Here is a 260,000-nt window from a genome sequence, read left to right as displayed (position 1 = left end):
TTGGAACAATTATCATTGTTATGTCTGGCATACTGGAGGAAAAACATCCTACATTCCATAAGTGGGGGCCCCGCCCCCACCCATAAGTATGGCAACTAAGAAATGAAGCAAGGAAAATATGGCTTCATCTAGAGTGTTTCAAGAGTTGACAATCTTGGTTTTACCACCACAATTGAGCCCAACACTTCTATGGCTAAACAAGACAGTTAAATGAGTTTTCCCCTGTTTTACTACCTTTCTTGTCACCGTTGTTAAGTGAATGATTACAACTGTCAATTAGTCACATAGTCATTGTTAAATGAATCTGGCGTCTCCATTGACTTTGCTTGTTGGAAGGTTGCGAAAGGTGATCGCGGGGCCCTCGGGATGCTGCAACCGTCACAAATGTGAAAAACTGTTATAAGTCACCTTTTCAGTGCCATTGTAACTTTGAACTGTCACTAAACGAATGGTTATAAGTTGAGGACTACCCATAATGGGGAGAGAAGATTTTAGGAGAAGCAGACTAAAGACTGCAAGCAGTTTCTGTAATGCTATTAACGTGCCATTTCACAACCTTGGAGATTCCTAACTTTAAGGAAATGGTCCCTTCTGAATCTCTGGCTCCAGCCACTAATGTAGCTGCAGGCTATAGCAATAGCATTAGACTTATATACCGCTTTACAGTGCTTTACAGCCTTCTCTAAGTGGTTTACAGAGTCAGCATATTGCCTCAACAATCTGGGTCCTGTGCTGTCTCTTATCCGACTGTTCTCCAACAGGCCTGGGGCTAAAGACTTGCAACCCCACTCGAATGGTATGACTGTTGTGTTTTTTAACGGTGTATGGTTTTCATGTTTGTAACTTGTCTGTTTTTCCCCTCCCTTGAATTGTGAGCTGCCCTGAGTCCCCTCAGGGAAAAGGGCGGCATACAAATAAAGTAAAATCTAAATCTAAAATCTCTAGGAAGCATCTCTTTGCCCTATTTCCCAAGCTCTTTCCCACATACCATTACTGCTGACAGTTGCTACATGATCTTCATTCATATTGCTAAAACAAAAGCAGGGTCAGATGTAGTAATTGGATGGGAGACCACCAGGAAATCTAGAGACCATAAGCTACACTGGAAAGTTTTTCTTTTAAAAAAAATGATTCTGGAAGAAGGCAAAGGCAAACCATTTCTAAATGATTGTCAAGGAAACTATATGCATGACTCCAAGCAGTATTTCAAGCAATGCAAATATTCTCTTCAATTCGTTCAAGGTGCAGCTTGACTTAAGGGAATCTTTTATGACGTAATCCTCCTCCATGCCCTCCTCCATGCCCTTACGCCTGCTGGCTGGAACTCCTAATTGCAGGCCTGCTAGGAAACTGTGTGGCAAGAGGACGATGGATGTTTGGGGGGGGGAGGTGGATGTCCCTGTCCCCTTTTATGGCATCGGGCTACAGCACATTTTTAAATCTTTCAGCTTTGCTGCCGCTGTAGATAAGGTTAATTATCTGCTTGTCCTAGAAAAACCTGATGAATGGTCTGTGACCAAGAAGAAATGATCTACAAGAGGGTTTGGTTTTCAGCCCAGGTCAGAGAAACCTGGGAAAACCCTTGAGGTCTTTGTAGAGTAACTGAATGAGAATCTGAAAGAATTGAAACTCAATGTGGTTTTCGGAAGAAGGCTTTTTTGCAAATGTAAAGATAGCAAATGCTGTGCAGGTGATAAGAAACTGACAGGGACTCTGAGTTGCTTGAAGGTGAGATTGGCAGCATATAAATCAACCTATCAATCGTTTTGAGGGACAGTGTGGTATCAAGGAGACTTAAGGGCCCCATTCATCCAAATAAACCTATAGAGCAGGGGTATCAAACTCAAGGCCCAGGGGCCGGATGCGGCCCATGGGGTACTTAGATCCTGGAAACAACGAAGGATCGGCCCGCGATGCTTCTGCCAGTGAAAACGGGCTCCCGAGCTCCATTTTCAGCTGCCACGGCCTCCTGCAACCCTCTGCCAGTGAAAACAGAGCTCGGGAGGGCCAAGCTCCATTTTCATTGGCAGAAGGTTGCAGGAGGCCGTGGCAGCTGCAAATGGAGCTTGGGAGCCTGTTTTCGCTGGCAGAGTGCTTGGGCCACCACAGGCGCCGACCTGAGTGACGTCAAGCTGGCCACGCCCTCCCTGGCCACACCCACCCTGGCCCCCAGAGGTCAAACACAACCCTGATGTGGCCCTCAATGAAATCTAGTTTGACACCCCTGCTATAGAGGGAAACAAGCAGAAAACCAAAACAAGCAAACTTTGTTTGTCTCTCCTAACGTAGCTTAAGGGCTAAGGTGTGCTGTGGCAAAGACACACCCAGTAGACAGAATCTCATACTATGGCTGCTGAATGTCCCAAATTTGGGGGAATAGTTCACTTCGCTTCGCGATAGAAGTTGCTAAGTTGAGTAGCAGGAACAAGTGTTTTTTTCTGGACTCACTCGTGTGTCCCAGTGACTAGGCCAGATCATTGGAAAAGCCTTTGCAAATAATTGACACTGCAATCTGATAGTAAACTGGAACAGAAACTGATTGTACTGTAACGTCGGGCTCTGTCTTTAAAAAAAAAAGCTTCCAGAATGTGCTGCTTTCCAACAAATGACTCCATTCTTTGTGGGGACTTTGTGGCCAGAATTCACTATAACTGGGGTATTTTACAGCAAGCGCTCAGAACAAAGGCCAAGAACGTGGGTTTAAAAACAGTAGTGGGATTCAGCCAGTTCACACCACTTTGGGAGAACCGGTTCTTAACTTTCTGAGCAATTTGGTGAACTGGTTGTTAGAAGAAATCATTAGGGCAGAGAACCAGTTGTTAAATTATTTGAATCCCACCACTGGCTTAAAAAGGATTTTTTCCCCCCCCATTTGACAGTGTTCCTGAAAGCATCACAGAGGTATGGACTGAATTGTCAACTCGTATCAAAGCATTTGAGTGGATATTCTGTGTTTTGGACTGTAGAAATACATTCTAGAGGTGAGATTGTTTTAGCGAGCTTCATTGTGAGACGAAGCAGACTGTCAATAACATTGGTCAATACATATCGCAAGAGAGCCTTGCTACCGGCTTGAAAGGGACTTGGATTTCATCTTATCTTACCACCTGTCAAATGAAGACACCTGCAGCATGTGGTCTATCTTTGCCTTCTTTTCAGGGTTTTTTTTTTTCCATTCCCCCCCCCCCCCAATCCAAAGTCTCAGTCTACAACTCTGGTTTTCTCTAACAGATTCACATTCATATAATGACTGGGCTCAATTTTGTGAAATCCATTGCTTAGTTTCCGAGTCTATACAACGTCTCTCAGGTGCTACCGACCACCTGCTATTCCCGACACATCACTCATGTCTGAGCGTGATGAATGGTATGCCTCACTTTTGATCCATTTTCTTAAAATAGTCTTCTGTGATTATTCGGCACAATAGAAAGTGGGAGAAAGGATGCCATTTGCTTTGGAAAGTGGTGTAATGCTTGCTCTCTTGCAGGCGTAGTGTTGGTAAAGGGATACAAGAGAGAGGGGGAGAGCGGGGAAAACAGGCCTCTTTGTGTTCTAATGGTTGGTTGTCTCTAAACACTTAAGAAAGAAAATGGTCCCAGAAATATCCACAAAGAAGCTCTAAAGAGAACAAAGACGGTAACGAAATAGACATACAGTGGCAATAGAAAATAAATTGGTGACTATCTGTAAATCCTATTATTTTCCCAATGTCTAAATATTGCTACTGCCAAGGACTCCCCCACTGATTTACTAGCATGGAAATATAATATTATCGTGAACATATTTTCCAAATAATACAGACGGCACCAGAGTCAAAGTAATTTTCTGTGCTATATGGAATATTATAAAGCGGGTAGCTTGCCTCTTACTTTGGCTATCAGAATGTCTAACTTGTCATGAACTTTGCATCTGAGCGCATGTGATAAAGATGCTTCAAGGAGGCTGTTTACTCTGGATTTTAAATGAATCTCTTATTGGGGTCATGGGGTCACTTTGCTTTCCCTTAGCTTTTCTTTGCCTTGGAAGAGCTCCGTGAACCAACATGATTGTTAACTTACAATTTATATTAAAATATGGAGGATATCTTTTCTTCAGCCTGGCATCTTCCGAGGTTTGGGGGAACTACAGAATAGGGTAGGAAAAGGGCTGTTTTCTTGCAAGGTATTTTAAGAGTATAGTTGAAGATTCTCTCCTCTTTTGGAAGGCACAATCAAAATAAGCATGTATTACTTTCACTTGTCCAGTTAAGAATTGCAACATTTAAACCCTGTGTAGTATAATGGGCAAAGTATTGGATCTGGACCCAGCTCCAAATTTATTTTTAGCCCCCCAAAACACATTGTGGGTGACTTTGGCTGGTTATTTTCTTTCAACCCAACCTCCTGGATGCAACGGTTGTTGTGGGGCACAACAAGATCACTGTGGATATTTCAGACAAGATATATTTTTTTAAAAAAAACAAGGAAATGTGTTCCGATTTGTAAATGAGCATGTAGATCTATGCTAAATAATAAACTGTGATAAACGATGAATGAATATGAGATGTAAGTGATTTGTTAGGAGCTGAAGATGATTTGACAGCACACAATCAATCAATAATCAGTGTGAACCATAAAAAAGATTGGTGTACTGCACAATGTGGAATGTATAGCAGTTTATATAGTGTCTTAACTTGGAAACCTGGAGTCCAAGATCACCGCAATGGGGGCTGCAGCCAAGAAGTTAAAAGACGCTTGCTCTTGGGGAGGAAAGCTACGGAAAATCTAAACAGCATACTAAAAAGCAGAGACATCACCCTGCCAACAAAAGTGCGTATAGTCAAGGCTGTGGTTTTCCCAGTTGCAATGTATAGCTGTGAAAGTTGGACCATAAGGAAGGCTGAGCACCAAAAAAATTTGAGGCCTTTGAACTATGGTGCTGGAAAAGACTCCTGCGAGTCACTTGGACTGCAAGGCGATCAAACCAGTCAGTCCTAGAGGAGATCAACCTTGACTGCTATTTAGAAGGCCAGATCCTGATGATGAAACTCAAATACTTTGGCCACCAAATGAGGAAGGAAGGAAGGAAGGAAGGAAGGAAGGAAGGAAGGAAGGAAGGAAGGAAGGAAGGAAGGAAGGAAGGACTCCCTGGAGAAGAGCCCAATGCTGGGAACGATTGAGGGCAAAAGAAGAAGGTGACGGCAGAGAATGAGGTGGCTGGATAGAGTCACTGAAGCAATAGGTGTGAGCTTAAATGGACTCCAGAGGATTGCAGAACACAGGAAGGCCTGGAGGAATGTTGTCCATGGGGTCACGATGGGTCAGACATGACTTCGCAACTAACAACAGCATTAATTCGGGGGAAAATAAGGGAAAAATAAGGAAGTGTTCTTTGGGACATCCTTCCTCTGTATTTCAGAGATGGTCTTTATTTTCTTCTAGCTACTCATCCTACCTATCATACTATTGGAAATTCTAGCTATGAGTGGATCGCCTAATTCCCCCACTACACACACACACACACACACACACTCCTGTTCTCCTTTTTCTATTTCTTGTTGACTGAATTCGTGTATCATGCTAACATATTTTTGGTTAAGCTGAGATTTGTTGATTAGTCATAATAACCCGGTTTAAGACAGCATGCTGAGTTGTAATCTATAGTTCATAACCCACCATGCCTCAAATGAACCAAGTAACGGTTTATTTAGCATGGTTCATGAAATAGCACATCCTGTCTTCTCATTCATAAGTGACTGACATCTATTACCAACCAAATATTGCCCAAAGCTTTTACAGCTGCAGGATTGACTGAGATGATTAATGCAAAAAGATGACATTACTGTGAAAGGGATTTATACTTTGCCTTCTCCCCAGCAATTCTGAAATGAAAAATCAGGACTAAATAATGAAGATGATGAATACACGGATTAGATCTCAATTTGATATTTTCAGTAGTTAACAATTAGCCTATTTAATTTGCAGATTTATTTTCTAGCCAGAAGAGTTTTGGTTTGCATAATCCTTACAGTGCCTTTTTCTGGAGGATTGTAACTTCTCCAAAATATGCTAAAGGGTTTTCTCTCCCAGGAGTTAACAAAAGGAAAAGAAATTATAGTGATAGTTAATACCATATGATCTGATAATACCCAAGGTTCCTGTTGCTGTGATCGGGTTTTTTGTTTTTTTTTGCCGTTCTAATGCAAAACAGGCAAGTTTTACTGAGACACCTCTGTTGCCTGAAACACTTCTTCGTTATTCATATGGTGCTTTGTCATTATAGGTAAAATTCCCAAATATCGTTAATAATCTTTCAAGTCTTTGCCTTCAAGTCTGTGTCAAATGAACTTTTTATAAGGCTAATTCTCTTTGTGGGATTTGCCAAGTATTTAATAATCCCCATTAGTCAATTCCCCAAACATTATTTCAATATATTTTTGTTTAAACTGCTATCATTTATAGAAATTGAATGAATCTGATTTGGGGAATGCGGTTACCCTGTGGTGAGATGGGCAGCCAATAAAAATGAATGAATGAATGAATGAATGAATGAATGAATGAATGATTGATTGATTGTTGGTACTAGTAATTTATATACAAAAGAATGCTATGAATATATTTGTTGCAAGTTGCTGGCCATATTAAAGTTAGTCTGTAGCCTCTTATTACTGTGAGAATCTGGACACATGTATGGCATCCAAAGCAAGCTGCAATGACTGCCAAAATAAATATCAAAATAAAATATAGCATCAGCTCTGAGAAAAATTACCCTCCCCCACCTCCAGGAATTTCTTTAGGTATAAAAGAAAATCAAGAATTCAGTAAATATTCCCCACTAGACAGGCACTGTTAGAAAAATATCTATATTGCTTAAACCACAGTAATTCACATCTATTTAATACAGAAGTAGATTTAGAATTAGCAATTATAGAAATAATCTGACTAATAACCCTTAATGCTAGAAATGATTTAGCTACATTTCAAGTCCCAATTTGGGATTCCAAGTTTGGAAAGAGCACATTTTAGTCATCAGCTAAAGTAATAAAAGAGATATAAAGGTTCAGTGTGCAAACAAAGCTTTTGCTCTTACTTATTGTGGTGTGACATTAGAAAGTTGACGTGGTTAATTAACATACAGGTTTAATAATGCTTTAAACATTTCAGGTGAAAATCTTTAATATTGACTCCAGCCTTTTCTATGTACTTATCCTAGGATCCAAAATAAATATTTTCACCTGCCAAGAAATTTGATCCAAAGAGTTTTCCTTGGTTAAATCATCATGAAAGGAAAAGATAAAAGAGATTTAGAGGTTATAGGTTTCTCTGATCATAATGGGCCAAGGTACAATACGCATTCCTTTTAAGCTTTGTAAAGTTTCACATGAAAGCTATATAGACCCAAGTGCCAACAGCATCTTAAGCAACCTATTCAAGTGAATACCTTTGGTTGAGCCAGATCTCTATTAGCATGGCATCCCTCCAAAATAAAAGCTCTGCATTAATCCCTTGCCCAAATCTTGCTGAGGACATAGCTGTGCAACTCCTCCTGACTTAGCGGGGAATGTTGAAATCACACCATGTGAGACTGAATTGGGAACTGGTTATGTTACAGGTTGGGGATTTAATAATTTACTTTTTTAAGTTTAAGGATGTATTTCAGAGCCATTAGGAGCTGATGAGCTAGTTTGATATCGTGGTCCCAGATTAAGACATGAGGAGTCTGGGAATTCTAGTCCCATATGAGGCCCTGGGTGACAACTTAGCAAGTCAGTTTCCCTCAGCCCTGGGAGCAGTGGTGGGATTCAGCCAGTTCGCACCTATTCGGGAGAACCGGTTGGTAACTTTCTAAGCAGTTCAGAGAACCGGTTGTTGGAAGAAATCTCATTTTGTCTTTTTCCACTTTACAGGGCTAATCCTGTAAGGAAGGCAGGAAGGAAACATTCTGGTGTTGTTTCTAGACTAATCTTTATTGACCTGCTTACAGAAATGGCCTCTCCGGTTAACCCTGATTACATTGTACCAGCTAAGGCGAAGCGCCCATTGACCTGAGTGACCTTGAGTTGGCCAAGCCCACCCAGTCACATGACCACCGAGCCCCACCTACACAGATGGTCATTAGGGCAGAGAACCGGTTGTTAAATTATTTGAATCCCACCACTGCCTGGGAGGCAAACCACATCTGAAAACCATGCCAAGAAAACCTCAGGGACTGATCCAAGCAGTCGCCAGAAGTCAAAAACTGACTCAACACACACACACACCCCTCAAAAAGTGAAAATGTGAGTATTGTCTGAAATAGACAAAGAAGCAAAAATACCCCATGGAAGAAAGAATCTGGCACATATAACTTTCTTTCAAGATGACTTAGGACAGGAGTCTCCAGCCTTGGCAACTTTAAGACTTGTGGACTTCAATTCCCAGAGTTCCTCAGCCATCTGGCTGAGGAACTCTGGGAATTGAAGTCCACAAGTCTTAAAGTTGCCAAGACTGGAGACCCCTGACTTAGGGAGTCGCATCAAATTTCTAAAGCAATTCTCAGCCAACCAAATGACATCTCTTGCTGAAAGCCAACACTTCTAAATTGAATGGGACCGATTCCCAGGGTAAGGACGGGGAGGGTTTTAACAGAAAGCAACCGAAGTAGTAATTTAATCATGTTGACCTGTAATTGATAACAATCAATGATGCATTGAAATCTTGACTTCTTTCCAGTTCAAAGGGAAGAAGTCAAAGTATGAGAGTCTTGGCTACATTATCTTGTGTTTGAATGCAATTGGAATATTAAAATCATATCCCCAGTGATAAATTGCACACCAATTTTACACGCTGATAAGCAAAACACGCCAATTAAGCACATTTTTACATTTATTGTAAAATACACATATCCATTCATACAAATAAGATTTCATTAGTTCATCCTAGGCTTTCTATTGATTTATATAAAATTGCTCAGGTTCTTCAAAACAAATATTTCTCCTCCTCCTCCTGTCACTGACTAACTTAGACATCTCCACTATTTATCAGAAGAGATAGATTTGTGAGGTATATAACTCCTGTGCACTCTCTATTATTTTGGGGGGGATGTTTGGAACAAATTGTGTCGTGTACTGTCAAGTCATTTAGGATCACCCATAAGATAACAGAACAGAATAACAGAGTTGGAAGGGACCTTGGAGGTCTTCTAGTCCAACCCCCTGCTCAAGCAGGAGACCCTACACCATTTCAGACAAATGGCCATCGAATCTCTCATTAAAAACCTCTAGTGATGGAGCACCCACAATTTCTGGAGGTAAGCCGTTCTCAGTGGTGGGATTCAAATTTTTTTACTACCGGTTCTGTGAGTGTGGCTTGGTGGATGTGGCTTGGTGGGCGTGGCAGGGGAAGGATACTGTAGAATCTCCATTCCCATCCCACTCTAGGGGAAGGTTACTGCAAAATCTCCATTTCCTTCTGATCAGCTGGGCCTCGGGAGGCAGAGAATAGATGGGGGTGGGGCCAGTCAGAGGTGGTATTTCTGGTTCTCCGAACTACTCAGAATTTCCACTACCGGTTCTCCAGAACTGGTCAGAACCTTCTGAATACCACCTCTGGCCATTCCACTAGTTAATTATTCTCACTAGTTAATTGAGTCCACCCCAGATAGCAGAATATTAGGTTTATGGACGTATCTTGCATTGTAGTACCCAACTTCAGAAATTCCCTTCCGTGTGCTGGGTGAGGAATTTTGGAACTTGAAATCCAACATTTTTAAGGTTGTGCTGAGGTTAAGAAACACTAATCTAGAGTTAAGGCCATTAGTTTGCAGGGTTCTCTGGGGTGGGATTGGGATGTCAATGGGTCAAGGTCCTCATTGTGATGCAAAAAACCATTCCTTTTGTGGTGCATGACCCAAAGAGGCAGAGCTGGCAATATGACAGAGCGATGCTGTTTCCCTCATTTTGACAAAAGCTGCAGAAGTTGATGGACAGTCGATGTTTGTTCATAACAGTGGTGGGTTTCAAAAAATTTTCGAACCTACTCTGTGGGTGTGGCCTCCTTTGTGGGAGTGGCTTGCCGGCCATGTGACCTGGTGGGAGTGGCTTGCCGGCCATGTGTTTTCTCTCTCTCTCTCTCTCTCTCTCTCTCTCTCTCTCTCTCTCTCTCTCTCTCTCTCTCTCTCTCTCTCTCTCTCTCTCTTTCCTTCCTTTTGTCTCTCTGTCCCTTTTTCCTTTTTTTCTTTCATCTCTCACTTTTTCTTTCTTTTTTTCTTTTATTTCTTTCTTCCTTTCTTTCTCTTTCTCTCTCTGTGTGAGTCTGTGTGTGTGTGTGTGTGTGTGTGTTTGTGTGTGTCAGTGGTGGGTTTCAAAACTTTTTGAAACCTCTTCTGTAGGTGTGGCCTGCTTTCCGGGTCCACTGGTGGAATCTCTTCTAACCGGTTTGGTAGATTTGACGAACCGGTTCTACCAAACTGGTGCGAACTGGTAGGAACCCACCTCTGGTTCATAACTTACCTTGCCATTCAAGTTTCTAAACATACTAAGGTTAGAATCAGAAGTCTTACATTTAAGAATTGTACATCTGAGAATTGTGGCACTGATACAAAAAATTTAGATACAAAAATCCCCAGTGAGTTGAAACTGAAGGATGTTATGGCTATGTTTTTAAAAGTACAAGATACTTCCAGGAAATGCTCCTGCATTTTTGCAATTTTTCCTAGGCGCTGGTGATGTCTGTGTAATACTGTTTTGACTCTGGAGCTAGGAGTGTGTTAGAAAACTCTTGCATGGAGGAACCAAGCCACTGGGCCCTGCAAAAGAATTATGGAAGCCAATTGTGATGCAGAAGCATTGAAGCGCCAGACAGTGGTATCTCCTTCATACATCTCCCAGAAGCCCTGGCCCTGGCTCATTGCTCTGTATTGGGCTCAGTGGCGGATTAAGGCTCACTGGTGCCCAGAGCATTGACAAATCTTGGGGCCCCCTCCCCCTTTGTATATACTGTACAAAGAAAGCCAAGCTTCATTGGTTTTTTTTCCTTTCTCAACTTTTTGGTGCCCCTTTCGGCCTGATGCCCTAAGCATGTGCTTAGTCTGTTTAACGGTTAATACACCACTGCTTGGGCTCATCCCTTTCCTCCACCTGAGTCAACTGTGAGTTGAAGGAACATCCAGTCAGAGGGCTGAGGGCTACTACTACTACCCTTGCAAGGCCTCCTCACTATCCTCAATGGCTGTCAGTGGGGAACAGCAAACATCAGCCCTGGCCTGACTATGATTCCTCCTCAATGTATGATTAGGACTGCAGGTGTCCTTCAGCCTGTCCTGTCCAGTATGGGGCCTATGCCAGGTAAACCAGATTGGGAAACCAAAGTCTTGAATTTTAATACAAGGAATCCTCAACGTACGACCACAGTTGAGCCCAAAATTTATGTTGCTAAGTGAGAAATTTGTTAAGTGGGGTTTGCCCCATTTTATGACTTTTCTGGCCATATTCTTGCCAACAGAGCCGAGGTGGCGCAGTGGTTAGAGTGCAGTACTGCAGGCCACTTCAGTTGACTGCTATCTGCAGTTCGGCGGTTCATATCTCACCGGCTCAAGGTTGACTCAGCCTTCCATCCTTCCGAGGTGGGTGAAATGAGGACCCAGACTGTGGGGGCGATATGCTGACTCTGTAAACCTCTTAGAGAGGGCTGAAAGCCCTATGAAGCATTATATAAGTCTAACTGCTATTGCTATTGCTAACAGAGCTGTGGTGTCACAGTGGTTAGAATGCAGTACTGCAGGCTAACTCACTGCTCACTCCAGGAGTTCGATTCTGTCTGGCACAAGGTTGGCTCAGCCTTCCATCCTTCCGAGGTGGGTAAAACCCAGATTGTTGGGGGCAACATGCTGACTCTGTAAAGTGAGGGCTCTAAAGCACTATGAAGCGGTATATAAGACTAGGTGTGATAGCTATTTGTTAAGTGAATCACTGCAGTTGTTAAATTAGTAGCAAGTTGTTAAGTCAATCTGGTTTCCCTATTGACTTGGCTTGTCAGAAGGTCGCAAAAGGGAATCACATGACAATCCCCCCCCCCCGGACACTGCAACTGTCACAAATGTGAATCAGTTATCAAGCATTCAAATATAAATCACATGACCATGGGGATGCTGCAATGGTCATAAGTGTAAAAAATGGTCGTGAGTCACTTATTTCAATGGTCGCTAAGGGAACTGTTATAAGTTGAGCATGCCTGTACTATTTTTATGATAAGGTTACAGTGACAGAATCCTGCAAGTCCACTTGCACTTTTCCCTCCTTCGGTTTACCTGCAGGAGAACTAGAGTGGGTCAAGCTTGAGATGATTTCTTAAATTACATTTCTGCCCAGGGCTCAGATTTCTTTTATCTGGTCATTGCCTCGGCTGCAGCTCTCCCTCCTGTTCCTCAAAATTACCTTTACTTCCCATTACAGCTTAGGGCGTCTGACTGAGATTGGCAAGCACCAACATTTGTTCCTCTTCTTCAAGGGGAAGTCGGAACCTTCTATTCCCCCCACCTCCCTTCAATTTATTTGCTTTAGCTTCTTTGGGATAGTCTTCACCAACCACAAGATGCCACGGGGATTTCTTTTGTCAGAAGTATTGGAAAAAAGACCTAAAAATGATCCCATATTGAAGACGGACCTAAATGCTAGGCTAATACTATAACCATGTTGCTTGTATCTTTCAATTTATATTGTTTTTATTTGTTTCCTACTACAATTTGATAGCTTATTAGTAACCTTGACTATCACTAAGTGTTGTATCTTTTTATTCTTGATGAATGTATTTTATTCTCCTTATGTACACTGAGAGCATCTGCACCAAATACAAATTCTTTGTGTGTCCAATCACACTTGGCCAATAAATTATTCTATTCTAATCTATTCTATTCTATTCTATTCTATTCTATGCTATTTTTTGGTTTTAAAAACATATTAAAATTCCAATATTATAAACGATCGTCTTCCGGCCATCAAATGCACACATTCCCAAATTGCCTTATGATGGTGGTTAAACAAACAGGCTAATTAAGAATATACAATAAATAACTGTATGCCGCAAAGAATTCACAACACAGCTAATCTCATTTAGGAGAAGTATGTTGAAATAGCCGCTAGAAAGACTGCAGAACCAAAGTGAAGAGAAACATCTGGACAGCACATCAGAGTAAGCAGTGAAATAATTCCCAGGCCCTGGAAATCTTATCAAAAGTGGAATCAGATGGCCCAGAAGCGTTTCATTTGGGAGACATATTGAGAACAAATTGACCAAAAATGGTGGTGAGAGACACCAACTAAGGAGGGTTTCTTGTTTGTTAGTTTACTCTTCTGTCTCTCATTACAAATATTCAAATTCATTTGATGAGGCCCAATGGTTTTTTCACCATCGTAGGTCAGGGAGGGGCATTCATCGTGGCACGACAAAACCGCGCTCGTCAAAACCGCGGTGATAAAATCACGGCGCTAAAGCCGCGATGTCATCACCACGCGTCATCACCGCCACGACAGCGTGGCAACAGAAGGGCGCTTTAAAACGGCGCCGCGGCAGAAAGCCGATTTCAATGAAGGTAAGGGTTAGGATTAGGTTTAGGGGTTTGTTTTAGGGTTAGGTTTAGATTTAGGGTTAGGTTTAGCATTAGGTTTAGCGTTAGGTTTAGCGTTAGGTTTAGGGTTAGGTTTAGGGTTAGGTTTAGGGTTAGGGTTAGGGTTAGGATTAGGGTTAGGTTTAGGGTACTGAGTGCTTGGGAATGCACGGATTTGCCCTCCGCGATTATGTCATCGCGGTAGGGTCGCGTTTTTCCTTAGCGCTTAGAACGGTGCGAATTAGTCTTCACGCTTATGTCTCCGCGGATAAGGGCTTCACGGATTTGTGGTGGAACCGGCATTCATGGCCTAGAGTTGGTTGATCCCTCCCCCCCCAAACCAAAATGTTGAGTTTGGGTGGAATAATTTTGGGCAATGGGGAGGGAACCAAGAAGGCATAAAATGGTAGGATTAAGCTTCCACTAGGTTTCATTTTTTTTAAAAAAAAATCCCTTATAAACCTGCAATAGCACAAAGTCTGTTCCCATTCAAAAAAAAATCCAGAGTGAAAATGTCAGCCTCTCCCTGCTACATCACTACATTACTGGGTTATTAACCAGGGGTGAAATTCAGCAGGTTCTAACAGGTTCTGGACAGGAGTAAGTTCCGGCTTCTTTTACTGCCGGTTCGCTCAGGGATGCACTCCGGCGCGCGCATGCTTGATCCGTGCTATGTGCTTATGTGCAGAAGTTTTAAAAATGCTTCTGTGCATGCGCAGAAGCAAAAAACAAGATGGTAGCACCTATCCCATCGCCGATAGAACCGATAGGGTCATGTGTCCACCGGAGTTACTAGCTATTTGGCCAAACCATACCGTACCGGTAGGAACCCACCTCTGGTTCTGGAGAACCAGTAGCAGGCATTTTGTGAAGTTTGGAGAACTGGCAAATACCACCTCTGGCTGGCCTCAGAGTGTGGTGGGAATGTGGATTTTGCAGTATCCTTCCCCTGGAGTGAGGTGGGAATGGAAATTTTAAACTATCCTTCCCCTGACACACCCACCAAGCCACATCCACAGAACCGGTAGTAAAACAATTTGAATTTCACCATTGTCACTAACTTATACCTAATCATGGATTTAAAAAAGTAAACGGAAATAAATCCAGGCCTGAAAATATTACCAGCTCCTATGGAGAATCTAAAGGTATATAGAGCAGCTTTCCTGCCAGCAAGGATATTTCCAAAATCCTTGGGTAGCTGGGACAGGTTCCATTCACATGAAGGCAGCAATAACTTGAGAGGGTTTTTTTTATTGTAGAGCAACATAAATGTAGGATTCCAATTAGCTGAATAATCAGCCCAATTTATACTGTTAAAAGAAGGAAAGATTGAGTTAAGAGTGGATTTGGCTGGGGGCGAGCTTGTCATTGGAGGACTAAGAGCACCTTCCAATTGATTATAGGTCATCCTCAACTTACAACTTATCCTCAACACCTTTGGTGACCTTTTCTCCCCCTGTTTAAATATATTTATTTCGTTCAAGTATATTTATTTTGTTTTATCATAAAAGGTGAAAAACAACACAAAAACATATGTCCAGCACTAACATCAACAAAAAAGATCTGTACAAAAAAGGAGAAGAGGTGACCCAAATATCACATAAACTTAACATTAAACATATAGATGGATGCTGAAAAGAAGAAAAAACAATTATCCTATCTATGTATCTATCTATCTATCCATCCATCCATCCACAAATACACACTATATAGGGGTGTGTGTGTATACACACTCACACACTCTCACATAAAATAAGGACAGTCAACAGGTTAAGCTAAAAGTCACACTAATCATCAAATCCCTCTTCAGTAATCCTTCTGTTAACCATCTATTACTGCATTTAACACAGAGAAAGTGACTTATGACCATTTTTCACGCTTACAACCATTGCAGCATCCCCATGATCATGTGGTTAAAATTCAGATGCTTGGCAACTGGTACATACTTATGACTGCTGCTGTGTCCACGGGTCATGCGATCCCCTTTTGCGACCTTCTGACAAGCAAAGTCAATGGGGAAGCCAGATTCACTTAACAACCTTATTACTAACTGAACAACTGCAGTGATTCACTTAACAGCTGTGGCAAGAACAGTTGCAAAATGGGGCAAATTTCACTTAACAACTTAGCAACAAGAATTTTGGACTCAATTGTAGTCGTAAATTAATACTACCTGCACTTAAAGCAATTTCTGGGCTCAGAGTCCTTTAAGTTCTAAGTCCATTTTGTTTGTACCAACTTGCGTCTCCAAGTTCTGACAAAAAGGAAATAGGATCCCAGGGTCTTATACAGGGGTGGGTTTCAGGTGGTTCGCGGCGGTCCCCGCAAACCGGTTGGTCGGCGAACACGGAAGTAAGTAACTTCCGGGAACGCCGAAGGGTCCACCCGCCCGCCCACATTTCTTACCTGGTTTTGACGAGTTCTGCGCTTCCACGCATGCGCAGGATGCATACAGTGCCTGCGCGATCCTCCAGGAGCAGCTGGAGCATCGCACAGACGCTAGTACGCATGCATGCACTGCGCGCGTGTACGAGGACGCCGCCGGCCCTGTTCCAACCGAACCGGTTGGAACGGGGCGAGAAACCCACCCCTGGTCTTATCATTCCTTTGTAGAAGGTGATACCCTATTTCACAGAAAATAAGACCTCCCCAGATTATAAGCCCAATCGGGCTTTTGAGCGCATGTGCTAAAATAAGCCCTCCTCCAAAAATAAGCCCTCCCTAAAAATATTGCAACACAGCAGCAGCCATGAGGTGACCATGCTCGCCACCTCCTGCACCTCAAAAATAATAAGACCTCCCTGAAAATAAAGCCAAGCGCCTATTTCGGTGATCAAAAGAAAATAAGACCCTGTCTTATTTTCTGGGAAACACAGTACTGTCATGGTGCCCCACTTTGCTCTATCTATATGACAAGCAAATCATACAAATGCAAAGTTGGAAGCACGATTTCAAGAAATTTTAATGTTCCAAAACCCACGATTGAACAATATTTCATACAGAGCAACCAAAACATCAGAAAACTATAAGCAAGTATTTGAATTTTCAAGACATCTTCATTAACCTGGATTGTCAACCAGGAAGGCAGAGGGAAAGAGAGAGAAGTAGCAGGGGAGAAGGTATAATAATATTGTTGTCTTAAAATGAACATAGCAGGTGGCAAATGAACAGCCCAGCACCATTTAATTAAATGACATGTATTCCTATGTAAGCAATTATAAGATTTGATTTGGTTCAAGTTTGTGTTCCATATTGCAGATTTCAAATTTTGCTTGGGTAACTCGCTGATCTTTCAGGTTTCAGTATTATATAATCCAACAGTTATCTGAGTTTTTAACAGGTAACCTGTTGGGCAAATATGTTTTTACATTGGCACAATTGGTAATCAATTTCAAATGAGCAGGAGTCAAATTGGAAAGTTTTATTTCATAGTTGGAGGGAATGCACTCATAATGAATAAATCCCATTTGGGGAAGATTTTTTTTAAAAAAATCCTTTTCCTCAATGGTGAAATTTAAAAAATTTTCCCTACCGTTCTTTGGGCGTAGTTTGGTGGGTCTGACTTGGTGGTCATGTGACTGGGTGGGCGTGGCTGCACAACCGACTCACACACAATGTAAAAGCAGCTGAACTTCACACAAAATGGCCCCTGCAACAAGCAGGAACCTCACAGAGTCACAGAGAGCTCAAAAACCAACTATCACACTTTACACAAAAATAACACAAAAGCTGGAACCTCACAGAGTGCTCAGAAACCAACTATCACACTTTACACAAAAATAACACAGAAGCTGGAACTTCACAGAGTCACAGAGAGCTCAAAAACCAACTATCACACTTTACACAAAAATAACACAAAAGCTGCACAACTAACTGACACACTATGCAAAAGCAGCTGGACTTCACACAAAATGGCCCCTGCAACAAGCAGGAACCTCACAGACAATCAGGCACAGCTGGTTGTCGCACAGCTGATCTAGTAAAAAAAATGCTTTAAAAAAGTTTTGAAAAGTCCCAATGGCGCAGGACAGCTGATTGTCACACAGCTGATGGTTGGAACTTTTTTTTTTACTTTTTAAAGCATTTTTTTTTTACTACCGGTTCGAGTGAACAGGTAGCATTTCATCCCTGCTTTTCCTCCGGTTCAGGGTACTGCTGTTCAACACTTAAATTCTGTGGTAAGGTATTGTAATTTTTTCAAAAAATACTCCATGGACGTCAATCTAAAATCTTTCTAATGAAACCTACATGCTAGCTGAGTGTCTTTTGAGTACTACATAATAAGGGGCAGAACCAACACTAAAGATAAGAAAAGCCATACTTTAAGTTAGATTTTAATAAACAGCAAGCAGCCAGACAGCCAACAGAAATGTAGCGATCTATATGAGCATCTATAATAAGGAAAAGTCTATTAATATTGAATGCATCATTCAAAATAAAGTGAGGTCTTGAGGGGATGAAAACAAAAGTGCCTTTCTCTGAAATCTTGAAATATCTGCATCAGTATATTAAATAATTTTATGGCAGATCAAATCATGCTATGGGCTGCGGGAAGGAAATTACTAAGTCAAAGAGCTGCCTTGAATTCCAACATCTCCCTTTGCTCAGATTTCCAGTTTTAGAGGCTTGGCATTAAAGACTACATTATATTTAATTATTGTATAACTTTACTCAAACACATTTAGGCATCTTTGCATGATAAGACGCTATTATAATGTTGCTATGGCAATTCTAAACGCTGAAGACACACTCTCTGTCTGTAGTCTTTTATGCTTTAAAAATTGGGAGAAATTCTTCTTAAAAACTGGACAAAAATCTAAGCTGTACCATTATAGATGTGATATCTTGTTTGGAAAACATGAAATGAAAGGTCAGAAAGAAATAAAAAACACCATATAAAATTCTTACACCAAACGGGCTATTCTATGCAAGGTTCCCATGAAACTACTTCTGTATAAAGATAATCAGAGTTTGACTTTAACAAAATAACAGACCTGGAAGGGACCTTGGAGGTCTTCTAGTCCAACCCACTGCTCAAGCAGGAAACCCTAAACCATTTCAGGCAAATGGCTACCCAATCTCTTCTTAAAAACCGCCAGTGTTGGGGCACCCACCACTTCTGGGGGCAAACTTTCTTTTGTTAGTAAAATATTCAAATGTTCATAGATACCATACAGATATCTGTTTAGTTAAAAAAAAGGAGAATATGCATACATGAATATTCATTTGGGGCATTAATGTGGCTTCAAGAGCCCCACAAAAGACTGATGGTGCTTCAGCACGGATAACGTTCCTCCAGGCCTTCCTCTGGAGTCCATTTAAGCTCACGCCTATTGCTTCAGTGACTCCATCCAGCCACCTCATTCTCTGTCATCCCATTCTTCTTTTGCCCTCAGTCTTTCCCAGCATTAGGCTCTTCTCCATTGAGTCCTTCCTTCTCATTAGGTGGCCAAAGTATTTGAGTTTCATCTTCAGGATCTGGCCTTCTAAAGAACAGTCAGGGTTGATCTCCTCTAGGACTGATCAGTTTGATCACCTTGCAATCCAAGGGACTCGCAGGAGTCTTCTTTAACACCATAGTTCAAATGCCTCAATTCTTTGGTGCTCAGCCTTCCTTATGGTCCAACTTTCACCGCCATACATTGCAACTGGGAAAATCATAGCCATATGTATATGTATACACAAAATATGTATATGTGGGTTGTAGATAGGGTATGTATACAAGTAGTCCTCAACTTACAACTGAGCAACCATTCAAAATTGCAACCTAACTGAATAAGAAGACTTACGACCTAAATCTGAACTTCTGAAGGCTACCTCCCCCACCCTCGACATGACCACATTTTGGGCACTCAACAACATTTCCTCATTTACAGCCGTTTACAGTATCTCACGGTCATGTAACCAGATTTTTACAATGGTTTTGCCAAAATCTGGCACTTGTGGTTTCAGCAAAACCACACCATAGTAAATGATGGGTTCACTCAATGATTTGGCATTTGCTTAACAATCATGGCATTTGCAGTTAAACTATTGCATTTGCTTAACATGTGACTGACCGTTTTAATGCGCAGGCTCCGCTATGATTGGAACTCAAGGACTATCCATAATTTCTAATCTGCTTGCAGAAGATTTAAGATACCGTATATCCCTATGGAATATTGGGGGTTAAGAAAGCCCCCAATCTCCTGGCCTTCTGAAAAGGAGACAGAACATGGCTTTGTGACCTTGCATGGGGAACTTAGAGGACTAGCTGTGGGGGCTGGTTAGTGGCCTGAAATTCCTCCATTCACCTTTTAACTAATTGTAATATTGTTTAATTACTTCTGCCTCTTTTAATTTTTTTTAACTTTTATGTATACCGTTTTTCATTATACATAATGAAATAAATAATTTTATTATTATTTTATTGTATGCAACCCAGAGTCCTTCTTTGAGGGAACTGGGCAGTTCAGAAATGTGATAGATAAGATGATAGATAGATAGATAGATAGATAGATAGATAGATGGATGGATGGATGGATGGATGGATGGATGGATGGATGGATGGATGGATGGATGGATGGATGGATGGATGGATGGATGGATAGATAGATAGATAGATAGATAGATAGATAGATAGATAGATAGATAGATAGATAGATGATACATAGATACATAGATACATAGATAGATAGATAGGATGTGCAATCAAGCAAGCAATAAGAATAACAACCAAAATGAACAGATCCAGTTAAAAATTGGTAAGTCAAAAACAGCAGATTGCACAATGACTGGATTCATACACATTGTTCATCTATAATAATGCTTCTCTGGTTTTCACTTTGCATGTTGTTGCCTAAACACAGGGCCGGATTTTCCTATAGCCTAACTAGGCTTCAGCCTAGGGCCTCAAGATCAAGAGGGCCTACATTCAAATTGTTAGCAAAATTAAAATTACACTATTCTAAACACTAAAACACTGAACCGAAAATAAGGAGAAATTCTACGCATACGACTAATAAACAAACATAAAAATGTATTGGTTAAGATCGTTCCAGCGCCGCGGCAGTTGGGGAGCCTGCCCACGTTCCCGGCACCGGTGGTCGGGCAAGAGGCGTGGCCGCTCCCAGTAGCTGCCCCATCGACACGGAGCCCACCAGTGGCCAGGCAGGTGAGGGCGAGGGGGCCGAGCTGGGCAGCTGAGCGCAGCAGGGGAGGCGGCTGGCCTCGCTGCCTTTGCCGCAGAGCAGAGCCGCCCTCCGTCGGGAGGCCAGCTATATATATATTGATATATATTGATATATATCACAGTAATGATGTATTTTATTGTCTCTCATGTAATTTACAAACTTAAAAATGGGAGGTGAAAGGGCCTCATAAGTGGAATAGCCTAGGGCCTCTTTTCATCTAAATGCGGCACTGCCTAAACACATCCACTGTGATACATTGAATAAAAGAAGGTACTTCTTTTTTTTAAAAAAATGTCTTAATGCAACATCTGAAGCAGTTCTTAAGTGTTTAGAACTGCTTTGCAGTTCTTTGTAAATTGAACAGTGAAAAGGGACTAGTCTTTGGCTGAAGAAGGCATTTTAAATTCATATTATTGTTTTCCTCTTTACTAAGAAAGATATAGGATTTTAGTAAGAATTGATTATGTGCCAACAAATTGTTTTCATTTGCCGGTGACCACATAGATACAATTTTCTCCACGAAAGGCTAATATTATGAGCTAAAAAATCTATTAGTCATCACTGTTATCACTGTGAATATTATCAGCGTCCCTGATCTCATAAACGTTTTCAGCACATAGTCCTTTAGACTTCCACAAAGAGCAGGAAACAAATTAAATAAACAGAGAAAGGGATCACTGGGTTAAGGACAGCATGTATTGTCCAACTCCGTGCTTGGTAAAACACACCAGAATTGGTGAGAGATGCATAAGAAAGATATCTCTCATAGGGATCCCTGTTTGGTCTGTTGCCTGGCAATATCAAAGATCAAACCAATAGATACATTATCTGTTTATTTTTGTTCATTTTGTTTCCTCATAGGAATATAGGAACAGGTCACCTAGAAAGCGCAGGAAACCTGTTAGCTCCTCTAATTAATTGCCCTTTCTGCATTACTTTTATTTATTTATTTGTCAACATGTACAAGGTAACAGTATAGACATGGATATTCTTGCATGAGATTGGTACAAATATATGGATATAAATAAGTATAACATGGAGGAGGAGGAGCCAACGTCGCGACGATATGGACGTGCGGTCTTGATGCTCCAAGACCGCAGCCGATACTTTTGCCGCTGGGTGTCCAATCGGATCTAAACCGTCCCGAAGAGATGGTGAACAGGAAGAATACGTCTTGCTGACCTCAGGGACACCACAAAGCCCCTGATTGATGCAAGAAAAGTTCTTCAAGCCGGCGGCAAAAAATCCAGCCAAGGCTGACGAAGTCAGGGCGGCTCCAAAACGGAAGGATATGGAAAGAGAAAGTGTTTCCAGCTGGTGAGGAACTTTTACTCTTTTAAAAAGAGACTGCCTATAAAAAACTTACAATTAATTTAAATTGGAGAACAGAAGACTCAAGCAGCAGAATTAAATTTGGAATGGTTTTGGACAGTGGTTATCTTAAATGCTATCTTCATGGATGGAATTTATGCAAGCCTATTTAAAATGAATGGATTAAGTTTTCTTCTTCTATTTTTTTTAATTTTATTATTCTCTGTAACCTATGGACTAAAAATTTCCTCTTTCATTACTGGGGTGTTCTCCTAACCCATTTAAAAATTGGACTCTTTTTTCTAATTTGAAATACAAAAAAGATACAAAAAAAAGAGGAAATTTAGCAATAGCAGTTAGACTTATATACCGCTTCATAGGGCTTTCAGCCCTCTCTAAGTGGTTTACAGAGTCAGCATATCGCCCCCACAGTCTGGGTCCTCATTTCACCCACCTCGGAAGGATGGAAGGCTGAGTCAACCCTGAGCTGGTGAGATTTGAACCACCAAACTGCAGATCACAGTCAGCTGAAGTGGCCTGCAGTACTGCACCCTAACCACTGCGCCACCTCGGCTCCTATGCTCCAATTTGCAACAATAACACTGCTACTCGAAGGCTGGAAGGTTTGTGTATTGGAAATGGAACACTTTTTTTTCTTCACTGATTGTTTTGGCTTGGCACTACAAGGTCTCACTGCTTGGTTATAGAGAGTTATAAGAAGGGAAGCATACAGATGTCCCTTTGAAGTATATCTTTAACCAGAGAAAAGTGAAAACAAAACGTTTTTGTGAATCTATGCTTAATTTTATTAACCTTCCAAGCTAGAGCAGCTGTGTTTGTTAGCTGGAGATAATGGCACAATTTCAACAGCAGAAACAAACCTTAAGCTTGCAAAAGATATTTTCAGAAATACAGAAATTATCAAATACATATGAGAGGATAGAGAAGAGCTGGAAGATTTAGAGCATCTAACAGCAAAATATGATGAAGAAGTTGAGGATGTTTAGCAAATGGAAAACGTGGTGGTTAAAACCCAAAAAAATGAAGTGGAAAATGAATATAAAAAGATTAAATTTGCTGATATTTATGGTGATTGGTTTGTCTCTGAAAATGGAAAGAGTGGAATACTGAAAGAGGTATTAAATGGAGGGGAAATCTATCCCAGATGGCAAGATACAGAAGAAGAAAAAACCAAAGAATCTATGGATTTAAAGAGAGAAATTTTATTAGCAATAGCATTGATAACACTACTGACAATCAAAGATAAGCTGACTAAGGAAACAGAAGAAGGGCATTGAGATTACATGAGAGATCTTATAAGCAAGGAGTTGCTAAGAGGAGTCCATACAAAGTTGATCAAGGAGATGATTAGAGGACTGGCACCACAAATGGCAAAAGATATGAGTCTGTTTTGCTATTGGAAAGATACAGGTTGATAGATGGAAGAATATAATTTAAAACTAGTTAAACTTCATGAAATTTATTGACAATAGATATAGTTTAAATAAATAATTGATAATGTTACTAATGTATACAATGTGAAGTGTTATGATGAGTATAATTGGATATGAATATTGAATGGTACCCATGTAAGGAAGATTAGAAATCCCTTTGGATTATATATAAAGGTTAATTAAAAAAAGAACTAAGTTAGATACAGTTAAAGTTTTGATTATTAGGGGGAAATGTTATGATACAGGATATAGTTAAATAAAGGAGGGACAAGAATAACAACGTATATATAGATATGTGTATAACATAAGGAAACTGGATGTAAATTCTAAAGAGTGGTTTGGAAAGGAGGATTAGAAAATTTTGTTATTAAATATTATGGATGTTTAGCTAGAATAGGACATAAGGATTTAATGTTAGTGGAGGATTTTATAAATAGTAAATGAAAGGCCAGTATGTGGTTATGTATTAAACCTTGGTATATTTTATGATGAAGGATGTTTAAACAGTTATAGTCAAATGAAAATGGAGATATGATGATGGCAACATGTATAAATATTTGAGTTAAAATACTTGAGTTTATATGAATTATGTTTGTTGACTGTGGAAGAAATGCACGAAAGTCTTTTTGTAACCAACTAATACACTTTCTACAGCATGTAAAGAAGGATGTTGTGTTAGTTTTAAACTAAAAATAAAAATAAATATTAAAAAAATAAATAAATAAGTATAACATGGCCATGAACACATAAAATGAGTATATATCAATGGGGACAGTAGGACAGGGACGGTAGGCACACTGGTGCACTTATGCCCACCTCCTTAGGGACCTCTTAAGAAATGGTGAACAGTTTAAGGTTAAAGATATGGGGGTTTGAGGAACTAGCAACGGAATCAGGTAGAGTGTTCCAGGCATTGACCACTCTATTGCTTTCTGCAATCGAATTTGGAGCAATTAACTTTGAGTTTGTATTTATTGTTTGCCCATATGTTATTGCAGCTGAAGTTGAACTAGTTGTTTACAGGTAGAATGTTATAGCAGATAATTTTGTCTACTATGCTTAGGTTGGAACGTAGCATAGACATAGGAAGCTTGATATAGCAAGCAATGTCAAGTTTCTTGTTGGATATAATTCTCCTCTCAAGATTATCTTAATATGCTTTGCCATATGAAAAAAACATCTGTTTTCCAGTTCCTTCGGTTCTCCTATAAATCAAATACCAACTTATCAGAATCTATGTATACACATACAGTCTTTCTAATTTGCCTTAGATTGTAGCTCCTGGCATTGGTTTTGTCTTATGAGCCGCAGGGGAGGTAGAGGGAGTTACAGTGGCAAGTTATTTTTGAGCAGCAAATGAACTTCCTGACTTGTGGTTTCCTGATCAAAACTGCTCCCTGGCTTGCATTCACCAAGCTTTGCCTCGATAATGCTTTGTCTTGCTTTTTGAGTTTCCTATTTTCCCCCACAACTTGGTAGGAGCTGGATCTTTAGAAAAATATTGCTATTTTCTTTAAAAAATAAATTCCACCTAAGCTCTTTGCTGTATTTGAAAAAGATCCCATTCTTTTCTAGAGGTGGAACAAAAGGAGTAACTTGATTTCCTCCTAAAGGTTTGGATTAAAATTCCTATTGTCTCCTAAGTGCCTTGCAGCTGAGATCCAATACATCAGGACTATAGTTTATAGTTTAGTTTTATAGTTTTTTATTGATTTGTATGCCGCCCACTCCCGAAGGACTCCGGGCGGCTTACAATAAAACAAGGGAGGGGAATAATACACAAACAACATTAAAATATACAACAGTCACAATCTCCGGGGGGCTGAATATTACGAGAGCCCCCCGACCTGCTGGAGCAGCCAGGACTTAACAGCTTTGCGGAAGGCTGGGAGGGTAGTAAGGGTCCGGATCTCCACGGGGAGATCGTTCCAGAGGGCTGGCGCTGCAACAGAGAAGGCTCTCCCCCAGGGAATCGCCAGCTGACATTGGCTGGCAGATGGAATCCGGAGGAGACCTAACCTGTGTGATCGAATCGGTCTATGGGAGGTGATCGGCAATGGAACAGGGCTTGTAGAAGTGAAAGAAGTGGGGTTTTTTTTGCAACACATGGGAATACAAACAATGCACTTCCAACTGAACTGTTGAAGTAGCTGTGTCATTTTCCAGGCTGCAGCAGGTCTGCCATAGCAGTGGCTTTGCACACACATACACACACAGACACAAACTGCCGGGAGCAACTTTCAAATCAGCTGCACTGATTTGACAGAAAATGCTGCTGCATTGACAATTTCAAGAGGAAGGCTTTATTTGTCCACTAGTATTCTGTAAAGCGTCTCTGACTGCTTTTGACTCTTTTTCACCATCCTACCAAATAACACATCTTCAAATAACAATATATAGCTTCTAGATGTGTACAACTGAAAGATTCTTTCTCTGCAAGTGGGGATCAACATCTATTTTGGTGGAATCAGTGGTGGGTTGCAGGCCGGGAGCATCGGGTACCATTCCGGTACAGTGTTCGGAGGACCCGCCCACCCGAGCTCCTTACCTGTATATGAGCTCTTTGGAGCTTCCGTGCACACATATGGAGTGTAAGGCACCTGTGCAATGCTCCGCCGCACAGCTGGAGTATCACAGAGGTGTCGCGGAGGTGTCACGGAAGTAAGTGTAGCGGAACCCACCACTGGGTGGAATAGACAGACAGACAGAGAGACAGACAGATAGATATGCATATATAGATGTGTGTGTGTGTGTGTGTGTGTGTGTTCATAGATTTTCATGGGTGTAGGTATGCTGGTCTTGTTTTATTTGGGTCTTTTCCCATGTCAGATTGAGATTGTCTTGGCAAGGTTTCGGCAAGGTCTCACTCACCATCTTCAGGCTGGGTTTTGGGCTTAAAGGGTGGTTGGAGCTGCCGTCTTTCTATAAAACTTGGTGGGTAAGTGTGGAGTGCTGGCTTTGTTTCAGTAAGTGGAGTGATTGGTAGATTGGTGCTGATTGGTGCTGGCTGTGTGTCCATTGTTGTTTCATGTTGTAATGCCTGGGTGGTGGCTGGGTCTCGTTTGTTGACTAGGGCTGGTTTCCAGATGTCTGGTAGGCAGGAGGTATCCTCATGTTTATTCATGTTGTGGGGGTGTTTCTCTATTTCGATAGCTTCCATAATTATTCTCTTGTTGAAGTGTTCAGTTTTGGAGATTAACCTGGTTCCTTCAAAATTAATTTCATGTCCTGTAGCTTTTAGGTGCAGGAAAAGGGAGGAAAGTTTTTCTTTTTTTCTTACTGCGTTCGTGTGTTCTGCGATGCGTGCATTTATTCTCCTGTTCGTTTGTCCTATGTATGTTGCCGGGCAGATTTTGCATGGTATTTCGCAGAGTCCTTGGTTTTCTAGCTGGATTTTGTCTTTGGGATTTCTTAAAATGTTGGGAGACCTCGCCAAAATGTTGCAAAGACAATCTCAATCTTACATGGGAAAAGACCCGAATACAACAAGACCAGCATATCTACACCCATGCAAATCTACAAATTATATTATATATAATTTGATTAGGGCTTATTTTTCTGTTGGTCTTGTGTGAGTGTAGAAAACAGTTGGTTTTTGTTGTCCTCTCTCTCCCTCTCCCCATCTCTCTCTCCCTCCCAGCATCTGAATGCATTTACTGACTTTAGCTTTTATAACTCCATTTGTACCATAAGGAATTACCTAAAACTATAAAAAGAACATACAAGCATAAAAAAAACCCTGATGGAATCACAAACCATAAACTATGCTATGAGATCTCCTAGGGTTGTGCCCTTCAAAAGTGGATTAGAAAAACAATTTAGACCTCATGCAAATGGAGCATCTCTCTGCTATTCCTTAAAATAAAATCCTCCAGCTTCTGCACAAGCTTGAGAACGATGTCATTGCTTTATGAAATCCACTCATTAAAGTGACACGACTCTTAAAGCAGCAACTTGGAACTTGGCTCACATGGAAACTTGAAAAAGAGGGGGTACTCCAACTAATGTAAGAAAGATGCTATACTTCCTGTAACATTCAACTCCCTAGGGCAAGGGCAAGGAATCAAATACTGCTGAGCCAAAATCTGTCATGTTCCTACACAGCATCAGTATTAATGTTAATCCCTCAATGGGAGGGATGCAAGAGTTGAAATTCAGCAGGCTTTGGAGAGTCCCACTTCCTGACCTCTGGTCTAAAGAGTCTGAACTCAAGGAAAGAAATTTTGAACTATGCTCAAGTAAAGGAAAAATCTGAACTTTGCCAAGCTAGCTTGCTAATTGTTAAGTTGCAGAGTTGAAGGGAGCCATTTAAGGACACAGACAGAAGTTGAAAATAATCAGTTCTTCAGCCAGCAGAGAAATACATTGGTCTTAAAATGGACTGAGCCCTATTTTTTTCTTGGCAATGACATCACTGAATGATGTTCTCCTTATGAGTGGATTCTCCTGGCTTTGGATTTCCCTTCCAAACAGCACCAACTGCTAGCAAGGAAAAGGATACTCTGCAACAGGTGTTTGGGGTGGGTCTACGTGAGTAGAGGCAGATGGTTTGAAGGACAGGTTAAGCTATTTCCCAAGTGGATCATCAGATCACAGGAATGGAGGTGCTCTCTGCTGGAGGCTCATCAGGTAGGCTATTTTTGAATAGGACTCGTAACAGTCTGAAACAGTTTTAGGTTTGGTAGAGGTGGTTAGATGATGAAGCATTAACAAATGAGTTCCATCCTTGAGTAGTACTGCAAGGAAATGGTAGCACAGGTAGTCCTCAACTAACAACAGTTCATTTACCGTATATACTCGAGTATAGGCCGACCCGAATATAAGCCGAGGCACCTAATTTTACCACAAAAAACTGGAAAAGTTATTGACTCGAGTATAAGCCTAGGGTGGGAAATGCAGCAGCTACCGGTAAATTTCAAAAATAAAAATAGATACCAATAATGTTTTTGAATATTTATTTCAAAGAAAAACAGTAAACTAGCGGTGTATTCAATGAAATACTTCACTCACCTCATGATGCTGATGTCCCACTGTGATGATGATGTCCCGTGCAGCCGCGGGAGCGATGTCCCGCCTCCTATGACACACGGCACAGTGATTCCTATCATTGGATCACTGTACCAGAGGAGGTGGGACATCACTATGTGGCTGCTTGCCATAACAAGGAGGAGGTGGGACATCGTTGCAGAGCGGCAGGAGGGGGAGGAAGGGGAATCGTAAGACAGCCCTGCATTACATTAGACCGTGAGGAGAGGGGGATGGTGCGGTGCGCGCTGCGCGGCAAACTGACACAGAGGGAGGGGAAACTCACAGGGGCACTGGGCCATTCACGAGTGTCACCCAGCGGCATGGCCCCACCCCTTTTTCTCCTCCATTTTGGGCAAATTTTTCACTGACTCGAGTATAAGCCGAGGCGGCTTTTTTCAGCCCAAAAAGTGGGCTGAAAAACTAGGCTTATACTCGAGTATATACAGTAGTGACTGTTCAATGTTACAAGAGCCCTGAAAAATGTAGCTTAGACTGGATTACTGTAACACGCTCTACATTGGGCTGCCCCTGAAGAGTGTTCGAAGACTGCAGTTGGTCCAGAATGCAGCCGCGCGAGCGATACTGGGTGTACCTAGATACACCCATGTTACACCCATCCTCCGCGAGCTGCACTGGCTCCCTATTGGTCTCCGAACGCGCTTCAAGGTGCTAGTCGTTACTTTTAAATCCCTACATGGTTTAGGACCTGGCTACCTGAGAGACCGCCTCCTGCCACATGTCTCCCAACGACCAACAAGATCTCACAGGTTGGGCCTCCTTCGGGTACCGTCGACCGTACAATGCCAGCTGGCAGTCCCCCGGGGGAAGGCCTTCTCTGTAGCTGCGCTGGCCCTGTGGAATGATCTACCCATAGACATCCGGACCCTTACCACTCTCTCGGCCTTCCGTAAAGCCACTAAGACCTGGCTGTTCCGGCAGGCCTGGGGCTGTTGATCAATGTACAGCCCCACTTAGACTGAATGGATGATGTTTAATTTTAACAATTGTATTTTTTTACTTTTAATTTTTTTTAATGCTTTTTTATCTGTCTGTAAGCCGCCCAGAGTCCCAAGGGAGTGGGTGGCATACAAATTTTATAAAATTGAAATTGAAAATTGAAAGTTTATGATGTTTTTTTGTCACAGTTACTACCTTTGCAGTATGTCCATGATTATGTGATCCAAATTCAGCATGTGGTTCATATTTATGACATTTGCAGTGTCCCAGGGTAATGTGATCTCCTTTTCCAACCTTCTCACAAGCAAAGTCAATGGGAAAGCCAGGTTTCATTTAACTACCGGGTTATTGACTTATCCATTGCAGTGGTTCACTTAACAAATGCGGCAAGAAAAGTCGTAAAAGCGGGCAAAACCCACTTAACAAATATCTCATTTAACAACAGAAATTTGAGATCCAATTATGGTTGTAAGTGGAGGACTACCTGTAGTGTGCATATGGATGGGATATTTAGAAAGTGCTGTAGCAAAATGGAACTTCTTACCTCCAAATAATAAAAACATTAACTATGGCCATGCAAAATTCTTTGAAAGCAATACAGCTGTAATGTGCTCATTGGTGACATAGTCAGCAACTTAGAGCTGGCAGAAGCCAGGTCTCTTTTCCAACTTAAACTGAGATTTTGGCTTCTTAAACACAGGCCTAGTCTTCTCTCAAAGGACTACTAAATCCAGGTGTCTGCAGAACATGTGTGAAATCTCCCAACCACTTTGAAAAATACCAGCCATGCATTGTATGGGCAGCTGCCTCTGAAGAAGCCAAGGATTAGCCTGCAACCCAAGCTAAGCCATGATGGTCAGGGGGCAATGCTACATAGGCCAGAAGGAAGCCGCCATGTCTGCAACAGTCTAAAGCAGGGATTACTCCGATCCCAGATCAGCTATACTGCCGTGTAGATGAAGTATGCTGTGTAATAGTCATGTTGGGAGAAGAGGAAAAGCATGATTTTTACACCGGAGTGGTTAAGAGGTGAGTTTTTTGTGGATAAGGCAAATGAAACATCGAGAGGATATTGATGTTTCATTTGGCTTGGCTCTGCAACCAAACAAGACAAACATAGACTTCAATGAATGATTAGAATTGCAGAAAAAACAATTGCTACCAATCTGCCTTCCATTGAGGACCTGTATATTGCACAATATACATAATAATTGTATATTATATTGTATCAAAAAAAGAGCTGAGAAAATATCTAAACCCCCTCACATACTAGACATCAATTGTTTCACATTCTACCCTCAAAACGAGGCTATATGGCACTGCACACCAGAACAACTAGACACAAGGACATTTTTTCCCCGAATGCCATTACTCTGCTAAGCAACTAATTCCCACAACACTGTCAAATAATTTACTAAGAATGTATTACTAATATTCTTCTCTTCCTTCCTAGTATCTCTCACTCCTCATTTATGACTATAACCATGTTGATTGTATCTTTCAATTTATATTGTTTTTTTTGTTTCCTAGTACGATTTGACAGCTTATTAGTAACCTTGACTATCACTAAGTGTTGTATCTTTTTATTCTTGAATGTATTTTATTCTCCTTATTTATATTGAGAGCATATGCACCATAGACAAATTCCTCGTGTGTACAATCACACTTGGCCAGTAAAGAATTCTATTCTATTCTATATGGTGCATTAAAACAGTTGTCCCCTTATAGATGGGGGGAATGTAAACCCTTAGCCCATTCCCCTCCAAACTCTTCCTTGGTGCAGGAATTCAAAATAAAAGTCTTCCCAAGCAAGGTCTTTCTAGCCTGGTGTCCCCAAATTGCCTAGGAAACACAGAAGTTTCTGACAAAGAGCCCTCTGAATGGGGAGGACAATGTCAGAGCCAGCTAGAATTCTGTGTGGAAAAGAGCTGACAAACTCCATGCATTTATTTCACTGTCGCTCCCTGCTGCAGCATAACACTTCTCCCATGGCTGCTCTTGGCACCTCTGCTTCTGCGGTTTCACCCTGCCGTCTCTCCCCATCTTGCCTTTCCTCCTTTCCTTGTATCACTGGGACAAGGATAATGGAACATTACCGTGTGGGGCGCATTCCTATTTAAGAAGTTGGCTTTGCAAGAGCTGGGCTTGCCTATTATCTGATTCTAAAATATTAGCTATGTTAATCTGTCGCAGCAGAAAGAGCAAAGCTGCTTGTGAAAGCCGAAAGATCTCCAAAATTATTGTGGCGTTATTGTGGAAGGCGGATCAATCCTATTGCTTCGTTGGAGCACTCTAATAGCAGAGTACTGTGACAACTAGTAGAAAGTATGGGGGATGTTACATTCACTGCCCTACTTTAATTCCCCCCCCCCTCTCCTCCTTGGTTACTCAAATTGCTAGGCATGTGGTCAGATCCTGGCTAATTATGGTTAAGCGCAATCACCACTAGAATTGAGACTATTAGCTAATGCTTTGCTGAAGATGCTTCATATGTACTAGATGGATGTGATATGTATTACTGGAGCGTGACCCATCAAATGCGCTCCCGACAAAAGCGCTCCGACAAAACCGCGGCGAGAAAACCGCGAGATCAAAAGCGCTCCCACAAAAGAGCGCTGACAAAACCACGCCCACAAAAGCGTGATTAGGGTTAAGGTAAGGGTTAGGGTTGGGGTTAGGGTTAGGGTTAGGATTGTTACATTGTTTTCGTTGCTTTTTTAATGGCGCGCTTTCATCGGCGCGCATTTGTCAGCGCAATTTCAACCTCACGGTTTTCTCGCCACGGTTTTGTCGGCACACTTTTGTCGAGCGCGCATTTGTCGGTGAACCTTACTGGAGACAATCATTTCTTTTTGGGGGGGACTTAATTAGTCTCTGAAAGTCATCTGCCCTAAATGGATGTTGTTTTACCACATATAACTTATAAAAAGAAATCCAAAGAGGGTCAGATTTATATATTGTTATTTATTAGATTTTTAACCCCAAAATGAGGTACCAACATACCTAATACCCTTATCTCCTATTTCCCCTGTAGGAAGTTAGCAGCCATCCCTCTCCTAGAAAAATGAAATATTCTAGGAAATATTAAAAAGGCAGAATATTATGTTTCCCTGGATGAGAAAAGGAGAAACATGTTTTAAAGACAAAGCAGCTCCCTTCAGCTCCAGGGTGATGGGATTCAGACATGGATTTTAGGACATGATAGGATTAGCCCACTACCCATCTCATGGGTACCTGTGAGGATTACATCACCCAGCAAGGCTCAACCAAGCCTGGGACTCAGGACAGCCTACAGAGTTGTCCCTGCATGGCCCCATGGGAGTCTGACAACTAATCAGAATACAAGCTCAAATTCAAAAGCCCAGAGAGGGCATAAAACCAAGGCACTCTCAGCATCTTTTCCCTCCCCCCACCACCCGACAGGACCTCAAACCATATGGTCCTGTCCACCATTAAAAACCATCTTTCCAAGCAGTCTCCATATTTCCAGTGTCTCTCTTCCCACTTGGAAATGAACCTGGATGGACATTTATTCCAACACCCCACCCCACCCTGCGCAACCATTCTGTGAAGTGACTTGGACTGAGTGAGAGTGACTGGCCCAGCTAGTTTTCCAGTCTCCTACTTTCAAGGCCAGCCCCTTCACCACTACACCATACTGTCTTTGTGCTTCTCTTATATAACATGCATTGTTTGAGAGATCATCCAGAGCATATTTTGTGGGGAAGGGATAGCCAGGGAAAAACAAAGATCTAAAATCCTTATTGCATGATTGGAGAATCCAGCTTGGCCTGCTTGAAGATTATTTCTTATCCTCATAATTTGGCAGAGTGGGGGGGGGGGGTTTGTTGTATGTGTTAATGCAAACATCAATCCTCCTAGGTCAGTGTTTCTCTACCTTGGCTACTTGAAGATGTCTGGACTTCAACTCCCAGAATTCCCCAGCCAGCGACTGCTGGCTGGGGAATTCTGGGAGTTGAAGTCCAGACATCTTCAAGTGGCCAAGGTTGAGAAACACTGTCCTAGGTGTTCATTAGAACAATTCTGAAATGTGCCAAGTTTATTCCAAATCTGTGTGGAATTATGAGTTTGGGGGTTGTTTTTTTGCTGGCAGACAATGACTATTTTTGCTAAGTCAATGGCTTGAGGAATAATTTCTGCATCCTGGCACAATCAAGTATGAATCAGGTGGCATCATGGGTTTATAAAACTTAATAAGATTCTATCCTGTAGGTGTATCACAGATATTTAAGCAGTAAGTAAAGACAAGCCTGCATTTCCAATGCAGAATATGCAGTTTTGAAACATGGGATTGCAACTTAGTTTAGGCAATGGTAATAAAGTGACAGAAGCCTTTTATCAATTACACCTCATGCCTCAGAAATTGAAGCTTGAAAAAGGAAGATTCCCTCTATCTTTTTGCATAATGGCAATTAAAGTTCACTAATTAAAACTGAAAGTGATGCCTGTCTTTAAAGACCAAAATGAAAAAAAAAGATAATTATTGAAGTTATATTACACCTGTAGGTTTTTAAAGCTAACACATTTTCCCCAGCACTGACATTCTCTTTATATACAGTATGTGCAAATCACGGATTAATATGAATGACTATAAGAACTCCAAAGGGAGCCATTGTGATTTTCTTTGCATCAATAATCCTTAGAGTTGAAAAGATTTACACATTGTAATGTAAGGTCTCCATGGCTTATCCGAAATAATAAACAGTAGGAAATGGAGTTTTGCTCCCATGTATATATTTACCCATTTAGGTTTTTTTTTTCTACCCCTCCTAAATTATATTATCCTGAATGGCTTCATTTTAAAACTGAAAATGTATCTATCCAACAGTAAATCAATTGACCTTTGCATTTGAAGGATAGAGAAATTATACACAAAATACTGCAAAAGTTGCCTTTTTATCATTGGTTCCTGATGAGAGCACTTTAAGGATTTGCAAAGAGGTTTGAGCAAAAGCTTTGAGCTTCATGGGGGGTGCATGGCCGGTTCCACCACAAAACCGCGATAGACTAAAGCGCGCTCGACGAAAGCGCGTACGTGACGTCATCACAGCGCGACGAAAACAGCACGCTGTGAGCGGTAAACTTAAAATGAACGCGTAAATCTAAACCTAACCCCCCCAAACCTAACCCTAAACCTAACCCTAAGCCTAACCCTTAACCTAACCCTAAACCTAACCCTTAACCTAACGCTAAACCTAACGCTAACCCTTAACCTAACCCTAACCCTAACGCTTAACGTAACCCTAAACCTAACCCTAACCCTTAACCTAACCCTAACCCTAACCCTAACCCTTACCTTTATGTGAATCGGCTTGCTTTAATTTTATTTTAATTTTAATTTAATTTATTTTTAATTTTATTTGTCGCGCTGCTGATGACGTCAGGTACACGCTTTAATCGGGCGCGCTTTAGTGGACCCTTTAGTGACGGGTCACAGCATGGCCAACCAACTACAGGTAATCTTCAACTTAAAACAGTTCATTTAGTGACAGTGCCAAGTTATGACAGTACTGAAAAAAGTGATTTATATGACCATTTTTCACACTTATGATCTTTGTAGCATCTCCATGATCATGTGATCAAAATTCAGAAGTCCGGCAACTGGTTCATATATTTATGACCGTTGCTGTAGCCCAAGATCATGTGCAACTTTTTGCAATCTTTGGACAAGCAAAGTCAATGGGGAAGCCAGATTCACTTAATAACCGTGTTAGTAACTTTTCAACTGCAGTGATTCACTTAACGACTGTGGCAAGAAAGGTTGTAAAATGGGATCAAACTCACTTAACAAATGTCTCACTTAATATTAGAAATTTGGCGCTCAATTATCATAAATTGAAGATAATTGTCTGTATTTGTTTTAATCCAGAAAATCACAAATTCAATCCCCAGGGATCTTTAAATAACATCTGGAAAAGACTCTTGGCTAAAACTCTGCAGAACATTTTAGTTTAGGATTGGTTACTTGGAAGATTTGCCATAGATTTTTGTGTTCATGACCCCTTAAATGTTGTAGTGGATATTATAATTGTGCTGAGTTGGATTTTGTTTTATTTTTTAAAAAAATGAGTCTTAATATGAGTCCATAATCTTTCTGTAGCAAAGAAGTTGAATTTTATTTCTATTTACTGAAACTATGACCAATGAAGGGTATCTGATATTGCTGTTTTAGTTTCCCACAGTGCATTGGGTGTAATGTACAACTTTCAAATGCTGCCTCTTATTGATTCAGATCTCCTTCAGTCACTGCTGGAGGTCTTTGATTAAACCCCATTGGAGGGCTCTTTGCAAAAATACAGGAGACTATAATGACATATAATGTAAGATGATTTGTTCCCCAACGTTTATTTCACAGCTATCTTTAGGAGGAGACAAATGCATAACTTATTAATTCACTTCTTACTTTGACTTTGAGAGAAACCAACTGAAAATTGAGTTCTAGTTTGTTAAAGGGAGCTTGTCAATGACTGACTGACAAGGAAGCTTAGAATTCTAAGCAGCAGGAAACTGGATAGATTAGTTTCCTAAACCTTGTGCTTTCCAGATATATTGAGATGTCAACTCCCAAAACCCAACCAGTAACTGAACAACAAGGAATGCTGAGACTTGTAGTAATAATTGTATGAGATAGAGGATGGTAACTTTTCTTGGGGCCTCAGTGTGAGGAAATCTGATGTATCTTACTTTAGAATTAGAATAACAGAGTTGGAAGGGGCGTTGGAGGTCTTCTAGTCCAACCCCCTGCTTAGGCAGGAAACCCTATACCATTTCAGACAAATGGTTGTCCAATCTCTTCTTAAAAACGTGTAAATATTGGATCATTTACAGCTTCTGGAGGCAAGTTGTTCCACTGATCAATTATTTTAACTGTCAGGAATTTTCTCCTTAGTTCTAGGTTGCTTCTTTCTTTGATTAGTTTCCATCCATTGCTTCTTGTCCTGCCTGCCTTCAGGTGCTTTGGAGAATAGCCTGACTCCCTCTTCTTTGTGACAGCCTCCAAGATTTTAGCAGTTAGCAGTAGCAGTTAGACTTATATACCGCTTCATAGGGCTTTCAGCCCTCTCTAAGCAGTTTACAGAGTCAGCATATCGCCCCCACAATCTGGGTCCTCATTTTACCCACCTCGGAAGGATGGAAGGCTGAGTCAACCTTGAGCCAGTGAGATTAGAACCGCCGAACTGCAGATAGAGTCAGCTGAAGTGGCCTGCAGTACTGCACTCTACCCACTGCGCCACCTCGGCTCTTTTGGAACACTGCTATCACAAATCTATTCTAGAACTCAAGTTTTTTTTGTTCTTACTTACAGTTCAAACAATATAACTGTTGACTGAATAGCCCCAAAGAAAACATGATAGCAAAACAATTCTTAACTTCTTTCCTATAGTTCTATTTTCAATCAAATTCCGATTGGGAAGCCATCATTCCCAGCAATAGGGATGTCGAATGTGACCTAAAATGGGCTCCTAGGGAGAAAAGGACATTACTCATCTAAGTAAAGGGTTAAATCAATGAAATCCTGAATGCTCATAATAGTAGCTACCAGCATCAGTAGCCTGGCCTGTTTAATGCTTATTGTGCAGGTGCAGAAATAGGACATCAGCTTGAAATGTGTCTCCTCAGAAGTTACAGAGTGATTTCTCATAAATAAAGGCTGAGGTTATGAGCAGAAGGAAATTGTGTTACATATAAGCCAGTGATTTGCTGGATTGTGATAGCTAAAATGTCCTGTGAGCTGCAAAGAAACAGATTAAAAAAATATTTTATGCCTTTGAGTCATTGTTGACTCCTGGCAACTACATGAACTAGCTTCTGCAGTTTTATTGGCAACATCTAGGAAGTGGTTTGCCATTGCTTGCGTTCTAGGGCTGAGTGACTACCTACCTTTGTGCCTAGGGTGGGACTAGAACTCACGCTCTCCTGGTTTCCAACCAAAGTATCTTCACCATTACATCAAACTGGTCGTGTTCGTTTATATTCTATGTCAGAGGTGTCAAACTCAAGGCCAGGGGGATGGATCCGGCCCGCAGGTACTTAGATCTGGCTCGCGGGGGCGCCCTGGGAACAATGAAGGACTGGCCCACGTTGCTTCTGCCAGTGAAAACAGAGCTTGGGAGGGCCCCACATTACATCAAACTGGTCCTGTTCATGTATATTCTATGTCAGAGGTGTCAAACCCAAGGCCAGGGGGCTGGATCCGGCCCGCAGGTACTTAGATCTAGCCCGCTGGGCCACCCTGGGAACAATGAAGGACTGGCCCACGTTGCTTCTGCCAGTGAAAACGGAGCTCGGGAGGGCCACACATGGCCCTCCCGAGCTCCGTTTTCACTGGCAGAGGGTTGCAAGAGGCCATGGCAGCCGAAAACGGAGCTTGGGAGCCCGTTTTCACTGGCAGAGCACTTGGCTCACCACAGGCACCTCCAATACGAGTGACGATGAACTGGCCATGCTCACCCTGACCCCCAAGATCAAACACAGCCCTGATGCAGCCCTCAGTGAAATGAAGTTTGACACCCCTGTTCTAGGTGGTCTTTAATAAACTTCAGTAGTCAGTTTCAGCTGCTGATTTTCCATAATATGCAGACAAGTAATAACATTCTACTTTATAGAACTGACATCATACTGTTATTAATAACATACTGCCAAGAGAGTCAGAATATTCGAAAGGGCATAAGAAATTTATCAAAATATCATTACCACTGTTGTCATAATTTGAGATTGCCAAATCTTCAGAAATTTCAGTATGGTCATTAGACATTGTGATGTCTTGTACCGGAATACCACCATCGTCCAAGATTTTAATGGTATTCCACAAACTCTCATTAGATTTTGGAATAAAAATACAAGAGATCCGAGGGTCCAAGTCCTACCTGAGTTTTCACGATCAGGACCCTAACCCTTGGTGATCCCTGCTGTAAAATCATTGAGCCGGTAGGAATTCTCTTGCAGCATTGTAAGAGTAATGTAAATGCTATGGATTGCAATTATTAAAGAGAGAGTTGCATTTGTCACAGTGATGATGCATTGGTGAAAGGGTGCAATGAATCTATGACTCCCATTGATTTTAATAGATCACAGTCATGCTAAGGCTAATTGGCTGCTGTCAGTAATGCATTATTGTATTACTGTTCCCCGACTATTGCCACTGGGAAGATGTTTGTTATTGAAGTCGTTTATGTGCTGGCAGTCTCCACTTTAATAATGGAGAATGAAATATTGTTATCGCCATTTCACAGTGCATGAATGACAATTCAACATTATATTCCTGGGTCTAAGGATGCAGTGTCTATTGAAGCAAGCGCCCCCTGTTTCTGGAGCAATGCCAATTAGATGTTATTATTAGAAAGAAGCTCAAGTGGGTATAGATCTGCATCAGAAGCTGGCTGCTATAGTATGTTGAATGCACAGAACATAAAATACCACTTGGAAAACATCAAAGGAGGATAGTTTTGCAACTTTTGGAAATACTGCATGCGTTCTGTGGATAAACAGCATTCAGTAGACTTTCTAAAACTCAGGATTAAATCTCTCCCTGATGCACAGGACTTGGTTTTGGCTGGATCCTATTTTATGTTTTCTTGCCTTTACTCTTAAGGGTCCGGGGAAAGAAAATTCCTTTTCTCCCTCTCTCCCACTCTGATCCTTTAAAAGACTCCAGAACCATCTTCTTTTGTCTACCCTCAAATATACAGTTGTACCCTAAAACAAAGGAACTCTGCATTTACATTTTTTCCCCTTCAAAGCCTGATCAGCTGAGCTAATGGAGCAATTCACTATAGCTAGCTGTGAAAAGAAGTGAAGAATAGCTTCAATTGTTCTCCAAGAGCTAAAAGTCTGCCTTTGTGGGTTGGCTTCTGGAATTATTGCTGTGGATGGATGCATGACGAAATGGGATGAAAAACCTATCCAGTACACATGACTGCCTTTGAGTAAGCTAAGCAGAAGACTAATTATGGGGAAATAGTCCTGTACTTGAGGGAACAAGACCCAAAGGAAGCTTTTAAATGCAAAGTAGGTTGTCGGAAGTGGACCGAAGTTCAACATGTATCTTTTCTTTCTTTCCAATGGATTCATGGAAGCCTTTGGCCTCAACATCTTAAGGGATCGGTTTCTCCATCTCACTGGGTCTCTTTAGAACCAGCCAGCGATCTGATTGTTTATTGCAACCTTCCCCAGTTTGGCCTCCCCTGGAAGGGTCAGAACTGCGGCTCAAAGACTCCTTCAACTAACATGCTAGTTTGGCATTCTGGGAGTTGTAGTCCCAGTACATCTGGAGGACCCAGAGAATGGCTTGATGATTGTTTTGTGTTTTGCTTTATTTGTATAGTGCCTAGAGAACTCTTGATTGCAGAGCGATTTGAAAATGAGTGACTAATATATGTTACATTTCTTTGGCTTATCTCAGTGCCTGTGCAAATCTAATTTGCAATTGTGTAATAAACAGTCATGTGTTCCAGGTTTCCTTCATTCAGTCAAGTCGAAGTGCTGCATGAACATATCTGATTATTTCTTCTGAAGATTCCAGTGGATGATCATGAGTTCCACTTGGTGGCTAGTCATCTTCTATAGAAATGATCATCAGAAGACACCCTTCCATTCAACATTTAGCTGTATTAAAAGAAATATTCCTGGTGGGAAAAGCTTAAGAAGGGGGGAGGGGGAATGATTTGGATTTGGCTCACCAAACTTCAGCACCAGATGAATAGACTGGATACCTCTTATTAAAAGTCACTGAGGTATAGGATCTTCTTTCCCCATGAGGAGATATAACTGTTTAATTTGGCTCTGCAACCAAACAAGACAAACATAGACTTCAATGGATAATTAGAACTGCATAAAAAACAATTGCTACCAAACTGTCTTCCATTGAGGACCTGTATATTGCACGAGTGAAAAAGAGGGCTGTGAAAATATCTACAGACCCCTCGCATCCTGGACATAAATTGTTTCAACTTCTGCCCTCAAAATGACGTTATAGGGCACTGCACACCAGAACAATTAGACACAAGGACAGCTTTTCCCCACCATGCCATCACTCTGCTTAATAACTAATTCCCACAACACTGACAATAATTTACTAAGGATGTATTACTATTATTATTCTCATCTTTCCTATTAACTATCTCTTCCCATGACCCGACAAAAGCGCGAATGTCATAAGCGTGCCGACAACACCGCGGCGCTAAAACCGCGATGTCAAAAGCGCGCCGACAACAGCACGCCGACAACAGCGCACCGACAGAAGCGCGATTTAATTTAAGGTAAGGTTTAGGGTTAGGTTTAGGGTTAGGTTTAGGGTTAGGTTTAGGGTTAGGTTTAGGGTTAGGTTTAGGGTTACGTTACAGCGCGCTTCTGTCGGCACGCTTTTGTCGGCGCGCTTTAGGGCTAATTCGTTGCTCATTCGTCGCGCGGTTTTGTCACCGCGTTTTAGTCACCGCGGTTTAGTCAGGCGCACTTTTGTTGTGCGCGCATTTGTAGTGGAACCATCTCTTCCCATTTATGATTATAACCATGCAACTTCTATATTTCAGTATATATTGTTTTATTCATTTCCTAGTACAAGTTGATAGCCGATTAGTAACCTTGACTATCACTAAGTGTTGTATCTTTTTATTCTTAATGAATATATTTTATTCTCCTTATGTACACTGACTGAGAGCATAGTCACCAAAGACAAATTCCTTGTGTGTCTAATCACACTTGGCCAATAAAGAATTCTATTCTATTCTATTCTATTCTATTCTATTCTACCCTATTCTACCCTATTCTATTCTTTTTGTGTAACTTCTGGTATTATTAGAGCTGGACATGGATTCAATGACAAAAATGCTTTGGAGTTATTCAGACCAACAAACATAGCTCTCTTTGCAGTTTCCTGAACTGGTTTCCCCTTCCCCTCTCAGAAGACAGGCAACCCCAGGAAAGTGCGGCTGCTTTAAATACAGGTAGTCCTCAACTTACAATCACTCGGTTAGGGACCATTTGAAGTTACAATGGCACGAAACAGTGACTTATGCCCTGTTTTCACACTTGTAACTATTGCAACCTTCCTATAGACATATGATAAATTTTCCAGCACTTAGCTAAAAGGCATGTGTTGATGACAGCTGCATTGTGCTGTGGTCATGTGATCATCATTTGTAATCTTCCCAGCCAGCTTTTGACGAGCAGAGTCAATGGGGGAAGCCAGATTCACTTAATGACTGAAAAGATTCATTTAACAACCACAGTGATTTGCTTAACCACTGTGGCAAAAAAAGGTTGCAAAATGAGGCAAAATTCACTTAACAGCTGCCTTCCCATGTTTAGCCATGGAAATTTGGGGTTCAATTGTGGTCCTAAGTGAAGGACAATCTGTAATTGTACACAAGTGCTACATTTGTGCCTCTACTCTCCTAGGCACTGTTCCGTCCTGGTGATTCTTTCAAACTAACTCTCCTCAAATATAATTATTTTGGAAAGCAATGCCTTCTTTTTGCCAATGCTACTTTTCCTTCAGCTCTAGTGATAATCTCTGACAGTGTTTGCCAAGAGGAAAATGTTTGTTGTTACAGTATTAAAAGTCACTAGAGAGGTAACCTCCTTGTATCAGCAGTGCAAGTTATCTTCGATTTCCAGAGATACAACCATCAGCACTTAGTTCTGGATATATTTTTTCCCCCTGCTAAGACTTTTTCCTGTAGCAAAGAGAAGAACAAGATATTCACACTCCTTCATTGTGCATTCTATAGAGTTGTATGCTAACGCTTCAAAGTAAACCAGCTTGATTGTGAGATTCCAGGGTCTTTTCAAGAAGATTTTTTTTTTCATTGAGCAACGTGGGAACAGCAACGGAAGAACGTCTTCCAGTCTAGCTTCAGTTGAGGAAAAAAACTTTCTGCCATTGAATATTTTATATATGTAATTAAAGTCAACATTAGTTGATATAAGCAAGCTTGTCTTTCATCAGCTGGGCCCTATCACAACTCTATGCCAATTCAGTTGAAAGGACTGGAAAAACCATATCAAGCACAGAATTTTTGATCAACCTCTATTCTATTAGCTTTTTAAAAAGTATAATTTTTAAAAAAAATCTGGATTGGGGTATAAAGTAGAGCAGCCAATATATTTTTTAAAAAAAAATTTCCACAGATACTGTCTATATTTTGGAATACTTGAAGCACTGTGAAGGTCAAAGGGAATCTTTAGATAGAATTTCCTGTCTTCCAAAATTTCAAGACTCTCAGTGAGAAATTGAAGTATTTGCCAGAGAAAACAGATCCTATTAATCTTCCATTAGGGCAATTGTATACAGATGTATTATTTCCACTTGGGCTACTCTCCTTTCTCAATTCAAGCCAGCTGGGCTAAACAATAAGACAAGGATTGGCAACAGTCATGGCACCAACTCTTCCCTCTCAGCTCTCCTTCCAGATCTCATAAGTTCACTAAATACCTGTGAGATTTTGCAAGCTCCGGAAAGTTTGACTTTTAAAAAATATTTGCTTTTTCCTTGATAAGGATTGTCTCGTATGTGCCTTGACACCTATTTCCAGCCCATGTGACAAGGTGCGTGTCTGTGTGTGTGTGTGCGTGCATGCAAGCTTTCCTCAAAAGATGATTTAAAATGGAATAATAAATTGAAATCCAGGCACATTATGAAGGGTTTCGTATTACTGCTTTGCAGACAGATGCTTCAGCGCCACAAAGTGCTGAAATCCTGAGGGTAATTAATCATGTATGCGGAATGCATGTGTACTAGTTTCACTGCATATGGGAAGCAATGACTGGTAGTAGATTCCTATAGCATGTGCAGCATGTAAATGCATGTCCCTCCATCAGCTGTGTCAGACTACAAATGAATTTTATTTAATATCACACAAAAGAAAGTTAAAGTAAGTCTTCCACCTGGATGAATTTAATTTCTACCTCGGCACAGCCTGAAAAGAATTGGTACAACTACTGCTACCAATCTGAGCACAGAACTATCCTTGTTACAACCACCATAATAATATGGGATGTGCTGCTTTTTAAATAATTTTGCAAATGTGATTATGGAGAGGGGAATAATGGTTTACTGAGATATCCCAGGATGTAAAGTGACAGAATATATACCAATAGGAATATTTATTTTTATTTATTTAAAAGATTTGGAGGGCTTCCCCTATTAAGTACAACTTTGGGAGGCTCACAACAGATATGACTTGAATATGAATATGATCAAACATCAGGATAATTCCAGGTCTGGATTACACTGTGTTGATGCAGGAGTGGAGAGTGGAGAGTGGAGAGTGGATAGTGTGGAGTGGAGCGGAGCAGAGCAGAGCAGAGTAGAGTTCTTTTTTGGCCAAATATGATTGGCCACACAAGGAATTTGTCTTTGGTGCATATGCTCTCAATGTACATAAAAAGACAATATACATTAGTCAAGAATCATAAGGTACAACACTTAATGATAGACACAGGGTACAAATAAGCAATCAAGTCATACAAGGAAACAATAAGGATACAAGCAACAAAGTTATAGTCATACAATCATAAGTGGGAATAGATGGATGATAGGAACAAAGAGAAGCAAACTATATTGTGCTGAAGACACAATTTGGAGGGTTAAACCAACAAGAACTCCATTATACCTTCTCTTGTTTTGTTTGGACTCCTCAGAATTTGCCAGAATGTTACAACCCTTCATGACAAGCAAGGCACAAGTAGCAACTGGCTTGGGGCCTTTCTCTATCTCCACAAAACACATCCTGCAATTTCCAACCACAGACAATCTGTCATGATAGCAAGTGTGAGGAATTTGCATTCCAACCTTTTCCAGGCCTGAGGCACTGTTGTTCCTGGAGATACCAAAACAGGGATGGATGGACCTGATCAACAAAAAGTTCTATCAGGTTGCTAGAAGTGGTAAGTGCATATCCCCTAGCAGTCTGGGTAACACCAACAAAAGTCTTGTCGATAGCAGAGTATCGATTCTTAAATGGGCCATAAGGCTCCATTACATTTGGAGAACAATAAAAATGGGAACTTTTCCTCAGCCTGGGAGGTTCCTTCACCTCAAAACTCTGAAGATACAATTAAAATGTCCCTGCTGGAGAAGTGTGGGTGGGGATGATCACTTCAGAATCCTGTGACAAGTCCCTTAAGGTATTTTGCCAATAAAATTACTTGTACTCGTTTTGACTTAATTTGCACATTGACAGGAATAAACGGCGCAACTTAAGACAACTTCTTTCAATATTTTCTAGAGTTGTATTGGCTTTGTGGACTCCAAATACAGAGGCAAGGTGTTGGTAGCACATGTGCTGCCATTTGCCACTTGAACTATATGTCACCTGTCTCCTTAGAGTGGCTTGAAGTGGCACATATAGTTGCATACCTGAGGGAAGGGACTGTTGAGTCCTTAATATTCTCTCTGCATCAGAGGTGGGTTCCTACCGGTTTGGACCGGTTCAGCCGAACTGGTAGTAGTTTGGTGGCCTGGGCCGCTGGAACCAGCAGTGACCCAACCCTGGCATGCCCCTGAACCAGTTCATCTTGTTTTTTACTTCTGTACATGCGCAGAACATTTTTTATTCTACTGCGCATGCGTGCACATAGCTCGCCCATGAGCGAACCAGCAGTAGTGCCTACTGGTACCCACCCCTGCTCTGCATGGTTGTTTTGCTTACAGATGTCTCATTGCCCAATGATGCAAGATCATTGCAATAATAATAGCAATAGTTAGACTTATATACCACTTCATAGGGCTTTCAGCCCTCTCTAAGAGGTTTACAGAGTCAGCATGTTGCCCCCAACAACAATCCGGGTCCTCATTTTATCAACCTCGGAAGAATGGAAGGCTGAGTCAACCTTGAGCCAGTGAGATTTGAACAGCCGAACTGCTGAACTGCAGTCAGCTGAACCACTGTACCAACCACTTTTCTCGCATTGGTGCAAGAAAATGCCAAGTTCAGAGAGCATCAAGGACTCCTCAGTTCTGGGCTACATATACTTCCTTCTGTCAGAAGGGGTTTGTCACTGCTGCCTTACAGGAGCTGGTGGTGCTTTGAAGAAGCCTCTTTGTATCCAACCCTTTTCCTTCGTCTCCAACCTTCATCTTAGGGGGAAAGTTTTTGGAGAAGATGTTGGGGACTGCAGGTACCAAAGTCCTAAGTGAAGCAGAATTTCTAGATCTCTTTCAGTCAGCTTTTGGATCCAGGCATGGGACTGAAATTGCAGAATTTGCTCTTGTGAATGATTCCTATTAGAACCTGGATCAGGGAGCATAATATCTAATTTTTTTAAAACTCTCGGTGGCATTTGAGATGATGAATCATGGCATATTTCTGGGCTCTCTGTAAGAGTTGTGAACCGGGAGCAGGTTCTATTCCAGCCTAAGGAGTCAATTCTAGATGGTAATAGTGGGGAATGGCCAATCAAGCTCATTACTCCTTATGGGTGTCAAAAAGCTTAGTTGATTAGTATTAAATCACTATGATTTAAGCCAATGATACCCAATTATAGAGGGAATGTGGTGGCTCAGTGGCTTAGACGCTGAGCTTGTTGATCAGAAAGATTGGTAGTTCGAATCCCTAGCACTGCATAACAGAGTGAGCTCCCATTACTCATCCCAGCTTCTGCCAACCTAACAGTTAGAAAGCATGTAAAAATGCAAGTAGACAAATGGGAACCACCTTTGGTGGGAAGGTAACAGTGTTCTGTGTGCCTTCGGCATTGAGTCATGCCGGCCACATGACCACAGGGACGTCTTCAGACAGCGCTGGCTCTTTGGCTTTGAAACGGAGATGAGCACTGCCCCCTAGAGTCAGGAACGACTAGCACATATGTGTGAGGGGAACATTTACTTTTTACCTTTACCCAATTATATGCCTCAGGAGATGCAATAGGTATTCTTATTTGATGCCTTGCAACAGGAATTAGATGAGATGAAACAAGTTGAAACTGAATGCTATCAAAATGGACTTGTTTGTCCAGAATTATCCAAGTTGGTGGTAAACTGGTTTATGCTCCCTTTGAAGAGTCTGATTGATGAATTGGGCAAGTTTCTAGATTCATGACTTAGGTTGATCAGAATGTAGAGATTATAGCCAGGAGTGCTTTTGCTTGTTTTTGGTTGATATGCCCGTTATAAATTCTTGTCAGAGCAGAAAGACCTGGCAACAATCGCTCGTGTCCTCATTAACTCCAGATTGAATTGCTGCAGTGTCTTCCATAGAAGACTTCCTGCAAACTTCAATTGGGTGGGTGAGACAGCATGTTAAGAGCCAAGGTGGCACAGTGGTTAAATGCAGCACTACTTCAGCTGACTACAGTTCTGCAGTTCGGCTGTTCAAATCTCACCGGCTCAGGGTTGACTCAGCCTTCCATCCTTCCGAGGTGGGTAAAATGAGGACCCGGATTGTTGTTGGGGGCAATATGCTGACTCTGTAAACTGCTTAGAGAGGGCTGAAAGCCCTATGAAGCAGTATATAAGTCTAACTATTGCTACTGCTAACTGCTATTGCTATGTTACACCTATGCGACTTGGTCTGTATTGCCCATGAGATGGTTTCCTGTCAAACCCATACAATCAACTCAGGAAGCAGTCAGAGGCAAGGGATTGCAAGCAGTCTTTTCCTGTCACACTGCAACTATCCACCCCCCACCCCCAAGGCCCAAGTGGTTACCAAAATGCTGCAGGTTTCACGGATGTGAAAGCCAATCATATCATATGTCATTTCAATGATGCCAATCGGTTTTGTTTATTGTGTTATGGTATTTTTCTGATTTTTTTTTTATGTGAAGCTGCTTGGAGTCTGCGGAATCAGGTGGGATACACATTCTTTAAATAAACATGATTAATCTAATTCATAATGCTTTGAGAGGTACAACTGCCTCAAAGCTAATCCCCTTAATAACAGATGCATGTCACAAGTAAGCTATATTTGAATTCCTGCAGAGTGGTGAGTTGGTGAAATTGCAAAACAAATTTACCATTAATTTTCACCTTTTATCAAATAAAATCCCAAATACTTAATTCTGACAGTCAGTCATTTCCCAAGTCTGCCTTGGCACCATCAGTAACAGCATAATGGAAGACTTGATCTGCTGACTGATAGGTTTCTGCAATTGTCCTGTGTGTTTCTTACTAATTATACCCAAGATGCTCATCATTCAAAATACTGTTTATGCCAGGAGTTTTGTAAAGCATGGCTTAGTACAAGCCATGAATTAGGAGTTCCATCGTCTGTCTGGCTTTCTTTCTTTCTTTCTTTCTTTCTTTCTTTCTTTCTTTCTTTCCCTTCCTTCCTTGCTTTCTTCCTTTCCTCCTCCTCCTCCTGCTCTTCTCCTTCTCCTTCTCCTTCTCCTTCTCCTTCTCCTTCTCCTTCTCCTTCTCCTTCTCCTTCTCCTTCTCCTCCTCCTCCTCCTCCTCCTCCTCCTCCTCCTCCTCCACTTCCACCTCCTCCTCCTCTCCTCTCTTTCTTCCCTCCCTCACCACACCCTGTTCTGGAATTGCCATCTGGTTTGTACCTCAGCTTTCATCAGAATATATTCATGCATTAATCATAGAATATGCTCTAAATACCTACCACAACTAGGAATGCATCGCTTTTCAACTCTTAAATGCTCTTAAGCATCTTGATGTGACTATAAGAATAAAAGAGGGGAAAGCCATTAGCAAAAAAAGAACGTGGGGAGCTAGGACCATCCACACATAGAAACATTCCTAAGATTCAGCTTGACTTCACATTTTTAAGCCATGGTCTCATTCTCACTTTGTCACAGCCTTATTAAATCCTTCACAACATATCAAGTTTGGTTCCCAGCTGGCTAACAGCAGCCGCCAGGATGAAGTAGTGCTTAAGATGCTAGACTAGGATTGAGAAGTCCAAGTCCTCTCTCAGCCATGGGAACTAACTGTGTGATTTTGGGCTACTCCAATCCAATCTGCCTCATAGGGTTCCCTAGGAAAAATGAGGAAAAGGGAGTAAGTACTGTGTGTGCTGTCTTCAGTTCCTGAAATATAGTTGGGATTTAAATCTAGCCAATATTTAAACTAGGCAGCATGATGACAGACATAGCAAACAGTAATAAATGAAGAAATAATTATATTGTGCCATCTTTCCATCCATCTTAGCTCACAAGCCTTCTCTGGGGGGAAATTGGAGAGGGTGTGTCAGGGATCCAATATTGAACTCATAGAGGAATGACAGAAACAGCTATAAATTTAATGACGACGTAAGAACTTTTAAAAAAATGAAATAGTACGAAATGATCAGAACAGGAAAAACAGCAGCTATTACAGATAGTCCTCGACTTACAACTTCAGCTGGCGACTCTTCGAAATTACAGTGGCATTGAAAAGGGTGACTTATGACTGGTTTTCACACAACTGTTACAGCGGTCACATGATCAAAATTCGGTGGCTTGGAAACTGGCATGTACAGGTAGTCCTCAACTTACAACCACAATTGAGCCCAAAATTGAAGTTGCTAAGTGAGAAATATTTAAACTGGGTTTTTGCCCCCCATGTTATGACTTTTCTCGCCACATTTGTTAAGTGAATCACTGCAGTTCTTAAATTAGCAACTTGGTTGTTAAATGAATCCAGTTTCCCCACTGACTTTGCTTGTCAGAAGGTCGCCAAAGGGGATCACATGATCCTGGGACACTGCAACCGTCATAAATGTGAGTCAGTTGTGAAGCATCTGAATGTAAATCGTGGGACCAAGGATACGCTGCAATGATCATAGGGGTGAAAAATGGTTCTAAATCACCTTTTTCTACTGCCGTTGTAACTTTGAAAAGTCACTAAATGAACTGCTGTAAGTTGAGGACTCCCTGTATTTATGAGGGTTGCACTGTTCTAAGGTAAGCTGGTTGCTCTTTGTGACTTTCTGACAAGTGAAGTCAAGGGGGAACCCAGATGAACTTCACAACTGTAGTAAGAAAGGTTGTAAAATGGGGCAAAGCTCGCTTAACAACTGTCTTGCTTAGCAAAGCAGAGGTTGGACTCCTTTGTGGTTGTAAACTGGTTTTTGGGCCCTACATGGCTTAGGACCAGGATACCTGCAAGACCGCCTACTGCCACATACTTCCCAACGGCCCGTGAGATCCCACAGAGTGGGCCTCCTTCAGATGTGTCGGCTGGCGGCTCCCCGGAGGAGAGCCTTCTCTGTGGCTGCTCCGGCCCTTTGGGATGAACTACCCCCAGAGATCCGGACCTTGCCCACTCTCATGGCCTTCCGAAAAGCTGTTAAAGCCTGGCTATTCCGGCAGGCCTGGGGCTGTTGACCTCATTGCTGAGGTCCGGCCCCAATCAGATTGGGTATATGGGTGATGTTTTAAATTGTTTTCCTTTATTTTTTATTAATTACTCTTCTTTTCGCTTTGTAAGCCGCCCGGAATCCTCCGGGATTGGGCAGCCTATAAATCTACTAACTAACTAACTAACTAACTAACTAACTAACTAACTAACTAACTAACAAACAAACAAACAAACAAACAAACAAACAAACAAACAAACAAATAATTAAAAGCTGCCTGTTCTTAAAAGGCCTGGATTAAAAACTGCACTTGCCTTTGTTCCTGGCAGCAGACGTGAAATGAGGCTCAAGTTATTTGCGCAACATTCCAAGCATCGTCCGTCAACTCATGTTACTCCACCAGAATTGTTGTGAGGAGAGAAGAGTGGAGAGGTTCATCTTGCCTGCGCTGCACTCTATGAAGGCAGAGTAGATTTGATGACGTGGGGGGGTCTCAAACTGCAGGTTGCAGGAGAGTCTCGGGAGGGGGGATATGCAGTGGTGAGATTCAAATAATTTAACAACCAGTTCGCCTAGGTCGGCTGTCATGGGAGGCGTGGCTCCTGCTCCGCCGCGCATGCGGACAAGCCTCCATGATGGCCAATCTGACCCTGGGCGAATCAGTTGCTAAATTAAACAACCCCCCCTCCCCCGCATCCCACTGTCAAGGTGGATCCTGCCTGCTCTGCTGCACTGCAATAAACAGACCCTTGAGAATAGGGCGGCATACGAGTTTAATAAACTGAACTGAACTGAACAACAGAGCGGCCGGCACAAGGGAAGGAGGAGGAGCAGGGAGAAGAGGGTTGCTGCCAGTTCAGCCCAGTTCAGCCGAACCAGTAATGGAATTCAGGTCTGAGTTGCAAAACTGGCAGCGATCCAGGCCTGCCATGCCCCTGAACCGGTTCCCTCACCACCAGAGATGGGTTCCTACCAGTTCGCACCTATTCGGTAGAACCAGTTCGTCAAATCTACCGAACCAGTTAGAAGAGGTTCCACCAGTGGACCCGGAAAGCAGGCCACACCTACAGAAGAGGTCCTTGGATATGATTATTCTACACTATCATGCTCATATTTATAAAACTCAGTGCCTCTGTGAAAGGTAAGGATGACTCCTGCGTTTGTGGTGCAATCAGAACATTGCGTGTGTTGAAGTTGTTTTAATGCAAACCAAAGATGCCTTTTAAAAAACAAGTTTACATCATATTCTTATGCATGCCAGTGCTGTATGTGAGGTAATTTAAGGTGGTTCTGACAAATGTCGTCGACATCTTCATAACTGGTCGCATGGGCTGCAAGCCACTCCCATCTGGTCACATGGGTGGCAAGCCACTCCCACAAAGGAGGCCACACCCACAGAGTAGGTTCAAACAATTTTTGAAACCCACCACTTCTCACCACCATTTGGCTGCCGCTTGGCCACCGCCATTTTGGATTTTGGTCACTGAGGGTGCACGCAGAAAAATTTACATTAAAGAGTTCACATGCATGGAGCATACATCTGTTGTGCACATGCCTGTTGTACGCGGGTTGGGAACCGGCAGTAATACTGGCAACAAACAACTCCTGGAAAGCGGCCTTCTCCATCCCTCACACCGGGCACTCCGTTGCCCTTTTCTCCATTGCAGCGCAGCGCAAAGCCCAGAATCCACTTTGATAGCAGGGGGTGGGTGTTTAGTTTAACACCGGTTCGCTTGAACTGGTGCAAACTGGCTGAATCCCACTACTGGGGATATGTGAAACTTAGAGATGAGGGTATCGGCATTTTGAAACCTGATCAGGCTCATGAGTCCAAAGTCAAAGTTTACTAAAATTCACCCCAACATTGTTTTTCCCTTTGCCTGTGGAAAGCTTGAGAACTCCTGTGATATGGAAATTAACATTTTGATGGCTACAAGCAAGTGGTATATTTCTTTCTTTCTGGCCCATCCAATCATTACTTTCATCCGCGATCATGGAATCATACAAATTCCTTCATCTTTTCAGGGGGAAGGTTTGAGAATTTTGGACTTGTAATATTTCCTTTGGGGGGGGGGGCTGTGTCTCCTGATTTCTAATTGTAAGCTGGAGCGGTGAGTGCAGATACATTGTGGCCGTCATATAAGAGAAATAATAGCAGTGGTGGGATTATTTTTTCTTTTACTACTGGTTCTGTGGGCATGGCTTGGTGGCAGAGGAAGGATATTGTAAAATCTCCATTCCCTCCCAAATCCAGGGGAAGGTACTGTAAAATCCCCATTCCCTCTCGATCAGCTGGGACTTGGGAAGCAGAGAATGGATGGGGGCAGGGCCAGTCAGAGGTGGTATTTACCGGTTCTCTGAACTACTCAAAATTTCCACTACCGGTTCTCCAGAACTGGTCAGAACCTGCTGAATACCACCTCTGAATAAGAGGGAAAGATTAGCATGTACAACCTTGAGGCAACCAACTATCCAACTAACGAAAGAGCCATGATGGTGCAGTGGCTAGAATGCAGTACTGCAGGCTAATTCTGACGAATGCTAGCAATTCGATCCTGATTGACTGAAGGTTGACTCAGCCTTGCATCCTTCCAAAGTCAGTAAAATGAGGATCCAGATGGTTGGGGGCAATATGCTGACTCTGTAAACTGCTTAGAAAGAGCTGTAAAACACTGTGAAGCAGTATACAAGCCTAAGTGCTATTGCTAATTAAAGAAGAAAAAAGAAACAATAACGAACGAGGGCTGATATATGTATACAATGTTGATGTGCAACTATTATAGAACACAGACCGATAGCAAGCAAAAAGAGGCAAAAAGGAAGAAAGAGTAGTATGTCTCTCCTATTCTTTCTGAGTACACAGCCACTTCCCTTTTCTCTAGCTTTAAATTCACCTGGAAAGTGGGTATGCCTCTTCTTTTCTCTTTATGTTGTGTGAACAAAGACTCATGATGAGCTGCAGAAGCATTAAAGACATTCAGAGCAGTCAGGGGGATGGATATAATGTTCTTGTTGGATAATTTTTACAATACTCTGCACAATCATCATAACCATTTACCACCGAACTTTAGTTTTCTGAAAAGCTTTGCAAGGATGGATACAGATATCCTTACAACAACTCTGCTGCATTAATCATAATTATTGTAGGTAGCAGAAATGGGGAGGCAGGTTGACAAATGATCACTGTCCTGCAGGCTGGGATTTGGGGAACTGTAATTCAACCAGATGGTTGACGATCAGAAAGGCCGGCAGTTTGGCGGTTCGAATCCCTAGCGCCACGTAAAGGAGCGAGCTCCCCTTACTTGTCCCAGCTTCTGCCAACCTAGCAGTTTGAAAGCATGTAAAAATGCAAGTAGAAAAATAGGGACCAGATTTGGTGGGAAGGTAACAGCATTCTGTATGCCTTCAGTGTTTAATCATGCTGGCCACATGACCATGGAGACGTCTTCAGACAGCGCTGGCTCTTTGGCTTTGAAACGGAGATGAGCATCGCCTTCTAGAGTCAGGAACGATTCGCACACATGTGTGAGGGCAATCTTTACCTTTACCTTACCTTTTAATTCAACCAGATGGGTGCTGTAATCTGCCTATCACTTCTTGTTCTGCTGCATTCTGGAATGGCTATAGTTTCCAAATGGTTTTCAAGGATAGCCTCATATATAGCATATAGAGCCTCATATATAGACAATAGTCCATCCAAGAGGCAACCAAGTCATGAGTCACCTTAAGAAGAGCCAGTTGGTCACTCAAAGGATGTTTCAGATGTACATGGTGAACTTGTGCAAAGGCCTTCCCAGCTACAGTTGCCCTCTGCTCTTCAGGTAGCAGCTATAAGTGTGGAAGGTTCCTCAGATGACAAATCTGACCCAAATGAGGATGTGCATCCTATTTCAGGCAAAGTGGGAAGGTCCTCAGCATCAGAGGGTCCAAACACCCACAAATACTCAGTGTTGCTCAGCTTGTACTTCTTCAAGACTTCACAGCCTCCAGGCACTGAGACGTGACTTCAACAGCATTGCTTAGCTGACCCTGCATTGAAATGTAAAACTGAGAATGTAACATCATTTTAAAAGATAAATAATTTGTAGTACTCTATCAAAATCCTTATTGAATCAATCTTTTTTTCTTTTTTTACAGTAATCCTCTTGTCAGTGTTGTCTCATAGCAATAGCAACAGAACTTACTTCACAGTGCTTTACAGCCCTCTCTAAGCCTATTGCCCCCAACAATCTGGGTCCTCATATTACCGACCTCGGAAGGATGGAAGGTTGAGTCAATCTTGAACCTGGTGGGATTTGAGCTGTCAAACTGCTGGCAGTCTGTGATCAGCAGAAGTAGCCTGTAGTACTGCATTCTACCCATTGAGCCAAGGTGGCGCAGTGGTTAAAAGCAGCACTGCAGGCTACTGCTAGATCAGCAGGTCAGCGGTTCAAATCTTACCGGCTCAGGGTTGACTCAGCCTTCCATCCTTCCGAGGTGGGTAAAATGAGGACCCAGATTGTTGGGGGCAATATGCTGACTCTCTGTAAACCGCTTAGAGAGGCCTGAAAGGCATATGAAGCGGTATATAAGTCTACTGCTATTGCTATTGCTGCTATTGGTCCACCACGGCTCAGGGATGGACTATGGGACCGCTGAAAACCATATGATAGGCAGGCTATCCCATGTCTTTGTGGCATTCATGCTGCAGTAAGCTACTTGTTACCTTCTGAGTGCAATTCAAGGTGCTGGTTATCACTGGCTTAGGGCCTAGTTATTTGAGGGAATTTTTGTCTCCTGTGGGTTTTCCCCATCTGGTAAGATTTGATAGAGGTGAGGTGTTTTCGCTCCCCTAGATTAAACAAATTCATCAGAAAGGAGGCCTTCTCTATTGTGGCATCTGCCCTCTGGAACAATGTCCCCCTCGAGATTCATTTGACCCCCTACCATGCTGGCTTTTAAAATGACACCAAAACCACAGCTCTCCTCCCAAGCCTGGGTTAATATAGTTGTCTGTTTATATCTCTGCTTGGAGGGGATGACCTAAGCAACTAACATGCTTCCTTTATTTATTTCCATATTCCTCTTTCCATCTTCACAATAACTTCAAAAGAAGTTATTGGATTTGACTACTGTTCTCTCTTGGTGATATAAACTATCTGGTTTTACTGTTAATTTTGCCATTTTGGTATATGTCAAGCCACCTAGAAATTTGATGAGTGAGTGAACTGGGATAGTCAGGAACTCATAATGGTTCCACTCCTTGAATACCAACATGATTGTCCATCACCCCCAATGGACTCAAAATGGTTCCGTTCCTTGAAGATTAATGTGAGCAGAACTTTGGAACTGTTTGGCCCCTTTGCACAGGTAACTTCAAGGTCTTCTAATTTTTGTTTGTTAATGTTTAATTTGGGAGTTGGATTTTTCAACTGGTGCGTTTTAAGAGAAAGACAAGCTGTCTTTTGACATCCCTTCAAGTAGAGGTCCATCCTCTCTTATGTATCCACAGGGTGGTATCAAGGTTCCGAATGACGAACCCAACCAAGCCAGCGAAGACGATATGGTATGATCCCTTGAAGCAAAACTTTATTGAGTAGAATGTGTAAGGTTACTTCAAATCTAAGTTGGAAATGTGACGATCAAGAAGGGTCATTTCATCATGCTTGGTAGACCTCCCCAAAAAAGGTGCTTTTTTGGTTCAAAGGCATGACTGATTCCGAAAATTTTAAAGATTACTATACAATTGAAACAAAAAAAAAAATCCTCTTGGGATTGATGGATAAACAGTTAGAAAAACAATCATGGAATGTTGGTTTTTATATATGATAACTGCAGTGAGATTGTTGTAGGCACAAAGAATGTAAAAAATTGGCAATACATACAGTACAATGGAGGAATGTTGGTGAAGATAATAGAACTCGATGATAGAATTGAGATGGCCCAATTGACCTGTCTAGTCAAAGAAAAGACAACATCTATGGTTATTGCTGATTGCAAACCCCTTATGGACTTTTTGTATAAAGCAGAAAAAAAATCAACATGATCTATGGTTTTTGACAGAAAGAGTAAATGATAGAAAGAAGAGAGTCACGATCTAGCTTTAGATAAAGAAGCAAATCTAAAATTATATTTACAATTGCTGTAAAGAAAATTGGAGGCCTCTTTATCTTTTTTCTTTCTTTTCTATTTTCCCCCTACTCTTCTTTTCCCTTTGCGCTTTAGCTTTCTCTTTTATTTCTTCTTTTGCCTTTTCTTCTTCTTACTGTATTGATTTTTATACTTGTTTTTTAAACTTTCAATAGTGTTATATTTAAAAAAAGGGGGGGGAACCAACCACCTCCAAAAAGGCCTTAGCTAACCAGGAGGAACATGGGGTTCAGAATACAGGTGGCAGAATTCTCAGCAATGAGGACTCTGTCCACTTCCTTGTGAGTAGCCGGCTCAAACTATTTCCAGATAATTCAGCACAGATATATTTTATGGATGGACACGGTGGCTCAGTGGCTAAGACACTGAGCGCGTCGATAAGAAAGGTCAGCAGTTTGGTGGTTTGAATCCCTAGGGCTGCATAATGGAGTGAGCTCCCATTACTTGTGCCAGATTCTGCCAACCTAGCAGTTTGAAAACATGTAACAATGCAAGTAGAAAAATAGGGACCACCTTTGGTGGGAAGGTAACAGCGTTCTGTGCGCCTTTGGAGTTTAGTCATGCTGGCCACATGATCACGGAGACATCTTCAGACAGCGCTAGCTCTTTGGCTTTGAAACGGAGATGAGCACCGGCCCCTAGAGTCAGGAACGACTAGCACATATGTGCGAGGGAAACCGTTACCTTTACCTATACTTTATGGTAGCTTCCAAGGAGCCTGCCCAGTCTGTAATCCATCTCCAAATGAAGCTGAACAATATTCCAATGTTAAGAATATTCCTCACAGGAGCTCTTACCCTGAAGGGCCCGAGTTATCCTAAATAGGTGATATGGTGTGCTATCCATAGATTCAATAAAAGTGGAGAAGCAAGCTCGTTTTGCCACTCTTGTCATCCCGTGGCAAATCCTAATAAAGGCTCTCACCTATTCCTGAACTCTCTTCATTTTTCTCACCTTTTCCCATACTGGTATTGCCAGTATGTTCATCTCCAGCTTGCCCAGCATCTCCCCCGTCCCGCTCCCATGTTTGCAAAATACCAAAATGTGCATGTGCCTTCATTTAAACTCTTGTAAGAGTTTGAGAAGAGAAATTGCATTTTGTTGTGGGAGAATATAAAAGCAGGAGAATGGAATGGAACAGTTGAAAAGGGGCTCATAAGCATCCATTCCTAACCACGATGACACCAAAATGACAAAATGTCAGGACACAAGCTACACACACATTCAATATTTGTGTGTTAACGAAGATGTCAGAAGAGGTTTTCATATTGCAGTGTTGCAATATGGTACATTACACGTGCTCCCCCTGGTTAGTCATTGCTCGAGTTGATCCCTTTAGCATAGCTGGGTAGCTGAAACCCTAAAGTTACACTATTGGCCACACTACACACACTTGCAAGGGCACACATTTGTAGACATCAATGGTATCTGAGGCTATCTATTTTATGGAAGATAAGAGGAATGCTGTAAAGATATACAAAGAATAACAGACAAAACAGAGACAATTCCAAATATTGTCATGCACTTTTTCAAACAGATAGATTGCTAAAGATGCTTATTATCTGGCCACATTGTATATCAAAGCCATGATAATCAGAATGCTGAATGCATGACGAGAAAGGAAGGAAACGATTTTCTATCATGACTAATAGCACAATTCTCTTGGTGACATTTTGTGATTCCTACTACCACCCAGCACAAACTGCACATTTCCTTATTGCTCCATAATTGATTAGCCCTACTTTTATAAGGCTAGCAATTTCCCATTACTTCATTATCAAAATTAATATTTCATTCATCTTAATTGACTTTAGAACACCACCACCATCATTAGATATTGGAGGCTTGGGTTAAAATCTAAGCTTGGGACACAGCCGAGTTGAATTTTCTGCTCGTGAATTGGATCTAGACCAGAGGTGTCAAACTGGATTTCTTCAGGAGCCAGATCAGCATTGTAGTTCTCATCCGTGGGCTGGCCATTTTGGGTAGCAAATTGCTGCAGGAGGCCATCCAGGCTGAAAACGGGGTGTGCGCTCCCCATGGCCCATTTTGGCTGCTGAAGGCACTGCTGGGCAGTCCTTTGCTATTTCCAGGCCAACCCCATGGGCCAGATTTAAGTACCCCGTGGGCCGGATTTGACACCTGATCTAGAAAATTTTGCAAAGGAGCTGGTCAAGGTGGCTTCGGTGGATCAGACCACTAGCTGATCAGTACAGGTAGTCCTCACCTTACGACCACAGTTGAGCCCCAAATTTATGTTGCTAAGTGAAAAATCCATTAAGTACATTTTGCCCTATTTGGCAATGTTTCTCAACAGCTTTATTGAATGAATCACTGCAGTTCTTAAAACAGCCACACAGTTGTTAAGTGAAATCTGGCTTCCCGTTGACTTGGCTTGTCAGAAGGTCACCAAAGGGGACCACATGACTCTAGGACACGGCAACGGTCATAAATGTGAGTCAGTTGTCAAGCATCTGAATGTAAATCATGTGACCATGGGGATGCTACACAGCAATGGTCATAAGTATGAACCAGTTGCCAGTTGAATTTTGATGGCATGATCACGGGGAGGTCGTAAGTGTGAAAAATGGTCCTAAGTCATTTCCATTTCATTTCATTTTATTTGTCTTGTATGCCGCCCACTCCCGGAGGACTCCGGGCGGCTCACAACAGACAAGGGAAAGGGGATAAATAGACAAGACAACACTTTAAAAAAGACGCAACATTCACAATTTCCGTGGGGCTGGATGTTTCACAAGCCCCCCGGCCTGCTGGAGCAGCCAGGACTTGGTGGCTTTGCAGAAGGCCAGGAGGGTAGTAAGGGTCCGGATCTCCACGGGGAGGTCATTCCAGAGGGCTGGAGCTGCAACAGAGAAGGCTCTCCCCCGGGGAGTCACCAGCCAGCATTGGCTGGCAGATGGAATCCGGAGGAGACCTAACCTGTGAGATCTTATCGGTCTGAGGTCACTTTTTTCAGTGCTGTTATAACGTTGAACAGACGCTAAACGAACTGTTGTAAGTCAAGGATTACCTGTATTCTTTGCACTACAGTTTTCCAAGATTTCAGCTTTTCCTAGTCATGCTTAGACTGAATCTGGGGCTTTGGACTTGCTATGAAGACTCTGAATCCTTCTTGGGGTCAAATGCCAAAGCTGCATAGCCATCTAGAGGAAGCTATGTCAAATGGAAGGTGCCAATTCTTGTATTTGCTCCTGGAGTGGCTTACATGCTCAAAGCAAGCCAGCTGGAAGGTCAAGCCAGATTCCTCTGTGTTGACAAGGGAGCCCCTTGTAGAGGTAGGCCTTGGCAGGTGCCCAAAGAAACCAACTCCTGAAGTTGATCCTGGGGAAAAAAAAGAGGATGTTAATAATGATCTGCTTCACAGTGCAATTTTATAAGACAATCTGCTGCCCTGTGCTAACAACCTTTGAGTTCTTCTCAGTCCTTGATCTATTTATAGACAGAGACTAACGTGAGCTGAAAAGACCAACAACTGCTGAAATGATCAAGGCTTCATTTAAAACACACTAGATTTATTATATGATCTCATAATGGGGGCAGGAAAGCAGGTAAACCGGGGTGTCAGAGCTAACAGTATTGGTTTTTATGTTAGTATTTATACACCACTCCACTGGAGTCAGGCAGCGCCTAGACCAAAATAAATAATAAATAATAAAACTGCCCATGTGTCTGAATTAATCCCCTATCTGGGTTCACATAATACATTGAGCTACAAACTTCCAAAGAAGCTGGGTTCAAATGACACGCTGAGCCACATACACACAAGAAACAAGATTAAAACCAGTCAAGCTTAGCATATGTGAGTGTGCGGTGGCTAGGATTAGAAGAGATACAGTTAAGCGTGGACTGTGTCAGAGAATAAAAGTTGAGAGTGCCAGCAAGGGTAAATGGCTGAAATAACTTTGAAATAGTATATACAGGCTTTAAATTCACAAAGCATGGAGCACACATTACTCCACCACATTCTAATCTACAGATTCAAAGCTTGGCATGGTTTAGGCTCTGTGCCTACACATCAGTGGTGGGTTGCAGGCAGTACGCCCCGGTACGGGAGTACCGGAGGCTGCCCGGAGCACCAGATACCATTCTGGTACGGTGCTCTGAAGGGTCCACCCACCCGCCTGAGCTCCTTATCTGTCTTTTAAGCCTTTGGCGCTTCCGTGCACGTGCATGGCGTGTACGGTGCCTGCGCGACACTCCGCCGAGCAGCTGGAGTGTTGCAAAGGCTTGTGAAAGCGTCGCAGGCAGGTACAACGCATGGCCGTGGGCGCCATGCGCATCCAATGCCAGGCCCGTTCCAACCATACCAGTTGGAACGGGATCCGGAACCCACCACTGCTACACATGTACAGGTAGACCTCAATTTAGGAACCACAATTGAGCCCCAAACTTACGTTGCTAAGTGAGAAACTCGTTAATTGAGTTTTGCTCCATTTTTGTTTACTTTTCTTGCCAGTTTTGTTAAGTGACTCACTACAGCTGTTAAATTAGTAACCTAGTTGTTAAATCTTGTTTCCCCATTGACTTTACTTGTCAGAAGGTCGCCAAAGGGAATCACATGACCCCAGGATGCTCCAATCGTCGTAAATGTGAGTCAGTTGTCAAGCATCTGAATGTAACTCATGTGACCATGGGGACACTGCAACAGTCATAAGTCTGAAAAAATGGTCCTTTTTTTCAGTGTGGTCGTAATTTTGAAAGGTCACGAAGTGAACTGTTAGATGTTGAGGACTACCTGTAAAGGACTATCAACCCTATAAATACACAGCTTGAGTTCATATTGAGCATTCAATTCAGTAGTGAAATCTAATTTTTCTCCCACCAGTTTTGTGGGTGTGGCTTGGTGGTGCTGGGACATGTGACTGGGTGGGTGGGGCCAACTTTCCCCCCCACTTTTTAAAGTATTTTTCCCATTAAAATGCTTTAAAAAGAGGGGGGAAAGCTTCTGACAATCGCATGGATCACAGCTGAGCCGCATGATCCTTGGAAGCTTTTTTTAAAACTACCATTCTTCCAAGTGCAGGCCAGCCATTCACTCCATCTCCAAAGGGCAGGAGGATGCAGCTGCTCCCATATCTTCTTCTTGATCGCTGCCTTGGTGGGACATCCTTCAGGTTTTGTGTGCACCCCCCTCAGAAGGTGTTACCTCCAGGATGAGTGCGAGATGAGATCCAGCTTAATGTCAGGGCTGCTTCACTTAATAACCAAGAAAGAAACCACTCAACTCCATTTTGCAGAATTAAGAGTACTTTTACTGGTTATAGTAAATAGAAGCTAAGCAAAGCTGGATCTGAGCAAAAGCGCGCGAAAGCATTAGATATCAATACCTGACCCATTCCCCTCCCTTTGGTAACCCCAGCCCATAGTCCAATCCAATATCTCCACTGCTGTCGTGTGGGAGACATCTTCAAAAATCATCATCAGGTTGGTACGCCGGACAGTTGGCCTTGGCGTGAAACTCCTCTCCTTGCCACATGCGCAATAGATGGCGAGAACAACTCCCAATTAACAGTCCTCCTGTACAGAGTATTTCCCACACCCAAATACCATGCCCCCCCTCCCCATTTCAATGGCAGCCGAAAAGCAAGCAGCAAAACAGAGGCTGACATCCGGTTCGTAGGACCAAGCACAATCGTCCCTACCTGTTTGGCCGAACTGGGCCAAACTGGGAGGATTTCACCTCTTATTCAATTGTATTGGCTGAGGATGTGCAACCACTCCTTTCTGTGTGCTTCTACTTTATGCAGCTGAAATGAGGAACATAGTGTCCTTGAGACACTGTTTACGCATTATTCCTCAATGGTTACACTAGCTGGGATTTCTGTATTTCAGTGATATCTGGACGGATACAAGTCAGACAGATACACATACAGAGAGAGAATGGAGCATGGATGAATTTAAGGGGGTAGTTTTCTTGCATGGGGCTAAAACGGACTAGTCATTAAAATGAATGTTTCTCCCAATTCTGTAGTAGAATACTTTGGTTTGTGAGTAACCGGGAAGATACTCTTGGTCAAAGTAATGTGCAAAAATCTTTTACTATCAAGAGCCATTTTAATCCACTTTAGCTCATTTCCTTCATCCAGTGCCTGGTACCAGGAAAACCAGCATATTCTCAACATTCTCACATTACAATTTCAGTGCCTGTGATCCTGCCACATTTGTAAAATGTAAGCTAAAAGGGGTTGCAATCAGAAGGTGATGCAGCCTTTCAAATTAAAATGTGAAACTTTTAAACTGAATTATATTTAAAACATATGGTGTTTTTTAAAAAAAAAACTGATGCAGTGTAAGACTTTCGTTCCTGCAAGGGTGCTGTAGGACTTTTGTTGCTCTGAGGTTATTGGGAAGAAAGGGTTAACATACAACACTTAATCTCCCTGCCTTCCCCCCACCCCAATTAAGCATGCTGTGAAAACAGGGCCATAGAGCTGGAAGGAGCTATTTAAGCCATTGAATCCAGCCCTCTGCTCACTGCAGGATCCAAAAAAAAAAAAAAAAAAAACCCTCTGAAATATCCAGCAAATGTGTATCCAGCCTGTCTGTAAATATCCAGCATAGAGTCCCACCACCATGCAAGGAAAATATTTATTTCACCGTTCTTGCTTGGATTTGTTTGGATTTCAAGGACACTTATATGGGAAGGCCTCCCTATAATAGCCCAGTGGGAAGAGGATTGCTGAGACAGGAAGAGCTACTGGCTCAAGGTTTACCAGGAAGTTCTGTGGTTGAGGGAGGGGGCTTCTTTTCCATCCCCACCCCTCCAACAGCAGAATTGCTTCCTTGCATGGTAGTTCTATTGCTGAACTAGCCATATAGTGTGTCTGACATGGACGTTTTCACAATGGACACAGCCTTTAATCAACAGCAGAGATCTTCAAAGTTGGCAACTTTTAAGACTTGTGACAGTTTAAGACAGCTATTGCTGGCTAGAGAATTCTGGGAGTTGAAGTCCACAAGTCTTAAAGTTGCAAAGTTGGGGACCCCTGATCAACAAGGATACTGAAAGAGATGATGGCCTTTCATCCAATACCAGAAACTTCAAGACCAGTTCTTGGTGGAGAATCTTGGAGAAATTCTGCAAGGTAGATTGGAAGAAGAGCACGTGGGCTGGAACTTGGGAGAAAAGTAGCCATGGGCATTGCCCTCCAGCTCAATCGGTTCAAACATATTTTTTTTCCCAGAGTAGAGACCTGCATATATAACCTTCCCAACCAAAACCGATTTGCAGACTTACAACTACAATACAACCAGCAAATGTTGTCAGTTATTTCCCTTGCAGTTTCCTGCTTCTTCCAAACATGTCATTTAAAAAAAAAGGGGGTGGGGGGAGTGCATCAGCCAAGGCAAGAGTTCCTCTTTAGCCTGGATTGCATTTCATGTGTTCCACTTTCTCACTTTCCTACAGAAAAGGAGGGAGGAGCACCATGGATTCCACCTTGGGCTTCTGAATGAAAAGGTGTGGATGAAACAGAAGAAGAGGCAGAAGACTAGGAAAGTTGTGGCAAGTTCTATAGGGTGAATTACAGACACTCTCTGGCTTTGGCCTAGCAAACAGGCCTGTTCTTATATTTATCAGATCTACACTCTACAACCTTCACTGCTGATTCCTGGAGGTATTCAATTTTTCTCCCTTAAAATTGTTATGGGCTAAAGAAGCTGAAGTTCATCCAGTCACACACAACTGTAGTAGGAACAGTTTTTCTGAGACACTTTTCATATGAGTGTTGAAGCTGTTTGAAACCCTTGGTTTTCCATCTTTTGATTTCAATGTGGGAGACCTACTTTGGGGGCAAAGCTGGAAAGTACACCATTATTTTGAGCGTGGAGAAGTGGCCAGACATGAGCATGAAAGACATCTCATTTATATCATTGCTCTGACATTTTCAATTAGATGCTTGGTTTTGTTTCATGGCACATCCCAGCAGTGTAACTGCCTAACTTTGGCCCAGCAGTTTGGGACGCGGTGGCTCAGTGGCTAAGACACTGAGTGCGTCAATCAGAAAGGTTGGCAGTTCAGCAGTTCGAGTCCCTAGCACTGCGTAACAGAGTGAGCTCCCATTAGTTGTCCCAGCTTCTGCCAACCTAGCAATACGAAAGTACATAAAAATGCAAGTAGAAAAATAGGAACCACCTTTGGTGGGAAGGTAAAAGCGTTCCGTGTGCCTTCGGTGTTTAGACATGCTGGCCACACGACCACTCCGGACAGCGCTGGCTCTTTGGCTTTGAAACGGAGATGAGCACCGCCCTCTAGAGTCAGGAACGACTAGCACATATGTGCGAGGGGAACCTTTACCTTTACCTAGGTTAGTTTTGTAGCAGGTTGGGTGATTTATCAACCTACCTGAACTTTTTTTTTTTGCCTCAGATCAGATTATCAATCTCCCATTCCTATTTTGTAGCTAGATCAAGAAAGAGAGAGAGAGACCCCAGTAACAATCGCTAATTCCTCCCAAATCAATTTAATTGCAACTGCAAGACAGCTGTCAACGAACAACAGATCCACGATTTCCTTCTTTACTGCCACCGGCAATATCCCCCCCCCCCGTCTCCCCTACGTACCCCCACTCCCACCCTTCAGCTGCCACCGCTGGCTACGCTTGGTGACAAGAAAATAAAGTGGTTGCGACGGGATAGCCGAAGAGCCCTTGCTCGGGCAAGGATCAGGGTGCAAACTTGAGATCCGTCCAAGCACATTTTGTCCACTGGGGAAAGCACGCACGCCGCAAAGGTAAAGAGAGCGCGTGCGCGCGCCCCAGCCCACAGGGGGGCGCGCTCTGCCAGGCAAGTGTAGGGAGCGAGCGCCGTCCCCCCTCCCCCCTCCCCTTCCATTTGGAACTTTGCTGACTGCAAGGTTCTGAAACCGAACGTAGCGACACACGGGGGGCGGAGGCGGCGGAACGTTCGAGCCTTCCTTCGTTCCATCCGGCCTGTTCCTCGAGGGAGGGGAAGAGGGGGAGTAGTAGTCGATCCCGGTTCTACGTTCCCCTCTCTAGCCCACCGCGGGAATCGCTTGGAGGAGGAGGAGGAGGGGAGGGGGAAAAAAAAGAGGAGGCCTCGTCAGCGCCACCCTTCGGCCGCCGAGCCTACTGCGCCTCCCCCTTTCTCACTCGCTCACTCTTCCCCCCACCCCCACCCCCCCCTCTCCGACTCTCAATGTTCCACACTGCCCGGCCACAGAGCGTCCTCTGCTGCTTTATTTCCCCCCCGGCTGCTTCCATCCCCCTCTCCAAGGACATTTTCTCTCCCCTTCCCTCCCCCCTCCATCCCTCCCCTCCGATCTAACGTCGGGACAGGACGCCTGCGAAGGTAAAGGAGAAAAGGGTTAGGTGGCTGCATCAGGAGCCTGGGCGAGCAATGGTGGGGAGGGGGGGTGGGAAGAGAAGAGAGGAAGGGGGAGCGGGGGAGAGCGAGAGAGCGAAAGAGAGAGAGATTGGTAGAGGGAGCTTTGTTCTTGTTTTCAGCGCTCGCTGCCTGGCGGTGGTCAGGAGAGCCAGAGGAACCGGACTGAGTTCACGCCTCACTTGGTGCGCACACACCACCCTGGCCGTGGTGGAAAGCTTCCTACCATAACAGCCTCTCTCCATACCTCCTGGCTGGGAGCTCGGCTCTCCCTACAGAGCCAAGAGGAGGAGGAGGAGGAGGGGAGGGGGAGGAGGAGGAGAAGGAGGGGGCGGCGAGGGGGGGGAAAGAGAAACGACGACGACGACGACAACGGCGGCTGTGTATGTGTGTGTGTCTGTTTGTGTGTGTGTGTGAGCGAGAGAGAGAACGAGGGCAAAGCTTCAGTTTCTGCCCTGCTGCTGCTGCAATTTTTTTTCCCGACGAGGACCAGCCAACCTTCTTTCTTTCTCGTTTTTTTTTTTAAATTATACAATACCAATATCAACCGCCTCCCACTCCCCAATTTTCAATTTCCGGGAATTTTTTATTTTTATTTTTTTTTAAAAAAAAGAGGGGGCAGGAAAAAAAATATGTCGGTCTGTTTTGTAGAAACTGATCAAGACTCGGTGGCGTTGAAAGCTTTCCAGAAGGTGCAGTTTGAATTATGCTTCTTCTTTTTCTTCTTCCTCCTCTCTCTCCCTCCCTCCCTCTCTCTCTCTCCCTCCCCCACCCCCCATTTCCAGCCTACTCTATAGTGACCAAATGTAATTCTTGTGGATGGCTGTGCCAACAGAACCCGAGCTGGCTGATTTCTTGACAGAGAAAAAAAAAAACATTGGAGTCTGAAATAGCAAATCCTTTCCAGCTATTTAAATAGAAGGAGACAAGAGGGAGTGGGCCATTTATTGGTTTGGTTTGGGCCTCCCCATTTGTACAGCAGCTCAAGTATTGTTATTGGCAATATATTGGGAGGAGGAGGAGGAGGAGAATATGGTTGACTTCACTCCTCCTGCTCCAGTGTAAATATTTACAGGGCATTTGTGAGGGGTTTTTTTTTCCTTTAAAAGGGGCAATGTTTACAGTGTGTCATGAGTTATTAAATGCTTATGCTTGAACACTTTGTGAAATTTGCCTCATGCCTATAAAAATTAAATGATTGATCTTACTATCTGAAAAAATGTAGAACTGAGGTGAAAACAGAATAGATATTTTAAAAGAGATTCCTTCCTTCCTTCCTTCCTTCCTCATGGTAACTGTTGCTCTATAACACGAAACTGAAACTTTTAAAAAGAATTGTTCAACCATTGAGTTGTAAGGGGGGGTCTGGAGTAATTCCACTCGGATGGAGTGGATTGCACCACTTAGTTAACTGATATTCTTTTGTCCCATTTCTTTCTTTTTGCTCCTTTCCCCCAACGTTTCCCAAGATGTCCAGTGATAGACAAAGGTCAGATGATGAAAGCCCAAGTACCAGCAGTGGTAGTTCAGACGCAGATCAGAGGGACCCACCAGCACCTGAGCCCGAGGAACAGGAAGAAAGAAAACCTTCTGCAACACAGCAGAAGAAAAATACCAAACTCTCCAGCAAAACTACTGCTAAACTATCTACTAGTGCTAAAAGGTAATAACACCTGAAACATTCCTCCCTCCCTCCCTCCCTCTTTAGGGGAAAGGGAGCAGGAGAAGGCACTTAATGTAAAGGGGCAAACTCTACTCTTTGATGAAAAGGCCTGTAATAAGAGATGGCTTTAAGGTTAGAATCTAGTTTCCGCAGGGCCTCTGGCTCGGATTTCTTTGGGATCTCTTCACCCAACCCATTTGCCAGGTTCAAGATGGAGGTGTGGGTGGTTTGTGTAGGCAGGTTCTTAAATCTGAGAACTACATTATTATGGAAAGCACATGTGATGATGTGGGTTGAAACCCACTCTTTGAAGGGGGTCCTCTGGCCTTCTGCTGGGCTCTGGTTTGGTCCACTTGGCCCCAAGGTGCATGAGTGACACCTTGTTGAAGCACATGTTGATTCAGACAAGGAGGCCCATTTCTAGAGTCCCATCTTTTATAGCTGTTTGGTGAGGGGGAGGTGCCTTGAAATAAGGACATTTTCATTGGCTGTTTTATTTTCAATTGAGTTTCTTTGGATGCTCTGGGGGAAAAAAAAGGATGTTTTGCAAGTGATATGAATTCTGTGGGGGTCGTTTCTTTTAGAGCACCCTTGCAGGTCAACATGGATTTGAGGGTGGGTGGGTTTGTATGTAATTGAAATGCAAGAAGGGCTGTTAACTTGGCTATCTCCTACCTTTGTGGTCAAGCAAGCTATTGATTTTCCTTTGATCTGTGAAGTTTCAAAAACTTGAGAACCTTTTACAGGTTGTCCCTAAGTGAACAATATCACTATCTGCATGTGGAGCTTTTCACAGCTTTGCTTTCAAGAAGGACATGTGCTTTTGATTTTCTTTAATAGCCATTTGAGTTGGGCAAGCTTGAAATACCTTGAATCTTGCCTCTTTGGAGGTAAATGACCAATCCTTTTTCCTAAAGCTCTGTTTCACCTAGGAATCCACATTACAATATCTGGTAGTCTATTAAATGGCATCAGACAAGTTTTAAAGTACAAGTCATTTTTGTTAAAATTTGTAGTAAGTGGGCCAGCATGCTTGTGGGTGAAACATGTTGCTATTGTAAAGTAAAGTTTCATTAGGAATCTTGAAATGTTTCTTTGTACTTTAAGCTCTGCCTGCATTATGTAAGAACAATATTAGCTTTTACCAATTTCTCAATTAAAATAATGTAGTAAATTGAGAATAAATGAAAATAAAATAGTTACGATAAATCTTTTTAAAAACAGGACATTAATCTTTAAAAAAAACCTGATGCATTTAAAGTAACTTGCCAGCTGCTGTCACAAAATAATTTGTACAATATGTTTTTTGTAGAGAAAATGACAATGTTTTCATAATATGTTATTTGGTGTTGAAATGTCCCCACTTTTTAGTTCTATAGCTTGTATAAATTCTTGTAGAGAACAAGTCTAACTATTTAAACTATATCTAGTTTAATCTAGCAAAATAATGCATTTTATATCAACAAAGGATAAATTGTCTGAAGTTTTAAAATTTTCAATATTTGCTTCTCCTAAAATATTTTGTTTTGGGAATAAATTACAGACCTTCCATCCTTTTGATACCTTTTTTTGTTAAACTGTAATAAAACTGATTTTTTTTTAAGTTACTGACACATTATAAATTCTGTCTAGGGCTGGATCCATCACTGATAATATCAGTATGTGTTTTATTGAACAGGGTCACTTAGCAAATCTTCAGTACAAATATTGGGAAAGAGGAAAGAAATGTAGTGGGAAACGTGCATCTAAAGTTATCAGTTGATTTTGCTCTGATTACTTGACTGCATAGTTACGAAGTGAACTGAAATGCTAAAATTCACTGTCGGAAGAGGAGGAAAAAATCCAGTCAAAATTATCTACTATGTAATTGGGTTTTGGATGTAACTCCTTCAGTTATGGGTACAAAGTCATTCTGAAATCTTATTGTATTTCCTCTTTCCCTCCCCTTGCCTACCTTTCTGGTTTCATTTGCATATAAGATTTTTTTTTAATTAAAAAAAAATCCTTTATAAAGAATGCAGAAAACTACTAAGGCTCACTTTTTTAGAGATCTCTGAAGGGATTCCTACCAGGCTGAGGTGTAAATGCTCTCTCTGTTTACCATAACAGAGCAGGAAAAAAGCTGTAAAGTTTCTCTGTCCTGGGATTTGGGTTGTGCCTGTGAGAACAAAGAGGAAGCAGCCATGTTAGCATTACAGAAGGCAAAACCAATCTTGCATTTAACTGCATGGTGGTAGAGGGCAGTGTAATTCCCTGATTTATTCAACTGTCTCAAATGCTTTGTGCCTATTCTCATTTTGCCAACAGAATTCAGAAGGAGCTAGCCGAAATCACCCTGGATCCACCTCCGAACTGCAGGTATGAGACAATCAACTACCTGGCCTTTGGGGGTGCTGATGCAGTTTGGGGAGGGGGGCGGGGGGCGGCGGCGGCAGAATGAGGTGCAGATAAAAAAAAGTTAAGGTGATTGGAAGATTTCTCAGCAACAGAATTGTGCTGTTCTGTAGTATATGTAGATGAATATCAGATAAAGCAGGAATTGTAAACATGAAATGGCTTTGACAGAAGATTTGATTGTCAGTGGCACAGGGTAAATGCCGTATATGTTGGAAATAGTTGCCTTTGTTAACAAGTTTTCTGTTGTGCACATTTAAGCTAAATAGTGATGTGATCATGGATGGGATGTCTTAGTTTAGGACTTAGGAGATGTTGGATATTTGAAGCTTATGACAACATGAACTTAACCTGTATTTGAAAAAAAAATGGTTTCTCTCTCCAACTTCATGTTTTGGTGTCAGTTTCAAAGATAATTTAAATGTCATATATTTTCTGATTGGATGATATTCCAGGATAACAAAATGTAGAAATAATTTTGTACCTTTGGTGAGATTGTAAATTATTGGATGATTATTTTGCATAGAATTCTAAATCAGCATAGATGAATAATTCAGATTTTGAATGACATAGTGGTTCAGAAGTTCTTATATGCCAGTTGAGATATCCCCCCTCCCTTTTTTTAAAAAAAATTAGGAATATGTTTTGTTTTGAAAAATTAGCAATGGATTGATTTAACAAAATTGCAGTTGTGAAATTTCCAGTGTTGGAAAATAAAGTTATTCAAGGTTATGGCTGAAACTTGTATTGATTCTTTTTCTTAAATCAATTTGTTACGTAGTACAGATTTCACTGACCATTATGTTGAATGCATGGCTGGTGCAAAGGAATATTGCAGCATTTTTTTGTGAACGGCTGCTATTTAATGGGATTCTGGGGAAAGGACTATCAAAGCCATGGATGCTTGTTGTTGCTTTTCTTGTACAGGTTTGTGTGTGTGTGTATGCTTCCTAAAACATTTCAATCTAAAAATGTAATATTTATAAATAAAAAATAAAAAATTGATGATTAAGACCCTTGGTGCTGCAGGTCCAATGCCATTTGGAAGCTTGTGGTACAACAAGTTAAACTTGGAACACTTGCGGCTTTTGGTACAGTTGTCAATCTGTCAAATCACAGTCTAGCACGAGCTTCTTTAAGCAGTGAAAGAGAATATCTTAGACTCGCTGTAAAGCAAATGAGCTTTGAGGGTAGAACTCCTAGATTGTAGCTATCCCTGAATGGAGGGGAGATTTGGGCTTAGACACCTGGACAATCTCTATACCTGGAAAAGAAGGAATGATAATGTATGGTTCTTTTTCGTAAGGATTACTGCAACATCCCAAGAGCTTCGGATGAAAAATGGTCTTTGTGTTTTGTAAAAAGAATGTCCGCATTTCCTTTGGGCCACTTTTGTCACCTCATTTTTCTTGGGACCATTTCTGTCCTTTCATTCGCCACTCAGTGCTCCTTGGAATCGCTTCGGCTCTCTGAAATGCTATCGTGGGTGAGTGGGGTGTGTGTATGCGCGCACACGCGTGTGAAAATGAACAGGCAGGATAGTCCGATCATTTTACTGCAAACTCTAAATGAGAACCTTTATGGATTATGCCGCTGAAGTCTGACTATGAACGATATTTTGCCTCGAGGGACAATACTTTTTTTTTGGGGGGAGGGGCGTTCGGTAGTGATATCCAGGAGAATAGATTAGTAGTGCTTATTCTCCTCTGCAGCGCTGCAGATCCTTTGGGGTAGGCAGGTGAACTTTGCAGTGTAATAAAACTCCACCAAGAGCAACAGCTTTCTTTTTTCTTTCTCCAAGAGGAAAAAGAGTGGAAAAAGAAGAGCAAATGAATGCGGAAAGAAAAATCAATAACTGATCTCGTTTTGAAAATTATTTTCCCTTCTTGCCTCCCCGCCCCTTCCAGAGAATCATTTCTTTTTGTTCTTGCTGACCATCAGTAGTGGATTAAGGACTGACCTTGAGCACTGACAAATCTTGGTGACCCCCCCTCCCTTTGTACATACTGTAGAAATCTTCATTGGCTTTTTTTTCTTTCTCATACTTTGTGGTGACCCCTTTGGGCCTGGTGTCCTAAGTACGTGCTTAGTCAGCTTAATGGTTAATACACCGCTGCTGACCATTGTGTTTTTGTGATTCCTCAATCTCTGGGCCCTTTCTCTGCTCTGGGAGCCTCAAAGAAGGAGGGGTCAGTTTTCAGCTGGACTACACTTTGCAGATTATATACATGGTGCAGAGGGAAGCCGTAAGGTTGTGGGAAGAACCCTTCCTTTCCCAGAGGTAAAGTGACTTGTGGGCAGGAGCCATAGCTAAGCACCAGAGCATGTCCAGGCCAGAAATTTATGATTAGCCAAGAGTGGCAAATATACCTCTGCTCTGACAAGGTTGTGGAGACTGTGAGTGGTGTGAAAGAATTCTTTGTGTGAGTCTTCCAGAATAAGTAGGCCAGTTTAATGATGCCTTGCCTGAGAGCTTCCCCTCTCCCTCCTATTATTGCAGTGAGCAAAGGGAATTCCCGTCCCTGAATTCCTGGTGATGTGGGTGGAGATTAGGATGGGATTTCCTAATTAAAAATGGGGTGAGGGAGGGGAGTCCAGTTTTGGAATCGGAGATAAAAGTCCCTTGATTAAAAAAAAGGAGGTCTTAAGTTTGCTTGTGAAGGCTTGCAAAAGAAACTCAACCAAAAACCCCACACCAAAAGACCTGAATCCTTTTAATATTCAAATTTTGCTTCCATCATTCTTGGGAAGAACATTATCTCTTCCCAAATACCTTTATAATTCATAAGTGCTTCACTTCCAGGAGGCAATTAGATTCTTGGCAAGATGCATATTGCCTTCTGCCTGCAGAATGAGAGAGAACGAAGAGAAAAAGTGGGGTCTGCTATAAAGAAGGGTATTTTTTTTTTCCTGAGGGCTGCTGCTTTTGTTAAGGAATACCATCTCTTTTCTTTGTATTAGAACTTGGTTTAGCTCCAGTAGGGTTCTCGAAGCTTCTAACAACTGTATCGAAGTTGTGTTTTGTCTTCAGAAACCCTAATCCCAAGTATATGTGCTTTTGGGAAACAGCCTTTTTTTTAAAAATGGAATAGCCTTTTTTTTTTAACTTTTTTTAAAAAAATGAATTCGACAACTGGAAGGAATCATTATCCTGACTGTATTTTGGCAAATGTCAAAATCTGTAGTGAATGTGTGAATGGCTGATACAAATGAAGCAGTATTTTGTAGCTGGAAACATGATACATGTGGTGTTGATTGTCACGGTTAACGTTGCAACGGCAAATGTGCCCTTTAATTCAGTTCAGTTATTACATGAACACACCGTGCAAAGGGTGTGTGTGTTTGTGTGACAATAATAGCAAAGTGGATATGTGCTCCAGCTTCCTTTTGGGATCTTTATTATTACTGTTATTTCTTTCTTTTATCCGGTCCACAGTTCTGGGATTTCTTAGTGCCCTCCTATCCAGATTGGCATGGCCAAGCGTCATTAAAAAAAAAAGGTTTGTGGCCACCTGCTGAGACATAACCACATCAAAGTTCCTTACATCCAAATAGAGAGTCCTTAAAGCAATAAAGGCAGGCTGTGATCTTTGTTGTTGTTTTATGGTGGGGGTCTGAGAATAGGAATTCTGCAAAGTCTCCTTTGTTGAGTTAACATCCAAGGTGACATTTGAACCTGGGACACTTTTGTTTCTAGTAGCTGAGTTTCCTAACTGTTGCAGAGCAGGATGTAGTAGTAGGCTCAGGGGGGTCAAATTTTGCAAGTTCTGCCTTGGTGAATTGGACAAAAGAATATGTTTGTCTTATGGTTGGTTGAAAGAGTTGCTGTTTCTGTTTTCTGCCTCTAGTAGTACCAGTTACTATGTACTCCAAATGTAGAGCTTAACAGCAGTGACTGTGAGAGGGATCTTGGAGTCTTAGTGGACAACCAGCTAAATATGAGCCAGCAGTGTGCAGGGGCAGTCAAAAAAGCCAATTCAATCCTAAATTGCATTAACAGAGGGATACAATCAAGATCAAGTGAGGTGCTAATACCACTCTATAAAGCCCTAGTAAGGCCATACCTAGAGTACTACATCCAGTTTTGGTCACCACACACTAAAAAAAGATGGTTGAGGGTCTAGAAAAAGTGCAGAGAAGAGTAACCAGGATGATTAGGGAACTTACGAAGAATGGTTACAGGAACTGGGCATGGCTAGTCTAGTGAAGAGAAGGACCAGGGGAGACATGATAGCAGTGTTCCAATATTTGAGGGGCTGCCACAGAGAGGAGGGGGTCAACCTATTTTTAAAAGCACCTGAAGGCCAGACAAGGAATAATGGATAGAAGCTGATCAAGGGGAGATTCAACTTGGAAATAAGGAGAAATTTTCTGACACTGAGAACAATCAATGCAACAATTGTGGGACTTGAGATCATCACTTGAGACTTTCAAGAAGATGCCTATAAGTTCCCTTCCAACTCTGTTAATCTGTTAGAGCAATAGGTGGAAAGTTTCACCTATCTTGCTCTCTTTTGTAGCATGCGTGATCAAAGTTTTGCACCATGTATGGACGCCATTTCCAGGTATATATTGCTTATGCATGGAGAATACCTGGATTTTCAAGCATGTAAAAATTTTTCCTAGTGATGTCAGACAGTTTGCGAGGTGGGTTTGCAGCATGTGGGCCTCCAGATTTTGTTGAGCTACAACTTCCGGCCTTCCTCAGCATTAGTCATGCTGGCAGGCACTGCTAGGAATTGTAGGTTAGCAACATCTAAAAAGCCACAATTTCCCCCTCCCTCTTTCTTCCAAATGAGTTATAAATAGGGCTTCAATCACTCTTCAAGTGTATTCTTAGTTTAGAATTGTAATGAGAATAAAGATTTGCCTTGTTCTTTCTTGAAAGAAAAAAAGATCAGTCTTCTCGATTACTTAAACTAGCCTTCCCCAATTGGTGCCAGCAAATGTCTTGTATTACGGAAGAGTATGGGAAATGTAGTCCAGATTTCCTTAATTGAGAAAGGCAGGTTTAAAGCCTTAGTATTTTAGTGTGATAGAGATTCGACAAAGGTGAAATCTTCCCAAAGTTGAATTTTTCATTGTCCAAGTGAAACGGAATCACAAATGTTAAAAGGAAACTTGGCTGCATCTTGGGCCAGAATGATACTAATGTGCAAAGGAAATGATTGAATTATTTTAGGTTGCTGTGCATTATTTTGTTTGTATGTATAATTAGGGAGTCACTCCGCTAAATGTAATTGGGGATAATTTAGCGTGCAGCAAACGTTGGCTTTCCTCATTGACTATGACTATTGCAAACATCGTTGCTTGCTTCTTAATACAATTTACATTTAACACTCTTTAAGTGATGAATGTGAATATTTTGCAGTTTGCTGACAGTTTGGATTGCCTTTTTTTATTTGTTGTCCTTGTGGGAGCAAAGTTGCCCTAATCCAACAACATTTCTGTTAGATTTCAATTTTCATGTCATCTTTTCAGCTTCTGTTTTGTTCAGATTCACACTTCACATTCTCGTGTAAGAATTTCTTATATTTCACCCATTCACTGCGTTTACATTTCACACTTAAAAATGTAAGTAGAGGTCTACTTCCTATTTTTATTTTAATCACACCTCTCAAGGTTCCAATTTTTTTCTTTAATGTAAAAAAGTTGACTGTGATATTGTACATTTGGAAAAAAAAGTGACAGACATATCTTTGGTGCTATAGGGTGACTTAACTCCTATCCAACCTGAGCAGTATCATTGGAGCAGATGGGGAACTCCATCTTAATCTTACTCCATACTTTATTAAAGACGTGTATTCCCATGTTTCACACGTTGTTAGGTTGGCCTGTATAGAATTAGAATTCTAATACATGTACTGGCAATAAAACTGGACAAAAGGCCATTGGAAAGCAAGGCAGCTTCAAAAGCACTGTACAAATATTTATTCATTTTTGTTAAATTTACATGCCACCCATCTCACAAATGGGCAGAAAAGCCAGCAGAGATATCAATGATCAGTAAAGGAAGAAGCGGTCAAATTTAAACAGACAGAAGCAACTTAGAACTAAGGAGAAATTTCCTGACAGAACAATTAAGCAGTGGAACAGCTTGCCTCCAGAAGTTGTGAATGCCCCAACGCTGGAAGTCTTTAAGAAGATGTTGGATAGCAATTTCTCTGGAACAGTATAGGCAGGGGGTTGGACTAGAAGACCTCCAAGGTCCCTTCCAACTCTGCTATTGTATTGTATTGTATAAACATCCCCCGAGGAAAAAAAAACAATGCACCACCAATTTAAGGTGCTTGGCCTTGGAAATACACACCATCAGTTATATTCCAAAAAGTGATTGAGCCCAAGGGTAGATTTGTAATTTAATTTAAAATGAGTATAATTTAATATGATTACCTCCCCCTGTATATTTCATAATCTTTCCTTATTTTGTTGAACTATAAGTCAGCTTTAGAGGAATCGTGGAATTTTTGTGTACTCCTGCACTAGACAATCAGCCTGTTCTGTGGAAGAACATTTTGGAGGCCCACCAACCAGGATGTGCTTTTCCACAGCTGAATCTCAGATGTAGAGATAATCGAAGAAGAGACTGCATTGAAATAAACAGAAAGCTTCCAGATACTTTGGCTGCAAATCGTGAACGGTTTTAGGTATTTGTGGCACGCCTGGGAGCCAGGACAGTTGGCAAAGCTTTGTATAAGTATCATGATGTCATTATCCTGCTGCAAGATTTTTGGATCAATTTCAGTTCCTTAAAGTGCCTTCGAACGCAGTACCATATAAAACACATTATGGCAGTCTGCTGTAGAGATGAGGTAGTGTTGAGCATAAGCTCTGGTTGAAAGCATTTTGTACCACCCTCTGCTCCATTGATAAATAAGGATCAGTTGATATCTCTGTGAATTTCATTCTTCAGAGGGATTATTACAACCCTATCAAGCCCAGAATATTCACCGTCCCTCTGCTTATAGGTCTTTGCTTTATATGAACTTTAGATCTATTGGGATGTATGGATGGGGAGAGTATACGAATGTCGGCAGGACCTTGCTACTGGTTTTGTCATAATGATGTAATTAGTGTCATACTTCCCTGTTCTCCTGTGTAGGAGAATCCAAAGCATGGATTTAACTTCTGACTATCTGCCCGATGACTGAGTTAGAATTTTCTTAGCCATGCCTCCTAGGCTCCTTCTATCTCCAGTTTCTTAACTCAGTCTGGAGCCCAAAAAAATCATATTAAATCTCTCTCTGTCTTTGACCAGGAGTTATAAAAGAAGTGATCATTTACCTTTGGGCTTTTGAGCGCATGCGTTAAAATAAGCCCTCCCCCAAAATATTGCAACACAGCAGCAGCCATGAGGTGACCATGCTTGCCGCCTCCTGCACCTTAAAAATAATAAGACCTCCCTGAAAATAAGACCAAGTGCTTATTTCGGGGGTCAAAAGAAAATAAGACCCTGTCTTATTTTCAGAGAAACACAGTATAAGCTCTGCCCTTTTCATACATTTCAATGGTTAAGTTGACCTGTATATAGAACACAAATATTGTCAGTAAAACTGAACAAAAATATTTATTCATTTTGTTACATTTATATGCCACCCATCTCACATGAAATGTTACGATTTAGGTATTTTGCATCATATGCAAAATATGATATGCAGCAGGGCTTTTATTGTATTCATTGAAACTGCAGTACTGTTTTCTCCTCCCACCCCTTGCAAAAAGATGCTACTGACAGAATAAGATTCCAATAAAGGAGAATATTTTTATCTCGGGGTTGAAATGAGGGATCCTTGGTGCTCTCTTGAGTTTGGCTGTTTACTTGCTGACGTTTCATTACTAGCCCTGATGACGTTACCTAGTTTGGGTAATGAAACGTCCAGCAAGAAAACAACCAAGCTCAGAAAGGTCTCCTCAGATTAAGATTCTAATAGATTATTAGATTGATAGTGTGCACCTTTCAGGTATATGTGCAAACATAATTTTTCAATCTTTTCTTTACCTTCCTTTTGATCACTCAAGACCACATTCCTTGTAAAAATACTAGCCCACTACTTCCAAAAAAGAAAAAAAAAAGGAATGGCTTTAAAACAAGCAAAGAGTTCTGTAAAATTAAGCTGTAGCTAAATTGCAGTCCTGAAATTACAGAAGAATCATCTGTACTGTGGTATTACTGTTAAGTTTATTATTTCTGCTGATTATTTGCTAGACATATTGATGTCATTATGTGGTCATTTTGATGTGCGTTGCTTCATATTTAAATATGAAGTGTGGGATGGAAGCAAATAATATTTTTCTACTAAAAATATTACTGCCGAGAGCTGTAATGGGATTTCTCATCCTTTCTGTAGTAAGGATACAAAAGGTGATTAATTGTATAGCAAATCTAAATATTAATTTGGCTCAATTAGTACAATGGCTCTTCATTTTATGCATTTATAATGTGCTTATTTATATCCAGCCCTTCCACAAGAGTTTTAGGATAGCCATGTGGATGTGTTCAAGGTGCAGGCTATGAAACTGATGCTGAAAGGGAGTGGATGGGAACGGAAAGAATTTTATAGCCCTGTTATTTAAATTCAGACATATATGCTTAATAAAAAAGAAAGATTTTTAACACTAAAGAAGATGGATATATGGATGGATGAATGGATGGATACATAGATTGATGGATACATAGATTGATGGATTTGTTCTACATGAGAAAATGTTGTTTGTAATATGACATCTGGCAGACTGAATTTTAATTTCTCATAACATAAAATGTTAGAAGCAGCAATACCGCTAGCAGTGGGATTTGTTTCACCCTCTCTGCTTTCATATTTTTCTGTACTGTTTGCTATTGTACCAGTTTGCAGCCAATTATCCATATTTTGAAAAAAAGTCCACAGTACATAAACATTCATTAGGCCTGGACTTCTGAGAAAAAATAACCATCTTGTTCAAACCACTGTCAGTACCTTCATAAGGATACTGGGTCGAATACTTCCTTTGTTCAGATGCCTTTCAGCTACTAGGAACATTTGGACCAATAGGTTTTATAGCATCAAGTGAGTTTCATTCAATCTTTAGTGAATGAAATAGGGAATGGGGTTTTAAATGCAAATTTACAGATTTTAAAAATTAGAGATGGGAGAAGAATTAAACAGCCAAAATGATTAAAACTGATTTAGAAAGTTATAAATGGATTGAAAGGATTGAAATAAGATTGTGGAATTAATTATAAAAAATCCTTCCCACGAGAAAATGATTTTTGTTTTGAATTCTTATAAAAATGATAATAAGACTTTAAAAATTATCACTAGAGAGAACTAGAAGGAACTAAAGATTAGAATTAAAGGAGAAGAACATTTAAACTTCACTTACAAACCCAGAATGAAGCAAAATATTTTAATACTGAACAGATACTGAAAGATATTTTTGAACAATGAACCCAGAAGTTGAAATTTTCCTATATTGGATTCACAAAAGATGTTTGTTAAAGCTTTGAAGAATTTTTTGAGAAGGAACCAAAAAAAAAATCGATTAATTGCTAGGACATTATTTGAAGGGACTGAAATCAAGATTATTAGAAGCAAAAGAAAGGAATATAAAGTTATTTGATCAAGATTAAAATAGAAATGTTATATCTGATAAACATAGCAGATTTGAAATGACAAGACTTTAAGAATTTCTTTATAGAGAAAGGAACTGGGAAGAAAATACCATTTATTATATTTTAAGAGAAGCTAATATCACTAAAACTGCTTAGACTTATGATGAAGAATATTTTTCTTTACTATATTCTTATTTTTCTTCTATTTTTATTTTCTGCACCATTTTTATTTTGTATTTTTATTGTTGTAACTTTTAATAAAATAATAGAAATGATTTTTCAAATAAAAAACAATTCAAATAACATGAATACAGTACACTGAAGGGGATAAACAGAGAGATAGACCACGGGTGTCAAACGTGCTGCGTCGCATTGCTGTCATGTGACATATGACAACGATTTTCCCTTCATGGAGCTGGGGTGGGCGTGGCCTGCACATGACGAATCTTGCCCACCAGCTGCCAGTTTGACACCCCTGATGATAGACAGATAGAATCCATTTTGTTGATGTGGTTTTCCCCCTCTCCCCATTGTGAAGCCACTTAAGCACCCTATTGCTTCTGCCTACCTTTGCAAATACGATTCTCATATATGGTTATTCTGGAGGAAGTTTGCTCCAAAGGAATTTAAAGCATAAGAGAATTGCAATTGAGGAGTATAATCCTATGTTTATTTATTAATAACCATAGAGCTTAGTATATATTAAGTAGATGTGCACAAGAGGCCACCTTTAAGAAACTCACTTTGGGAACATGTTTATGCATGTCCTCAAATACTTTCTGAAAAACAAAAAGAGAATAGATTTGGAATAGATGTAGAGCTGGGAAGATGTGTAAGAGTTTGGAGGCAGATTTGACTCCTGTGAACCTGGTAAAGAGAAGGTAGCCAGTTATTTTCTGAATGGACTTGCAAACTGGTGTTTTCAGCCAGGAAAGAATAAAATGAAGATGGGAGTGGATGGCTAAATACATTCAGAATTTTTACCCTAGAACTACAGAATTTTAGGGTTCTGTGAAACCTAGTTTTTTTTAAAAAAATAAAGTGTGGGTCTTTGGATATATTGGACACAGTAAATAAAGCAATGGCTTGTTGTTTTCTTCAATCTATGGTATATTTCTTCCATAATACATTCTTCCTTAACACAATTCATGGATTCTTCCAATATTAGTTAGGCTTTATGGATTTTAATATATTGTAACCTGTCTTTATTTTCCTGTTTTGATTTCCTTTTTTAAAAAGAAAGAGGACTGAATTTAGCACTATTGGACCGAGAGTGATGTTTTTCTACATGGGGTGGTGTAAATTAATATAGAAGCAGTATGGGAAAAATCAATTATATGAAAAGAAAGACAAAATCTTTAAATCACCAACAAGTTCATTTCAACTTTTCTATTGATTTAGCATCTATATTATGTTTATTATCTTACGTTTTTACTTACTTATTTTCATTTATCAACGTTTTATCAAGGACTGTGGGAGTGAAATGATTAATGTGCACAATCTTTACTGATTTTTTCCCACAGAACAATCCTGTGATATCAGGCTGGGAAACACTGCCCACTTAGTAAGCTTCACGGTTGATGGAGAATTTAAACCTGGGTTTCCTCAGTTGTAGATCAATATGACAATGTAACTAATGTTTTTTGGTTTTTTTTGGTGAAACATAGTTTGTATCCAAGCTGTTAAGATTCCTTAGTTTTCAACCTCTCCATGCACAAAATGACTATTATTGGTACACTATACCTTGAAAATTGATTGTCACTGTTGTTCCAGGCTGGAACATGCATGCAGTTTCAAGGAGTTCACTTTGAGTTGCAAACAATTATAGACAACAGCAGAGAAATGACCACTGCATGCATCACCAAAGCAAAACTTGATTCAAAGCCAAGTCAATATTCAAGAGTGTAGTCCACAAACAGTCCAGCTGCTCAAGTGCTACAGAACAGTAGCCAGCTAATATGGCTGGTTCAGGCAGCATATAGGAGTCAGAGATATGAGAAGGAGTGAAGGTTTGAGTGACTACTCCTATGGAGCTCTGATTTAGGTCAGTCACCTGGGTGTGGTCAAATTAAGGCCATCACCTCTTTCGTTTCTTGAAGAACCAAGCGTGGTACATGTGCTTAGTTCTCCAGAGATCATGCAGCAATTATGCAGAACAGGAACAGAACAAGTTAGATGACCTCTGTCACATTACTTGTTCTACACCTCTTCTGGATAATTACTGACAGAGTCTTAAGTGCTAGATTGCTTTCCTGGTTCCTGTGGCTGGCATTCATCCAGAGCAGGCATCTCCCCATCCCAGTCCTCTTTCTCCCTGGAGAAAGACAGTTGGGGACTATGGCAGTTGTGAAGATTTAATCAAACAGAGACATCAAATTGGGAATTTGCAGGTGGGCTAATATCCTTTTTATCTCCAGCTTTGCATTGGAGACCCTGAGGGCTTTCCAAGTCAATTGCCTCATGCTAATGTGTGACTCTAAACTGCATCCAGGGCATTATAATTTCAGGGAAAATAAACGCAGTTAATGCATAGCAGTATCTTGTTAATGAGAGTTCCAGTCTAATCTCTGTGGAGGGTGTAATTCTTCAGTGTTTAGAAAAAAACCCAGTCTCTGAATTCACAGTAGCTCTATTCAGGTGCTATAGAAACTGGAGAGTTTGCCAAGTGTGTGCTCATGTCTTTCTCCTGAAGACTTTTGTACATTCAACTCGAGAATCTTGGCTGGGATGGAAGCCAGTGCACGTCTGAAGATTTGCTAGTAATATGGCTGGATTTTAGGGAAGCATCTGGATATCACAGTGGCTTAGTGAATCAAATTTGGGGCAGAAATAACAGAACTGAGAGGTGTTTTGTGACTCGAGTACTCTTCAGATGTCCAAAAGAAATTGATTCACTTTTCTGATGTAATGTGGAAAACAATTCTGTACTAATTCCACAACAGGAGGCCCTTGTTTTTCTGCCAGATACACCTATTACAGGCTGTTGGGATTTGGTTCTATTCCATACCAGGTATTCTTCTGATAATTTTATTTCATTGCAATAATAGCTGTGGCATTTCTTGTTAAGGCTTTGAACCAAGGAGGCAGTTACACTCTCTTCCCACTGTATATATTGCAGGCTCAGAAAGGTTAGATCAGTAGATGGCAGAGATTTGGGAAGCTAACTAATCGAATGGAAGACTTTTGCCCCCTGGATATGGTAGCTGCCAGCTTTAAACTATAGACTTCTTTCTTCTGCCTTTTCAAATCAATGGCCATGTGGTTTCCTGCCCTGGAAAATGTCTGTCTCTTGTTTACAAGCTGCCTTTCTCCAGCATCAGAACTTCCCATTTCACCAAATTCATCATTTACCCTTTCTTAGTTATGAACACCCAGTTAAGGACTACCTTCCTTGTTTGTTTGTTTGTTTGACATTTTTGCCACCCATCTTGCCTGGTGGTGACTCTTGAGTAGCTTAAAAACAATAAATCCTCATAATAATAGTTACATAATTTACAGTTTAAAATATGGGGAGGAAGGGAGCCAGATTTATTTATTTATTTGGTTTCTATAACTGCTCATCTTAGCAAACGACTGGGGGGGGGGAGTTCATAATTCAAAAACATATATTTACAATTAAGAAAGATCTTAAAAAACATTTTAAAAACAATAAAAACATTAAAACAAAACATTAAAATGCCTAATTCAAATATATATAAAACAAGACATCTGGCCTATTAACAATACAGTAAGAATGTCCAGAGTTTCTCAATCATTCAAGTGGTAGTTGTCTCCAAGATGTTTTTTCAAAAGGCAACTGGACTGGTGTTCTTTTATTTGGGAAGACGTTTCACTGCTCATCCAAGAAACTCCATCAGTTCTGGAAGGATAGTGGGGGTGATGGAAGAAATTAGTTCTGACAGTGTGTGTGTGTGAGAGAGAGAAAGAGAGAGAGAGGGAGAGGGGGAGAGAGAGAAGGATCATATTTCTTTGAGGTCATCTTCTCCTTGGTATTCTCCCCAAGAGCTTCTGAGGCCATTTGGGGGTTTATTTGTGCCCTCAGGGTCACCTGTATAAGAGTGCAGATAGGCTCAGGATGCACACAGGAGGGGGAATTGGGGTCTTGTCTTAATCCATCAGTCACCTCCAATGTGATTTGTCCCTTTTGTGAGCCCAGGACAACAGGCAGATCCAGGTATTCAGCCATTAGAGAAGGCCAGAAGGATGGGTGTGGATCTCACCTCAGGGATGGCCAGGATGCTCTAAAAGGCAGGAGCCATGACAGAAAGGTTTCTTCTCCTGGCTCCTGCCAGCTGAAATTCCTTGACCATAGGAGCCTGCAACCTGCCTTATTCTGTAGGCCCACGCTGTCTGCCTCAGAAGCGGAGAACTCTCCTGGAATTTCAAAGCATCCAGGGCATTATAATTTCAGAACAAAGCTTTAATATTCTTAGCTACACAGTTGTTGCATCCAGCATGGCATATGGTTTTTTTTCCAGGAGTTGGTCACGAGATGACCTTGAAGGTCTGCTAGGCTTCTTTGAAATGATATGTGAGGTCAACAAAATGAAGTATTTTAGTTTAGAGAGTTTGATGGTGGGATTTGGAAAGAATGTATCGATTATTTTTATAAATAGATTTTATTTCTGTTTTTGAGCTTTACAGTGCTATAATGGTTTCTTCCCAGAGTTCTTGTGATGCAGCCTAATAAAATTCTAGAGAGCATTATATGGACATATACTTTTAGCACCAAGATTCTGAAGAAAAAGGCTAGATATGAGAGACGGTAATATTCTGTATCTTGGTTTTATTGGGTTTGCCATCTCGATGGTCCATGTGGTGGTTGATATTCTCTTGTGCATCCAATAGTCAACTTTTGCAAAGCTGCCTTGGCACCATTCCTCCAGAGCAGTGGTCGGCAACCTAAAACACTCAAAGAGCCACAAAAGTCCTAACCAGAAGCCCTCAGTTCAATTCCGGAGCTGATCAGAAGTCTGGTTCCCCCACCATAGAGTCTTCTCTTTTTTCCTCTGGTTTATGGTTTATGGTTTATTAAACTTGTATGCCGCCCTATTCCCAAAGGGACTCAGGGCGGCTAACAAACTCATAGGAAAGGGGGGGGGGGTAATACAACGAAAGCAAACAAGACAAACAATTACAAAAAACATATTAAAACTCCGCAACAGGCACAACAATTCGAGTGGGGCTGGGAACTCATCAGCCCCAGGCTGTCCTAACTGAAATCCCTATCAATTGTGGAGCCGACCAGCACCACAGCAGAGGGATAAAAGAGACCCATGTGGCTCCAGAGCTGGGGGTTGCCATTCTGCTCCCGAGAAACCACATTTCAATAAGATGTGTGTTTAAAAATATGGAATTGGGTCAAAGTAAATTTTTTTGTGTGTGTTTTAGCGTGTTTGTTAAGTTTCCTAGAATCAACCCCCTTTTTTTCTAATCCTATCAGCAGAAAGATTTAAAACTTTTGTGACACCATCAGATATTTGCTTTGCTTTGAATTTTTACCTAAAATGTCTCCAGAGCGTTTTCTGAAACAATAGAAAAAATTTCCTTAAATTTTATTCTTCACTTTGGGGGAAGGGATGCTGCCATTCTTCTCCTAAAGTTCCAGAATGAGACTAGAACCGGGCCATCATGGAGTTTGCGAATGGTTCATATACTACGAAGCTTAAAGAAAACTAAAATGTCTGTCACTTGCCAGAAGCAAGACAAAAAGTATCTTTAAAAAAAAATCCCATGCAAGAGAAAGATGCTCCCATCCAAGGAACATTCACTGAATACATTTAATGAAATCGTATTCCCTGTTACTCTATCCACAAAGAGGGGAGAGAACTTGAGGGGGCCATCTGTGGCGTTTTAATAAAAGCACTGGTGGATTTGATGTTGGTGGATGTATTGATAAAAGTTTTCTTCCAGTTTGGATTTATTCAGCTGAGGCATCAATCAGCATTTGGAAAAGGTGGGCTTTGGTTGTTATTAGGCTAACCTGAAGTTTGGCGATTGTCACTTCCACGTGCTAAACTAAAACAACCTGCTGGCTATAAATTGTGGCAATATATTCCAGTTCACTGTTTGTCATGGATTTGATGTATTTTTTGCTTAATGTTTCTTCTTTTTGCCCACAAAACACTCATGCAAGCAGGCTTCTTGCTGTTATTCAGAACTTTTGACAGCTGGTTGCTTAATTTGCTTGTTACTGAGATGATAAACTCAGCTTGATTTAAAAAAAAAATCTGTACCATTCTTTGTTTAGAAATAATATCCAAGTGGGAAAGCAACTTTCTTCTCCTAAAATGGAAGGAGCAGGCATATGTCTCCTGGAAATTCACCTTGGACTTGGGTTAACATAGTTCAGTGTATAGAACATACTGACTCAATCTATATGCCCCTCTTGTTTGAAGTTACAACAACATTGAAAAAAGGGACTTATGGACATTTTTTCATGCTTAAGACTGTTGTAGCATCCCCATGGTCATGTGATCAAAATTTAGATGTTTGGGAACAGATTCCTGTTTATAACTGTTGTAGTGTCCTGGGATCATGTGATCACCTTTTGTGTCCTCCGGCAAGCGAAATCAAATGGGAAGCCAGATTCACTTAACAACCATGTTACTAGTTTAATAACCACAGTGATTCACTTTACAACTGTGGCAAGAAAGGTTGTAAAATGGGACAAAACTCACTTAACAACTGTCTCACTTAGCAACAGAAATTTGGGGCTCAGCTGAGGTTGTAAGTCGAGGACTACCTGCATTTTTAAACAGCTAGGACAAGTAATTCCCCTCTGTGCCTCAGAACCCCTTTGAAAAGGCCTGTCAAAATGGCTGCAGGTAATGGAACGTAGCTATTATTGTCCTAAAATCACAATTCTGGTAGCTGAAGGGGATCCAATTCAACAAAAGACCTCAGTTTTTCCAGGCACATTTTTCAGCATTTAATAGTTAGGTTATTTAGCCACCTACGTAAAAATTGATTGACATGCTCCCTTTGTTCTTTCACTTTTTCTTTTTACAGAAAATCATCTGCCTTTTGCATAGTTGGGGAGGAGGCAATTTTCCCCGAGGGCCCAGGAGCCTAAAAAGGGCTCTTAATTTGAAAGAGGCTTAGTCAGCCTTCTGCTTAGGGAATTCACACAGGCAGATAGGTTCCTTGAATCTGTTTGAGCAATGTGGCATTTCCTCTCTTTTGAACTGGGCTTTTCACATTTCTGTTGACTAACAGGGAAAAGCAGTTCCAAGCAGTTGCTGCTGATTGGACAACTCAGGGAGATTTAGGAGTTGGCGTTTAGCATTTTCAACTTGGTTGCCTGGGGAGCTCCAGGCCCCTCTGTGTGTATCCAAGGGTATATCAGTAATTTGAGCCTTCCTAAGCAAAGAAATCTGAGAACTTCTTTGATTGTATATATTGCTCTCCATGATATCAGTCTCACAGTAATTACTGAAAACAACTGTAGCATTTAGTCATCTAAGCCATCTAATTTCTCTGACAGGAATGAACCGTGCCAGGGATTTAGTGCGCGCAATATACAGCAGCCCCAAATGGTAGCGATTGTCGGCGCAGTGGCTGTTTATTTGCTCTTCTGAAAACCAAAATTTTGTAGCGGTGTGGTTTACACTTTTGCGTCGTGAAAGGCTGAATTCTGGGATTTTTCCAAAGTAGTATGCAGCAAAAGAACTTGCGTGTATTTGTTATTGGCATAATTCCTCTTCCGTTAGCCAGGGGAATGGAGTTTTAGAGAAGGCTTAAATTGCTTGATGAAGTATACTTGACACACTTTTAAGTCTGTGTCACAGCCTTAAGGCCTTGAAGCTGATAGGATGAGCATTATTAAACCCCACTGATTTCATAGCATTAGTAAGTACATGCTTGGAGTTCTTTTTGTGAAATCTGTGAGATTCAAAAAGACTAAATTTTAACTGAATCCTCTCCTCTTCCCTCCATCACCCCTCCCCTTTACATCATGCTTTCAAAGAACTGAGGGAGATCTGCTTTTTTTTCTTTTTGACTAGAAATGATGTTCCCTTTATAAAAATTATTAATTATCTAACAATAGCACTTAAACTTACATAGCAACAGCATTTAGACTTATATACCATTTCACAGTGCTTTACAGCCCACTCTAAGCGGTTTATAGAGTTAGCATTTTGTCCCAACAATCTGCATCACCATTGTACTGACCTCAGAAAATAAATGGCTGAGTCAACCTTGAGCTAGTCAGGAGAACTCTTTTATTTTTCCCTAATTATGTTTGTGGCAACTCTTCCTAGGAATGCTGTATACAGGGTGGTTAAAAAAAAACTCTTTCCTCTCTGAAGCAATTGAAATCCTCCTTGTCAAAATGCTTAGATAAAAAACATCCTTATGGACTGACAGAATGCCGAATTACGTCTGTGAGCTCACACATTTTTAGGTTGATAGATCCAAGAGTATCCTCCCGTAGGGCACGGAGAAAGAACGCTTCAGGTAAGACCAACGTTCCATCTCAGCTCTGGAAAATTACTCTGAATAAATATAGTTCTGACTGTAGAGGGGATGATTGATGGATGGATCGATGGAGAGGGAGAGAATGAGAGAGAGACGGTGCTGGATAGATAGATAGGGCACTAGATAGATAGATAGATAGATAGATAGATAGATAGATAGATAGATAGATAGATAGATAGATAGATAGATAGATGATAGATAGATGATTGATAGATAGATGATAGATAGATAGAGCGAGCGCTGGATAGATAGAGTGCTAGATAGGGCGATGGATAGATAGGGCACTGGATAGATAGATAGATAGATAGATAGATAGATAGATAGATAGATAGATAGATAGAGCAATAGAGCAATAGATATATGATAGATAGATGATAGATAGATAGAATGATAGAGCGATAGAGCGATAGATGGATGATAGATAGATAGAATGATAGAATGATAGATAGATAGATAGATAGATAGATAGATAGATAGATAGATAGATAGATAGATAGAGCGCTGGATAGATAGATAGATAGAGCGCTGGATAGATAAACAGACAGACCGAGCGCTGGATAGATAGAGTGCTAGCTAGGGTGCTGGATAGATAGAGTGCTAGCTAGGGCGCTTGATAGATAGGGCACTGGATAGATAGGGTGCTGGATAGATAGGGTGCTGGATAGATAGGGTGCTAGATAGAGCGCTGGATAGATAGGGCCTAGGTAGGTAGACAGACAGACAGACAGACAGACAGACGATGATAGATAGAGTGAGTGAGTGAGTGAGTGAGTGAGTGAGTGAGCCATTAGCACTACCTTTTATTTTAGGCAGGCTGCCAGATAATGCTCGCATCTGCCATTGGAGTTTATTCTTGTCCTTGGCACTTCTTGACTACTGGTGCGGTTTCTCAGTGGTACCATTTGTGATTTCGAAGGGGCAAAAGCCTCTCACTTTATCTGTTACCAGCTTTTTTGAGAGTAAGGCTTGACTGAGGCAATTGCCTACCATTTTTTGTTGGGATGATGACAGAGAAAGTTGGGGGAAAAGAGACAGAACATTTATTGAAAGGAAGTCAAATCACCGGTTAATTTGACCTTTGCAGTTGTATAACCACCCAGGATCCTTTGAATCAGAGGAGATTTTGAAGGTTGACAACAATTAAGCATTTGTGCCCAGCCTGTGTCCTGGGATTAAAACCGCTGTTTTGGGTCTAAGAAAGAGTTGGGCAGGGGACAAAATGGAGTAAGAGAGCTCAGATTAGATGCTTTGGAGCAGCTGATAGAAGGGAGAGAAAGGAAAGAGTGGGGATGGGGGAGGGGCCTTTCTCCTAGGGAATATGTAGGCATCTGCGCCATTGTCTAATCCAGGAAGGGGATTTTTACATTTCTCCCTTCGCTGAGGCATTTGAAAACTAGTTTGATGAAGCTCTAAGCTTGTCAATCCTGATGGCGGGACCGCCTGATTCGACCGTGGCTTTCTATGTAGTTAATCTTTCCTGAAGGCAAATCAATGAATTGCAGCCTTTTAAAGATGTGTTTACCTAATGATAACCCTTATTTACCCAATACTATTGTAAGAAAGTGATTTATTGGTATATTGAGGGAGGGACCTGGTGATTTAATTTTGTAGGAGCAAATTGGAGGAAAGAAACAGAAGAAAGGTGATGACATTGAGTATAGCAGCAGCTATAATACTCCTATCGTTTTGTTTTGATTTTAACTAGTTATCGCTCCTTTTTTTGTCACCTCTTAGTCCTTCGGTGTAACAGCTAGTTCTTAATGGTAGTAGTGATGCCGCAAAATATTAAACATAATATAATTTTAAGGCAATTAACTGCCTAATAGTATCTTCAAGAGTGTTATTAATTTAGCAGACTTGACAAAGCTTGGAGATCAGCAAGTGGTTTCTCCCTAGCTGTGCTTTGCAAGGATTTGAACATATTTTTCTTGTAAACTGCAAAAAAGGAGAAAGATTTGTTCAAAAAAAGAATGTTTGACTTCTCATATTTATATAGGTTTGCATATATAAAATTGGAGGTGGGTTAGTCCAGTTGTATGTGTTTAGCACATTAAATTCTGTATTCAGGACCCTCAAAACCAAGCCTGGATGTAATCTGTAGCTTCTTTTATGAGATTACTGGATCCAAATGAAGTATGTCTACAACAGGTGTGGGTCAGTTTTCCATCTGGTTGGGAATTTTGGGAGTGCATTTGAAAGATACAAGCAATGTCATGTGAACCTTGGTGTCCTTAGAAAAATGAATGGAATTAGGTTATTTTTGCATCACGATACAGCTAATTCAGATTACATATTCGGTGTTATTTGCATGGTTATGTCCTCGTGGACTTTACTAGACACGTAAGCAGTAGTTTGGAGAAAACTAACGTAGGTTAAATGCCAGAATCTTGTAGTAAGTGGAACTAGTGAGGGAGAGGAAGTACAGTACTAATGAGGGAGAGGGAGTAAGTCAAGCACAGATGTATCTGTGCTTGACTTACAACCACAATTGGGGACCAGAATTACCATTACTGAGCAAGGTGTTTATTAAGTGAGTTGCACCTGATTTTATCACTTTTTGCTGTGGTTATTTAGTGAATCAGTGAGACTGCTAAGTGAACCATGTGGTTGTTAAGCAATCTTGGCTTTCCCCATGGACTTTTGTTGGAAGCCTCCGAGAAAAGATGCAGGATGCTGCAACTGTTGTTAATGCATGCCTATTGCCAAGAGCCCAAATTTTGATCATGTGACCGAGGGGATGCTGCGATAGTCATAAGTGCAACGGCTATTTTTTCAGCTCCATCATAACTTTGAATGGCCATGAAACAAATGGTCATAAGTCAAAGACTACCTTTATTAGTTCAGATAACGAACTACCAATTTATTTGGGAGCCCAGCCTGCTGGTTAAGACTGCAGAATGATATCTTTCAGTTGCAGATAGGGTATTTCAAGGTTCCTCCCAGTGAAAGCTTTTTGTTTTAAAAATAAATGCCTCCAAAGATTTTCTGATTGAAACGAATGGAAAAATCCAAGTTTTTAATACATCTGGTAACAGAACACTAGCGTGTCCTCCCAGAAATAAAAGTCAGCAAATAACCTGCTTAAGTTTTAATTTATTTTGTATGAGGGGGGGAAAAACCCATGTGTTTATTTTACTGAGGGTTTAAAATAGCATTGTTTGTTGCTTTAATAAAGAGGTCAGGTAGCATACCCAATATTTTCCTTCCGAATTGATCTTGATAATTCCGCAATGTAAATTGTAAGACAAATGCAGTGTATCGTTGTGCTGTTATCTGTGAATATACTGTTCGTCCTTCTCTGTGGTGGTTCTTATGCCTCTTTAGGCAAAGGTAAAAGTTCTCCTCGCACATACGTGCTAGTCGTTCCCGACTCTAAGGGGGGGGGGGGGTTTGCTCATCTCCATTTCAAAGCCAAAGAGCCAGCGCTCTCCAAAGACGTCTCCATGGTCATGTGGCTGGCATGACTAAATGCCAAAGGCGCACGGAACGCTGTTCCTTCCCACCAAAGGTGGTTCCTATTTTTTCTACTTACATTTTTACAGGCTTTTGAACTGCTAGGTTGGCAGAAGCTGGGACAAGTAACGGGAGCTCACTCCATTACGCGGTGCTAGGGATTAAAACCACCAAACTGCCGACCTTTTTGATCGACAAGCTCTTTAGAACTTCACTATCTTTTTGGCCCAGATGTTCTTTGTTTCAAATCAAAACTGGCTCCAGAAGGAAGAGAGTGCACATTAAGAGAGACTTAACTGCAATTTTCCTTCCTCCTCTTTTAATTCATTTTATATGAATGCCATTCTTTTTGTTGGACCTTGTTTTGGAAACCTGACAGGATTGGAAGGTGACCTAAACGATTCATCAGGGAAAGCTTCAAATCTATCCAAGGCAAGAACTGGTCCCTTCTTTTGATCAGCTGATAATATCAATATGTGGCTTTCCTCTTCGGTCGACGCTGACGTTTCGTATCAATGGGGTGCTCCTGGCCAGTCCCATGACTACGTCTGGTACTGCTCTAAAAACAACCTAAATACATAAATAAAACATCAAGAAGGCTTGACTAAGAGCTAACACAGCTTTATAATGTAAGCGCTCTGCTAATTTTGAAAGCCAAGCTGAGGTTGAAAGTGGCTTAACACCGTTCTGCAATTCATCCAGTGTTACTACCTCCTTGTTGTAGATTGGGGGGTTTGGCTGAGAAAGTAATAAATATTGGTAACCAGGTACTTGGAGAGCCGCTTGTGTGTAATGGTTAAGGCACCAGTTCTAGAAACTGGGAAACTATGAGTCCTAGCCAAAAGCCAGCTAGGTAATCATGGGCCAAGGATTCCCTCTCAGCCCAGGGGAATCTCTAAAAGTCTTGTCTAGAAAATTGTAGGGACAAGGCTATTATCATTGTCTCAAGGACACCATTCCTCCCACCCCAAAATCCATATGCATAGCTACACTTATCCCACTGATTTCTTCCTAGGTTTCTCCTGCCAGCTCTCATTTCTGCTTCAAACCTTGCCTGAACATGAATGCAGCACCTCTGTAGTATTCATTAAAGAAGCCCAATTTAAAGCTTCTGTGTAAGCCTGCAAAACACAAAACAAACAAAATGATACTGCTGCCTTTATGAATCCAGGAAAGCTAAAGCAATTATTTAAAGCAGCAGCATCTTTTATTCAGACTTGAGCAGAAGCCTGAAAAGTCACAAGCTGTTTTTATGATGAGCAGAGAGATGTGCTTGCTTTTTCCAAATCACTGTTGAAGTGTACATGGGTCTATTTTAATATGTAGTTGTGCAACTCTTCTTTTCTTCATTTTTAATTGAGCAAAGTGCGTAGTGGTCCTATCTGCCTGTTTCCAGATTGCATTCATTTCTGGCCCCAAGTGCATTGTGATTTTGATCTGACGTTTACACTTTCTTAATATTAAATGGAAGGGAAGATACTGTTTGTGTATGAAAGCTGTGGTGGCACAGTGGTTAGAGTGCAGTACTGCAGGCTACTTCGGCTTCCTGCAATTTGGCAGTTCAAATCTCACCCGGCTCAAGGTTGACTCAGCCTTCCATCCTTCCGATGTGGGTAAAATGAGGACCCAAATTAGGCATGAAATGAGGACCCAAATTAAGCATGAAAACCAGCTGGGTGACTTTGGGCCAGTCACATTCTCTCAGCCCAACTTACCTCACAGGATTATTGTAGTGCAGAAAAAAGGAGGAAGAAAGAATATTATGTTTGACCACCACCCTGAATTATTTATAAAACCGATAAAACTAGGATGAAAATCTAACAAATACATCAAATTTATATATACACACCACACATACACAGCTTATCATTAACAGATGACTTTCCAATAAATGGATTGTCTGGAGCAAATTAAGTGCTGGTCCTTTGTTTATTGTTAACTCTTCCTTAATAGATCCACACAGTAGTAGATTTTTTCTAAAAATCTATACATTAATTGGCTGTGTTGTTCTTATTTTGTTCATTTTTTATTGCTAATGTCATTAGCCCTCCCAAGAATTCTGGGGCTAAAAGACAGGGTATTTAATAAACCCCATCTTCAGTTCCCAAAACCCAGAGGCACATTTTTGGGGATTTGGATCTCTACCCAATTTGCTGTAAGGATGTGTATGTGAATATGTGTGTACACAAGAATCAGTTGCTGGAGAGTAATAAAACCACTGTATTGCTGAAATAAATTGTAATATATGGTTAGTGTAATGGTTGTTTAGATAGGATTGTACGAGAGTATAGGAGGGGAGATGCCGAAATGGAAAAATGCAATATTTTAAAACTCCGGTACATTAAACTGTTCAAATTTTCCCTTGAAAATTTGCCATGCATTAGAACCCCTTTTTAAAAAAATGTTACTCCTCTTGGGCTGCTATCCTAAATTTATTCGCAGATCAATTTCATTGAATTCAGGTGGACTTACTTCTGTTCAGATACATAAATGCCGTTTGCATTGTCAGCTGCAATGATAAACATAGATGCACTGTGTTATTTCGTACTGAGGCAAGAAATGGTTTGTTTTAGTATATTGTGGAAAACTAATCAATGTGATTGATTGATTGATTGATTGATTGATTGATTAGATTTATATCCTGCCTTTTTTTTTGTTCCAGTCAAGGCGATGTACATCATGTTCCCTCTTCCTTTTTGCCCTACAAATACAGCCTTGTAGGGTAATTTATTCTGTTGTGTCGACCTGATCACAGTTTCCAAGGGAGCTACTGTGAATACATACTGTAAATATAACTGTTTTCCCAGGACTAAGGTTCTCCTAAAAGTTTGGATTTCATCTCCAGGAATTCCAAATAAATGTCCACTGGTTGCTGGGGAACATGCAAACTGGAGCCCAGCATGTCTAGAAAGTTATTAGTTTGAGAAGCAGCCTCCAGTGTTTCAGGCTGAGGAACATGCGGCATAGGATTGCGCCCTGGATAGCTATTTTAAGTTGCCTGGCGTACTTCAACTCCGATATTTGTCAAGCGTGTTACATCCGATATTACAACTCCGATATTTGTCAAGCGTGACCTCTAGGCTGGAATACTGCAACGTGCTCTACATGGGGCTGCCCTTGAAGAGCATCCGGCGACTTCAGCTAGTCCAGAATGCGGCCGCGCGAGTGATTGTGGGTGCACCTCGGTTCACCCACATAACACCTATCCTCCGCGAGCTGCACTGGCTACCTGTTGATCTCCGTGTGCGCTTCAAGGTGCTTCTTACCACCTATAAAGCCCTCCATGGTAGTGGATCTGGGTACTTGGGAGACCGCCTCCTGCCGATTACCTCCTCGAGACCGATTAGATCTCATAGATTAGGCCTCCTCTGAGTGCCATCTGCCAGCCAGTGCCGGCTGGCCACTACGCGGAGGAGAGCCTTTTCAGTGGTAGCTCCGACCCTCTGGAACGAGCTCCCCGTGGGGATCCGTACCCTCACCACCCTTCAGACCTTCCGCGCAGCCCTCAAGAACTGGCTATCCTGCCAGGCCTGGGGGTAGAGATTGATCTGCCCCCACCCGAATGTTGGATGAATGTTGTTTACTTTTTAATTATATGTAATGTTATATGTTATTGTCTGTATCCCCCTTCCTATGAGTTGTTAGCCGCCCTGAGTCCCCTCAGGGAAAAGGGCGGCCTATAAATAAACCTATTCAATTCAATTCAATTCAATTCAATTCAATTTTAGATTCTCTACCTCCACCTCCCTTCCCACCAGATGCCAACTCTGAGTGCATATATGTATTTATTAGATAAGTGTTTTCCTGGCACGATTGCTTGCTTCCTTCCACAGTGTGGTGAGCAGATGAGCCCAGGGCCTGCTGCTGCTCTCTCCCTGGCTACATTTCCAAGGGCAAAACATCATCCCAAGAGGCCCGAGAAAAATGATTTAAGAATTTACAGTGAAGGCAGAAAGTACCGTCCTCAAGATTTTTATCTTATTTTAGGGAAGAAGTTTTCTATGTCTTCTGCTTTAAAAAAAAAAAAAAAAACTTTGTATGGTTTTGCTTCCTCTTTTTTCTCAGTGTACAACTAATACCAAAACAATTCACTAGGGGAAGGAAAGTTTTAGAATATGAAACTGGTATCAAATAAAGGGATAATTCCTTTATTTCACAAAGCTGTCCTTTAGATTTGTTTAATTATTTTCTTGGTTTTGCTCTTGAAATTTCCACTGTAAAGCAAAGTTACAAACATAAATGGCTTTTTTTTTTAAACCTCATGAACCTTTTTCAGATTTGCCCCGTTTTCAGGCTTGTCCTTTATTTTTCTCCCCAAGAAAATATGATCACTGTAACCATAGGGCATTGTCTGTTCCGATAGGAAATATTGCCTTGATGGCATCCCAGAAATGTTACCAAGGAGAGAGTTGTCCTGACAAGCTCCAGAGAGAGGGAACCATAACCCAAATTTGCCTCCAGGCTCCCTCTCCATTGGTATTCCAGAGGGTAACCCTTAATATGCTCTACTGGCCCTCACATAGTAGATGGCCAAATTCTCCTTAGAGAACATACACTGTATTTTTTGGACTATAAGACGCAGCAAGATTTCGAAGAGGTAAGTAAGAAAAAAAAGTGTTTGCCTTCCCTCAAACCCCAGCAGTATTCTGCAGGCTTCAGCAGGGCTGAGGTAAGACAAAAACGCCCCCATTTTTGCGGAAAACGGGCCTTTTTACTCAAAAAAGGGAGGTGTTTTTGCCTTGTCCCAGCCCTGCTCAAGCCTGCAGAGTGCTGCTGGGAGCTGCAAGAAGGCAAAAAGGCCTCCATTTTTGCGAAAAGTAGCCCGTTTTTCACAAAAATGGGATGTGGGGCGGGGCTTCGGGAGGCCAAAAATGGCTGTATTCGGTGAATAAGACGCAACAACATTTACACGCTCTTTTAGGGAGGGGGGAAGATTCATCTTATACTCTGAAAAATACGGTAGTCCTGCAGATAATGACCTCACCCATAAAAAAATCCCTTTATAAATTCTGTAAGGCAATTCTTGTTACCTTTTTGAATTGGAAAGATTTGCAAATTTCCTCTAGCTGTCTACAAAAAATAAGAACAGCCATAAATGCTTGTAGATTGTGCCAATATATTTATATGCTGCCAACTATGTACATGATTCTATACAGAGTTCAAAAAGTCAATGCTGCGAGGTCTTGCTGCGTAGAAACTAATTCAAGGAAATAACAGAGGGCTAGAGAGGCAGGAGTTTTTGCAGCAAAGAAAGCTGCAAAATTAGTTTTGTCCCTAATGGTGTCACTGTGCAATCCTCTTTTATAAGCCTCCACCCAGAGGGTGGAGTCTCTGTATTGTCATCACTGCACATGCTCAGTTGCCATGAAAGTCACATCTTGTTTCTTGCTTACCTGGAAAAACAACAGGCCAGCCTGCCTAGCTGGCATGTTTTCTGCTGGTAATTGCCAACGCTGGTAATAGATCCAATGCAGATTAGCTCTGCAGATTTTTCTGAGAATCAAATTATGTCAACTAATATTATTGGTGTGTGGATGCCCTCGGACTATAGCTGGTTGAGTTCTGGGGAACTTCATATCATGGTGTTTTCTTGGCAACGGTATTGAAATGGTTTCTTTTGGAATGTTATTTTATCTTCCCAATCCAGCCCTCTGGCTGTTTGGTTATTATTCTCCCATCCTAGTACTAAATTTGGTGCAACCCTACTTAGCTTTTTGAGATTAGCCAAGGTTGGCTAGATGCTGCCATCTAGCTGGGACAAATAGAAGATGGGTATCCAAATATTTTTGTTACACAGCCTCACAGTTTTATCCCAAATTCAAACGTAATATTCTTTTGGGGCTGAAAGGATTATATATATTTGGAGTAGCTAGCAAGCAAGCAAGCAAGCAAGAGAAAGATGTATTATTCCATCAGGAGCTCAAACCTGTTCCGCATTTCTCCAGCTTTTGATTCAATGCATGGTTTCTTGCTGACTCTCTCCCCCTCCAGCTCACTAGAAATGAATATTCATAAAGATTGTCATCCACAAAAGAGGGACTGGGATGTGTACACTAAAAGGGGCACTCTCCTGAGCACACAAAACCTGATTTATTTAGCGAAAGCTGCCTGAAGCCTTGCTTGACTGATTTCCAGCTTTCTTTTATCCAAAAGAGACAGTGACGGTGATGTGGTCTTTGTTGCTAAAATAAAATCCCCAGGCAAAAGCACAGGAGCAGCCAGCGAGGTACTCCCCTAGTGCCAGATCTGAGGCACTGGTGGATAATGCTGTATGCAGTCTAGCTTTTGCCACCTGACCATCATTACTTTTGAGGGAAGTGCCAGAACGACTTGCTTAAATATTAGCATAGCAATATCAGTTATCAGAGGTGAGACAAGCCCAGGCAAAAAGGGGGGGAAATTGCTCATTTTCATTTGGGAATTAACTTTATTTGGAATGTTATAAAGCCTTTGTAGCACAAGTTGATTGTAGGAAATGCTTTCTGTTATATGTTTCTTCCGTACATATAATCTGAATGATATATTTTTTTAAAAAAACTGACATTTTAATGACCTCAGGAAACAATCCCTCAAAACAGCAGCAGGTTGTCATGTTGTCAAGGCATTCACACACACCGGGAGATGCTATTGTTGAGTTTCATTTAGACAAAATGCCGAAAATCTCACTTCATTCTGATAGAAAGAATGACACTTTCAACCCTCGCCTCCTGAGCTGAAACAACTGAACAAGCTGCCTTATAAAGAGCCTGATTCAATTCAATAAACCAGAGGAGAATATGGAATCTAAATCAATTCATTCAAGGGGCTAAGTTTTATTTTAATTTTTTGAAAGGAAAATAATGATAAGCAAAGGACATTGCTTATTTGAATCTGCTGAAGTGACGCACGGAACATAGGAAATCAACGTTTTCAAAATGCCTGAGCCACACATACGTGGAATAGATTAAGCTATGAATTTTGAAAACATGTGCTTCCAGGCATAAGGTGCTGGATGGGAACATTTATCATTTCAGCTGTTTTTCTGAACTACTCCTCTGCCAGAGAGCAGGGCTCAGTTATAAACCTATTCAATTCTGGGCCTGTAAAAGCCTATTGCCTTAGGTGCAGCAGAACACGGGTCTAGTTACTTGTGTTGGAGCCAGTTTGAGCATTGAGCTTAAAATGGGCACCATTCTGCCTTCACTATGGGTAACCAAGATGCCTTATTCTACTATATTCTGTTCTTACTCCAAAATAGAAAGTTCTGTAACAATTGCCAGGAATTAAAGAAACAGGAGTACCGTAAGCTTATCTTATCACCACAAGCCAAGGAGGCGTAGTAGTTAGAATGTAGTATTGCAGGCTAACTGCCCACTGCCAGGAGTTCGATCCTGACCAGCTCAAGGTTGACTCAGTCTTCCATTCCTCTGAGATCAGTAAAATGAGGACCCAGATTGCTGGGGACAATATGTTGACTCTGTAAACTGCTTAGAGAGGACTGTAAAGCATTATGGAGTGATACATAAGTTTATGTGCTATTGCTATTATCTTTTACTGAATCTATCAACGTGAGTTTTTTTTTGTAGCTCCAGGAACTCGGGTACACATCTTAAACAATTTACCCAGCAATGCAGTGAAAATCTAGCTCTATTTTGTGGATTTCAATTACAATTTTGTAAACATAGAGGAAGGTGCTTTCTTTTTCTCACCATGAAACCAAAGTTCCCCCAATATTCCCTTAATCATATGAAATAAAAATAACGAATACAGAAGCTCTAAAGAGAAAGATGGAAACCCCTTTCAAGAATAATAATTATTCTCTTGGAAAGTCCTCAGCTCTAAGTTAACTGAGAACCTACCACCTAGTGGAATTGATTTAATGGTTACTAAAAAGCCCAAATACACCAACCAGAGACCAATACCTGAGGTATAGACTTTATTTAACTTAATTACTTAACCAATTGTTATACCGATCGCAAATTACGTTTCAAAACAGGAAAAACATGTCTAGTCTTAAAACTGAACAGAATGGTCAAGTCTTTCCCATCACTCCCCCCCCCCCAAAAAAAAAAAACCCCAACAAGACCAAAAACCCTATTTAGGTCACCTTAAGCTTCTTTTGTTTTAGGAGCATAATTTCAGGCAAGGGAAGAGAAAGATTTTGTTGCAGCTATTGTTAAACAAATGAGTAGTCACGATTTGGAAGTCACACGGAAAACCCTCCATAGATTTCAGTCTGCCTACTTCTCTTCTAAGCAATGAGAACAGGGAAGAGATGTTTGCATGTTGGAATGTGTCCATAGAATCTGCACTATTATATTATACAGAGGCTCCAGAGGGAAAGTGAAGAGTTTGAACACAAGCAGAACTTCACATTTAGGGAAAGTGTAGGCCTGTTGCAGTTACTAGTCAACTGTTTTTGTAACTAAACCAGTTGTTATGCATAATTCAGATAGCAGGGAGGGAGTACGTACATAGATTATGATGTGCGCCTTACTGCAACTTTTCTGAACTGTGTGGGTCATAGAGAGGTTTCCGGATGATGGATTTTACTGGTGTTCTGTTTTGTGTTAAGCTGCTCATAGACAAAAACGTTAAGGTGTCTTACTTTGCTGGGAGGCTAATGGAGAAAAGAGAAATAAAGAAGAGCAGTGCCATTACCTGTAATGTTTGAATCTGAAATATAAGCATATATATGTTAGGGACAGTTTTTTTTTATTAGACAACACGATGAATGTGTCCTATAAATTATTAAACTTCATTTAGGTCTTTATTAAAATAATCAGTCTGTTGCCTTTCTGGAACATGTGCCTGGTCTCAGATGAGCAGCAATTCCTGATAGAAAAAGATGTATTCCATGTAAAATACATAATACGGCATATGTTTAACCCAAAGATGACAGAAAAAGAGACCTTAAAATATTTTTATGTCATGTTGGCTTACTCAACAGGCGGTTGGAAAATGTTCAGCATTAAAAGATTGCAGTTGTCTTGTATCACAGGCAGAATCTATAGAGTTAGACAGATTTGTTTAACAATTTAGATTTAATCCAAAATAGATGCTGAGTTTTCAATAATGTCAGTAGCGTAGGTAACTGGTTTCTGTGAGGCAGTGCCTGATAAATATATTCCTAAGCAGGCAGAAATGTAGAGAACAGCAAATGTGGGGAGGAGAAGAATAGAGGAAGTCCTCATTTACCAACTACAATTGAGACCAGCAATTCTGTCACAAAGTGGCAGAGTCGTAAAGTGAAATGTCTCATGACCATGACAGCTTTCAAGATCAGTTCTTCCTCTGGTTAGAATCACTCTCAAATTCACAGTCATTAAGCACAGGGCCATGCGGCTGCAACTTGTGACTTCCTGCCAACTTCTCCATTTACTTTGCTTATTGGAAGCAGCTGTGAAAGTCGCAAATTATGATCGTGTGGCCACAGCGATGAAGCTGCAATTTCGAGGGCCAAAGTTTTTTTGTAACTTTGTACTGCACCATCGTAACTCCTTTCTAATCACAAAGGTAATTCCTGACTAATGACGACAACTGGGACCAGGGTTGCTGGCATTAGTGTAGCCATAAAGGCGGTTGTCACGGGATAATATGGATTTACAATGGCAGTCCCAGTGCACCTTGTTGCGTTCATCAACAAAAAATTGTGATTCTTTGAGCGAGCACCTACCCTAATCCAAGGCATTCTAGGTTTAACCCTTCAAGGCTGAACCACAGTAGAGAGTGCCTCCAACTTCCCACTCCTCCCTATCTCCTCCCTATCTCCTATCCCCTTTTCTCTGCCTTTGGACTGCCCTGCACTCTGCACCAATTCTGGGAAGCCTCAGCTGCCATAGCAAGCCCCCAGCAAGCATTCGTTCACACAGTTGCCTTCTCTGCCAGTTTCCAACACTGACCCTTCACCACTTGTGCCCAACCACTGCAGCTGAAACAGAAACACCTCACTATCTTGGCTGTCTTCATTTTGAATCCACAGCTGCCATGTTAACCCAGGTATGGCACTTCTCTGGCTTCCTACTCATGGCCTCCCAACCTATCCCAGCAGTTTAGCGCCAAGCTGCAGCAGCCTTGAATCTCCAGCAAGCATTCGTTCCTCCAGCTGCCTTCTCTTCCAGTTCCTCACGCTGATCTTTTGTCTTTGGTACCCAGCTGCTGTGTTCATTTCCTACAAATGTGAGCATTTCCTACAAATGGCGAACGCTGAACTTTCAGAATGCTGCTGTCAAGGGCAGAAAATCAAGAAATCCCGGCTGTTCAAATGAATATATAGGTTTATTGCATGCTTAAAGTTCTCCCTGAGAATCTGAACTACTAACAATCAAAGTAAATTGGCGGCAGATAAGAGGAATTCAAGGTGGGCTGGACTTAGATCTGTTGTGGGGAGCAGGGAACTTTAGGCTGTTGACATTTTTTGACCCCTTCCTCGGGCTGAGCTTGGTCATCTCCTACAGCTGTGCTGTATTTGTAAAACTATCTGCCTCAGAAATCCAGTGCTTCCAAGCACCTGAATTTTTATTACATGACTGTGGGGATACTGCAACAGTCATTACTTCCTGCACAGGTTGTGAGTCCAGTCACTAAATGAATGGCCATAAGTCAAGGACTGCCTGTATAAAATGAGAAGGGTTTTGCACTCAACAGGGCTTGTTTCTGTTGTTTCTGTAATTATGGTCGTGGGAGTGAGAATATAGCCGTCTCCCACCTCATATCATTGTAAACTGTGACTGTCCGTATCCCCCATTCTTGCCTCCACTGAATGGGTCTGCTGGTGATTATAATTCAGCAATGACATGAAAAGCCAAGTTCCTTATCCCTTGATTTACCTAGTCCTTGCAGGGCAGACAAATTTTGTTTCTTGCATTATAAAAATAGCAGTAGAGGTAGAATGGTTGTAGGAATAATTAAGGTATTACATGACCCCCTAATGGGGAAAAAAGGATAACATGATATATGTTTGTATAGTATGTCTGTGATTTAATATGGATAGACTTGACACTTGCAAATAATAATTGTAATTATTTGTAAAGGAGGAGAAAATAGCCTGTTCCTTCAAAGCCTTTGCTCCCTTTCTTATAGTTATTTATCATTAAACTAAAAGGTAACATTTAAATAATTTTATATTTTTCCTTGCTCTCTTTTTTCTACTTTAGCAATATGTTAAATAATACTAGATATGTCTGTTAAGTCACTCTATGAGGGAGATGGGCAGTTTCTAAATGTGATAAATACATAATAACACACACACACACACACACACACACACACACACACACACACGGCTGTCCTTAAAAGGAAAAATGCTTGAAGTAAAAGTTGCTTCTGAGTAGACATTTATTCTCTGCGCATGGTCAACCTGCCAGGGGTAACTGAATCAGCAAATGTTAAGTAATGAGTTTCGATAGATAGATGTTTTATTATCGTCATAGACCAGCTATAAAAAGAAAACTCATGCTTACAATGTGTCACTTACATAAAATATAAAAGAGAGTTCCAAAATGACATCAATAAAACTTGAGAATAGGCCTTTTATTGCTCTGCCTGCGAGTCAGAATGCACGCTTAGGAATTCCCCGAAGTTGGATTCACTGGCAGGGCCTGCTCATCTCCAAACCTCAGTCCTTGCCATAACTGTAACAGGGCTAATGCGGTCCAGAATGCCTTCTAAATGTTTAATTCCTTAATCTACTGCACTAGACAAGAGTGTTGTGTTGTATAATACGGCTTCTCCTCTCGACAATTGATGAAATGATGCAGATCACGCCAGCATACCTTGAGTGTGGTGACATGAGTGATCTAATAAATTTGGCTGCGTGGGGCCTAACTTTATTTGGTACATTTAATTGTGTCTGTAGACATAAAGTATATCGGTTTACCCTGGAAATTAAAAACAAGGTAAAATTGAAATCCGAAACCACTGAATTCTTTCTCTTAGAAAGCTCGTCTTTTTATGAGCTTTTTGCATTGGTATGACATTACTGAATCTATTCCAAGATGCCTCTCTGATTATTTCTGGTTCTGAATATTATTATTTTTACAATGCAAAATAGTGCTTAATATTTTTGTTTACTAAAAATAACAGTGAAATTGATTATGTGCCATAAAGTTGTTGACATACATAGATTTTCTCCATGATGACCTGTCCCTAGTCTAAGATTTCAGATCTTCCAATGGTGCGATCATCACAGAGGGGGTATCTGGCAGGTTCTGACCAGTTCTGAAGAACCGGTAGCAGAAATTTTTAGTAGCTCAGAGAACCGGTAAATACCATCTCTGACTGGCTCCGCCCCCATCTATTCTCTGCCTCCGGAGTCCCAGCTGATTGGAAGGGAATGGAGATTTTACAGTATCCTTCCCCTGCCACGCCCACCAAGCTACAGAACCGGTAGTAAAAAAAAATATGAATCCCACCACTGGATCATCACTTTATTTGAGTCCTTCTATCTTGTTGCAGATCATCCTCCTCTTTTCTTCCATCTTCCCAGCTTTAGAGTCTTTTCTAGAGAGCTGAGTTTTTGCATCATGTTTCTGAAGTACATTAATTTGAGTCTGATCATTTGTGTCCCTAGTGAAGACTCTGGGTTGATTCATTTGATGATCCATTGGTTTCTTGGCTGCCCATGATATTCTCAGGAGTTTAACAATACAAAAGTTCAAAAGTAGCAATGATCGTCCTTTCCTACTCTTCAAAATTACCTTCTGCTTCCCGAGAGTGTTCAAGGAGTCACCATGGGTCGCACTATTTTTAGAGGTGATATTCATGACATCTGAATTCTATAATTCTATCATTTTATTTTGGTTTTGCCATTATCTGCAATATGAGAGAGGTAGGCTTTTGTTTTTAATTTGGGAAGTAAATAAAATTGATTCAGTGACTGCAAGCTTGAAACCTGGAAAATAATAAATATTCCACTGATGTTGTAAAAAAATATATATATCTTGGTAATATTTACTGAAGATCACAGCAAAAAGATATAAAGAATATAATTGCAATAGATATTCAATTAATACAAGTATCAGTTGAAACATGCTGTCAGAAAACTTAGTTTCCATAATTTAAAACAAAACATTTTCTCGGCTTAAAATGCAAATTATTAAAATCTAGAGAGAATACAAATTACTTAACCTGATATCAAAAGACTGCATAGTGCAAATCAGGTCAGGCTTCTAAGGAAGGTAATTCAATTTCTAGGGCATCATACCTATGGAAACATTTTCCTTTTTGGATTTCTGGGAAAGAAGTAGTGAATTGAAGATAGCTCCAGAAAAAAGCAAGGATGACAACCGCAGTGGAATTAAGAGCTGACAAATAGACCAACTCTTTGATGTGGACCAAGAGTGGACTTGAGATTTCCCATCAGTGCTCCAAACAGTTGCTCATTGCTAACAGTCTGCAAAATAGCAGTCTCCAGCAGGTTTAGAGCTTTGGGCGATGATGAGGGAGTAGCCATTTTGCGGAAAGTGCAGTCGGCACCTCTAAAAGGACATTGGGTTCCCATGCTTTTCTAATCACTTTCAGAAATTGCTTGTTAACTTCTTTCCAACTATTAGGAACCTTTGGATCAACACGTTTTACAGCACAGACTGAATTTCATTCAATCCTTAGCGAAAGACGTTTTAAATACAATTTAAGGACTTTTTAAAAAGGTTTTTTTTTGGAGTAATCAGAAAAAGAATGATTAAACTTCGATTTTAGAAAGTTACAAATGGACTAAGGATCCACATAAATTTGAAATAAGGTTGTGGAATTAATTATACAGAATCCTTCCCATGGAAAAATGCTTTTGTTTTAAATTCCTTTTAAAAATAATACTTAAAAAATTGGACACTGGGTGGAACAAAAAGGAACTAAAGATTGCAATTAAAGAAGAAAAAACATTTAAGCTTACAAATACAGAATGAAGCAAAGTATTTTAACATTAGACATACTGAAGGCTATTTTCTGAACAATGGACCCAGAAATTAATTTGCAGCCTTTGTCTCTAAGGCTAGAATATGTTTAAAAGATGCTATGGAAGAGGAACAAGTTTTACCTGACAAGATTGAGACTGATTTGAAAGTGGGTTTAAAAATGAACAACTACAAGAATGACATGGTAACAGAAGTTGTGCTGGACATACCAAAGAAATTGCCTGATCTCTCAGTAATTAAAAGGATATACAAATAACAAACCAAGAGAATTCCATGGATAGATTTCCTACAATGGGTTGATTTATAAAAGAAGCTTTTATAAAGCTTTGAAGAATTTTGTGAGAAAGGACAAAGAAAAAAAGACAAAAAAGTTCCAGGACATTATTTGAAGGAACCTAAAGATCAAGATTGTTAAAAGTAAAAGGAAGGAATATAAGGTTGGTTTGTTTCATCAGGGTTAAAGTAGATATGTTGTTGTCTTTAATCTGTAATGGTCTTTTGCTGATATGGACTGAAATGATGAAGCGTTAATGATTGTTTATAATAAGTGATGATAAATAAGGGACAAGAAATGAGGACAAGAGATCATTTGTTATATTTTAAGAGAAAATGATAAGTAATTAGAATTGCTTATACTAGTTGTGATGAAGGAGGAAGTAATTTCTTTGTATATTTCTTTTTTACTATTTTCCTTTTTGCACATTTTTCTTATTTTTCAATTTATTATTTTTATTGTTGCAGTTGTAGTTTTTAATAAAATGACTATAAAACATAGGTGAGAATCATTTTATGGTGGCATACAAAAAAGAAAAAGAAACTTTTGTTACTACTTTCTTAGTGTCTGATGTTGGTAGCAGTCTGAGAAAGTTTAATTTTTCAGGGAGATTAATACGAGACAAGACTTTTTATAGGAAGTTGGATCTCAAGCTCTCTGAACCTTTGAAGTTCAAAAATAGTGTCTTGAATAAATCCTAGAAGTGAACCAATAACCTGGCTGATGAATTTGTAATGCACATAAAATGGAAAATGTTATTTCAAGATTGAAATAAACTTAGAGCTGCTGCATTCCAAATGTTTTCAAAACAAAATTATTTGAAGAGTTTCAAGTGTTTTGCCCATTGAAAGCAATGGAAACACTGGAGCAGCTACTTTGCCTCTTATTTTACTCTTCAAGGGCATAAGAGTAGGCAGAGAACGTTATCAGATTTACAGCGGTATCTCAGTACTCAACTGCTTCAAAACTTCTCAAATTTGGTACTCGATGCATTTTGATGGCAAAATGTTGTCCTGATATTCATCATTTGTTTGGTACTTGATGCGCTGTAAAAGGAAGAGGAGGACGGCCATGGAGAACGGACAGAAAGTTGCCTATGCCGGGAAGGTCGCTGCAAAAGGAAGCAGGGGATGGCTATGGAGGCATACTGGAAGTCTGCTATGCTAGGAAGTTGTTGACATAAGAAAAGGGACAAATAGGAAGTCCTTCCCGGCAGAAACAAAAAGTCACATGATAAGTCATGCGGTTTGTTTGGTACTCGTTTTTAGTACTCGTGCCTCCTAGAACTAATTATCGAGACATGAAGTTTGGCTAAGGAGATGACTGTTAAAACTTTAAAATAAATCTCTAAAGGAAACGGGTTAGGGTGATCAGCTGTTCTAAGTGGCAATGGGCAGTGGCGGCAATCCCTGCCCCCTAGAACAGCTGATCGGCAGTATTCCAGGAAGCCGATCCAATCGCCAATCAGCTGCTCATCAGTGAAGGCTCCAGCATTCCACGACCAATGGCAGCAGCGATAACAAGAGGTGACAAACAACCCTCTTCCCCCCCCGCCACAATATTCGTTTTGTAAGACACACAAACATTTCCATCCACTTTGTGTGGGAGGGGTGCATCTTACAGTGCGACAAATATGGTACTTCAGTTTCTTTAAACAAACATTTTGTGTTGCTGAATCAAAAGATTTCAGGCAGAGTAACTAATTTTTTCTATTAGTTTGCTCATTTTCTAGCCAGCCTTCCCCCACCAACAAAGGCAGAGAGAGAGCCATGGTGGTACAGTGTTTAGAATGCAGTATTGCAGGCTAACTCTGCTTACACCAGGAGTTTGATCCACCTCAAGGTTGACTCAGCTTTCCATTCTTCTGAGGTGAATAAAATGAGGACCCAGATTGTTGGGAGCAATATCCTGACCTTGTAAACTGCCCATAGTGCTGTAAAGCACTATGGAGCAATATATATGTCTAACCCTAATGCTGTATAAGTCTTAAGTGTTAGTGCTCAGTACTATTGCTCTAGAGCAGGGTGTCAAACTCGCAGCGTCATGTTGCCATCACATGACATTTCGTGACCTTTTTCCCATTCACGGAGGTGGAGTGGGCATTGCCTGTGTGTGATGCATCTGGCCCACGGGCTGCTAGTTTGACACCTTTGCTATAGTTTAGTTTAGTTTAGTTTATTTGTCTTGTATGCCACCCACTCCCGAAGGACTCTGGGCGGCTCACAATAGACAAGGGAAGGGGGATAAATAGACAAAGACAACACTTTAAAAAAATGCAACATTCACAATTTCCGTGGGGCTGGACGTTTCACAAGCCCCCCGGCCTGCTGGAGCAGCCAGGCCTTGGTGGCTTTGCGGAAGGCCGGGAGGGTAGTAAGGGTCCGGATCTCCACGGGGAGATCGTTCCAGAGGGCTGGAGCTGCGACAGAGAAGGCTCTCCCCCGGGGAGTCGCCAGCCGACATTGGCTGGCAGATGGAATCTGGAGGAGACCTAGCCTGTGAGATCTAATCGGTCTATGGGAGATAATCGGCAGGAGACGGTCTCTCAGGTACCCAGGTCCGATGCCATGTAGGGCTTTATAGGTAACGACCAGCACCTTGAAGCGGGTCTGGAGACTAATGGGTAGCCAGTGCAGCTCATGGAGGATAGGTGTGACGTGGGTGTACCTAGGTGCACCCACAATCGCTCGCGCGGCTGCATTCTGGACTAACTGAAGTCTTCGAACACTCTTCAAGGGCAGCCCCATGTAGAGCGGGTTACAGTAATGTATAGTATAGAAGAATGTGGAGATCACGTTAAATGAAAGAATGATGAGGGGAAAAAAATATATGATAACTTAGTGCTATAATGAAACATATGAGAAATAGCTTGAGTGTGTTGGTATAATAGGCAGCAGAAAGAAACTCTGGGAGGTTCTTAAGATTCTGTTATTACATCTTACAAAAAGAAAATAGGATTCCCATAATCCATGTAGCACCTGTTTGCTGACCTGGCCTACCTCAAAGGGCCGACACAGGCAGATAATATAAATTATACTTCCTTCCATTTCTGTGAGGTTTTCTTAATAGTTTGGCTTTTAAAGGTAATCTCCATGGCCAATTTTTGTTTATCACAGATACCGATTTAGAATGTTTGTGCATTTTGTCCCCTTTTTCTAACCTACTAGCCAGCTTAAACCCAACAAAATGAATTGGATGCTTTTTTGCAGAAAAGCAGAAGTCTGAAGATGTTTTTCCTTGCGTATAGGAGTGGCTACTGGCCAAAATAAAGAAAAGTTGCTGCTGCTTCTACATGAGTAACTTTAACATTACGACAAGATTCAAGAATATGCATAAAATACTATATTGCAATATAGTAACAATAGAAATAAGTGGAAACTTTAACCTAGTAAAATAGTATTCCGTGCATCCATGTGTGTGTGTGTATGTGTGTGTATATATAGAGAGAGACAGACAGGCAGACATATAATGGAATTTATTATAAATACAGATACATTAAGATTAGGAGATGGAAGACTAGGATTAGATATATTTAAAGGTATCAACAGGATGTAAAAAATATACTGGAAAATATAATTTTTAAGGACTATAAATTCAGGGACTTAGAGATATAACCTTGGGACTGATTAAATCTTATTGATAACTGGTGTTATTGATATTTATAGAAAGTTGAGATATTGAAAATATAGTGGAACACCGAGTGATAAATTGGGAATATAAGTAGAATATTGATTGATACATAAAATAATATATTATAATTATAATGAGCACATTAAGGCTAGAACTTGGAAGACAAAAATTATGTATATGTAGTATTATTACTGTGAGCACTGTGTGAAAAATATGTCAATCCAGTCATTACAATGTCCACAAAAAATGTTGGTGGTTAAAGAAAAATTGTAAATAAAACATATGCAAAAAAAAAAAAAAGAACGTGCATGAAATACATGACTCATGGAGGAAGCAATCCAAATTAATATAGAATCTTTTCATTTTTAAAAGAATCCTAAAGATCGATATTGACAAGCCTCAAGAAGGTGCAGGATGTAAGCTTTATATACCGAGCAAACCAACACTGTAGTGTATTACTAGTCTTTAACTTTACTCCCCCTGAATTGCAGATTTTCACACTATTGTGGAAGCAAAATAGTACATCTTTGCATTGCTTGCCAAAAAAGAAAGTAGAGTAGACTCAACAAACCAGTCCACATGAACTGTGTTCCCATAGCAATTTAAAAAATCCAGTAGCTTATCAGGCAGGTGTTCAGTGGCAAGCAGGGTTTTTTTTTTTCTGTCTGGTCATATATTTCATTGCTTCACTCCTCCTCGCCTCCCACTCCCCCATTCTCCCATGCATACTAAACTGATAGCTGCAGAGATAGGAATTGGTCCTTGTTGCTGTACTAACTAGGCTGAGAGAGGTTGTTTTTGTTTTTTTGTTTTTTAAAAAAAGTTCAATTACAAACCACAAAACAACAGTCCCAGTTGCAGAACACCCAAAATACTCAAAACCGGCCAAGCATTATTTCATGCTTAAAATAGCAACCGAAAAAGCTTATTTTGTTCTGGCCTTGAAACTTAACTGTCAAAGCAGAGATATTGTATGTTCCATACTTGGAACATTGGGAGTAGACATGTTGAGGTCAGAAGTTTTTGCACATTTCTAATGATCACCTGTGGGGTTTTCAGAGTTTTCTGCATTTGTAACAAGTTAACATCTAAATAGGATGTTATATGACAAGAACATGCAGTCTTCACAGTATCTCTTATCCAGTAGAGATGGCTCTTGGATCACCATAGGACGTTCTATCCATAAGTGAACATAAAGTCACATAAGTGAACATAAAGTCACTCACAAAATGGATCAGTGATTTGTACCAAGGCTATAAGGCCACACTGTGGGTGGAGGATCCAGGAGCTATCTCTGTGCTACATCTAATCTTTGATGAAGCTGTAACCAATGAGGTTGTGACTAGTGGTGGGATCCTACCGGTTTTAACAATCGGTTGGGTGATCGCACACTTTGATAAAGGTCGGTATAGTGCAGGGGTGAACAGGTGGGCAGACTTGATTGCGGGAGTGAATGAGTTGATCGTTGGAGCTAGCGGTTCACCTGAACCGATCCCAATCAGTAGAATCCCACCCCTGGTTGTGACTGTGAAGAATCCAATTCAGATTATGTGTGAACATACAGGTAGCGGCTGTTGGCAACACCTTAAACCAAATGTGTATTTTCCCGTGATCATGGGAAAGACACGGCTGTTTTAATGGGTTGCTAGCAAATATTATACCATAGGTCGCATTTTCCTTTTCAAATCCAAAGAGCTGCAGAGCCATAGTTTTCATTATGGTCATGCCTGTTGTGTGCTCAAGAGTCCTTCCCCTTTTCTCAGGACTTGTTTGTTTGTTTGTTTGTTTATTATATTTATATGCTGTCCTTTTCCCCCGAAGGGGACTCAGGGCGGCTCACAACTCAAACCAGGGAAGGGGGATACAGACAAAAAATTAAAAAACGACACATAATAATGCATAATTTAAAACACACGACAGTCATACCATTCGAGACAGGGGCAACAGCTCTTTAGCCCCAGGCCTGTCGGAACAGCCAGGTTTTAAGGGCTTTGCGGAAGGCCTGGAGGGTGGTGAGGGTTCGAATCTCCACGGGGAGTTCGTTCCAGAGGGTCGGAGCAGCCACAGAGAAGGCTCTCCTCCGGGTAGTCGCCAGTCGACACTGGCCGGCGGATGGAATTCGGAGGAGGCCTAATCTGTGGGATCTAATCGGTCTAGTGGAGGTAATTGGCAGCAGGCAGTCTCTCAATCTGATGCTCCAGCTCAGACATCGGAGAGAAAATGTTTGCACTCTGCCTTGAATTTCTGGAGGAAAGGTGGAATATAAATGTAACACGTCATAAAAATAAAGTAACAGCCACTACAGTTGACAGTCACTCTCAGTTTTCCATTATGCACTTTCCACCTTTATATGGCTGTTTACAGCATGCTTTTATTTATAGTTGTATGTGAAAATGTATTTCCCACTGTGCTTTTCCTGAACATTTCTTAACGGCAGAAATGAATCTGTGCTCCACTGTGAATATATCCTTCACAGCTAGGTTCTGTGGGAAGAATTCAAAATATTGTCCTTTTTGAGCTACAAATCTTATGTCTGGTTCTTATTAAGGCCCTTGTTTTCATTTTCACAGATCCCTAATAACACTTGGCTCTTTCCCATTAACTTTGCAGACTCTGGCCACCGTTCCTTCATTTTCCACAAGCAGATTTGAAGGCCTCCCAGCTGTTATTTAAATTCCAGCAGTTCAGAGCTTGCCATTTCCAGGGGGGGAACTAAAGACTAATAACAAAAATATTTAATCTGATGATATGTTTAGATTCAGCTGTTTTGTCCTTTGTTGACAGAGACAGATATTTCTTTGTGTATCAGTGAGTTTAACAGCCTCATGTGGATGTGGAGTAAATAGCGTTACCATGGTTTTTGTTTGCCTCCGTTCTGGGTTTTAGATGGAAACTGTTTGAACTTGGTGAATTAAGTGTCACATTCATCTTAAGTAACATCGAAAACATCTGTTTCCCTGGGTTGCTGTCCATCTTTATTTTTTAATAAGCATTTTAGAAGCTGATCTTATTAAATAGTTGCACAGTAGTCTCATTTTAAAAGCTGCTGCTTAAATTTAGTTACTTTAAATCATCGTTTTGAAATACTAAAAGGATTCGAAGCAGCGGGAGCGTGCTGCCCTGAGAAGGAGGGGCTTGAAACTGGTTGCAAATGTATACATTGGTTGCCTTGGGCATTCATGGGAAGACTAAAGGAAAACAAGTGATATAATAAATGACACGTCATCGTGCAAATTACATGAATTATCTCACTGGAACAAACTGCATGGTGCAACAGACAAACTACTTACTATCATTTGCACAATGGCATCATAACATTGATGACCTCATTGGGACTTCTACTGGATAGTTGTGTTTGTCTAAGCCAGGTGTGTCAAATTCACAGTGTCACGGTGTCGTCACATGATGTATTGGGACTTTCCCCCCCACGCTAAACTGGGTGGGGCCAGCAACTGGCTCACGGGCCACGAGTTTGACACCCCTGGTCTAAGCAATTGCATTTAACTATGATCATTATTGTCAGGAAAGATGGTCTATATTTCTGGCAGAAAGTGCTTTGCACCACCTTATCGGTATAAGACATTTATACATAATTGCTCTCTTGAAAAATATCATCCTTCAGTTTTACGGTGTCTACCATAGGAGAGATTTATTTACCCATTCCCCTCTGAATTCATTTTAAAAAAGGAGAATCTGTGCCCAATTTAGCTGAAGCACATTCTATTTATTACAATATAATTCAGGGGGCAACAAAAGAAAATCTAAAAAGGGCAGGGATGTAACCTTCCTGATAGGGTTATGGAAATCAGAATATACATATGATTCACCAATAAAATTAGGCCAAGCGTAGGTGAATTGGTACGTTGGTGAGGTCAGATATGAGGTGGAATCTGAAGCAGTGAGGTGGAACTAAAAAAACAATAGCGGCTTGACAGAATAAAGACTATTCTCTTGAACATGATTTCATTTTAGAGAATTATTTTTATGAGTTATTCTTATGTTGACTTTGCTTGCCGGAGCCTATGCTCTCTTCCTAGTATTTTCACACAGCTTTATTGACAGTCCTTGACTTTCTGACATCGTTTTACAAGTCCTTGTGAAGGTAACGTAGAAGGAATATTTTGCTTATCTTAACCAATGTTATATTTTTCTCTAGCAGTTAGTTTTGGTACTCTGATAAAAAAAAAAGACAGTGAATTGTATGGACCATAAATTATTTGGAGAAAGAGTCCAGTATGTGTGTTTGTGCATGTATTATGCAAAAAGATTTTTATTTGAAACCTACAGCCTGGGGCAATGCACATTTTGATTTTGCACATTGTGCTAAACATAAATGTAGATTGTTTGCTTTTGGCTTAGTGTTTTATATTAATGCAATGTTTGTAAACCACATTGATCGCCAAGCAGGCAATATGAAGCAAGGTATTCTAGCTTGTTCAGAAGACTCTTCTTAAAACAAACCATGACTTAATTTGTTGTGTGAATCGACTTAATGTCTGAAATCAGATACATTTTTGTTTGGGGATTTTTCTTGGTTTGGTTCCCCCCCCCCCTTCTACTTGGAAGTAGAAGGTGCTGTGACTGGAGACATTGAACCTCTAATATTGATACCATAATATTTTGAGTTTTTGATATTTCAAAGTTGTAGTTTGTATCTTTTCCAGAAAAGAGTAAGCCACATAGGAATCTAGGGTTATGTTCATGACATGTTAGAGCTGCAGAATGCCAGCCACACTGGCTTATGACATGGTGGCTTCACTTCATAAAGCACGATTTCAGATAATATTTTTTTGAACCTTGCCTCCAGTTTTCAGAACCATGTGTACATAGTTCTTCCCCCCCCTCCCTGCAATGCTGTTTTATAATTACCATAATTATAATTATGGAAAATATAATTTCCATTGCTAAGGAAGACTGTTGTTAAGTGAGTTTTGCTCCATTTTACGATCTTTCTTGTCACAATTGTTTAAGTGAATCACTGCAGTTATTTAGTTAGTGACACTGTTGTTGAGTGAATCTGGCTTCCCCAGTGGCTTAGCTTGCAAAGGTAATCACATGACATGCAACTAGCACGTATTCATGACAGGACACTGCAACCGTCATGAATACATGCCAGTTGCCAAGCATCGAATTTTGATCACGTGTCCATGAGAATACTGCAACAGTCGTAAGTGTAAAAAAATGGTCATAAGTCACTTTTTTTCAGTGCCTTATAATTTCGGTCCCTAAAGGAATGTAAGTCGAGGATTCCCTATATTCTGTAGCCTATTTTTCATTAAATTAGAATTGTGAGCCAAATCTTCTTACATGTTTCATTTTTCTAGAAGGAAACTCATCTAACTGAACTACCCAATTTGACTAAATCCTAATCACAATGAGTCTTTACAGAACTATCTCGCCTTAACTTAAAACCTTGTGATTTTTTCCCCTAGCATGTTGGTTCATGACTGTATCCTTGAACTATTTGATAAAATTTTGAAGGTGGGGGGGAGATTGGGCTATCAGAGCAGCACACAAAGCAAAAGCTGGATGATGATTTACAGCTGTTTTACTTAGTGCTGATTTAGGTGATGTATATATACTTTCTGCAAGTAAGTTGCTGTGGTATTTGAAGGTTCATACTTTAAAAAGCGAATATAGTAGGCGAGTGTAGACGTTATTCTCATCATCGTCACCTAAGCCAGTTGTGAAATATCTAAGCGCTTAGATTCTGTGAAGGTTTTGGGACGAATTATACGCATATCATGAGATTACAATGATTGTTCCCTAGATGGAAAGGAGCTTTGAGAGGCTGAATGGGGAAATGGAGATTGTTCTCTGCTGCCCGGCTGTCAACTCAGAATTAACTCCTCCCCCCCCCCCCCCGGCAATTGCTTTTTCCTCTTTGTGACCTTGTATGGGATTTCAAGAGTGTGACATTCTTAGCCAGGGAGGGTTTAAACCTAGAGAAGTAAGTTAAGAGAACCAGGCGCAGTATGGTTTCTGGAGTTCTTTCCAATCCTTTAATAATAATAATAATAGCTTCTCTCTGTGGGTCATGTGACTGGAGGGAGGAGGGAGACTTAGAATGGATCATCCAGAAAAACTCTGAACAGGTAAGGATAAGGATGCATTGAAGGGATTTTTTTTCCCCCTGGAATTTTCTTCTTTGCAACCGCTGGCTAATTCCGGCCCATTTCCTTCTCTCCTCACGCCAAAGGGAGATAAGTTCCAGTTCTGTTCCACTTTCAGACTGTTACCATGCTGAGAGACAAAGGCCTGAGCCTCTTTGCATAATTTCTTTTCAACATTGCACTGGAAAGAATAAAAAAGGGCTGGCCACACTCCTCATTCATAATCTGCTTTTTAAAAAAAATTGAACAAGAAAGTAAAGGAAAAAAAAAACTTAGGAAGTGCTATTTTTCTCTGTTTGGGTGGCAATACAATTTAACTAAGGTACCTGATGGGAAAATGCACAGAATTAAAAGAAAAAATCTAAAAAATAAAAAAAAACCCATGAAACATTTTTTGTGTGTGGTGTACTTGCAGAGAGAATGAGTTTAGGTGATTAATCGGAACCGAACCTTGGAATGAAAAAGCGAAAGAAAAAGAAAGAAAGAAAGAAGGAAGGAAGGAAGGAAGGAGGAAGGAAGGAAGGAAGGAAGAAAGAAAGAAAGAAAAAGAAAGAAAGAGGAAGGAAGGAAGAAAGAAAGAAAGAAAGAGAAAGGAAGATAGAAAGAAGGAAGGAAGAAAGAAAGAAAGGAAAGAAAGAAAGAAAGAAGTGAAGGAGGGAGGGAGGAGTTCATTTAGAATGATAGATCTAACTCATGTATTTCTGATTTAAAGGATAAATAGAATTTGTAGTCTGAAAGTTAAAATCAAGCTGCAACACAGGAATTCAGAGTCAAGGCAAAATATTTTAATGCCTGAATTTTAAGAGTATTAATTCTCCTCCCCCTGAAAAAATGATAATGTCAAAAGCCCAGCCTATGAAACATGGAGACCTATATGGGTTGAACCAAACCTGCACTTAAGTCTCACTTTCAGTGGGACAAATCTAATTGAGCCCGACTAAGCTTTTGCATTAGTTTCAAATCTCTGTGGGTTCATGCAGCTAATTTAATGTGGATCCAACCAATCCTGCATGGGTTTTTATTTCATTTCTCAACATATGTTGCTGCATCTGTGTTTACCGTCACAATTACAGGAGCTAGAGAAGTTATTTTTTTTTTAAAAAAAATAAAAAAATAAGAGAGGATCCCTATGCAGTGTTTCAACTGTACCTTATATACCATGCCAGGGTTTGGGGGCTTGTGTTTTTGTTTTGATTTTGTAGTGGTGAATTATAGCCAACAATATTGCACCATTATCTTTAGCATCTTCGTTCCGTCCTGCGGTGCCTTACTTAAAAGTGCCATCCAGTTTGTGAACTCCAGAATGCTTTGCCTCAGAAAGCATGTGTCTTTTTAATATGTCCTGGCTCAATTATCACATTCAATTTTGCCTGCCAAAATAGCCATATATATTATCTAGCGAGTGACAGGCTGGGCCTTTATCTGTGCTTGGCTGCTTGCCAATTGCTTAATTGAAGCTCTGTGTTTGTGATGTGTCAGATCTTACAGAGGTCTATTACACCCAGCTAAAACAATATTTTGAAAATGTTTGAAATGAAATCCCATGCCTGAGTATTTATGCTTCTTTCTTGGATAATGGCTTACACTGTTCTGGAGCACTTGGTCATTTAAGGTACAGTACTATTATTGTTATTACCTGTGAGGATGGACAGATTTGGACCCTTTTATATTCATTAATGTCAACGCTAAACAGTGTCTTTGACACCTCTCTGCGTTTCCCGCAGGCTGAGCTATCTGGTATCATGCACTCTGCCTGTAATTTCCCTTTTTGAAGAAGGGTTTTTACACTTAGATATCTGCATTTGCTTTCTTTTGTGAGATGCTGAAGTTATTTCTGCTTTCTTGTACATCCAATTTCAATGAGACCCTCAGGTAAACCAGTGTTATACTTATGCTACATTTACTGTAGTTCTGTTGGGTTGAACACAAGCTTTGGGGAGATGTTTCTACTGCACTCAAGTAGAGTCTTGCAGTTAAATACATTCATATAGGTGGTCCTTGACTTAACAGACGAGACTTTCCATTACTAAGCAAGGTGGTTTGTTAAGTGAGTCACAACCAATTTTATATCCTGCGATTGTTATGCAAATTGCTGCAATTATTAAGTGAGGTGTATAGCCGTTAAGCAAATTCAGCTTGACTTCTCTTGTTGGGACCAGCTGGGAAGGTCAAAGATGGCGCTCATAAGATAGATCCCAGGACCCCGCAACCCTTGTAAATACACGCTGGTTGCCGAGAACCTGAATTTGGATCACATGACCGTGGGGGTGCTAAGACAGACATAAATGCAAGGACCAGTCATAAGTCACTTTTTCCAGGTCCATTGTATCTTTGAACAGTCATTAAATGAATGGTTGTAAATCAAGCACTACATATGTTTGGTGCAGTGCATTAAGTGAATTTTGTCCCCATTTTTATGATCTTTCTTGCTACAGGCATTGAATCACTGCAGTTGTTAAGTTAGTAACGCAGTTTGTTAAGTGAATTTGGGTTTCCCATTGACTTTGCTTGTTGGAAGGTTGCAAAAAGGGATCACGTGACTCCGGGACACTATAACCATCATAAAGATGCCATTCAGATGCCAAGCGTCTGAATTTTGATCACATGACAACGGAGGATGCTGCAACAGTCGTTAAGTGTGAAAAACAGTCATAATTTACTTTTTTCAGTGCCATTGTAACTTTGAATGGTCACTAAATGAACTTTTGTTCGTTATCTGTATAGTTCTTTGCAGATGCTAAAACTTCTCATTCCTCTGCATCAGCTCCAATCTCTTACTTTCTTTAAAGCTTTTGCTTTTCGTCTAGTGAAGTGGCAGGTGGATCCTTATTACTCTTACTCTATTACCAAAACATCCCGGTGGTTCCCGTTAGATCATAACATGATGTTTGTTTGCATTTGGCATGATTAAATCTGGTCCTCTGTTCTCTGGTGTCCTCCAAGTGAATTGTAACCTGTTTTCCCGAAAATAAGACCTCCTCGGATAATAAGCCCAATCGGGCTTTTGAGCGCATGCACTAAAATAAGTCCTCCCCCAAAAACAAAGCCTTGCTGAAAATATTGCAACACAGCAGCAGCCATGAGGTGACGGTGCTCGCTGTGTCCCGCACCTCAAAAATAAGATCTCCCCCCAAATAAGACCAAATCCTTATTTCAAGGGTCAAAAGAAAATAAGACCCTGTCTTATTTTCGGGAAACACATTGTATCGGCCACATCAGAGGTGGTATTCAGCCGGTTCTCTCCGGTTCGGCCGAACCAGTAACTGCGGCTGTGGGAGGCTCCGCCCATCCACTTGTAGTAAATGCATGAACACTGCACATGCGCAGAAGGTGCACGCACACATTTGTGAACCAGTAGGGAAGGTAAGTGAATCCCACCACTGGCCCACATAGCTGGGTTAGAGAAGGATGGACTAGCCATGTAAGGGATGGTAGAGGCATAAAACAACGAGAGGACATAGAAAAGGTGGATGGATTGTGCCCATATATGATCTGAGGGGGGGGGGGAATTAAGCAAATGAGGAAGAGTTAAAGACTGTGAACACCTTCAAGCTAAGAAAAGTCAGTCTTCACAATTTGTGGCAGCTGCGAGATGCTGTAGACAACACTGAGTTTGGCGGCCTGGCAGCCAAGATTATGATTCTTTAGGTTCTGAGGAAATATACATAGCAAATAGGCAACATTCTTATACCTCAGTGATGGGAGTCAAACATTTTTACTACCAGTTCTGTGGACGTGGCTTGGTGGGCTTGGCAGGGGAAGGATACCGCAACATCCCCATTCCCTCCCCACCCCACTAACTTGCTTTCCAGTTTAGTCCTCCTGTTTGGAGCAACAAAAGAAGATTGGCTGGGAGGCAGCAGGGGCGGGGCCAGCCTATTTACAGGTTCTTCAAACTACTCAAAATTTCCGCTACCGGTTCTCCAGGACCTGTCAGAACTGGCTGAATACCACCTCTGATGTACCTGTATTAGCATCCATTTGTTTGTAACGCACCTTGCTCTGAATCCTGAATTCCAAGGAAGACCCATAGTAGTGCATGTTTTTTAAGTTCTTTTGAATTGATATTGGTAATCTCATGAGGTTAGGGGGTTTTTCTGTATCAAGTAAAAGTTCTCACCTCTTTAGTCACTTTCAGCCGGGAAACAGTGGAAGAAGTTTGGAGGCCTCGTTCTTTTTGCCTGTTTCATGTTGTATTGTAGAAAACAGCTACTTTTTGCCGTTTGTATGATTGGGCTACGTTCCATCCGGGGGTCTCATGACTGATTTTACAATCCCACTCTGTTAACCTATCAATGTGAGGTCTCCACACCGAGATGCACCGTGAGTTCTTGCCTCCATTTGAAAGGTTGCAGCTTGGGGAAGGACAATTGAAATATTCCCTACACAAATGAAGTAAGCCGGGTCAAAGATTTGGGAAAGGGCGGTTTGAGAAAAATGAGAGTGAAGGTGATTGAGAATTACCCTTCAGGTACATTTGCAGTTCATTCAGAAGCAGTCAAGATTTAGCTGAGCGGAAACAGGCATGAGAAAGCTAGCTGAGTCAAAAATAGTCATAACATTTGACAATTATGTAGAACTTTCCACAAGTTGCTTATTTCTCTGCAGCATTTTATAAATAACAATTCAACAGTAGCTGGGCTTGCAGAGCCGCGTGTGATAAATCTTCAAAGGTTGGAAATATCTTGTGTCTAAAAGGGTGTACCACACACTGTTTTTTTTCCTCACATCATCTTTATCCTTAATGAGATAGGGACAGAAGCTTAAAACAAACAAAAAATGTTTGACTTGTTCTTTTTCTTTTCAAGTATTTGTTTCAATTATATTTTGAAGCTATGCTACGTAGGGAGATGTTTTAATATATATAAAATTATAAAAAAAGGGGAAGTGAATAAGGGTAGCACTCTTGGGGGAATTTTCCTTCTATATGTTTTTTTTTTTAGAAAGATAACTTGTCTCTCAATAAAAAAAGGATAGGAAAATAGGGGGAATTATCTTTCTAAACCATTTACATATGACTTTTTTATATGGGATTTATCTATGCCTGAAGTCTGAAAATGCACCAGAAAACTTGATAGAAAAAATTAGTATGGAGATAGGCAACTTCTTGATGGCCCAAATATATATGTAACATTTTTATGAGGTCAGAAAATGGGGGCACAGCCCACATTAGGACAGAATTGCTTCTGTGTGTGTGTTTGTGTGTGTGTGTGTGTGTATGTAGGTGTAGACGAATACACATGTTTGAAGTGAAAATAATACAGGAAGCTATATCATTTTACTGCTTATTTAACGATCTAGATTTTTCCAAATCTAGCAGCCCTATATTTTAGCTTTTTTAAAAAAACAATATTGCTTTTAAATCAGTAACAGAAAAAAAAGAAAAGAAGCAAAAAGAACAAAACACAAGAATACATACATTATAAAAAATAATGTAAGTGCTTAAAAGTGGAAAAGTCTCAAGTGCTTAAAAAAGTAGGAAAATACAACAGAAGAAAAAAATATTGTGCTGTCAGAACAATGAACAGTTACAATTGTATATCTAATTATCTGACACAAACATTCAAGTATGTGTGTGTGTGAGAGAGAGTATACACACATTATACAGTTATATTACTATCGAAGTAGTTTAACCTCTTGCAGTTTGTATAAGCGAGTCCCATATTTCCTTATATTTATCCATACAGTTGTAATTTATCCATACATCTATAAACAATCTGTTCATAGGTAACAGGTATAACCAGATCTTCAATTCTTTGAGGAAATGGAGCCATAATTTATTTTTCCACTTTGCAGTGTCAGATTTTTAGAAGGGCACATAGAATCCATTCCTGTTGTCAATTGTCAAATTTCATGTGTAATTCAAGAGAAAATTATTCTCTGAAAATTCTAGCTTCAGTTACACAGTCACATTTATAGGTCTACTACCACACGCTCCCAAAGCATGGTAAGTATAGGACTTTGTAAAAATGTGTTTTAAAGAAAAATTGCCCTTATTATATCCTCAACAAAATGCTATCCTAGGCAATCCTTTTGTATACAAACATGATGGAATCCAGTAAATGCTAAATATTATTTTTTGTTGCATAAGTCCAGTGACACTCTTAAGTGTAGAAGTTAAAACACTTCTGATTGTCTAGACTCTAGGCAGTATGGGAACCTCTTAATTCTTTATTAAAGGCTTTCATGTTAGCTTTTACACCACTATCTTTACTAATGTTCCTTTACTGCTTGACTTAACATGATATATATGATATATATGCTTGACTTAACATGATTTGTTTCTCTTTAGTATTTTGGAAACCCCTGTGCATTTCCAAAGTTAGAGAATTCCATCACATCATAGTTTTTGGCAGTCAAGGTCAGGGAGCGTTCCCAAGGACTTTTATCGTCTCTTGTCTTTTCAACTTAGTGGTTCAGCTACTTTCAACTACTACAGGCTGAGTTGTTAGAACAGATTCTAAGATACCATTGTGGGTCAGATAATATATGCTTGGATAACCCATAATGAATCAGGGAAAGATAGATGTGAGTTCTGTCAGAGTCACTTGATTCTTATGCTTGAAGTAAAATAGAAAAATATGCCAAAAGATCTAAGTGACGACATTTATATGCAGGAAATATCTAGTTTTCTATGGTGTCCTTTTGGCTCCTACCCAGCAGGCTGCTAGATTTGCAGCACCACAAACTTAAATTAAATTGCTGTCAGTAGGCGATAATATGCCTAGTGGATTTCTCAAAGATGATGAACTAGTTAAAACAGCCTTTTGAAAAGAAAAAAAACCCAAACACATGTGGCAGAACCCGGAAGAGCAGCTGGTGATGGCACAGATGCCCACAGAGCGGGCTCTTCGTGCCACCTCTGGCACGTGTGGCCATCACTGATATATACTATCCCTTGTGGCATCAAATCAAATGGATTTATTCTGTGGTGAGCAATTTTCTAATCAGTTTGTACATCAGTGGTTTTCTTTATATTTTAAATTACTTTTTTTTAAAGAATTTTAAGAATATTAAGAATTCTGTATTTTTAAATGTTTCATGATTTAGGACCAGACAATTATAGGACTGATTTCTCTCATAAGGTAGTAGGCTTATAAGTAGGCTCTCCTATGTCCTTAGAAGACTAGATTAAAACACAGCCACACTGCAGATGGCAGCCAATGCATCACTGCTCTTCAAGAGGCTGCATGAATAAAATTATATTGATGGCCTTATAGAAGAGTAACAAAGAGGGGGGCAGGTGTATTTCTGGGGACAGGGTGTTTCATGGCATCAGAGCTACCGTGGAGAAGAATTGCCTTGAGATCCAGGTCTCCTTCACCTCCCAGTATGCAGGAACTCTTAAGCAGCATCTTCTTGATGAACACACAGGATGAGAAAAAATATTTTGAAAGAAATGGCTTTGTTCCTAATGATGCTTTTAGAAAGCCAAGCTTGACTTCTTATATAGTACAGTGACATTATCCCATTAATTCTATGATCTCTGGTTCATTGGGATCACTGCAAGTTGAAAAAGCTCTTAGAATTATGACTCGAAGCTATGCAGAAAAAATAATCAACACCCAAAAGTTCACCGAGGTTGTAGATATAGAATAGTTGGTCTCCTGAAAAATGTTTCTTTTTTGCTAAAAAAAGATCATCATGGGTGCACATTTCAGTATGGCTCTAATTAAAACATTAATCCATCTGTGTTGCTTGCTTTAAAAACGCCTTTATTTTAATTCTGTGTGCACAAGAAATCTATATTCTGTGATGGTACTGAAGTGTTATAACTGTTCCAACACATATAAATCGGGGCTAGTGAATTTGCATAAAGGTTCTTTTCCTCTCCATATTAATTAATAGAAGTTTAGCTATTTGCAAAGGTTTTTGTTTTGGCAGAATCCAATCTCCCATTAGCTACCACGTTGGGAAACATTGCAGTATTGCATAAGCTGACTTGTGTTCAGGGAATCCCACATTTTCCCCTGCAGTCCTAAACCGACTCCAAAAGACTCTTCTTACTTACACCTTATTTCCTGGAGGGATATTATGCAAATACAAAAACCCATATTGGATCTTTGCTCTGCATTGCCTGGATAAGATAGTACCCTCCTTATAGGATCATGGGGGTGGACTTATTTCACGTGTTTCCGAAGTGGCACATGGAGCTATGTCAGCTGGCATGAGCAGGGTCACTCAATCCACTTCTGGGTTTCTGGCATGCATGTGTGTGTGACGATCAGCTGTTTTTTGTCTGTGCCGCAGTCCCAGAAACTGGAAGAGCTGGCCTTCTGGTTTCCGTTGTGTACATGCACTCCGGCCAGCTGATCATTGCACACGCATGCGCGCCAGTAACTGGTAGACAAGCTGGCTGGTGTGCATGCACATGCTGGAAACCAGACGTTCCTTTGCTGGTGCGTGCATGCCCACTAGGTAGCTTCTCTTCCGGAGCGCATCCCGGCGCATGTGCATGCGCCCTCCCTTTTTGGTACTCAGTGCCGAAAAGGTTCACCATCACTGCTATAGAACATCACTGCCCCCAAAGTCAGACTGGCCCCACCCTTGATGGTCTTCTAGAAAAGCCTGTAGACTTGGCTTTGCCATCTAGCCTGGGGGGTCAGAGAGTGGTATGGAGCCCATAAAATGGCTGCATGCTTCGGCTATGGTCTCTTCAATGGCTGTGGTCTCCTGGGGATTGCATTTAAAGGTTTTAATTGTTTTTAATGTTTGCATTGTTTATATGGCCGTTTTATTTTTATTTTTGGTTCGCTGGCACTATTTCTGTTTTAATTGTAAGCCACCTGGAGGCACGCATGTGAGATGGGCAGCTGCATAAATTGTATAAATAAATTAAATCAAATAAATCTGGGAGTGAAAGGCGCCTGTGTCAGTTTTCCAGCAAGGTTAGGAAGTACCTTAATAGCTTGAAAAAGAGCAAGTCAAGTTAAATAAATGTTTCTGCTCCCAGAGATTTTGTGAGAGCAGAGGCAAGAAAGGAAACGTGTACTTGCTGAGGACTGATGAGCGGAGATGGGAAATTTTCAAGTGATGGATAAATTCACTTAGAAGGAAGACAAGGATGCCTGTGTAGGGATTCTAGGCACTGAAAACCTGCTTAGCTCAACTCCCTTGAGCTTTTGATGGGGGAAAAATAAGATAGTTCTCCAGATCCTTCTTGGCATATTTTGAGAGATGTAGAGGGATTTATACATTTCTATTTGTTTTTGCTCAGTGAAATAAAACTCCCATGTTCTAGATTCCAAACTCGACATACAGTACTTTTGTTATTATATCAAGGCAATTTATCTGTTGATGTCCTATCTTTATAAAGTGGTTGGAGCTTAAGGGTTATTCTGTTAATCCTTTTATTTTGATTTCATATATAGGAAGCATTTTTGCCCATCAGGTTGCTCCCTAGTCCATCTCAGACCACCAACCAGACAGAGATGCAGTCAATTCTATGTATATTTGCCCAAGTGGTGGTAAAACCCACATATTGTATACTTTTTAGTGTGATGGTTGGAGACTGGAGAGCTCCACATTCAGAACCCCAGTTGAGCATTCAGGTTGGTTATTTTGGACATGTTCATATATCTTAGCCCAATCTACCTGACACTGAGTTTTTTGTTGCAAAGAGTAAATGATTTTCATGATTCCCTTTAAAGAATTCACTACGTAACTATCAAAAGTTTCATAGATGATCATTTTAGGATTTCAACATGCTAAGGGCTGAATTTGCAGTTATTAGATTCACACTGTTGATATATCTAAATAACGCTATGTAAATTCAGAGAATCTTACACATTCCTTCTTCATAAGAATTTTTGTGAGCAAATTACATTTATGAACAATAATATAAAACTGAATATTACAGATAAATAAATACCCAGGAGTGTAATTATTGTTATATTTCCCCATATCAGACTAAAGTTTGGAACTAGCTGAAGTAAGGAAAACGTGTTTAAATTCTTAGGGGGGGGGGGAAAGGATGGCTGGATGGAGAGAGAGCGTCATAGAATCTGAGAGGTGGTCCACTTGAGAATTGCCCTTCCTTACCACGTCCTTCTTTTCTTTGCTATGTACTAAAAGATTTGGCAAGTCGGATTAAAGAAAAGACATGATGAATGTCTGGAAATAGTCACTGCACATTTAGCAGATTTCAGGAGCAATTTCTGCAAAGCATTTCCCAATCGCTATTTCAGGAAACCGGGGAATCTGTATTCTACTACCCAATGCTGTGAATCTGTCATTGCTTAACATTTGGTTTGGGTTTTTTTTTTTCTTTTTTTGTACTTTCCTATTTTTTTTCATAGCGAGGAACAGATAACACCATTTTTTAAAAGCATATCTTTATATTCCAATCCACGTTGTGATTTTTAAAAATCCACACCGATAGAGAAACCGAATTCCTCCCTAATGATTTGTAAGGGGTCATTCTGAAGGAAGATTGCAGAGAACCAGGTCTTCCAGCCAAGTCTTCCATAACTGGAAGAAAGAGAGGGCAGCATAGTTAGTTAGTTAGTTAGTTAGTTAGTTAGTTAGTTAGTTAGTTAGTTAGTTAGTTAGTTAGTTAGTTAGTTAGTTAGCCTTATTTTCAGTGATTTGCTCTTTCTGCACCCAACCAGTTTTCTGCAGAGCTAGAATGGAAGGGGGGAGAGGGGGGAAGGATACCCAAAGGACAAATAAAAATTTGGGAGATGATATATCTCATTTTGTGAGAGAACCATGTGCTATCAGAAACCCTTATATAAAAGGAACAATGTAGGTGGCCTATGTATTTATTATTTAAAGGGTTCTTTACGCTATAAACCTGTCAGGATGTCTGACATATTAAAAAGAAGGGGGGGGGACTCAAAACAATAAGAAGGCAATTGAACTGGAAGGAGAAATCTACACCTGAATTGCAGAAATGGATTGTTGATATGCACTCTTTGTGAACATTTGAATTAAGTCTTTCTTCCTCCACAAAGTGGCAAGGAAGACTTTCTCAATCAATATAGTCGGTGTTGTTGAAACTGTTTTGTTTATCAAACAATTTCTAGATTTAAAAAAAAAATTGTTACGCAACCATTTTTGAGATTGTGTTGATTTTTTTAAAATACTTTTGCCTGTATTCGAACTTGAAAGGGGGGGGGGACTATTCATTTAGCATAACACAATACAGTAGTGAGATAGGTAACATCCCAGCCTAGAGAATGGGATGGTGACAAAGAGCCCATCAAGATAAACATAACTGGAATGCAAATAGAAGATAGCACAAGAAGTTGCTTTCGGGAGGCCACACTGGCCTGCATATCGTCTTGCTGATCTTCAAATGCAGGCGGGTGATCTTAACACTCAAACATACAATTAAATCAGCTTTAACGTTCAAAATGACTCTCTTATCCATAGGTTCGGAAAAGTATTGATAGCCCATTCAATGAAAGAAGACTCCGAGGATTGAGTTTCCTCACACTCCCATTTTATTAGAAATGTCATATTGGCACATCTGGGAAAACCCAAATCTGAAAGTTTCCAAGTTTTCCCCACCCAAATAAAAGCTCAAGTCCCTGCCAGAACCTGGTCCAATCAGGCACCGTCCAACCTAGAGATGCCTCCCAGTCACACCACTCCAGGTGCAGGGCAAGGTGTCCTTGACTCTCTGAGAAAGGAATGTTATGTAGACTAAAAATCTCCCATACTCCAAATAATCCCCCCCCCCATTTTCCCACAGTAGAAAATGTGGCAGGCCTGAAGGCCCAATGTAAAAGATGGCTTCCAGGTCTGACACAAGGAAGCCCTCACATGTGACGTTGAGCTAATGTTCAGAAAGCAAATATATGCATGTTCTAATTGTTTTGGTATCGCTCAGTTTTTCTGTTGTTTTTCTTGGGGAAATCCATTGATTCAAGTTGCGGTGGGAATGAATAAAATGAATGACACAGAAGGTTATCTGTTATCAAACAGATTAAACTCATATCAAACAGATTAAATGGAAGCCAGAAAGCGATATAGCCTTATTTCTTTTCTGGTTTCTAAAATATTATATTCTTTCCAGAATATCTATTACATAACCGCCGTATTCAAGTTCTGAGTTGCAATTTCCCCCTCCAATCTCTTTCCTTACTATGTACTGAGCAGGAGTTAAATTTCTTTCTTGTAAATAGTTGGGATCAAGAGGCTTAGATTTGCTATAACAATCCTTCCCAAGGTTTTCTTTTCTTTTTTTCTTTTCTTTTCTTTTTGTTACAGATTTATGCAGTCTCTCCAATAACAACGACGACCAAAATGAAGTTTAGGCTGAGGGGGCAAAAACGACTTAATGTTCACCCTCTCACGTGCAGTGCAGGCTCATTTAACCAGAAGGCATTCAGGGTTTGAAATTAGAGTGCATTGATTCTCCCCCCCCCTCTTTTGTTTGCAGGTCACCTTTTAATGGAACTGTAAAAGCTAAAATATAGACAGTAATCCTACTATTTGTCATCCTCATTGCTGAAGGGCTTAAAAGTTCAGAAGGGTAGTAACTCAGCTGTCAAAAGCCAAGGAAGGAAGAAGGACAATACCTTAAGTATGTTTACTTCTATATGTGAAGAAGGAGCCTTTAGCCATGGGGGAAGCTGGACATTTTAGAATGGGGTGCTTTGCACCCCATAAATAATACTTCCCACTGTATATGCCATGTGTGAGGGTAACCTTTGTAGGACTATAATCAACATGACTGCATTATTCATTGCTACTCCTTTATGCTTTGCACACTGATAAACACACACTGGAGCCTGCTTTTGATGTAAGGCAGATGCTCTGCGTAACCTGTGGTTTTTCAACTGGCAAATTACAGATTTCTGCAACTATTCTATCCCCATCATCCTTCCTTCTCTAGAGTAATTCTATCCTCTCCCTCCCTCCCTTCCTCCCTCCCTCCCTTCCCCCTCCCTTCCTCCGCCCCCCTCTCTCTTTGCATGAATAGTTTCGTGCTGTATCTCTACTTGCTCCATATGTAGTTGAATTTAACCAGGATTGGAAAGCTCTAGTAACTTTTGGCTTGGTTAACGTTACTGGCGTCAGTATATACTTAAGCGTATGGCTACTGGAGAGTACAAAAAACGAGAAGGGAAAATTAGTGCCCCGAAAGAAGGCAAAATACTTTATATTCTGGGAGTTGGCTCCTCATTTGCAAATCATGATTTACTGATGAACTTCACACCGAGAACAGTGGTTACTTTTTGTTATAACCACTAGCTTCCTTGAATGGCTAAAAACAAATAAAAGGGCATTGTATTTCCATGTGTGTCAAATTTTTAAATGACCGTTTTCCAGATTGTAGCTTGGGGTGCAGAAAAGCATATATGATTAGAAATATGGGACACTAACATCCTTTCCTTTTCTTTCTCCTTCAAGCAGACTTTCCCCTTTGAGATCAATTTCTATAAGTATATTGAAATCTTTTAAATTCTTACATTGTTTTAAATCTTTATGTTATCCTTCTGTTTGGCAATACCCAACATGATTTAAGCAGGGCTCATTAGGTTTCTCTTCTTCCTGGCTTATATTTGGTTTGACTTTGTTCTTTTTTTAAAAAAAAACATAATTATGCATGCTGCCTTTATCTTAAACCAGGGTTGCCAAACTCGGGCCCAGGGGCCGGCGGGGTGCTTAGATCTGGCCCGTGGGGGTGCCCTGAAAATAGCAAAGGAGTGCCCCCTCGTGCCTCTGCCAACAAAAATGGATCTTGGGAGGGCTATGGGCAGCCCTCCAGAGCTCCGTTTTTGTTGGCAAAGGGTTGTAGGAGGCCTTCACAGTCGAAAACGTAACTTGGGAGCCTATTTTCGCTGGCAGAGTGCTCAGGGCCCCCAACACGAGTGACATCGAAGTGGCCACGCCCATCTTGGCCATGCCCACCCCCGAGTTCAGACAGAGTCCTCATGTGGCCCTCAATGAAATCAAGTTGGACACCCCTGTCTTAAACTGATCCTTTGTTGGCCAGGTAAGGTTAGAGCTTTCACTTTTTCTTTTATATTGCCTCTACAGTGCTTTGGATTTGAGAGGAAAAGCTGCTTCTGAACACACATGCAGCACTTCTCTGCAATTTTTAGAGCAACTGCATCTTTTCCCAAGATCAGGTGGCTTGTAGCTGCAGCTACAGCACAGACTCTGGAAATGACATGGATGATTTAGTTATAGTCAGCAGCTCTGGGCTGCAAAAACCCAGCCCACCCTAGAAAGCAGCCCAAAACACAGAAAACAAATGCCATGTACTAGTTATCTGGAATTTTACAGCCCAGATTTGGTAATCTTCGTTTAAGGACTTGCAGCCTGGTTATTTCAAGCCCATGGATTCTTTTTGTTTTAGGGCTGCTGCACCACTGAGAAATGGGGTTATACCTAAATGTCTACTTGTGGCACCAGGCCACAAATGTCAATTGGGCATAGTATTTGTAATTTTAAAGAGAAACAGAATGGCTTCCTTGAATCAGTTTGAATCAGAAACACATTTTCCCTGTGCTGATTTTTCTTTTTCTTCTTATGTACTTTGACTCTGAAGAATCTGATAATCTAGTAATTTTATCTCCATTTATTTTCATGGCAGTTTAAGAATCAATCTAAGGAAGAACAAGGCTGTCTTGTTGAATTGTTTGGACTTACTTGCCAGTCTGTTGCATATATAAATTAGTTTTTATGTACAGTTGAAAAGAAAAGTATGAAATGTAAAGTTGTGATATAATAAAAGTTTTAGGCATATTTAATTCCTGAGACTAAGCCCGATGAACTCAGGGGTACATACTTGTGAGCAGTTGAGTAGGTATGTTCAAATACATATATATAGTCCACAAACAGATCAAACACAATTATCCTTAACATACATAGTCTATGTACACTAGATCTCCTAATATGCATAATTGATAATATATACTGTATAATGAGAAACCCATCTAATTTCCTGGTGTTTGTTTCTGTTACATAAATATCTTTGTTTCAGAATTTTTCTTTAAAATATTCCCAACAATCATTAGTTATCTGAAAGAACTCTGAGAATTCTTAGTTCATCAAACTAATGATCTGTTTTTGTTTATTGAAATTGTTTTTATTTTATTTATTCCATTTATATGCCACCCATCTCACTGGTACAGCAACTCCTCATAACACTGCCAATTAGGTTATCATTGCATTACTGCTTTGTGGCTGCGCAAAGATGTCACTACAGTTGACCATGTGAATGCTACGGTATTGTAATATTGCTCACATTTCCACATTTGGAAAACCAGTATAAATGCTCCCCCATATTGGCTGCTTAGATAGAACAAATTATCTAGTACAGGTGTCTTAAACTTGTTTTAATTGCGGGCCGCATCAGGGTTGTGTTTGATCTTGGTTGATCTTGGAGGGCTGGGTTGGGCATCGCCAGCATGATGTCACTTATGTTGGGGGGGCGCAGGGGGGGTTGTGGCGGCCCAAGTGCTCTGCCAGTGAAAACAGGCTCCCAAGCTCAGAGGTGGGGGGGGGGCATGTGCAGCCCTCCTGAGCTCCGTTTTCTGCTGGGATGGCTTCCTGGAACCCTCTGCCAGTGAAAGTGAAGCTTGCCCTCCCACGCTCTGTTTTCATTGGCAGAGGCACTGCAGGCCGTCTTTTGCTGTTTCCAGGGAGGCCCCATGGGCCAGATCTACAAACCCTGTGGGCTGGGTTCACACCCCCCCCCAACCGAGCCTTGAGTTTGGCACCCCTAATCTAGTACATAGATTTAAATAAACAACATTTTTTTAATCTTCTCAGCCTGATACCTCATTTAACCCTACAAGTGAATTTTACTTCTTGTTTAGAAAAAAAAAATATTTTTTAAAGTGCAAAAGAAAAGCTGGCTAAGAAAGGAAGAACTAGAGGTAATATCTTTATCATTGTCATCATTAAGAAGTGGTTATTCTTAACTACTTTCAGATGAAAGGACATCTCTCTCTCCCTCTCCCTCTCCTGCCAGCTCAGCCATTATTAGGCGAGTTCTGAAGAAGGAAGACAGCTAGTATTTTCCCTTAGGGCTGTAAAGGCAATCCCATGCGACCAGCCCATCTTAGATTACAAGCAGGATGAACCCAGCTCCTTCCTTTCACCTACTGTCTCCACTATGAATTTTAAAAGAGAAGCGTTCTCACATCCCACAAATTGTACTGGAAAAGAAAAGTAATTGATCGATGAGAATTGGAATCCTTGTGGGCAGGATTCCTTGCAATAGTCCATGAGGCCAATTGGTTAAGATACTCAATGTTGTGAAATCGTATTGGTTATTCATGTTGTGTTCCTACACAATTCAAAACCGTGGCTTAGAATACCCAGCCTCCATTCTAGGAGCAAGGATCTTCTCTTTCTGCCTATTTTTACCACCCCAACTCTGTCTTGTGTCTGCAGTTACGGGAAATTGATTTCTTCCATCATTCTATCCATTTATTCCTTTTGTGCAGCTTTTTCTTCAGTGCACAGATTGAAGAAAATTACAGGATAGGATAAGAAGACACACAAAGTCAGTACAGGTAGTCCTCGATTTATGGACACAATTGGGACTAGAATCTCTCTCACTAAGTGATGCAGTCATTAAATGAATTGCACCTGATTTAAACAAGTCACGTGGTCTTTAAGCAAATCTGATTTGTCCCATTGATTTTCCTAGTCAAAAAGTGTCTGAATTTTGATTACATGACTGCAGAGACACTGCAGTGGTTGTAAGTGCGAGAACTGGTGGTAAATCAATTTTTTCCGTGCCGTTATAGCTTCAGGGGGTTGTTAAACAAATGGTTGTAAGTCAAAGACACACAGACTTGAGCTTTCTAATAACACTGAATAAAATACAAGAAGTAAGGTAATTAGTTCAGCGTTTATTATTCTCATTTCCAAATAGCATAGATACTTGCTGTCCTGGGAAATATTATTTTTGCAAATAAATTGTCAGTCTGAGCTCACCGAAAGTTCAGGTCACTTAGGGTCATATAGTAATCCACAATCCAGACATTAAGCAGGTTTAACCCTATTAATTTCATGGGGCTGAACCATACTTTGTTCGATGCTTGATTGGAGTCCCTCTTAGATGGCCAAAGAGGATTGGACCCCTTCCAGTTTTTGAGATCTCCAACCATAAGAATTTTAATAAAATCATAATCTATTAAAATAAAATACTAAGCAATTGTAGTTTTCTAAGCACAAGAAATTGGCAAATACTGAAATTTGAGCCCTCCCTTTTGAATTTGAAATCCAGGCCAAATAGTTCCAATTGGATCTGCTTGATTATAATTTTCCAATTAAGTGGGTTTTTTCTTCTTCTAAGGAAAATAGTATTCCATAAGTAGAGAATATTTACAAATCTCCATATGATCCTGAAGTAGAAACCTAAGGCAACAAAATGATAAAAGGATGCTGGAAATTATAATTCAATATCATCTGGAATTCACTAGCATCATGATCCCTATTATTAATTAAACAGACATTTCCCCCAGAAATTCTTTGGGAGTATCCTAAAAATAAGACCTTCCTGGATAATAAGTCCTATCGGGCTTTTGAGTGCATGTGTTAAAATAAGCCCTCCCCAAAAATATTGCAACACAGCAGCAACCAGGAGGTGACCACGCTCACCGCCTCCTGCACCTCAAAAATAATAAGACCTCCCCAAAAAATAAGACCCTGTCTTATTTTGGGGAAAACATGGTATGCTCGGTACACAAAACAGCATGGTAACTTAAAGATTGATATTTATATATTGCTTAGATTTTAACATCAGTATTTAGTTTGCAGAATGATAAAATATATTCAACTGAAACCAATTAAATGAACTGCTGAAAACGCTAACTTAATTGTATGATATTTATAAATTCCCTGTTTATTCACGGCATGTTTTATTTTTCTGCATTTTTTTCCTCTTTTAGTTTTTTTAATCTTTTTCTTTGTTCAAAATGCACAATTCAATTTGCTGAGAGATTTATTTAACTGGTATGGAAGAGAGTGTGAGATCCAGGTATGGTGTGCCGTACAATTGTAATTTAGTAGGGGCAATCTGTAGTTGCATAATCTGTTTACTGAAAATTCAAACAATCAAACGCTCTTTCTTTTTCTTTCTTTCTTTCTTTCTTTTCTTTTGCTTTGCTTTTTTGGCTTGAAAGAAAAGTAAATTAACCCGATGGTATTTTAATCTCCATACCAGGTGGGATACTTCAATCGACATTGAGCCTTAAACCCTCATCTGTTTAAGCTAAATCTAAACTTGGCATCATCGTGCTTAACTAATGTTGAAATTCTCAATTACCCCCCGCTCCGATCTGAAATGAATCCCATAGATTAAGAGGAAACCTTCCAAGTAGGATCTTATCACTGGATCTTATCACCTTGGTGGTCAATCCAAGTTTACTTTTGCAGCGACTGTGTCCTATCACCCAAGAACAAGTTGAAACTGAGACCCAGCTCAGTTGGTCCCATTTCTTGAGACCAAGAAATGAGGTGATCCGCTAGTCGCTCTCTCTGCAGCCAAGAGGAATGTGAACTCATTGCTGTCACTCCAAATTTCAGACACAGGTGAAGTGTGTCCAGGGTTAAATGCAACTTTAAACTGAATTCTTGCCTTTCTTCTGTGATTTTGAAGCCAGTCTGGCATCAAACATCTGCCTCTCTAGATATAAAAGCAAAGGCTTGCCTTTATCATGGACTAAGTGGGGCAACAGTATTGACCTGTTTTGAAATGACTTTTCAAGCAAATCAGTCAATCAGAACAGAGTTGGAAGGGACCTTGGAGGTCTTCTAGTCCAACCCCCCTGCTCAAGCAGGAGACCCTGTACCAGTGATGGCGAACCTTTTCGGCACCGAGTGCTGAAAAGATCACGGGGAAACCTCACGCACAACACACGCGCACTCGTCAGGGCTGAGCTCCAGAAAAGCTGGACTTCCAGGTTCTAGTGCGCATGTGCACCCGACGATCAGCTGGCTGATGCGCACGCACAGGCTGGTTTTTGGCACTGCCATGCCCATGAAGGACAGCTGATAGGCATGTGCGCGTGCGTGCCAGAAACCCAGAAGAGAAACAGGCAAGGCTGTGCGTGCCTGGTGATATGGCTTCATGTGCCACTTTGAGCATGCGTGACATAGGTTCGCCATCATGGCCCTATACCATTTCAGACAACTGGCGGTCCAATTCTCTTCTTAAATGCCTCCAGTGATGGGGTACCCACAACCTCCGAAGGAAAGCTGTCCCACTGGTTAATTGTTCTCACTGTTAGGAGGTTTCTCCTTAATTCCAGGTTGCTCCTCTCCTTGATTAGTTTTCACCCATTGTTTCTTGTATGAATGTTTGAATCCTTCAGTGGTTTTATTTTGAACCACTTCTGTATTTGAAAGGGATGTTGTGTCTGGGTTTTTTTCCCTAAAAATGTAGGGCGAGAAATCTCTGGAGTGGAGGCAGTTGGGTGCAGGCTGAAATGTTTATAGAGAGGAGTGGGCTTGCAGTGATGGTTGTGGAATCCGCTTTCACTTGTGCAAAGATTTCAGAGATGATAAGAAGCAGCCTTAGACCTGCAGCCAAGTTCTCATGCTTTGCCGAAACCACAGAAGAACACAGCCTGTCTTTCATAGAGTCAAAGCTGCAGTCACCACAGTAAGAAACTGGTTTATAGGCGAGATATATTTTTTTTTGCATCCCCAATCATTTCTTACCTTCCTCCCTTATTTCAGTTTCTTTTTTTAAATTTTCAGAATTGAGAAGTTTTGTTTTGTTTTTTTAAATTAAACATGAGTATATCTGGCCCCGCTTATCATGATTAAAAATCACCAGCAGATGACCCAGAGAAGGAAAGTCTTTGAGAGGGGAAGAAAGGACGGCTGTTTATTGGCTCAGATTGCTTAACTATTGCAAGCATTGCTATACAAACACACGTTGCTCGTTAAAGCTGGTCCCTGGGCATTTTCACCATTTATTGCTCATCTGGCTTGACTTCTTCAGTTGAAAAGTTGAGCAAATTTTCCCTGAATTGATTTCTCCCATGCATCAAGGTTGTAATAAAAGAAGAAAGAAAAGGCTGCTTAATGAGACTTTTAGTTACTTTAGTTAAGAGAAAGAATTGCTTATTCCCTGGCATGTCACTTTAACCCCTTCATTTTATGGCGCTGCTGAGTAGGGCAAAAAGGGATCTGTAGGAAGCAAATAAGCACAGCGTAATCCATCTCTTTCATTTTTTTATTGTCCCACAATGCAAATTATTTGGCTTGCCTTTTCATAATGAAAATATTACTGTTAATATGTGGAGTTGATTATTTCATTTCGGCAAAAATATACTAGCTTTAACAATTTTGATTGGTTGGGGTGTGTGTGTGTGTGTTTGTGTGTATGTATATGTTTATCAGGGGTGGGTTCCTGCCAGTTCTAACCTCTTCTATAGAAGAGGTTCCACAAATCTACCATGCCGTTTAGAACCGGTTCCAGCTCCCCCCCCCCATCATCAAGATGAAGAAAGAGAGGAGGAATTCTGAGAGTTGAAGTCCACAAGTCTTAAAACTGTCAGGTTTGAACACCCCTGGGATTTTTTCCCTAAAGGGTTAGGGGTGCAAAGGTCTTGTAACTTGACAGCTTTAAGACTTGCATACTTCAATGTCAGAGTTCCTGAGCCAACATGACAGGAGGAGGAATTCTGGGAGTTGAAGTCCACAAGTCTTAAAGTTGTCAAGTTTGAACACCCCTTGGGGTTTTTTTTTCTAAAGGGTTAGAGGTGCAAGGATCTTGTAACTTGACAGCTTTAAGACTTGCATGCTTCAAATGTCAGAGTTTCTGAGACAATATTTTGGTTGTTAAGTGAGTTTCACCACATTTTACAAGTTGGCCATGCCCACACAGTCACAAGACTGCCAAGCCACTCCCACTCAGTCATATGGCTGGCAAGCCACTCCCACCCAGTCACATGGCCAGCAAACCACTCCCACAAAGCAGGCCACACTTATTGAAGAGGTTCTAAAAATTTTTGAAACCCACTACTAATGTATATGTATATATATGTATGTATACACACACATATGTATGTATGCATGCATGCATGCATATGTATATGTATATGTATATGTATATACATAGTACATCACAGGAGTGAATACATCCCCCCTCACATTTTGTAAATATTTAAGGATATCTTTTCATGTGACAACACTGAAGACATGACACTTGGCTACAGTGTAAAATAGTGAGTATACAGCTTATATGACAGTGTAAATGTGCTATCCCCTCAAAATAATGCATCACACAGCCATTAATGTCTAAAGTGCTGGCAAAATATACTTAAATATTTACAAAATATGTGGTGGTGTACTCACTTCTGTGATATGCTGTATATATATGTAGTGGTGATTTGTGGTCCACGCCCCATGGAAACCCACATTAAGCTGTGCCCCCCCTTTTTTTTGCTTCCCAGGTGTTTTAACATCATCTGGATGACAACCCTGATCCTACCCTGCTCTCGCTTCTTGATTTTGACCCAGCCAAGGTCACTTTCATTAGCACTGCAAGAGCAGCTGTCTTGGTTTGAGATTTAGGCTGGAAAAGGAGGCTTTATCCTCTCCCACAGAGGAGACACTAATGCATTCAGGATCTTTATTTTCATGCTGTTAAGAGCAGTGGATAAGTAGTGATCTTGTTAAGGAGTATCAGGAGGAGTGGAGAGTTAAGTTTGGCTTCTTCCCCAGGAATTCTGACATGGCCAGGAGAGTTGCTAATTAAGGCTTATTGCTAAGTTGGGTGAGGCAAGTTGTGTGTGTGAGAGAGACAGAAAAAAATGGAAGAGAGGTGGATAAGTGAAAGAGAGGGGGAAGAGTATCTTCCGAATATTGGGTTTGATTCCATGACAATATGCATGACTCCCAAATATTCACCCATATGTTGATATAGTCCTCAACTCCACCCAGAGTCATTAGGAGTCAGGTGGTATACATCGTGACCCGTCAAAAGCGTGAACGTCATAAGCGCGCCGACAACACCGCGGCGCTAAAACCGCGATTTCAAAAGCACGCCGACAACAGCGCGCCGACCAAAGCGTGATTTCATTTAAGGTAAGATTTACGGTTAGGGTTAGGTTGAGGGTTAGGTTGAAGGTTACGTTACAGCGCGCTTCTGTCGGCGCGCTTTTGTCGGCGCGCTTTAGGGCTAATTAGTCACTAATTCGTCGCGCGGTTTTGTCACCGCGCTTTAGACACCGCGGTTTAGTCAGGCGCGGTTTTGTTGTGCGCGCATTTGTGGTGGAACCGGTATACATATATCACAGATAATAGTAGCTCCTATTGAAAAGTTTACATCCTCTTGACATCAATACTTTTCCAGCAAACTTCCCATCAAACTGCAATTCTCTATAATGTGGTGTTACAACAGGCGCTAGGGATGGTAAACAAAACAACTCAAATTGCATATTATAACCTGTTAAATGGAATAACAAAAAGTATAAGAATGGCAAAGAAAAAGAATAACTATGTGAATGTATACCTATAATTGTATGTAAGAGAATAAATGACAGTAAGAATATAAAACACAATACAGGTAAACAATATTTTGGTATAAATAGCTAAGTATAAATAAATATAGAATTGTACATAAAAATGGATAACGAATAAGGAGACCATGAATGCAAGATAGAAATGTATAGAAGGGAAAACATTAACTGTAAAGAACCCGATACGGAACTGCTGTATGATATATGATGGAACTTTTTGTTCCTATGTTGTGTTAAGTCATGTGTTTGTTTTTGTTGATGTGTTTATGTGTGTGTTTTTTAAAAAAAAACTGCAATTCTCTGACTTGAACTCCTTAGGACTTCTTTGCCTAGATAAGAAGTACTTATAAGATAAGTACTCAGGCAAGAGTCAAGTTGCCTACTGGAAAACTTCAGACGGCCACTGTGTGGCAGTGAAATGATAAGATCTGAACCTTTACTGCCACCTACTAGCATATCCAGATTTTTTGTAACCCAATTAAAAAAAAGTCTGAACGAAAGGGCATCTGGTATTGAAAATCACTGATTTCACAAGGATCCTGAACTCAAATCTCATATCCAAGCTTCTACTTCTGAATATTGGGCATCCAATCTATTTACAATTGTTAAAGACAGCAGAACTATTCCACGTGGAATCCCTGTGCTATTGATTAAGGCCAATGCTTATGTATACACCTTCTGGGCCTTTTACACAAACACACATTGACCACTCTCACACATGGATTCTTGTAAAAAAAAAAAAATCCTTTTCTCTCAAGTGCTTGGGATATTGTGTGTATATTTCCTCCCTCTTTCTTCTACTTGCTCCCAACTCTTGATTGCTGTGGTTCCTAAAAAGAGGGGTATTTATTTGATCTGAAAGCTAACTGTGATCTTGGGCCAGTCACTCTCCCTCAGCCCAACTCCCCTCACAGAATTGTTGTGGAACATATGGGGAGAGGAAGGAGTATTACCGTATTTTTCAGAGTATAAGACGTACCTTTGCCCTCCTAAAAGCGTGGAAATGTTGGTGCTTCTTATAGACCGAATACTGCCATTTTTGGCCTCCCAAAGCTCGGCCCCCACATCCTTTTTTTGCAAAAAATGGGTCATTTTTCACAAAAACTGAGGCTTTTTTGCCTTCCCTCATCCCCCAGCAGCCCTCTGCAGATTTCAGCAGGGCTGGGGCAAGGCAAAAAGTCCCCAGTTTTTCCTTGCCCCAGCCCCGCTGAAGCCTGAAGAGGATTGCTGGGGGCTGAGGGAAGGCAAAAACTTTTTTTTTATTACTTACCTCTTTGAAATCTTGTTGCGTCTTATAGTCCGAAAAATATGGTAGGTATGTTTGTTACCTTGAGTTATTGAGAAAAATAAAGGTAGGATTATATTAGGATTATATATGTGAGATATAATTTCCTAGCTTTATTTTTATACAAGTATGTGTGTGTGTGAGAGAGAGATGCAAATGTGTCCGTCTGCCTTGGACTTCAATGTGTTGACAAAAGACAACATTCTTTTCATTTGTGAGAGGTGGCCTGTATTTGTCATGATGGCAATTCCAGGCCAGTTTGTTCTCCATTGTTTGTTTGTGAAGTGATTGTTATCTGGGCAGTAACAAACCCTTCAAACTATTTGGCTCCAGTCAGCTTTTATTGCATGGGAACAGATGTTTCCTGGTACAACTGGAATTCTTTCACAACCGATTAAATGGTTTTAGTGATCCTTACTCCATACAAACGATTATATGACATCCCATTGACACGAAGTATTGGATTTTTAAAGGATGTTTTCTGTATAAACAGTGTGTTCTCCCAGGGCAGTTCTGCTGTTTGTTTGTTTTTAAGGCACACGTGCCCTCATAGTAATGCAGATCGTAAGACTTTGAAATTTAGTCCTCTTCTTGATTTTCACAATATTGATATTCTATTTTGGGAGAAACAGATGTAAACCATTTTTGTTTCGTTTTTCTGTGCTTCTTGCACTTGCTTTTAATTGTATGTGATGTGGATAAATAAATAACTCCTAGGGGTTAAAGCCACAAACTTCTGTTGAAGTACACTATAATAAAAACATACACCCACAAATAAATTGTTGCTGCAGTTATTAACCTGCATGGTTCAGTTGTCTGCTTTAGATTAGTCGTGCGTGTTTATATATATGATATTTTCCTGAATGTTACATTTTCCAGAATGCGATGATATACAGATTAATCACACCTGTATCATTAGCCATTGGCACCATTATCTAAAGATAATGACTTCACTATAATACTTTGTGATTGAGGTGAAAGCTTGAATTGGAGTTTTAGATACAGGCCAACATTTTACATAGTTATTTACTTAGGGCATGCTGCATCCTGCCTTTTTTTTTTTTTTTGCAAGAATGCTTGATAAGATTTATCATTTTAAACGACCACTCAGAGATAAGATACAAAAGAAAAAAGGGAGCAAGGAGGGGAGAGATAAACAGACTTCAGATGATCCACAGTGCAGAATTGTTATTTTTAAAAGTTAATTCACAGGAGTGAAACTCAGTTCGGAGTGCTGAGAAGGCTCCCATGGGGTGCTCACTTGGAAGGTTGTAACTGTAATTTAGGGAGGGTGACCAAACCTTGAGTGATGGAGTTTTTGGAGCAAGAACCACAAAGCAGATACTATGGACAAAAAGGAGATTCTTATTAAGACTCCCAGGCAACTCCCTGGATGCAAGGCATCTTTTTTTAATTACCAAAAAGTTGTTGTTGTTGTTAGTTGCAAAGTCATGTCCAGCCCATTGCGACCCCATGGACAATGTTCCTCCAGGCCTTCCTGTCCTCTACCGTCCTCTAGAGTCCATTTAGGCTCACACCTACTGCTTCAGTGACTCCATCCAGCCACCTTATTCTGTCGTCCCCTTCTTTTATCTTTAATCTTTCCCAGCATGAGGCTCTTCTCCAGTGAGTCCTTCCTTCTCATTAGGTGGCCCAAGTATTTGAGTTTCCTCTTCAGGATCTGGCCTTCTAAAGAGCAGTCAAGGTTGATCTCCTCTAAGTAGAGGGAAAGAAGAAAGAGGGGTAGAGAGGGTGGGAGAGAGGATTGGAGGGAGGATGAGAAGGAAGGGAGGGAGTGTATTGGGAGAGAGGAGTGATAGAGGGGGAGGGGAAGTAGGGTAGAGGGGAATGTTGGAGGGAAGAACGAAAGTTGGAGGGGGGCGAAAGAAAAGGTGTATGGTGGGTCGAAGTGGTATATTGGGTTTGTATTTTGGGGGGTATTGTTGACAAGAGGGAGGGCTGTGTTTATTGTTCAATGTCATATGCCCTGGTTATGCACAGTATATATGTGACTGTACGAAATGAAATGGAAATAAAACATATTTACAGAAGAAAAGGTTGATCTCCTCTAGAACTGACCAGTTTGATCGCCTTGCAGTCCAAGGGACTCGCAGTTATTACAAAATACAAATTTATTACTTGTATCTATTTAAAGTTATTATTTAAAGTATTTAAAGTTATTACAAAATACAAATTCTAACCCACATTTGAGGGTATACCTCAGTTTGTTTTGCTACACTCTAAAGTCTTTTAACCTACACTAGGATTCTGTTCCTGTAGTTTGTACATGTGTGCGTGCCTTCAAGTCACTGTTTACTCCAAGGGAATCTGGAGGATCTCAAGTTGTAATTGGCAGCAGGGCCAGGACTTTTGGCTGTTCAAAGGAGTAGTTTCCATGTACATAAAAACTTTGGGGGAAACTGTTCTATCCAAGGTCTGCGGATACAGGGTTTGTGCTAAGTTACTTTGTGATCTCTCTGATACCTGTTTTAGTGTTGATCACTCAGCAGCTATGATTTGTAAAAATACAGTAATCGGTGGTTTGTGAATTCAGCCAATTGAAGTTCCTTCTTTACATATGTTATAAAAAAATATCTGGGCTAAGGGTAATGTTACAAGCTCAGCCATGAAATCTCATTTAATAAAGCTATAATCAGAGTCCAGGGAGGTCCTGAAAAATCACGTCCAAGGAAATGCTCCAAGTCTATTGTGCTGAGCAGTGAAATAGTATTTTACTTGGATCAAATAGTTTTAAGAATTTGGATGTTTACTGTCCTGACCTACTTTTGGCCTATGAGAACTTTAAAGACAACATCTGGTTGAGACCTACATACAAGTGAGATGTATTCCCAATCTCCGTCCATCTATTTATTCTCCCTCTTTCCTCTAGCAGCATGCGGCTGGGGCAGATAAAAATCTAACTGATGCATATTTGCAAGGATATTTTCTAGAATGCCAAATTATTGCTTCCCCCCCCCCTCCTACTTAAATTATAGTTACGTTTTTTTATTTAGGAGTAAATTGGTGGCATTTATTTGTTGGTATGTACACAGAGGATTAAATTTCATTCCTAGGGCCTTATTTATATTGATTGATTTATTCCTGCCTTTATTATTTTTTATAAATAACTCAAGACAGCAAATACACACAATACAGGTGACCATTCAAAGTTAACAACAGCACCGGTAAAAGTGACTTATGACCAGTTTTCACACTTTACGACCATTGTAGGATTCCCGCGGTCATGTGATCAAAATTGAGGCACTTGGCAATTAACTCATTTATGACAGTTGTAGTCTCCTGGGGTCATGTGATCCCCTTTTGTGACTTTCTAACAAGCAAAGTCAATGGGGAAGCCAGATTCACTTAGGAACAGTTTGTCTAATTTAACCACTATCATGATTCACTTAACAACGGTGTCAAAAAAGGTCATAAAATGTGGCAAACTCACTTAACAAATGTTTCACTTAGCAACATAAATTTGGGACTCAATTGTGGTTGTAAGTTGAGGAGTACCTGTACTCCTTCCTCCTCCAATTTCCCCCACAACAACAACCATATGAGACAGACCCTAACCCTAACCCTTTTGGGGTCGAGTGACCTTTTCACAGGTGTCGCCGAGGAGCCTCCCGCGGAGAGGCTGGCAAGAAGCCAGCCTGAAGGGAATGAGCGGCTCGGGTTTCCCACGCAGCAGAAGGAGAGGTGTGGGGGGGGGGGAAGTAGGAGCCGGAATGGAGGCGAGGAGGGGGAAAAGAGAGATGTGCTCAGCACAGAGGACGCTGGGAAAGCAGCTGGAACTCTTCCCTCTCTGCATCCAGAGACGGCTGCTCTGGCTCTTTCCTGAGTCAACAGGAGGGGGACCGACCTGAGTCTGACACTGAAGAGTCTCCTGCGCAGCGCAGCCAGATACTCACTTCTCAGTGGCGGCAGTGGAAGGAGTCACTGTCCCCGCTGCTGTGATCCCAGCCAAGGAGTGTATTTTGCTTGCATGCACAAGAAAGAGATGAAAGAGAAAAGGGGAGAGAGAGAGAGAGAGAGAAAGAGAAATGAAAGAGAGCTGGAAGGAGAGAATGGGAGGGAGGGAAAATAGAGGAAAACAAATTAAAGGGAGAGAGGGAGAAAGAAATGAAAGACAGCTGAAGGGAGAGAAAGAGAGAGGGAAAAGGGAAGGAAACAAATCAGGGGGAAAGAAAGGAAGATGAAGGAAGGAAAGAAAGAAAGAAAGAAAAAGAAAGAAAGAAAGAAAGAAAGAAAGAAAGAAAGAAAGAAAGAAAGAAAGACAGACAGACTTTCTCAGACCTATGACAAAAGCAATGTCAAGCTAGATCTCTTGCCAAGAAAACTGCAGTTTGCCAGAAGGCACAAATTGGAAGCAAGTCTGACTTTTTAAAAAAGAAAATAACAGAGATGGCAAAAAAACAGCATCTGAAAATAAGATTATTTATAATTTTGGATAACGTATTATATTGTCAAACTCAAAAGAAATCAAAATATATATCCCATTGCTGTTAGTACAATCTTGCCAGCTTCTATCAACTTAGAGTTCACTATGAAAATATTACAGAGAAGCAATTTCCTACAATTCATAACTTTATTTTGGATTTGCTATCGTATTCAATGAGAAAGAAAGAAAAAGAAAGAGGGAAAGGGAAGAAAAGGAAGGAAGAAGAGAAAGGGAGAGGAAAAATAGAGAAAAACAGAAATGAGAGGGAGAAGGAGAGAAGAGAGAGAGAGACCCTATTCTCACAAAAAACACTGAGCAATGAAACCTTGGTAGGCATGTCTGGCGGGGGGCTGTCATGTGACTGGGGGAGGGTGATATTGAGTTGGCCACACCCACCCAGGTTTTGTGGCTCCCGGTGTCACATAGTAGCAACGAAAATAATTTTATGGTTGAGGGTCACCACAACATGAGGAACTGTATGAAGAACTGTATTAAAGGGTCTCGGCATTAGGAAGGTTGAGACCCACTGCTGTAGCCTCACTCGAAAGCAGCATGAAGACCACAAGTCAACAAATAATCATGGGTTGATTTTAAGCACTCAATAAGTGTCTCCTTATGCTGTTGGAACTCTGACAATTGTCTGCTACCATACAGAAAGCACAAGGCGCCAATCCCAAATGTGAATACAGATTGGGATTATTTACACGTCTTGGTGTAACCTTTTCTTGGTACAATAGAGGCTTACACAAAACAGGAGTTTCAAGATTACCCATTTGCATATAGAACAAGGCAGGTGGGTGCAGAGTTGCTCCCCCAAACTTCTCTAGAGACTATTTTAGCTTTAAGGGATAAACCATTGTGTTAAATATAACCAAATTGTGTTAAATCTCTTCCACCAAGGAGGCTTGATTGTGGTTTACTGTCCCAAGAGCATTCCAATAGAATGAGGGTGTGATGTGTGTTAGGCAGCTTACTCAGAGAATCCCCAAGGCTGGATGCCAGATTTCAAAGCTGGCTCCTTTGCAGAACATAGTCAGTGGGTGGACTTTTGTCTGACTGTATGGGATAGTGATGACTCTTGGGCAGACCCTGATCGTTTTCTGCAGAATGGAAACAATGAGAAGTAAGTGTACAGATCATGAAACCGAGGCATGGCCTTTTTTTGATCCTATCACTTGCTGGCACCCGATGCTCACATGAATTTTGCAGTGAGAACATCAGCTGTTTCCAGAGTGGATGAAATCCAAAATGTATAGATGTTGCAAGTGTATGTACTTTTGTGAATATGTATATTTATATTTAAAAAAATGAAGTCAATGCATTTAGTAAGCAAAGCCATTAAAAAGAGTAGTAAAAATAGACTCTATCCACAATTTTAGCGTGTTATTTTACTGCTTTTCATTGGTTTGTTTATGGAGGGAAGCATTTTTGTAATCAGTATTGTGTTTCCCTGAAAATGAGACAGGGTCTTATTTTCTTTTGACCCTTGAAATAAGCACTTGGCCTTATTTTCAGGGAGGTCTTATTATTTTTGAGCTGCAGGAGGCCGTGAGCGTGGTCACCTCATGGCTGCTGCTGTGTTGCAATATTTTCTGCATGGGCTTATTTTCGGGGGAGGGCTTATTTTAGCACATGTGCTCGACTGGCCTTATTATCCAGGGAGGTCTTATTTTGGGGAAAACAGGGTAGTAATATATTCAAAAAGTCTCTCAGCCTCAAGTTCAGAGGCGGGCTGCTGCTGGTTCGGACCGGTTCAGGCAAACCGGTAGTTCCGAACACCAGCTGGGCCCGACCACCCGCCCTTGAGCCAGCCTGTCCTATTTATCTCACTCTCTGGCTTTGTTCTCCGCCCACGAAGGCCAGTTGATTGCCGCGCCTCACCTGCTCTACTCAACGCAGCTGACTGAGAAGTTTCCTGTGTGTTTGGAGCTACGCGAAAGCAAGGAAGGCGCGCAGTCTCTCACATATCCGGCGAACCAATTGTTAACCTATGTGCAGCCCACCTCGCCTCAACTTCCACCTTATTTGGTCCAATGTTCCATAGAAATGAATGAAAGAGTGTTAATATTTCTCGAGGCTGTTAATTTGACGTATTGAATCTTGTATCCCTTAGACCAGTGTTTCTCAACCTTGGCGAGTTGAAGTCTACAGGACTTAAAGTCGCCAAGGTTGAGAAACACTGCCTTAGACACAGAAGCCGACTGGGTGAATCTTTCTCCATCCAACGTATTTTGCAGGATTGTTGTCATGGGAATAAAACAGATCTTCAACCACATTTAGATATAAGCCAAGGCAAGTAAAGGAGTTGCATTAAATACCAATAGTGCAATGTAAATAAATTTGTTTGCAGAAGGTTTTCCAGGGAAGGAGGTGACCAGTTCTCTCTCTCAAAAAAAAAAAAAGCCATGTGCAGATACATTCAATAGAGGTTATTTAGTGTGTGTATATTACGTTAGGCAGTTAAGGTGATTTAAAAGCACTGCTGGCATTCCTTCCTTTGGTTCAGTTCTTATTTGTTATTTTAGGCAAAACCCACGGAGTACATTAAAGGATTAATAAATTTATATATAAATCTGGATTTGCCAAGAACTTCTTGCTCCAAATGAAAGCAAAAGTCCCTCTCTCTTCACCAGCTTTTTTTAGTCCAATTCTAAAGAGAGCTACGCTGGCTTCTATTGCAAATTTAACATCTGGAGTTTTATTCTTTCCAGCTTCCTTTTTTTTCTTTTTAAAGTAAGACTTCTCTTCAAACTTACAAATCAATATCTCTCTCCCCCTCCCCATGTGTGTATGTGAACACCTGCCCCACATTCTAAATATGGGTTGGAGGTTTAAATCATGTTAAGTTTCCAAATGACATAAAACTAGATTAACAGATCAGTCTTAATGATATTCATTCTAGAAATAACTCCCATTAATTGCTGGGAGAGGCTTTTTGAAAAAGCAGACTTATGTTTGTGTCTATTTTAGGTTGATCGGAGAAGTTGATGTCTTATCTGGTAATTTATTTGACAGATCCTAGACAGCTTTACTGTATTGTGAAATTACCTTCTCCCATCAACTTTAAGACAACAATACTGGTCTTTCCTGGATACTTTTTCCTTCCTGGTCGCCAAATTGGCATTCCAGATGTTGCAACCCTATATGTCTACATGACTATATTGGTGCAACCACAAATTAAGTTCTAGGTTAGGTAGGAACCAGAGGTTGTTTTGACTTAATGGGGAAGTGTGGTTTCTGTTACTTATGAGCTAGGGTTTCACAAGGAAATAGATTTGGAAGAAAATTACTTGAAATGTGCTTCTCAAATGCTTTTATATTTATTATTAGCAACGGTGTTTATTCATTTTATTTATTGATGTAAAGCTTCTAATTGAAACTTAATCCCAAAACAGGTACCGTCTGGACACTATCAATATTTTCCTAAATATAGGTTTATTGTTCAGTTTTTGATTATTGCTGATATGAACACTTTTTTAAGACTACTTTTTTAACTTGTAAAAGATTTCCCCAAGAGCGATTTCAAACTCTGATCAGTGGGAACTAATTACAAAGTCCAAATTCCCAAGCAATTTTGGCATAATGATCAGAATTCTGGGACCTAATCTGAACTTGGCCGTCTGCACACAGCATGTAGTGTGCCATGTTGCATTAAATCTGTGATATTTGCTTGAACAGATCTTTTATTTATTCCTATGTATTTCTAAAAAAGGTGTTTTAAAGGTATTATATGCTTCAGATAACAAATATGAAAAAAGGGAAAATAATGTTTCCCTAGGATGCCCATTATTTTATATCAGATTAAGAACCTGCATATTCAGAAGGTAGATAGATACCAGATTTAGCTAGTGATTTCCATGTGCAAGTAATCCTCAGGTTACAAATATTCATTTAGCGGCCATTCAGTTACAGCGGCACTGAAAAAAAACTAAGTTACAACTGGTACTGGTACTTGCACTTATGACCATCACAGCATCCCCAAGGTCATGTGATCAAAATTTGAGCCCTTGCCAGCTGGCAGCATTTAATCAGTTGCAAGCATCCCAGCATCCTGTAATCACCATTTGCAACCTTCCCAGTCAGTTTCCGACAAGAAACGCCAATAGGGGACAGCCCTATTTGCTTAACAACCATGTGATTCACTTAACAACTGCAGTGATTTACTTAATCATGGCAAAAAAGGGCATAAAATCAGGCATGGTTCACTTAACAACTACCTTGCTTAGCAATGGAAATTCTGGTCTCAGTAATGGTCATAATTCGAGGAGTAACTGTTCCCCTGCAATAGAGCAGCCAACTGGGTTCCATCCTAAAATGCTACCTTTCCAAAGTATCTATAGTATTTTCTACAAACAGTTAGATGAGAATGCCAGAATAATTTCCCATTTTCCCATTGTAATCCCATGTATTTTCCCCATCAACCTCTTATCATTCATAGCAGAGTTCCCCATAGTTGATATTACTACTGGCCAAACCAAGAAACAGGTACAGGTAGTCTTCAACTTACAGCTATTCATTTAGTGGCCATTTGAAGTTACAGCGGGACTGAAAAGACTGACTTATAACTGGTTTTCACACTTTACGACCATTGCAGCATCCCCATGGTCACACGATCAAAATTTGGACACTTTACAACTGGCTAACATATATGATGGTTGCAGTGTCCTGAGGTCATACGATCACCTTTTGCGACCTTCCAACAGAGCGAAGTCAATAGAGGAGGTCATAAATAGGGTGGTATTCAGCCGGTTCACACCAGTTCACCCGAATTGGTAGTAGAAATCGCAAGTGGATCTGCCCACGCGCCCCAGCTCTATGCTGTTCTGTTTAGGCATGTTTTTGAGGCCGGGCACATACGCGGAAGGTGGTGCGTGAGCAAAGCGCATGCACAGAAGGGCGGGCGCATGCGGGGAAGGAAGTGAAGCGAGCAAGCGTGCACACAGCAAACCAGTGGTAACAAAATGTGAAACATACTGCTGGTCGTAAAATCGGCAAAACTCAATAGCTGTCTCACTTAGCAACATAAATTTTGGGCTCAATTGTGGTTGTAAGTCAAGGACTATCTGTAATTTGTTCGCGTTCAGTTCCCTTTAGGAACAGGTTCCAGCCTTTCTGGAAGATAGGAAATACATTGCTTGGTCAGTAGACTTCCCAGGTGACCCTCTGTGGATAATTCTGCTTTGGTTTTTTTCCCCCTGACCTTTGACAAATTTGTCCAAGGAATTTCAAAAAAATTGCATCTTGTATTTCCGAATTCTTTTTAATCCACACTGTAGGATGGGTGAGCAATATACATTAAATGTCAACGGCCAGCAGTGGCGAATCAGAACAAAGGCAGCCTTTGCATGTTTCCTTGACCCTCTCTAACAAATGGAAACAAAATAAATTGTGCATTATAAGCAATCAATATGCAAATGTGCTTAATTTGCATGTGCTCTATAAGCCCTAGCATGAGGTATTTCTTTGTGCAGTATTCTGAATAGGTTTTGCCAAACCTCCTCTTCTCGTGCTAGCTCATTCGCCCCTGGTTTTGCTCTCAGGAGATACAAATCTTGAATCTGTAAGATATGTGAGAACCTTAATGTCAAATATTTGTGGTAAGCTTGGAAGATTAACAGTGATCTGAAGGAGTTTGAGACAGCAAGATAGGGAAATATCACTTCCTAAGCTTTTTCAGTTTGTATGAATCACATAATGCCTGCAAAAAGGTATTTCTCCCTCCCTCCCTCCCTCCCTCCCTCCCTCCCTCCCTCTTTCTTTCTTTCTTTCTTTCTTTCTTTCTTTCTTTCTTTCTTTCTTTCTTTCTTTCTTTCTTTCCTGTCTTTGCTTTCCCTCCAAGCAACAACTAATGCTTGATTCTGCTAGCTCTTGGCGGTATTTGAAAATGGGATAAATAGCTAAGATTCTGAAGACCCTCCGTATCTCCAACAATTCTACTCTTCCAGTATGGAAGCCAAAGCATTAGAAAGATCTGCCACTATCCATAGAGGGCTTTCAAAGCAGCTGTCCTTTGTTGCATCTGAACAGGAGAAATCACATGCCAAATTCCCTAAGTTCAGCTTTTCCCTCTTTAACTGCCTCCCATCGCTGATCCCCCCATGATTACTTGGGTTCAAGTAAAATGTTTTCAGGACTGTCACTTCAAGCCTAGGTTGGTATGCAGCTGTGTTCTTCTTCTAGCCAAGTGACCTTGAAGCAGCCTCTCGAGGAGATACGGTAGTTTCGCTTCCCCACCAAGCATTTCTCTTCCCATCCACCATCCTCAAGAGTCCATGGCAGACTGTTACCACATGTTGGCCCAACACAAGCATGAGGTGGCAGCTGACACATGTATAAGAGAAAAACTTAAATATGAAGGAGTCTAAAATGATTAAGAATATATTTCCTGAAATAAATCCAAATAAAATACCTGTTCTTAAAGTAATGGTGCAGAAATCCTTCCTGCTTTCTGTTCAGTCCCTACTATACTCCTTTTTGGAAAGTAAGAAAGAGTTAACTTCAGAATCTAGAAGTGAGAAAAGAAGGAATCCAATGTCAGATTCCTACCTCCAAGTTTAAAGTCAACTTTTGAATCTTGGAATACAGTAAGACCAGCAGAATACAGCAGTGGGAATGTGGTCCTTGTGGAAACAGAGCCACGTAGCACTTTATTGCTAAGGTCTTTTTTTAAAAAATTCTTTTTCTTTTAATAATAATATTTTTTTTTAGCTATTAAGTACAAAATTAGACATGTAGTTTATAAATCATGCCTAGAATTTTGATATATTTGAGTGTTTAGTAGTCTTCACTTCAGTCTATGTCTTTTATTTAAGCTTCAGAAATAATTTCCCATGTGAAATTGACGTTTTTGTTGCGCCTTCTGAATAAGTACCAGTAATGTCAGACCTTGACATTAAAGGTATGCCTTTGATAGCATTAAATACCCAAAGTTTCCCTTCTAACTTTCTACTCATCTTCCCTTTCATACCCCACTGACGTTGTATAGGTAGTCCTCGACGTCCAACTGTTTATTCAGCAACCACACACAAAGATGAACTAAGGAACTTAGAACAAGGCGCTCAAAGTGATGGCCATTACATCATCTCCACAGTCTCATGTTGGGGGGATCTGAACTGTTGACTGTCAGATTACACTTACAGTAAGGCATTTACAATCATGTGAGCGCCATTTGCAATCTTCCCCTGCCAGCTTCCTCTGAAAGTAAGTCCATAGGAAAGCCAGCAGCAAAGATTGCAAGCCACTTCCTGTTTCCAGGAACTGGTTCCCCTTCCCTCCATGGGCTAGAAAGATTTATAAAAGCTGTGGTGGTACAGTGGTTAGAATGCAGTATTGCAGCCTAATTCTGCTTGCTACCAGGAGTTCGATCCTGACTGGCTCAAAGTTGACTCAGCCTTCTATTCTTTCGAGACCCGTAAAATGTGGATCGAGATTGTTGGGGGCAATATGCTGACTCTGTAAACTGCTTAAGAAGCCCGTAAAGCACTGTGAAGTGGTATATAAGTCTAAAGTATATGTCTAAGTGCTATTGCTAAGTGCTATAACTTTTTAGTGAAAGATGGGGTGGAGAGAGGCCATTTGTGCTGGAGAAATAAATGTCTCCTAAGCTTCTTTTGTCTGGTACAGCACACTGGTTCTCTTGTCCTCCCTGGGCTAGAAAGTTGGAAAGACCTCCTAGCCCAAGATGAAGAGAAGGAATGGCTTCCCTTTTTCCCTCCCTTCCCAAGGTATTTTTCCCCCTTTCTTCCTTTCCCTGGCACGGCAATTCTGCCCATGAAGGGGAGGTTCTTGCCCTCTTTTGGCAAGCAGCTCTTTCACTCCATTCGTTTAACAACCTGTGTGGTTGTTTAGTTACCGTATCTGGGAGTGTAGTGGTTGTTGAGCAAGCCAGTCCCCCCTGGGCACCTCACTTTTAACAGCCGCAATGACGTATGGCTGTAATGGGCAGCCTCCTTTAGAGCTGTAAGTTGAGGACTACTTGTTCTCTTACTTATTGAGAATTTGGGTGGCTGAGGTAAAATGATCAGCTGATATTTTAAGTTTCTTTTTCACATACATACATAGACACACCCAGACAGAAAGACTGACTGACTGACAGGCTGACTTGCTTGGCCTGGTGTGCTGTAGTTCTCCTCATGAAAATGCTTATACTGTAAATCCAACCTCTAGCCCAGTGTTTCTCAACCTTGGCAACTTTAAATCCTGTGGACTTCAACTCCCAGAATCCCCCAGCCAGCAAAGCTGGCTGGGGAATTCTGGGAGTTGAAGTCCACAGGACTTAAAGTCGCCAAGGTTGAGAAACACAGCTCTAGCCACTGAAAAAAGGCTGGCTGGTGATGATGAAACGACTGCAGTAGAGTAACGGAATATACTCTCTATGTTCTTTGGAAAGCTCAAGTTGAAAAATGGTTATCCGGTTACGGAGTTGGGCAAGGTTCCCAACTGAAATCTTTGAAAGCTCCAAGTAAATAGCACAGGCGGCTGGCAGCCCTGGTATCAAATGATTTCTATATACACAGCTTTCCACAGAAATGTAGGCATGTGAAGTCCAGGGGCAATAATGTAAAATCAAGTCATTCTTCCCCCCCCCCTTCTCTTTTCTTTTGAATTTCCTTAGAGCAGGGGTGTCAAACTTGATTTCATTAAGGGCCACATCAGGGTGGTGTTAGACCTTGGGGTGGGGTAAGTGTGGCCAGGGTGGGCATGGCCAGCTCAACGTCACTTGGGAATGGGGTGCCTGTGGTAGCCCAAGCACTCTGCCAGTGAAAACAGCTCTGTTTTCACCTGTGACGGCCTCTTGCAACCTCAGCCAGCGAAAAAAGAGCTCGGGGGGGGGAGGCTGCCTGCGGCCCTCCCGAGCTCCATTTTCTTTGGCAGAGGCACCGCGGGGCCGCCTTCGCTGTTTGCAGGGTGGCCTCACAGGCCAGACCTAAGCACCCTGCGGGGGTTCCATGACAAAAGCGCGCCTGACTAAACCGCGGTGACAAAACCGCGCCGACAAAACCATGCTGATGAATGCGCGCTGAAGCGCGCCGACAACAGCGCGCCGACAGAAGCGCGCTGTAACCTAACCCTAAAAATAACTCTAAACCTAACCCTAAACCTAAACCTAACCCTAAACCTTACCTTAACTTAAATCACGCTTCTGTCGGCGCGCTGTTGTCGGCGCGCTTTTGACATCGCGGTTTTAGCGCCGCACTTTTGTCGGCGCGCTTTTGACGTGCGTGCTTTTGTTGGGTCACGCCCCGCGGGCCGGGTCTGGTCCCTGGGCCTTGAGTTTGCCACCCTGAGCTTATATGGGAATGAGATTTCTCAGTGCAAAAATGAACACCAAAGGAATGGTTTATAGAAGAATTGATTAGCCAGAAAAAAAGCAGGATTCCATTTTTAAAGTAAAGCTATATTTAAAATGACTAATGGGGCAACTCACAGTCTCCCCAATCCCTTTGCAGTAGCTTTGGAGGCTACAATCACTAATAACTGGTGGTGAGGTTTCCATTCATTTTGAATTGGGAAATATTTAAATACCGTGATGGCAGCCCCTCATACAGGCTTGAGATCATTTGAAAAGTAAATTTACTATTTAAAATCCCTTCCTCCATAAAAATTCAGAAAAAAAACCCCCAAAGCATGGTTTGCCAATTTTAAACCACGACTGAATAGCTAAGAAATATTCACTAATTTAAATGGATTATAGCTGCAATACAATAATTTTTATAAATCATTTACATAATGTGTAATTTACAAAACACGCTGATGTACTAAGGCTGAAAAGATTGCCCTTCATGATTGTTTCTTTTTTTAAATCAATGTTGTCCGACATTACTTTCCCAACATTAGGGATGGGTGAATCCCTGGCTCAATTAGTTTTTGACTCCCCCCACTCTTTTTTTTTTAATTAAATATGAAGTTAACTATCCCTTCCTTCATGGAATGGGAACGACTTGAGATTTTAACTGCTGTCAAAATAGATGGAAAATATTTCCCTTTCCTGGTGGGAGGAGACCAGAAGTGGGTTCCTACCAGTTCGCACCAGTTCGGTAGAACCGGTTCGTCAAATCTACTGAACTGGTTAGAAGAGGTTCCACCAGTGCACCCGGAAAGCAGGCCACACCTACAGAAGAGGTTTCGAAAATTTTTGAAACCCACCACTGAAACACACACAAACACACACACACACACAGACTCACAGAGAGAGAAAGAGAAAGAAAGGAAGAAAGAAATAATAAAAAAGAAAGAAAAAGTGAGAGATGAAAGAAAAAAGGAAAAAGGGAGAGAGAGACAAAAGGAAGGAGAGAGGGGGGGGGAAACACATGGCCGGCAAGCCACTTCCACCAGGTCATATGGCCTGCAAGCCACTCCCACAAAGGAGGCCACACCCACAGAGTAGGTTCGAAAAAAAATTGAAACCCACCACTGGAGGAGACTAAGAGTACTGAGGCCTGCTTGTGATTCTGTATTAGAGTAGCCACTTCCTTCTTATTTGCTGACTGGCTCCTAACTTTTAACCACTATCATCTAAAGAAAGGACAACATAGTTATCCTGCCCTGTCACATAAAGACAACATAGCCTTCCCAGCTACTCCATGCTGGCTTTCTGTGTTAAATCTGTGTGATGCAGGTAAGGTGAATGTTTCATTCAGTTCATTGTTGAGAAGAATATATTTATAGTCCCCCCCAAAAAAAGTTTGTATTTAAGCAAGATGGATTTAATAGTAGAAAAGAATGAGGGGAAATTTTTCAAACAAGTAGTTCGTTCATCCCAGATCTTTTCACTCAGTTGGAAGCATATACACAAGGAGATGATGCAGAATTTTGCTCTCTGCTGTGTTTGGGAACTGTTCAATCTTTGGGAGCTCCCTCATGTGGTGAACCATTGAATTACAACTAGCCATTTTCTCAATCTTCACTGTTAAATTGTGGGTTGACTTGTGATCAAGCTAGCCATTGGATCTACCTGGTTAGGAAGGAATCTACTTAGGATAAGTTTTAAAGTTTGATGTTTCATTCATTCATTCATTCATTCATTCATTCATTCATTCATTCATTCATTCATTCATTCCATTTATGTAGATACATTCCTTGGTGAATCTCCAATTAATGTTCTGTTTTGGTCTTATCCTTCAGTCTTGAGGGGCCATACAGTTGTCAATTTCAAATGCCCAACCTGTATGTGATCATTGCTTTGGTTTCTGCCCAGTCCTAAAAAAAAAAATCAGGTTGGAAGCACTCATCAGCGGATCTCACTTTCTTTCATGTTTGCTAGGCATTGTTTCTGATTGCAAAAAGGGCTTACATTTTGCCAAACAAAACAGTCAACGTCATTCATCTGGTTATTACAGGAATCTCTGAGAAAGGTTTCTGTAGCTTCTATTTGTCCACAACATCAAAGCAGAGCTAGGTACAGGAAGTATTAAAAGGGCAAGTCATATTGTAAACTTCTTTTGATATAAAAATTACAGCCCCTTTTTTTAAAAAATCTAGAACCGTGGGACACCCATTTCCTTAAAATATAGATTATTAAATAGTTAATTTCCTCATTTGCAAGGAAAGGATTAAAAAAAGCATAATCTTTGGGATAGGGAGATCAGTTGCGCTATGATGGAACATGGCTTACTAAGTGTGTTCAGAAGCATTTCTATCTCTGAAGTCAGATCAACAGGCAGATTAATAGCATGAATCCTTTCTTCTGATTGCCCAGTTTCCTTCTCATGCGGCTCAGGAGTTTGCTTCTACACCTGCACAAACATTTCTTGAGAGTACTTGTTCTCCTGGCAGGATATCTTATTTATGGGAACATATGGCAGTTCTATGAAACAGTGAGCACTGCCCATATTGCTACCTGGTTCAAAAGAAGTGCTGCTTCCCTTTCCCTCCATTTCATTGCTTAATCAGTTTTAGAGGGATGTTTCAGGGTGAGCTGCTAGGGGAGGAAGAGGGTTGCTCAAAGTCCTTTGTGCCAGTAGAAACGGTAGGAGGAGCTCCACTCTATACTGTGTTCTGATCATGGATGCCCCGTTGCTTGAAGAAATTACATATACAGGGCCTGAAAGCACTGATTGTCTCCTTTTGCAGAGTTGGTCACAAGTTTATGTAGCAGACCATGGACGTTAAGAAATACAGTTTGTAAACTTTAAAGAAGTGTGAAAAAAAATGGTAAGGGAATCCCTGCAGATTTTTATCCACTGGTTGTTGCTAAACTGTATGGGTTGGTGCTCATCTCTGTTTCAAGGCGATTGAGCCAATGCTGCCCAAAGACATTTCTGCAGTCATGTTGGCCAGCATGATGTCATGGAGCACTGCTTCTCTCCCCCCCCCCCCAACCGAAGTACCATATTTTTCGGAGTATGACGCACCAGAGTAGAAGGTGCCCCAAGGTTTTGAAGCGGAAAATAAAAAGGAGGGAGAGAAAGAAAGCGAGAGAAAGAGAAAGAAATACAATAGATAGGTAGGGAGAGAGAGTAGGTAGGTAGGTAGGTAGGTAGGTAGGTAGGTAGGTAGGTAAAGGGAGAGAGAGAGAGAGAGAGAGAAATACAGTAGGGAGGGAGGGAGAGAGTAGATGGGGAGGGAGAGGGATAGAGAGAGAAATAAGAGAGAGAGAGAAATACAGTGGGGAGGGAAAGAGTAGATGGGGAGGGAGAAGGATAGAGAGAAAAATAGAAAGAGAGAGAGAGAAATACAGTAGATAGGGAGAGAGAGTGAGAAATACAGTAGATAGGGAGAGAGAGTGAGAAGGTAGGTAGGTAGAGGGATAGAGAGAGGGAAAAATACAGTAGGTAGGTAGGGAGAGAGATAGAGAGAGAGAAACAGAGATAGAGAGAGAGAAATACAGTAGGTAGGTAGGTAGAGAGAGAGTAGGTAGGTAGGTAGGTAGATATTTTCAGGTGTATTTATCCATGTGTTGGAGAAGGAAATTGCTGAAAATCTGCAGCACCTAAGACTTTGTTTCTGCTGGCACAGCTCTTGGTCAATGTAATTCTTATCAATCATTTAAAGAGCTTTCCAAAAGGAAAAAAAAAGTTTTTGCACTCTACAAACCTCCAAAAAATGTTTCTTTTCCAAAAAAGGCATGAATAGCCTTGGGGGGGGGGGTTGCAGAGTGCTCCTGAGGGGGTGGGGAGCCAAAAGCAAGCATAAAAGGACCTGTTTTTCACAAAAATGGGCCTGTTTTTTTTGTCAAAAAAATTGCATGCAGAGTCTTATGGAGGCTTATAGAGTAGTGATACTGGGGGCTGGGGGGGCAAAAAAAGTGCCATTTTTTGCTCATTTCTGTCCTCCTCAGCCCCCAGGAGTTCTCTGAAAGCCTCCATCAGGGTACACACAGCCATTTTGGTGAAGGGGCGGGGCTTTAGGAGGGAAAAATGCTGTATTCGATATATAAAGCACACCCAGATTTTCATCCTCTTTTTTGAGGAAAAAGGGTGCATCTTATACTGTGAAAAATATGGTAGTACTTATTTATCTACTCACATTTGCATGCTTTCGAACTGCTAGGTTGGCAGGAGCTGGAGCAAGAACGGGAGCTCACCCTGCCACGTGGTCTCGAACCTGATAGATGCATGGTCCCAGCTTTCCAGCTGACAAGCCCAGCCTCTTAATTGCTGTGCCACTGCGCAGCCCTTTTAAGAAATGTACACACTATTAAACAATCTGGATAGTTATCTCTCAAGGTGATATAATAGAGGACTTCTCCACTGGGATGGGAGTAGGAGTAGATAACCTCCAAGGTTTCTTCTGAGATTCAGTCATTTGAGAAGTATTTGGGAGGAAGGAGATCTAGAAAGGATCTTGCTTCCTTAACTTTAATTGCAAACCATGAACTTAAGGAGGGCTGGAATTAAAGAGTCCCACGGGATTTTTCTTATAGTTTTACTTAAAACATTCTTCAAGGGCAGTTTGTGTGATCAGCAGTCAAAGTATGGTGAAAATTAAATTGTTTTAAAAGTTCTGAATTTCTGGCTGGCTGGTGTCCTAGACAAACCTTTATTCTAAGTTCGCAGTAGCTGGAGTTGATCTGCATTGGCTTTAATAGACGGTGTTGACACATCGGGCAATGTGTGTGCCTTTTTTTTTTACCTTGGCTGAAATAGCTTTTCCTTGGCCATAGCAACCATTTCTGTTTTTTTAATATCTCTTTACTTCTACTAAGCTTCAAGGAATATATCCAGTACAATTACTTCCTCTTTATGTCCTTCACATGTAACTAACTTTTGAACAATTCAATGATATCTTGTACTCAACTGCTTTGAAACATCAGATTTGGTGCTAAATGCATTTTGATGCGGAAATTTTGTCCTGATGTTGGCTGCTTTGATACTCATTACATTATTCCTTAAGGGGGAAAATGTGTTTGGTACTAATCGCTTTTTATACTCATCACGCCTCCCAGAAGCAATTAACAGTGAGGGCCGAGGTACCACTGTATAAAGATAGATATCATATTATTCCAGTTTTACTTTAACCTACTTCGGTCTTAGAATTTTAGCTTTTATACTTTAGTTTTTGGACATGTAATGTTTTATTGTGGTTTGAGAAGGGTGTTTTTGTTTACAGTGGCAGCAGTGACAATAATAATCTGTATTATTGCTTTATGTTGTGTTTCATTTTTGGTCCTTCTCTTCTAAATCGTTCGTTAATTGTTTCATCCTCTACTGATCTTTGACCGAAATAAAGTTTGACAGACTATGTCCTCCATTTTTATTTTAAACCGTATTTATGCTAGATCTTTAGCATGGAGATGAGCTGAAGTTAAGGGCAGAATCTGTTAAGACAGCTCTTGAAAGACTATATAAGATTGAGTTACATTATGCTGACACGAGTTTCCCTTTTTTTATTATGACAGGAGAAAGATATTTGATATCTAACGTGCTGTCGGCCCACTATTGTACAAAAAATTACAGAATCTGGCTTTTTGGCATAGGCATCTAGGTCTCTGACAGTGCTGGATATGTCAGTGTGGGTTTAATTAATTTGATTTTTAAAAAAATTCAGCCACATGCTTTCAGCATATATGTCTATAGGAAAACATCACAAGTGCTTCAGCAGTCTTCTCAAAATGAGAGGAATTGTAGGCTATGGCTGTGGGATCCCGATGAGGACTCTTCAACTCTGGCAAAGGTTTTCTCTGAACAGATATCTGTTTATGGTTACTCTGCTCCCATCAACGGAACAGGAAGGAAGCAACTTTTACTAATTTCCCTTGCCCCTGAAAATCTGGCTAAAAAGTTGGGCAATTCTAGAGCAAGGGGAAGGGAAGGAGGAGAGAGAACTGTGTAGAGGGGAGGGGGGAGAGGAGAGAGAACAATTGTGTATTGTTTTGTTCGTCTTTTTTATCCCCTATCTGTATCCCCTTCCCTGACTTGTGAGCCGCCCTGAGTCCCCTTTGGGGAAAAGGGCGGCATATAAGTGCAATAAATTCAATTCAATAATGAATTGGAACCACAGCAGAAGCACATATAGGTAGTCCTTAACATACTAGTAGTCTCTTAGTGATTGTACAAAGTTACGACAGACCTCCCCAGGGCTACTTATGACCTGGATTCAAAATTCCAATAGCCATTGCTCCCTGGTCACATGATTGATTTGGGGAGCTTGGAAAGTGGCCCAGTATTGGCCATTTGCGACATCCTACAGTCACGTGACCACAATTTATATGGGGGGGGGGGTGTTGCTAGAAAATGACATTCACTTCCAGTTCCACATCCACTTCCAACAAAAAATACCCACTGGAGATAATGGATTTACTTAACAACCTTGGCATTTGCCTAACAAACACTGCAAAATAATAATAATAATAATAATGTAAATTCAGATGCACTCATGTGGCCTCCCACTTAACGATCAGCAGCCTTACAGTATATAATCCTGGGCCCAATTACGCTCATAAGTCGAAGACTCCCAATATTGTTTTCCTTTGCCCCTGCACAAGAAATTTAAAATAGCAGCAGTGACAGGACTTTGCTGTGACAACTTAATTAACAATAAGGATTCTGCTTAGTGGAACGGCTTTTAAGTGCTTTGGTATTTCAATTGAATATTTTTGTGTGGAATCTGGAATCCTGATGGTTGTAACAGCCAGAGCTGCTTTATCTTCCTTCGATTATATTTATTTTGGAAGAGTTCCACAGTAATAAATAAAACTGCCACAATAAAGTCGTTTTAGGATTGTGCCTTTGGTTTGGGGATTTCACTTGCTAACAGTGGGTTATTGTGATCAATCAATAGTGTATATAGTAATAATGCTGGTAGTTTGTTGTGTAAACTGTAGCCAGTTTAATAACCCAGTTTAATAACCCAGTTTAATAACCCAGTTTAATAACCCAGTTTAATAACCAGGTATGAGCCAGGTTTATAAATGGTAAAATACCACAGGTCTGATGGTCTGCAGTCCATGATCCAGGAATGCTGAATCAGAGGCTAGCAAGGATTCCTTTTATGAAAAACCTACTAAGGAGGGAGTAAAAAAAAAAACCAAAGCTAAACCTGCATCCATTGCCATTTCCCCATACAGAGAATGCTGAGCTTATTGACTTGTTGTCAAGGTTGACTCAGCCTTCCATCCTTCCGAGGTGAGTAAAATGAGGACCAGAGATGGTATTCTACCGGTTTGGACCGGTTCGTCCGAACCTGTAGCAAAAATTGCAGGTGGCCTCGCCCACTTGCCTTGGTTCTATAGCATCCCATTTAGGCCCCTTTTTTTCGCCAAAAGCACGTGCACAGAAGGCTGTGTGCATGCGCAGAGGTGGTGCATGCGAGCGAAGCAGAGGTGGAATGCTGCCGGTTCGCCGCAGATTGGATGAACCGTTAGTGGCAGCAGTGGGAGGCACACGAGCAAACCTGTAGTAAAATAAATCGCAACCCACCACTGGAGCGAAGCGAGTGAGCGCACACGCATGCTCACATTTGCGGATCGGTAGGGAAGGTAAGTGAATACCTGATAAGGACCCAGATTGTTGGGGGCAATAGGCTGACTCTGTAAATCGCTTTCAAAGGCCTGGAAAGCACAGGAAAGCGGTATATAAGTCTAAGTGCTATTGCTATTGTTCTTCCCATCTACTCAACCTGACAGTACTGCTCCTTTGTTCACTATTTGTAAGAGCATAGGAAGTTTCCTGACAACTATTTGGGCTGCTGTTCTTCTACATATTTAGTGCCTGCTTTGCCAAGGAATGGCAAACATATGGTAAAGATTTTGCATCACCAAGCTTACCTGATCTTTTTATCTGGTAATACCAGGAACTGATACGTTGGTCAAACACTGCCCTGCCAGTGTAATATGTGAATTGAAGCAGAGTGCCAACCATGTCGTCTCCAAGATTGTAAGGGAAGGATTCAAATTGATTTAACTTTCCACAGCCTGATGTTTTTGGACTGACAGTTCTCATCATAATCAGCACAGAGACAGCCATGCTGGCTGGGAGTCCTTTAGAGTTCTAAGCCAGCACATCTGAATGATGTCAAATTGAAGACACCTATTGTAAGACATCACTTGCTCTGATCAGAGGAAAAATGAACCATAGAGATAAGCTGTAGAGAAGCAAGTTATGATAACCCTCTGAATTGTAAATAGTTTGGGTCAGATTTTCTCCTAAGAAAGAGATATTGGTTTTATCACCGTCCCCCCGATTCCTATGCTTATGCCTTGATATTATTCATTGCACACCAATGTTAACTTGACAAATTCCCATATGAAGGATTTGTATGCATATAGACACCCAAAGGCTGGAAAATGAGCTTTTTTTTTCATGAAAAACAGTCCATGGCACCCTCTTAGTGCTACTAAAAGACCTGGTCCACAGTTTGGCTTGACCTCAAGCCTTACTTTCCATCCACAGGTTGATATGTCTACAGACCAGCTCTTTTATATCGTGACTCTTCACAGAGGACTATCACAGCCTGGCACGGCTCCCTTGCAAATAAGATTGAACAATAATCAGGAGTAATAGTTGTCCGAGGGAAAAAAAACCTCATCTTTTCTGTTGTCTGTGGAGGTTCTCAGTCATCCAGGTCATGGTTGTCCGAAAAGATTTTTTTTTTTTCAAGAGGCAACTGGACTGTCTGGTTTTGTTTTGTTTTGGAAGACATTTCGCTTCTCATCCAAGAAGCTGAAGAAGCTTCTTGGATGAGAATCAAAACGTCTTCAAAGAAAAGACAGAAAGTCCAGTTGCCTCTGGAAAAAGCACCTTTGGGATCCTTTTTATTGCGATCTCTTATTGTTTGTCAGGAAGTTGCACTTGAAAATCAAATTTCCCATTATTATTCACACTGTGTACTTGTGTTGCCTTCAATTGCCCACAATTCCACAACCAGCATGGAGATTCTGGGTATTGAAATCCACATATTTTAACATTGCTGAGATTGAGAAACACTGTATTAAAAGCTGGACGACAAAAGAGAAAGAGGAGACAAATGGCTTGCTTTTGAGATGAAAGGTGATTCTGCATAGGTAAATGTAAAGGTTCCCCTAGCACATATGTGCTAGTTGTTCCTGACTCTAGGGGGCGGTGCTCATCTCTCTTTCAAAGCCAAAGAGCCAGCACTGTTCGATGGTCATGTGGCCCGCATGACTAAAAAACCACGCAACGTCGTTATCTTCCCACCAAAGGTGGTCCCTGTTTTTCTACTTGCATTTTTTATGTTCTTTCTAACTGCTAGGTTGGCAGAAGCTGGGACAAATAACGGGAGCTCTCTCCGTTATGCAGCGCTAGGGATTCAAACTTCCGAACTGCCAACCTTCCTGAACGACAAGCTCAGTGTCTTAGCCACTGAGCCATCGCGTCCCTAATTCTGCATAGTAGCCATTATATTTTTTTTATTAAGCTTGATTTGATTTCATTACCAAGTATGCTGTCTTGAAGGTAGTACGGTATATTAAACACATAAATAATGGATGGTTTCATTTCTATGTATTTGGGCCTCATTACTTGGTCGTAAATCACTTGCTATTTTGCGGATCCCCAAATTATTGCCATTCAGTGCCTTTGGGCAGGTTTTTTTTCATACAATTTCTGTGCAAGCCTTTAACTTTAATATCACAAGCTAAATTAGGTGTTTGGAGCATGTTTCATCCAGGGGAAAAAAATAGCTTAGGGGTCCATCTTGGTTAAGTTTGCAAGATCTTTAGTCTTAGAAGAAAATGTTCTTGGTTTTGCATAAACAGATTGGTAAACCAATCCCTGCCATTCAGTTCACATTTCTTCCCTGATCAAAGTATTGGATATTTATTAAGTTTTATTTGAAAGAATCTCAGCCTGATACAGTCCAATAACAGGGAAAGCAAGTTCTTCAGACTTTTCCTAACAGCCTGGATCTGCTCCAAGAATAGCTGGATGCTTCTTGGGATTACGAAAGGAATGGGCTTTGCGAACAGCCTATTTAATTCCTTGTTCCCTGCATTCCACATTCCGTCATCATTGAGCACGTTTAGTCTGGTGGCTTTTGGGGGAGGGAGTCCTCTTCTGAGTCCTCTTCTTTTTCTTAAAATGTTTTTGTACTTTTGAGAACTCTGGAATTTCTTCTTCTCCGTCAGCCCAAAGGTGGATAGATATATTTCTAAAACTGTTGACCAAAACCGGAGTTTCGCAGCTTATATTTAAACTACATTGCTCTTCTGTCTAAATAAGATTTTTAAAAGGTATGAGGCCAAGTGTCAGGCCTCAAAATGCACTTGGTTGTTTAGGAAAGAAAGTGATTTTTCTGGATACTGTTCATCTTATTGTTTGCCTTAAATTAATAGGCTCATTTCGGTTCCCCATTCCAGCATGTTTTTCCCAGATACGTAAATCTTTATGGAAGATGAAATCAATTGAGATGACATAGCAATAGCAATAGCAGTAGACTTATATACCGCTTCATAGGCCTTTCAGGCCTCTCTAAGCGGTTTACAGAGAGTCAGCATATTGCCCCCAACAATCTGGGTCCTCATTTTACCCACCTCGGAAGGATGGAAGGCTGAGTCAACCCTGAGCCGGTGAGATTTGAACCGCTGACCTGCTGATCTAGCAGTAGCCTGCAGTGCTGCATTTTAACCACTGCGCCACCTTGGCATAATATCAGGGTGTTTTCAATTAGGGTATTTTTAATGGATTGGGAATCACTTGACTTCTCAAAAGGATAACAAAACCAGGGCAGATGTTACCGATGTGAAAGAAGGTTGGTGTAATGTGGCTGTAACTGTTCCAGGTTCGGCCACTAGCATCTCATTTAAAAGATAGAGAGGTGATAAGAATTCTTAAGTTTTCAGCGACAGCAGAGAAAGCTAGACTATCTGGACAAATAGTGTAAATGGCTATAAGGCAGCTCTTTCATCATATAATAGAATCTAGTGACACTTCACCAAACTTTAATGCAAGGATAGGCAGCGTATGATTTTTGAGTTTTTGTTGAATTTTAGGTCCCATCATTGGCCACACATTCTCCATCTCTACTCTAAAGGAGAGTTATTTTCATTCATTGTCTCTTGGTTGAACTCTCAGAAGTTTGAGTAAACATCTATCATTGCAGAGATTGGTGGGAGAAACAAGGGTAGAATGATGTCATTCCACACAGGTGCTGTGTCAATGCTGCTCTCCCCTGATTCCACATTTCATTCGGCCAAGATAGAAACGGCAAGAAGTCACGTTTTCAACCTCAACACCAGCGCTCCACAGAGTTTGGGAGCATGATGTTGTCTCATTGGTGGAAGCCACTGGCTCTTAGGCTTAATAGTTGGAGCACTGGTCTTGCATTGAACGAAGGGATAATGCCATTGGGGACCCAACACAGATTATAGCATGAATCAGGAAAGTGCTGATTGGTTTATCTCAGAGGTGGTATTCAGCTGGTTCTTTCCGGTTCAGGCGAACTGGTAGCAGCAGCTGTGGGAGGCTCCGCCCACTCAACCCGGCATAATGCGTGACCTTCTGCTCATGTGCAGAAGGTGGTGCACATGCGAGCTCACATTTACCAACTGGTAGAGAAGGTAAGTGAATCCCACCATTGGTTTATCTCCATAAGGAGGATTCACTGTTTTAAGATTGGTTGTGATAGAGCCATTTGCTGGTTGATTGTAAGCTCTTTCACAAGATTTGAGAGGCAAAAGTAGTGGTGATACAGAAGTGCTCTGAATTAGCTTGCCTTGGCTAAAGACATTAAGCAAGATTGCTACTGCTCTCTACCCGAATAATATATGTACCGTACATTTTACAGTTTTAACTGATATTTTTACCATATAGACCAGGGGTGTCAAACTCTCGTCGTCACGGCAGCGTCATATGACGTATTGTGACTTCCCCCCTCCTTCTCTAAACCGGGCATGATGCATCCGGACCGCAGGCCATAAGTTTGATAGCCCTGCCATAGACAATCTTTAGTGTCTGAAGACACTAAAGACACTAGACATTCTCTAGGCTAGTCTTTAACTGATACATCAAAACTACAATTTCCATAATTCCCGAGTCAGCATGGGAATGATAATCCCTCGTATCTGAAGAGTGGTAGTTGGGAGAGGCTGGTCTATAGGGCCAGATTATCTGAAATGTTTACAGTAGATCCTCCCTCTCAGTGGGCAGCCTTTATAATGTTATAAGCAACAGTAATGGGTAATACAGTAAATGATGGTAAATAGTAACTTAGGAGTTATTGCTTTTAGATGATTGACTATTTAATTGATAGATGCCCTTGTTCTGACCTGAGTAATTAGCAGGTAGTTTGGCACATAGCTTAAGGCAGTAACCTTAATTGTGACTTGATTAATTTGGCTAAAATATGTTGCTAAGTCAATTCTGTGTTTCATTAAACTGACTGAATTGCATCCAGCTATTAGAGGTATTTGAAGGAAAGGCAACTGACAGATGATATAGGAGCACAAACCCCTGCATTAAGCTATAAAAGAGCCATTAAGGAAACCTGTGCCAAAATTGAATTGTTCCAGAGAAATTTAGCTTCCAAGCCTAATGCTAATTAATAGCTATATGCTTAATGGATGTCAGGAGTTAATTAGGAAAACCCGATGACCTGTATGGGAGTTTTAAATATTTTCTGTGTTGCTCCCACTTTCTGTATTGTTTCTGTTTTTGTTTTTTGTTTTTAAAAAAGAAATTTTATAGCGGCGCATTGATCTGTAAATGCTATCAGTTACATAGCCTTATGCCATGCTGCCCTCCTCTCAGTCAGAATTTCTGTTTGCATCATTTGTGTTGGGAAAGGGATACTGATTAAAAGACAAAAGTTAATGATCTGAAATATTACCAAATATACATCGGAAGCCCTTCATGGTAGTGGGCCTGGGTATTTGAGAGACCGCCTACTGCCAATTACCTCCACTAGACCGATACGATCGCATCGATTAGGCCTCCTCCGAATTCCATCTACTAGCCAGTGCAAACTGGCAACTACCCGGAGGAGAGCCTTCTCGGTGGCTGCTCCGACCCTCTGGAACGAACTCCCCGTGGAGATTCGGACCCTCACCACCCTCCAATCCTTCCGCGCCTCTTTGAAGATCTGGCTGTCCCGGCTGGCCTGGGGTTAAGATTCCAACCCCACCCGAATTGTGTGACTGTTGTGCTCTCTTTTAATATGCTGTATTGTTTCCATATTGGAATACTGTTTGTCTTTCCCCCCCTCCCTTTTTGAATTGTGAGCCGCCCTGAGTCCCCCCCAGGGAAAAGGGCGGCATACAAATAAAGGAAATGAAATGAAATGGACTGTTACCATCTCAGATTGGTCAAATCATGGGTGCAGAATAACGCAACAGAGAAGGACACACACTGTATTTTAGAATTTATTGCTGTGGACTTGTGTCTCCTCCTGTGAGGGAAGAGCTCTGTCCTTCTTGCCACATTTTCACTGTTGCTGTATGTGTGTGTAAATGTGCATGCGTGCTCAAATCCAATCTTTTTTTAAAAAAATCTCTGGCTTACTCTTAGTGTAACAAGGGTAAGAAAAACAACTTTTTGTCTAAAACAATTTTACTAAGAAGTATAAAGGCGGAGCCATAAATAAGTTGAGCTCAACTCACAGTGAAAGGTCTGTGCAGGGTGTGTCTATGTGTAAGTGTGAAAAAAGCCCAGGTAGCAGCTATGACTGTGCAGTCAACTCCCCCCACCCCTTTTTTATACACGTTGCAGGTACAAACACATGTAAAAAAGGGATGGGATTTTAGTTGCACTGTTGTGACTGTCCGTTTTACTTTCTTGATATCTCCCATCTCCATAGTGGATGCTCTTGTTCTAGTGTCTTACAAAGACAATTTTCTTGCTCTGATAGGGAAACGGATTTCCATTATCTTTCTCTGCGGTGTTTTTTCTTCTTTCCAGTTTGTATTCAATTTGGTCACCTCCAAAAGGAAGAAGCTTTTGTATCTTGCACCCTTGTGCTGTTTCCCAGTTCTTCTCTAGAGGAGATTGATGGTTGGGTAGAAGTATATGTGGACAAGAAAGCAAGGAGAAGTATAGGAGAGCTCTATCTATCTATCTATCTATCTATCTATCTATCTATCTATCTCTATCTATCTATCTATCTATCTATCTATCTCTATCTATCTATCTATCTATCTCTATCTATCTCTATCTATCTATCTATCTATGTGTGTGTGTGTGTGTGTGTGTGTGTGTATATATGTGTGTGTGTGTGTGTATGTGTATGTATATGTATATGTGTGTGTGTGTGTGTGTGTGTGTGTTGTATTTGAGCTGATAAATAAATAAAGGGAGACTAGTATAGATCTATTTCAAGCTATTTAGCTCTCATCAGCTAGATGAAATAGATCTATACTAGTCTCCCTTTATTTATTTATCAGCTCAAATACAACACAAATGTAACAAAGGCAACAGTAAAAATACTGGCTTTCTGTCTGTCTGGTCTCTTGTGACGAGCCGATAGACAGAGAAAGGAAGCAGTATGCGTCCTCCCATATTTGGGCATACCAGGGGTTGTGACATATATACACACAGAGACACATATACACCCTGTTTCCACGAAAATAAGACCTCCCAGATAATAAGCCCAATGGAGCTTTTGAGCGCATGCGCTAAAATAAGCCCTCCCCCAAAAGTAAACCCTCCACTAAAATATTTAACCGCATGCGCATCCGGTTTCTGCCATTTCTGGGGGAGGGAACATGCCCCACATGCTCAACAGGTACTTGCCATCTACGCAGAACGGCCTCTCGGAGGCTGCTCCCCCAAACCCTAGCTACTGCAGCCCTTCTCTTAGTGGCGGCCACAAAAAGAGCACCAAACCCAGCAACCCTAGGGCTGGCAAGAGTGTGCAAGAAACAGAGGCAGAACTTCTAGCCTTCTCTAGATCAGTTGATCTGCGGGCCGTGGGCCAAGGTTAAGGGGCCTCCTGCACCTCAAAAAAATAGACTCCCCAAAAATAATGCCAAGGTCTTATTGGGGGGGGGTCAAAAGAAAATAAGACCCTGTCTTATTTTGGGGAAAATGCCACACACACACACACGCACAGAGAGAGAGAGAGAGAGAGAGAGAGAGAGAGAGAGAGCGCTGTGGGTAGGTATGTTCAAGAATAACACTGGAACGCCTCAAGCAATTTCAACCAAACTTGGTACACAGATGACTTACTCTCTGGAGAAAAATACTGTGTGGGTAAGACACCCCTAAAACCCATCGGGGTGTGTGTGTTCTGTTAAGATGCAGCCTGTTATGCCTTAAAATGGCTTCTACTGTACAGCCATAAAATGGCTTCTACTGTGCAGTGGAGTTGCCATGGTAATGGCTTCACAGTACTCCACAAGGGGGGCTCCCTCTGGTAAAGAGGAAAATCCAACATTAGAAATTATGTTTGGTTCTGTCGTTTTCCCCCTATAAATAAATACTAGGTTATCAGCTAGTTTTAAATAATAACAACAAACACGTCTTCTGAGATTTCCATTCAAGATTTGTATTTGAATTGCACTTTTTCTTTTTAAGAAAGTTGGTTTGTTTTGTGAAATGTTTGCCAGAAATTCTTTCTGAGAAATTTAGAATAGGAAGGAATGAAGATAAACAAGACATTCTGGCTTTATAAAAGGGCAGAAGCTCTTAAATAGGGTTAATCTAAATGTTTTATTTGTAGCCTTTTCAGTCCCTTTACTGTCATACTTACAAATTGTAATTCTTCTGTTTAAAGTGGCCTTTGAAGAGGAAGTTTATTTGAACAATGGTGTTGTCACCTCTGTTTTCTTCTAATAATTTCTTATCCCACTCCCTCCCTTCTTACATAAGTGCATGTCTGGAACAGTATAAACATTGGACACCAAAACGGCTTGTTGGTCTATATTTTCAAAAATAAAAATCATTGGCAAAGTTGGTAGGTATTTTGAGATCCGGCAAATTTCAGGCTTCAACACTTCTCAGGAATAACTTTTAGGAACTTTGAGAAATATTTGTAGTGGACTCTTTCCTAGTTTGATGCGTCTCTGGATATTTGGGGTTGCAGTTCAGAAGACCCAGGCTCAGTAGGGAATTCTGTTAGACCACTGATGGCAAACCTATGGCACGCATGTCACAGGTGCCACGCAGAGCCATATTTCCCAGCACGGCAGCCCTCAGCTGAGAGCCGGGGTGGCGCAGTGGTTAAATGCAGCACTGCAGGCTACTTCAGCTGACTGCAGTTCTGCAGTTCGGCTGTTCAAATCTCACCGGCTCAAGGTTGACACAGCCTTCCATCCTTCTGAGGTGGGTAAAATGAGGACCCGGATTGTTGGGAGCGATATGCTGACTCTGTAAACCGCTTAGGGAGGGCTGAAAGCCCTATGAAGCGGTATATAATTCTAACTGCTATTGCTATAGCTCCGGGTGCATGCACATACCGCCCAGCTCATTTTTGACTTTCTGGAGGGCTGGGGGAAGGCGTTTCGCGCTCCCCAAGCTTCAGGAAACCCTCCATAGCCTGGGGAGGGTGAAAACTCCCCTCCTCCTGTGGGCCGCCTGCACAGGCGCATGATTTTTGACCTTCTGGAGGGCCGGGGGGCGTTTTGCCCTCCCCAGGCTTCAAGAAACCCTCCTGAGCCTGGGGAGGGGGAAAACTCCCCCTCCCATGGGGCGCCTGCTCATACGCAGGGGAGGGGTCGCATGCGCTGGGGGTTGGTCTTGTGTGTATGTGCAGGGGGGCACACGTGAGTGTGCGATAGCGCATGCATACACTATTTTGGCACACCTTTAGAAAAAGGTTAGCCATCTCTGTATTAGACTAATAGAAAAGGTGGGGGGGAAAGGTTGTGAATTGGGGAACACTAGGTAGTTCAGGGGTGTCAAACTGGCAGCCCATGGGACAGATGCATCATGCACAGGCCTTGCCCACTCCAGCTCTGCAGAGGCAACAAACATCACGATGCATCATGTAACGCGATTGAATTTGACACCCGTGAGTTGTTAGGAGCCCAGAAAATGACTTGCAACTGATTGCATGTAAAACTATGTGTATTAGATCAAGAAATAAAGGTTACCTTATCATAGAAAGGTCATTACATTTATTTTCCTTCGACCAGGGAATGGATGCCCAGAAACTTTAGGATTATATAATCATTACTGCCAGCAGTATATGAAAGTGATAATAAAGGCTTAACATTTTTAAAAAAACTATACAATTCCTTATATAAATTTTCTGAAAAGCTTCTCTCTATATCTAGCAAGATATATTGTTGTAATATCGCTGGGTTCAGATCCCCTCCTCTAAGAAGCTTTCTTGGCGTGTTATGCTGATCTATTTCATGAGTTTGCAAGAATAAACATGTGCGCCATCCTGGACTCCTTTGTACAAAAAAGCAGGCTATAAATATGGGGGATGGATAATGCTCTTCATATGCCTTGAATTAGGTAGCCTTTGTGCTTTAAGGCAGTTTTATATATGGCCCATCCGCCCACAGAGACCAACAAACAAAAGGCTACACAACTAACTGTTTCAAAAGACAAAGATGGGCCTTGTATTGAATATATTGACAGAAGTACAAGTGATAATGGACAAGTTTCTTCACACCAAGAAGCACCAAGCCATATATAAACAACGGAGGCCATTCACAAGGATAATGATAGTAAAAGGTCATAAAGTTCATTTTTCTCTCTCTCTTTTCCCCCTCTTGTTTATTTTAATAGTGCTGGGCCTAAAGGCGACAACATCTACGAATGGAGATCTACTATCCTAGGCCCCCCAGGTTCTGTGTACGAAGGTGGCGTATTTTTTCTGGATATCACATTTTCATCTGATTATCCATTTAAACCACCAAAGGTAAGGTTATGCCGTCTCTGTATCTTTGTACCTATTTTCCATTGTCTGCCCATTTTAATTCAGGGAAAGCAACCACTGGATGAAGCATTTCCAACATGTGCATGGCACAGGATCCCCTAGCCATCTGGGACTCTGTGAGGCCAAACAAAAGGACCCACATGTCTTGCCTTCACGTTGTTGCAGTTTTCACTGGAGGCTTTCAGAGTTGAGCATTTTCTGAGACTATTAGGACATCAGAAATTTTCATTCCAGACCCTGTTTTTCTGCTGCTCTCAGTTGGGCAGAAAAATAGGATTTGGAGGGCATAATTTCCATTATTTCTGTATTCACGTGGGAAAACATTCCAAAAGGCCGTAAAATACCTTGCTTAATTACTCTACCTTTATTCAACGTGTATAATGCCTCCTTGTTCAAGGTACCCAGATGTAGCAGTAGTTATCAACCTATTCTTGGTAGAAACAGTACAAGGTAACATTCTATAACTGTTTTTGTTTTTTTGTAGGTACAAGTCACTTTTCTTCAAGCCTTACATTAGATTATTGTCCCTCTCAAGGACAGTTTGCTAGGAGGTATATGCTGCAGTTGAAATGAGACCATTGAGAAAAGGGAAGAAACAACCATTTCATCTTTCTGACGCCATCCTTTTATTTTATTATTCTAATATTGCATTTCACTCACTTTTTTTCCTCAATCTTCTTGTTCCTCAAAACTAGCATGATACCAGAGAGACAGGATAATTCTCGTAGCACTCACTCTTGCTTATTTGCCCAAGTCTTTTGGAAGCAGGATATGGTTGTTCTCCGAAGATAAACTTATCCACATCGCCTGAAATCAGATTTATTTCAATAAACCCTTAGAAGTGTGTAATCTTGGTGGCTAAAATGAAAAGCAGAAGTATTTAAGCCCTGGTTTGCTTGAAAGTGTATGATTTGATAAATATTCTCTCAAAAAGTTGCAAATCTTTATCTAATAACATATCAGCTACAATGCTGCTTTAATTATCAAACGTTTCAACTTGTGGTCTGCTTCTGTGATAAGCGTTCATTTCCTAGTTGTTTCAAAGCCTACTGAAACACAAATGTACCCTATCCTTACCCAACAGCTGTTTACAATTCACCATTTAAATCTTGTACATGTGCTCTAGTGCAAAACGTGGATTTCTCCTTATTTTGATCATATTGAAAGATGATCCTTATTATATTAAATATGTACATGACTAGCAGTCAGCCAAGTCATATGCTATAGTATATCTCTATGGATGACGTGATGCATTTACTGGAGGCAGTCGGATTTGCCCTTTTCCTATTGGCTGGGAATGGGGGAGATTTTCACCACTTTTTTCCTATTGGCCAGGGGTTCGGTGGGGGGGAATGACTTTTTTTTTTTTGAAAAAGCTCAGGAAAGGGTATGTTATTAGTCCATGCTAGCTGAAATATAAATCCAGAAACTGAAGAAGCTGTACTTACATACAACATTGATATACAAGTACAACCATTATATACACATTTCCCCCAAAAGAGGAAGCAGAGATGTGTATAAAATACTAATACTATTCAGTATTTAAACATGATAAGTTTTTGGATAGTGGGAAAAACAAGGCAGAGCCATGGACCTATGTCCTTGCTCTCTCTTTATTTGGATATTAAAGTGGGATGGTCTCATTTTCCTTAGTCTCACTGTTTCCTTTTCAGCCTAAGAAATGCACCTGTTTAAGTGGAAATATGCCTGGGAAAAGGCCTGAAATCATTGGAAATTTAACTAAAAGGGATATTAAATATAAAACAGTTGACCACATTTTATTTGCACTTCGATTGACGTTAAGCTAAGATGTCCTGAGTAATAGCATCAGTGTAAATGAACTAAAATGCCTCAAAATTGCCATATTGGGTGGAATGTGGCATTTAGTGAAAGCACAAGTAGAATCAACAATAGAATCCATTGTAAAAAAAAAATTAAGTTTGTAGACCCCTTGTTTGGTTTGTTCTAATCCTGCTTTCTGAAAAAATACATTTTAAAAAAAAGGTATGTCAAATCCATGGTAGCTCTTAACGTTGTGAGAAGCATAAGCTAAGATTTCCCATACTTGCTGATATAATATAGAGGTTTAATGCCAATATAAATATTTGTTTAAAGATTGCAGCTGTGCAGCAGATATTCGATGAAGAAGATTCACATTCTGTTATTAAATAAGTTAGGTTCACCAAATTAGTTAATCTGTTGTACACCCACAACAGAAATCAAGAACTAAGACCTGCTCCCCAATCTCTTCTTTCTCTGTCTCTTCACTAGTCTAACAAGTAATTCTAGGTAGGAATTATAGTCATGCCCGCCCCCAAATTAAGATTTATTCCCCTTTTTTAAAAAAAAAAGGATGAAAAAAGCTGGTGGGTAAGCCCCATGATTTTCCACAGCATTATCTCAATATGCATTTCCTGCCAGTTTCACAAAGGCTTGAGAAATTTGGCATAAAATTGTAAAAAGCTCAAGTGCAAAGTCATTTTGGACATGGTATTTCCCTCTTTTCCCACTTGTAGGTTCCTTGAAACATCTGGGAATGGGGCAGACCTAGAGATGGATGCCCTGGAGCTGATTCTTTATAGCGAAAGGATCACCAAGAGTGCCACATAGGCTCAGTGGGTTCTCTCCTCTTTGGGAGTTTATTAATGACATGAATGGAACATGTGTCAGTTTTACACATGACACAAAACTGAGTGCATTAAGGATTCCATGCAAAACCACAGAATTTAATGGTGAAAGTATTGGGGTGGAATGCTTCCCCCTTCACCTTCTTTTCTTCACATTGTAGTGCTTAATCTTTAGTTTACATTAAGTCAGATCCTGGCGTAGTGTCCTTGAGTATTGAATGACATTACATCAGAGTTTCCTGATTCAGCAGAGGGCTTCTCACTTAAAAAGTGAGTGCCACGCTAAGCTAAACCATATAAAATATTTAGCTAAGGGGAAGGGGTCTATTCCAAATTTTATTCTCCTTTAGCTCTGAACTATATTTCATGAAACTACCACGTTATATGGTTCAAAACATACATATACATATGTATTCTATAGAAACATAAGTTCCTAGTTAAAGAGCCAGCGTTAATACATTTAGGCCTTACTGCCTATTATCACTTACCAGAGAGCCTCCCCCCCCCCTTTCCCAAGATAAATTAAATGGAAGTGTCAGAGATTGAACTTGAGAACATCTTAATGTGGTCTGTGTAGAGCAGGGGTGTCAAATTCGAGGCCCGGCCTGTGGGGGCTGCCCTGGGAACAGCGAAGGACTCGCCTGTGGTGCCTCTGCCAGTGAAAATGTAGCTTGAGAGGGCCACGTTTTGGGCTGCAATGGCCTCTTGCAGCCCTCTGCCAGCAAAAACTGAGTTTGGGAGGGCCACACATCCCTAACAGGAGTGACGTTGAGCTGGTCAAGGCCATTCTGGTCACGCTCACCCGGACCCCCCAAGATTAAATACCACCCTGATGCGGCCTTCAATGAAATCGAGTTTGATACCCTGATATAGAGTATACTGACCAGCAGAATTTTTGAATAAGTAGTCTACTTTTATTGTAGGTAAAAGTAGCCTCAGGAAAGCAGCCTGAGTGAGATTTGGTTTTTTTCTGTGGAAGCTGATACCTTTGAAGATTGCTTTTGCAATATTCAAAATATACTAACATGCTCTATGAGTCATATTCCTACTGTGTTGGAAAGCTCATCTAAGTAAATCCAAATAGTTGGAGAGGATCCAGTGATGATCTTATTTATAAAAGCGGTCAGGTGACATATAGATGAATCAAGAATAAGAGCCCCAAGGTTAATTGACGGGAATCGTGACATCTACATCACGATGGCTCCCATGTTCCAGAAGAGCTGTGATCTCCAATCTGGTGCTCTTCAGATTTCTCAAACTAGCATCATCTAGTTTGGGCACCATAACTAGTGAAAAGGCCTCACTTTGAATCTCACATTCACCCGTTTTAAATGAAAGCTGGGTATCTTAAATGCCATTTTCCACATGCAGGCTAAAATAGTCCATAGGCTTTTTTAAACTCTTGACAGCAGAATTACGGTGACGTCTTAATACAAACTCTCCGACTTGGTATGCAAGTACGCAAGTCTTGGGACTTGCAATGTCGCTTGTCCGCCCCAAGGAAACCGATGAAACTGCTATTTCTCAAGGGCACGCAAATGTTTGTATGTGTCGGCTGTTTGTTTGGGGGATTTTTTTTGAAAAAGCATTAAAAATGCTGGAGGCTTGTCAAAACAAAACAAAAAAATACAGACACAATAAAGCTTTTAGCTTTGAGACATACAATATATAACAGTTGTGAATAAGGCAGCTGCTTACAAAAGAAGAGAGAGGAGACCTCTTTTCAGATGAGTCGTAAACAAACATCGGAAACAAACATATTTTTTTCTCCCAAAAATGAAAGGTCTCGACAGAAAAAATTTCCCACCGAGGGAGAATCATTCAAGACAGGTTTCAAAAGGCTAGCAACAAACTATGCCTGAAAAGCGTGTAATGATCTCCTCTTCCCCCACGCCCCCCCCTTCTGTTGCTCTTCTACCTGTAGGTTACTTTCCGTACTAGAATCTATCACTGCAACATCAACAGTCAGGGAGTCATCTGTCTGGATATCCTGAAAGACAACTGGAGTCCTGCTTTGACTATTTCAAAGGTTTTGCTGTCTATTTGCTCCCTCTTGACAGACTGCAATCCTGGTAAGGCAATCCTTGGCTTTCATTTTGTACCCCACCCACCACCCCCAATTTAATGAAAATAAGCATTATTAATTCTGCAACAGGCACAGCCAGAGGAGGCTACTTTCCTCCCCCAGCAGCTTCATATAAATGCTAAATAGAAAGAGAAGAGTACAGAGCCCTGCTGGATGCCACAAAAAAAGGGTCTTGGGCAGAGGTGGTATTCAGAGGTGGTATTCAGTTCTGACCGGTCCTGGTAAAACGGTAGCAGAAATTTTGAGTACTTCAGAGAACCGACAAATACCACCTCTGGCTGGCCCCGCCCCCATCTATTCTCTGCCTCCTGGGTCCCAACTGATTGGCTGGGTCCTCTTTTATTGCTCTGCACAGGAGAACGGAGCAGGAAAGCAGGTTAGTGGGGTGGGCAGGGAATGAGGATTTTGCAGTATCCTTCCCCTCCCACGCTCACAGAACCAGTAGTAAAAAAAAAATTGAATGCCACCACTGCTCTGGGCTAGATCTCTTCACTTCCTCCTCATCCACTGGAACCCGCCATGGAGAAAGAAGTTTCCGCACAGTGGTGGTTTGCAGGCAGAACACCCCAGTATGGGCGTACCGGAGCCTGCCCAGAGCACCAGATACCATTCCGCTACGGTGCTCCGGAGGGCCCACCCACCTGCCTGAGCTCCTTACCTGACTTTTAAGGCTTCTGCGCTTCCGCATACGCGCATGGCACGTACAGTGCCTGCATGACAGTCTGCTGAGCAGCTGGAATGTTGTGGAGGTGGTAAGATGCATGCGCGTGCTGCGCACTTCCATGTGGACACCACCAGGCCCATTCCAACCGTACTGGTTGGAATGGGATCCAGAACCCACCATTGGTTCCACACTACTGCTACTTACTGCTCCCATTGCCACCCCAGCTCATCATGACACATCTTGTTCAGGAGTGGCGAACAATGGAAAACAATCCTGTTTGCAGATTCTGAATCCAAATTGCCTTTTTTGGACCAAGATGCTGCAATTTGCTCGTACTGTACATCTGTATCGTTTATAGTGTTCTATGAACAATGTTGGTTGTCGTCTAAGAAGCCCTTCATATGGTATAAGGGCTAGTTATCGGAGGGACTACATTTTTACCTTTGTTTCCGCTAATTCTATAAGATGTGCAAAAAAAAGAGAGCATTCTTTGAGCCCACTCTATTAAACCATTTCTTCTGATGGGAGGTAAAAGGCATGCCTTCCCTTTCACACCACCTGTCTTCTGGAATGGTATTGCTCCAGAGCTTTGAATGGTTCAACCCTGCTAACCTATAAACTTGAAGACCTGATTTTTAATCCATGCTCTGGCTTAAATGCTTGAATGAGATGGTGTTGAATGTTTTATCGATTTCTACTGGTTATAGTCCTTTTAAGGTAAAGGTTCCCCTAGCACATATGTGCTAGTTGTTCCTGACTCTAGGGGGTGGTGCTCATCTCCGTTTCAAAGGCGAAGAGCCAGCGCTATCTGAAGATGTCTCCGTGGTCATGTGGCCAGCATGACTAAATGCTAAAGGCTCACGGAACGCTGTTACCTTCCCACCAAAGGTGGTCTCTATTTTTCTACTTGCATTTTTTACATTTTTTTGAACTGCTTGGTTGGCAGAAGCTGGGACAAGTAACGGGATCTCATCCCGTTACGCGGCACTAGGAATTTGAACTGCTGACCTTCTGATTGACAAGCTCAGCATTCTTAGCCACTGAGCCACCGCTCTAGTCCTTTTACTTTGTCTTAAACATTACCGGGGCTCTATTTGGGGTTGTGTTTTTAACTGTTCAGAATTGTGGTTTGGGTGGCCATATGCATTTGAATTGATTAATTAATTATGAAACAGTAAGTGGTGCTGGTGTTGAGTGCTTTTCCCTGTCTTAATTGGCAAATGTGTGAAATGAATTGTTGAAACTTTGCTCATTACTTCGCTTATCGGGGCGTGACCGCTAATGTGTCCTCTCCCTTTCTTCCCCTCTCCTGTTATCCCTTGCCGAATTCTTGCAGCTGATCCTCTGGTGGGAAGCATAGCCACTCAGTACCTGACCAACAGAGCAGAACATGACAGGATAGCCAGACAGTGGACCAAGAGATACGCAACATAAGTGATGTTGTTGACTACTTGGCGCAGTGTGAAGGTGCGGGGATGCAGCTTTGCAGTGTGCAACCAAACTTTATAGCCTTTACAATACGGACTTCTGTGTATATGTTATACTGATTCTACTCTCTGCTTTTATCCTTTTGAAGATTGGAATACTGCTTTCTCTCCCTCCTCCCCTTCCCCAAAAGGTAAATGCTGTCAAGAGTAGAACTTTGTAGCTGTAGATTAGTTATGTTTAAAATGCCTACTTGCAAGTCTTGCTTCTTTGGGATATCAAAATGTATTTTGTGATGTAACTAAGGATACTGTTCCTGAAGTCAACCAAATATAATAGTGCATTTTAGCCTAATTCATTATCTGTATGAAGTTATTAAAGGTAGCTGTAGATTACTAGGAATTACGTCATTTGTATTAAGCCCAGATCTATTTCCGATATGTGGTACATGCTGTTGTGAAAAATGTTTAAGACTTTTACCTTTGTCAGTTTGTAATGAAAAGGATTTCTTTTATCCTTGTCCCCTCTCATCGCCACCCACCTTGTAGCTCAGAGAGCATCCAGTGTATCATCTCAAACACAATAAACATGTTCCCCAAGGAAGAGCTTCTCTGTTTTCATATTTGAAATTAAAATGTGGGCAGAGCCAGTAGGACTGTTTATATACAGATCCTGGTGGAAAACTAACCTAAGACAAGAAGGCCCCACTCAGAAGGCCTCTGGAACATTATGAGATTTGTAGTTTGCCTCTACCAATGTTTCTTAAGGCAGAACTACACAGTGCTAAACCTTACATTTATAGCCATAGATACTTTCCATCATTATTTCTCCTCTCCTCCCCATCGCTGCTTTGAAATTCTAACCAGTATGGTGGTGGTAACGCTGAAGAGGATCATCATCACTCCTGTAAAATTCATGTTATATTATCCATCACAACTGTGAACATCTGTTCTCAGGCAGGAAGGACAGAGGAATGTTTCAACTAAATCTGTAGAACGTTAAGAGTGCAGGGATGTGATGAGGGCAAAGCAAAATTAAGACCAAGCAGAAACACCATTGACCTTGTCCTTCCTCACTTTATTTCTGGTAGTCATGAGGTCCAACCACAATGTTCATAGTTGCTATTATAGTTTGGGGAGAGGAGTACAGTTTCCTTTAGGACCACAGGGATAATCGGCAAGATTCAGTCACTAGTCCTGCTGTCTCTTCTGCAATCTCCTGAAGCAATATTTGTCAATCAAAAAAAAACGTAAAACACACAACTTATTTAAACTTAAATTTAATCTCATGTTTAGTTCGACTCCCGTTTTTCCTTGATGGAGGAATAATAGTGTTGAGCTGCACTTGATGCCTAATTGTTCTCCGTTGCAGCACCAAAAGCTTTGACACTGGGCAGATAGTGCAGACCACAATTTGCCAAGTGTAGCAAACTTGTTGACTTGTAACAACCTGACAAGCTGTGCATCTTCAATTGCTTGAAACAAACTTTTCCGTACTTCTGCATCTGATGAGAACCTGAAGACCTGAAGATGTTAAAAACTGTGATACTGTACAATTCACTTCGTTGAATACCAAGGAGCTGATGGAAATATGACATGTGCTCCACTGTCAGTGTATTCTTAATTAGACAGTTGTTTCTTAACCAGTGGGTGTATAGCTGATAAGGCCGTTGTGAGTAGAGTTGATGGCAGGCAGGGGAATCTTACTATTTTATGCATTCTCCAAGATGAAGGAACAAATTACCAAAATGTTATTGGATTTCACATAATCTCCCACCTACTTCTATAATTTACCATAAATAGGATCGTCTTTATAATTCCAAAATTTTGAGAATTTTGGATCTTGCCAATCTCTTCTAATTTTAGGAGATGTCCACTGCTCCAGTTCTTTAGAGGTAGGCTTCTGAATTATGGTAAACCTGTCTTCCAAAGCAGTACAGTTTCATGATTTGCTTATTCACTTCTCTGAGTGACATAAACACTGTCATGAAACCTTCAAGAGAGCGTTTTTTATTCATGAGGTCAGCAGAATATAAATCAATATTGACTTAAAGAAGATTTTTTAAAAAGTAAAGTCGATATCAACACAAGATAGGATGTAAGCCTTTCTCCACATCTTTCCATGTGAAATGAATGGGATCTCCAAATAGCCCTGCATAATGTTCAGGTGTCTTGAGTGAGAGTTGCACACAGTATCATTTTCAGATAGATCGATAGACTTTCATACTTTACACTTAGGAGAGCTTGATGGAAACATTACATTTACAATGAGATTTTCATCACCCCACCAGGGTTGATAAGCTGTCCTACCCAACAACATAGGGTTGGGTACATCAAATGGATAGCTTAGCCTGCAGCACGTGTTAAATATTAGCATTCCTTTTCCCATTGCGTGACCACCGTAGCTCTTTATTTATGTAGTCAAATCACCAAACGGTGCAAGCCAGTCATCCAGAAAGATGATTTGTGTTTATGTGACAGATACGCCTTACTATTTTATGTTTCAGGCTTCTAGGTTCAAACTCAACAAAACTATTGTGTGTGGGGGGGGGGGAGCAAGTGGAGGATGCTGTTGAAGCACGTCTATCAAGCAGTGATGTACTTTTTGTATATCTCTGGCTGGAGTTCAACATGGTTTATCATGCAGAATATTAACCAATAGTAGAGGCTTCAAGGCGTGTGAGGCTCATCTGTTAGACCTATGGCCTCAGAATATGACACCTAAGAGCAATATCGTTTGAGACATACCTGCATCCACTTTTATTTTTTTTTATTTTTTTTATTTTTTTTTTTTATTGCAAATTTATATGCCGCCCTTTTCCCTGAGGGGACTCAGGGCGGCTTACAACAATAAAGGGAAGGGAGTGCAAGACAAGACTTAAAAAGAAAAGAAACGTGATTAAAGGAAATTGGTCATAAAAACACAACATTCACTCAACATTCGGGCGGGGTAAGAGTAATCCTATCCCCAGGCCTGACGGGATAGCCAGTTCTTGAGGGCTGTGCGGAAGGCCTGGACTGTGGTGAGGGTACGGATCTCCACGGGGAGGTTGTTCCATAATGTCGGAGCTGCAACTGAGAAGGCTCTCCTCCGCGTAGTCGCCAGTCGGCACTGACTGGCGGATGGAATTCGGAGGAGGCCTACTCTGTGCGATCTGATGGGACGCAGGGAGGTGATTGGCAGGAGGCGGTCTCAATTGGCACTACAGCTCAAATGTCAAACTCTCCTATTTACCTCCCAGCTAAATGTCATTTTCACCTGGAATTTTAAGGGTTTATTAACAACTCGGGACCTATTTCAGATCCTGAAACAAACCCCCAAAATAAAATGCCCGTTCAGTACAGCAATCTCCTTAGTAGGCAATTTATAAAGGCAATCTGTTTATCCTATATTTTGTTTGGTATTATAGTCTAGTTCTCACGGAGACATCGAAGGTATTTCGGGGCTGTCCTGCCACAAATTTTAGAGAGAGGCTACTCTATCCTCCGCCCCATTCCCAAAACAGCTTCTTCCGCCAGAAATTCCAACAAAATAAAACATTTTAACTTTGCTTTATCAACGTTCTTTGATTCCTGGGCCCTCTTGTGTGAGAAAAGTGTTCAGTCAAGATTCACAATTGACCTCTAAAACATAAACTCAACTCATCTTTAGCCTTTCTTCCATGAGAACAATTCCTACAGCTAGTCTTGTAAGAGAAGAGAACAGAAGGTATACATGGGAAAATATTAGAGTATCATATATAGGGCATCTTTGTTAGTCATCTTCCATTAATTTCAGAAGATTTTCACAATTCCCACTGAAATGAGTGGAGTTTATGAGGCCTATGAATTTGGTACATTTGTCTTGTAAATTAGGACAAGAACATATGACCTGTTACCTGGCAAGTACACCCCAAGGAGAGACTCCAAAGATCTTGCTATTCCTAGTGAAAAGATAAAATGTATTGATATATTGCATAGACCATAAATTTACAAAAAGTGGCAAATCATATATTTCACATTATATTAGATATGGGCCCTGCGAAGCTTTCAAATATTTATATCATATCATATATAGTATAATTAACACCATGTCTCATTTTTTTTACTGCACTAAAATTTCAGAATGCAGAAAATTGGAAATATAAATGAGATGCCTTCTCAATATTGCCCCTGTTAACTTTCTTTACTAAGATTATATGATTAATTCTAAAATTTCCTTCCTGTCATCAGTTTGTCAACACCTTGTTCCTTCTTCATGTTGCTTTTGCTGTCTGTAAATTTTATATTTACTGAAGTAAGAAGTTGGGGGCGGGAAACGGGGTTGTGTACACATTTAAACTTAAAAAGAACTTAATTTTGTTTCTCAGCTTTTCTCTGCTTACACCAAGCAGTAGAAAGAAATTTGTATTGTTAAATAAATCAATTAGTTGTTAAATGAGAATGTGTGTCTTTTCTCTGTTTATTTGTTTTTTAAAACTATTTTAGCTATTCTTATCTATTTAAGGCCCAATTAAGTGACAGTATGGTACAGATAGAATCTCTAGAATATGTCTGGTGGGATTTGGAGGTTGCCCAAAATGTTGTGTGAGTTTCAGGATATCTTATTTGTTTCAATGTTCACCAAGACCTCAAAAGTCTGAACACATAACCAACAATGGCTCATGCTGAAAAATAAGTAGGGTTAGAGTTGATTAGGAATTCAGTAGCAAGCCAGCAAGAAATTCTTAAGATACTAGATTGACTAAAAAATATCCCAGAAAAAGTCAAAGGCAAAAAAACTTCTATACTGTATCGAAAAAAGTCCCAACAGCATTGGGATCATGCCCAAGTGGCCATCACGTGAATTTGTCCTCATTGTCTCCAAAATTGTCAAATAACACTTGAGATTGGTGACATCATATCTCTACAAAGAGCTTTGAGCAGGACAAACTCTTTGTCCCTCATATCCATGAATGTTTCCTGGATATGTGAATATATGATTTGGGTGGGCTGAAAAGGAAATCTACTACATCAGAGTTTTAATTTTGATTCTTATAATATGCACTCATATTTTCATACAAAACCAATAATAAATTGGAAGGGTTTAGTTTGAAAGCACCACCATTAGAGAATTATGTGATACTGATAACTAGGTTCAATTTGAGGTGTAGCATAATATACCCTAATCTTTTCAACTGAACTATTTTGAATGTTGTTTAAATACAAACTGGGTGTAGCGGTAATCAACTTCAATATCATTTCCATATCCACTCCTAGTAGGCAATTGTCCTACGGGCACTAGAGCAATAGTATTGTTTGATGAAGGGAAGGATTTCCAACTTTGCTTCCAATTAAACAAATATTTATTACAGCCGTAGTTCAGAACAACCCTTAAAATGCAACATATACAAAATGAAACTAATAGAAAAATTTAAAAAATAGAAACAAAAATGGAATGTACCATAGATATTGTGTGCCACTGTCCCTACACTTGTGTCAGCCATCTGAATAATGCATCCGCCAAAAGCAGAACTCGTAGGCAGGTAGATTCCTCAAAGAACATGTTTATTGGATACATCATATCGGCACAGCCAGTGAAAATCAACTCTAAAAGTTTTTAGCCTAATTAAAAGAATGAATAGTTCCCTCTCCAAATGTCACTGGTCACATTGTCCAATATATGTAGGTGGCAGGCTGCTTGGTCACTCCTCTCTTCCTTCGACTGCCACCTGCTAGGATGACCTTGGTTCCCACAAGAAAACTTTTTGTTTTGACTGTTAACTGTCTACTTCCCCCTCCCTTTCCCCTTTCGGAGTTTGTGGCAACTATGAGGCAGCAAAAGATGGCTTCAACCGGGTTCGCTTCAGAGTTGACAACTTGGTTGTTGTTTACACTAAGATTCCCTGCAACTCAGGGCAACAGATAGCACCAACGGATACCTCTACCGGGTGAGAATTTGCACAGTTGCGTGTGGTGCCAACAGCTCTTTCTTGAGCAACCAGGGCACACAAAACACAGTCATCACATTGCAGCTTTCATTCAAAGTAGTGGGAGGAGGGAATAACCTTGAGAGACAGGAAGAAGGCAACAGTCAGATAAACTTGAATCTGGGGCAAAGTTGCAACCTGAGAATAGAATTTCAGGTAGGGCCCTCTCTAGTACACACGAAGATAAAGGAAAAGAGGGAGGAAGTGTATTAAGACCTGCAAGATTCTGTTATTGCAGCTTTATGATAAAGGACATATTAACCTGTATGCCTTCTATGCGTAGAAGCCAAGGGTGGGTTTCTTGCTCCATTCCAACCGGTTCTGTTGGAACGGGGCCGGCGGCGTCCTCATGCACGCACACAGCGCATGCATACTAGCGTCTGTGCGATGCTCCAACTGCTGGAGGATCGCGCAGGCGTATGCATCCTGTGCATGCGTGGAAGCGCAGAACTCGTCAAAACCGGGTAAGGAATGCGGGCGGGCGGGTGGGCCCTTCGCCATTCCCGGAAGTTACTTACTTCCTGGTTCGCCGACCAACCGGTTCGCGGGGACCGCCGCGAACTGGTTGAAACCCACCCCTGGTAGAAGCACACTGCTCCATAAATCAGCATTTCTAGGCTTGTCAATGAGAGCAGAAAGCCCATCTCTAGCCCTAGTTGTTGCATCAAGGCAACTGGTTCTGGCTTTTTGTTTCTGCTGTCCTCTCCTGAAGAAGAGAGCTTGGAGATCCAATGTCGGCGACTGAACTGGTTTTGCAAACTGCGCAACAAAGTTGCCAAGCTGTCCCTATCAAAGGGCTGCCGATCATTGCTTCTTTCCATTTGTCTTCTCCTTTTTGACTTCTCCACCCCTTGATTATAAAAAAAAAAATGTAGAGACTCTGGAAAGAGAGTAGAAAAGAGCAACAAAGATGATTAGGGGGCTGGAGGCTTAAAACATGAAGAACGGTTGCAAGAATTGGATTTGTTTAGTCTAATGAAAAGAAGGATCACAAGTGATATGATAGCAGTGTTCCAATATCTCAGGGGCTGCCACAAAGAAGAGGGAGTCAAGCTATTCTCCAAAGCACCTGAGGGTAGGGCAAGAAGCAATGGGTGAAAACTAATCAAGGAGAGAAGCAACCTAGAACTATGGAGAAATTTCAGCAGCAAAACAGCAAGAACAATTAGCCAGTTGCTCACTGCTTGCTTCCAGAAGTTGTGGATGTTCCATCACTTTTAAGAAGAAACTGGACAGCTACAAGTCTGGAATGGTATAGGGTCTCCTGCTTCAGCAGGGGATTGGGCTAGAAGACCTCCAACGTCCTTTCCAAATCTATTATTCTGTTATCTGAAAGACAGCCATAGAGTAATGGGCACTGATATCAACTCTTGATTCTCAAAGATGTGGTGAACAACCTCCGAATTGGACCATTTTCTGCTTACAGATGTGGGATCAATTTCTAGAGACAATTTCTGTAGCTGTTCTATGCGTACCTGTACCATAAACCACAGCAGGTTTACAGCAGTAGTGGGTTCTGGATCCCGTCGCAACCGGTATGCTACGATGGGGCCGGGTGTCCTCAGCAGGCACGCACGCTGCACACGCATTCACATGAATTTGTCCTCATTGTCTCCAAAATTGTCAAATAACACTTGAGATTGGTGACATCATATCTCTACAAAGAGCTTTGAGCAGGACAAACTCTTTGTCCCTCATATCCATGAATGTTTCCTGGATATGTGAGTATATGATTTGGGTGGGCTGAAAAGGAAATCTACTACATCAGAGTTTTAATTTTGATTCTTATAATATGCATTCATATTTTCATACAAAACCAATAATAAATTGGAAGGGTTTAGTTTGAAAGCACCACCATTAGAGAATTATGTGATACTGATAACTAGGTCCAATTTGAGGTGTAGCAGATTATGCCCTAATCTTTTCAACTGAACTATTTTGAATGTTGTTTAAATACAAACTGGGTGTAGCGGTAATCAACTTCAATATCATTTCCATATCCACTCCACACCACCGCCCATCGACACTCAGCTGCTCGGTGGAGGTCGCGGCCATGCACAATTGGCCCGTTTGCCTCAAAAATCGGTAAGGAATGCGGGCGGGTGGGTGGGCCAAATGGCCACTGTTTCAGTATGGTAACCACTGCTCCCAGCTACCACTGGTACACCCGTACCGGGCCCTACCGCCCGGACCCCACCACTGGTTTGCAGGTTAAAAATAAGCAAGCAAACAAAATTTCCAGCTTATTTCTTGATGTCACACGGAAGGATTTTTTGACCTCATGAGATATCTCTATACATTCCTGCTATTTAAAAACAAGACTATATAGACATATATATATAGTCATAAATCCAGTACCTAAAGGTATACCAGGAGGAAGAAGGAAACTATATGCAAAGCAACAATAATTTCAATATTGGGAAACGTAATAGCTACTATGGGATTTTTGCTGCTGAAAGACAAGATATAGATAGTTAAAACAAACACGATCAAAGTTATTTAAATTTTACTGTATTAATATTTAATTCAGCTGCACATTAAGTATTACAATTGTGTATCGCAATTCTACCTATGACTTTGCACTAATTGCCCAAATGCTGGGAGATTATTTATGTACAGAGCAACGGAATATTATTAACTCATCTTATTTTATAGATTCCGGGAAACATTTTTTATTGAAAGTTGAAAACGGGAACAGTGCTAGGAGGATACGTCCTTGCAGGCTCTGTAGCCTTGTATGAAAAATATTTGACCTAGCATGTTATTATTATTATGACTAGTTGCATAGCCAGCCAGATGTTTAGACTGGATTTGGCATTTTTATCAGGCTATCGAGTCCTTCCCAAGGACTTGTAATGGGAAGATGTGGTTTCATGGTGTTCTTGTTAAAGATATTGTCACAAAAATGCAAGGTCGCTTCAAGTAAAGCTGCATTTCGCAATTAACTAATGGTAACACAGTAGATGTGAGGAGACCCATTTTTCCTCTCCAAAATATCTGGAAAAATATCTTCCTCCCAAAAGCATCCTCCCAACAACATACAAAATAGTCAGATGCATCTTTTTCTGGCTAGCCCCCGAAAGGCCTCATCTTACACAAACACAGTAATCTTGCATTTTAAAATTCCAGCAACCTGTTTATATGATACAATATTGATCAGAATCTCCCAATATTCAACAGAGGCAACTTATAAAATGGCTCCCAAATCTGAAGCATGGCTCAGCAACCTTTCACTAGCCAGTCATCCACACACACCCCTCTTCTGGACTTCAACTCCCAGAATCCTCTAGTTGGCATCTACTCTTGGTACCTTGAAATCATAAAGGGGGATTCCTATCAGGGCATTCTCTATGCATTTGTTCCCTTCTCTCTTTTGAATTGAATTGAATTGAATTTATTATATTTCTATGCCGCCCTTTTCCCCGAAGGGGACTCAGGGCGGCTCACAACCCAAGTCAAGGGGGAAGGGTACAAATAAGGAATAAAAAGACAGACAAAACAATACCATAGTTGAAAAGCACACAACAACCATACCATTTGAGGCGGGGACAAGACTCATTAGCCCCAGGCCTGTCGGAATAGCCAGGTTTTAAGGGCTTTGCGGAAGGCCTGGAGGGTGGTGAGGGTTCGAATCTCCACGGGGAGCTCGTTCCCCCTTTTGCTTCCTATTTAACAAACTAGCAATCTTCTCCAAATTTACAGACTCCCCTAAGCAGTCAGAAAATACATATTGCTACAAGACCTAATTTCGCTTCTGATAGGCAACAGATCCTTAGCGCCACTATGCCGAATGTGGCTGTGTTAGAATCTACTCTCCATCCCGGCTTCACAAGCACACCAATGTGATTTTTTTAAGGAATTTAGAATAGGATAAGCTGGAAGGAACCTTGGAAGTCTTCTAGTCTAGCCCCCTGCTCAAGCAGGAGAACTTATACCAATGTAGACTAGAAACTCTTCTTAAAAACCTCCAGGATGGAGCGGCCACGATTTCTGGAGGCAAGCTATTCCACTGTTTAATTGTCCTAACTGTTTAGAAGTCTCTCCTTAATTCCAGGTTGCTTCTCTCTTTGATTAGTTTCCAACCATTATGTCCTGGCTATTTCAGTTTATGTCAGAAGCCAGAAGGTCACTTTTAGAGGTTTCTCTTCTAAAGAGATGATCGGTGAGTTCCTGCCTTCTATATACCTTTTCAAAACAATTGTACACTGGAGACAGAGGTGGATATATTGGAAAAAGCTAATTAGATAGCCACTAGATGTCAGTATAACCATGTTTTGCACAACACTTGGGAAACTATTTCAAATAAAGCACTGATTCCTTCAGAGGCCTCTTTCCCCAAACAGCCTGTGTGTGTGTGTGTGTGTGTGTGTGTGTGTGTGTGTGTGTGTGTGTGTGTGTGTGTGTGTGTATCCTGGGAGTTGGGTTTTTCCCCAGGAAAAATATGCATTCTGTTTCATACACACTCATATGCACAATCTCAGTGTTGGTGCCAGCAGAAAGAGGTAAATTGATAGAGTATCAGACACAGTACCGTGTTTCCTCAAAAATAAGACAGGGTCTTATTTTCTTTTTACCCACAAAATATGGCTTGGGCCTTATTATCAGGGGAGGGTTTATTGTTTTGGGGTTTCTGGGTGGCTGCTCTCTTGTGAGCGGGCTCCCAAAGATCCAGGCACAGCCTTAGGGGCGAATGACTGTGTTGCACTGTCGCAGCAGTGCAACACAACAGCCATGAGGTGACCACGCTCATGAGCAGCTGCCCAGCAAACCCCCTTTCCAGCCGGGCACAGCGGCATTCACTGACCTAGGGATATTGCCAAGCCGCGTGAGCACCTATTCGCCGCCACCCAGCTCTCGTGGCTTGGCGCCTTCGAAATGTCAGTGAATGGCGCTCTGCATGGCTGGAGAGGGGAGTTGTGCAAGCGGCTGTTCTGCTCCTGCTCACGCACCTCCCAGCCTCACAATGCCCTGGCCCAGCTCTCCCCGCATAGCCAGAACACCTCCCCTGCTGCCACCGCTACTGCTGCCATCCCAACATGGCTTTTTTGGCAGCTTCCAAACTGAGTCTTCTGGCAGTGGCCACTCTGGGCATATGCTCTATAGTTGTACGCTCTGGGAGTATGTTCTGCTGGCAGCCGACTCACAACCATAGACCATACGCCCAGAGCGGCTATGCTGGAAGACTCGGTTTGGAAGCCGCCGAAAAAGCCATGCGGTGGCGGCAGCGGAGGTGCCCTGGCTCTGTGGGGAGAGATACCCAGGGCATTGTGAGGGTGGGAGGGGCGCAAGTGGGAGTGGAACAGCCGCTCACGCAATCCCCTTCTCCAGCCATGCAGAGTGCCTTTCCCTGGCATTTTGAAGGAGTCAAGCCACGAGAGCTGGGTGGCGGTGAACAGGTGCTCACGCGGCTTGGCAATACCCCTAGGTCAGTGAATGGCGCTGTGCTTGGCTGGAAAGGGGGTTTACCGGGTGGCTGCTGTGCCCGGCTCTTTGAGAGCTCACTCGCAAGAGAGCAGCCACCCGGCAACCCCCTCTTCATCTGGGCAAGGCGCTGCTCACCAACCTAGTGGTATCCCGAAGGTGCCAAGCAATACGATCACCTTTGCCTCCCCCCCCAGTTCCCGCAGCTTGGCAACTTTGCGATACTGCTAGGTTGGTGAGCGGCGCTCTGCCTGACCGGAGGTGGGGGGTTGTCCGGGGGCTTATTTGCAGGGGAGGGCTTATATTTTTGCCCACCAGAAAAATGTGGCATGGCCTTATTATCAGGACATGTCATATTTTCAGGGAAACATGGTATCATAAGGATGGGCTGTGAGAGATTTTTTTAAAATTTTGTTTTGACCCCTCTTTTATCTATAGTGTATATATAAAAGCAAAATACCACTCGTGCATCATCATGAAATCTCCAGAACCGTAAAGCCTACAAGCTTGAAATTTGGCACGTATGTTCCTCTGGGCTTCTAGATATTCACTAAGAAATGATTTTTCAAAATGATGATCAGATCATTAGTATTTCTTATATTATTATTAACATACTCTGATGCTAAGGAGTTATACATTCTACTCCGCCGCCCTACCTGAAAAACATTCTGATGCTAAGGACTTAGACTGAGGGAGAGACGGGGATAAGATGGGAGAGGTCTCTGATTACTTTTCAAGCTGTGAGTGTCAGTTTAGCAAGCCTGATCACATAGTTTCGTAGCAGAGCATGGGTATCCAGCTAGTTAATTTATAAGTAACTCAAAGTGGCGAACATACTTAATACTCTTTCCTTCTCCTATTTTCTCCACAGTGACCTAGTAAAGTGGACTGGGCTCAGAGTGACCCAGCTGGCTTTCATGGCTAAGGCAGGACTAGAACTCACAACTCTCCTGGTTTCTAAGCACCTCAACCACTGCACAAAATTGGCCTTCATACAATGTACAACACTCTTACCTCAAGAGAACAGAGGAAAGTACATAGCACATTGATAGATGGAGCATTTACCCTCAGACGTTGGTCAGGTGACTTGGGCCAGTCATTCTCTCTCTGTCCAACCTATTTCATAGGGTTGTTGCAGTGGGTCAAAAATAAAAGGAAGGCATCTTAGTTGTGCTTTCCTGGATGGAAAGGTGGATATAAATTAAATAAATGACAGTGGTAGAATTAGACCTGTCAGAGGCAGCTTACTTTCACTCTCTTTCTATGGCTTGTGGCTGTTGTTATTTTGTCTACACAGGGAATCAGTCCTGTTTTTTGAATGCGTTTCATAAGAGTATTCTGAACCTGCTGAAATCAGTTTATTCACTTGCCTTGGTTATGGGCAGTGGCGGGCTGCTGTGTGATCACACGGGTTTGGATGAACCCTTAGACCTCCCACTCTTGTGCTAAGCTATCCATTTATAACAGAGGTGGGTTCCTACCAGTTTGCACCTATTCGGTAGAACCGGTTCGTCAAATCTACCGAACCGGTTAGAAGAGGTTCCACCAGAGAACCCGGAAAGCAGGCCACATCTACAGAAGAGGTTCCAAAATTTTTTGAAACCCACCACTTTTCCTTGGATATGATTATTCTACATTATCATGCTCATATTTATAAAACTCAGTGCCTCTGTGAAAGGTAAGGATGACTACTGCATTTGTGGTACAATCAGAACATTGCGTGTGTTGAAGTTGTTTTAACACAAACCAAAGATGCCTTTTAAAAAACAAGTTTACATCATATTCTTATGCATGCCAGTGCTGTGTGTGAGGTAATTTAAGATGGTTCTGACAAGTGTCGTCGGCACCTTCATATCCGGTCACATGGGCAGCAAGCCACTCCCATCCGGTCATGTGGGTGGCAAGCCACTCCCACAAAGGAGGCCACACCCACAGAGTAGGTTCGAACAATTTTTGAAACCCACCACTGATTTATAACTAACTTTCTGGCTCATTGCCCCCACCCTCGCTGCCCAGCTGAGTTTTACGCTGCTCCTGCTTTACTCACCGGAGTTGCCTGAGTTGGTTACCCGCTTCTTTGAAGCTCCGTTTCACTCCCAAAGGGGCTCGCGCATGCCTGCTCACAACCAGCGAACCGCTTGTGAACATAAGTGCAGCCTACCTCTGGTTATGGGATGCCAGACAATATATTAAATGAAATGGTGTCCAGCTGAAGATTGCCAAGACTATATGATGAAAGCATCTGCTATTTTTCTTCTCCGTAAAGGAAGACTTAATTTTTTCCCCTCTTAAATAATTACCTGCAAATTCAGTTACATTCCCTGCCAGGAATATATGAAAAAGAAAAGCCTGCTGAAAATAAAACAGAAATGAAACCAAAGATGAGCAAGCAGTGCAAACAGCAAACAATTGTCTTCACCACAAAGGATGGATAATTGTGAGGATTTATCATTATACCTCAAGAGGGCTGCTGGCCTGGTCATTTAAAACTTGTAAACAAGGCTTCTTTCTCTTCCTTTTCAATCCTGGTTTAATTACTTCTTTCCACATCTCCATCCGGTTGTATCTCCTGCTCCAACCGCATCTGTATGTATGTACAGATATTCCTCATTTAATGACTGCTTTATTTAGTGACTGCAGTTACAATGATGATAAAATAGTAACTTTGCAACCAATTTTCACAAAATTGTAAAACTGTGATTTTTCACATAACTAATGAGTTGCTGGTGCCAAATGTAGTCGCAAAACAAGGACCACTATTTACACTATATCACCAAAAGTATTCGCTCACCTATCCAAATAATCAGAATCAGGTGTTCCAATCACTTCCATGGCCACAGGTGTATAAAATCAAGTACCTAGGCGTGCAGACTGTTTTTACAAACATTTGTGGAAGAATGGGTCGCTCTCAGGAGCTCAGTGAATTCCAGCGTGGAACTGTGATAGGATGCCACCTGGGCAACAAATCCAGTCGTGAAATTTCCTCGCTCCTAAATATTCCAGTCAACTGCCAGCTGTATTATAAGAACATGGAAGTGTTTGGGAACGACAGCAACTCAGCCACGAAGTGGTAGGCCACGTAAACCTGTCCAATATCAGTGTGTGACCTCACAAATGTGCTTCTAGAAGAATGGTCAAAAATTCCCACAAATACACTCCTGAACCTTGTGGACAGCCTTCCCAGAAGAGTTGAAGCTGTTATAGCTGCAAAGGGTGGACCGACGTCATATTGAATCCTATGGATTAGGAATGGGATGTTACTTATATTAAGTTCATATGTAAGTAAAGGCAGGTGAGCGAATACTTTTGGCAATATAGTTTATATTGGAGAAATGGTCTTGGAGAAATTAGAGTCAACAACTTAATGTGTGTGTGTGTAGGTGTCTATGTGTTGTAATGGATGAACACATGTCATCTGAATTTAGATTATTTTGAAAAATATCAACTGGGATTAAACTTGATTTTTATTTGAATATAGGACTGATGGACATTTCCACAATAATAGGTTAGATTGGGAGACTGAAAAACATCCTGGAAGATACCAGAAGTTGGCTTGACTCTAGGAAGAGTAAGTACAACAATAAGTAATGCACAACACACACATACATCACAGAAAAAACTGTCAGCCATCTTGATAGATAGTATTATTTGAAGTCAAAAGCATGCATTCAAACCGCCGTGTTATCCATTTTGTTGAAATAATAAAATGTCTGCGTATCAGGGGATAAGAGTTTTTCATGAAGGCTGAAACATGGGACAAATATACTGTTCTAGAGAAACAAGCGGCAAAGCTTTGAAGAATTTGGGCATGGATCATTTCATATTAGCTGGAAAAATGGAACAAAAAGTTTTTCAAGGCATAACAGACAAAAATAGTTGATTTGTGCCTTGGAATCCTTCATACATCAACCACTTTACAGAAGAGCTGAGCTTGCCATCTCTGAATGAGCTAAAATTCTTCTAGTTTAAACCCTCATTTCTTAAGGAAAGAGCCGAGTCAACTTTTTCACTTCTTCTGACATGTTCAACCCTCTTGGGGAGACAGGGAAAGCAAAAGAAAGTTAACGTCATTGACAAATAAAAGAGTTAGCAATGAAGATCTCATTCTTGGAGAAATTTATGTAAGGGAGAGACTTAAAATAATTCCACCATAATTCTATATGATATAAAGCAGTGTTTCTCAACCTTGGCAACTTGAAGATGTCCAGACTTCAACTCCCAGAATTCCCCAGCCAGCATTCGCTGGCTGGGGAATTCTGGGAGTTGAAGTCCGGACATCTTCAAGTTGCCAAGGTTGAGAAACACTGGTATAAAGAGACGACAGAGAGAAACTGACAGGATTTCAAGTTTCTGTTATTATATGTCCTACAATAGGGGTGTCAAACTCAAGGCCCGCAGGCCAGATCCAGGCCAAGGGGTGCTTAGATCTGGCCCACGAGGTGCCTCTGCCATCAAAAACACAGCTTGGGACAGCCATGTGTGGCCCTCCAGAGCTTCATTTTCATTGGCAGAGCTCTCATGCCCCCGGCATGAGTGACATTGAGGTGGCCATGCCCACCCTGGCCACACCCACCCACCCTCAAACACAACCATGATGCGGCCCTCAAGGAAATCGAGTTTGGCACCCCTGCTCTATAACAATGAAGGAGAATGCAGGGTCCAAGTGATACCTCCTTGTAACAAAGGGTGAAGCTTCCCAGAGTTGCCTTATCGGTGATATGAGTTGTATATCAATTTAATAAATATAAATAAATAAATAAAGAAGATGCATGCTCCCATACACAGCCGTTTTCACTTCTTAGATACAACAGATATAATTACCCACAACAGGAGGTCTCATGGTTACTCACTGTTTTTCTTTATGTGTTCAGTGGTGGGTTGCAGGCGGTACACCCCGGTACGGGCATACTGGATCCTGCCCGGAGCACTGGGTACCGTTCTGGTATGGTACTCCGGAGGGCCCACCTGCCCGCCCACGCTGCTTACCGTGTTTTAAAGCTGTCGGCGCTTCTGCGCACTTGCATGGTGCATACAGCGCTTGTGCGATGCTCCGCTGAGCAGCTAGAGCATCACCAAGGCTTGCGGAAGCGTCATTTAATGCTACAATGTATGCACGCACCATGTGTGCATGTGGGTGATACCAGGGCCATTCCAACCGTACCAGTTGGAATGGAATCTGGAACCCACCACTGCCCGTGTTAGACTGTTTCATAATAAGCAAATCATAGATATCTATTCCTTGCCCATAGAAATATGCTTACACTTATAGCATACATTTGAAACATACCTTTTTCTAAGCAGATACCTACAGCGCACATAGTGTTCTTACTCATTCTTGAGTCTCAGAATGGTTCACTCTCTTTTTCTGTACATTGACGTCTCATTCCCACTCATCTATGTCTGTCACCTAACTAAATAACATGCATTACGTTCATTCAGAATCTTGCACAATTTCCCCCAATTCATCTCTAGTTCTTCTGTTATGACCACACACCGGAGTATAATATGCATCTCTCACCAGCCTGTGGAGTCGACTTATTATATGCTCCTACTACGATTGAGATGAGACCATCTCCTTCCTTCTGATGTACACATTAACTTTTCCTTCATAATTTTACCTACCTTCACTTTAATTTCACATCCTATCTGACAAGTTTGCAAACTTCTACAGTACATGCAATGGACACACACTAGATAAGTCCATAAATATTAGCTTTCATCACCCATTATGGCTTTGGTCAATTGAAGCTTTTACAGAGCACTTTTTAGTATTCTAGGAAAACATAATCATAGGAAATGTACCACAATACAGTTAATCCAACCTGCTTCCAGTTCAACACTGAGCATGCCTTAATAACATTAATAGCTCAGGATGCCTTCTTTTAAAAACAAGGAATCCAACTTAGAATTGCTGCCAAGGCAAGATCTTTGAAAATAAGAGCCTCTAGATCAGTGTTTCTCAACCTTGGCTACTTGAAGATGTCTGGACTTCAACTCCCAGAATTCCCCAGTCAGCGAATGCTGGCTGGGGAATTTTGGGAGTTGAAGTCCAGACATCTTCAAGTTTCCAAGGTTGAGAAACACTGATCTAGATGATGTGAAAATATTTTCTTAATGTAGCAGAAATATGGATTTCTAGCTGTGTCAAAATGTACCAATTTTGCATAAGTAATATCCTACCAAATCTGGATTTTGAAACTCTGATCTGCAATTCCTAATGTGTATGTTTAACGGAAACAGTTGTAATTTGAAAGATATTTCAAATTTCTTCGTTTCTTTTGCTAACGAGTCACTGCCAACCATAAATAAAGCACTGAGTATGACATGGAGTGGTTTTGGTATGATGTGTAAATTTCCTTATTATTCTCCTTTTTAAAGGAGACCGTTAAGTATGTTGAATGCAGATGTTTGTGGTTTCATTAAAACTACTCACTTCCTGATATTAGGACTGGCCCTTGTAAAATACTCCTCTTTCAGTGGACCCAAAATGTAGCTTTATAATTCCCCAGAAAATTTATTCCCCAGGCAAATAACATTTATGGCAATAAAAAGATGTCATGTACATGTGCACACATATGTACATATACACGTCTGCACGCACACACATACACAAGCATGCTTTATGCTACTCAGATGATAGCAGTTTTTAATTTTTTCAGGGATTGAAAATCAGCTTCTGTGGATTATGTTCCATCCAAAGTGATGAGGTGTAACGAAAAACTCAAGTGTTTGTTCTTTGGAATCTATTGCTGGTCATAGGGAGAATAGAGGTTTTTAAGATCAATCAATTTAGATGAAAGACAGGATCTGCTCGAGCCTCCAGAAAATTTAAAAAAGAAGAGTTGATTATATCCAGTAGGTCTTATTTCTAGGTAAAAGGTCTGGAATTGGAAGCAATGTAGATATCTTCTATACAAAGCAGTACTATTAAGAGGAGTTTTTCAGTAGGGCTTCTACAGAGGAAGGAATGGAACTATATAAAACAAGGGTGGTATTCAGCAGGTTCTGACCAGTTCTGGAGAACCGGTAGTGGAAATTTTGGGTCATTGGGAGAACTGGTAAATGCCACCTCTGACTGGCCCCGCCCCCATCTATTCTCTGCCTCCCGAGTCCCAGTTGATCAGAAGGGAATGGGGATTTTGTAATAACCCTCCCCTGCCACGCCCACCAAGCCACGCCATGCCCACCAAGCCAAGCCCACAGAACTGGTAGTAAAAATTTTTGAATCTCACCACTGATATAAAAGGATTTTTAAAACACTCCAAGGCAGACACTAGGTTATCTGGGGTCTGCCTCTTCTCGATTATATCTACCGGTCTCATCTGAAGTCCTTTTTGTTAATGAGTTTCATCTGACAGGACCTGGGAGAGAAATCATTCCTGCTGTGGCTCCTGTCTGTGTGGAACCTCACTGCCCTCTGAGGTGAAGTTAGCCCTAGTACTTAGGCCTTCCGGAAAGCCCTCAAAGCATGTTTTATTTCCCACCAGGCCTTGGCATTGCCTGGCATCAGGGAGCCCTCATATTGGTGGCATTGCCTATTTCATTCTGATTTTAGCCCTCTGGTGGTATTATTCTTATTTGTGTTTATTTAATTTAAATGGTTTTTATAATGTGCTGCAATTGTTGGTTTTATTGTACCCCACCCAGAGTCTTCTTGTGTGAGATGGGTATATACATTTCATATAATTAAAAGAGGAATGTTGATACTTCTTAGGTAGTATACAATGAGAATTTAGGCATCTATTATTGATCAAGAAAAGTTTGCTAGAGATGTGTTCTGACCCCCCTCTTCCCACGCCAACACACTCAGAGTCAAAGATACTTTCCGGAATTTATTAACAGACAGACAGGTCCTTGGCAGCAATCCAACACATATAAGTCTTGCAGCAATCCAGCATATAATGATTCCCCTCCCAGATACCATGCCCCCCCTCCCCGTTTCAATGACAGCCAAAGCAGCAGCAAAGCAGAGGCTGACAGCCAAGCTCACAATTCTGTTCTCCAACATTAGTTCCTGCGTTGATGTCTGCAAGCGGGGCGTGTGCACAAGCAGTCCTTTTATATTCTGGAGAGGAGCTTAATGACCACCAGCTGAGTGCAATTACCTCCTGTACTTGCACAACTGTTCCTGACGCCTATTAGCTCTTCGGTGCCGGGCATCCAGGAACAACTCACTGCTGGCGAACGGATCACTCTCCCTTGTCTCCTCCCCACTGGTCCAAGGCTCAGGCGCCTGCTGGTGACCAACGAGCCTCTCTGCGCCCTGCTCAGAGTTGGAACCCTGTCCAGGGTCCTCCACATCCTGCAGAGCCGACTCATAGGGCCCCTCACTGTTGGAGTATGGTGACAGCTCCAACGACTCCTGCTGGGCCACAACACTGATGGTTTATCTTTGGGGCAATACTAAATGCTTTTGTATATTCAGAATTAGACTTTACATTATCCCCATTACATTACAACCTTTTCTACTGAAAGATGAAGTCCCACATAAGTGAAACTTTGGGAAAGCTATCCTTTTCCCCCCAAAACAAGACCTCCCCGGATAATAAGCCCAATCAGGCTTTTGAGTGGATGCGCTAAAATAATCCCTCCCCGAAAATATTGCAACGCAGCAGCAGCCATGAAGTGACCACGTTCACAGTCTCCTGCAATTCAAAAATAATAAGACCTCTCCAAAAATAAGGCCAAGTGCTTATTTCAGGGGTCAAAAGAAAATAAGACCCATTCTTATTTTTGGGGAAACATGGTATTATATCATGTTTTCCTTGAAAGTTGTAAATTGATCATCTACAGTCCTAATCCCTCGGTTCATCTTTTCAGAGATATTTCTTTTCCAGATTCCTCAAGGTCTTCAACAATGATAGATCTTTCAATGTACTGTCTTCATTCAGAGAGATATCTGCTTTGAAAATAGCCCATGTTGAACCTCCAGCCAAAAAAAGAAATCATGTCAGGAAATGTTTTATGACATTAAGTCATAAACGTTTATGATCATGCTTATGTCATAAAATGTTTTATAACATTTTTCTAAGTTTCAAATCCATGGGAGTCATGGGTCCAAGATTTTGGGATGCATTCCGTTAATTAGGCAATGTGGCTACCTTCATTCAAAAATTGTTGTTCTAGGAGGTGGTATTCAGCGGTTCTGACCAGTTCTGGAGAACCGGTAGCAGAAATTTTGAGTAGTTCAGAGAACTGGTAAATACCACCTCTGACTGGCCCTGCCCCCATCTATTCTCTACCTCCCGAATCCCAGCTGATTGGGAGGCAATTGAGATTTTACAGTATCCTTCCCCTGCCACACCCACCAAGCCACACCCACAGAACAGATAGTAAAAAAAAATTGAATCCCACCACTGCTTAGGATACATAATTTCATCCACTTAAAAGCTACAGAAATGAGAGCTTTACTAGTATAAATGGATTAAGGACGTTTCTAATGCTGCATGGTTTTGATAAACCACCACAAATGAGTCCGTGGAACAAAACAATTCTCTGATCAGTCACACACCATTTTGGGTTTCCTAATTTTCAATAGGTAAGATGTTAGCAGGTATTTTATTGCAAAGGAAACCAATAGCCACTAGGTGGAGCTGGTGGAATATAGCCATGAAGAACTGATCAGAGATCTCATGCCCTTGACTTGTGTTGCAGTTCCAAAATTATTCTCTATGCCACCCACCCGCTATTGTTACCTCAAATTGATGTGCAGCATTTCAGCAGCTGTTTTTGCCCCATTTTATGTTGATGTTGTGACTTTTAAGAGTGCTCATTACTTGCAAATGTTAACCCTTCAGGAGAACACGCTGTGAACATTCTGCTTTCATTTTCCCATGATTTATGTGGATCTTAAATCAGCTTGCCTGGGAATAGACCCTTTACACCTCTGAGACTGGGGATTCATAAACGTCTGCATTTGTTGGAGAATTTTGTGGCAAAAGCTGCTTTAATAGGAAGTAGTTGATGGATAATTTTTTCCTGTGAAATACAGCAATAATAAATGACTATCTCCTCTTTTACTGATCCTGGAAAATGACAGAATCCCGAATATAAATCCAATTAGCAACAGGTTCAAAAAGTGCCATGACTGGCCATAGACCAAAATTAATAACTGTAGGACATTCCAGGGCCTTCCAGGTGACAACTTCTTCTATAAGTTGGAGTCATTTTTAAATTTGCGGGGAGTGGGGAACCAAGACCCCAGAACAACATGCAATTCCCAATGCATTCCAAACTTCTGCCAAATGATCAGGGGTGGGCTTCAAAAATTTCGGCAACTGGTTCTCTGAGGTGGCGCAGTGGTTAAATGCAGCACTGCAGGCTACTTCAGCTGACTGCAGTTCAGCAGTTTGGCTGTTCAAATCCCACCAGGCTCAAGGTTGACTCAGCCTTCCATCCTTCCGAGGTGGGTAAAATGAGGACCCGGATTGTTGTTGGGGGCAATATGCTGACTCTGTAAACCGCTTAGAGAGGGCTGAAAGCCCTATGAAGCGGTATATAAGCCTAACTATTGCTATTGCTATTGCTCTGCCCAGTTGCTGAGTGGGCGTAGCTATAGTGGGCGTGGCCTAGTCACCCTCCTGCACCATGGTGGGAGGGGGGGCATTTTTGTCTTCCCCAGGCTCCAGAGGCTTTCCTTGAGCCTCTGGGAAGATGAAAACTGCCTCCTCTGGGCTTCAGAAGCCTGGAAATGGGCCCATTTCCAGCCTTCTGGAACTTCCAAGAGGCCCATTTTTTCCCCTCCTTGGCCCTCCTTGTAGGCTCTGAACTTACCTCGCATACAAAACAAGCTGCGTGGAGAGTCCTGGGAGGGGGGGTGGGCCAGCCAGGGGTGGGATTTGGAGGTTCTCCGAACCGGCCGTAACGTTAGCTACGGGTTCTCCTGAACCCGGGCGAACCTGTAGCAGGCCATCCCTGCAAATGATCATTATAGTTTATGGGATCAAAAGGGAACCTATCCAACAAAGGTGAGCGATCATATTCGTTTTATTAATACAATTCTTATTCGTTTAAAATAAAGTTAAGAGAAATTAGTTTTTATCCCGACTTCTCCATTTTTTTAAATTTCCAAGCTGGTTTTCAGAACACGATGTGCACAAGCAGTCTTCTCTCACCAGCTGCCTCGTTTAGCAACCATTCAAAGTTACAACTGCGTAAAACAAAACCGCTTGAGGACCGATCTTTGCATTTATAATTGTCAAACATCCTACAGTCACACGATTGCCATTTGGGTGCTTCGCAAGCAGCAGGCATTTGCAATCATCAATTTTACACAGCTGTTTACAATTGCCGTTTGTGGTGTTTCATAACTCACTTGCAAGAAGCAGGGTTAATAGAGAAGGTGGAAGTAAAATCATAAATCATGTCCCGTTTCCCGTAATGATCAAAGGTTTCCCTTAATGATCAAAAAGAAAATGCAGTTGTAAGCTCATCCGGGCAACATGATGTTCGCCTTAGTGACTGTGGTACTTGCTGGTCCCAATTGTGGTCACTAAGCAAGGACTACCTATTACATGTCATTCCAAGACTGAAAAAGGTTCTGGTTGTTTTTTTTTTACTTCTAATAGTTTATTTTCTGGTAGAGTAAACCTTAAGAGTGCCAGTACTGAAATAATATAAGTAATTTTACTAAGGTAACATTTCAAAGAAAACATAGGCAAAATGTGTGAGTAATTTGGGGGTGGGGGTGGGGGGAAACCAGCATTTCATTTAGTCTAATAATTATGTTGTTTCTTATTTTTTCATTCCCGTTGAGTGTGCTAATCCATTAAGGTAGCAATTATACAGATTACAGTACAGTAAATTTATACATTTCTCCAAAATATTAGGTAGAATTATAGGATATTTCACTTCCTTTCCTTCCATCACCTCATGAGAAACAGCTTATACTAAAACTGTGATGTTGTCTTTGGAAAATTGGGTAAGTTTCCTATTTATTATTCTTACTTAAAATACCCCCATTTTGTTTAAAATTTGCAATTCCTTTTCAAGGGCTCATTAAAAAGTCACAGGAAATTGCCTGATTCTTTCCCCTGGGATCAGCGTGTGTATATGTGTTGTTTGTGTGTTGTCCACCCAAGCATTTCCAACATGAAAAGAAGATTGTGATTATTTTGATCTAAATGGAGCATGGCTAGTTTTGCTCAACCTATTTGGGTTAAATTGTAGGTTTTAGATTTGGATGGGGGGGGGGGTGTTAAGGAGCCCTTTAGAAAGGAGATTGTACTGCCATTCTCCGGGATTCTGAATATGACAACCTACTCCAGAATATTTTTTTTAAAAAAGGAAATCTACAAATTGAGTTACTTTATTCATTTCATTTTAACAGATATTTAAAAGAGGGGATGAGAGCAAAAAAAAGAGATCTACCACCTATATAACATTGAATAAGAAATTTCAAAATAATGTTACATTAGTATTGGATTTAAAGGTGACCTTGTATCAATTTAGCACTTTAAAAACATTGTCATAGTAATTACTAAAGGCAACCAGTATAAGAAGACTCATCAATCAGAATAAATCGATATAAATCAGAATAAATTAACAGGAGTTTCTTTCTGATCCAAAACACCTATTTTTATTTATAATGAATCAGGCAAAATCTAAGGTTTGAAAGCTTTAAGAGAAGCCCAAACTTTGGATATGATACAAGTCAATGTGCAGGCTTTTAAAGAGACATATAAAGCAGTCATGGTGAAATGTTTTGAGCTTGGTGTGTCAAAATTTTGGAAAATGCCTAACTCGATTCCCTTGGGATGTCACCCCCCCTCCCTTTAATAAAAGAGAAACAATTCTTTATTCCCCCATCTATGCCATCCTAAAGTGTGGCCCTTGACAACAGTCCACAACTTAGGTCTTCAGCCTGTCAGAAGAATAATTTGGGGTTTCAACTCGAGCTGGGGTTGCACAAGAATAAATAAAAATCAGATCTAGACAACTGTGAGGAAAGAAGAGATATTTATTCCTAAAAGCAAGTAGTAGGGGCAGCTACAGAGAAATGGGGTACAGTGACACAGTTATACAGCGTGTCTTGGGTGAACAAGTGTCTACATCAAGGGTAGTCAACCTTTTTATACCTACAGCCCACTTTTGTATCTGTTAGTAGTAAAATTTTCTAACCGCCCACCGGTTCCATATTAATGGTGATTTATAAAGTAGAGAAGTAACTTTACTTTATAAAATTTATAAAGCAGAGTTATAGTTATAGCAAACCCTCACCACCCACCATGAAAGCTGGAACGCCCACTAGTGAGCAGTAGGGACCAGGTTGACTATCACTGGTCTACATGCTGATTCTAGGGTGACATTTGAAGTGTGTGTGTGCGTGTGTGTGTAGATATGTCATCTGTGATGTTTATTGTTGTGAACATGCAGTTCTGTTGGAACACGTAATTTATTTAACTCTATTTGTATTTACAGACTTTTTCCTTTGATATGTTGATTAGGTCTGTGTAACCTATTTGGAGGTTTGAGGAAGATTTGAGTGAAAGATTCTCCCCCCGTTTGCTATTTTTATTTGATTAACTTAGTTTTAGCTTGACTGTCAGTTATCTAGTGGAGACACTGATTCTTAGCCCGTTGTGGATTCTGTTCCTGTTTTAAGGGGAGATAGAAATGGTATAAAGAATAAAATATATTTTGATATGAAATTTCTCACAAGTCCTAGCACAACTGCTTCCACCGAGCCTTGGGCAATGGTTTACTCTTAGGACCTGCTACAAGCCACTTAGCTTCAGGCCACTTCCTCTTTCTGTGGACAGAGCCCTGTGGTCTGCTCTGGGTCATATGAAGTTTTTGTTCTTGAAATAGCTTCAGAGAATGGCCTCTCTAGCCTCTAAAACTGTGCAAAAGCATGCCCTGATATTCAGAGGGTCTGGAGGTTGCATGGAAACACCTCATTCTTGCATGGCCTCTGGAAAAAGTGACACAAGAACAGGGTGTGTTTCTCGAGAATAGTTGTTGTTGAGTATTGGTGACTTCTGGCATGTCACCCAGAACATTGTGGTGTGTCACCTTTGACGCAAGTGTCATAGATTCACTATCACTGATGAAATAAAGCCTCATCTCTACCACACTACCCTGTTTTCCCGAAAATAAGACCTCCCCAGATAATAAGCCCAATTGGGCTTTTGAGCGCATGTGCTAAAATAAGCCCTCCCCCAAAAATAAACCCTTGCTGAAAATAATGTGACACAGGAGGAACCATGAGGTGACCATGCTCACCGCCTCCTGCACCTCAAAAATGATAAGACCTCCCAAAAAATAAGGCCAAGCGCTTATTTCAGGGGTCAAAAGAAAATAAGACCCTATCTTATTTTCGGGGAAACAGGATATCTCTTTTTCAACCTTGGCAACTTGTGTGAACTTCAGCTTCCAGAATTCACCCATCAGCAACTTTGCTGTACCATGGAAGAATATGATCATCCTAGTTTGTCTTCTGATCCAGCAGCTTTCCTAGAAAAAGAAAACTTCTCCTTTTCATGTTACTGCTTTTCAATAGAATTGACCATTGCAAGTGAATCTGTTCATTTCAAGAGAAGCAGACTCCGTGCTCCAACAGAGGCAGTTCTCAAAGATTCCTGACCAGTATAGTTCTCAATGAAGTTAAGAAGAACGGCTGTTCAATTGTAGTTTCCAAAACTTGACCTGAGTGAAAACACATGGTGGGTTTTTTTTTCATGAATTGGAAAATAATTATCTAATTATTAGTGCTTGGAGTATCTTTGTATATGAACTAGGCCGTTTTTCATGTAATGATCAAGTCCATTTAAATGACATTTCATCCCTATTTACTAAGAAGGAGGTGGCCCAGAATCAGACAACTTAAAAGAACTGAAAATATACTTTTAAACTTTTATTTATCAATCCATCTTACTCCAGAACTCTAGCCAATTAAAAAATACAGAAGAGCAAAATATAAACCATAAGGCTACCGAACAAAACCAAAATGAAATTCCATGAGACTCTATGTACACACTCTCTCTTCTTTTGCAATATTAATCTAATAAGAAATGGGAAGCCTTGGCAAAAGGATTTCCCAGAAATGATGAAAGTCAATCCAATATTTATTTTTAAATTTCAGTTGTAAAATAATACACACCCTTTGGAGAGAGACAGAAGTTGAATCAGTTTCATGAGGAAGTTGTTTTATTAGCAAAGTATACTTCACTTTTTCCTTTTCCTTTTTTTTTTAAGCAGCCATGTTACTTTGAGGCAACCTAAAAATATTTCTGCATAGGTGTTTTGCACAAACATCTACAATAGATGGAGGCTAGAAATCCATTGGGAATGATGACCACTCTTTCTCATGAGCAGTTGGCTAGGAAGCATTGCTCTGACTCTCAAGTGACATTCAAGTTGTTCTTGCAAAGGAGACAGTTGTTTTCTTCCAACTTTGTTACAAAAGCAGTTCTTATGTGCATGGCTTAGTTATTAGATGGATAGACAGACAGACAGGTAGACAGACAATTTGTCAGCCTCTGCTTTGCTGCTGCTTCGGCTGCCATTGAACTGGGAATGGGGGGCATGGTATTTGGGAGGGGATTCATTGTTGTGCTGGAGGAAGATTCTGGATTTTGAACTGTCCACCTTACTGCGCATGTGGAGGAGGAGGTTTCCCGCCAAGGCCAACGGATCAGCATTCCATCCTGGTGATGCCTTTCGAAGTTATCTCACACCTGACATTTGGGAGTTTTATGATTGGACTGTGTACGGGATGCCAGGGGGAGGGGAATGAAATATACAATGTATTATTTGCTTTCGCGCCTAAATAACCAGACTTCGCTTAGCTTCGCTTCTAATCATTTATAATTAGTAAAAGTACACTTGATCTCTACCAATGGAGTCCTGTGTTTTTCTTTCCTGATTTTTGAATGAAGAAGGATCTGACACAATTAGATAGAAAGATAGAAAGATGATAGAAAGATAGAAAGATAGAAAGATAGAAAGATAGAAAGATAGAAAGATAGAAAGATAGAAAGATAGAAAGATAGAAAGATAGAAAGATAGAAAGATAGAAAGATAGAAAGATAGAAAGATAGAAAGATAGAAAGATAGAAAGATAGAAAGATAGAAAGATGATAGATAGATAGATAGATAGATAGATAGATAGATAGATAGATAGATAGATAGATAGATAGATAGATTCTTAGATAGATACTTAGATAGATAGATTAGTGTTTAGTGATGGAGTTCCTTGTTCCAAATGGGACTACTTGCTCTCTCTCTGAAATATATTTACTCCTTTTTGTAAGCAACCTTCAAAAACATTCTTTTTCAAATACTACTTTCAAAAGTAGACTAAAACATATGGAGACTACATATGAAGACTAAAGACTGGAGACTAAAACATATGAAGAACAGTTGCAGGAACTGGGTATGTCTAGTTTAATGAAAAGAAGGACTAGGGGAGACATGATAGCAGTCTTCCAATATCTCAGGGCCTGCCACAAAGAAGAGGGAGTCAAACTATTCTTCAAGGCACCTGAGGGCAGGACAAGAAGCAATGGGTGGAAACTAATCAAGGAGAGAATCAACTTAGAACTGAGGAGAAATTTCCTGGCAGTTAGAACAATTAAGTGGAACAACTTGCCTCCAGAAGTTGTGAATGCCCCAACACTGGACCTCTTTAAGAAGATGCTAGATAACCATTTGTCTGAAGTGGTGGAGGGTTTCCTGCCTAGGCAGGGGGTTGGATTAGAAGATTTCCAAAGTCCCTTCCAATGCTGCTATTCTATTCTAAATATCTGCATAAAATCAATTACATACAGTAGCTAGCTGGCATAGGGAACCTAAGTCACCCTTCTTTTCAAGGCATTGGCAAATTCTAGAGTAGCCAATTTTGGAAGTTTTGCAGCATGCAATCTGTATTTACTATCGTAAACACTATGAACTGAACACTGGGATTTTCTTAAGAGAAGGTATGGATGGGACTATCCTGACTGGGGTCTGTTTCCAGATGTTGGTTGAAGATTTACATTTCATCTGATCAGGGGTGGGTTTCTCGCCCCGTTCCAACCGGTTCGGTTGGAACGGGGCCGGCGGCGTCCTCATGCATGCGCGCAGTGCACGCATACGTACTAGCGTCTGTGCGATGCTCCAGCTGCTCCTGGAGGATTGCGCAGGCGCTGTATGCGTCCTGCGCATGCGTGGAAGTGCAGAACTCATCAAAACCGGGTAAGAAATGTGGGCGGGTGGGTGGACCCTTCGGCGTTTCCGGAAGTTACTTACATCCAGGTTTGCCGACCAACCGGTTTGCGGGGACCGCCGCGAACCGCCTGAAACCCACCCCTGCATCTGATGTTTAGCTGCCCTCTTATGTATACACATCATGCAGTGTGAGAAAGGGGAATCATTTTATAGCCTTCTGTATTCAATATTTTTCATCCTCTTATCTACTTATTATGTATTTTTCCAAACTAAAATACATCATTGCAACTTGAAGGACTTATCTTTGCAGTTCCCTGAAAAGTACAATCATGTGGCAAGTTTTAAAAAAAATGACTCTGCATCATGACCTTGAATCAATCTTGGTTTCTGATCTCTGTACTACTAACAATATCTCATCAGTTTTGGACATTTTTTCCATTATTTGCTCCTACGTAACGTTCCAGATTTGTTTTCTTTCTCCTTAAATAGGAAAAAGATATATAAATATTATATCTGATTTTCATTATTTCTTTTGCTGTAACCAGTGCTATTTTTCATACATTGGCAATAAAAAGATCTTCTCTATCCTTTTAAAGTATGGAGCAATATGGTGACATTTATTCACTCTTGATATTCATTTCTGAGCATCATCTCTTGGCCAGAACATTTGGCTCTCCCCATTGTTTGTGTAAACCAGGGGTGTCGAACTCAATTTCATTCAGGGCCACATCACGGTTGTGTTTGACCTTGGGGGAGGGGCAAGGTGGGTGTGGGCAGCTTGACATCACTTGTGTGGGAGGTGCCTGCGGTGACCCAGTGAAAACGGGCTCCCGAGTTCTGCTTTTGGCTCCGGCGGCCTCCTGCAACCCTCTGCCAGTGAAAATGGAGCTCAGGTGGGCCATGCATAGCCTCCCCATACTCCGTTTTCAGTGGCAGAAAGCTGCAGGAAGCCGTCATGGCCAAAAATGGAGTCTGGGAGGGGTTCAAATGGCCCTCCCAAGCTCCATTTTCACCGGCAGAGGCACAGCGGGCTGTTCCTTCACTGTTTCCAGTGTGGCCCTGCGGACCAGATCTAAGCACCCCGCAGGCTGGATCTGGTCTGTGGGCCTTGAGTTCGACACCTCTACTGTAGACAAATAAAGTGACTATTGTATACTTTCATTAAATATCCCCTTATCAATTTCCAGTAATTTCTTCTAAGAATAAAGAGCACTCATTTCTAGGTGGAATTTCTTTAAATCCACTTATTTTTCTACCGTTTTCACATGAAAGTAAACAGAGAGGGAGAGAGAGAGAGAGAGGGAGGGAGGGAGGGAGGGAGGGAGGGAGAGAGAGAGAGAGAAAGAGTGAGAGAGAGATGATAATGAAAGGGACAAGACAATTATTGGTCTTAAATCTATTGGCACAGGAGATACCATTAGGAATAGAGATTCAGGAATCAAACTAGTAAATCAGAAAGACACACAGAAACATATGCCTGTAATATGCTCATCACCATCCCTCCAAGGGACCCTTGGAATATTTACAGGAACAAATATAGCAATATGGTTGTTTATCACAATATTGGATTAACAAGAACAAGACTCAAATGTTTATGTGGAATTTATCGGAAAGGGAAAAGTAATACTTTCAGAAAACAATAGAATTTAATATCACTATTAATCTGATTGAGTCTGAGATTCTATTTAATAAAATCCTGTATTTATTTATGAGCAACTATTCACAGATTTGGAAAAAAAATGTAATGGTAGATACATGGAAATGGAAAAAGGCAAAACATGTATTTGTTAGGAAGAATGTCAGCGATAAAAAAGGAATATTTTATTAAAGATCAACTTCCTGTTTTAAATTAAAGAAAAATACTGAATTAGAGAAAAAGACCAACAGGTAACTTTATTTGATCAAATAAATTGTAGTCACTAAATGAGGACTACTTGTAAAAAAAAAGTTGCTTTAAAATAAACTTGGTTCCCATTGATTAATGGTGTGTGTATTTGTGGTGTTGTGTTTATGGTATCTGTATTTATGGTGCTGTAGCGAACTAAGCCAACTAGGATGGGAGAAAAAATAAGTTGTCGGGCATTAATATACTGAATTGAAAATATAAAAGAAATTCTTCAATCATTTCTGTGAGAATGGATTTGAAGATCCAGAAAACCATATGCTAAGCATAGAATCCACTAGTGCCAATACACACACACACACACACAATACAATAGCAGAGTTGGAAGGGACCTTGGAGGTCTTCTAGTCCAGTGTTATTTGGATTATCCCTTAACTGAAAAACATTGATGACTGACTGTCTTATCCGTGTATGACTTGGACTGTTTGATGGACTCTGATACCTCAATTTCCACGAAAATAAAAGCCTATTTAAACTGCAGTGTCTCCGTATGCTGGTTTGTGTGTTCTCCAACACAACTCTCACAACGCTTCTCTGAACATACTCGCTCTCCCAACGGGGAGCTTTCCTAACACGAATCATCATTCCTATATTTTCCTTAGACAGATAGTAAATAATGAACACCCAGTGGTCCTGGGTAACTTGGATGCTCTTAACAAGGCCACTAAATCCATTCCCTTGAATTTCTGTGCACGCAAGGATGTCTTAAATCTACTGTGAATCGCCATATGCCTTTCTATTTCTTCAGTTTCCTTTGAACAAGTTGCATCTTTTAGCTGCTGCAATCCTATTAGAGATGGAATTGAAGTTAGAACCTCTTAAATTGAATTTGCCTTCCCATAATAAGCCTCATTTGTTGTTTTCAGAGAATGTTATGGGGAGAAAACTTGCACAGCTCTATTAGATCCAGTTATTGCTGTAATGTTTAGGATACGGTGAGTCATTTGAAAGCTGCACTTTTTTAAAGGAGGGTAGAGGGTCAAGGGCTGAAGGAAATGGGAATTTTTCCACAGATTAATAGAAGACACCACATACCAGACTAGAAAAAGAATTTTGCAGATTGCCGCAGACGATGGTAAGATTCTCCTCTCTGCATGTGTTGTGTTTCTCTCTGTGTGAGAGAGGTCTATTTTAAGGCTCATGGATTTCACTGATTTCCTATATCAGGATGATGGGATATTACTGGGATAATTTCAGCACAATGGTCACTGAGCTTTAAACCCACACAAGAGTTTGAAGCAAATGGTTGTCCATCCAGTCTAATTCTGAATTATATGAAGAGTCTACTTAAGAAATGTGATATTGTAATTTATTGCATCTGTAGAGCACCAAGAGGAAAGAGAAGAGGAAGTGGAGGCTGGCACTGAACATCTAAAAATAGATATCTGTAAAAATAAACAATTTCTTGAATATTGAGAGATCATCGTTTGTCAGAGGAAAAAGTACAGCACTTGGAACATCTTGTTTTATTGATCTAATTATTAGTCCCAGTCCAGTAACATTATCTGGGCTAATAAAAATTACATTGAATATAGTTACTTCATTTCACTGGAATAATACTATGGATTCCTCTCTTGGGAAAGATTAGTGCATGTGTCAGAACATAAAACTGACATCAGTACCTGTAATGGTGTGTGGGAATGAACTTGGGTACCTGGCACCAGAAAACCTGCCAACGGAATGGTCAGATACGAGTCACCATAGTCTGCAGCAGCATTGGGAATTCACTTACCTCTCCTGCCGGTTCACAAATGTGAACACATGTGCCGCGTCTGCACATGTGCACTGCCTTCTGCGCATGTGCAGTGCTCGCACATTATGTCAGGATGAGGGGGGTGGATCCTCCCGCAGCCACTGCTACTGGTTTGCCCAAACCAGAAAGAACCAGCTGAATTAGAGGTGGGTTCCTACCGGTTCGGCCGAGTAGGTAGTAACTCAGCCCGGCCATGCCCCCAAACCAGTTCTATCGGCTGTGCCATAGGCGCCACCATCTTGTTTTTTTGCTCCTGCAATTTTTTGCTACTGCACATGCACGCGCACACAAAGTGTGTCCCTGAGCAAACCAGCAGTAACGGAAGCCGGAACCCACCACTGGGCTGAATACCGCTTCTGGTCTGCAGCTACAATAGTGGGCAGGGCAAAGTCACTTATTTCTGGGGGTGTAAAGGGCACAGGGGAAGAATTGTACTTTCAGACTTGGTCCACTCGGTAAGATTGACAGCACCTGATAAAACTTGAAATCACAAAGCTTAACTATCATACCTAGAGCTCCAGAAAGATAGATAGTGACAGCGATCATGTAAATTCTTGCCTGTTGTTCATCTCTCTCTCTCTCTCTGCCTCTGTCTGTCTAATTTGTGCTTCATTTTGCCAGTTTAATAAATGAACACCAGTATGTATTTTTGATAGCTGAACCTACCGGGAATGTCCTGGGTGCAAAGTAAACTTGAAATTACCCACAGTAATTTTTCAGCAAGAACAAGGAAGGAAAAACATGCAGCATGCAACTTCTTGAATTCTTATCAGTTTTTTTTTAACCAGCGGTTCTGCCTCATTGATTCTGTGTTCTGCCCAATCATGTTTGCAAGGGAGATGCATTGGAGGGATTTGGGAAAACTCAGGCCCTTTTGAACCCAATTGTTTCATCCCCCCCCTCCCAATTCCCTGCAGAAAAATTGGTCTTATTCTGTTTTTGGAGATTTTTTCTGCTGATGGATCCTGATGGACAGACAGACACACAGAATTCTGAAGCCTTTTATATATTTTTACCTTGAACAAGAGTTGGACTTGATAACCTAACTGACCACTTCTAACTCTATGTTTCTGTGTTTATGTTGGCTTAAAAGTTCCTGGCTCCTTGTTTTAACAGAATAACAGAGTTGTAAGGAACATTGGAGGTCTTCTAAATCAACCTCCTGCTCATCCAGGAAGCCCTATACCACTTCAGACAAATGGTTGTCCAATTCTCTTCTTCAAAATTTCCAGTGTTGGACATTCAGCAAAAGTTTCCAGGAACTTTTAAGCCAACATGATCCATGGTGGTGCAATGGTTAGAGTGCAGTACTGCAGGCTATTTCTGCTGACTGCTGGCTGACTGCAATTTGGCAGTTTCAATCTCACGAAGCTCAAGGTTGACTCAGCCTTCCATCCTTCCGAGGTGGGTAAAATGAGGATCCAGATTGTTGGGGGCAATAGACTGACTCTGTAAACCGCTTAGAGAGGGCTGTAAAAGCACTGTTAAGCAGCATATAAGTCTAAGTGCTATTGCTATTCACAACTTCCGGAGGCAAGTTGTTTTATCTTTAGCATTCTTCACAAGCAGGCCTTATTTGGACCGGTTCGGGCAAACTGGTAGTTACGGCCAGTGACTGGGCCTACCACCCACCCTGGCGCTATCCCGTCCTATACAATCACCATGGTTTCTATAGAGTGTGCATGTGTGCAAGGCGTGTGTGTGTGTGAAGCTATCCCATCTTATGCAATCACTGTGTCTTTGATGCAGTGTGCATGCACTCACATTTTCAATTCTGGGTGAACCCGTTGTTAAGTTATGTGAAGCCCACCTCTGAAGCAGACTGATAGAATTCCTATCATCCACATGAGTCTACATCTTCAACAACTTCAAAGATGTATAGCATCATGTAAGATGACATTTAGGTTTTTAGCACATTACCATTTACTTCAACCTTGGTGTTAAATATCACACCATGCACCCTGATAGCTTACTCATGCTTTTGTTGGCCAAAATTTGTGAACTCTGTGAAGGCTTGTATGTGCTGCATCAGAGTTAATGGTAACATGTGACAGAATTGATGTACGTCACTTATTCCATTCCTATTTTGACAATCAAAACAGGAGTAACACGTCCTTCTGGTAGCTGAGAAACAACACACATTCTGAACTTCCTTTCTTTAAAAAGGTGCAAAAGTGTAAAAAGGCTTTCCTCAGGCCTCTAAGAAGTGCAAATAAGCACACGATAGTCATCTGGAAATGAGACTTGAGATATGTATTTGCACTCCTATAATAATTAGGAAATTAGAAAAAAAATTATAGCAATGTATGTGTTTGAGAGAGAAAGAACATATGTGTGTGGATTTCAAGGAGATGGCTGCACACTTGTTAATATGATAATTATGGCTATAATACTAAAAATTAAAGAGAAAATATGAATCGTTCCCAGGTTAATTTAGATCATTAGCCAACTGCCAGGAACAAAAAACCCATTTATTTAGTCAGTGCTATATCCGACTCATATAGTTGAGAAAGAAAAAAAATTCAAGCTATTCAGGTAGTCCTGGACCTCAACAGAACCCCAAATTTCTGTTGCTAAGCGAGACATTTGTTAAATGAGTTTTGCCCCATTTTACGACCTTTTTGCCACAGTTGTTAAGTGAATCACTGCAGCTGTTAAGTTTGTAACGTGTTTGTTAAGTGAATCTGGCTTCCCATTGGCTTTGCTTGTTAGAAAATTCACAAAAGGTGATCACATGATCCTGGGACACTGCGACCATCATGAGCCAAGCATCTGAATTTTGATCAGATGACCATGGGGATGCTGCAAATGTCTGAAATATGAAAAACAAGCATAAGTCATTTTTTTCAATGTTATTGTAACTTTGATTGGTCACTAAATGAACTGTTGTAACTCGGGGACTACCTGTATTGTGAGCAAACAACAGGCTCAATCTACAAATGTCTATGATAAGGATTTCCTTTCTGGATTTCAATTTCTTGCTATTTAGAAACCTCACTCATGCCTTCTTTGGGCTAATAGGAAAAGATGCAGATCTTCTAATAGGAGAAGGAGTTCTCCACTTGTAACCTATGCCTTCTTCCCACAAAGATTATTAATTCACATGTTATGGGCTTGTATCTTAAAACACATTGCCTTGGTTTATCCAGATTGATAGTTCTACTTATAACCGATTTATTTTATATGATTTAAATAAACTGTCCCAAATACCTTTCACGGATATGTAACACCGAATGTTTATCTTGCCAACATGGAATGGAGTGGCATGTTTATTTTATGAAACTATCAATCTCCTTTTGGATGCAAAGGAACATAAAAGTAAAGATAATAATAGTTTTATTCTCCTATCTATAGGGATCATAGCCAGATCTTGACATTCTGGGTATAATAGCAATAGCACTTAGATTTATATACACTTTACAGTGCTTTACAGCCCTCTCTAACCGGTTTACAGAGTCAGCCTCTTGCCCCCAACAATCTGGGTCTTCATTTTACCCACCTCGGAAGGATGGAAGGCTGAGTCAACCTTGAGGCTGTTGAGATTTGAACTGCCAAATTGCAGTCAGCCGGCAGTCAGCAGAAGTAGCCTGCAGTACTGCACTCTAACCACCGTGGCACTGTGGCTCATATAATTGTTATATGCAATATAATTTCTCTCATATTCGGGTTCAACATTACCACAATTATACTCAGATCTTGGCATTCTGGGTGTAAAATGGTTGTATTCCAGTTCACTGACAAGGTTTTGCTAGTTAATGTGTTTGTCTCATAGATTTCTCACTGGATTGAATCTTTTCATGTGAAACGGTCACATGAGTGCATCCGATAATCCCAATTAAATTGGGATTGGGATATATTATTTCATTCATTCAACAATTTAAAACTCATTACCCCCGGTCATCTCTTCGTTTGGGAAACAGCCACCCATGAGACTTTCCTCTGCACTACTGAAGAATAGAAGGAATGCTCTTTGATCTGTGAATATCTCATTTCCTGTGCACTTGGGGCTTCGGTTTCGAAAGGAAGGGCTAGAAATGTAATGGGTTTGTCATATTCCAGAGGGACGGCATTCTTCAACAGAGTTCTGTGGGAAAGTTGTCATTGTACTACCAATGTGTGCTTGAGATTGTCCTCTCTCCCATCCCCCCGCTTTTTTTTTTTCATGCACTGAACATTCCCACAGGCAAATTCCAGCTTTTCAGGGAAAAGGACGAATGCCCCTAATGTAAACAATGACACATTTTTCACTTTAAACAGAACAGAGTTTGAGGAAAAAACTAGCGAGCCCTTCGTCCCATTACCCCTCTATGCGAGAACAAGGGGACATTGATGGGGGTGATGAGATGGGGGTGAAGACCTGGGTACTTGAGAGATGGCCTGCTGCCAATTACCTCCCAAAGACCCATTAGATCACACAGATTAGGCCTCCTCCGGGTTCCGTCTACTAGCCAATGTCATCTGGCCACTACCCGGGGGAGGCCTTCTCTGTGGCGGCTCCAGCCCTTTGGAACGAGCTCCCCGCAGAGATTCGGACCCTCACCTCTCTCCAGGCCTTCCGAAAAGTCGTTAAAACCTGGCTGTGCCGGCAGGCCTGGGGTCGATGAGTTCCCTTCCCCTCTCGAATCGTGTGGCTGTTGGTTGCTTTAAATGCTCTGTATTTTTTGTTGTAGTTTTGTGTTTCCCTTCCCCTCCTTGGGTTTGTGCGCCGCCCTGAGTCCCGTTGGGAATAGGGCGGCATATAAATAAAATGAACCTCGAACCTCGAAGATGGGGAAACCACTTTCATTCGTAAGGTTGATGAAAAAAATTCATATGATTCCTTCTGATCCGGAAAACTCACTTCAGATCAGTGGTGGGATTCAAAAAAAAATATTACTACCGGTTCTGTGGATGTGGCTTGGTGGGCGTGGCAGGGGAAGGATACTGCAAAATCCCCATTCCCTCCTCACCCCACTAACCTGCTTTCCAGCTCCTCTTCAGGGCAACAAAATAAGATCAGCTCTTCTTTCTTGGGGGACAGAAGGGCCAGCCTATTTGCAGGTTCTCTGAAATACTCCAAATTTCCGCTACCGGTTCTCCAGAACCTGTCAGAACTGACTGAATACCCCTTCTGCTTCAGATGTATTGATTTGGTAGTAAGTTTCTATTTTTGCAGAAGGCCAGCTGAAGGGCCATAGAAAGGAGCATAAAGGCCACTCCACCGGTGAAGAGAACTGTGAGGGAGACACATGTGAGTGAGGCACCCCCATATCCTGGCACAGTGGTCTGCTAGCTGAATGTTCCACTGGCAGGATTTTTCTGGTGGGTGGGTATTAGGAATTTTGGGATGACCAGCAATCTCCTAGATGCAACATCTTTGGTTTCAGACAAAGTCATAAAAAATGTATAACAGCCTAAGAGGTCACACTTGGTAAATTCCTTCAATCTATAATCAGTGATACAGGAAGTCCTCCTCCAAACTGAGTTTAATTCAGGGAAATTGCAAAGAAACCATGTGGCAAATGTTCATGCTTGCATGGTCCATTCAGATAAAGGTCCTCACTCATCTTTTGATAGGTTTGCTCGTCTCCCAAGAGAAATTGCCATAACAAGACAACCTGTTCTCTAGGGAAATAAAAACCCACTGGATCTGGGGGCAGGACAGAAACTTACTGGAACAACAGTGAGCTTGTGCACTGGCTGCACCACATGTTAACATCTTGATGTATTCTCTCTTGCTATCATGTTTTTATTCAGGTTTAATTATTTGTAATCTGTTTTTTTATGGAAGTTTAATTGTTGGTTTGCTGTATGCCAGCTAGGGCAGCTTTATGGTGTGAGATGGGCAGCCATGTAAATTTGGTAAACACGTACTTACCGGACATATATACATACTATTGGACTCTGCTAGAAAAATAATAAGTGTTGTTTTTTAAGTTAGAAGCATAGCTCACAATGCAGAGCACATGTATACATCCTGCCCATGGCAACATCTTGCTTCTCAGGGTACAACCTTACACACAGGGTACACTCAGTGAGCTTCCAGCACTCCTAACTGAAGCTGGCAATGGTCTTACATTAGGAATAAAGTACTGGAGAAGTAGGATAAGCCATTGTAGGGATTGCAAGAGAAGAATCTTGCTGTTGCTTTTATTGAATTCTAGCAAGTGTTTTGATGTATACCAACAAAACATACTAATGCCCAATTAGATGGATTGGATTCAGATGGATTTGGAGCCTATCACAGTCCAGGAATGTGGATCTTAGCAGTGGTGGGTTCCGGATTCTGTTCCAACCGGTACGGTTGGAACGGCCCCGGCATCACCCACGTGTGCACTCGCGTGCGGTGTGCACATGCATCGTACTTGCCTGCTATGCTTCCGCAAGCCTCTGCAATGCTCCAGCTGCTTGGCGGAGCATCATGCAGGCGCCATACGTACCATGCACATGCGCGGAAACGCCAAAAGCTTAAAGCAGAGGTAAGGAACTTGGCCAAGCTGGTGGGACCTCCGGAGCATCGGATACAGGAACGGTACCCGGAGCTCTGGGCAGGATCCAGTACACCCATACTGGGGCGTACCGCCTGCAACCCACCACTGATCCATAAAATGGCGGGGAAGAAGGGAAGAGGTTTGCCCAACTCCATTCTCAACAGTCTATTTCCTTCCATAGGTATATCGAAGCTAATAGTGATATATACTTACAGCTGCTCCAGCTATCATATCTAGATCATAAAAATCTGGATGACTTATAGTCAAGTGCATCCAGTTTTGGTTTTAAAAAAGATGCGAAGACTCTAGAAAGAGTGCAGAGAAGAGCAACAAAGATGATTAGGGGACTGGAGACTAAAACATATGAAGAATGGTTGCAGGAACTGGGTATGTCTAGTTTAATGAAAAAAAGGACTAGGGGAGACATGATAACGGTGTTCCAATATCTCAGGGGTTGCCACAAAGAAGAGGGAGTCAAACTATTCTCCAAGGCACCTGAGAGTAGAACAAGAAGCAATGTGTGTAAACTAATCAAGGAGAGAAGCAACTTAGAACTGAGGAGAAATTTCCTGGCAGTTAGAACAATTAATCAGTGGAACAGCTTGCCTCCAGAAGTTGTGAATGCCCCAACACTGGAAGTCTTTAAGAAAATGTTGGATAACCATTTGTCTGTAGTGGTGTAGGGTTTCCTGCCTAAGCAGGGGGTTGGACTAGAAGACCTCCAAGGTCCCTTCCAACTCTGCTATTCTATTCTATTCTATAAGTGATGGGGGCAGCTGTGCACATTCAGGAGCAGATACGATTATTGTTTCGAACACAATTAGTAATACTTTAATATAAATAAAGTTTCAATATGTGTCATTATTAGAGGTTAAATATAGTTATTTCCTTCAATGAAACTTTAATATTAGCATAGTTATATATGGTAGGGCTGTGTGCCCCCTTGGAAGATATGCAAACCCAGCACGTTCCAGGCTTCAGCGGGAGTCTGTAAAATGACCCTTCATCTTTAAAGGGTCTCTTCCTTCAAGCAATTGCTAAAGCAGCCGAAGACTCAAAAGGAACAGGCTGCTTTGATGAAGAGAAGGTGGCTGCATAGGGAGGTTCTACATCACTACTTCTCAACACCTTTCAAAGCATGTCTGGCCCTAATATATGGCTGTCTAAAGGAGACTCTTTTGAGGCCCCTAAAGTCTAGCATTTAAAATGACATATTTTTAAACACTGAAACCAGTTTGCATACTTGTCTTTTTAAAAATCAGCTCCTGCAAAGTGGCCAAGATAGGGGAGCTTTCTGAACCACAGCAGCATTTTCCACCCTGTAGAGACAACACCCATGTTTTCATCTGAAAAGATACAGTTAAAGTTTTCTACTTGCTTCCTGTTGACATCGATTATCTAAAACAAAAAAATAATGTTTGTAATAATTAGTGTTCCAATTTCTAATACTCTCTGGATGAGTTTTGCACAAAACGGCTATTATTGGGGGGGAACGCTTTTCAGCATTCTTATAACTTGCCAAAAAATCAATCAAAGTGGAGCTTTTAAACCAGAACTCAAGTCAAACAATAGACTGTAAAGTTGGGGGAAAGTGTTCCATCTCCTTATATGGGCATTTCACACTGAAATTATCCAGCCAGTTTGGCCAGTAGTCATGGAATCCAAAAAGCTGTAATCCCAGCACAACTGGAGGACACGGGGTTGGGAAACGTGCACATTTAACAACAATTATCACAGACATTTTTTTTAAAACAGCTTAGCTGTAGTATACTTCTAATCCGTAGTATTTGACCGTGGTTAAAGCAAACTCAAGCTTACGTGGAAGCACGTATCAGATAAAGTACTGATTATATTTTGACTTTTAGACAATGATACTGCTTTCATTATGTGTGTCTCTGTGTGTGTGTGTGCGCGCGCGCACGGTGGGATTCATTTACCTTCTCTACCGGTTGGCAAACGTGAGTGTGAGCTCTCTCTCGCTTTGCTCACACGTGCCTCATCTGCGTATGCGCAGAGCCTCCCGCAGCCTCCGCTACTGGTTTGCCCAACCCGGGGAGAACTGGCTGAATACCACCTCTGGTGTGTGTGTGTGTGTGTGTGTGTGTGTGTGTGTGTGTGTGTGTGTCCCCAATCACACTTGGCCAATAAAGAATTCTGTTCTATTCTATACACACACCAGAGATCTTTCCCCAATTTATGCAATGACTTTCCTACAAGTAAACAAAGAACAGAACAAGGGAAATAAGCGACTTCCTGCTACCGTTCATGAATTGAAAAATAGAAATAACAGCAGTACGTTCTCTTTCTTACAGAAGCAGAATTGATACTGCCAATGCTTCTATTTCTCCACTCTTGAAGACATCGTGTCTCAAAGCACCACCAAGCACTAACAGGAATAAGGACAAGTTTTACATCGCTGTTACTGAAGAGATGTAAAGTCCTTATTACTGTTATTTGATCGCCATGTGCCACAAATCACTCTTGAAGAAATGACCTTCATTTGGGAAGACTTGAGAGAGGCCCAAGAAGCTTCTCTGTGCCCTGAATCTGGACTTAGCAGCATCAACTAGTCCAAGGATCATTTTGTCTTCATCCTATGTGTATTTATACACCAACTCATTCTGACTATAGCATTTCCCTGGAGGCTAAGGAAGCTGAGCTGTTGCAAAGCCAGTTTTTGCAGCACGTAGTTTGAGGAGACAGGTTTTCTGTTGTTCTATTTTGTTGTTGTATCTTACTGCCTTATATTCCCCTGGATTCCTGCTTTATACTATTCCTGTTGAGGCTTCTTGAAGACTTCTGTCTTTGGAAGGCCCTTTGCACTACACAGTCAATGTTCCTGTTTCCCTCTCCCTCCCCAAAAGTCAAGATTTCTGTAACTTCAACTAACTTGGCTCTTGTCTTCATCCGGATGACAAGCAACGTGAGAGGAAATGTGATGACAACAGCCTGACACCTCTATTGCAAATGAAACATAAAATCAAATTACTCTCTTAGGGAATACTTTACTATCTGGTGAAGGAAGCAAACCTCTTTCAGCATTCAGTGAATAATAAACATGTTTGTGTTTTATTTAATTTTTAGACTTATGTTTAATTGTGTAGTGAACTTTATCTTAACAAGATAATTACAAGACCATTAAAGTTAGTTCCTGATTATATGCTTAATATGGCTTTCCAAGAATTGCCTAATCATAAAATTACAAGTTAGGCATGCAGATAAGATGGAATTTAACATGCTAGGATGACACAAGGGCCCACATATCTACAAGACAGGGGTGGGTTCCGGCTTCTGTTACTAAGGGATGCGCTTTGCGTGTGCATGCGCAGTAGTAAAAAAATTGCTTCTGCACATGCGCAGAAGCAAAAAACAAGATGGCGCTATCTATGGCACCACCGATAGAACCAGTTCGGGGGCATGGCCAGCTGAGTTACTACCAGAGATGGGTTCCTACCAGTTCGCACCTATTCGGTAGAACCGGTTCGTCAAATCTACCGAACCGGTTAGAAGAGGTTCCACCAGTGGACCCGGAAAGCAGGCCACACCTACAGAAGAGGTTCCAAAAAATTTTGAAACCCACCACTGGTCCTTGGATATGATTATTTTACACTATCATGCTCATATTTATAAAACTCAGTGCTTCTGTGAAAGGTAAGGATGACTACTGCGTTTGTGGTGCAATCAGAACATTGCGTGTGTTGAAGTTGTTTTAACGCAAACCAAAGATGCCTTTTAAAAAACAAGTTTACATCCTATTCTTATGCATGCCAGTGCTGTGTGTGAGGTAATATAAGGTGGTTCTGACAAGTGTCGTCCGCATCTTCATATCTGGTCACATGGGCAGCAAGCCACTCCCATCCGGTCACATGGGTGGCAAGCCACTCCCACAAAGGAGGCCACACCCACAGAGTAGGTTCGAACAATTTTTGAAACCCACCACTGGTTACTACTTGTCCAAACCAATAGGAACCCACCTCTGCTGCAAATTATGAAGCATGGTTTTTCCTGGTTGCTATCAAGAGAAGGGATATTGCGAGAAGAGTGAATAATTATTTTTCTCACAAAGCTAATGATCAATTTAAGACACACCTAACAATTTTAGGGAACAATCTGCTTGGTCATTAATATTAACATTGTCACAATGTTATTTTCATTTTCTCTCAAGCAATGATAATGTAAAAAGATAGAAATTCTTATATTTCTTTAGGGACTAATCTGACAGGTGGTTTAATTTTTAATTCAAGTTTAGTTTTCACACGCTTACTTGAGCTGAGCTGTTTCCAGCTGATGGCAATTACAGAAAAGCAGCAATAGCAATTGCATTTAGACTTATATACCGCTTTACAGTGCTTTACGCAATAGGTGACACATAGCCCTCTCTAAGCGGTTTGCAGAGTCAGCGTATTGCTCCCAACAATCTAGGTCCTCATTTTAACCACTTCAGAAGGATGGAAGGCTGAGTCAACCTTGAGCCTGATGAGATTTGAACTGCCGAACTGCTGGCAGTGGGCAGTGAGCACAAGTAGCCTGTAGTGCTGCATTCTAACCACTGCACCACCACGGCTCACAAAAGTAAAAGAATTGCTCATAATCCGCATTCAAGATTCTAGAGCTGATTTTAATGAATTGTAACTCTGAGTAGGCTCCACACTAACCCTATTATAGCATTACGAGAATCAGCAACCCCTGGGGTTTATTTTAGAGAATAGCCTGTCATTCACTAGCCTATGTAGATTGATGGACATTGGGAACAACCAGACTGAGAAAGCCACTCAAGATCTACCTTATTTTTCTGGTTATGGTTTTATTACTTCTCTTTTAAAGAGTGTGGTTTTAAAGTTGTTTAATATTCCAGCTGGGTTATTTGTTTTGTAGTCTGCATAGTGTCAAATGTCTCAAGCCAAACCAGATGGTTAGAAAAGGACCTACATACATATAATACGTGAGCTTATTCTGTTGCCCAAACAGAAGAACTAATGTGCTCCCAAACAATTTCTTCAGCTCAGAACTGCTAACGTGTAAGGAAATGTTGACCTGACCTATGAGTTGTTATTATTGTGACGGAAATTCCAACAGTCCACATTTTATGAAAGTCAACAATAAAAAAAGGAACCTATTTCCTGAGTAGAAGATAAGGTTGAGGAGGGATTGAGATTTTGCAGCAACTTTCTTAAAGTTTGTCGGGAAGAAGTATCATTTTTCTACTCGCGGAATATATTTAGCATTTGAATAATCTCACTGCATATTTTCTAGCCTCTAATGGTTTTCTTCTACTTAAGCCAGTGTTTCTCAACCTTGGTGACTTTAAGTCCTATGGACTTCAACTCCCAGAATCCCCCAGCCAGCATAGCTGGCTGGGGAATTCTGGGAGTTGAAGTCCACAGGACTTAAAGTCGCCAAGGTTAAGAAACACTGACTTAAGCTATGATGGAAAAGAATGTACCTATGAAGCTCATTATGGAAGACCATAGAATGGATTAGTAATATTTTTACAGATAGTTGACTCTTTCAGTAACATGAGAGCAGTGGTGGACTGCTGCCAGTTCGGACCAGTTCAGGAGAACCAGTAGTTCCGACTGGTGGGTGGCCCCTGCCCCCGCGCTATTTTGGCCATATATCGGCGGTTTTTTGGAGCTGTGCTTATGCTCGGAAGATTTGGTGCATGCTTGGAAGACTGTCCACATGCACAGAAGACTGTGCGCATGTGCAGATGGCATGCACACTCACATTTCCGGTGCTGGGCGAACCGGTTGTTACATTATGTGACGCCCACCTCTGCATGAGTTATGGGAAGAGAAAGAAAGACAGTATTTTAATATATGGAAAACACAATCCACTCTAAAGCATCAATTTTAAAGCAAAAGTGGGGGGGGGGGGAAATTCACTGGATTTATTTAGATTATTTCCATAAATTAGTCTGCGCTGGTCTTAAATATATCATTCTTATAAATACTTTTTAATCAGCTGGTAAGTAATACTACTTGGCAGGTATTATAAATAGTTCTTTGGTATTCTTCTGCCAAGGTTTACTGTGAAGTTCTGGTCTATTCTGGGATCCCTCTGTTAGGAGGAGAAAAAAAATGATATGAAAACTTATACAACTCTTTTTGTCTATTTTTATTCTATCATTTTCTTTTAAGACTCAGAAATTACAGCTAACTTTTCTTCAAAATGGGAAGAACTGTTATGAGTGCAGGGGAGGGAAATAGAGATAAGTGAGTAATTTTTGTTTCTCACTGCTAATGAATCAAGAACCACAGATGTTTCAATCTTAGGAAAAGAAAGCCAGCCCTGCATTTAAATTAATTATTTGCTGCCCTGGATGGACTCCAAGTTTCTGAAGTGGCTGCAACTTTAAAACATTGTGCTAGGCATCTCAGTTTCAAACTTAGCTTACTTAACAAGATATATACTGTGTTTTATTGCTATGTAGCGATCATACATACAGTACATTCAGCAGTTTTCTTCTGAGGTTTTTGTAGCAATCTTTCTGACTTTCATGGTGAAACCTAATTAAAAATGTAGACAAAATTAGGAATTAGATTTCTCCTGGCACACTCCAAATGGCACAAGATGACAACCAAAACAACCTTTTCGGACCTAATGAAAATGGGAGCATTTAGGGACAGTTTTCTGCAGGATCAGGCAAGATTGTCTCTTTAGCACAGGGGTGGACAAATATGGCCCCTTTGCCACTTGTGGACTTCAAGTCCCAGAATTCCTCAACCCTCATGGAATTCTGGGAGCCACCCTTGCTTTAGTGCAGGGGTGTCAAACTCAGGTCGTCATATCGTCACATGATGTATCGTGACTTTTTCCCTTTCGCTAAAATGCGGCTGGGCATGGCCAGGACGTGATTCATCTGGCCCACAGGCCGCAAGTTTGACACCCTAGCTTTCGTGTGATGAGAAGCTTAGCAAAATGTTGGTTTATGATCCACCTAGATGCTCATTGACATGGCCTCCCCTTTCACAATTGGTTTCAAAAGCAATTTCCTGACAACACTTCAGCCCTCACAGTGACCTTTGAAAGAAAAGATGAACAAGCATAAAGGTTCGTTTTGAAAGAAAAGAAAAACATCTAAAGAAAAGGCACCTACTTTTGTTGTCAGTGAGCATATCTTCCTTTCACAACATAACTTAACACTTGTGACATTGGGGGGAAAGTGGACAATAAGGAAGATAGCAAAGACAAGCTTCTTGACCCCGTAGCACTGTGATGAAGGTCAAACAGGGGTGAGTTCCTACCAGTTCAGACCGGTTTGGCTGAACCAGTAGTGTTTCGGCAGTCTGGGTCGCTGGAACCAGCAGCGACCCAGACATGCCACGCCCCCAAACCGGTTCTCCGAGTGGCGCCATCTTGTTTTTTGCTTCTACATATGCACAGAACATTTTTATTGCACTGCGTATGCGCGCATCAAGCACACACAGCGCACCCATGAGCAAACCAGCAGTAGTGACTGCCAAACCCACCCCTGGGGTCAAAGTATGTGTAAACCATGTTTAAAATCAGACCTGGGGCAAGAGTAAAAACTAGAGCCAGCAATGTTTTCACTGTATGATCAAAGACTCAAAATGATTGCCCCAACAATGCAATCAAAGATCTGTCTGTTATTATTTTTTTAAAAACCCACAGGAAAAGTTGCAATCATACCACAGCGACTGCCACAGTGACTTTTTGACATACCCTGAGGACAATCTGCCTAGAGCTAGCTCTGTACTTCAACCTACATAGAATTGTCAGCACATTGTCAGATGAAAAACCCAAATCAAAGTTCATCCTTAAAACAACCAAAAATCTGGAAAGCACAATGGACTGTAGAAGATTCCCCTCTTTTCCTTATGTAATATATGCTCTTGAATCAGTTGAAATTAAAATGATTGCCTTATATAGCTTAATAGAAAATATTCTAGACTTTGGGGGAGCTTTTGCCCAAATTTTGACAGCAATAACTTCTAGAATAGTTACGTTTTGCAGAATCATAGATCTATGACATTTAGCATCTTGTTATCTGTCAATCGGAACTACTTCCTGAAAGGAATGTGGCAATTTTATAGATAAATACATAACTTTATCTACCCTCTATTATTCTCCTAAAGAATCAAGAACTGATGGCCCACAGCATATCTCATAGGAATTGCAATTTGCATTGTGCAAAGGGATCTTTTTTTAGACCTGAACTTTGCTTTTTTTTAAAAATAGCTCAAATTCTAACATTATGAGAGAAGGAGAAAAAATTCTCTATAACCACACTCTTTAGATCATAATTCACTTTACATGCTGCTAATGAGCATTTCTTCTACATTGTAACACCCCCAATATATCATCTTTCCTCTTGGAAGAATTGCTTTAGCTCCCTGATCATTTTAATTGCCTTTTTCCCTTACACCTTTTCTAGTTATATCCCTCCTGAAATGCTACCCCCAAAGCTGCATTTGAGGGCTTGGCAAATTTTTCCAGCCATGGATGCTTCTGCAAAGTTTCAGGCAATGGCAGAGGCTCAGCCAGGACAGAATGTGGTTATAAATGATGTCGGCTATTTGGCACTTGTGACTCCACTGCTTTGGGGACTGCATTGCCTGCCAGTGTATTTCTGGGTACAATTGAAAGGTGCTGGTTGTCACCTTTAAAGCCCTTCATGGTTTTACTTGAGGGATTATCTTCTCCAAATTATTTCTACGCATCCAATCTGCTGTAGTAGATCCAGGTACTATTAGCTATGGAATGCTGACTGGCAAGGATCAGGAGATGTGCCTTCTCCACCGTAGTCCCTTCCCTCTGGAATATTCCCTCTCCAGAAATTAGGATGGCCCCAGATCTGCTGGCATTTCAGAAAGCTGTGAAGATCTGCCTCTATGCCCAGGACTCAGGTCCCAAGTGTTTCCTAGTTACCATATTTTTCGGACTATAAGACTCACCGGAGTATAAGGCGCACCAAGATTTTGAAGAGGTAAAAAATTTTTTTTTAAGTTTTTGCACTCTGCAGGCCTCCCAAACCCTCTGCACGCCTCATTATTTGCAAAAAAGGGGGCATGCAGAGTCTTGGGAGGTTTGTAGAGTCCTCCTGGGGGCAGAGGGGGGGGAATGAGCAAAAAACAGCCTATTTTGTTTGCAAAAAAAAGGGAATGCAGAGGCTTTGGGAAGCTTGTAGAGTGCTCCTAGGGGCTGGAGGGGCAAAAATGGCCCATTTTTTGCCTTTTTTGCCCTCTCTAGCCCTCAGGACCACTTTGCAAGCTTCCCAAACCCTCTGCATGTCTATTTTTGAAAAGAGTGTGGGGTTTCGGTAGGCCAAAATTCAGTGTATAAGACGCAGTCAGATTTTTAACCTCTTTTTGAGGGAAAAAGGTGTGTCTTATACTCCAAAAAATACAGTATGTTGACACCGACAGATTATAACAGGGGTATCAAATTCGTGTTGTCACATTGTCGTCACGTGACGTACTGCAACTCCCCCCCCTCGCTAAACTGGGGGTGGGCATGGCCAGTGCGTAATGCATCTGACCCATGGGCCATGAGTTTGACACCCCTGGATTATAGTATCTCTTGTATTTAATTTTCTGTGTGTGTATTGTGTTTTAACTGTTTTATTTTGTTATGATTGATCTCCTCCCAGAGTCACTGGTTTGAGATGGGGGAATTTGCAAAATAATTAAATAAACAAATCTTCCCCTCAAAAAGCCAAATATCTGGACAGTTCATGATATCTTGGGATATCCTAGCTATTTCATGTATGCATTTATTCGTTTTATAAAATGTGTATACCCATTTAATCTTTTTTTATCAAGTCTCACACCAGATTATATACAAGAACATTTACATGCTGTCAAGTTTCAATCATGAGAAGTACTCAGCTGAAGCCCACGATGTCTTTTGCATGAAATCTCAGGGATTTTGTTAAATTTCACATAGAACTATTATAATCTAATGACATTTGACAGGGCCCTAAACTGCCCCTGGGCCACAATGCTGAGCACCCTGGAATTATCTAAAGCCACTTTCACTTTCAATTCCTTTCCTAATCACCCATGGAACTGCCTTTTTTTTTTTAGCAGATGTTCACTGACACATCATTTTCACTAAGATCTTCACCACAATGGCAGCTGTCTTCTTCGGTTTGTCATTACCAGATCAATCCCCCAACTATGTAAAGGTAATCTTCATTTATCAGTCACATAGTAACTGTTCAAAGTTACAACAGGGCTGAAAAGTGTTATTAATCCTTACAACCCAGACACAAAATTGACAAACGGGCATTTTCCAACTCTTGAGCACTTACAATCATTCAGTGACGTGCGGTGAGGTTTATAGCTGGTGAGACACTGACTGTGATGGGTTTCAAATTTTTTTAGACTTGTGGGCTTCAACTCCCAGAATTCCACAGCCAGGCATGCTCAGTTCCGATTTAAAGCGACAGCATTTTCCCACTTGCAAAATAAGTTTTCCTTCATTCTTTTTCTTCTTCCTCCTTCCTTCCTCTCTCCCTCCCTCCCTCCTCTCTCAAACAGACTCTCACACACAGAGAAGTTGGATCCCTCTCTCACTCACTCACTCTCAAACAAACACAAACACAGAAGTTGGATTGGACATATTTTCCAATGGCTTGAAAGCAGCTCCTTTGCCATACTCCACCCTTCCCCTGCTGCCTTCCGATCCGAGCCTTTGATTGCAGGTGGAGCCACCTTGCCTTTTCAAACTTGTAATCAGTGAAGCTGGGCTTATATACTTTTATCCAGTTGTGTGTGTGTGTGTGTGTGTGTGTGTCTGTCTGTCTGTCTGTCTGTCTGTTTGAAAAGGCAATGTGGCTCTGCATGCAATCAAACTTTTTAAATTCCTTCCACCCTCCCCACACACACACCTTTTCCAGCTGTTTCAGAGAGGATTTCAACTCTGCTCTTGCCTGCCATCATGAAAAGAAAAAAAAATGTAAAAGGAGAAAGGCATGAGCTCTGAGGTCAGACTGAGCTAGTTGATCCCAGAGCCCCTAAAAGCCTCTAAAAAGCCTCTAAAAAACGCCCTCCCCAGGAGGTGAGAGAACCATGTGCCTCATCTACATAAAGAATTTTTCAGCTTTTAACCCTTGCTTAGCTCTGCTCGAGTGATCATAAAGTCAGACTACATGAGGCACCTCGTTCTCTCCTGCCGTCCCCTGTAGAGGGCACTTTTTTAGAGGCTTTTTTAAACAGTTAAGCACTAAGCAGAGTCATCCACTGTGACTCTGGCAGCAACTACCTCAGCCTTTTTCCTTTTACATTTTCTTTTCTTTTCATGATGACAGTGGTGAGGCCCTGCCTCCCCTGACTGCACATCACTGCAATCATTGCAGAGTCCCTCGGCCAAATGATTACCATTTGTGAGATTTGCAATAAATAGAGTGAATAGAGAATGCAGCAGTAAAACCAGAAATCACAACCATGCGATTAACAAGAACAACGACTCACTAAATGATTGAATGGGAAGTGACGTTGTAAGTCTGTCACAGTCACACGTTTCATTTAGCAACTGCAGCAGTTAGTGAATGCTAACTATTAGTTGTTGCTTCTAAATGTAGTCATTAAGTGAGGACTATGGGTATGAAGTCTTTTGGCTTGCCTACAGCACTATCCAAAGCTTGTTTAAAGCTAAAGGTTCCCCTTGCACATAGGTGCTAGTCGTTCCTGACTCTAGGAGGTGGTGCTCATCTCCATTTCAAAGCCGAAGAGACAGTGCTATCCAAAGACATCTCTGTGGTCAAAGGTGGTTCCTATTTTTCTACTTTCATTTTTACATGCTTTCAAGCTGCTAGGTTGGCAGAAGCTGGGACAAGTAACAGGAGCTCACTCTGCTACGTGGCACTAGGGATTCGAACCGCCGACCTGCCGACCTTCTGATTGACAACCTCAGCATCTTAGCCACTGAGCCACCACTTCCCTTAAAGCTTGTTTATTTGGGACCAAATTCCACTGTCGTTAATGAGCTCTGCTTCCTAGAAAGTATCCTAGAAAGAAGCAGGAAATGGCAATAAGGGGTTACCTTGTTACAGAACAAATGTAATTAGTTCCTTTGTTCCATTCTCCTTTGCAACTATCCAGCAACCGGCAACAGGAAAAGAATCAAATAAGGAATGGCAAAGGAGTGTCTTCCTGTTTCACTAAAACCACGTTCAACTTGTAGCACAGTATCTGCTTAATTGCACTAAGCTCTTTGATGTGCTCCCACTCCCCAGTACAGACTGTTGACATTCAGACTGTGGTTCTTGCTCATATCAGAGGCTTCTTAAATAAGCCTTTTGAAATAAGCTTGTCCAGGAGCCATTTGTTTCCTTGAGATGTCAGGCAGCCCTCTTCTCTATCAGGGGGAAAAAAAACATGCATTTTATCACTTTCCTACTATCACAAGCAAAATATTTGACTTTATGCAGGAATTTCTCTACTACGAAATATAGCTGGAATTTTCAGATCACAGGGGAAACCTTCCCAGCTGTTCCTCCTTAAAAGAAGTAGATGGGAGATAGTAGGTAACACTGAAAGTTACCATGGTTCTGCTTTGCTGTCTTATGTAGGTGGTATCCAACTCAGTTTAATCAGCCAGATAACAGAATATTAATTAAACAATGTCAGGCCATTTTCTTTATAAAAATAAAGAAAAATGCTTGTTGTTGGAGAAACATATTTTCGGGGAGGTCTTATTATTTCTGAGGTGCAGGAGGCCCCTTAACCTCGGCCCACGGCTGGCAGATCAGCTGATCCAGAGAGGGCCGGAAGTTCTGTCTTTCTTTCTGGCACACTCTTGTAGGTCCGAGCGTCACTGGGCCTGGCGCTCTTTTTGCGGCCGCTATTAAAAGAAGGGCGCAGTACCTGGGGTTTGCGGGAGCGGCCTCCGTGAGGCCATTCCGCGTGGATGACAGGTACATGTGGGATGCATGGGGCATGTTCCCTCCCTTGACCCCAGGAATTGGCAGGGCTAGGCTGCGCGTGCATTTAAATATTTTAGGGGAAGGCTTATTTTTTTGGGGGGGGAGGACTTATTTTCGTACATGCGCTCAAAAGCCCGATTGGGCTTATTATCTGGGGAGGTCTTATTTTCAGGGAAATTGGGTATTGAAAGCACTGGAAATTCCAAGACATCCTTCATGATGTTTAATAAGGCACAAGGGTAGTCTCCAGAAGTGTGGACTTCACTCTCCAGAAATTCCCAGCCAACAGGACCATCGCTGAGCATTACAACAGTTATCTGAATGGTGATCAGGGTTTGGGAAGGCTGTATTAATAATGTTGACAACGTTATGGGAACCTATCAGTGATGGGTTTTGGCTCCCGTTGCAACCAGTAAGTTGTAACAGGAGCCAGGTATGCACCACTGGCATGCACAATGCGCACGCATGTGCACCCACCGCCTGCGATGCTCCAGCTGCTCGGCTGTACACTGTGCATGCATGCGCAGATGGCCTGTTTCCTTTAACTACAGGTAAGGAATGAGGGCGGGCGGGCCCTCCAAAGCACCATTCTGGTAAGGTGGCTGCTGCTTCCGGCAGGCACTGGTATGCGCGTACCGGGGCGTACCGCCTGCAACCCGCCACTGGAACCTATGCATTTTCTACATTGGTGAATTTTTAAAATCCAAGAGCTTAAGCTGTCTCTGTGAATGCCCTTCGGGTACCATCGGTATAGGACTTAGACAACATTTCTTCCTTTCTCCCCCCTCTCAGACTGACCTCAGCAGAAATGCATTTGACATTGTGTTTTCTAGCACGTTGGCCACTGTTTCTCAGAATTAGGCAAAGCTGACATCTGTTTCCCAGCTAGGTTCTTCTTTCTAGCCTGTTCTCAAGCTTTTGAATTCTAAGCAGCTCCAGATTTTGCCTGGATTATAAAGAGTATTAAAGTCAAGAGCAACCTGGTTGGATCTCACTTGTATTCCAGAGATATGACCCTACATCTGCATGTGAAGTTATGCATTTATTGATCTGCCAAATTGTAAAATAAGCTGAATGCTGGAGGGTTTTATTTGTTCTTACTTCTGTTAGAAAGAAAGAACAGCAGGATTGAAATTCTGCCTCTCTTATACCATGGTTCAAACATCCCTAAGTCACAACCAGAGGTGGTATTCAGCCAGTTCGGACCAGTTCGGGTGAACCGGTAGTGGAAATTTTGAGTAGTTCGGAGAACCGCAGTTACCACCTCTGGCTGGCCCTGTCCTCCCACCCCCATTGTTCCCTGTCCTATATCCCTTGTTTATTAACTCAAATGATTCACACAGGAGAGCAGATTGCCATGCCTCAGCTGAGCTAAACAACAGCTCAGTTCACCAGTGCTGACACCCAGGGCAGTCTTTGAGTGCTGTGCGAACGGAGGACGTGCTATCTCATAGAACCAGTAGGAAAAGATTTGGAATCCTACTGCTGGTCACAATGCTTTTCTGCCATCTCCCCATCCAATTCCCTTTACTTCGTCCCCAGCCTATGAGGCTTCAATCCCCCTTAGCTGTTAAAACAATCCCTTCCCACTTCCTTCAATCATCAAGATGCACTGACAACTGGAAGGTGTGTGAAATCTCTTACAGGAAATAATCTGTATACCAGCTGCTCAGCAAAGTATAGCAAAATGCTAACAGGTAACAAAAGAAAGGAGGAAGCATTTAATTCCCACTTCTTCTTTAAAAAAAGATGTTTCTTTCCCCAAATGAATGAATACGTTGAGTCTTGAGAAAGCAAGAGAAAGGGAAAACATGTGGGTGTTCTTCAAATACCTAGAACAGTGATGGTGAACCTTTTCAGCACAGTGCCGAAACCGGAACATGTGCTCATGTGTGCATGTTCCAGAGCACCAGAAACCCAAAGAGCAGTTGGTCCAGTGGTGGGATTCAGCCAGTTCACACCTATTTGGGGGAACCGGTTGGTAACTTTCTAAGCAGTTCGGAGAACCGGTTGATGGAAGAAATCTCCTTTTGTTTTTTTCCCCACTTTACAGGGCTAATCCTGCAAGGAAGGCAGGAAGGAAACATTCTGGTGTTGTTTCTAGCCTCATCTTTATCACCCTGCTTACAGAAACTGCCTCTCCGGTTAACCCTTATTACATAGTAACAGCTAAGGCAAAGCGCCCGTTGACCTGAGTGACATTGAGTTGGCCACACCCACCCAGTCACAAGACGACCAAGCCACGCCTACCCAGCTGATCATTAGGGCAGAGGACTGGTTGTTAAATTATTTGAATCCCACCACTGAGCTGGTCCCTGAACTTTGCACTGGCCAGCTGGTTTTTGGGCATGCTGGAGCGCTGAAAACCCGATGACCAGTTGGCCTGCACGTACATTTGCACTGGCCAGCTGGTCCTTGGGTTTCCGGCACTCTTGCACGCATGAAGACCAACTGGCTGACACACATCGGAAACCAGAGGAGCAGACGGCAACGGCACGCATGCCCATAGAGAGGGCTCTATAGCAATAGCTATAGCAGTTAGACTTATATACTGCTTCATAGGGCTTTCAGCCCTCTCTAAGCAGTTTACAGAGTCAGCATATCGCCCTCACAGTCTGGGTCCTCATTTTACCCACCTCGGAAGGATGGAAGGCTGAGTCAACCTTGAGCCGGTGAGATTAGAACCGCTGAACTGCAGATAACAGTCAGCTGAAGTGGCTGCAGTACAACACTCTAACCACTGCGCCACCTTGGCTCTTTCATGCCACTTCTGGCACATGTGCCATAGGTTTGCCATCACGGACTTAGAAAGATGTTGATGGAGATTCTCAATCATCCAGATCATGCTCGTCCCAAAGGTGCTTTTTCAAAAGGCAACCGGACTTTTCCCTTGAAAATGTTTCACCTCTCATCTCATTCACCGAAGAAGCTTCTTGGATGAAAAGAGAAACATTTTCAAGAGGGGGGGGGAACAAAGTCCAGTTGCCTTTTGGAAGAGCACCTTTGGGACTCCCCAGAAAGATGTCCTAAAGAAAGAAAGCAAAGTTCTGTTCTCTTTCATTCTGAAATGTATGGCGCAAAATGCTTGATTCGAGCTGCAAGAGGACAGAGGACGGTTCAGTGTTAGAAATACAAAACTTAACAGAGCAGCTCAGCAATAATGCGACCAACTGTCCTATAGAGGTGGTGAATTCTGATTCCCTAGATATGTTTGCGGAACGGCTGGCGAGCCATCTGTCATAAATGGTTTAATATGGAACTTCTGTGCCCAGCTGGATGTTGGATTCAATAACCTAACAGGTTCCTGCCAACTATGATTCCATCTAGCCAGCACCTGTGCCTGGGTGATTTCTTTGGCAAAAGAGGCTCCTTTCTGGGATCCTGATATCTATTCTTCTTCTATGGGTTTGAACAAGTAAAACTATCTTCTTTACAGCTCTAAAAATGTCACCAAGATTCTGGTTTCAGCTTCAGCACCCGCTGGCTGGAACAGGTTGAACTTATTAGTCTGTGAGTGACTTTCCATTTTCCTAAATTCTCTTCCGTTTAAAGGTTTCTGTTTAACATAAATTTTTAAAAGGCTCTAATAAAAACACCATGTCACATTAGCTCCGTATTCATTGACTTCTTCGGCCATCTGCTTCTTTCACAACTCACACATTTGGTGAACAAAGTGCATCCAATGTTATTCAGATGCAGGGAAGAATTCCAAGGCTATTGTTTATTATTAAGTGTTGGTAAGCAGTTTGGTTTTTGCTTTAATCACAGCATCTTCAATCTACCTCAGACTTCCCTAGCCTGGCTCCCTCCAGAATTCCCACTCTCTCCGCTGGGAATTATAATTCAAGACATCTGGAAAGCACAACATTGGGCAAAGCTGATATTAGATGGTACTGAAAAAAGCAAGATATAAGTTTAATGAATATGTAAAATAATTAGAAATAGCTACCCGTATATATTTCGGACTATAAGACGCACTGGAGTATAAGACACACCAAGATTTTGAAGGGATAAATGTAAAAACAAAGTTTTGTACTCTGCAGGCCTCCTGAGCCCTCTGCATGCCCCATTTTTGTGAAGGGGGTGGAGTTTAAGGAGGCCCAAAATGCTGCATTCAGTGTATAATACGCACTCAGATTGTCACCCTTTTTGGGCAGGAAGGTGCACCTTATACTCCAAAAAATACAGGTATGTCCTTTTGGATTAGCCTTATGAGAATTTTTTTTCACTGAATAAGAAGCTACAGGTAGCTATCAACCTAGACTACAGTTGGGATCAAAACTGAAATGTTTCATGGAATGCAAATCTATCCTGGTTCAAATAAAGGAAGAGTTCACTTGGGACAAGTAGAAACTCACATACTTTAGGCATGAAAAATAATTATGCTTGATGAGGTTTAGGGAAGTGGAAGAAAGGAGGAGCATGGATAGTGTGCCTGAAAAGAAAAGAAATTAGTGGAATATCCTTAGAAAAGCAACGAGCTTCTTATTGGCTCAGTTCAAGATTATGAACCTGTCATCAGGACATGAATATAATGGCACTTAATTAACCTATTGTAATGAAATCTGAAGTTGATATCTAGGATCTTTCAGGAATCCAATTAAAGAACAGTGATTTATGTGAAAACAAATGCTTAAAAAAGACAAAGTCTGGCCAAACATGATATCTCTGGATGATGACTAAATGGTCTTCATTTACCATCCTGATTAGTGGGAATTTTTTTTATTTTATTTTTTTATTTTGCTTTTCTTTTTTCTTCTTTTGTTGTAAACCTCTGGGATTTGGCGGCCTATAAATTTAATAAATAAAATGAAATGAAATGAAATAAATTCCCCCTAGAGAGGAAGGCAAAGGAGAGATTGGGAAGATGCAGACAATGCTAGGGAACTAAATAGAACTTCAGAATATGTTTTTAGACGTAAATGTTGCACATCTTCATCCGGGCTCAATCTTTATATGTTTGTCACTGAAACAAGTGAATCTCCAATCATGTCATTCAAAGAAAATTAAATCTAACATGAGCAGCTCATAAAATCTCATGAAATCTATTGGGTATACCATACATTACCTAAACTTTTTAACAGCCCACGTTTACTATAATCCAGAACAATAAACAATAAATGGAAAACAGAGATCACCAAAATAATCGTGTTGAGATCTTAACCCAGAAACAATAACAGGAATTTTGACAACATTCAGATGCCTTAGACAAAATCCATTGCTACAGAGGTTTCTTTTCTAAAACTAGCAGTGATCACATTTAATATTCCATTCTATCAGTGGTGGGATTCAGCCAGTTCGCACCTACTCGGGAGAACCGGTTGGTAACTTTCTAAGCAGTTTGGAGAACTGGTTGTTGGAAGAAATCTCATTTTGTTTTTTTCCACTTTACAGGGCTAATCCTGTAAGGAAGGCAGGAAAGAAACATTCTGGTGTTGTTTCTAGCCTAATCTTTATTTCCCTGCTTACAGAAACTGCCTCTCTGGTTAACCCTTATTACATTGTAACAGCTAAGGCAAAGTGCCCATCGACCTGAGTGATGTTGAGTTGGCCACACCCACCCAGTCACATGACTACTGAGCCACACCTACTCAGCTGGTCATTAGGGCAGAGAACCGGTTGTTAAATTATTTGAATCCCACCACTGCATTCTATGCACAAATGGGAGCAACCAAACCAATATAATGGTAGACTGTGGAGTATGCGAAGGTATAAACATTTCTAACTAACCCTGCTTAGTTAGCAGTGGCATCCATCAAATGGGATATGAAATCATGAAGTGAATGCAGTAGTAATAAACACTGTGTATATCGCATGTAACACGCTCCAGTAAAACAAGGCACCAAGTTGTAGTTTGAGAGAATGACTCAGAATCAGGGATATAAGATCATATTACCTTATGCTGGCTATTACACTGTTAATTAAATCTTGTTCATATAGCCAAGTTTAAGAGCCCAATTTTAGCTATTTTTACTTAATTGTAACTCCATCAGGAAATTATCTCCTAATGAGTAAGTGTATGACAGCAGTCTTGTATATTTAAGGTTGAACCTTATTTGCATTGATTAGAATGTAATTTGGTTAAAATGGAATATCCAGCTACATGGGCGTAAACTTTATTGTGTTCCTTGGTGCTGATCATTGCTTCAACAATATGCATGTTTTTCTTAGCTAAACTGTGATAGGAAAGAACTAAAAACAACAATTAAGTTCAATTCACATTCCTGCTTGATACAATAATCTATAGATTTCTGACAACTGTTTGCTGCCTTAAAGAAGCATGAAGATGGCTTCTGTCACTGCGAAAAAGCAAGTTTGGGGAGAATTAAAAATAAAATTCAAGAATCTTCATTTGTTATGATACAAGTTTATACTCACTGTACATCTTTTTATTCTATTGGAAGTAGTCCTTGACCTGCAACCACAATTGAACTCAAAATTTCCCTTGCTAATGAAATCAGTTGTTAAGTGGGCTGTGCCAAAATTTATGACTTTTTTTGCCATGGTTGTTAAATGAATCAGTGCAATTGTTAAGTGAATTACACAGTTGTTAAGTGAATCACATAGTCGCTTAGTGACTCCAGATTCTCCCATTGATTTGACTTGTTGGAAACTTTCTGGGAAGGTTACTGCAACTGTCAACAAATGCATGCAGGTTACTAACTGCCTGAATTTTAATCACATGGGTCATTTGATCACAATGCCATGAGGATGCTACAGCGGTTGTTAAGTTCAAGGACCAGTCCATTTTTTCAGCACCATGGTAACTTAATGCTCACTAAGTTAATAGTTGTAAATCAAAGACTGCCTAGACATTATTTCCTTTCTTGTGCTAATATCAGGTATAGAAACACAATAAGCACTGGCTCAGCTGAAGACATTGTTGAAGAAACAGAAAGGGTTCTATCTAGCCCAAATGGACAAGAGCCTTCAAGCCAACATACAGGCAAAGTATATTTTGTAAAGTAAGCAGGAAAATGTGGTTGAGGGCAGAGGTAGTATTCAGCAGGTTCTGACCAGTTCTGGAAAACTGGTAGTGGAAATTTTGAGTAGTTCGGAGAACCTGTAAATACCACCTCTGACTGGCCCTGCCCCAATCTATTCTCCGCCTCCTGAGTCCCAGCTGATCGGGAGGGAATGGGGATTTTGCAGTAACCTTCACCTGCCACGCCCACCCAACCACACCCACCCACCCAGCCATGCCAAGCCACACCCACCAAGCCATGCTCACAGAACCGGTAGTAAATTTTTTGAATCCCACCACTCGTTGGGGGATGCTTTGAGATTCAATGGATGCTCATATAAGAGGACATTGTCCATTTCTACCCTCCAGAAATGGTTGCAATCTAGTTCTTACAATAGGACAGAGAGTCTTGTTCAAATTCTACCAATTATTAGGAAGGAAGGCTATCCTCTCCCAAATTTCTGGACTCAATTCCTTTCTCTAAAAGAGCTAAAAGAAATTTAAAAAAAACCCTCTCTTACTTGCCATTCTCCAGTTTTGCAAGTTTTCCTTAATTGGCTTTCTTCAGTCTATCACTTCTCTTATTCTAGAAAATGCAGTGGCTGAGTTTACATTATTTCAGCAGCAGAATGTCCTGTATAGGAAACACAGAGAGATGCTGTTGAGAATACAGGCTATAGTTCTATATTAGGTATTTCCCCCATCCCCATCTCTTATATTTTTAGATCGTGGCCTGATTGCTCCAACCCAAATATGCATTCAGGAAGTATGGAAGTATGCATTCAGGAAGCCATTCAGGAATTTTATAACAGCCACATTTCTCAAAAAAATAACAATGTGTTATTATTTGTGTTACATGTTGATTCTGGGAGAAAAATGCCAAATTCATAAAGGCAGTATGAAATACTGTTATCCAAAATCATAGCATGCATTGCTCAGGATCTTTTCTTGAACAGGCAAGCTGGTTGGAACAAGGGAAGGAGAAACAATTTCCCCCATTTAGCCAATTATTGCTATGTATATTTTGCTTATAAGAATTTGGCAAAGTATTCCTGTGTCGGAAGCAGGGAGGATAAGGCTCAAGATTTTTTATATATTCTGGAAGTTGTAATTACTTTTCCAATGGTTTTGGTTCGAACTGTAACCAAGATAAAATTCTAATATTTTTTTAAAAAGTTTTGAGACAAGTCTGCAGTACATTTGCTTTCTAGCTTTACAAAAGATTATAAATTCTTGGCTTCTGTGTTTGCATCAAATCACGATTAATAAGCGAAGAACCCTGTCACTGTTTTCTCACACTTCCTTCTGGTTTTCTTTCCCCCCACCATTAAAGTTCTAATTCCTTCCAATTAGTGTGAATGCACCTCAGCACACACACAAAAATTATCACAGGATTTAAAAATATTTCTTCACATTAGCTGGTGGCGGAGATAATCTGCTGACATGAGCCGTTGGACATAGCATTACACCATCCCACCCCCTCATTTTTTTTCTGGTTCCCATCAGGGAAAAGCAAATGATGCAATTTCAAAGACTTCTGAAAATGTAACAAAATTAAAACTCTGTTTCTCAAGCAAGCCTGCTTTAAATACTGTATGCAAGCACAGGGAAATACAGCCAAGGTCATAAGCACACTCTGATAGGGAATGCAAATTCTCTCGGCTTCTTTGGGCTACGTGAAATGTTGTAACTACATGATTGTGATGAAGCAACAGGACTAATTCCCCATTTTTTTTCTTTTTTTAAAAAAAAAAACCCCGCTGTTTTAACTTTCAAAATAGAAAGATAAAATTAACAGAAACTAATAATAAAAATAATGGAAAAGAGTGAAGAGTAAAAAGAAAGAAGACCAAAGAGCAACAAAACAAAAAACAAAAAAGCAAAGGTTAAAAAAAAAAAGAATGATTTTTCAATATCTTTTACAGCAGATATAACTGAAACTTACATTAAGGACTTGCTCTATGGTTACAGTGTAAATACTATCTATACATAAATTTATAACAATTATCTTTAAGATTGTAAATTGCAATATAAGATTTCAACCTCCTTGTCTATATGTTATCTCATTGCTCTATTTGTATATTATATCCAAAACCTTTAGCCCATCTTATTATGCCCTTTAATTTATTCTTCTTCAGGTTTGAACACCAACAATTTTGAACAATTCAGCAATATGTTCATCATTAGTATATAACTCAAAAGGAGTTTTATCGTTCTTTTCTAACATTAACTTTTTAGATGACTTTTAGGTAATAAAAAAAGAGATTGATTTTGGTGAGCGTATTATTTTAAAACAATTTTCAATATATTTGACAATATCATTAGAATACTTACAATCATTATTCAATAACAATGTAGATGTATAATTTAATTTAAATTCCATCTCTTTTGGGGAATTAGTGCAATATTAGTTCCCTTCTATGATTCTGGCATCCTGTCCACTTGTAAAATATTATTTATTGAGTGCAGGAATGGTTGTAGAATTTCATCTTCATAAGACATATAGTAATCCATCTGGTAATCCATCCAAGCCAGGTGCTTTACCTGGTTTAATCTTTTTATAGCTTCCAAAACTTCCATTATTGTTACAGGGCATTTCATAATCTGGCTCTGCATGTCTGGAAATCATGATAGATTTTTCATTTTAAAGTAATGCTCTATTTTTTCTGGAGAAAAGTCTTGTCCTTTGTACAAATTAGACTAGTATGATTAAAAAGTTTTTGTATAACCATATTACCTGTTATAAACATCGCACCCTCTTGAAGATTCAGGGTTGTCTTTTCCTTCCTTAATTTTATAGGCACCACTGCTCTTCTTAAAGGTTTTATTTTATGAATTTCCCTGCCCTGTTGTGTTAATACCCAACTAGTGTATTTTAGCGTAATTTATTGAGCCAACCTATCATATTAGTTTATGTTGTGTTGAGCAAACTATGACTTAACTGTGTCACTCTTCAATTAACTATGGATGTGCAATGAACACACCGGTATTAAAGAGCTCACTTTTTGCTAGTTCTGGCTAAACTTCTTTTGTGGACTTTATAGCAACTCATTCATTTAGTTTCCACAGCAAAGGAATCTGCTGAAACAGCAATCCTAAAGACTGGCTGATATGATGAACAAATGATGGTGTATATTAGATTTATTATATACGTGGAGGGATTGTTGTTTTCCAACTGCTAGAATGAGATTTGTGGTGTGTGTGTGTGTGTGTGTGTGTGTGCATTGATAGATAGAGAGATAGAGAGATAGAGAGAGAGAGAGATAGAGATAGAGAGAGAGAGAGAGAGAGAGAGAGATAGAGAGATAGAGAGATGATAGATAGATAGATAGATAGATAGATAGATAGATAGATAGATAGATAGATAGATAGATAGATAGATAGATAGACAGACCATATTTTTTCCATATAAGATGCACCTTTTTTCCCTCAAAAAAAGGCTGAAAATCTGGGTCCATCTTATACACTGAATACAGCATTTTTTTTGCCTCCCAAAACCCCGCCCCCTTCACCAAAATAGCCAGGCATAGTCTTTAGGAGGCTTTCAGAGAGCTCCTGGGGGCTTGGGAGGGCAGAAATGAGCAAAAAATGGGTCATTATTTGCTCAATTTTGCTCCCACCCACCCCCCAGCCCCCAGGAGCGCTCTATAAGCTTCCTAAAGGCTACGCATGCCCTTTCTTTGACAAAAATGGGCCCATTTTTGCGATATATATTTATTTATATATTTACACACACACATTCACACATGAATTAAATGGTTTTAGACAGTTATAGTTCTTAAAATGTAAGAGTAAATCCAAGGCTTTTCCTACAAAAATATTGTTGAATACCCACAAAAATATCCCTGCCAGTTGGGAAAAAAGACCTATGTAAAGATTTACTTAACTTACCACTTTGGACAATTATCTATGAATAATACCACTTGCTGCTGTTTTATCTAAATCCAAATGTCCTAAAAGAAAACTTAAGGTTAGGGTAAATGAATGTTTCATTTATTACAAAGAAGAGTTTTCCATTGGAGAAAGAGATGGAAAATAAATAAGAGAGGCTTTACAAAGATATGGGGACATGATATAGGTAACACTTGACATGCAATGGAGATAACAATGGCAGTTAAAGTTTTACATTTTTTTTCCTTGGTTCCAGCAAGGTTCTGATTTTACTAATCATTGGCCAATGTAGAAAATATTAAGATTAACCGGAACATTTAATTTTTCTTCCAAGGAATCTTTATAAGAAACCACCATAAAAATTGACTGTGGAGAAGCAGAAATGTTATTTTAATTGGTTGACTGAACATGTGCTATCAAGTTGGTATCAATTCTTAGCAGTGACATGCAGTCAGGGGAGGCAGGGCCTCACCACTGTCATCATGAAGAAGAAGAAAAAATGTAAAAGGAAAAAGGCTGAGGTAGTTGCTGCCAGAGTCACAGTGGATGACACTGCTTAGTGCTTAACTGTTTAAAAAAGCCTCTAAAAAGTGCCCTCTACAGGAGGAGGCGGGAGAACCATGCACCTCATTTAGTCTGACTTTATGATCACTGGAGCAGAGTTAAGCAAGGGTTAAAAGCCGAAAAATTCCTTATGTAGATGAGGCACTTGGTTCTCTTGCCTCTTCCTGTAGAGGGCATTTTTTTAGAGGCTTTTTTAAACAGTTAAGCAGAGTCATCCATTGGGGACTCTGGCAGCAGCTAACCCAGCCTGACCTCAGCAGCTCTTGCCTTTTTCCTTTTACATTTTTACATTTTCATCATGGCTGAAGTTGAGCAGAGTTGAAATCCTTGAAAAGGTATGTGGGTCGGAGGGAGGGAGAGGAATTCAAAATTAATGTAATTTGTAAGTAATTGTATTATTGTAAGTAATTTGTGTGTGTGTGTGTGTTTATCTGCCTCTGCTGGCGCAGGCTGGCAATTTTTTTAATGTTAGACATAGCGGCAGGGCTTTTGGACATAGCGGCAAGGCTTTTGGACATAGCGGCAGGGCTTTTGGACATAGCGGCAGGGCTTTTGGATGCCCCGGCTCTGTGTCCGACATAGAAGCAGGACGTCTCTATGGCGGACACAGCACCAGGGCATCCGAAAGTCCTGCCGTTGTGTCCGACATAGGGTGGATTTTGCCCGCTTGCCTCACCAGCCATAAACTTCACCGCACGTCACTGGTTCTTAGTAACCACATAGATTTTCTCCAGGACAATCTGTTCCCAATCTGCTCTTTCAGATCTTCCAGTGGTTCACCAGCCACTACTTTAATTATCAGTTTATCAGTTTGCTGCTGATCATCCACTTCCTTCCTTCCTTCCTTTCTTTCTTCCAGTTTTCATAACTTTATAAGCTTCTCAAATACAGATGGATTTTCGCATGATGTGCCTGAAGTATGATCATTTGACCTTCATCATGTGGGCCTCAAGTGAGAACTATGGATTGATTTGTTTGATGATCCATTTGTTTGTTTTCTTGGCTGCCAAGGGTATTCTCAGGAGTTTCCTCCAATACCAGTGTTCAAAAGCATCAATAATTATCTTTCTACCCTTCTTCAAAATCCAACTTTCACTTCCATAGAGTTTCATGGGGAATTGCTTGCACAATTCTGATCTTTATAGGTAATCAGTTTTGCCCAAACTGTTGATTGGAGCCTTCAAAAAGGTGCTGAGTTTGCCCACCTCCTCTCTTACTTTTATTGGAAAAGGCTAGTAAATTATTCTTTGGCTATTAAGAGCCTTCAGACGGACAGGATTTGTTACACCGAAAGATCTTCTTCTAAGCCACTATGAATGAAGGTTTGTGGGAGTTTCAAATTTAAAGAAAAACCTTTTTTTATTTGGAAATAAACAGCAAAAGTGTGACTTGTATGTTGATTTGCGGAAGCCTTTAAATGGACTAAGGGGCCAGATTGGCCGGAAGTAAGTTTGAAAAATATAAATTGTTGAAAATCTTACTAAAAATACAGGAATATTTTGAGTTAAAATGTAAGAAACCTCTTTCTGGAAAAATGTTCTGGCTAAGAGAAAAACGTGATAAGAGGAGACCTTGAAGACTCATTATTAGAAGCAACCAGAAAGAATTAAAAATTACAATTCAAAGAGAAGACCTACTGATAAAGAACCCCCCCCCCAAAAAAAGTAATTTAACTCTGGAAGAATTCAAGAATATCTGGTAGCAATATACCCAGAACCTACTTTTTAGAAGATCTGGTACAATAAAAATGGGTTTAAAAAAAGAAAATGTAACTTTTATATAATTTCCTTAGTTTTGTGTTTCCTTAGTTTCGTGTATGTATTTTAAACTTCAGTTTAAAAATAAAAAAGAGAAATTCAGTATATACCTCCCATCTTCATTTGTTCTTCTTGGAATCACTTACTATCTGTCCATTGGCATCCTTTAGCCTAACAATTTGAGATTGGACTCCTTCATTTCAGAGATCTTTGGGAAGATTTTTGTTTTTGTTTATCCATATGTGTTTCTATGTGCAATGTATATACAGATAATGATTCTTGCCCCTTCTAATTACATTGATTCTATTTTTTTAATTTTCATTTTGATTACATGTTTTTAAATGTTTTATATTCTTTGTTTTTGTATCGCAAGCCACTTTGTTAATAAACAAAAAAGGCAGGATCTGAATAAAATAATAGTAGTAAATCTGACTTAATATCAGATTAAGATATTAGAGCCAAGGTGGCGCAGTGGTTAAATGCAGCACTGCAGGCTACTTCAGCTGACTGCAGTTCTGCAGTTCGGCTGTTCAAATCTCACCGGCTCAGGGTTGACTCATCCTTCCATCCTTCCAAGGTGGGTAAAATGAGGACCCGGATTGTTGTTGGGGGCAATATGCTGACTCTGTAAACCGCTTAGAGAGGGCTGAAAGCCCTATGAAGCGGTATATAAGTCGAACTGCTATTGCTATTGCTATATCAGTTTAAAGCCAAATTACAATTATTGTGCGACAAAGACGAACCTTCGTTTTTGACAATGGCAGAGTTTTTCCACTTATTGCCTGCTAAATAGCGCCTGTGTCAAGAGGCAGTAATAGAAAAAATTAATCTTTTGTATACTTTTGAGAAAGCTTTCTTGCAATAAAGCCCTGGGCATAACACTTTTCTGATGAAAAATTCCTGTCAAGCTCTGAATTTCACCAGTGAGATTAACATGACTATTCTTAATCAATGTGTTTTGAATATTTATTGATATAAACATTAAAATGAAAACAATACCTTTTGTTTCTACTTGCCACATTTTGTTTTCTAATGGGAGGAGCCAGTTGTGATGGGCCCTTTCATTTTTTCAGCCTATTATACAATTTTCCACTGCAGTGATCCCCTTCTGTCATGCTGACTTCTAGCCAATCTTGCCATCTTCAAGAGCAGCTGGTGTAACATCTTTCCTAGAGGGAGAACAGAAAAAACCAACTCTGAAAGTTCTTTGCTCCCCTGGAACTGGCTAAAGCAGAGGCGGGGAACTATGAGCCCTTTATGGGTTGTGGACTTCAACTCTCAGGTTGAAGTCCACAAGTCATAAGAGGGCATAGTTCCCTACCCCTAGGCTAAGAAGTCAGCTTGATGGAATTAGAAAAGGAGTCAGCACCTTTACTTCTACATTGTCATATTGCGGTTATTTCAACTCATTCATTTCATTTTCATTTTCATTTTATTAAGTTTGTATGCCGACCTATTCCCAAGAGACTCAGGGCGGCTAACAATAAAAAGGGAGGGGATACAAAAAATAAAATAAAAAACAACAATTTAAAATTCTACAACAGCCATAACCTCGAATGGGGCTGGATAGTTCAACAGCCCCAGGCCTGCCGGAACAGCCAGGTCTTAATTGCTTTGCGGAAGGCCGGAAGGGTAGTTAGGGTCCGGATCTCCATGGGGAGATCGTTCCAGAGGGCCGGAGCAGCCACAGAGAAGGCCCTCCCCCGAGGAGTCACCAGCCGACATTGGCCGGCAGATGGAATTCGGAGGAGGCCTAGTCTGTGAGATCTAATAGGTCTTTGGGAGGTGACTGGCAGGAGGCGGTCTCTCAAGTACCCAGGTCCGATACCATGTAGGGCTTTAAAAGTAACGACTAGCACTGCTCACTTCAACTAATCTCTATGCTTCAAGAGAAGAGGGAAGAGGAAGAGCAGAAAGCTAGACAATCTCTCTCTATATATAAATGGCTCTGTGTATGTATATGTATTCCAGAATAACTCTGGAACGCCTCGAGCAATTTCAACCAAACTTGGTACACAGATGACTTACTCTCTGAAAACAAATATTGTGGGGGTAAAGACACCCCTAACACCCCTTGGGGGGGTGTTCTGTTAAGATACAGCCTGTTGTACCTTAAAATGACTTCTACTGTACTGCCGTAAAATGGCTTTTCTACTGTACAGTGCAGTGGAGTTGCCATGGTAACAGCTTCACAGTACTCCATAAGGGGAATCCCTCTGGTAATGGGGGAAAATCCAACATTAGAAATTATGTTTGGTCTGGACATTTCCCCCTCTAAATAAATACCCAGGCAATGCTAGGTTATCACCTAGTAGTCAGATAAGAGGCAGCTTGCAAAAGAAATGTGAGCATGGTAATCATCCCAGAAATGACCCTCCTTGATTTCCTAGACTGTAAAGGTGAGGGGGAGGTATGTACTTTCACACTTACAAGTTTCTGTTAATATATCCTTACAACAAAGGTAACCAAAACAGGTGACCATTTCATTCTGCCAAATAGTAGAGTTGGACCAAGTGAATTTTCAGTATTCATGCTACTTCTTAGCAATAGCAATAGCAGTTAGACTTATATACCGCTTCATAGGGCTTTCAGCCCTCTCTAAGCGGTTTACAGAGTCAGCATATCACCCCCACAATCTGGGTCCTCATTTTACCCACCTCGAAAGGATGGAAGGCTGAGTCAACCCTGAGCCGGTGAAATTAGAACCACTGAACTGCAGATAGCAGTCAGCTGAAGTGGCCTGCAGTACTGCACTCTACCCACTGCACCACCTCAGCTCTTACTTCTTCTTGCTGAAGAATTCTAGTGAACTCCAGCAGCTGGAATGTATAGACTATTTCATAGCCTTAAATGTGTAATTATTTTTTAACAACTTTTGAAGATCCACTGTTGATATCCGACAGTAAAGACTCAGGCCATGAAGCTGATGTGGGACCAGTACTTTTTCTTTTTCAGCATAGTTACTTATACAGTTATAAAGTTTGATGGAAACTTCAATAGTCTCGGCCAGCTGCTCCAAAACTATTATTTCCAGATAAATTCCAAGCTCCAACTCTCTGAATTCCCAACACATTTTAGAAGGGATCCAAGCTGGAAATGTTGATTTCTCCCAACTCTCAGGAGAACTCCAGGCAGTTGTACTGCAGACTGTAGCTACAAGATCACTGGGAGAGTATTTCCATAAACATCCAGAGAAAGAGAACCTGCCACCCTTAACTGAAGCCTATCACTATTAGAATCCAAATAGAGCTGGAAGGGACCTTGGAGGTCTTCTATTGTAGCCCCCTCCTCAAGCAGGAGATGCTACACTATTTCAGACAAGTGACTGTCCAGTTTCTTCTCAACCTCTGAAAGCAAGCTGTGAAGATTAATTGTTCTCACTGTTAAGAAGTTTCTCCTTAATTCCAGGTTGCTTCTATCCTTGATTAGTTTCCATCTATTGTTTCTTGTCCTGCCCTAGGATGTTTCTTATGGTGTCTAGCCTAGATCTTCCTCTCTATCTATCAGATATTCAAAAAGGATGGTAATACATTTCCCCGTAGACCTCTCTCAATGTTTGATCTTGGGAAATCAGCCATTTTGCTACTAAATATTAGGGATGTGTAACTTCAAGGTGTTAGAAACTCCTGATGGGATCCTGGGGAGACACGGTTGTCAATTATTGATTTAAACTAAGACTGTTCTCAAAGTGATTTGAAAGTGCTAAGAAAGGGACAGAACTGGGAACTACTCCATGTGAAGAAAAATGCCCTGTTCTAGGTTATATTCCCTCCCTGTTTATCTACTCACAGTATAACTCTGTCTACATGTTAGAGACCCAATTTGTGAGGTATTTGTTGAATAGATTTGGTCCCTACAATGGTTATGTAAACCTGACATATTTATGTCTGGTTATCTGATCATGATTTACTCAGACCAATTTTCTGGGTTCACGTGGTACGTTGAACTAGAAAACTAGCAGTATGGGCTAGTTTCACACAATGTAGTAGACAAAAACCACTGTTCACTGTGTTGTGTAAACAGAGCGGTTGTATGCACTTAATGAAATCACAAAGGGACCTTTAAATTTTCTTTCACTCAACCTGTATTGCCAATCAGAAGACACAAACTTGCTAAAAAAAAAAAAAAACACCCTCACACAGGTTTATATGAACCACTATCAAACTAGTTCTATTGTGGACAATTTCATGTTTGCAGAGTGTCTGTGCTGTTACAATATTATCATGCATACATTAGGCATTTAAATGCTCACTCGAGACAAACAGAATGTTTGCTAGCATTCAAACCTTGGATAAAGGTGATCAAAGGATATCAATGTCACTATGAAGAAGAAAAATAATATAAAGTAGGCAGATGGGTATAACTACAAGATGAAAAAGCTAAATTAAGGCAATGAACATCTGGAAAATCCTCCTGGCAGAGTTCCTAGCCGGCGTGTCAACTAACATCCCAGGAAAGCCTCCGGATAGTCATCAATTTGGCATATTGAAAACTATTGTGGACAATGTCCTAATGCATTTACCATAGGGAGAAATTCCAAATTGCTGAAAAGAGTGGCAGCATAATTTAATTTTTCTTTCCTTTAACCCTGTAGTTCTCCAAAGCTGACGTGGTGGTAGATGCTATTTGGAGCAAAATGTAAGGTACTAAATTCATTATTACGTAATCTTCTCAACTACTTTTCAAGTACCATAGCTGCCCCATTCATCCCACGGAATACATCAAGAAGTGTTTGGATCCATATCAGATCAACATATTTTACTGGGTGAAACAGGACAATATATGTTCACAGAACTGGTCAAGAAGTTGCCACCAGAGGCATTAAAACACGCAAACATTTCTCCTCTTTTCTAACAGCAGAAATTCAAGTGATCACCATTAGGTACATGTTGAACTGTCAGATGAATAACAACAAAACTATTAGTTTCTTTTTTAAAAAAAAAGTATTTATTGAATTTTCTAACACTTAAAAAACAAAACACAAATTTACACTTACAACAGCTTTTCCATATCGATATCCATATCTTTCGTAAGAATCTTATTTACAAAAAATTCTATCTCTATATCAATATCTTAAGTTATATCCTTATTTAAATACATTCTATATATGATACTATTAGTCTCTATCAGCAGGCTGATCTGCAGAAATCTGCCAATAAAGATCCTGCTACTGTATTGTAGAGATGGATTATAAATGGTCCAAAATGTTTCTATATTTCTTTACAAAATTAGATGCAGCTGACTTAGCAGATACAAAAAGGAGGCTCTTTTCCCAAATTCAAATTGGGTATTTGGTAAACTATCATCATGCAAAAGAAATCAGATGGCTTAGTAACCAAAGGCCATCCCAAAAAACCATGCAGCGGGTATCCTAAAGTATTTGGACTTATGCAGTTCCTTGCAATGATACGCCACCATTATGGCATCTATCATTTAGTATCTAACTAGATAGCAAAGTCCTAAAGGATTTGTGCTCCAGATCATGAAATGTTTCAGCCTCCATTTGTGATTGATGCCCCACAATACAGTATGAAGAAAACGGCATGACATATTGTCAATCCAAGAGATGAAAAGCAGAGGGAAGTGACATACGGTGTACCAAGAAAAATGATGTTTTAGTCTTGGTGCTTCCTTAGACGAAAGAAATATGGATTCTCATTTTGCCGCCAAGTTTGGCAGGGCAGTTTTTCAAGTTCTACATTCCTGTCACTGACTTTAAATAGCATTTAGCAATAGCACTTAGATTTATATACCACTTTACAGTGCTTTACAGCCCTCTCTAAGCGGTTTACAGCGTCAGCCTATTGCCCCCAACAATCTGGGTCCTCATCAGTGATGGGATTCAAATAATTTAACAACCGGTTCTCTGCCGTAATGGCCAGCTGGGTAGGCGTGGCTCCGTGGTAATGTAACAGTGGGCGTGGTCAACTCAACATCACTCACAATGATGGGCGCTTCGCCTTAGCTGTTACAATGCAATAAGGGTAAACAGAGAGGCAGTTTCTGTAAGCAGGGCAATAAAGATGAGTCTAGAAACAACACCAGAATGTCTCCTTCCTGCCTTCCTTACAGGATTAACCTTGTAAAGTGGAGAAAAGCAAAAGGAGATTTCTTCCAACAACTGGTTCTCCGAACTGCTTAGAAAGTTAACAGCCGGTTCTCCCGAATAGGTGCGGACTGGCTGAATCCCACCACTGGTCCTCATTTTTACCAACCTTGGAAGGATGGAAGGCTGAGTCAACCTTGAGCCTGGTGGGATTTGAATTGCCGAACTGCAGCTAGCAGTCAGCTGAAGTAGCCTGCAGTACTACACTTTGGCTCTAAAAGAAAACTTTTTAAGCAGTTTGGAAAGAGTGGACAAAGGTGGCTGAAGGATGTATAATCTTTTGAAAAGACAGAGTGCCTACAATCATGACAAAGACTTTGCTAGAATACAGGTGATCCTAGACTTACAGCAGTTCATTTTAGTGACCGTTCAAAGTTACAACAGCCCCGAAAAAAATAAAAAAATAAAACCTATGACCATTTTTCCACACCTACGTGAAATTCAGAGCGAAACTTAAGGTTCTTGTGTTTCCACACCTACAGTGGTTGCAGTATCTCCATGGTCATGTGATCAGAATTGAGAGGCTTTCATTCATTCATTCATTCATTTCATTTATTAAATTTCTATGCCGCCCAATCTCGGAGGACTCCGGGCGGCTTACAGAAATGAAAAAAAGATTAAAAAGAATTATTAAAAACAATTGGACACAACAAGGTTAAAAAGGGAAACACAACAAACACCCAATCAGGAGGGGGCTGGACCTCAATCAAGGAGTCAACAGCCCCAAGCCTACCGGAAAAGCCAGGTTTTAATGGCTTTGCAAAAGGCCATGAGAGTGGGTAGGGCCCGGATCTCAGGGGGCAGCTCATTCCACAGGGCCAGAGTGGCAACAGAGAAGGCCCTTTTCCTAGGCGCCGCCAGTCGGCATTGTCCCGCTGACGGCACCCGGAGAAGGCCCATCCTGTGCGCTCTTACTGGTCTGAGCGAGGTATGTGGCAGAAGACGGTCTCGCAGATACCCGGGTCCTAGGCCATGTAGGGCTTTAAAGGTGACGACCAGAACCTTTTTTTTTTTTTTTTTAAGAGATTTTATTGGAAATTTATATGCCGCCCTTTTCCCTGAGGGGACTCAGGGCGGCTTACAACAATAAGGGAAGGGAGTGCGAGACAAGACTTAAAAAGAAAAGAATCGTGGTTAAAAGAAAATTAATCGTAAAAACACAACATTCACTCAACATTCGGGCGGGGTTAGAGTAATCCTATCCCCAGGCCTGACGGGATAGCCAGTTCTTGAGGGCTGTGCGGAAGGCCTGGACTGTGGTGAGGGTACGGATCTCCACGGGGAGGTTGTTCCATAATGTCGGAGCTGCAACTGAGAAGGCTCTCCTCCGCGTAGTCGCCAGTCGGCACTGGCTGGCGGATGGAATTCGGAGGAGGCCTACTCTGTGCGATCTGATGGGACGCAGGGAGGTAATTGGCAGGAGGCGGTCTCTCAAATAGTCAGATCCACTACCATGGAGCGCTTTATAGGTGGTAAGTAAGACCTTGAAGTGCACCCGACGATCAACAGGTAGCCAGCGCAGCTCACGGAGGATTGGTGTTATATGGGCGAACCGTGGTGCGCCCATGATCACTCGCGCGGCCGCGTTCTGGACTAGCTGAAGTCGCCGGATGCTCTTCAAGGGCAGCCCCATGTAGAGCACATTGCAGTATTCCAGCCTAGAGATCACAAGGGCTCGAGTGACTGTTGTGAGAGCCTCCCGGTTCAGGTAGGGCCGCAACTGGCGCACCAGGCGAACCTGGGCAAATGCCCCCCTGGTCACAGCCGACAAGTGGTGGTCAAAACTCAGCTGTGGATCCAGGAGGACTCCCAAGTTGCGGACCCTATCTGAGGGGGATAAATTTTGCCCCCCCAGCCTGATTGATGGAACGTTAGCCAAATTTTTGGGAGGAAAACACAACAGCCATTCGGTCTTTTCCGGGTTGAGTACCAGTTTGTTAGCTCTCATCCAGTCTTTAACAGCCTCAAGGCCCCGGTTCATCACGTCCACCGCTTCATTGAGTTGGCACGGGGCGGACAGATACAACTGCGTATCGTCCGCATATTGATGGTACTTAATCCCGTGCCTCCGAATGATCTCGCCCAGCGGTTTCATGTATATGTTAAATAGCAGGGGGGACAGAACCGAGCCCTGCGGCACCCCATAGGTTAGGGGCCTCGGGGACGATCTCTCCCTCCCCACCAACACCGACTGCGACCTGTCCGAGAGGTAGGAGGAGAACCACTGTAAAACAGTGCCGCCCACCCCCACCTCCCGCAGTCGTCGCAGAAGGATACCATGGTCGATGGTATCGAAAGCCGCTGAGAGGTCGAGGAGAACCAGGATGGACGCATAGCCTCCATCTCTGGCTCTCCAGAGATCATCGGTCAATGCGACCAAAGCGGTTTCAGTGCTGCAACCGGGCCTGAAGCCAGACTGGAAGGGGTCAAGGTAGTTAGCTTCCTCCAAGGTACGCTGAAGCTGTAAGGCCACCACCTTCTCAACAACCTTCCCCAGAAAGGGGAGGTTGGAGACTGGACGATAGTTGTTAAAAACTGCTGGATCCAAGGACGGTTTCTTCAGGAGGGGCCTCACCACCGCCGCCTTAAGCGCGGTGGGGAGGTGTCCCTCCCGAAGAGAGGCGGTAACAACCGCCTGGATCCAGCCTCGTGTCACCTCTCTGCTGTTGGCAGTCAGCCAAGAGGGACACGGGTCCAGTATGCAGGTGGAGGAACTCACAGCTCGCATAGCCTTGTCCACATCCCCAGAGGCAACATCCTGAAACTCAACCCAGAGATGGTCTACCAAGTTATTCCCCTGTGTCCCGGCTGGATCTGCAGGGGTGGAGTCCAGTTCCGATCGAAACCGAGCAATTTTGTCCGCCAAGAACTGACTATATTCCTCAGCCTTACCCTGCAGGGGGTTCCCCGTCTCCCTCCTATTTAGGAGGGAGCGGGTTATCCTGAACAGGGCGGCTGGGCGAGACTCGGCGGACGCTACCAAGGAGGCAATGTGTGATCTTTTGGCGGTTCTCAATGCCCAAATATACTCCTTGGTGCAAGCTGTCAACAGTGCTCGGTTCGATACGGACCTGTCGGATCTCCACCGGTGCTCTAGGCGTCTCCTCTGGCGCTTTATCTCGCGGAGCTCCTCGGTAAACCAAGGGGGTCTCCGCGAGCCGCTGACCCGGAGGGGCCGTAGTGGCGCAATTCGGTCAAGAGACTCTGATGCCGCCGAGTGCCAGGCCGCAGCAATAGTCTCCGCCGAACTGTGGGCGAGAGCATCTGGAATGACCCCAAGCTCCGTCTGGAACCTAACAGGGTCCATCAGTCGCCTGGGGCAGAACCACCTGGTCGGTTCCTCCTCCCTACGGTGGGGGTTTGGCCTCCGGAAGTCTAGCCTCAGTAGGTAGTGGTCTGACCACGACAGGGGAATGATCTCATTTCCCCTCAGACCAAGATCATAACTCCCCCTCAGACCAAGATCATAACTCCCCCTCAGACCAAGATCATAACCTTGAATCGTGCTCGGAGACCAATGGGCAGCCAGTGCAGCTCGCGGACGATAGGTGTGATATGGGTGTACCTTGGCACACCCAGAATCGCTCCCGCGGCTGCATTCTGGACTAATTGCAGTCTCCGAACACTTTTCAGGGGCAGCCCCAAGTAGAGCACATTACAGTAATCCAGTCTTGAGATGACGAGAGCATGAGTGACTGTCTGAAGTGCCTCCCGGTCCAAATAGGGCCGCAATTGGTGCACCAGGTGAACCTGGGCAAAGGCCCCCTTGGTCACAGCTGACAGGCTTGACAGGCTTGACAACTGACTCATATTTATGACGGATGCAGTGTCCCAAGGTCATGTGATCGTCTTTTGCGACTTTCTGACAAGCAATGTCAATGGGGAAGCCAGATTCACTTAACAACCATGCTACTAACAGCTGCAAAGATTCACTTAACAACTGAAGGTCATAAAATGGGGCAAAACCAATTTAAAACTCATTCACTTAACAGCAGAAATTTTGACCTCCGTTGTGGTCATAAGTCGACTGTATTCTCTGTAGTCTTTTTTTAAAAGGGGTAATTGAATGCCATATTATTCTTATTCTCCTCTCCCAGAAGAACTGGGCTTACTTTTTCCCACACCGCCATCCTGAACTAATCTTCAATCTTAAATGGATTTTATTCTTCTTCAGCTCTAAAATTGTCCCACTTTCCAAGCATGAGGGAAGAAACGTATGGGAAAGTTACCATTAGCAAATAAGCCAAATAGTTGTTAAAGAACAGGAAGAGAAACTGTTTAAAAATGCAGCTCACTGAAACTCTTTCTGTGAAATTCAGAGCGAAACTTAAGGTTCTTGTGTTTCTTTCTGTTACTCAGATGTTGTTCTGGAAAGGTCATACTCCTGGGTCAGATATTATGTTCTGAATCTCAGTGTTCACTTTCTTTACTCAGTCTTTGAATTTTTCGTGGTCACCTCTCATTCTGACTTGTTTAAAGTTTCTTTTGGTGCAGAAAACTACGCAATCTTTTTCAATATGTTCCATCAGAATGCATTACATTCAAATCATTCTGAAAGGATCATCTGAATTGACTCTTTTATTTTGGCTTGGAACGATCTTTCCCCCACCCTACTTTACATGTACTGCAGGGGTGGGTTCCTACCAGTTCGCACCTATTCGATAGAACCAGTTCGTCAAATCTACCGAACCGGTTAGAAGAAGTTCCACCAGTGGACCCGGAAAGCAGGCCACACCTACAGAAGAGGTTCCAATTTTTTTTTGAAACCCACCACTGGTCCTTGGATATGATTATTCTACACTATCATGCTCATATTTATAAAACTCAGTGCCTCTGTGAAAAGTAAGGATGACTACTGCGTTTGTGGTGCAATTAGAACATTGCGTGTGTTGAAGTTGTTTTAACGCAAACCAAAGATGCCTTTTAAAAAACAAGTTTACATCCTATTCTTATGCATGCCAGTGCTGGGTGTGAGGTAATTTAACGTGGTTCTGATAAGTGTCGTCAGCATCTTCATATCCGGTCACATGGGCGTCAAGCCACTCCCATTCGGTCACATGGGCGGCAAGCCACTCCCACAAAGGAGGCCACACCCACAGAGTAGGTTCGAACAATTTTTGAAACCCACCACTGATGTACTGCTAGACTATCATTAACACTTAGACTTATATACCGCTACACAATGCCTTACAACCCTCTCTAAGTGGTTTTACAGTGTCAGCATACTGCCCCCAGCAATCTGGGTCCACGTTTTACTGGCCCCGAAAAGAGGGAAAGCTGAGTCCCACCTTGAGCTGATCAAGATCGAACTTTTGGCAGTTGGCAGATTCAGCCTTCTAACCTCTGTGCCACCATAGTTCTTCTGTATATTCTGTAACTGAGGCAGCATGCAAAACAATCCGCCAGAGGTATTAAGCAGAAGCTTACGCAGGGAGCTAGCAAAAGTATATTGATAAAGGAAAATGAGTAAAGATGAAGAAGCTTCTTGAATGAGAAGCAAAATATCTTCAAAGAAAAACCAGAAAATCCAGTTGCCTTTTGAAAAAGCACATTTGAATAAAGACGATCAATACCTGTTGTAAAAAGAAGGAAGTTTAGCTATAGCAGTTACCTTACAGAATGAGCTGTTGATAAATCCATTGCTTCCCCTGAATCTTCAGTTATGGCCAAAAAATAAGCAATGCTCATCTTATAAAATAGATATTTCACAGTTGTTTGAAGTTGCCCTGGGAAAACTCAGATTTATAGAGCAGCACCCTCATTTAAAAATTAATTAAAATAAAAGGTTACGTCTATACGGTCTGATTTGACTGAGGTATCCACCACCTCTGTATCTATTACTGTTGATAAAAGTGGACAAATAATTATGTCAAATTCCTAGTCTAGAAAAAATGAGATCAACGTAGACAAATACTTTTTTCTGAATAACCGCTGTCAGTTTAATGCTGCAATCAATCTAATGAATAATAGCAGAAATCAATGTGATATAAACTCTCCAGAGCTTGATTTTTTTTTAAAAAAAAATAGGATCATACAAAACTTATGGAATACTTTGAAGCATTTTCCCACCACTACCTCAAGAAATAGAGTATAGATTTGTCTTGGCTGTACCATTTTGGGAAGTATTGTATAAAATGATGGAGCAGATACTGAATTTATCAGACTGAAAGACAACATTTGATTATTTTTCAACACCCAGCCTAATTGGTACTCACATACAAATTAGACTTGCTCTAATTAAAATATGGTTGGCTTGCTTGTATGAATCCAGAAGTGTGCTGAGTTCATATTTCAGGCTGTTATGCAAATCCTGGATGAGCAAAGCCATGAATTAGTTACACTTTGTGCAAACACTTATCTCCAGAGCTTAATCCCCTATCAGTGGATTTATTTGACTGAGATAGGATTGGTCCTGGTTGCCAGTTTCGCATAATTTTCCAGGAAAGCACTAACCCAGGGGCATTAGGGAACATGAATTTTGGTTGCAATGATGAGATGATGATAATTTGGATTTGGATTGTTTATTTATATGCCGCCCTTTTCCCTGGGGGGACTCAGGGCGGCTCACAATCAAAAGGAAGGGGGGGACAGACTTTTACATATAAGACAGTACATGATTAAAACGCAACATTCATACCATTCGGGCGGGTTACAATCTTTAGCCCCAGGCCTGATGGGATAGCCAGATTCTAAGGGCTGTGTGGAAGGTCTGGAGGGTGGTGAGGGTACGAAGCTCCATGGGGAGATCGTTCCATTGGGTCGGGGCTACCACCGAGAAGGCTCTCCTCCGCGTGGTGGCCAGTCGGCATTGGCCAGCGGATGGAACTCGGAGGAGGCCTAAACGATGAGATCTAATGGGTCGTGTGGAGGTGATCGGCAGTAGGCGGTCTCTCAAGTACCCAGATCCACTACCATGAAGGGCTTTATAGGTGGCAAGTAGCACCTTGATAATGATGATGATGAGAGTGATATTCTATGCTCCGCTTGGTGTAAGCTTTCATGGTGTTCAGCTATTGTATACTTTGGTACAGAGGTGGGTTCCTACCAGTTCAGACTGGTTCGGCTGAACCAGGTTTTCCAACCTGGATCGCTGGAACTGGCAGCAACCCAGGCCTGCCATGCCTCCAAACCGGTTCCAGGGTCTCTTCTCCTGTTGCTAGTCTCTTCTCCCATCGCCGGCATGTTTCAGTGCATGCGCTGAACAGTTTTCAGTAAACTGTGCATGTGTATTAACATGCAGCAGGCTCACGTGTGCAAAATTTTTGTGCCCGCACAAAATGCAAACCGGTAGTAAGCTGGTTAGGAACCCACCACTGCTCTGGTGCCCTGGTTTCCTTTTATCTCTAATTCTTCCCAACATAATTGCTTTCTCTAATGAACTCCACTGGAAAAATAAATGAAATGCAGTTTTTGTGATTTTTACTTCCAGGGACATGTCTGGTGTTATGTGCTCCACTATTTGCTTATTGGTCAAAAAGCTAGGTCAAATATTTTACCCAAAACTACATGCCATTGTCCCCAAATCACCATGCACTAGGCTCAGCAAACATGTCATCGGCATAGACCAGCCATCAAAAATAAAAGACTATCCAATCCCCTTATTAAAATTACGCAGGTGAGCAGCAGAAACACCGTAGAATCTCCTCTAAAAGGCCTGTGAAAAGATCATCCAGGAGCCCTCAGCCTCTAGGGCAGGTTCTGAATGGAATGGAATTGGAATGGAATTTTATTATTTATATGCCGCCCTTCTCCGGGAGGACTCAGGGCGGCAAACAATTCAAAAGGGGAAAAAGGGGAACATAAAAAACGAAATACAAATAATAAAAATAAGCAACAGCCGCACAACCATACATGTCGAGAGGGGAGGGAACTCATCACCCCCAGGCCTGCCGGCAAAGCCAGTTTTTGATGGCTTTTCGGAAGGCCTGGAGAGAGGTGAGGGTCCGAATCCCTGCGGGGAGTTCATTCCAAAGGGCCAGAGCTGCCACAGAGAAGGCCCTCCCCCGGGTAATAACCAGATGGCATTGGCTGGTAGATGGAACCCGGAGGAGGCCAACTCTGTGAGATCTAATGGGTCTGTGGGAGGTAATTGGCAGCAGGCAGTCTCTCAAGTACCCAGGTCCAATACCATGAAGGGCTTTATAAGTGACGACTAGCACCTTGAAGCGTATCCGGAGACTGATCGGTAACCAGTGCAGCTCGCGGAGAATAGGTGTAACGTGGGTGTACCGAGGTGCACCCACAATCGCTCGCGCGGCTGCGTTCTGGATGAGTTGAAGTCTCCGAATACTCTCCGAATAAGGTTCTCCAAAAGCATGGCTGTTGCCTCAGAAGGAGGAGAATTAATGGCTGGTCTTAACCATATCTCTGACAAGACTGACAAACCAGACCCTGATCATGAACTTAGAGTAAAGGGTGGATTATTTGCTTCTTCCCTATCCTCTCTACCCTTCTGGCTTGCTGAACTTGATCTGTCTGCTGGCCGTTAATGAAGCAGGAGATAGGAGCTTATCTAAAGGGAATGCTTGAGTAAGGAGCATTGCTATATATCTCAACCAGAGGAGTAGATAATGCAAAGCACCATCACTTTTCATCCCTTGATATTCTCTGCTTCAATGAAACAATCCCCTTTTTTCCTACATTTTCATTATACCGGGGGTGGGGGTGAAGGAGCCAAGCATCCCCTATGAGGAAAGAGACAGAACAGCAGGCTGATAAGATTAATGTGAGTCATCTTAGGCAAAAAAAGAGTCCTGCAGTGGCTCACCATGTGCAGTTTCTTCTGCACATCATTTAAGATGTATGGGGAATAATCCTTTAACATACCCAATTCCTGGAAGCCTATCATGACTTTTAAAAAAAGCCTGTGAAGATTGTTCCTGTCCACCTAGCACCAGAATTGCAGTGAAGATGGATTGCAGTGCAGTTAGCCTCTCTCTCTCTCTTGCAACTTGGTTCCTACCAAATGATGTTGGACTACAGCTCCCATCCCTCCTACTTTGCAAGGCCGTTTGGGCTTGGAAAGGCTGGTTGGGGAGGGGGCAGGGAAGACACCTGCTATTCTAACTCAGTGAAACTTGCCGCAACCTTAAAGCGCAGGGGCATAATTGTACCTTTTTATATGTTACGAGGTATGTTTTGAGATGCATTAGGTACAGAGAGAAAGAGAGAGAAAACCTGTGGGAAAAATGCATTTTTTCCATTATTGTTAGGTGCTTTTGGCATATTTTTAGCAGCAATTGATTTAAATTACATAAACATTGGAAGATGCTGTGCCTTTCTTGCCAGCAAGCAAAGCTCATAGATGCCTAACTGTTGGCCAGATCCCTTTGGATCCAATATCCATTCCTTTTTCAAAAGGCAGAGTTCAGCAGATTGAAATGGGGGTTGACAGCCTTGAGAAGCCAAAGAACAAATGAACAGAGAGAATAAAAGGCTATAGTGCTCCGTGCGCCTTCGGCGTTTAGTCATGCCAGCCACATGACCACAGAGACATCTTCAGACAGCGCTGGCTTTCCGGCCTTGAAATGGAGATGAACGCTGGCCCCTAGAGTCAGGAATGACTAGCACATATGTGCGAGGGGAGCCTTTACCTTTACCTAATGGAAAACAAACTTTTCATAATTAGGAAATGTGCCACACGTGGTCTTAGTAAAAACTGGTACCAGATTCATCTGCTTTAGGGCTCCTGGATGTGCAGCATCTTTGTCACGCTAGTAGGGGTGGACCATTTCTTCCTCAATCAATTGTTGGCGGACATCAAAGTTGATTTTCTACTTGCTGCTGGCAGACAAAACTTGTGTTTTGAAGTTTGCAGTGCAGGAGTTCTTAGAACTCAGGGACAAGCCATTTTCTGCTTTGCAGGAAATTTGGCTTCCTCTTGCTTCCTGCTACATAAATTCTAGATTTCAAGGAAGCCTTAGTAGTGAACCTGATCATAATCATTCGAGGGAGTTTCTAATTAGTTTCACAATCCCTGGAACAAATTGCCTGGCTTGATTTTCCCCAGTTAAAGAAACAGCATGCATCCTCCCTTCCAGCTCAAGCAAGACATTGTGTTACTTTTTCGGCTCTATTTTGCAAATGGCAACCATGTTTGCAGATCTTGAGGGGCGGGGAGCACTTGGCTGCAAAATTATGGTGTCATGCTATCATTATATCTTTTTAATAAGACTTATATAGGCAGGGAGAAGGATGATTTGACAGTTAAGTGCTTTCCCACTTTTATCAACATCTCACATTTTATTTTGCAAAATAGCCAGCTGGGTGTATACAAAATCTTAAGAAAGAACTAATAAATTATGGAAGGGGGGGGGGGTTCCAGTGGTGGGTTTCAAAAATTGTTCGAACCTACTCTGTGGGTGTGGCCTCCTTTGTGGGAGTGGCTTGCTGCCCATGTGACCGGATGGGAGCGGCTTGCCGCCCATGTGACCGGATATGAAGATGCCGACGACACTTGTCAGAACCACCTTAAACTACCTCACACACAGCACTGGCATGCATAAGAATATGATGTAAACTTGTTTTTTAAAAGGCATCTTTGGTTTGCGTTAAAACAACTTCAACACACGCAATGTTCTGATTGCACCACAAACGCAGTAGTCATCCTTACCTTTCACAGAGGCACTGAGTTTTATAAATATGAGCATGATAGGGTAGAATAATCATATCCAAGGACCAGTGGTGGGTTTCAAAAATTTTTGGAACCTCTTCTGTAGGTGTGGCCTGCTTTCCGGGTCCACTGGTAGAACCTCTTCTAACCGGTTCGGTAGATTTGACAAACCGGTTCTACCGAATAGGTGCGAACTGGTAGGAACCCACCTCTGGGGGGTTCTCCCCTTTTTTGGGGAGAGACAGAGAAGAGTTCTGTTACTTCAGGACTGACATAGCTCAGGGAATAAGGGACTGTTTTGCATTTGTCTATTGATCAGCTTAAAGTCAGCAGGAAGGTAATCGCGTCAAGCTACATATGGTTTGCTGGATTTTACTTTAGGCTGTTTTAGCAAACCAGCCACTGTGGTTTGACAATTAAGGTTTTAAGCTTAGCTGATCTAAAAAAAACAGCTAAGCAAATTGGATCTGATTAGCGCTAGAATGCCAGACCACTAGGAAATACTAGGACCAGGCTGGGCAAGAAATAAGTAAATCCCAAAGGAAACCAGTGTAAAACCACTTTTAACACTGCCAATAAAATTACATGGGGATATCCTTAAAATTATGGAGTCAGCTTAGCTGCCTTGTACAGCCAGCCTATAGGGACGTGATATGGGCCATCAACTCTGATTACATTTTTCATAAATAGATATATAAAGGTAAAGGTAAGGGTTCACCTTGCACATGTGTTCTAGTCATTCCTGACTCTAAGAGGGGGCAGTGCTAATCTCCGTTTCAAAGCTGAAGAGCCAGCACTGTCCTAAGACATCTCCATGGTCATTTGGCCAGCATGATTAAGTGCCAAAGGCACGTAGAACGCTGTTACCTTCCCACCAAAATAGGTAGTCCCTATTTTTCTACTTGCATTTTTTTTTGCGTGCTTTCAAACTGCTAGGTTGGCAGAAGCTGGGACAAGTAACGGGAGCTCACTCCATTACACAGCGCTAGGGATTCAAACTGTCGAATTGCCAACCTTTTTGATTGATAAGCTCAGCATTTTAGCCACTGAGTCACTGCGTCCCTAAATAGATATATAAAAAGAGTAAACAAGCTTTATATTTGTGTTGTATTCTTTCCAAAGGAAACCAAATCTTTGTGCCAAACTAATAACTCAAATAAGACATACAGCTAAACATTAGGCTTGGAATGGCCCAGCAGTTGTACAGCATCCAGCTTGGCCTAATAATATATATATACACACCAATGGTGGCTTTCAAAATTTTTTAGAACCTCTTCTGTAGGTTTTGCCTGCTTTGTGGGAGTGGCTTGCTGGCCATGTTACCAGGTGGGAGTGGCTTGCTGGCCATGTGACCAGGTGGGAGTGGGTTGCCAGGCATGTGACTGGGTGGGCATGGCCAACTTTTAAAATGTGGTGAAACTCACTTAACAACGTTCATCCTTAGCAATCAAAATGTTGGCTCAGAAACTCTGGCATTGAAGTGTGCAAGTCTTAAAGCTGTCAAGTTGCAAGACCCTTGCACCTCTAAACCTTTAGAAAAAAAACCCAGGGGTGTTCAAACTTGACAGCTTTAAGACTTGTGGACTTCAACTCCCAGAATTCCTCCTCTCGCTCTTCATCTTAATGATGTGCAGACGGGCGGGGAGAGGGAACTATAAC

At 41.3% G+C, this 260,000-nt stretch overlaps 1 protein-coding gene across 2 annotated transcripts; it reads left to right on the top strand.

The window, feature by feature from the left end:
- Positions 1–65,021: 65,021 nt before the first annotated feature.
- On the top strand, positions 65,022–177,512 carry UBE2E3 (ubiquitin conjugating enzyme E2 E3). 2 transcript variants are annotated; one of them, XM_087708313.1, is made up of 6 exons: positions 65,022–65,190; positions 66,693–66,886; positions 69,194–69,244; positions 169,961–170,093; positions 174,663–174,810; positions 176,825–177,512. In XM_087708313.1, exons 2-6 carry the CDS (start codon positions 66,693–66,695, stop codon positions 176,920–176,922), a joined length of 624 nt encoding a protein of 207 aa, XP_087564439.1. In that variant the 5' UTR covers positions 65,022–65,190; the 3' UTR covers positions 176,923–177,512. The 2 variants fall into 2 exon arrangements, with proteins under 2 accessions (XP_087564439.1, XP_013908384.1); XM_014052909.2 differs by lacking the exon at positions 65,022–65,190 and adding an exon at positions 65,562–65,915.
- The last annotated feature ends 82,488 nt before the right edge of the window (positions 177,513–260,000 follow it).

This window comes from Thamnophis sirtalis, unplaced genomic scaffold (assembly GCF_051295495.1).
Source record: "Thamnophis sirtalis isolate CommonGarterSnake01/CBP01778 unplaced genomic scaffold, rThaSir2_p1.2 scaffold_1, whole genome shotgun sequence".
NCBI lineage: Eukaryota > Metazoa > Chordata > Lepidosauria > Squamata > Natricidae > Thamnophis > Thamnophis sirtalis.
The sequence above is the reverse complement of the archived record's forward strand: the minus strand, read 5'-3'. Positions and strand labels throughout refer to the sequence as shown.

Bases quoted from the DNA above. Each gene is read 5' to 3' on its own strand.
- UBE2E3 (XM_014052909.2), top strand. From the start codon at position 65,856: ATGTCGGTCTGTTTTGTAGAAACTGATCAAGACTCGGTGGCGTTGAAA. The intron at 69,245-169,960 runs GTATGAGACAAT...TTATTTTAATAG, and splicing joins GATCCACCTCCGAACTGCAG to TGCTGGGCCTAAAGGCGACA. The intron at 170,094-174,662 runs GTAAGGTTATGC...TTCTACCTGTAG, and splicing joins ATCCATTTAAACCACCAAAG to GTTACTTTCCGTACTAGAAT.